This window comes from Felis catus, chromosome D2, assembly GCF_018350175.1.
Source record: "Felis catus isolate Fca126 chromosome D2, F.catus_Fca126_mat1.0, whole genome shotgun sequence".
NCBI classification, from domain to species: Eukaryota; Metazoa; Chordata; class Mammalia; order Carnivora; family Felidae; genus Felis; species Felis catus.
This window is the reverse complement of record NC_058378.1, coordinates 29,619,784-29,892,500: the sequence shown is the minus strand read 5'-3', so window position 1 is coordinate 29,892,500 and position 272,717 is coordinate 29,619,784. Positions and strand designations below refer to the sequence as shown.

At 38.7% G+C, this 272,717-nt stretch overlaps 4 protein-coding genes, 1 long non-coding RNA gene, 1 other non-coding gene and 1 pseudogene across 15 annotated transcripts in view; 3 read left to right on the top strand and 4 right to left on the bottom strand.

Moving 5' to 3' along the window:
* The window catches only part of CCAR1 (cell division cycle and apoptosis regulator 1), a 65,341-nt gene extending 30,315 nt beyond the window's left edge, over positions 1 to 35,026 (bottom strand). Inside the window, exons 1-13 of one of the 6 annotated variants that reach the window (XM_019813190.3) lie at positions 34,880 to 35,026; positions 33,567 to 33,688; positions 18,159 to 18,331; positions 17,316 to 17,360; positions 12,665 to 12,697; positions 10,024 to 10,217; positions 8,761 to 8,875; positions 8,454 to 8,646; positions 5,533 to 5,662; positions 5,135 to 5,296; positions 1,787 to 2,012; positions 1,093 to 1,206; positions 348 to 514 (exon numbers count right to left, since the gene is read on the bottom strand). In XM_019813190.3, the coding sequence (XP_019668749.1) occupies positions 348 to 514; positions 1,093 to 1,206; positions 1,787 to 2,012; positions 5,135 to 5,296; positions 5,533 to 5,662; positions 8,454 to 8,646; positions 8,761 to 8,875; positions 10,024 to 10,217; positions 12,665 to 12,697; positions 17,316 to 17,360; positions 18,159 to 18,331; positions 33,567 to 33,639 (1,625 nt within the window). In that variant the 5' untranslated portion in view covers positions 33,640 to 33,688; positions 34,880 to 35,026. Of the gene's footprint in view, positions 1 to 347; positions 515 to 1,092; positions 1,207 to 1,786; positions 2,013 to 5,134; positions 5,297 to 5,532; positions 5,663 to 8,453; positions 8,647 to 8,760; positions 8,876 to 10,023; positions 10,218 to 12,664; positions 12,698 to 17,315; positions 17,361 to 18,158; positions 18,332 to 33,566; positions 33,689 to 34,134; positions 34,156 to 34,375; positions 34,590 to 34,754 lie in introns of those variants that run through there. The other 5 variants (XM_045040064.1, XM_006937830.5, XM_019813192.3 and 2 more) reach the window with 5 other exon arrangements.
* LOC111557195 lies at positions 646 to 710 on the bottom strand. Its single transcript, XR_002737051.1, has one exon. It is a non-coding gene; the product is annotated as a small nucleolar RNA SNORD98 (small nucleolar RNA).
* A 21,989-nt stretch (positions 35,027 to 57,015) lies between the features above and the next one.
* Positions 57,016 to 194,132, bottom strand: TET1 (tet methylcytosine dioxygenase 1). 5 transcript variants are annotated; one of them, XM_023240497.2, is made up of 14 exons: positions 193,711 to 194,132; positions 186,818 to 186,958; positions 184,198 to 186,226; positions 153,312 to 153,365; positions 113,216 to 115,535; positions 109,106 to 109,196; positions 108,459 to 108,552; positions 86,075 to 86,286; positions 81,962 to 82,112; positions 81,539 to 81,625; positions 77,805 to 77,894; positions 75,240 to 75,377; positions 72,257 to 72,605; positions 57,016 to 66,814 (listed from the first exon to the last, which is right to left on the bottom strand). In XM_023240497.2, exons 3-14 carry the CDS (start codon positions 186,103 to 186,105, stop codon positions 65,799 to 65,801), a joined length of 6,510 nt encoding a protein of 2,169 aa, XP_023096265.2. In that variant the 5' UTR covers positions 186,106 to 186,226; positions 186,818 to 186,958; positions 193,711 to 194,132; the 3' UTR covers positions 57,016 to 65,798. The 5 variants fall into 5 exon arrangements, with proteins under 5 accessions (XP_023096265.2, XP_023096266.2, XP_044895996.1 ...); XM_023240498.2 differs by lacking the exon at positions 186,818 to 186,958; XM_045040061.1 differs by lacking the exon at positions 186,818 to 186,958 and having other exon boundaries at positions 57,016 to 66,748.
* On the bottom strand, positions 99,043 to 99,193 carry LOC111557212 (annotated as a pseudogene).
* On the top strand, positions 192,639 to 194,091 carry LOC123380773 (basic proline-rich protein-like). The gene is made up of 2 exons (XM_045039974.1): positions 192,639 to 192,688; positions 193,302 to 194,091. The coding sequence occupies exons 1-2, from the start codon at positions 192,639 to 192,641 to the stop codon at positions 194,089 to 194,091; spliced, it is 840 nt and encodes a 279-aa protein (XP_044895909.1).
* Positions 194,133 to 215,954: 21,822 nt separating the features above from the next.
* On the top strand, positions 215,955 to 266,363 carry SLC25A16 (solute carrier family 25 member 16; the record flags this gene model as incomplete). Its single annotated transcript, XM_023240293.2, has 9 exons — positions 215,955 to 216,258; positions 220,352 to 220,444; positions 230,178 to 230,311; positions 231,638 to 231,701; positions 252,102 to 252,223; positions 252,579 to 252,645; positions 257,486 to 257,648; positions 261,667 to 261,735; positions 264,443 to 266,363. Coding segments are annotated over 9 exons (1,173 nt in total), but the record flags the coding sequence as incomplete, so codon positions are not given.
* Positions 237,551 to 243,820, top strand: LOC109492472. The gene is made up of 2 exons (XR_002146356.3): positions 237,551 to 238,492; positions 243,495 to 243,820. It is a non-coding gene; the product is annotated as an uncharacterized LOC109492472 (long non-coding RNA).
* Positions 266,364 to 272,717: the final 6,354 nt, after the last annotated feature.

The following is a 272,717-nucleotide window of genomic DNA, read 5'->3' as shown; positions in this document are numbered from 1 at the left end:
CATTTTATAACAAAAGAATTATAATGAAATGAAGTTCTCTCTTGACGATCTTCTCCAGCTATGCATGAAATGAAAAATATTTTCAACATACATCCAACTTCCAAAGTAAAGCATAACAAAACATTTAAATAATTTTCAGTTTATTTTGATTAGTTCTTAATCCTTTTTCCCCCAAACATTTTGGCACCAAATAAACTTTTGCTACAAATGGGGATTTTCCTTTGAGATTACCTGCATGATCAAGGTTGCTAAAGTAAGGGTGAGGGGATGGGGAGAGGCTGATAGATAAGAACATCTATATAAACTATGAAAAAATATTTCTAATCAAAAAATGAATTAGTACTTACCATTGTGTGCATACACTTAGATCAATGCCTGTCAGAGCCTTACAACAACGAATAGCAGTCTTAATCAACACAGATGGGTCTTTTTCTGGGTCTGGTCCATCCAGCGAAGGAGACCAGTGGCCTCCAATGGCCATGGCTTCATCCTTGCCTTTCATGCCCACTAAAAACTAATTCAAAACAAACAGTCATTTACATATATTATGCAACTTGTCAAATTACAAATAAAATACTTGAAAAGGAAAGGTACAAACCTTTCCAATATCATTTTTACTACCTCTGGTATCTGTCAGTCAAGGAAGAGTTCAGTTCATCGTGTTCCACACTGCATTTCAGCAATGGAATAGGATTTATACATCATAACTCATCCTTCTAAAATATTTCTTCAGATAAAGAATTCTTTAAAGAAACAAGCTAGAATTCACACTTTAACAGCATCCAAAGATACACTAAATCCAATACCACTAAGATTTTACTACGCTTCAAATACAAAACATCAAAATGGTAGCTGAACTAGTGACATACAAATAACACATATCTATAATCTGCAATGAGAAAAACATCCATATCATTAAATTTTAAGTGCCATCATACAAAAATTAGTTAAACTAATCAGCAAGCTAAAAATGTAGTGTTTTAAAATTATGTATATACACGCACACACACACACACACACACACATACACATAAAATCAGAAATAAGCAAAGGAAGTATACACCTGAGGTTAAAATAAATGTTTCATTTTACCTTAACAAGTCTAGCAGGATGTTGAAATCCATCTCGAAGTTCTTGTGGGTCTTCGGCAAGAGCACATGACTTATGATACAAATCTTCCATACTAGGACTAGCCATCAGCATTACCTATTATAGTCAAATAATTCAATCCTGTCAAAAGTCTAAAGTAATGTAAAAAAATGAGAAGCACTACTAATTATCCTTACATATTTGATATCCACAATTTTTACAAAAATGGAAAGTAAAATGCTATGGCAGAAACGGCATTAGATATTGTATAATGATAGAGTTTTAACTTTTCAAGAAATGCTTTTTGATTAATGTGCTAAAAATAACCAAAAACCGTGAGACCATAAACAATATACAGAATGTTACCCTGAAGACTAACCTATAGGGTATACACCAACATTATGTTTTATCAGAGGATACCAGAAGATACAGAACATTCTAAAAAGCTCAATAAAATCAACTTCATCTTCAGATTTTTATAAGTTTCAAAATATTAAAACAATAACCATAAATTTTAAGAGGTAAGGCAAAGAGAGGTTAAATTAAATTATTTAAGTAACCAAAACAAAATTAGGCAGACAAGAAAAAAATAGCTATTCAGGTCTTAAACCTAACAACCACTTTATGAAGATTAATTCCACATTCTTAATATGAATAACTGCTCAGAAATTTTAGCTGTATATCACATAATACAAACCTTTGCACTGTATAAATGGTCAGCATCTGGCGGATCAAGAACGGCCATATTTTTTTCTAAGGACTCTACTTCTCTGTGCATTACATAGAAATTGCAGTAATTTCCCAGCTGAAATGGTCTTGACAAAGGGAAAGCATCCACCCATGTAAACTGAGCATCAAAAAAGTCACTAGGTATATATAAATTCTGATAACGGCGCCTTAGTTCCATCATGTCACAACTAGGACTGAAAAACAGACATAAGTAGTGAATAAATAGCCTTAATATCAAAAATTATACAAACATCCACTCCATTCTGAATCTAAATATACAACCCGACAGTTAAAAGGCAGCTGAAAATGGTCAGAGTCAATTATTAATGGGTTACAGAATTGCACAGAGGCATAGGAAAACCTCATTTTCAAATTTATTTACTTACAGTTTAAAGAAATAACTGGTATCTAAGTGTTACCTTTATTTCTGTTTTTTGTGTGTAGCTTAAAATTCATTAGAGACCCTTTGAAATAACTTCAACTCCACCTCCAGAGAAAATATGACCAAAAAGCAGTTCTGCCTTAGTTGAAACTGCATTTTTGAGAAAATTATAATTCACATAGAATGGATAAAAAGAAGGGACAAGAGAGGTACCAAATAATGAGTACTCTTCAATCTGGTTCATATAGTATAAAAATTAAAAAAACCTTCATTTTATAAAAAGATCCTAGATCAAGCATATTTACATTCATAATTAAGCACAATAATCCACATGAAAGCTAAATCCATTGTTTTTTTGGATTATCCACATTTCTCTGTATTAATGGCAATGATCCATACCTGAGTGTTTATTAGGAAAAGAGGATAAATTTCTTGCCTTTTAAATCTGGCATAATGATTTTTTTTTTTAACTTTATTTATTTTGAGAGGGTGGCACACTGATTTTTTTTAAAGGATGATTTCCTTTTTCCTAAGAAGCAGAACTTGTAAAGGAAAGGAACTCAAAGGTAAACCAGTCTGGTAAAAGAATAAAGAATTTCTATTAAAAGCATAAAAAGTGTGGAAAAGAATAATTTGTAAGCTGAAAAGCTCACTATATTATCTTTTTTATTAAAAAAAATTTTTTTTAATCTTTATTTTTTTTTTGAGAGACAGAGTACAAGCAAGGGAGGAAGGGTAGAGAGAGGGAGACAAGGAATCCAAAGCAGGCTCCAGGCTCTGAACTGTCAGCACAGAGCCTGACACAGGGCTCAAGCCCACAAACCGTGAGATCATGACCTGAGCTGAAGCTGGATGCATAACTGACTGAGCCACCCCAGCGCCCCTTACCTGGTCTTTTTTAAAGGCACCTAACAACAAAGCTAAAAAATATGACCTAATATATTTGTAGGAGTGTCTTTTTATTTGAAGCCTAAAAATAACAAATATATGATAAACTTGTCAGGTGTGGTTGCTGACATAATTATACTTTATTTGTATAAAATTCTGCTGTCAAAATAAGGAAAATGTGAAAAACAGTATTTGAGGTTTTTTTTTTTTAAGTGTTGCAAACATAAAGTATGTGTAATAGTTTCTTAGTTTCCCATCACTAGAATTTTTGAAGTTGTTTTTTATCCTGTAAGATTAAAATCTAAAATAAAAGATTAAATACAAACGAGCCATTTCTTGGCATACAGTCTCTTATAACTGCATTACTACAAAACAATCTTGATTTACACAACTATAGATGAGAAAAGGTGTGCAAATTTTAAAATCATTTTTATTTGTCATAGATTGATTTGATGTTCTGGGAATTTATTTCAAAGTGGTGAAATGACACTGTCAGTGTCTAACTCGGAAGGAGACAGCTGTTGATTTTATATCCTATCCATTAACTCTCCCCAAAAAGGAGCATAAGGGGCGCCTGGGTGGCGCAGTCGGTTAAGCGTCCGACTTCAGCCAGGTCACGATCTCGCGGTCCGTGAGTTCGAGCCCCGCGTCAGGCTCTGGGCTGATGGCTCGGAGCCTGGAGCCTGTTTCCGATTCTGTGTCTCCCTCTCTCTCTGCCCCTCCCCCGTTCATGCTCTGTCTCTCTCTGTCCCAAAAATAAATAAACGTTGAAAAAAAAAAGGAGCATTATAAACTGGAACAGAGGAGTTTAAAAGCAGAGCTCCTCTATTTAATATCTTTGAGACTGGATAAGTCGGTTACAGTGAATTTCTCAGATGTATGCAGTCTAGACATTTTAAAATATACAAGTAAATAGGAGTAGTTAGTAGTACAAATTAGAGTAGTTGCTCATTTGACCACAAGGCTAAATGAACATCAACTATACAACAATTAAGCAAAGTTACTAAGCAAGATTTTTTTTTTTGGCACTGAGTTGCGTAAGTAAATTACACTGTTTTTACTCAATCTAGAACTGACTATATAGAAATTTAAACTTTTGATAGACTAGAATTATGAATATTATTCTTTGATAAAATGCAGTTAATACTTTCTCAGGATACTAAAGTACAGTTATCTGTGCCTATGTTCAACAGCTATAAACACTGCTTTCAATGATTCATTTTTCTTACTTTACTGTCAATTTGTTTTCCCCATTTGTTAATTTATCCTATACACAACTGCCAGTCTCAGGGCCTTTGGATAATTCTTCCTTTCCCGTAGGCTAAATTAGTCATTTTGCCAATCTTTTTATGAATTGCAACTTTGTAGCTATCTATTACCTTGTTGGCCACCACATCCCACCATCCATTAAATGCAGAGGATCTACAACTGCCATAGACTGATCAAGTGCTTTAGATACAAGAACTCAATTTAACCTTAGTAATTCTGCTAGTTAACAGAATTTCCATTTTGCAGGTGAAACAGAAATTTTTTTTTTTTTAACGTTTATTTATTTTTGAGACAGAGAGAGAGCATGAATGGGGGAGGGTCAGACAGAGAGGGAGACACAGAATTCGAAACAGGCTCCAGGCTCTGAGCTGTCAGCACAGAGCCCGCCCAACGTGGGGCTCAAACCCACGGACCATGAGATCATGACCTGAGCCGAAGTCGGACGCTTAACCGACTGAGCCACCCAGGCGCCCCAAAACTCAGAAATTCTTGGTAACTCACCCACTCACCACCTCTGATTCCAAAGGCTGAAATATCTATTTATGGATACACACACATGTGTACGTTATATGTCTATGAGTGTATATGTAGGTCCATTTTGCTATTATGCCACATTGTCACAGCTAACTTGAAATAACTGGTACACTGCCGTATTACTTTATCAAACACGATGGAGTATGTAAGAAAAATATCTCTGTATATATAACACACTCTAGTAAATTATACAAAATCAGAAACTGGTAATTCAATGAATCAATTGAGGGGCAAAGAACTTACCAATCTAAAGAAAATTTTGAAAACTGAACTGTGTAACGTGGAACAACACGTCGAACTCTTCGAGGTGATCGTTCTCTCTCTCTTCGAGGAGATCTCTCCCGGGAACGTTTTCTCTGAGGAGATCTTTCTCTGGATCTACGTCTTTCTCTCTCCCTTTCACGACTTGAAACAGAATTTTCTAAAATTACTAATATTTCTGGCATTATTGAAGAGTTCTTCAATAAAATCAATACTACAAGCAACATTTCAATATACTTTAATAACTTTTAAAAACTATTATAAAACGTGTAAGACAAACTTAGCATTTAACCACTTTTAAATGTACACTTCAGTGGCATTAAGTGCATTCACACTGTGCAACCATCACCACCATCAAACTTATACTTTTAAAAACATACCTTCTATCATCTTTTCTGTTAGGCACTTGATCGCCTCTGTCATTCCTTCCTGAAAATCTGGATGGTGGATCTAATCTCCGTGCTGGTTGTGGCTGTGAAACTATACGGACAGGAGGCTGCAATAAACCAGCTTTAAAAGACACAGAAAAAATATTTTAACTTATATAAAAGCATCACCTAGTTATGTTTTACAAATAGAAAAAGTAAGCTAACATCTTAAGCTTTGTGGCCAAAAAATTGTAGAGATCATTTATTTGTATATACTTTTTACAACAGTTTAAAAATGCAAAAGCTCAGAGACCATATAAAACCAGCCCATGGACCAAATCCAAGGGCTGTAGTTTGAAATTCTTGATCCACAGACAGTAAACCAGAGTGCTATACAGTAAGATATTCACAGGGTGCTAAAGCAACAGCCAAAGATTACCCAGAGAAGAAGCTCCTTATAATGGAGAGATCTATGGCCACCACTTGGACCAAGTAATCAAATTTAGCATCAATTAATACAAGAATCTGACATGTGCCTCCTAGTATGATGCAATATGAATTACAAAACATCATGTATGATGTGTTCTTGCCAAAGCCTTCAGATTTAATTCTAGTTCATAGTTTATATGACGGATAGCAGAACAAGGTAAAAATATTGCAAGGAATCCCAGCAAATACAGAATACAACATTCCAAAAGAATCTATAAGTCAACAAGCCTACTCTCTTCAAAAAGTCAATGTCATAAAGGAAGAAAGGAAAAGTGGGAAACTATTCTAGAATAAAAAAACTAAAGTAACATAACCAAATACAATGGATAAAAGCTGACTGGCTTTTTGTTTTTCACTTTTGTTTAGGAAATAAAAATAACCTTGAAAAACATCTAGGAGGCAAATGGGGGGTTATGAATACATTGAGAATGTGTAAATATATTCTTAGATATATCTAAGATATAAATATATTCTTAGATATATCTAAGATATAAATATATTCTTAGATATAACAGATTGTAGTTATTAGAAAAATGGTCTCTTTGAGGAAGGGTATGCTTAAGTACATAGGGATGAAATGTCACTGTCTGCTAATTACTTTAAATGATTAAGCAAAAACTATTTGTATATACACATGTAAAACACAAAGTAAAATGTTAAAAATTTTTACAAGGTTGTAAGTATGTAAGTGATCACTATACTGTTCTTTTGACATTTTTGAATGCTTGAAAATTTTCATGGTAAAAACTGGAGGAAAAATTAGCTAACTTATGTTTCTTATAATAAGGAATCCTAGTTCCCAATGGACAATTCCCTACCCTTCTGCCAACACATCAACTCCTCTGAAATCCTCATCCTACCACACCACTTTTCACTCTTCTTTTAAGATTTTAAGTAATCTCTATACCCAACATGGGTCTCGAAATCACAACACTAAGATCAAGAGTTGCAAGCTCCTTCAACTGAGCCAGCCAGGTGCCCCTATTTTTCTTTCTTCTATTTTTTCTACCCTACTCATTGCTTCTCTAAGTCATCCACCAAATTCATGGGACTTAGCTGCCTTCATCCCTCCCACAGAGGCCATTCTCTCTTCTTGACACAATGACAAGGAAAAAGTGGTATTCAAGTCCCAGCTCACAAATAGAAAACAAAACCTCTTAGGAAAAACATGAAAAGGAAAAAAAAATATTAGAAATCACATGACTGGGGTGCCTGACTGGCTCAGATGGAAGTCCACATCAGGTGTAGAGATTACTTAAAAATAAATAAAATTTTAAAAAATAGGTAATGAAACTTTAAAAATTATTTTTAAAATTAAATAAAAATTAAAAAAAAAAAGAGAATTCACAGGACTACTAATCAAATATCTGGAAGAACCAAGAGCTTGGAAATGGTCTCACATTACCTAGTAAGTTTAAGTCACACAAACCCTCAGACCCCGCAATGCCACCTGAAGGTATATGCCCTGGACATACATATGAAGAGAAACCTAGGCACATTCCCCTGAGACACATATGTGAGGACATTTATAACAGAATTTTCCAAAACCAAAAACTAGAAACAATCCAAACGTTTACCAAAGAACAGATAAACTATACAATATTCATACATATAATATTTTCTAATGATAAAAATGAAGAATAACCCACATGGAAAAAAAGTATAAGAAACTGTCACAACATAATATTGAATAAAGTAAGTCTTACACAACAGATTACATAAATGGAATCACACACTATGTAAAATTCAAAAACAAAGCTAAACTGTATTATGCGGACATCCATAGTTTAGAGAGAAAAACTATTAAAAAAGAGTAAACTAACAATTTTAACTTTTTACCCAAGTAGTGATTGCGCAGGTATTCATCTAAGAACTCATTACATTATAATCTCTTTAATAATTCTAAGTGTGTCATAATTTATAATAAAAGAGAAATTGCCACAATTACACTTTAAGAAAATACCAATTAAGTAGGTTTCTGTTAAGCCAAGGCTATCTTTGTTAACACTGGTTCAGTAAAAAACTGTCCAGAGCTTCAAATAATTAATTTGCAAAGGAAAAATGTAAAACACGGCTCATTTCATGCACTAGAGTTCAACAAAGTACTACCACTAGACAATATATATATATATAATGTTATGTTTATATGACATTTTCTTCCATTACAGATAAAATACCAATGAAGGGACAAGGGATTAATAACTCTAATATTTATGTCAAGTTCACAAAGAGCAGGTCTTCCTATAAAAGCAACAAAATAAAAATACTTCCAAAGAGGTATAAAATACAAGCGGTCTACATAAGATACTTACACTTCCTTTCAAGTATTCTGGAAATCCCTGCCTTTTTTATAATTAAAAGCATATTCTCATTATTTTAACAACTAAAAAGCTGTAAAAGTTATTTATTAGTCTGAAACAGAAAAGATACACTGCATGTAATACCTTTCTGCTGTGGCTGCTGTAATAAAGGCTGTGGCTGAGTCTGCAATAATGGTGTAATAGAAGCTGCTGAAATCTGTGCCTGCAGCAGTGACTGGGGCTGAGGCTGAGCCTGAACACCAAATGTCGTCTGTGGTGCAATTGGCTGAAGTACAGCAGGAGGAGTCTTGAGTAAAGGTTGAGTTTGGGATTGATTCTTAACAAAAATAAAAAAATAAAATAAAAATTTTTTAAATGAAGAAAAAAGCTTCAATTATTAGAAGACTGAATCACCAAGTTTCTGTAATACTTAACTCAGTATTTTATATACCTGGTTTGGTAGCGTCTGAATTCTTTGTGCATTCCATTTAAAAGGCATATTGGGATTATATGTAGCTTCAACCAATACTCTGTCACCCACTTGGGGGGTTTTCCCTTTGACAGCACTGGAAAAAAAATTGTTAAATATAAATGCAATTAAAAGATTCCTCCAAAAATTATTTACATTTGTAGTATTTTAACTAAACTATCTGAAATGGAAGTCTAAAAAGCTCTTAAAAAGTCTACTTTTTGTCTGCTACTCTTACACTGATTTGAGTACTGATCATGTTTCACCCTCCCTGTAAAAACACAGGGTTTGAAATGGAAGAAATAATTTCCACCTCATTTTCTCCATTTTCTCCCAATATTGTGTCCTTCCTTCTACAGTACATTCTACCTTTTATAGCCCAAGAGTAAGATTTCCTTTGGGCTGTGGAGAGATAAGAGAAATGAGGTGGAAAATAGGAGACCCATTTTTTTTAGTGTCATACAGCAATTACATTTCCCAAAAAAGTACCTCTAAGGCAATTCATTAAGAATATATTTGAGATATCCACGGAAAATCTTATTTCATGCAACCACCATCACACTAAAAAATATTATTTTGAATAGGTTAGTCACTAATCAATCATTCAATTTGATTCACTAATTTTTCAGTTGAAAATGCTTTTTTAGTATATATTGTCATTAGATATGTCAAACAGAAGATTAATTTTAAAAGGTATAGGACTAATTAAATCTCTAATCCTATTTTAAGTCTGCCCATGAAGAGTTGGAAAATAAACTCACTCCTATAAAACATGTATAAAGAATTCACCATAACTACTTGTTCAGTAACCAGAAGATAGCTTCATTCATATTCTCCATCAAAAAAGGCCAGATATAAATATAATAAAAGCTGAATGACTAAAACAAAAACTTGGAACTAAACCACGATCCTCTGCCGTAATTAATTAAGCCTTATCAATATACTTCATGCTAAATACAAGAAGGCTGGGGCGCCTGGGTGGTTCAGCAGGCTAAGCATCCAACTCTCGATTTCGCTTCAGGCCATATCTCACAAAATATGAGTTCAAGTTCTGCAAGGGGCTCTGTCCTGATGGTACAAGAGCCTGCTTGGGATACTCTCTCGCTCACCACTCTCTGCTCCTCCCCCACTCACTTGTGTGCACAGGCACATACACACTCTCTCAAAATAAACTTATAAATAAATAAATACATACATACATACATACATACATACAAGAAGGCATTTGTCAAAACCTAAGTTTACCTAAGCTGAAAGAATACATCTTCATCCACAAATCCGAACGTATCATGTAGTTTTGTAACTACACCTGTAAAAACACGCTGTTTTTGAGGTTGGGTTTGTTGCTGACTGGACCTAGGTGTTGGATATGATACAGTTATCTGTGCTGCAGGCTGAGGAGTAGACAGGCTAAGGCTTGTAGGCAGTGCAACAGCTGGCTATAAAACAAAATCAACATCAAATTAAGCTAATGATTTGAAATACTCTAGAAATTAAAAATGACTACTCAAAACTAAAAATGCTAAAAATAACTTAGTTGAAGTTAGGAAATACACATGTACACCTTGAAGATAAGATAAATATTAAAAAAAAATCTACTTCAACATTAAATTCTCTCAAATGAATGTTTTCACAGATCATTCCAAGAAAAGAAGATACCATAGTGAAACAAGTTTTAAAAATACTGCATATTTTAGGGGTGCCTGGCTGGCTCAGCTGGTGGAGTGTGTGACTCTTGGTCTCCGGGTTATAGGTTCAAACACAATACTGGGTGTAGAGATCACTTAAAAAAAAAAAAACAACAAAACAAAACAAAACAACCACTTGCAACTATGTGGATGGAACCAGAGGGTATTATGCTAAGTGAAATTAGAGAAAGACAAATATCATATGACTTCACTCATATGAGGACTTTAAGACACAGAACAGATGAACACAAGGGAAGGGAAGCAAAAACAGGGAAGGGGACAAAACATAAAAGACTCTTAAATATGGAGAACAAACAGGGTTACTGGAGGGGTTGTGGGAGGGGGGATGGGCTAAATGGGTAAGGGGCATTAAGGAATCTACCCCTGAAATCATTGTTGCACTATACGCCAACTTGGATGTAAATTAAAAAACAAACAAAAACCTGTGTATTTTAGTCCCTTCTCACAAATTCAAAAACAATAATGTGATACTCAGGTAAAGTCCTATACAAGTGAAAGACAAATACATATCTCACTTATGTGTAAAATCTTTAAAAACACAAAAAATTAACAGAAACAGAGAACAGATTGGTGATTAACAGAGGTGTGGAGGGAAGGGAAATGGGTGAAAATGGTCAAAAAACACAAACTTCTAGTTATAAGATAAATATAAGGATGTAATGTACAGTATAGTGAATATAATATTGTATTGTATATTTAAAAGTTGCTGAGACAGCTCTTAAAAGTTCTCATCAGAAAAAAATATTTGTAACTGTGAGGTGATGCATATTAACTAAACTTCTTATGATAATCATTTCACAATATACATAAGTCAAATTACATTGCACACCTTCAACTAATACAGTATCATATGTCACTTATCCTTAAATAAAACTGGAACAAAAAGAAAAAAAGTTAACACTTTCATTGTTCTTTCGTGGCACAATCAAGCATGAATAACATATTACTGATTAAAACTTCTCTACATAAATAGGAATAAAATCATTAAAAAGAAACATTCATCTAATTCTTCAAGACAAACCATTGTATTTGTTTTATACCTGCCATGACGAGTCTCTTAATTTCTACCATTAAAAAAAAAAAAAAAAGCAAAGTCCTACATATAGTGAAGGAACTCAACATTTCTCAAATCGTGACCATAAAATTATTTTCCCATGAAAATAATTAATATCCTAAGACACTAATGATTTATGGGTACACAATGGGAAATGCTACTCTAAGAAAAGACAAATTTTTATAGCTTTTCTAATTAGTTTGGAAATTCTACTATTGGAGATTGAAAATACAAGATCAGTGTTAGTTGATTTTGATTCTATAATAACAGAAAGTGAGGTTGACTTCTCAACTCAAGTGCATTTTTTACAAAAATAACAGATTCAAGACTAAAAAAGTATGAAAGGTTATAGAGTAAACCTTCTTCTCCTGTTCCTTCGATACCCAATTCCTTAACCATGGGGAAATGGTCACCAGTTATTATTAGAGGTTCTGTTTTGTTTTTGCCAGTTGCATAGTATTTCACTCTCAGTGAACCATGGCCCTTGGGCCACATCCAGCCCACAGCTTCTGATTCATGTATAGCTTATAAACCAGGGATGGTTTCTTACACTTTTAAATAATTTCTAAAATGAAAAAAATATGCAACAGGGACTGTAAGTGGTCCACAAACCTAAAGGAGCATTAAAAGTTCAAAACATTTTAATGCTGCTGAAAAATTAAGCAGATAATGTAAACAATACCTTCACCTACTAAGGTCAAGCCAAAAAAGATACATAAAAACTTCCTAAAATTATTAGTTACAAAGGAAATGTAAATGCCAAAATCAGTTTTTTGGTTTTTTTGAACAGCAGGCAAAAGTTTATTAGAGTAAAAGATCAGAAAGGAAGAACAGTAGGACAGCTCTCTTTATAAAGGGGACATTCGAAAGTGAATGCCCCAGAATTAAGTTTAAATAAGACCTCATATTTATTCAAACTAGATCACAGCTGGATCTGTGACCAAAAACCATAAAAGAGAAAACAAAACCATATGCTTTCCAGCTGTATTTAACATATTGTTAAATTATTATGTGAATCCAACCAATATTCATCTTCAAACTCTGGAACACTAGAATACAAATAAAATTGTGGTCTATTCTTCATTCAGATATCCAAAAGAAATTAAAATAATGGCAAACTAACCTGTGTTAAAAGGGTCTGTTGAGGTTGCTGTAACTGAAAACAGAAAAAAGAAAAACAAAAAAGATCAATTGAAATTGTTTCACAGATGCTTTATATAAGGAAAAATTCCTATGAAGTCGGTACTTCATTTCTAATTAAGAAATACAGTAAAAAATACCAGAAGTCATTAGGTGTAAGGTTTCCTACAACTATTTCTTTTTTTTCCTACAACTATTTCTAAACGTAGATCTGATATATAACTAACTCATTCAGTGGAACAACCTGGCTGCCTCCATGAGCACAGCATGCAACTCTTCATCTCGGGGTTTTAAGTATGAGCCCACACTGGGTGTAGAGATTACTTAAACATAAAATCTTTAGGGGTGTCTGGGTGGCCACTGAGCTTCTGACTTTGGCTCTGGTCATGATCTCGCAGTAGTGGTTTAGAGCCCTACACTGGGCTCTGCACTGACGGCAAGATCTTCTGTCTCCCTCTCTCTGCCCCTCCCCTGCTCTCTCTCTCTCAAAAATAAACATTAAAACAAACAAACAAACAAACTCCTTAACAAAAGGGGTGTCTCGGTGGCTCAGTCAGTTGAGTGTCCAATTGTTGATCTCTGCAGAGGTCAAGATCTCATGGTTCATGAGATCAAGCCCTGCATCAGGCTCTGGGCTGGCCATGTGGAGCCTGCTTGGGATTCTCTCTCATTACACTTCCCCCACTCACTTGCTCTCCTCTCTCTCAAACATTTTTTTTAATCTTAAAAAAAAACGAAAACCAACTAATTCGTTCAATAAAGAAATTGATCTTTTATCTTATTTCATAAGAGTAACACCCACAAAAAAACCCCATGAGACCCTGGACAGGAAAATTTCTAGTTCTACCACGTTAATCACTGTGCTACAGAAATGATTAAATATCATCAGTATGCTACCTGTATCAAAAATATCATTGGCTATCTATTTGCATCTGGCTGACTCAGTTAGTAGTGCATGAGACTCTTGATCTCAGGGTCCTGAGCCTTAGCCACATGTTTGGGTGTAGAAATTACTCAAAAAACTTATCATTGACTATCTACATGATACATCTGATAAAGGATAAATTCCCCATATATATGACTCACACAGTAACTCACACCAAAAAACAATCTTATTAAAAAATCGGCAGAGGATCCAGACATTTTTTCCAAAGACATACAGATAGATGAAACAACACATGAAAAGATGTTCAACATCATGCATCATCAAGGAAATGCAAATCAAAGCTACAACGAGCTATCACTTCACACCTGTCAGAATGGCAAATTCAAAAACACATGAAATTAAGTGTTGGCAAGAATGTGGAGGAACTGTCATGTACTGCTGGTGGAATGTGAATTGATACAGCCACTGTGGAAAACAGCATGGAGGTTCCTCATAAAATCAAAAATAGAAATACCATATAATCCAATAATTCCACTATTGGATATTTACCCAAAGAAAACAAAAACACTAATGTGAGAAGATATATGCACCTCTAGGTTTACCACAGCATTATTTATAAGCCAATATATGGAAGCAACCCCCCCCACACACAGGAATATTACACAGCCACAAAAAAGGGTGAGCTTGTGCCATATCAGACAATACAGATGGACCTAGAGACTATTATGCTAAGTGAAATATGTCAGACTGAGAAAGACAAATACATGATTTCACTCGTAAGTGGATTAGAAAAAAATGAAGAAAAAAAGGAGAATCAGAGCTATAAACACAGAGAACTGATGGCTGCCGGAAAGGAGGAGGTTTGGGCAAAATGAGTGAAGGGAAGAGGGAGATTCAAAGTTCTAGTTACGGAATGATTAGGTCACAGGAATGAAAAGGCACAGCCTAAGGGGGAGCTTGGATGGCTAAGTCGGTTAAGAGTTCAACTCTTGATTTCAGCTTAGGTCACAATCTCACAGTTTGTGAGAGTGAGTCCCACGTGTGGCTCTGTGGTGACAGGGCAGAGCCTGCTTGGGATTCTCTCTCCCACACTTAAGAGCAAGCAAGCAAACATGCACATTCCCTCTCTCTAAAAATAAACATTCATAAAAATAAACATTAAGGGGCGCCTGGATGGCTCAGTTGGTAGGCGTCCGACTTTGGCTCAAGTCATGATCTCACGGTTCATGAGTTCAAGCCCCGCACTGGGCTCTACGCTGACAGCTCAGAGCCTGGAGCCTGCTTCGGATTGTGTCTCCCTCTCTCTCTGCTCCTCCCCTGCTCACACTCTGTCTCTCTCTCAAAAATAAATAAAAAAATAAATAAACATTAAAAAAAATTTTAAAAATCTGAATGAAGGTTCAAAAAACTGAAGAAGTTCCTAGTTTATAGTTCTCTTACATTACATTTTACAATAGTGCTGTACAAGCTTGCGAAGATAGAATATGGGTCGTCAGTCTTTACAGACTTCAGTTCCTCCATTTGGAATTCACAAAGAAGAGGGATCCTGAAGAAATCATATGTGGAACATACTTTGACACCTACTGTGTTATAAAATGTATCATCAGATGTGCCTTGAGAATAGTAAATGTAACATTAAAAAAAGTTGCTGGCTATAAAAAAAATTTTTTTTTAAAAAGGCATAGCATAAGGAACACAGTCAGTGTTGTTATAATAACAATGTAACAAGACACATGGTAGCCACATTTGCGGTGAACGTAGCATAATGTATAAATTTGTCACATCATTAAGTTGTATACCTGAAATTAATGTAACAAATGTGTGTTAACTATACTCAAAAAGAAAAGCTCAGCCTAGTAAAAGAAAATAAAATTAGGGGTGCCTGGGTAGCTCAGTCAGTTGAGAGTCCAACTTCGGCTCACGTCATGCTCTCACGGTTCTTGGATTCAGGCCCACATCGGGTTCTATGCTGACAGATCAGAGCCTGGAGACTGCTTTGGATTCTGTGTCTCCCTCTCCGTCTGCCACTCCCCCACTCACGCTTCATCCATCTCTCTCTCTCAAAAAAAAAAAAAAAAAAAAAAAAAATCACAGGCTATCTAATTCATATATATCCCCCTAAAATGAGAAGCCTTCTCAGATTTGCCACATGCATGGGGACCATAAGGGACCATACACTCTGACATCGTTTTTTTGGCAATAGTAAAGGATAACACTCATTACCAGAAAATACAAGGAATTGGTGTAAAAAGAAAAAAATTTAAATTATGGAATAGAAAGTTGACTTAAGCTAGGATAAAAGAATCTATGTGGGGTCCTATTCAAAGCACCCGGCTTACCTGGGATTACCATGTATTAGAGGTTAAATCTACCAAATTATTTTTTCTCTAAGTCAAGAATAAACAATGGCATTTTTTAAGGCAATAGCATTTGAGCCTTTCATTTTCATACGGTTCAACCTAACACATAATCTTTCATGATAAACTTCATAACAGTAATAAAATAAGTCTAAGGATATTTTTGAAAAGCAGGTAGCCAACTCTGACATCAATCTCTTGCCAAATTTTTACAAGTTTACATCAATATTAGGGGGATAGTATAACCTTCAGTGAAAGTGCAATGCTTCTGAAGCCCCAAAGGACTTAGCCAAGAATGAAATTGGGTCATGGATCCACTAGGGACAAGACCTTATGGATAAGAAGCCTCGTGTTTATCTAGTGTTTTTGGATCTAAGTTTTTGGTCCTTCTCTCATATCCCCTTTTCCCCTCCTGATTGCTATACTTTCCTGAAGCTATCAACAACACTGAGAAGAAAGAAGACTACCTCTACTCTTAAAAAGCCTTGAGTGGGTGCTTAGGCTAGAACCTATCTAGATTTCAGCAGGGCAAACTCTTTTCTCCTTGACATGCCTCTCCTTGGGTTCATTTTTTCTTAGCTTTCCCTATCATCACAGATATAAGACTCCACAGAACATAATTATAGAACAAGACTAGGGAAAAAGGGCTAAAAAAACTTGCTTTTTCCCTACGTCGGGAGTTTTCAAATTGTCAAAATGTGCTATGAGAATAGGAATGGGAAAATACAACGGGAGGCTTCTACCCACTTTCAACAGCTCTATTTTAATATTTTATATTTTATATATTGAGTTTCAATACACGATTTCATTAGGTGAAAATAGAGAGGATTCTGTTGCTTTAAAAAAAATAAAGGCTCACGGGGTGCCTGGCTGGCTCAGTTGGTAGAGTGTACGACTCTTGACCTCAGAATCGTGACTCAAGTCCCACTCTGGGTATAGAGCTTACATTAAAAAACCAAAATAATAAAATCAATAAAAATAAAAAATAAAGGCTCAAAGCCAGTGGTCTATCTAGGGCTTAGGTTTCAAATGAGAAAAAGGACCTTTTCATTTTCACATGTGGTCTAATACAGCACAGTAGGGCTAGATGCTCCAGACAGAAGTACTGGGCCACTGACTCAGTAACAGATTCTTTCCAGATTATCCTCTGCATGCTTTCTTAGCAACATGTGACAAAAATGGCTGCTAGTTGAAGATTTCAATTTCCACAGGACACCTCTCCTACCTTCCTCTCCCTGGGAGACATTCCTTTAACCTACCTCATTTCCCCACCCCAAAAGAATTCAAATCACACATTAATGTAGCTGAAAGGACATAAAATCTGTATAAATTGAATCTGGGACAAATGGCTTTTTAAAAATCAGTTTTTAATATGGAAAATATAAACTAACCTGCTGTTGCACACTATACAAGGCCTGCTGAGGTTGTGAATATTGCTGGAAAAAAATTTTTTTTCAAAGAAAAATATGGATGTTAGTTTTATTCATTCTCAAAAAGTGATATACATATATACAAATACATAAACAAAATTATACTAAATAGAAATTTTCTTGAACAGCTAAACTTGATGAAAAATAAGCAAAAGATATAAGGACTATCCGTTTTAAGAATTTTGACCATGCAAACGCACTGCTCCATATATCTTAGCATATATAGTAATTTTAATCACCTGAAAAATAAGCATAATAAAACCCCACAATTATTAAGTCTTTAAAAAATGAAAGTACCTACTGTGGCTACTCAGAATTAATAGTTTTCTATGTCACATATTAAAAGCCAACAAAGGGGGTGCCTGGGTGGCTCAGTTGGTTGAGCGGCCAACTTTGGCTCAGGTCATGATCTCACAGTCTGTGAGTTCAAGCCCCGCGTCAGGCTCTGTGCTAACAGCTCAGAGCCTGAAGCCTGCTTCGGATTCTGTGTCTCCCTGTCTCTCTGCCCCTCCCTTGCTCATGCTCTGTCTCTGTCTCAAAAATAAATAAAAACACTTAAAAAATAAATAAATAAAAGCCAACAAAGGAGTGCCTGGGTGGCTGAGCTGGTTGAGCATCCAACTCTTGGTTTTGGCTTAGATCGTGATTTTACAACAGCCCCAAGTTGGGCTCTGTACTGACAGCGTGGAGCCTTCTTGGGATTCTCTTTCTCTCTCCTCCTCTCTAACCACCCCCCCCCCCACTACTCACGCTCTCTCGCTGTCAAAATAAATAAATAAACTTAAAAATAATAAAGAGATTCACCTGTTGCAATGCAGCTGCTGCAGCTGCAGCTTGTTGCTGCAGCGCCGCAGTCTGAGTTAACTGATAGTTTGCTGGGGTTTGTGTCGTAAGGCCCGCTGCTGCTAATGCAGTTTGCTGTGTGTAAATGGTAGGAGATGCTCCAAGGAGTGATGGCTGTTGAACACCCAACGCGGCTAAAATGAGATTAAAAAGGAAAGAAAAGAAAAACATTATTTGGATCCTTCCTAGGAATCTTCCCTAAGTACTTAGTTATGAATAATGCTGTAATTGTTTAGTAATAACCTAAAGCAGAATTTGAGTAAAGCTTGTTAAACTGAACTGATTCAAGTACCGTCCCAGATCCCAGAGGCTTTGTACTTAATGTTGATGTCATGATTGAAAACATAATTCTATAAAATCAAACTGCACAATGAACACAACCAACCTTACCTAGACCAAAAGTCTAAAGTACTCTTAAGAGGTATTTCCAGGAAAAAATGCAGAAAATAAATTGTATTATTTTACTAATCTAGAATTTACTGTTTTATCTTCAAGAAGATGAAAATCATATTATAGGCAGTGCTGCTGCAAGTTATCCACCTATAACTTTCTACTGGACAAAATTTTCATGTATTTCTAATTTACATTAAAGATTTATAAAACTAGGGGCACCAGGCTGGCTCAGTTGGTAGATGGGATTCTTCTTCTCAGGGTTGTAACCTCGGAGTCCCATGTTGGGTGCACATTACTTAAAAATAGCATACCTGGGTGGCTCAGTCGATTAAGTGTCTGACTCTTCATTCTGGCTAGGGTCATGATCCAAGGGTCATGGGATTAGGCCACATGTCAGGCTCCATACTGAGCCCAGAGCCTGCTTGGGGTTCCTTCCCTCCCTCCCTCCCACACTCTCTCTCTCTCCCCCCACTCTGCCTTTCTCCCCAACTCCTGTGCTCTCTTTCAAAACAAAACAAAACAAAACAAAAAAGATTTAGAAAATACTAAATAACGAGGAAATAATAAACCAGGAAATACACCAAAGCAACACTTTAAAATTGTTGCACTACTTTATGGGACAATGCGACAAAATTAACCACAGCAACTTAAAATTACCACCTGATCAAACCAAATTGGGGAAAGAACTCAGAAGGACAGATTTAGGTATGTAATTGTTTAATGTATGCTTAGAGCTAAGATTTTACTTGAAGCTTTCATGCAATTCCACTGAATGCAAAAAAGCAATCAATTAAACACTGCAATCTAAAAAATAAAATAAAAATTGCATCTAGCACTATCCTTCCCAAAATTGGATCTCCTTGTACAATGACTAGTTCCCCAGGACATTAAAGTCTGAAAGCAAAGAAAAAAGGGTCCAAGGTTTAAAAAGCTAAAGAAACGGGGCACCTGACCGCCTAAGCTGGTAAAGCATGCGACTCTTGATCTCGGGGTCATGAATTCAAGGCCTACAATGGACACAGAGCTTACATTAAGAGAAAAAAAAAAAGTTGGGGCACCTGGGTGGCTCAGTGGCTCAGGTGATTGAGCAGCTCTTTTTTTTTTTTTTTAATGTTTTTATTTATTTTTGAGACAGAGAGAGACAGAGCATGAGCAGGGGAGGGGCAGAAAGAGAGGGAGACACAGAATCGGAAGCAGGCTCCAGGCTCTGAGCTGTCAGCACAGAGCCTGACGTGGGGCTTGAACTCACAGACCGCAAGATCATGACCTGAGCTGAAGTCGGACACTCAACCGACTGAGCCACCCAGGCACCCCGAGCAGCTCTTAAAATATGCTCAGGTCATGATTTCAAGGTCCTGGGATGGACCCCTGCATCAGGCTATGCACTGACAGCAAGGAGCCTGCTTGGGATTCTGTCTCCCTCTCTCTGCTCCAAACACACTCACATGCACCACCTGCCTTTCAAAATAAATAAATAAACTCTAGGGGCATCTGGGTTGCTCAGTGGGTTGAGCATCCAACCCTTGGTTTCAGCTCAGGGCAGGGTCTCACAGTTCAAGGGACTGAGCCCCATGTCAGTCTCTGCAATGACAGAGCAGAGCCTCCTTGGGATTTTCTCTCTCTCCCTCTCTCTGCCCTTCCTCGCTTGAGTGTGCCTGGGCACACACACTCTCTCTCAAAATAAATAAACTTTAAGTAAACTTTTAAAAAAGTATATGTGGGGCGCCTGGGTGGCGCAGTCGGTTAAGCGTCCGACTTCAGCCAGGTCATGATCTCGCCGTCCGTGAGTTCGAGCCCCGCGTCGGGCTCTGGGCTGATGGCCTGGAGCCTGTTTCCGATTCTGTGTCTCCCTCTCTCTCTGCCCCTCCCCCGTTCATGCTCTGTCTCTCTCTGTCCCAAAAATAAATAAACGTTGAAAAAAAAAATTTTTTTAAAAAGTATATGAAACTTTTTAAAAAAGTATAGGAAACAATGAATTAAGTACATAATTTTACTCAGAACCTTTAATGTGCCAACTAAGCATTAGGAACCTCAAAAGATTGCCATAAAAGTAGCATTTACTCACGGAACACACTCTTTTACAAAGCATCTTGCTTGTATCTGAAAATACATATCTGTAAAATATCTGGGAAAAATGCTGCCCTATAACTATTAAGTTAACACCCTTATACAAAGAATAGTATTTTGCTGTACAGGAAGAGAACAGAGAACATTAATGAACTAAACAAAGCACCTAATCTAGAATATCCCAGAAAATCTTCAGAAGTGTGAGGTCCATTATCAGTCATTTAAAAGTTCAAATTAATTTTACTTAAAACAAACCAGCGACAAAGCAAAGCAAAAACAAAAATCTCAGAAATTATATTTGTCATTCTTATAAATTACAAATGACTCCCTGCAAAACATACGGATCGTTAAAAATTTAAAAAGAGGGGGGAGGAGAACCTAAGGGGGGAAAAAAGTTCTAAATGTCCTAAATCCTTACCACATTAATCTTCTTTCGTTTTTAAGTCGTTTTGTCGTTTTGTTTTTAAGTAAGTGAGATATCACAGATGGGCAGAAAGGAGAAACCAGGCCTAACTACATGAATTTAAATAGAAGTTTAAATAAAAGGGCAACTAGGTGGCTCAGTCAGTTAACCATCAGGCTTCAGCTCAGGTCATGATCTCACAGTTTGTGAGTTCAAGCCCCTCTGTCAGTTCAGAGCCTGAAGCCTGCCTCAGATTTTGTGTCTCCTTCTCTCTCTCTGCTCCTCCCCTGCTTGTGCTCTTTCTCTCTCAAAAATAAGTAAATTGGAGCACCTGGGTGGCTCGGTGAGTTGAGCGTCTGTCTTCGGTTCAGGTCATCATCTCATGGTGCGTGGGTTTGAGTCCCACATTAAACGCTCTGCTGTCAGCTCAGAGCCTACTTCGGATCCTCTGTACCCCTTTCTCTCTGCCCCTCCCCGACTAGAGCACACTCTTACTCTCTCAAAAATAAACATTAAAAATAAATAAGTAAATAAACATTAAAAAAAGAAATTTAAATAAAAGTGGAGAATCTCTTAATGCTAGCCCAAGTTCAAAATGAAGTTAACTGCATTGAGAAAAAAAGGTACTGACTGAAATCTAGGACGTAAGTTCTAATCAGTGGATCCTGTTAACATTTTATTTTTTTTTGATCCTGTTAACCTTTTAAAATTGTATGCAAAATTGCAAACAAGAAAGTCCAAAGCTTTCCTCCATTTTAAAGAGAATTTCAGACCCAAAAAAGGTTAAGAACTGCTGTTCTAGGATAACAGAAGCCAGATACTCATTGAACACAAGATAAGGACCATAGTGAAAATTATTAGTGTTTTAAATTCTAAGATTGGCGTGTTACACATTTGACAAAAGTGGCACCAAGGATTCAATTATCATACTCATCTCCTTCACCTACCTGTGGTGTGACCTCAGATCTGCTCTGTTTCATTCTGTTAGTACCAATTTCCAGAACCCTGGATGTTGCCACAGCAGAATGGCGCAAAGCCAGGATCTCAGAAAGTCTGGTTTCTTTTCTTAAAGCTTTTCTAGGTGTTCTGAATCCTGGCAGCATACACAGCAGCCTACCATAAGTAGGTAGGATGACAGACACATCTCTTTTTCACTGTTACCAATCAGTGTGATAAATCAGAAACTACAAAAAAATTAAGGTGACTCCAGAATAATGTGGGGGTTAAAGGTGCTTGACCTCCTCAAACAGTGAAAAATCCACATAAAACTTTTGATTCCCCCCAAACTACTTCCAATAGCCTAGTGGTTTGGGATAAAATATTCCTAAATGAAAGAAATTCCAATTAGCTAATTTGTTGATGACATTATTTTTCTAGGACCTCAATACAGTGTTAGGTCTATGTAAGCCATTCACATATAGGGAACCAGTCGGTTAAACATACTGATGTCTTGAAAGTTGAAAAGAAAACAGAGATGCCTCGCTGGCTTAGTTGGTACAGTGAGCAACTGCAACTCTTAATCTCAGGGTCATGAGTTCAAGCCCCACATTGGGGGCTTACTTTAAAAAAGGTGGAGTGGTGCCTGGGTGGCTTTGTCAGTTAAGCATCCAACTCTTGATTTCAGCTCAGGCCACGATCTCATGGTTTCTTAGATGGAGCCCAACATCAGGTTCCATGCTGGTTGGGATTCTCTCTCTCTCTTTCTGCCCCTCCCCCGCCTGGTCTCTCAAAATAAAGAAACTTTTTAAAAAATGTGTTAAAAAAAAATTCCATACACATATATTAGCAGTTAGTGATTGGACCAACACTTAGTCATAAAAGTTTGTCCCTCCTATGTTTTCTAATTATAATTTCTCCCTGAATTTTGCATTGTAGGATTACTGTTTAAAGATTTTTGGAAGAAAACAAAGTAGCATAAAGTGATACACTAAAATGAGGAGAAAGAAAACTATGTGGCATAGAAAAAGTATAAAGCTCAGTTTTATTAAAAATTATTTCAGGGGCGCCTGGGTGGCTCAGTCGGTTAAGCGTCCGACTTCAGCTCAGGTCACGATCTCACGGTCCGTGAGTTCGAGCCCCGCGTCTGGCTCTGGGCTGATGGCTCGGAGCCTGGAGCCTGCTTCCAATTCTGTGTCTCCCTCTCTCTCTGCCCCTCCCCCGTTTGTACTCTCTCTGTGTCTCAAAAATAAATAAACGTTAAAAAAAAAAAAATTATTTCAGGGGGTGCCTGGTTAGCTAAGTCGGAAGAGCATACAACTCTTGATCTTGGGGTCGATTTCAACCCCCACATTGGGTGTACAGAGGTCACTTAAATAAATCAATAACCTTAAAAAAATTAATTCAGGATTGATGTAACCCACCAGAATTCAGGACACGTGTTAATGGTGTTTATAAACCACTAAAAACTTAGGTCCTGTATTGTATTTTTTCCTTTAAAACTTTTTAAGGGGTGGGGGAAGACTTCTTAAGAAATCTTACCTGGCTCAGTTAGTTAAGCATCTGACTCTAAATTTTGGCTCAGATCATGATCTCATTGTTTGTGGCACGGAGCCCCATGTCGGGCTCTGTGCTGGTAGCGTGAAGCCTGCTTGTGATTCTCTCACCTTCTCTCTGCCGCTCCCCCACTCACATGCGCTCTCTCTCTCTCTCTCAAAATAAACTTTAAAAAATAAAAAACTACTAACAGCCTACTGCTGACTGAAAGCCTTACCAGTAACATGAACGGTTAGGATATTTTGTATATGATTATATGCTGTATTCTTACAATAAAGCTAGAGAAAAAAAATCATAAGGAAAATACATTTACAATACTGTACTTATCAAAAAAAAACTGCATAAAAGTGGACTCACACAGTTCACACCCCTGTTGTTCAAGGGTCAATACCTGTTGGTAATGAAGGGTTCAACTGCTAGGAGAAATTTATGGGAAGGAAATTTATATTCTATTGGTTGTATCACACCACTAGCTAGTTAATTCAAATTTTGTGAAATTACTGTGCATCTGGTTGTGGCCTTTATGTATCTGTGATATAGCTCTTTTTTTTCCTAATGTTTATTTTTGAGGGACAGAGCATGAGTGGGGGAGGGGCAGAGAGCGAGGGAAACAGAATCTGAAGCAGGCTCCAGGCTGAGCTGCCACCACACAGCCCAAAATGGAGCTTGAACTCACAAACCGCGAGATCATGACCTGAGCCAACGTTGGACACTTATACTGACTCAGCCATCCTGGTGCCCCAATACAGTTCTTGTTAAAATCATTCGAGACTTTATTCTGAATAAAATATATTTCATTATTAATGCTCCCCTTTTTTGTGGTTATCTGAGAAACTATCCTTGAATATTTTTAATTTTTTAATGTTTTTATTTATTTTTGAGGAGAGAGAGCGCACTCACGAGCAGGAAAGGGGCAGAGAGAGGGGGAGACACACAACCCAAAACAGGCTCCAGGCTCTGAGATGTCAGCATGGAGCCCAGCACAGGGCTTGAACTCAAGAACTGCGAGATCATGACCTGAGCTGAAATCAGATGCTTAACAAACTGAGTACCCAGGAGCCCCATATCCTTGAATATTTGTAGACAGAATTTTTTCCAATCATCCACAATGGGACAGTCTGTTCATTTATCTATTATCTGATTCAATATGATTGCTGAAGGTCTTGTAACCCTTCTGAAACAGATAAGCTTTTCACAGTGTTATCAGTACTTTCATTGACAAACCTATGAAATGAGCCCTAAACCACATAAATAAGTAAATTTAAGGACTAAGCTTTCTTAAACCTTTAAGAACTGTAAATTTTATCATTTCCTAAAACATAAAATCAGTTTCATATGACTGAAAAACACTTGTGTTATGACATACTAATAGTTACTAGTTATCACTGTTGTATTTTAAAATCTTTATTGTGCTCTATCTTTACTAAGAGGAGTCATCCTGAGATAATAAAATTCAAAACCTCAGGCTGATATCAGATACTTCCTTTTTTCACCTTATGCAAAATTTAAAGCATTGGTCAAGCAATGATTCATCCTTTGAAATTTCCACCTACCAACTATGTTCAAAAAGCAATCTATTTAGAGAGAAAAACAGCATGAATATATGGGGGATTTTCTTCATAACTTGTGGATTTATAAAGTACTTACACACCCAGTTTTAAATCAAGTGAACAAATCTTTTAAATGTCATCTTTCGATACCCTTTTAAGATCAGATTTCACACAACTATAAAACCTCTGATGCTCCTATTTGCAGATAACTATTTTAAAATTGGATACCTCATTGATCAATGCATTCCTGTGGCTTTCAAGGTTCTACTCTAAGCCCATGATGTACCCACTGATTAGAAATATTCACTACCTTTTAAGAATAATAGGTTAGGGCATTAAGAATAAGAAATTAAGGGGAGGGGAGAATAAGAAATTAAAGAAGTCAAATGCATAAATTTCCCTTTATAAAATAAATGAATTTGTGGGTAACGTTAAAAAAAATAAGAAGGCACAACATAGTATTTTAAATACATTCTAAGTATTGTATGCTTCCATAACTGCATTGTTTGATACATTAGCCACCAGCCATACGTGGCCATTTTAATTTAAATTTGTGAAAATTCGGTGTGTCTGGGTGGCTCGGTTGTTTAAGCAACAGACTCTCAATTTGGGCTCAGGTCATGATTTCGCGGTTCATGAGATTGAGCCTCACATCACACTCTGCACTGTCAGCCCAGAGCCTGCTTGGGACTCACTCACTCTCTCTCTCTCTCTCTCTGCCTCTCATCAGCTTGTGTACACGCTCTATCAGTCAATTAGTGAAAATTAAATAGAATTAGAAATTCAGTTCCTCAGTCACAATAACATTATTTTTCTTAATGTTTATTTTTGGGAGTGTGAGCAGGCAGGGGGAGAGAGAGAGAGAGAGAGAGAGAGAGAGGGAGAGAGGGAGAGAGGGAGAGAGGGAGAGAGGGAGAGAGGGAGAGAGGGAGAGAGGGAGAGAGGGAGAGAGGGAGAGGGAGAGAGGGAGAGAGAGAGAGGGAGAGAGAGAGGGAGAGAGAGAGGGAGAGAGAGAGGGAGAGAGAGAGGGAGAGAGGGAGAGAGAGAGGAAGAGAGGGAGAGAGAGAGGGAGAGAGAGAGGGAGAGAGAGAGGGAGAGAGGGAGAGAGGGAGAGAGGGAGAGAGGGAGAGAGGGAGAGAGGGAGAGAGGGAGAGAGGGAGAGAGAGAGGGAGAGAGAGAGGGAGGGAGGGAGGGAGGGAGGGAGGGAGGGAGGGAGGGAGAGAATCCCAAGCAGGCTCCCCACTGTCAGCACAGAGCCTGATGCGGGGCTCACAAACTGTGAGATCATGACCCGAGTCGAAATCAAGAGCCTGATACTTAACCGACTGAGCAACCCAGGTGCTCCTCATAGTAACCACATTTAAAGTACTCAACAGCCCCATGTGGCCAGTGGCTACCAAATCAGGCAATGAAGATAAATATCCATCATAAAAGAAAGTTCTTCTCAGTGATCAGTGCTATTCCTTAAGAAAAAGGCAAAACCTTAACTAATTATCTGTTATACGGTTTTCTTATAATCTCTATAAAGATTAATACCCTTGAAGACAACTGCTTTTCCATTCTTTTGACGTGCCAAGGAATTGATAAGTTGTGATCCTGGCTATAATCTCCTCCAGCTATTATTCAAGTAATAATAATTGAGTAATTTATTATTCAAATAAATAATAATTCAAAGGGAAATCATCAACAATGATTTCCCTTTCAGGCAGTTGAAGACACTATTCATAATGTCCTATGATTTCTTCTATCCTTAATTGCCTCTGATATTTACCTGATTTTCAGCCCTGTTTCTTTCAAGGAGTCTTGTACGATCCAAAGTTAATATTCAAGCTTTCAAGATTACTTCCAGGGGCGCCTGGGTGGCTCAGCTGGTTAAGCATCTGACTCTTGATCTTAGCTCAGGTCATGATCTCATGGTTCGTGAGATCAAGCACCACCTGCCCCTGCCACCTCAAGCTCTCTCTCTCAAACAACAAAAACTTTTTTTCACTGTTACTTCCAATACATTTTCAGCTATAATAGACTAAAATTATTTCCCAGATCATAAAACACATAGTGGAAGAGAAGTCACAACTGCATAAACAGAAGTGGCATGCTCAAGTTAGGACAGAGATGGGGCACTCACTGGTTTATAATCTGATATGTTAATGCAGCTCTCACTGAGTAAGAGCACAGGTATGGCATATTCAGAGTGGGGGGGGGGGGGAGGAGTTGAGCCTTAATAGACTTTATGTGCATTTTTCTTTACTCTCAGGATAAGATTTTAGAGACTACCTGCTATTACACAGTACTAGTAGTGCTTAAAGAGGGTTAAGCCAGGGGTGCCTGGGTGGCTCAGTCAGTTAAGTGTTTGACTTTAGCTCAGGTCATGATCTCATGGTTTGAGGGTTCGAGCCCCACATCGGGCTCTATACTGACATCCCAGAGCCTGGAGCCTGCTTCAGATTCTGTGTTTCCCCTCTCTCACTGAACCCTCCCCTGCTTGCACTCTCTCTCAAAAACAATAAATAAATAAATTTTTTAAAGCAGGGTTAAGCCAACACCAGTAGCAATTCTTTCCTACCAAATGAGTTATAAACATCCAAGTCTGTTTAGGGATGACTAAGATAAGTGAAGTATACATACTATATCAACTATTACTCATTTGAAAAGGACCTTGAATGTTGGAATTTAATAATTTGAGCTGCTGATTCAAGAGATTAGGGTTTTAAAAGATGACTATTGGGCAAGAATAAAGAGGTAGAAAAAATGGGATCGTATTTAAAACTGTATTGATATTAGTTTCAGCCACCTGTGTAAAAGCACATTATCACTATATTTTTAACTCCTAAACCAGTTCATGTTCCTCTATGGACAAAATGTAGTCATTTTACAAAGAGGTGTAAGAAATAGGTGACAAACTGGTTAGAATACGCTAAATCATTCCCAATACTTCAAAATTATGATTATAAACACATACAAATGTAAGTATTTTCAGTCAAATCTAAAAACTACCCCTAGTCAATAATAAGGGCTAAAGATTCAATCAGTGGGGCACATGACTGGCTCAGTAGTGGAGCATGCAACTCTCAATCCTGAGGTGGTGAGTTCAAGCCCCACATTGGGTATAGAGAGTACTTAAAAAGTAAAAATAAATAAATAAAAATAAATAAATCTCTCATAAACATTCAATCAGTGGCTGGCCAGCAATCTCTATCAATGTCTCTTTATACACAGAAAACTGTTAAAACTTTGAAACATAAAAGTTCTGGAACCAAATTAAGAATGTCACTGAATACATACCATAGCACTTCAGTTAGAAAATGGAAAAAAAAAAAGGAAAATATTAAGAACAATTATTTCAGGGGGCCAGGATGGCTCCCTCAGTTCAGCATCCAACTCTTGGTTTCACTTCAGGTCATGATCTCAAGGTTTGTGAGTTCAAGCCCTGTACTGGGGCTCCAGGTTGACAGTGTGGAGCCTGCTTGGGCTCCCTCTCTCTCTCTCTCTCTGCCCCTCCCCCATTTGTGCGCTCATGCTCCTCTCTTAAATACTCTTCAAACAGACACACACACCCACGCGCGCGTGTGCACACACACAATTATTTCAGTGTGGAAGAAATGAGATTTGGACTGGAAAGACAGAACATCTTGAATACCATCCCAAGAAGTTTGAAATAAATTCTAAAAGTACTTGAAGATACTTTTGCAGATAAGTAAGACAAAAATGGAAGATATAATGAACCACAATTCTGATGTGCTAACATGGACTCTCTTGTGACGTTCTGTAAGACCTAAACAAATTTCTTCATCTTTCTGGGCCTCAAATTCCTTATCTGTTAGAGAAAGGAGTTGAGACAGAATCTAGCTCAGGTTTTATCCAGGTTTGAAAAATTCTGTGATTTAGACAGAAATTATGCTTTAGGAACATGACATCTGACAAACACATTGGAGCAGAGAGAGAAATAACAAGTAGCCTATCCAGTAAATAAAAGAAGAAAGCAAATAAAAAGAATTAGAACTAAATAAAGAATAATAAAGAACAATGCCACCAAGTGACAGATGGGAAAAAGAACTTTTTCACTGGAGGCGCCTGGGTGGCTCAGTCAGTTAAGCATCCAACTTTGGCCCAGGTCACGATCTTGTGGTTTGTGGGTTCGAGACCCATGCCGGAGACCCATGCCGGGCTCTGTGCTGACAGCTCAGAGCCTGAAGCCTGCTTCGGATTCTGTGTTTCCCCCTCTCTCTGCCCCTCCCATGCTCATGCTCTGTATTTCTCTCTCAATAATAAATAAACGTTAAAAAATATTTTTAAAAAGAACCTTTTGACTTAAAGATCTATGGTAAGCATCCTGGATTGGGTTTGAGAAAAGTATGGAAAGTCCTGAAAGTTAGGTGAGAGACTCTGGTATATGAACTGTAAGCAAGAGAAAGCTGCTTGGTGGCAGTTATTCAAACGTGAAGTGCCCAGGGCCTAAATGTAAAATAAGAGTATACCTGAGGCATTTTCAAAGGGGAAAAAAGTCATGATTTGGTATTTGATTGAATATGGGGGGTAAAGAAAAAGAAAATCAAAGATGACAGATGATGACACCTAGGAATTAGTAACATTTTAAGTGAATATGCAAGGTTTTTTTTTTAATGTTTATTTATTTTTGACAGAGAGAGAGAGACAGAGCATGAGTGGGGGGAGGAGCAGAGAGAGAGGGAGACACAGAATCTGAAGCAGGCTCCAGGCTCTGAGCTGTCAGCACAGAGCCCAATGTGGGGCTTGAACTCACAGACCGCAAGATCATGACCTGAGTTGAAGTCGGATATTTACCCGACCGAGCCACCCAGGCGCCCCTGAATATGCTCAGTATTAAAACTAATCAGGAGTGCCTGGGTGGCTCAGTTGGTTAAGCGTCCGACTTCAGCTCAGAGCATGATCTCACGGTTTCTGAGTTCGAGCCCCTAGTCAGGCTGTGTGCTGACAGCTCAAAGCCTGGAGCTCGCTTTTGGATTCTGTGTCTCCTTCCCTCTCTGCCCCTCCCCTGCTTGTGCTCTGTCTCTCAAAAATAAATAAATGTAAAAAAAAATTTAAAAAGAAACTGATCAAAAACAATTCAAATACTCATCTTCACTTTTACAACAGATTTCAACAATACAACACAATTATGCATGCTTTTACTTAAGTTTTACTTAAGTCATCTGCATGAATGCAATGAAATTTTCCTATCACTGTTAGCTGAGAATTTTCAAAGTTAGTAAAAATGCTAAAAATATCCTAGAAAATGGAATAGCATAGTCTTTAACTGAAGTTATATGTTAAGTTATATAACAGAAGAGTAGCAATTTTTTAAAGCTATTTATTTGGAGAGAGAGGGGGAGAGGATGCATGCCAAATGCAGGGGAGGCAGAGAGAGGGAGACAATCCCAAACAGGGCTGGAACCCAGGAACAGGGAGATCATGACCTGAGCTGAAATAAAGAGCTGAAAGATCAACCAACGGAGGCACCCAGGTGCCCCAAGTGTACTAATTTTCATATTGCTCTCAAAAGAAAATGAGTCAGGGGGCACCTGGGTGGCTCAGTCAGTTAAGTGCCCGACTTCAGCTCAGGTCATGATCTAGCAGTTTGTGGGTTCGAGCCCCACATCAGGCTCTGTGCTGACACCTCAGAGCCTGGAGCCTGCTTCGGATTCTGTGTCTCCCTCTCTCTCTGCCCCTCCACCATTTGTGCTCTGTCTCTCAAAAATAAATAAATGTGAAAAAAAGACAGAAAATGGGTCAGAAATATAAGCACAAAAATAAAATATTTAATTCAAGTTGAATTATTCAGTTAACCTTTTTCTGTTCCATGATCATCTAATTTATGACAGTGGCCTCTGATACTACTATGTGTATTTTGTTTTTTCAATAGAGTAAAAAGTGACACCTACACTATTGCCTTAAGTCCTTATATGTCCTTTGTTGAAATTTTTTTCTCAAATTGTATTTGAAGCTGCCAGGAGAAAACTTAAAGCACTGTAATTAGGTTAGAATGTTCTCCATTGAGGGGCACCGGGCTGGCTCATTAGCGGAGCATCTAATTCATTTTTTTTTTTAATGTTTATTTACTTTTGAAACAGAGACAGAGCGCAAGCAATGGAGGGGCAGAGAGAGGGGGAGACACAGAATCTGAAACAGGCTCCAGGCTCTGAGCTGTCAGCACAAAGCCCAACACGGGGCTCGAACCCACAAGCCGTGAGATCATGACCTGAGCCGGTCAGACGCTCAACCAACTGAGCCACCCAGGCACCCCTGGAGCATCTGATTCTTGATCTCAGGGTTGTGAGAGTTCAAACCCCATGTTAAGTGTGGAGATTACTTAAAAATAAAATCTTTTTTTTAAGTAGGCTTCATGCCCAGTGCAGGCCCAACGTGGGGCTGAGATCAAGAGTCAGAAGCTTAACCAACTTGAGTCATCCAGGCATCCCAAAAAATTCATCTTAAAAAAAAAAATAAATGTTCTCCATTGAGATGAGATGTAAGTAAGCCATTCCAATTGCCTGAGGATTGAAAATGTAACTTTTACAAAAATTTGAATGGTTCTAAAAATCAGATCCAATAAGATGAGATACTGATTAATCGCAAATAAGACTTTTAAGATGAAGGCAAGAAAACAGCAAGCTATAAGGAAGCAGCCTGATATACCGCACCTGGAAATTATACATTTCAATAAAAACAGTATCGCTAAAGCGTTCCATTTAGAGCCTACTCCAGGATTTTTACACGAAGGCTAAGAGTAGATACATGCTAACAAAACACTTGCCTACTTACTGAAATCATGATATGTCAATAAAATTTGATTTTGAAAATCTCTGATTAACAACAGGTCTAAGATAACCCATAATTTCCTACAGCACAAATACAAGCTCCATTTACACAAATCCCTTTTTGTTTGGACTCTATTGCTAAATATCGAAAAGGAGACCTAAATTTACGATTGACTTTTTGTTTGACATTTTTTATAAGCCTTTGCTGTCTCCTTGGCTCAGCCTGAAAACAAAAACAAAAAGAGTATAATCTATATTTAAGTAATTACAATACAAATGTTAAGAGCTATAGAAAGTAACTTTTACCATAACAGCTATTTTGTTGGAACAATACAGATACAAATTTAAAACAAATCATATGCAGAAAAAGCTGGGTAAAACATGTTTAGGTTACCAGCATACAAGTACCTAGTACTTGTTTCCGGACACACAGTAATTGCTAAGAATTCCTGTTTCATCAAAACGAACACCAAAGTCCCCATTATTTAACAAAATACCTGGATCTGAATTAAATACAATCTATAACTACTATTTCATACATAATATCTTCAGTTACCCGTAGAACTGATCATTTAACCTCCTAAACAAAGAGTAACTAAAATAAAAACTCTAAAGTATCTATTTCTTTAAGGAAAAAGGCCACCTAACAAGATAATCATGTCCATTGAATTTTAGAACACCCAAGTCAGAAGATTATAGTGTCTCTATAAGTGACCTCAAATTACTAAAATATTTCAAGTACATAAAACATGGCAAAGAACCATTATTAGAGAGGTCATAAATAAAAATATACTCAAATTAACAGAATAAGCTGCAACTTTTCTGAGTACTCAAAGAAACTAAAATTCATTCCATAGTATCCTTGGGAATTTATTTAAGATTCAAACAAGAAGTCACGAAATGGTGTCAAAAAAAAATAAATATTCCTACAAGCAAATTAGCTCAATGAAACATTTACAGTGACATTTTTTTTGTTGACCACATTTAGAAAATGTAAACATTCATTGGCTCCTTTTATATCTATTTATCTTTCTCCTTTGCTTGGTAAATTCTTCAGAGTTGGGTTTTGTACTTTAAATTCAAACAACTGATAAGCAGTCGTATATAATTTCTCATAAAATATAAAATTTTATTCCATTTATTTTTAAATATAACTTGTGAATATTGACACCTTAACATGCCAAATAAGATAACCTCTAATCAATCAAGTAGCTAACCTAATTAAACCGAAGTTAATAATTTAATGTTTAGGGGCGCCTGGGTGGCGCAGTCGGTTAGGCGTCCGACTTCAGCCAGGTCACGATCTCGCCGTCAGTGAGTTCGAGCCCCGCGTCAGGCTCTGGGCTGATGGCTCAGAGCCTGGAGCCTGTTTCCGATTCTGTGTCTCCCTCTCTTTCTGCCCCTCCCCCGTTCATGCTCTGTCTCTCTCTGTCCCAAAAATAAATAATAAAAAACGTTGAAAAAAAATTAAAAAAAAAAATAATTTAATGTTTGAAAAACTATATAAAACTGTCCAAACTGCAGTGTAAAACATGTTTTGCTAGTTGATCCATGAATTTTAAAAGCTTCACAAATAAAAGATACATCATTTGGAAACATTTTACAGTATTACATATAGCCTAATTCACATAGTTATAACATGTCCTCCCCCAACCCCCAAGTTTACAGTACTTGTGTTCAGTAGCCTGACCTGGCTGAGATACCGCAGTGGCTGTAAACTGAGTAGCCCATGGCGGATTCTTCTGTCCTCCAAACTGAGCCATGATGAAAGGAGGAAAAAGCCTTCGCTTGTTTGTCTTCTATAGCAGCGATCTATTAAGAAAGAACCCACATTTCAAACTTGAAAGTATAAACATCATGAAAGTATTTTAAAGAAATGTTTGTCAAGGACACCTTCGTAGATCATAGTATAAATAGCAAGGTGTATACCAACGTCCGATATGCAGCAAAAACATTTTACATCAAGTATCTCACCAAAAATACCCAAATTCAACATAGGACATTAGGGGTAGACTAGTAAGAAAGGCATTTCTTTCTGTGACTACAAACTCACATTTCAACGAAGACCATGTGCTATTATCAACCCAAGTCTTAACAAAAAGAACTACACAGCTGCGGGTTCAAACAAAATAAAGCCTGCGTGTTTCTTTTGGCAATGAGTTGGAGATTGAAAGTGGTAAAACCAATAACGGAAATTGGGACGAGACACTGAATAAAGGTATTTAAGACTATCATCTAAATAACGAACATCTCCTTACTTTCTCGGGATGGAAAGGGCCGAGGGGCTCCTTTTCCTTCCCCTCCCTCGAGGGGGAAAGACAGTTGAAATAACGGATCCCTCCCCCCAAAGAACCATCGCCAAGACCCCTCCCCCCCAAAATCAGGCCAGAAAAGGCGAAGATCTCAGCCCGCGCACCCCCTCCTTCCCCCCGCGACTCGGAGGGGCCAGAGCACTGCCATCCATCTTCCTCCAGCCCCAGCTCCTTGCGGGACGCTGACCAGAGAAGGCAGAATCCTACGTCTCACGAGACTGGGCGAAGCGCCAACACTGGGTATTGAAAGTCCTGGTCCCCTTAACCACCGTGCCGGGCAGAGAGCCTCTATCCCCCAAAACCCGCGCCGCCGCCAGCCGCCCGACGCCCTGGGCCGGAGACCGGGAGGCTAAAGCTCAACGGCTTCGCAGCGAGGGACGGCGCTCGGCAGTCCCTCTCGACCCGCCAGACCGAGGCGGAGGGGCGCCGGGGGCACCTGAAGACCCCCGGGGGAGAGAAGGCGGGGGGAAACGAAGCGGTGGGGGAGGGGCCTGCCGCGCGGGGCCTGCTTCGACCCGCACAAAAGGGACCGTGTCCCTCCCGCCCCAGTCCCACGAGAACCCCACCGTCGCTGGCCTACGGACGCCGTGATCCCCAAACGGTCGATCCCAGCCCTTCTGCGAATCCGAAAGGACGACAGGAGCCCCGGTTCCGCCGCCCGCTGCTCCAACCGCGAGGACCAAACCTTCACCTGAATCGGGTCCCGGCTAACACCGAGGCCATTTCAAACCCGTCAGCCTTGGGCGCATGCGCCAACTTCCCCCTCTTCCTCCACGCCTCTCCCCTCCTCCTCATCTCTCCGAGGACGGCGCTGACGGGTTTGCGTTCTGCGTGCGCGCTCCCCAGCTCGCCTTCAGTACGCTCACCGCTTTCGCTACGCAGCTAGAGCGAGAGCGCGCCTGAGAAGAGTTACCTGGGATTCCCATAACAATGAGGCAGCGGAGTCTCAGCGCCAGCTCTGAAGAAAAGAATTTTGTTAGGCTGGGCAGGAAAGAATCGGCGGTCACGTGATCCGATCGGCTTGCCGCCATTTTGTGCTCTTCGCCTTTTTTGTTTTTTTTTTTTTTTCTCATTCAAGTACTTGGAAGAATGACTATGTCCTGTGTCAGCTTCCTTATTTTTTTTTTAATTGAGATAAAATTCACTTACCACATAACTCACTCTTTTAAATATTTTGCACAATTCGGTGGCCTTTATTTTTTATTTATTTTTCTAGTGGCCTTTATATAGTCATAAGGTTCTGTAACCATCAAGTCAGCCCTTAAACTCATACCCATTAAGGAATCACTCCTTAATCCTTGCTCCCACCATCCTTTCACAACCGCTGATCTGCTTTGTCTCTGTGGATTTGCCTGTCCTAGATCCTTAATAGGAGTATAAAATACATGTCCTTTTCTTATTGACTTCTTCAACTTTATTGTTGTTTCTAATGTGAAATGTTGGGGTTTGGGAGCAAAAGGTCAAGAAAATTCTTGAGACATCTTTGATGCCAAAAGGGTGGTTTTATTAAAGCACGGGACAAGACCCGTGGGCAGAAAGGGCTGTATTGGGGTTGTGAGGAGTGGCTGTTTACATATGCTTTTAAGTTGGGAGGTTGTTAAGGATAGAAGTCTCTAAGGAATTTGGAAGCAAGGTTTCCAGGACTTTGAGGGGCTAGATGTTGTTAGGATAAGGTTATTTACTACTAGCTAGTGAAATAGTCATGAGACCCTTCAGATGTGTATCAGTGGGCCATATGCTTGGAGGATGATTGTTCACCTATATCTTGGGGGATAGAGATAAAGGAAGTTTCCAAGGGGATTTTTACAGGATCCTGGAGGTTGGCTAAAGTTAAACTGAGGTTGCCTTTTGCCTCTAGCAAAGTATTAACATTTAGGCAGCTAAGCTCCTTAAGGAAGGTCGCTCTGTAATGGGCTGTAAGTTACAAAGTTTAATTTTTTTTATATTTCTTTTGCCTTTGTTCTCCACAGCGATTTCCAAGGTTCCATGTAGCAAGTATCAGTTCCATGTAGCAAGTATCAGTACGTCATTACATTTCATGGCTAAAACTATTCTTTTAAATGGACATTGCCATATTTTGTTGTTTTTTTTCTTCCCTTCTTCCTTCTTTCAGATATTGCCACATTTTGTTTGTCAGTTGGTCATTTAGGTTGTCTTCATTCACTTTTAGCTATTATAATAATTCTGCTGTGAATACTCAAGTTTTTGTTTGAACTCTTGTTTTCAATTTATTTAGGTATATGTTTAGGAGAATTCTACATCACATGGCAATTCCATACTTAAATTTTGAGAAATTGCCAAACCGTTTTCACAGTGTCTACACTAATTTACATTACTACAACCTCCTCAACCCTTACTTTCTTTTTAAAAAGTTGTTACAGGGGCGCCTGGGTGGCTCACTCGGTTCAGCGTCCGACTTTGGCTCAGGTCATGATCTTGCCATCTGTGAGTTTGAGCCCCCCATTGGGCTCTGTGCTGACAGCCTGGAGCCTGCTTTGGATTCTGTGTCTCCCTCTCTCTCTGCCCCTCCCCTGCTCATGCTCTGTCTCTCTCTCTCTGTCAAAAATAAATAAACATTACAAAAACTTTTTTTTTTTTAATTTTTTTTTTCGACATTTATTTATTTTTGGGACAGAGAGAGACAGAGCATGAACGGGGGAGGGGCAGAGAGAGAGAAAGAGACACAGAATTGGAAACAGGCTCCAGGCTCCGAGCCATCAGCCCAGAGCCTGATGCGGGGCTCGAACTCATGGACGGCGAGATCGTGACCTGGCTGAAGTCGGACGCTTAACCAACTGCGCCACCCAGGCGCCCCTACAAAAACTTTTTTAATAAAAAGTTGTTACAGCTGTGATGCCTGGGTGGCTCAATTAAGCATCTGACTTCAGCTCAGGCCATGATCTCATGGCTCCTGAGTTCAAGTTCTGCATCAGGCTTTGTGCTGACGGTTCAGAGCCTGGAGCCTGCTTCAAATTCTGTGTCTCTGTCTGTGTCTGCCCCTTCCCTGCTCATGCTCTGTCTCTGTCTCTCTCTCAGAAGTAAATAAACGTTAAAAAAAATTTTTTTTTAAATATGTATGTATACTAAAAATAAATAAGTAAATAAATAAAAGTTGTTCATTATAGCTATCCCTGTGTATGAAATGGATTTAATGGGTATCCCTAATGACTAACAATGTTATCTTATTGGCCATTTGTTTTTTGGGTTTCTTTTTTTTTTTTTTTTCCCAACGTTTTTTATTTATTTTTGGGACAGAGAGAGACAGAGCATGAACGGGGGAGGGGCAGAGAGAGAGAGAGAGACACAGAATTGGAAACAGGCTCCAGGCTCCGAGCCATCAGCCCAGAGCCTGATGCGGGGCTCGAACTCATGGACGGCGAGATAGTGACCTGGCTGAAGTCGGACGCTTAACCAACTGCGCCACCCAGGCGCCCCTGTTTTTTGGGGTTTTTTGACAGAGTGAGTGGGTGAGCGGCAGAGAGAGAGACTGAGGATCCCAAGCAGGCTGCTCTGCACTGACAGGCTGATAGCAGGAAGCCTAATGTGGGACTCGAACTCATGAACCATGAGATCATGACCTGAGCTGAAGTTAGACACTCAGCTGACTGAGCCACCCAGGCACCCCTCTTATTGGCCATTTGTATATCTTGCTTTCAGAAATGTCTGTTCGTATCCTTTGGTTCCCCTTACACTCCCTTGGTAATTTTTTTTTTTTTTTGCAGTATAAAATATGCAACATAAAATTTATCATTTTAATCATTTTGAGAAGTGTACAATTCAGGGGCATTAAGTACATTTACAGTGTTATGCAACCATTACCTTTGCTCAATTTTAAATGTAGTTGTTAGTCTTTTTGACTGAGTGCTAAGAGTTCTAGTTCTGTGTACAACTTGAAGCCAAACTTATCTATTTTTTTCTTTTGTTACTTCTGTTGGGGAGGAAGATTTTTATGCTACTCTTCAAGATTATTCTGGCTGATCAAAGAATTAAATTGAGATGAGATAAATTAACAGAAGAAAAGTCAAATTTAATTACATGCATGTGGAACATCCACATAAATATGAGAGATTCCAAAAGACAGTCAAGCAAAATGAGGTGTATATGTCATCCTGGACTGAGGAGAAGGAGGTAGTGGTCTGAGGCTTGAAAGGGAAGGAAGGTAATTCATAGGAAGAATATAAAAAGTCAATTTTGATAAATGTTTGCTGGGCCATCCAGAAACAATGGGACATAGAGATCAAAAAGGCCTTGCCAGAAAAAAACAAAAAAAAACAAAAAACAAAAAAACGGCCTTCCCAGGTTCCTCCCTGTATAACATACCTAGTTCATATTGTACTGTAGTTACCTACAGGGTGTCCAGTTGGCTTAGTTGGTGATTCATGCAGTGCTTGAAATTGGGGTCATGAGTTTGAGCTCCACTTTGGGCATACAGATTCCTAAAAAAAAATTAAAAATTAAAATAACAATAATAATAAAAGGGGCCTGGCTGACTCAGTCGGTAGATTATGGGACTCTTGATTTTGGGGTTGTGAGTTTGAGCCACACATTGGGTGCAGAGATGGCTTAAAAATAAAATATTTAGGGGGTGCCTGAGTGGCTCAGCGGGTCGAGTGTCTGACTCTTGATTTCATCTCAGGTCATGATCTCATGGTTCATGGGCTCAAGCTCTGCTTCCCTCTCTGTGCTGACAATGTGGAGCCGGCTTGGGATTCTCTTTCTCTCTCTCTTCTCTCTCCTTCTCTCAAAATAAATGAATAAACTTAATAAATAAGATATTTAATTTTTTTTAACTTTATTTTTGAGAGACAGAAACAGAGTGTGAGCAGGGGAGGGGCAGAGAGCGAGGGAGACACAGAATCCAAAGCAGGCGCCAGGCCCTGAGCTATCAGCAAAGAGCCTGCCATGGGACTTGAACTCACAAACCTCAAGACTGTGACCTGAGCCGAAGTCAGACACTTAACCAACCCAGGTGCCCCAAAATAAAATATTTAAAAATAAAATAATAGGGGTGCTTGGGTGGCTCAATTGGTTAAGTGTCTGACTCTTGATTTCAGTTCAGGTCCTGATCTCAGGGTTTGTGGGATAGATCCCCATGTCAGGCTCTGTGCTGTTAGCATGGAGCTGGCTTGGGATTCACTCTATTCCTCTCTCTCTGCCCCTACCCCATGCTTGCTCCCACTCTCTCTCTCTCTCAAAATAAATAAATAAACCTTAAAAAAATAAAATAGGGATTGATTTCAGCTCAGGTCATGATCTCATGGTTCCTGAGTTCAAGCCCTGCCCACAGAATCTGCTTGGGATTCTATCTCTCCCTCTCTCCCTCTCTCTGCCCCTCCTCCACTTGCCCTCGTACAACCATGCTCTCTCTCTTGAAATAAATAAATAAAAACTTAAAAAAAAAATCAATTGGCTATACATGAATAGGTTTATTTCTGGAAATTAAATTCTATTTTATTGATCTATATGTCTGTCCTTATGTCAATACCGTACACTCTCTCCCTCTTTTTAAGTTTATTTATTTTGAGAGAGAGAGCACATGCAAGTAGGGGAGGGGTAGAGAGAGAAAGAGAGAGAGAATCCCAAACAAGCTCTACACGGTCAGTGAAGAGCCTGATTCAGGGCTTGAACTCACGAACCACGAGGTCAAGACCTGAGACAAAACTAAGAGTAAGACACTTAACTGAGCCACTCAGGTGCCCCAGTACCATACTCTTTTAATTACTGTGGCTTTGTAGAAAGTTTTGAGAATTGTGAGTCTTGTGACTTTGTTCTTTTTCAAGATTGGTTTGGCTTTTCTTTTAAAAAAAAAAAAATTTTTTTTAACGTTTATCTATTTTTGAGACAGAGAGAGACAGAGCATGAATGGGGGAGGGTCAGAGAGAGGGAGACACAGAATCTGAAACAGGCTCCAGGCTCGAGCTGTCAGCACAGAGCCCGACGCGGGGCTCGAACTCACGGACCGCGAGATCATGACCTGAGCCGAAGTCGGCTGCTTAACCGACTGAGCCACCCAGGCACCCCTGGTTTGGCTTTTCAAGGTCTCTTGCAATTCCATATGAATTTTAGGATCCGATTGACCAGTTCAGCAAAAATGGTGGCTGGAATTTCTATAATTTAATTAATTAATTAATTAATTAATTATTAAAAAAATTTTTTTTTTCATTTTTGAGAGAGAGAGAGAGAGAAGGAGAGGGGCAGAGAGAGAGGGAGGCACAAGATCTGAAGTGGCCTCTGTGCTAACAGCTGACAGCAAAGAGCCTATGCGGGGCTCAAACCCAGAAACCATGAGATTGTGACCTAAGCAGAAATTGGATGCTTAACCAACAGAGCAACCTGGGTGCCTCTGTCTATCAATCTATCTATTATTTATTTCTTTATTTAAGTAATCTCTACACCCAGTGTGGGACTTGAACTCACAACCCTGAGATCAAGGTTTGCATTCTCTTCCAACTGAACCAGCCAGGTGCCCCAGTGGTTGGAATTTTGATAGGAATTTCACTGAATTTATAGAGCAATTTGGGGAGTATTGCCATCTTAACAATATTAGGTATCCGTTCCACAAATATGGGATGTTTTTCCATTTATTTAGTTTCTTCTTTAATGTCTTTCATCATGTCTTAAAGGTTTCAAAGTTCAATTTTTGCTACTTTTGGTTAAATTTATTCTCCAATTATTTTATTCTTTTTGATGCCATTGTAAATGGAACAGTTTTCTCAATTTCATTTTTGGATTGTTTATTACAAGTGCACAGGCATACAATTGATTTTACTGGGACGCCCGGGTTGCTCAGTTGGTTTATCATCCACTTTCAGCTCAGGTCATGACCTCATGGTTCATGAGTTCCAGTCCCAAATTGGGCTCTCTGCTGTCAGTGCAGAGCCTGCTTTGGATCCTTGTCCCCCTGTCTCTCTGCCCCTCTTCATTTTCTCTTTCAAAAATAAATAATATATTAAAAATAAATAAATAAATATTTAAAAAATTTAAAAATTGATTTTGGCATGTTGATTTTGTATTATACAGCTTTGAAAAAAAATTTAATGTTTTATTTATTTTTGAGGGGTGCCTGGGTGGCTTGGTCAGTTAAGCGTCTGACTTTGGCTCAGGTCATGATCTCATGGTCCGTGAGTTTGAGCCCCGCGTTGGGCTCTGTGCTGACCGCTCAGAGCCTGGAGCCTGTTTCAGATTCTGTGTCTCCCTCTCTCTCTGCCCCTCCCCTGTTCTTGCATGCTCTGTCTCTCTCTGTCTCAAAAATAAATAAAAGTTAAAAAATATATATTTATTTTTGAGAGAGAGAAAGAGTGAGTGGGGGAGGAGCAGAGAAGATCTGAAACAGGCTCTGCTGACAGCAGAGAGTCCCTGGTGTGTGGGCTTGAACTCACCAATGGTGAGACATGACCTAAGCAGACGTCGGATGCTTAACCCACTGAGTCACCCAGGCACCCCTGTATTTTACAACTTTGTCAGTTTACTTGCTATAATAGTTGTGTTTATATATGTATTCATTAGGATCAAATATAAGATCATGTCATCTGTGAATTGAGATAGTTTAAATTGTTCCTTTCCAATTTGAATGCTTTTTATTCCTTTCTTTTTCCCCCCCTTGGCTTAATTGCCCTGGCTAGGACTTCCAGTACAATGTTGAATAGAAGTGGTGAGATCAGACATCTTTGTCTTGTTAATGATTGTAGGGGCAAAGCTTCAGTCTTTCTCTATTAAGTATGATTTTAGCTGTGGGTTTTTCACAGATGCCCTTTATTAGATTAAGAAGTTTCTATTCTATTCCTAGTTTATTGACAGTTTTCCTCATGAAAGGATTTGGATGTTGTTAAATGGTTTTCTTCCATCAATTGAAATGATCATGTGGATTTTTACTGCTTTGCATTAATACAGTGTGTTAGATTGACTGGTTTTTGTATGTGGATCCATCCTTGAATTCCTGAGGTAAATCCCTTTTGGTTATGGTATATAATCCTCTTCAGATGCTGCTGGGTTTGGTTTGCTAGTATTTTGTCTAGAATTTTTGCATATATATTGGTCTGTAGTGTTTGTATTAATTTTTTTTTTTTTTTTTTTTTTTTTTTTTTTTTTTTGGTAATCTCTATGCTCAATATGGGGCTGGAACTTATGACCCTGACTGAGCCAGCTAGGTCCCCCTCTTGTGATGTCTTTGACTGGCTTTGGTATGAGAGTAATATTTTGTTCATTTTTATGAACAAAAATGCTCCTTTTTCCTGTTTTTAGAAGTGTTTGAGAAGAAGTGGTGTTAATTATATTTTCAATATTTAATAGAATTCACCTTCACCAGTGAAGTTATCTTGTCCTGGACTTTTTTTTTTTCTTTCTCAGTGGATAGTGTTTTTATTACTGACTTAAAAATTTTTTGTTACAGGGATGCCTGGGTGGCTCAGTTGGTTGAGCGTCTGACTTTGGCTCAGGTCATGATCTCACAGTTTGTGAGTTCAAGCCTGCTTCGGATTCTGTGCCTCCCTCTCTCTGCCCCTCCCCACTCACACTCTGTCTCTGTCAAAAATGAATAAAAACGTTAAAAAATTATTTTTGTTACGATTTTATTTTTAAGTAATCTCTAGACCCAATGTGTGGCTCAAACTTACAACCCTGAGCTCAAGAGTCAAATGCTCTACTGACTGAGCCAGCAAGGCACCATTTCTTTTCTCCCCATTTTTACACAAAATCTATACCTTGCATTTTAAATAATATATATTGGAAATTGTTTCATATCAGAATAAGAGTGTATCCCCATTCTTTTTGCCAGCCAAGTAATATTTTTTGTACGAATTATCATAATATGGTTACTTGATCCCCAATTGATGAATATGTAGGTCATTTTTAAAAATTAAAAAAAAGTATTAATTTAGGGGCGCCTGGGTGGCTCAATTGGTTGAGCGTCTGACTTCGGCTCAGGTCATGATCTCACAGTTCCTGAGTTTGAGCCCAGCATCGGGCTCTGTGCTGACAGCTCAGGGCCTGGAGCCTGCTTCGGATTCTGTGTCTCCCTCTCTCTGCTCCTCCCCTGCTCACACTCTGTCTCTCTCAAAAATAAATAAGGATAAATAAATAAAATAAAATAAAATAAAATAAAATAAAATAAAGTAAAAAATATTTATTTATTTTTGAGAGAGAGAGACAGAGTGCAGGTGGGGGAGGGCAGAGAGAGAGGGAGACACAGAATCTGAAGCAGTTTCCAGGTTCTGAGCTGTCAGCACAGAGCCTGACGCGGGGCTTGAACACATGAATGGTGAGATTGTGATGTGAGCTGAAGTCAGATGCTTAACCCACTGAGTCACCCCAGGCACCCCTACGTAGGTCATTTTTTTTTAAGATCTCTTTTTCATGGAAAGAGGCCTTTTATTTATTTTATTTTTATCTTGTTAAGTATGCTCTACCCCTAATGTAGGGTTTGAACTCATGACTCCAAGATCAAGTCACATGTTCTGTCTACTGAGCCAGGCAGGTGCCTCCTATGTAGGTCTTTTTTTATCCTTTGCACTCATAAGCAGTGCTACAGTAAACAGTCTCATACTCATTTCACTCTTGTACAATTTTATCAGAATATGCTCTTAGAAGTAGGATTGCTTAGTCAGATCTTGTGAGTTTACACTTCTAACATTGTAATTAATTTGCAATTTGTAATTAATTTTTAATACATATTGCCAACTTGATTTCTCCATGAGTTATACCAATTTACACTCCTACCGGTAACATATGAGAGTATCTGTTTTCCCACACCCTTGCCAAATAGTATATTTTCAAACTTTTAAGGCTGAAAAAAGGTGAATGGCACTGTTTTTGTTATCTATTACAGTATAACAAACCATCACAAAATGTAGTGGCTTAAAATAACAACTTCTTAATGTCTGCTGGCTCTGTAGGATGACTGAGCTCAGCTAGATGGTTATTGCTTAAGGTCTCTAATTTGCTTGCAGTCAGATGGCAGCTGAGGCTGGAGTCATCTGATCCCAGCCTCTCCAAGGTGATTTCTTGACTTACATATCTGGCACTAGAGTGTTCCTTTACTCTCCGCCTGTCCAGCAAAGCAGCCTGGCCTCCTTTCATAACAGCTCTGGGTTCCAAAGTAAGGAAGGGGATAATGTCAGCTCCGGTTCAATAGAGTGGAAGGGATAAATGCTAGCTCTCAATGGGTAAGTGAAGTGCACAGAGCGGGAGGAAAGGAGATGACGGCCATCTCTGGTATCCTGATAGAGTTTTGGTCAGTAGTTCTCTCAGTTTGAGTGAGGCTGTTTTTTCACACATATAAGAGACATTTGTATTTCCTTTTCTAGTAAACAATTATTCAGTTCCTTTGTTGTTTTTCCTCTTTGGACACTGATCTTTTTCTTCTCAATTTTTGGGAGCTCATCTTAGTCCTTTATCATCTAATCTGCATTTTATGTAAATTTTTGTTTTTTTATGATTTTTTATGTAAATTTACGATTTTTTTTTACTTGGATTTTGGTGAGTTTTACTGAGCAAAAGTTTTTATCTTTAGGTAGTAAAATTTATGAAATGTTTCTTTCATGGCCCCTGAATTTCACACACACAAAGAAAGCCTTTCCCACTCTGATTATAAAAAATAAATTCTACAAGTGTTTCTTCTAGGGTTTTTATTTATTTTTAAAAAATGTTTATTTTTGTGAGAGAGAGAGAGAGAGCGCACGAGAAGGGGAGAAGGGGAGGGGCAGAGAGAGGGAGACAGAGGATCTGAAGCGGGCTCCACACTGAAGAAGGTTCCAGGATGACAGAGAGAGCCCAAAGTGGGGCTCAAACTCACAAACCGCAAGATCGTGACCTGAACCAAAGTCGGACACTTAACTGACTGAGCCACCCAGGGGCCCCTAGATTTTTTATCTTTTTTGTCTGTTTGTTTAAGTTTTCAATCCATTTAGAATTTATCCTGGGGAAAGGAGGTAGGGCTCTAACTTTATTTATTACAAATGGCTACCCAGTTATTCCAACTATTCATTGAATAATCCTTCATTTCCCTAGTAATTTGAAATGCCACCCATCTATTATTGATCACACCTGTACCATATTCTTTCATTGTAGCTTTATAAAATATTTTATATTTGTAATACTGTGTATTTGTAATCCTTTAATTACCTTTTCTTTCCCCCTGACCCCTGAAGTTTTTGTTTATTCTTGCCTGTTCCATATGAACTTTAAAGTAAGATAAGAGTCAGACACTTAACCGACTGAGCCACCCAAAAAGCGCCCCTGTTTATTTATATTTGAGAGAGAGTGAGTGAGGGGGGGAAGGTACATAAGGAGAGGGGGGACAGAGGATGTGAAGCAGGCTCCGCCCTGACAGCAGACAGCCCAATGCAGGACTCACTCGAATTCATGAACCAGAGGTCATGACCTGAGCCAAAGTTGGATGTTCAACCGAGCCAACCTGGCCTGCTTAAATTTTATTTTAGAGAGAAAGACTGTGAGCAGGGAGAGTGGCAGAGAGAGAGAGAGAGAGAGAATCCCAAGCAGGATCCATGCTGAGCGTGGGCTCAATCCCATCACCCTGGGATCATGACCTCGGCCGAAATCAAGAATCACACACTCACTGACGGAGCCACCCAGGTGCCCCAACATGTAAACATTTTTAAATGCACTCAAATATCCCACTATATACTTAATATACATTTTAAAAACATTTTTATGTTTTTGCTTATGGAAATATTTTGCCACAAGTGACTCTTATTTTATACTCAGCTAACATTTTTGTTTAGTATTTATGCATATACGGAATATCTTTTCTTCTGTTTTTTAATTGAAGTATAAGTAACATACAATGTGATATTATTTTCAGGTGTACACCATACAAATTCAACAATTCTATACATTACTGATTGCTCACCACAATAAGCATTTACACCATCTGTCAGCCTACAATGTTATTACAATATTATTGACTATATTCCCTATGCTGTAATTTTCTTTTATATATATATAATTTTATTAAGTTTATTTATTTTGAGAGAGAGACAGAGGGAGTGTGTGTGTGTGTGTGTGTGTGTGTGCAAGAACAAGGAAGAGTCAGAGAGAGACAGGGAGAGAGAGAGAAAAAGAGAGAGAGAATTCCAGGCAGGCTCCACACAGTCTGCACAGAGCCCCATGCAGCACTAGAACTCGGAACCCGGAAGGCTGTACTTCTTAATCCCCTTTATGTATTTCACCCATCAACCTCACCCACCTTTCCTATGGCAACCACCAGCTTATTCTCTATAGGAATTCTTAACAAGTGAGAAAAATCCAACCTGCAGGTTTTCAGTGAAATAGAATTTTTATGAAAAGCATACTGGAAATTTAATGAAGTTTTTAATTTGCTTAGAAGTAATTCAGCACGCTTGGATGACTCACCTGGTTGAGTAGCCAACTCTTGATTTTGGCTTGGGTCACGGGATAGAGCCGCAGTCAGGCTCTGAGCCGAACATGGACCCTCCTTTGGATTCTCTCTCTCTCTCTCTCTCTCTCTCTCTCTCTCTCTCTCTCTCTAAAATAATAATAATAAGGGGCACCTGGGTGGCTCACTTGGTTAAGCATCGGACTTCGGCTCAAGTCATAATCTCACAGTTTGTGAGATCAAGCCCCTTATCGGGCACTGTGCTGAGAGCTCAGAGCCTGGAACCTGCTTCAGATTCTGTGTCTCCTTCTCTTTGACTCTCCCCCGCTCATGCTCTGTCTCTGTCTCTCTCTCAAGAATAAATAAATCTAGGGGTGCCTGGGTGGCTCAGTCGGTTAAGTGTCTGACTTTGGCCCAGGTCATGATCTCACAGTTCATGAGTTCAAGCCCCACGTCAGGCTCTGTGCTGACAGCTTGGAGCCTGGAGCCTACTTCGGATTCTGTGTCTCCCTCTCTCTCTCTGCACCTCCCCAGGTCATGCTCGCACTCCGTCTCTGTCAAAAATAAATAAACTTAAAAAAAAATTTTAAAAAAAAGAATAAATAAGTCTAAAAAAATTTTTTAATAATAATAATAAAAGTAATTCAAGTTTTGGTTTTTGCAGTTTTCCTTCCACATTATATTGAGCTAATATTTTACTTTTATTTTTTAATAAAGTTTATGTATTTTGAGAGAGAGAAAGAGAGAGGGAGTACTAGCAGGAGCAGAACAGAGGGAGAGAGAGATTCTCAAGCAGGCTCCAAGCTGTCAGTGCAGAGCCCTACTTGGGGCTCAAACTCAGGAACCTTGAGATTTGACCAGGGCTGAAATTAAGAATCTGACACTTAGGGACACCTGGGTGGCTAAGTCAGTTGGGTTTCAGACTCTTGATTTTGGCTCAGGTCATGATCCCAGGGGTGTGGGATTGAGTCCTACACTGGGCTCCATGCTGAGCAAGAAGCCAGTTTGGGATTCCCTCTCTCTGCCCTGCTCTATCACTCTCCCTCTCTCTCTCTCTCTCTCTCTCTTAAAAAAAGGGGGGTGCCTGGGTGGTTCAGTTAAGCGTCCAACTTTGGCCTTGGTCATGAACTCACGGTTCATGATTCTGAGCCTTGTGTCAAGCTCTGTGCTGACAGCTCAAGCCTAGAGCCAGCCTCAGATTCTGTGTCTCTCTCTCTCTGTCCCTGTCCCACTTGCGCTCAGTGTCTCTCTCAAATATAAAAATAAACATTAAAAAAAATTGGGCGTGCCTTGGGTGGCTCAGTTGGTTAAATGTCCGACATTGGCTGAGGTCATGATCTCATGGTTTGTGGGTTCCAGCCCCATGTCAGGTTCTGTGCTGACAGTTCAGAGCCTGGAGCCTGCTTCCGATTCTGTGTCTCCCTCTCTCTCTGCTCTTCCCCCATGCTCTCTCTTTCTCTTAAAAACAAATAAACATTAAAAAAATTTTTTTTAATTAAAAGGAAAAAAGGGTCAGACACCCTGAGCTAATACTTTTTTTTTTTTAATTTTTTTAACGTTTATTCATTTTTGAGAGACGGAGAGAGACAGAGCACGAGTAGGGGACGGGCAGAGAGAAGGGGAGACACAGAATCTGAAACAGGCTCCAGGCTCTGAGCCATCGGCCCAAAGCCCAACGCTGGGCTAGAACCCACGAGCTGTGAGATCATGACCTGAGCTGAAGTCGGATGCTCAACCGACTGAGCCACCCAGGCGCCCCGAGCTAATACTTTTTTAAACTGGATTTTACATTTCAACAGATCTTTGGAGTGCTTATAAATTCTAGATGCTTAGATGTGACCCTTGATGTAAGAGAATGAAAGGATCTTATGTAAATACTAATTTTTTTTTAAATGACTGTGACTGGAAGAAAGAAGACAGAAATGGTGGTGTTAGCAGAGGGATGTGGTGCTAGGAGGGGGTTGTGGGGCTGAAGAGCAGTTTCTTATTTGCTTTATGATGCCAGAGACTAGGATGTATTTGAATACTGCTAGGGAGGATCAGATATTGAGATTGAAGTTAAAGGGAATGAACAAATAACTCTCTCTTGAGGAACTGAAGTCCCTGAAAAGGCTAGATGGGACAGAGTACACAGAGAGGGATTAAATCTTTGTGTGTTTTGTTGGTTTTGTTTGTTTGTTTTTGAATCTTTAAAAATTTATTTATTTTTTAATTTACATCCAAGTTAGTTACCATATAGTGCCACAATGATTTCAGAAGTAGATTCCTTCCACTAAGGAATCTACTTACCCATTTAGCCCATCCCCCTCCACAACCTCTCCAGTAACCCTAGTTTGTTCTCTATATTTAAGAGTTTTTCATGTTTTCTCCCCCTCTCTGTTTTTATATTCTTTTTGCTTTCCCTTTCTTTCCATACAACAGCGCTGCTATGAACATACGGGTGCATGTGCCCCTTTGAAACAGCACACCTGTATCCTTTGGATAAATACCTAGTAGTGCAATTGCTGGGTTGTAGGGTAGTTCTATTTTTAAGTTTTTGAGGAACCTCCATACTGTTTTCCAGAGTGGCTGCACCAGCTTGCATTCCCACGTTTATTTGATTTTTTTTTAAACATTTTTTTTTAATTTAACATTTATTCATTTTTGAGAGATAGAGAGGGACAGAGCATGAGCGGGGAATGGGCAGAGAGAGGGAGACACAGAATCGGAAGCAGGCTCCAGGCTCTGAGCTGTCAGCACAGCCAGATGCGGGGCTTGAACTCACGAACCACGAGATCATGACCTGAGCTGAAGTCGGACGCTCAACTGACTGAGGCCACCCAGGCGCCCCTGTTTGTTTTTTAAGAGAGAGCAAGGGAGAGACAGAGAGAGAAAGAATCCTTTTTTTTTTTATGTTTATTTTTGAGAGAGAGAGAGAGAGACAGAGCACGAGAAGGGAAGGGCCGAGAGAGAGGGAGATACAGAATCTGAAGCAGGCTCCAGGCTCTGAGTTGTCATCACAGAGCCCAACCCAGGGCTCAAACCCAGGAATCGTGAGATCATGACCTGTACCAAAGTTGGATACTTAACTGACAGAGCCACCTAGGCACCCCAAGAAAGAATCTTAAGCAGGCTCCATGCTCACCACAAAGCCTGACTTAGGGCTTGATCATAAGTAAAACTTTAAAAAATGTTTTAGGGGTGCCTGGGTGGCTCAGTCAGTGAAGCTTCAGACTCTTGGTTTTGGCTTAGGTTATGATCTCAGGCTTCGTGAGATTGAGCCCCAAGTCGGGCTTTGTGCTGGGTGTGGAGCCTGCTTGGGAGTGTCTCTCTCCCTCTCCCTCTGCCCTTCCTGTGCTCATGCTCTCTCACTCTCTGTCTCTCTCAAAAATAAATACAAATAAGAATGTTTTAAATAAAATAAAAAGTCTTGGCAGAAAAATGCTTTTGAATAATATCTACCTCCTGAAGTTCTGAACTCTTCATTCACAGTTATATAAAATAGCCTGGTAATAAATTTGGTGCCTGGCAAGGAGAAGGGATTTTCATTGATCTTTGGCCAAATATTTTTCCTTAAACTGCCAGAAAGGGCTGATTAGAAAGAGAAAATAAAGTGTTGGCAAGAAAATGATTGAAATCAAGCAATGCAATCAGGGAACGATTGCATAGGAAGAAGGATCAATGGAGTCTCCAGTGAGGTAGAAAGAGACTTGTGGAAACAGCGGGTAGGACAAACAGAACAGATAGGAGGTTGAGGTCATGATGTGAGATGTATGAGCTGATGCTTTTGGAAGTGATGATATGTTCCATTCCATGACTGGAGAAAGGAGGCTCTGGTGACGTGGGAGAGAAGGTGCCCAGATAAAATCAAGGAACTGAGATGTGAAGGTGTTGGGAGGAGTTATCTATTTGTTCAATGAAATTACCCAGAATGGTAGTAAAAATCAGGGCAGGGAGGAATAATGCATGCCAACAGCAAAGTCACCAATGAATGAGGAGGCGTGTTCAGGAAGGTAATAGAGAATGGGAGGCGTGGCAGAGCTAAATGATGTGAGATTTTTCAATTTTTTTTTTTAACGTTTATTTATTTTTGAGACAGAGAGAGACAGAGCATGAACGGGGGAGGGTCAGAGAGAGAGGGAGACACAGAATCCGAAGCAGGTTCCGGGCTCTGAGCTGTCAGCACAGAGCCCGACACGGGGCTCGAACTCACAGACTGCGAGATCATGACCTGAGCCGAAGTCGGAGGCTTAACCGACTGAGCCACCCAGGGGCCCCGAGATTTTTCAATTTTTAAAATTATTTATTTGTTTGTTTCTATTTTTATTAATTTCTTTTTTTTTTTTAAGTTTATTTATTGGAGTGCCTGGGTGACTCCGTTGGTTAAGCATCCAACTCTTGCTTTTGGCTCTGGTCGTGATCTCACGCTTCGTGAGCTCGAGACCTGCATGGGTTCTGTGATAACAGTGTGGAGCCTGCTTGATGTTCTCTCTCTCTCTCTCTCTCTCTCTTTCTCTGGCCCTCCCCACCCCCCCCATAAATAAATAATCTTTTAAAAAAAGAAAGTTTATTTATTTATTTTGAGAGAGAGAGTGTGTGTGGGCACACCTGCATGTCCAAGTAGGGGAGAACGACTGAGCCACCGAGGTGCCCCGATGTGAATATTTAAAGGGAGAGCACATTGGAACAAGAACATCTCTTACATTTACCCCCATTCAGAGGTTTGTGCAGTGTGAGATATAAGCTTCTCCAGTTATGAGGCTCTAGCCTCATGTTGCCCTCAGGGGAAAACCAGATTCCATTTTCTGCAAGGTAATAGAACATGTTTTTTTTTGTTTTTTTTTTTTTTTTTTTTTTTTTTTTTTTTTTTTTTGAGAGAGAGAAAGAGTAGAGGAGGGGTAGAGGGAGAGGGAGAGAACGGGAATCTTAAGCAAGCTCTATGCCTAGCTTGGAGCCTGGTGGGGAGCTTGATCTCACAACCTTGTGATCATGACCTGAACTGAAATCAAGAGTCGGGACACTTAACCGACTGAGCCACCCAGGAGCTTCTTGAACTTTGCATTTATTGATTGATTGATTGATTTCATTTTGGGGTGTCTAGGTGGCTCACTGGGTCAGACGTCGGACTCTTGATTTTGGCTCCGGTTGTGAACTCATTGTTTGTGGGATTGAGCCCCACACTGAAGTGTGGAGCCTGCTTGGGATTCTCTCTCTCACTCTGTCTGCTCCTCCCTTGCTTGTTTTCTCACTCTCAAAATAAATAAATAAACTTAAAAAAATAGATTTTATTTTTAAATAATCTCTACACCTAACACGGACCTAGAGCTCATAACCCCAAGATCAAGAGTTGCATACTGCGCCTACTGAGCCAGCCAGACACCTCAAGAATAGAGCATGCCTTATAAAAAGATGACTAGGGGTGCCTGGCTGGCTCAGTTGCTACAGCATGCAACTCTTGGTCTTGGGTTCCTAAGTTTGAGCCCCACATTGGGTGTAGAGTTTACTTAAAAAATGAATAAAAAGAAGTTGAGGCAAAGTCACAGGAAAAATTGCTAATCCCAGAGGGGGAATTCCAGAGGACTCCTTGGAGGGATGGAAAGGAAGGTGGGGGACTCCATGGTTAGATCAGAAGATGTATTACAGAGTTACAGAGCAGTGTGTGGACGACCACTTGTTGGGTGATAGCTGACCAGCAGAGCTTACACTTTGAGTGATGGCCAAAACAAAGCAGAATGTGATGCATGTGGCATTTAGTTCTGAGAGGCACTTCTAAGAGAGTCGGCCATCTGGCAGTACAGATTAAACTATGGTTGGAAGTGAAGACCAGTAGGTGGAGATGGGATCTCTGGTTTCCTGTGGTTAGCTGGTGTGGGTAGCTGCAGGGAGAGTAGCTGTGGAATATAGCCAGTCTTGCTTTTTCTGGCATTGGCTGGGGTATCTCAAGGAAAATGTACATATGGTTTATGTGTTCATGGTGTTATGTACCTTTTACCATATTCTTATCTATCATCTCTCTCTCTCTCTCTACCTATCTACTATCATCTACTTATTTGTTTTGACATTTTTTAAAGTATTTTTTTTAATTTAAGTAATTGCTACACCCAATATGGGGTTTGAACTAATGACCCCAAGACCAAGAGTCACATGCTTCTCCAACTGAGCCAGCCAGGTGCCCCTCACTTACCATAATTAAAAAAAAAAAAAAATGTATCATTCCACTGACAATGGACTAGCAAAAAGGTGCTGTACTTCCAGAAGACGATTGGGGAATATCTATCATAAATATTTAAAAATATACATTCGGGGTGCCTGGGTGGCTCAGTCGGTTGGGCGTCCGACTTAGGCTCAGGTCATGATCTCGTGGTTCATGGGTTTGAGCCCCGCGTCAGTCTCTGTGTTGACAGCTCAGAGCCTGGAGTCTGTTTTGTGGATTCTGTCTCCCTCTCTCTCTGACCCTGCCCAGCTCATACTCTGTCTCTGTCTCTCTCTCTCAAAAATAAATAAAACATTAAAAAAAATTTTTTAAATAAAAATATACATTCCAGGGTACATAGGTGGCTCAGTCAGGTAAGCATCCAACTCTTTTTTTGTTTGTTTTTAAATGTTTATGTATTTATTTTGAGATGGGGGGTGAATGGAGGAGGGGCAGAGGTGGGGGGCAGGGAGGGGAGAATCACAAGTAGGCTCTGCACCATTAGTCCAGAGCCAGACTCGGGGCTCAATCCCACAAACATGAGACCATGACATGATCTGAGCTAAAACCAAGAGTTAGATGCTTAACTGATTGAGCCAGCCAGGTGCCACCAGCACCCGGCCCTTTTTTTTTTAAGTTTATTTATTTTTGAGAGAGAAGGGGGGGGGGGAGCAAGGGAGGAGCAGAGAGAGGTACAGAATCCCAAGCAGGCTCTGCGCTGAGCCTGTCATCTCAGCTGAAACACACAAACCTGTGAGATCATGACCTGATCCAAAAACCAAGTCATACACTTAACCCACTGAGCCACCCAGGTGCCCCCTTCCAATTCTTGATCTCAGCTCAGGTCTTGATCTCAGGGTTGTGAGTTCAAGCCCCACATTAGGCTCCAAGCTGTTCATGAGGCTTACTTAAACAATAATAATAAAATGTAATTTAATTTAATTTAAAATATACATTCAAAAGACTGGGAAAACTTATATGTCTATCAATAAGAACTAGTTAAATAAGACATGATTTGTCCATACAGAGAAATATACCATATGGGTATTAAAAAATAAAAAAAGAAGGGCCACCTGGGTGGCTCAGAGGGCTGAGTGTCTGACTTTGGCTCAGATCATGATCACACATTTTGTGAGCTGGAGCCTTGCACTGGGCTCTCTACTCTCAGCCCCAAAGCCTGCTTTGGATCCTCTGTCAGCTTCTCGCTCTGCCCCTCTCTCATTCACACATTCATGCACACACACTCTCTCTCAAAAATAAATAAACACTTAAAAAAATTATTAAAACATAGGGGCGCCTAGGTGGCCGACTTCAGCTCTTGTGGTTTCGTGGTCTGTGAGTTCGAGCCCCACGTGGGGCTCTGTGCTGACAGCTCAGAGCCTGGAGCCTGCTTCCGATTCTGTGTCTCCCTCTCTCTCTGCCCCTCCTTTGCTTGCTCTCTCTCTCTCTTTCTCTCTCAAAAATAATAAACATTAAAAAATTTTTTTTCATAATGAAAAAATAAAAAACATAAGAAAACAGTTCTATATACATTTATCTGGGCTGCTAGATTTAAAAAAGAGAAGCAGATGTTTATTTTGTTTGCATATGTGCGCAGCCTCTGGGTAGACACAAGAAACAGGTAAGTATGGTGGCCTTTGGGAAGACGAAATGTGAGGCTAGGCTTGGCAGACTGAATGGATGCTTACTGAAAAGCCATTCTCCCCTATTTCTTCCTTTGCTGACAGAGCCCACATTTTGCTCAGATGTGACTTCAGGAGAAAAGGATTTCTTCAGCCCCAAGAGGTAAATATTGATTGGCATAAGCCAATTATGGTACTTCTTCTCCCTGCTAGTGGTTGTTTTAGGCATGTCTATGTGACAAAATATTGGCCAATGAAACAAAAGTAGTATATTAGGGGCTTCTGAGTTTTGTTACTGATTAGGAAGAGACTAGAGGGTAAACTCCTTTTTAGGATTTTTAGGTAAAGTTGGGAAATGTCCTGATTCTTTGAGTTGTCACAGCAATCTTGAGACCATGAAGGAAACCTAAGAGAATTGCAGATCAGGAACTCTGGTATCATTGAATTGCTGACTTTATTAGCCCGGAATCACTTATCTCTGGATCTCTTGTTAAGTCAGAAAACGCACTGTTTATTGTTTAAGCCACTTTTAGTGGTAGCCAGGAGCATCTTTAGTACAAACATTGGACAACAGAGGTAGTGATTAGAGAACAAAGGCAAAAGAAAAATAATTAAACTTCCTTAAATTCACAGCCCATTGACAGGTCCTTGAGACAGGCAGAATGACCTTCCTCAAGAAACTCAACTCCCCTGATGTTAATACTTTGCTAAAGGCGAAAGGGAACTTAGCTTGACATTAGCCCAACCTCCAGGATCTTGTCTTTTTTTTTTTCTTTTAATGCTCATGTATTTGGAGAGAGAGAGAGCTCCTGCACGTGTGTGTGAGTGGGAGAAAGGCAGAAAGAGAGGGAGAGAGAGAATCCCAAGCAGGCTCCACGCTGTCAGCACAGAGCCCAACTGGGGGCTCAGTCACAAGAACTGCGAGACCATGACCTGAGCTGAAATCATGGGTCCAACCAATGGAGCGACCCAGGCACCCCTGTAAGTCTGTAACATATAAAAACCCCTTTGGAAACTTCCTTTATTTCTACCCTCCAAGATACAGGTTAACAAGCATCCTCCAAGCATATGGCCCACTGATATACACCTGAAGGGTCTCATGACTAATGTTTTACTAGACAGTAGTAAATGACCTTTTCCTAACAATAGTGAACCACTCAGTGTCCTGAAAACCTTGATTCCAAATTCCTTAGAGTCTTAAGCTATCCCGAACCCCCTCCCAACTTGAATATAATCAGCCACTCCTCACAACCTCAGTGCAGTTCTTTCTGCCCATGGATCCTGTCCCTGTGCTTTAATAAAACCACCCTTTTTGCACCAGAGATGTCTCAAGAACTCTTTCTTGACTGTTTGCCCCTGGACCTCAACATTTCACATCAGTGGGAAGTTCATTACTTTTTTCCTCCTTTAATATCTTTTGTACTTCTTGAATTTTGTACCAATGGAATGTCTTAACTATGAAAAAAATGTCTTTCTTTTAAGTTTTTTTTTTTGTTTTTTGTTTTTTGTTTTTTGTTTGTTTTTTAATTTAAGTAATCTCTACACCCAGCGTGGGGCTGGAACTCATGGTCCTGAGATCAAGAGTTACATGCTCTTCTGACTGAGCCAGCCATGCACCCCAAAAATGTCTTTAATTAAGTGCATTCCCTTTAATACAGAGTTTTAATGTTTGTCACTATGAAAAATTGTATAAAAAATAGAACTACCCTACAACCCAGCAATTGCACTACCGGGTATTTATTCAAGGGATACAGGTATGCTGTTTTGAAGGGACACATGCACCCCAATGTTTATAGCAGCACTATCAACAATAGCCAAAGTATGGAAAGAGCCCAAATGTCCATCAATGGATGAATGGATAAAGAAGATTTGGTATGTATATACAATGGAGTGTTACTCGGCTTCACTCATATGAGGATTTTAAGACACAGAATAGATGAACACAAGGGAAGGGAAACAAAAATAATCTAAAAACAGGGAGTGGGATGAAATGTAAGAGATTCTTAAATATGGAGAACAATCCCTACTGGAGGGATTGTGTGTGTGTGTGGGGGGGGGCTAAATGAGTAAGGGGCGTTAAGGAATTTACCCCCGAAATCATTGTTGCACTATATGCTGACTAACTTGGATGTAAATTTTAAAAAATAAAATAAAATAAATTTTTAATGTTTATTTTTGAGAGAGAGAGAGAGAGAGAGAGAGAGACAGTGTGAGCAGGAGAGGGGTAGAGAGAGACAGAGACACAGAATCCAAAGCAGGCTCCAGGCTCTGAGCTGTCAGCACAGGGCCTGTGCGCAGGGCTCGAATTCATGGAGTGTGAGATTATGACCCGAGCTGAGGTCGGACGCTTAACCGACTGAGCCACCCAGGCGCCCCACTAGGGGTATGTATGATCTTAGCCACTTAAAGCTTCAGAATTGATCTGTAAAATGGGGTTAATAAGAGTCCTTACTTAATAGCATCACTGTGGGAGTTAAAGGATTTATATAAAATGCAAAGTTTTGGGCATATAATTATTCCATACATGTAGCCATCTTGATTTAGGTTGAGCAAAATTCATACATTTGAACATCTCTAAATATGAAATCTTATAGCCTTATATAGTTAAAAATGTGATTTTTATTTGATATTAAAATTTTAAAATATTATTTTGAAGAGGAAAGAAAAATTAGACTACCAGGTGCAAAATAGAAGTATAAAATTTATTTAAAACCACCCACAAAGTTCCGTGTAATCAGGAATGATACAATTTGCAATAGTTTTTTTAAAAACTCATGACAAAGATTTAAAATATAATTTCAATTACAGTATTCATTTAGCCTTATTCAGTTAGAACACTTAATAAAAAAGAAACTTTATGCTCTAAATAAATGAGACACACAAGGAAAATATAATAGACAATTTCCACAACTATCTTTACATGTATGTTTCAATACTAGTACATTTCAATGCATTTTGCTACATAAACATGAAATCATGTACAACTGCTGTGCACCAAAATTTAGCTTAATTAGGTTCTTTCAAGTAACATGCAATTCCAACTCACAAGTCTTCAAGTACTGCTAATAAGTGTTCCCTTGTATGCAGAGCTCTACATGTTGAACTGTAATCATCACAATTAAGATTATTTCTTTCCCTTCTGCATGGTGAAGTGCTTTTTCTTTAAACGGTTTCTCCCATATGTTAAGAACCAAAACCAGATTTTGTAGAATTTTAAAATCTTTTTCTTATTAACTTATTTCATTGTATGGGATATTTAATACAGTAGGACTGCAATAGGTAAAAATAAATCCCCCTAAGCAAAAAATCAAAGGTACAAAATAAATAGTAAATATACCCTCAGAGGAGGAAAAGTCACTTAGAGACAGGAATATTAACTTGTGAAATTGATACTTCTTTATTGAAAGGTCAGTACTACTCTATTTCCCCATGATGAAGTATCTGTGAATATTTCACTCCCACTCTTGAGAAGCACTCATTCTTCTCCTTTGAACCAAAGTATTGATATGCACGTGAATCTACTTGGTAGGTCATCATACAACACAAGAGAAAATGAAGAAACTAGAAAGTAATGCTTTTCCTTCTGCCAAGTAGCTTTACAAATTTCTCTTCAGGGAACACTTCATGATTTCTTAGTAACTCAAAGATGACCATCCACCCATAGGTAACAATGCAAAAGCTGCCCTCCCCACCCCACCCCCCCCTTTATTACTATAAAACCGTTTCTGGAAAAATATTTCTCTTAAAGCACCTATCACAATGTTATCTGTTATAGAAGTTTAAAAAAAATGACCATACATAGTAATAAAAAATATTTAATCTTTGTTTTGCTTTTTTTTTAAGAGCTGTTTTTGTAAGGTCCTATGTTGTCAGCCATTTTAGAATATCACAAACAGGCATTAATTAGTGAGGATAGGCAGTTACTGAATCAAATCACCAAAAGTGGAATTTATTTTGACTATTTAGGGAAGTTTGGGTTTTTCATTAGCAACCCATAATGTATTGATGGAATAGGCAAAATATCCTACCTCTTTATTTTTATAAAGAACTTACTAAAAACTTTACAAATACATCTCGTTATTTTTCTTAACTCTCTGGGCAAAGGTATGTTTAAACTTTGACTAGAGACTTTACATGGCTGGAAACAAAGAGGAAGGAAAAACAAAACAAAACAAATTTAAATAAGTGGGAGACAGTACGATCTCTTAGAGATGTCAACAACTTTACATTTTTACTATGAGTACCTGAAAACTAAAATAGTCAGTTTACTGAGCACATTCCCTTCTAGAAACCTGCACTTCAATATAACAAATACATTACACTTTGATTATGAACTGCTGATCTTAGTCTTTTTAAAAGTAGTATTTTTTAAGCAATTATTATTGAGGTTTCCCTTTGTTTTCGTAGCACAGGGACATTCCTTATTAAAAGGTTTATTTACAGGGGAAAAACTGAAACTTCATTAATCTAAGCCCTAATGCAAAAGTTCTGGGAATTTAGGGAGACCTTCCAAAGTATGCATTAAAAAATCACTGGCTAAATAAATAGTGGAAACAAAATACGTCAGAAACATGTTTTGCATATGTTAGATAGGGTTTACATTATTCTTAGATCTGGTCTGACAAAATTTCTACCCACTAATACTAAGTCATTGTTTATGATGCCGAAATGCATTTATTTGTTTTTGAGAGGGAGAGTGCACACAGGGAAGGGGCAGAGAGAATCCCAAGCAGGCTCCACACCACCAGCCTGGACCCCGATGTGGGGCTCGAACTCGTGAACTGTGAGATCACGCCCTAAGCCAAAGTCAGACACTTAACTGACTGAGGCACCCAGACGCCCTGATGCAGAAATGCACTTAGCAGTCTGCAGATATGAAATGGTTTAGTCTCAGATGGGTTGACTTGGTGTATGACTTGGAGCAAGCCATTTGCTACTCTTGCCAATCAGCAGGTTCACCACCAGTAAGACGGGAACATCTGGACATCTGTCCAACCCTCAGTGTTGGGGGGAAAAAATGAGCACATTGTAAAGCAGTTTGATAACCTAAAACTTTATAAAATACAGGGATTATAATTTTCTTACTACCATATTTGCATTCAAAATGGATCCTCATTTTGAGCTATTTTTCACATAAAACTTATAGGGTGGGGAGGAGAGCTATTAATGAATTTTTGGCTGGGCTGGTGGAGTGCACCAGCAGATTGTGAATAGGGGCACAAATCTCCCTCCTCTCTGCTCCTTAAACCCCCCCTATTACACTCAGAACTCCTGATAACTGATTTATCCCATCTTTAAGAATTCCTCAAGTTACTTTCAGTTCATTTTTAACCTTTCTCACCCAGATTTTAGAATATTTCCTATTATTGTCAAAACCCAATTTCCAAAGGGGTAAATTTACATTAGAAAGTAGATATCATCCACAAAACTGGGCCAGGAGATAAAACGTGCAAAAAAATATATATATCTACTCTAGAAATCAGACCTGTTATTAATTCAAAGTCACTGGTCAGACAACTTATAATTAGTATAATGTATTGTACAGAAATAGCAAAGCTATGCAGAAATAGTGCTAGAATATTTAACTTCTTATGCAATTTTTTTTGCAAAACACTCAAGCACTAATAAACAAGTTAAGAGACAAACATTGTTGGGATTGTTAAAGAGAACAATGGGCGCATGACCACTATCTAATCCTAAAAACTGAATTTGCCTCTACCCAAAAATGGCTAAATAAAATATTTTGATTCTTTTTGGTATTATTCCACAAAGGATTTGTGAAACATGATTTTAGAAGACAGGAAAAGACACCTTGACCAAGATCACTGCTATTCTTGAAATGAACCATGTGTATATGTGTAGGGGGCATGGGGAAAGGAGGCAGAACAGGGAGAGGAAGCAATAGAATTTTAATTTAGAGAAAATCAGAGGAAAGGATAAAAACTGTAAACAGAATGAAAGTACACTAGTAACAGCATAGCGTCAGTGAAATGAAAAACGAAAAATAACAAGCACAGTTTCTGGTCAAAGATGGCAAGTCTATACCTAGCCAAATGAAGAAGGAAATTACTTCTTAATACTGTCTCTCCAAAAGTGAACATGTTTCTGACAGCTGCAAGATTTTTTTCTGATGAACAAGACAAGAGAGAATGCCTTTCATAACAGCTGCTGGGGACAAAATTTCTATTTTAGGAAAACTAGGTTAAACTATTCAACAGGAGTTTCGCAAGTTGCGCACAAACATAAATCGGTTAAATCAGATGTAATGTGTTTAAAATCTGATAATAACATTCCTACCTTAGACTAAGTTTTGCTTCAGTTATAGGGGACATGTATGGCTGAACAAACAAGAAAAACTTGTGATCCCGGCGGGATCATGGTATCACAGTAGGAATGGGAAAAGTATGGCCAACAAAGCTGAGACAAGGGTTTGACTTCTAAAGCTAGAAATATTAAATATTGCATACTATCAAAAGAGAAACACATTGTGGGGCCCTTAAAGGAGAAGTGAAAATTAGGAGTGGCAAAATGAGGAATACCTTTGGATTACTTGAAGGAATAAAATACATGCCTTTCGAAGTAAACAGTGGTATTTGATCAGGTGCCCAGAAGACAAGGGGATTGAAACAAAGTCACCTAGATGTACTGGAATAAAGAGAATTGAAGTTTGTAGAGTTCAAGACAAAAAGAGTGATGTCTTGCATAAAAGCCAGTTTTATCATTTCCAAAATTAAAAGAAGAACTTAGACACTCTTTTATACATGAGAAAAGAAAACAAAGAAACAACAACAAAAACCCGCCAATAAATCTTAATACATTCTAAGAAAATACACGAATCCAGCTTCTGATAGACATGCTGATTCTTTCTGAATTGCATTCCAGAGCCATAAGTGGCGTCATTTTCTCAACCTGTTAGAAGAAAGCTCAAAATGGAGCACAATTTTGATTTAGATAAGTCCAGACTCTTCAGGAATCAGGGCACTCATTATCGTCACTTGGTTGAGTGTACCTTACTGTTGACATTGAAGTTACAAGTTCAATACACTTATGGGCAAGTTTAGGAACTGTGCACAATAAAACAGTATTCTAATACAGGTAGACAATCACTTCAAAATTAACTATGCTAGGATTTACTTGTGAGGCCAACTTGGCAGGAGGTGTGACTAGACTGTACAACCATGGCTAGGTAGTATATATATATACACTGGATATACTTTCTCCAATTCTTTTAATCATTCAATTTTTCGTAACTCCTTATATATGCCTAATAATTGTTCCAGGGGAAATAAAAGCCTGTACCGTGTAAGTACTTGATATATATATATTTTTTATTGAAATAGCAAATAAGACTATTGCCACATTTTGTTGGATTAGTTAACAGGACAACTTCATAGGTAAAAGTCAGCTAGATTTCCCACACAGGGGAATCTTGATCCAATTTCACTTGACTTATTTTCCTGAAGACCTCAGGAAAACAAACAAAAAAATAAATAAATAAAAAAAAAACAAAACAAAAAAAGTAATAGAAAAAATAAAAGGCCATTTTTATCTTTCACATGTACTGCAATAAGGTTATTTCCCAGTGATACAATACTCCCTGGGTGAGGAAATCAAGTTTGTTTCCTAAAATCCTCCTACGCACAACAAAGTGGCCTTCATTTGATGGTTTAAATTCTATTTATAAACATAAGTTATACACTGACATTAACATCTGCTCTTTAGGCCCCAGTGATTTAACTATAGGACTTCTAAGGTGTCTTCCAGGGCTATGAGAGGCCACTACCATATTACTTCACAATTCTTGTCATAAAATTGTACAGAAGATCAAAACTCACAGTTGTACTAAATCTAGACTAAAAAGAAATTTCCATGCAGCAAGAAGTTGTGAAATAGAAGGTAGCTATATATTATTAAAAGTCACATACAGCTACTGATTTACTCAGCACATTCAAAGGAAGTCCTGTGCTCGCTATAGGTGGAAGTTGTCATGCAATGTCAAAACTTTGTCCCAGATAAAAAAATCTGAATAGAATTTGTCTTAAAGAATAAACTTAAGTAGTTTGGGGTTATTTTCATACATGCTATTGTGGAATAAATGATGATCCATTCAAATCCACTGAAGCAATAACATTAGAAAGTAGGTTACTTCATATGAATTGTTATCTCATTTACACAAGGGTATGCATTCAATTAAGTATGTACTGGGGTTATGTCTTAAGTAAATTGCTTACGGATTTCATCTAGTTGAAATTCTATATTTAACAAATTAAATTATTTCACATGCAGATTGCATAACAAAGATGTTAGAAGGGTAAGCTGCAAACATTTTGCTAACATATTGCAAAAATTTACCTACAGCTATACATTTTCAGCTAGCCTCACTTTCCAATATGTTTCAATTAGGTCTATGACATGACGTACTTGGTACTTTGTAGATGGATTGGAAGATACAGGTGAGGCTGATAAGCAGAAGAAAACATTTTTTTCCAACCATGGCCTGAGAGCCATTAGAAATGGGAGTCTGAAGGGCAGAGTGATATATTGTAGGATTCTAACATAGGCAGTTCATTGCAGTTAGTAAGTTTGTAACATATTATGGACAGGTTGGGTTAACACGGGGATCACGTATCAATAAATTCAATTATCATACCATGAACAAAGGCAGAAGATTCAAAAACTCAATTTGAGTGCTGTAAGAGAGGTGAAGCAAAAGGTGATCGTGACAGTAAAACATAAGAGGTGTAGAAATAATGTTAGATGACCAGTTTTCTGAGTGAAAATGTCATTTCAAACAAATTTATTTCCTTGCTTCATAAAAGCAGTCTAAAAGCAGTGTTGCTAGCATACAATCACAATGCTGTAGAACATTGAATAAGCAGGAGTTAAAAAAAAAAATCACAGGGCAGACAAAGGGATGGTAAACTGCTAATTTAAACTTATGAAGTAACGTCCAACAAAGTAGGGATCACGTGTGGTTCGCACCATGGGGTTATCGGTTGAGGCAGGCTATTGATGGTGTGAATTATAATAAGGAATGGAAAACATTTTAGCTGAGAAGGGATATTTTCATATATGTTTTTGGGGCAACTGCAGCCAACTTCACAATTTTCAATATTCCCCTAAGTCAACACTGGAGCTTCAAGTTCAGTTGTTAAGAAACTTATTCAGTTAGTGACCTTGATGGGAATTTCTGCAGATATATTATAATGGATTCTTTTGAAGGAAACTTGCTGTTTCTTTGAAAACCATGGATAAAAACATCTTTTAGGATTTAAATTCTTCAAGTTTACTTTGTCATGGGAGGCGATTCAAAGAAAATCAAAAGCTAACATTTAAATTCTGCAGACATTTAGTAAGTGTTGAATGGTAAGAAGATGGATGGATGGATAAAGGGTGTTAAAACTTGATCCATTAAATCTGGTGATGAAATAATTTCTAGTGGGAGCTAAGGCCTAATATCTAAAATGAAATATCACAAGGGCGTATTCCTGATAGTCTAATACTAGTAAATATCTTATTGAAGCAGCAGAAACAATAAACAATCACTTATTTATATACTTATATGTATAAGAAACCTTAGGCTCACAAAAATATACATGTTTTAAAACGGAAATCTAAGGCACACAAAATACTAAAACAAGTCAATGAATCACCCTATTTTACATATTCAAGAAGCAGAAATCTACTTGTACAAGATGATGGTCTACCAATGGATATTTGTTATATACAATCCCTTCATATTCCTTTACTTGTATTAGTCAAAAGCTTGAAACTGATACTTTGCACCATATATTATTTTAATATAAGTTACAATGAGTTTTTCTTTAGAGAGCTTACTGGAACTGTTTGCTTTTGCACCAAAATTGTTGAGTGTTAGCAGTTGTGGGCTTCCTATGGCATTTCCAAGGGAGAAGCACCATTAATTAGGTTTTCCACACTCCCAAGGAATCTGACACTTTGAATGTTATAGCACCTCTGCATTTTAACAGAATCAAGTATTTCATTGAAATTTCTTGTTCTAAACATTTTGCTCGGGCAATCCTTTTTGTTTTGTTATAAAATGAGCCAATAAAATAATGGGAATATATAATGGGAGGGCTAACATAAATGGAATGCCTATTTTCCTGTTACCTAGAACACAGGCAATTATCAGAGAAGATGAGTTTTCATTTTCCTAGAACGAATGTGCTTAAATCAACTACTTTGGATTAGTATTAATGGGCAATACCATTCCTACTGTTTCGGATGTGTGGATATGTGATGATGATAGGGAATTTATTTTTAAAAGATTCCTACGGGAATTTTATTCTTATTCTGTACCAGAATGATTTTAAGAACAAATAAGGCAGTTGGGATGGGTAGGGTTTTTGCTACTTTATTTTTATATTTGAACACCTTGAAACTTTAGAAGCATTTGACTCTTCTGATTCCTACTATGTTTCATCTCCTTTTGGAAAAGCCTTTCATGATTATACTGAGAAAGCTGGAGGGAAAGTAAATTGGGGCCACTGTTGCTTGATAAATCAGAAGAGAGCACTCTTACTCAGCTCCAAATAAAACGTTAATCGATATCGGTGATACGCTTCCTAATTCCGATTTTAGAGAAAATGAACAATTTTTGCATGTTCTAACTATTTTATAAGTAGCTAATATTTGCATGAGGACACATTAAAAAAAAAAAGAACACAACAAACCATATACATGATTAGAATACATATTGCAGTTAACAAGATGGAACTCTACACAGCAATAAATGATTTCTCTTGTATGCAAATATGCATAAACAATAGACAATAGGATTCTTATACTATACTATTTCAAGTTACTTTTAAAAATAGAAAGTGCTTTTAAAATATATATTTACAATTTATGAACAGCCTCCAACCATTATTAACAATAATGAATTATTTTATACAGGAGAGATATTTTGAGAGAAAACATTTCATTGGTTTATTTCAAAGGAATATGCCGATTTTCTAGCAATGATTGGAAGATGTTGGAACAATGGCACCATGAAAAAATAATGCAGCTTATTTTTAACTGTTGATGTGGGTAAGCACCAGGAGCTGTGTAGAGTTAACACTGTGTCTTGATTTTACATCATAGCACATGAACCTGTTAAAATCCTCTAAAAATGACTCTTGTTTCATAGTAAACAGACTTAATTTAAAGCACCAAACTGAGTGATTCTATCAAGGTTAACACCTAACCAAAACATTTCTTTATGTATTGAAAACTATAAAACTTTTATTTTTGCTTAAAATGTGCACCTTCTACCAATTGTCAAAATATAGTCACAGTTAAGAAATACCCACCCCATTTTTGTTTTTTTTTTGTTTTTTTTACCTCAGCCTTCAAATGGGTGAGATGAAGATATAAGTAAACGACAACATGACTTTCTTTTAACAGCACCTTGAAAAAATACACAAAACTAGCAAAGGCATTAAGAAGGGGAGAAAAGCTTTCAGACCCAATGGTTATAGGGCCCTGCAACATGTGTGAGAGCATAGGGGGACACTGTGACAATATTGTCATGGGTTAATGTTAATGCTTTATGAGAAGGAATTTGGTTCAATTCATTAACTTCAGGGGACAGTTCAGGACCCTCATTAGCTGCCTGGTCTTTCTGCTCTGAGGCCTTAGTTTTCTTATTCTTAGCTTCTTTAGCCTCAAACTTCATTTTGTTTAGTTCAAAACCATGTTGGGGCTTATTCAGGTTTTTGTGCTGGTAGAAGACAAGGGAGAGGCGTGTGGGATGATTCCGGTTTGGGTGTTCGACAGGAGTCGTCGCGTGAAGCTCTCGCCGGGCACACTCGATCAAAACGGAGCCATGAGCAGGCGCGATAGCCACCCCACCAATGTTGGCATCCAAGAAGATGTGCTCACTGTCTGACCAGTACTCATCAATGTGGGGCAATTTCTCCTCAGCAGGTGACAGGGGGTCATCTGAGAGGGGATCATCTGAGAGAGGCTCATCTGCTTCCGAGTGTGGCTCATCTTCTTCCACCAGAGAGGACGCAAGGTCATGAGGAGAGGCGGTGAATGGGGGTTGCTGGTTTGGATGATTAGAAGATAGCTGTTCAGATGGACCAGTGGGAGGCTCAGAATAAACCAAGGAATCTGGCATGGGAGTAGACAAGGTGGGAAGAGGAACCACTTCACCAGGCTGTGCAATTCCAGCGCCTTCCCCCGCAGCTGCATTAGCACCACCGTGTCTCGCAGAAGGCATTGTGCAGTGAGGATTGCTACTTCTTTCTGAAAACCCGTACGAAACTGACGACACATCGTTCTTAAAAGGAGCTGTTGTGGCCGACACAGTCTTAGGGGACCAGGAGAGACTTGGAGGTATGTTAGCCTCTTTCCATGTGTGAGGAATGGATGGGGTCAATGAGTAGGTTTTAGTGTTGTCCGAACCTTTGAAGATAAAATGGGGTTCAGTTTCATTTTTTATTTCAAGGTGCAAGGCTTCGGTTTTATTCCCTAAACAGAGAAAAGGACACCAAATGCGAAGATAAGTACAAACTACTTTAGGTAGTTGTCTTTAAGGAGTATTTTAAAGAGAAATACATGACAAATCATTGATGATGGCAGTGTTGGTCAGTTTTGTTCTATTTAAGACAAACATACAAGCATGCTTTAAAAATCGCATGTAGTTTGGTATGCTTTTCCAACCAACAAATTTCCTTAAAGAATGCTTCCCTAGGTACACATTTAGCCAGAAGGATGCCCAGTGATTAAAATACTAAGAAATTAGAAACAACCTAATTGGCTATAAAGTAAATATTGAAATCATACCTTGGAATACAACACAGGTAATAACATGATGATTCAGAACAATATTTCTACCCAAAGAGATTATTGCATGATCTCATTTCCAAAAAAGTAAAAATAAGTAATAGTTTATAAATATTTCTGGGTCATGATAACATCATAACTGGCAAAGTTAATTACTAGGCAAAGGAAGTCACAGAAGAAGTTTTAGTTGAAGAGGCACCTAGGTGGCTCAGTCAGTTCAGTGTCTAACTCTTGCTTTTGGCTCAGGTACCATCTCACAATTTGTGAGTTCAAGCCCCCTGCTGCTTTCTGTGACAACAGCATGAGCCTGTTTGGGATTCACTGTCTCCCTCTTCCTCTCTCTCCCACTCTGTTCGTGATGCCATTCTCTCTCTAAATAAATAATACACTAAAAGAATAGTGCTTATGGGTTAAGATTACAAAAAGACACGGGGTTATAAGCCTAATATTGTGCAGAGCGCTACCAACAGGGTATGTATTATTATTATTATTTTTTAAAGTTTATTTATTTTGAGAAGGAGACAGAGAGCGCATGTGTGCACAAGACCATGACTTAGCTGAAATCAAGAATTGGCCACTTAACCAACTGAGCCACCCAAGCACCCCATCAAGGTATATAGTATTAAAAACATAGCAGTAGGGGCGCCTGGGTGGCTTGGTTGGTTAAGCGGCCGACTTCGGCTCAGGTCATGATCTCGCGGTCCGTGAGTTTGAGCCCCGCGTCGGGCTCTGTGCTGACAGCTCAGAGCCTGGAGCCTGTTTCAGATTCTGTGTCTCCCTCTCTCTGACCCTCCCCCATTCGTGCTCTGTCTCTCTCTGTCTCAAAAATAAATAAACGTTAAAAAAAAATTTAAAAAAAACCATAGCATGTAAAGATGCTACTGGGGAATGACACAAAGATAAAGTTGGTAGAAATGCTGTTTACAGACAGTATGGAATCAGGTATGTGAATCTTAAAATAAATCCAAAATAAGTGTCTGTAAAATGGAGCTATATTCAAACAAACTTATCCTAATTCTCCCCATCTTGCCTCTTCACTATCTCTCTATTAAATTTTTCTTAGCCTTGTATAAATGCCTGCTCTGTCATTTCTCTCATCTTACAAAAAATAAATAGGCAAACTCTTGTTGTAAATATGAAAAAAATCAAACAAGTTGAGGAATACCCCGTAATTCTATAGTTGAGTAAAGTTGAATACAAATTCATGGTGTATTTTGTTCCCTCGGGCTCCTTGGAGAGATGGCTGAATTTATATATGGGGCAGTGTTATATAAAACAAGCCTGGAACATCGTGTTGGAAGCTAAGGAAACTATCAAAGGCAATCGAGGTCATGACAAAAAAATTCAGAAGCCAGCATGATGGGTTTCTGCTGATCAAAGATGGAACAATTTGAGGATTTTTTGGTTTCAATTTGAAGATTTTTTTTTTAATTTTTTTTCAACGTTTTTATTTATTTTTGGGACAGAGAGAGAGCATGAACGGGGGAGGGGCAGAGAGAGAGGGAGACACAGAATCAGAAACAGGCTCCAGGCTCCGAGCCATCAGCCCAGAGCCTGACGCGGGGCTCGAACTCACGGACTGCGAGATCGTGACCTGCCTGAAGTCGGACGCTTAACCGACTGCGCCACCCAGGCGCCCCAATCAATTTGAAGATTTTTAAAGCATTTTTCATATTTAGTTAGGAATAAAAACCCTATTTAATATGCACTGAAATATGAACTATAAATAATAAAAATACTAGTAATAAAATAATAAAAATTAAAAATTTTGAGATCCAAAAGATACTAAATTAAAAAAAACTGAACACACTGGAAATTGCTTAGGAACTAACTTGTATTCCAAAAACCGGTGAATAAAGGCAAATAGCCAAGCATTTATTCTAATTTCCCTACATGAACCATATCTCAGCATTAACAAGTTATTGGTAAGGGCAATATTTCTTTGTAAAAGAAGATCAACCACCAAATGGAAGAATGGTGGACTTTGTTGCTGCTCATGTAATAAAGAATATAGAATATGAGGGCACCTGGGTGGCTCAGTCGCTTAAGTGCCCGACTTTGGCTCAGGTCATGATCACATGGTTTATGGGTTTGAACCCTGCGTCAGGCTCTGTGCTGACAGCTCAGAGCCTGGAGCCTGATTCGGATTCTGTGTTCCCTCTCTCTCTGCTCCTCTCCTGCTCGTGCTCTGTCTCTCTCTGTCTCTCAACAATAAACAAATACTAAAAAAAAAAATAAAAAAAAAAAAATATATATATATATATATATATAGAATATGATATTAAGTGTTTCTAAAATGATTGGATAAAAAGTTCATAGGGAATGTTATGATCAGTGATTCCCATTGACAACACCTGGACCATGGATCAGTCTTAACATCATAAAAAAGAGGTATCACCGGATACTATATATTTCCTGATGTGAAGAAACAAGAGTGTTCAAATTGGACAGTGGTCTTTAAATAGTGTTTTTAAAGTGGAAGCTAAATTTGTCTCCACAGGACAATGGTTTGGGCTATATGAAAAAAAGAGAAAAGAAAAATTGGAAAAGCAAGCTTAAATAAAAAAGGTTTAGGAGACATATCAAATAACTATAATGTGTGACCTTGTTTGGATAATAATTTAAACAAAACAAAATGAGGGGCGCCTGGGTGTCTCAGTCGGTTAAGCATCCAGCTTCGGCTCAGGTCACGATCTCACAGTCTGTGAGTTCGAGCCCCGCGTCAGGCTCTGTGCTGACAGCTCAGAGCCTGGGGCCTGCTTCGGATTCTGTGTCTCCCTCTCTCTCTGCCCCTCCCCTGCTCATGCTCTGCCTCTCTCTGTCTCAAAAATAAATAAAAACATTAAAAAAAATTTTTTTAAACGAAACAAAATGAAAAACAAAAGAAAAATCATTTAGGAGAAAAATGGAGCATTTTTTTGGTTTTGTTTTGAAGTAGGCACCATGCCATACCTATGTGGGGCTTGAACTCACAACCCTGAGATCAAGAGTCAGGTGGTTCTCCTACCGAGTCACAAAGGCACCCCAAACGGAGCAATTTGAACATTGATTGGTATGAAAACAATATTTGATTTGTTTGTTTTAGGTATTGCGGTTATAAAAATTACTTATTGTTTAATGACATACTGATGAAGTAATTGATAAGATAATATGATGTGAGTTCTGCAATTTATTATTGAGGGAAGTGAGATTCATTAAATAATTCACTCACTCTATACCTTTAAAACATTTTTCCATTTAAGAAAAAAACCTCTCCACCTTTAAAACTTCACTGCATTCAACTGATTCCCTTTATAACCAAGCACAAGAATCTCTCCATTTCTCTCCCATTTTGCCAGCAATCTACTTCAATAATGCTCAAGCAGGACCTCCCACCGCCTGTAAAACTCAGAGTGAAACTTCAGTTTTCATCTCACTTGACATGGTTGATCACTCCCTCCTTGAAACACTGCATATACTCTTAGAGTTCCATTAATACCTCACCAGACCTTCCAAGACTGCGTTCATCTCTGAAGCCTGTACAAATTGGGAATTCCCAGGACTTCTCCTTCTACCTCCTTTAGTTCTCTGTGATTTCATTTACTCTCAGGCTTTGAAATTCTATCTCTATGCAGCTGACTTCCTAAGTTATACCTCCAGCCAAAATCTTTTCTTTGAACTACACTCTTATTCAACTGTTTACCTAACGGTTATCTGACAGGTGTCTTAAACTTGACGGGTCCAGAAGTGAGCTTCTGATCTCCCTCTGTATGTTTCCAAATTTGTTCTTTCCCATTTCTCATGATTCTTGGTGATTTCCCCATCTTTCCAGTCACTCCAGACCAATAACACCAGGGTAAACAGTGAGACTTTTTTTTTGTCCACAATCCAGATTTTTCAGAAATCCTGTTGACTCTACCTTGAAAACAGATCCAGAACCAGGCATCTCTCATGTCCTCATTAGCCAGTCTGGTTCAAGCTCCATCACCTTTTTCTTGAGCTGTTAGGATGTAGCCTCTTCTTTACCATTACCCTACTCTTCTGTCTACTGGTTTCTAGTTCAACCCAGTAAGCAGAATGTTAAGTTTGAGTCACATCATACACCATCTCTATGTTTTTTTTTTAAGACTTTACTTTTAAGTAACCTCACACCCAACGTGGGCTTGAACTTACAACCCCAAGATCAATAGTAAAATGCTCCACCAAATGAGCGAGCCAGGTGCCCCAGCCCCTCTCTATTCTGAAATCTCCAGTAGCCTTCCTTTCACTCACTAAATGCTGATATCTTTACAGCAGTCAACAAAGCCCGAGATGAAACGCTCCAACACCCCTCTTCCCTCTCCAATCTATTTCTTACTCCTCTCCCCATTTCATGCTCTGCTTCAGCCACACTGGCCTCTTTGCTTGCATAAAGTACTCAAGGTAACCTCTTGTCCTCTGATCTTTACATTTGCCATGTCCTCTGCGTAGAATGCTATGTCTCCCAATAAAAACACTGAGGGTTCTTATTGGCCTAAGGACTTTACTCAAATGCTCCATTCTCAACAAATAGCTTTCTGACAACCATATCCAAATAGAATTCTCTCACAGAGCTCTCTCTCCTCTTTCACTGCTCACTTTCCAACACCCAGAACAGCACAAAGTGGTACTCAGTAATATTTGTTGACTGGATTACTTGTATTTGATGCTAAATGTGACCAAGGAAGACTTCAAGGAAGTGATGTCATTTCCCATGTTCCAAGAAGGAGTAGGGCTTCAAAGTAGATGGGACCAAACAAGAAAAACAGGTTTCTGTTTGTTTTCTTAAAGCATAAATAGAAAAAATACCAAGAAATACTGATGGGTCACTTTTTTGTTGACTTTTAGTTTTGGAAAGTATGTAGAAATTGTGTACATGTATGGATTCAGTGTCTTATTTTGAACTCTAAAGCAACATGTATTAGAAACAAGTGAGATTTAAGAATAATTACCTAATTGAATTAACATCTGATCTAAAGTTGTTTTTTGCTGTGTTTTGTTTTCATAATGCCTCATTCCTAAGAGAGCAGCAAGGATAAAGGACAGGGGAAGTGGGGTGCAAGGGAAAGTCCCAACACTTTGGCTAGTGGGAGTTGTGCACAGAGACTCAGCAGCATCCATAGGCCTCACCTAAAAGCGACAGCGATGAAGCCTTGCTATTGTTTGTGGTCGAGTTATTCTTCCGCTTGATTCGAGGAATGAATTTCTTCTCCACAGCTCTTATCTTATGTGCAAGAACTTCTGTCATCATTGCTGCCCTTTTCTTCCCAGAACGAGGAACAGGCTGAGTGAAACGTGTTCTTTTTTTACGGCGGGGCGTGAGCACCTCGATGGCCCCAGATTTGATCTTGGCTTCCATTCCTTCACTAGAGCCAAACTCATCTGTGTCTGAGAGTTTGTAGAGCGGTAGCACATGCAGCTGCTCATCTTGAGGAATAACCCCCAAGGAGCGATTATCCTCTCGTGTTAAAGTACAAACCTGACAGAAAGAAAACATGAAATAGGTCCTGCACATTCAGAGTTGTTTCTACCTTCTAATTGTTGCCACTGTGAGAGGGATCTATGTTCCCATTCTATGTTCCATTGGTTCCTGCTGGTATATTAATTTTGCACAACTAATATACATCAAGCCACTCAACATTCTTCAATTCTAGTAATTTATCAATTATCTGTAAGCAGACCAGCATACTTTTGAGTTGGTCTTATAAGTACATATTATGCACGTTTATGTATTTTATAGTATTTATAATGTTTATTTATTTTTGAGAGAGAGAAAGAGACAGAGAGAGAGAGCAGGGGAGGGGCAGAGAGACCGTATCGTAGGTAGGCTCTGCGCCATCAGCACAGAGCCTGAGGTGGGGCTTGAACCCATGGATCGTGAGCTCATGACCTGAGCGAAAACCAAGAGTCAGACACTAAACTGAGCCACTGAGGTGCTTGTTTAAAAATTTTTTAAATGTTTATTTCTTTATTTTTGAGAGTATAATATTTTTAAAAAGTAAACTCTGTTGGGGTGCCTGGGTGGCTCTGTTGGTTAAGCATCCGACTTTGGCTCAGGTCACAATCACATGGTTCATGGGTTCAAGCCCCACATGGGGCTTTGCCCTGACAGTGCAGAGCCTGCTTGGGATTCTCTCTTTCTCTCTTTCTCTGCCCCTTGCCCATTTGCACTCTCTCCCTCTCAAAGTGAATACATAAAACTGAAAACAAAACAAAACAAAACCACACAAGTAAACTCTATCCCCGATATGGGCTTGAACTCATGACAAAGAGATCAACAGTTGCATGCTCTACTGGCTGAGTCAGCCAGGCACTCCTGTAATATTTTAAATACTAGGTCTTTTTGTTATATTTCATCTTACTCCATTGTCCAAGTTAAGGAATGTTTACTGGACTGTCCACAGCTTTCATACTAAATATTAACTATTAAGATATTATTTTAGCCTATATATTACCATATTTCTTAACTATTTAAATAATGACACATTCATTGGGTAGAGGGGGATTACTTATGAAAAATTTCCGGATTGTAAGGTTGACAGAACTTGATGAATACAGATGGTAAAGAAAGATAAACTTAGTTTTATTTTCTCAGTATCTATAGTCACGTTTACCGGCAAGACTTGAAATACTAAAGTCTCTTGGGTGTAATTTGTGAATAATTTAAAGTAATCATATTAAAAATTAGACTCTTAAAAAAAAATTAGACTCTTGCATCAATAAATGTTTAAGCGGTTTATTTGTTCACAGGGACACTAAGAAGGGACCGAGGAGACAAGATACAAGGAGCATAATTAGAAAGACTGAGGCAGCAGACAGGGAGGCAAGTGAGTTGGTAGCTGAAGGTCAAGATTCCAGGGTTTCAGAAATGCAGAACTTTGGAGTCAGGGCAAGTTCTAGGTACAAGCCTCATTGCATGAGCAATGACAGCAGAGGAGAAGAGGCCACACTGAATGATACACAAGAGAAGCACAAGAAGAGGAACCAAAATCCAGTTTGACTGAACCTAATTCACCCTGATCATGGATATTGTGTCATGAAGCAATTCAAGTAAAGTGACTAGCCAAGCACTAGCCAAGCAGTGACAATGAACCACACTGTGGCCACGATTCACCTGGACAGATTTCTACTATTTCAACTTTGAAAATAACATTTGTCTCAAAGACTATAGTCAATGACAGTGGAGAGGAATGATAATGCAAAAAAAAAATTTTTTTTTGGCTCCTTAATTCTATCAGTCATAGACTTCACTGGCTAAACAAGGAGGGAAGGCTGCCTTTTGACGGATTAGATTGTGTCCTTCTAGTCACAGTGTAAGGGACTGTAGCTATGCCTTTCTTCTATGGGGCCAACCAGACTGGTGTCATGCAAAAACAGAGGAAATCACTCCATATTAATCTCTTGTTTTACTAGGTGAGGAGATAATGACTTGAACCAAATCCATTTCATTTAAAAAAAACAACTGTGTGATTTTTCTCAGGGTCTTTTACCTAATTTAAGTATTTCTTAATTGACTTCACGCTATGGGCGTACAATTCTTTTCATGGCTGTAAACATAAGTATGAGCACTGAAATGCAAATATTTCTGATAATTCTGGAATATTAATGGAACTTTATACATACATACTGGTATTAAGAACAAACATGAACAAGAAAATGATACATTCGGGATAATTCCATCACAAAAACCCTTTGGTACCCAGAAGGCAAAAAAAGAGAACTGATAAATTGCTTAACTTCCTACCTATCAGTTTGAGAGCATACAAGAGTCCTCCTACCTGCTAGCAAACACACCACAATTAAATATAAGATTCAAGACCTTCAAAAAATATTTAAGGCCAGTTCTGTAACTTTGTGGAAGGAGTTGGACAATAACGTAAATGCTATTGATGTATATACTATGTGAGACAGAACATAAAATATGATTTTTAAAATTTAATTCATCTCTGCACCCAACGTGGGGCTGGAACCCATGATATTGAGAACAAGAGTCATGTGCTCCTCTGACGGAGTCAGCCTGGGGCCCCTAAAATAAAATTTTTAACAGTAATCATATTCAGCCTAACCACACAGAGATGGAGCTTTTAGAATCAAAAGCCATCTATGTACATACCACAGTGCTTCCATTATTCATGTTGTGAATGTCCCTGTGGGGATGGGCACAGAAGTCTAGGCAAGCAGTGACCCCAGAGAAAGGACGACCCTCTTTGCTGCCAAGCCGACATTCTCGGGCAACATGTTCATATTCTACCTAAAAAAGAAATGTATGACACACAGTTGTGAGAGACAGGAAGAATCACCTTCAGTAAAGAATAAAAGTCACTTCCTGACCAGGCTCTTAAACTAATGACACATTGCAATTTCAGATATTTATGACCATAGTGCGTTAAAGTAGTGGATGTGTAGCTCAGAAACATTCAGGAGGAAGAGTCTGATAGTACACAAAGTAAAATGCAAATCCCTGGCTGTGACTGATGGTAGGATCATAAAAATACCTGCTGCTGGTGAATAAACAAGCAGAGCAAGCCTAATTTATTCCATTAGGAAGAGAGACGAACATAGTGCATTAATTATGTGGGAAGAGTCCTCAAGGTCTATACATATACATGTATTCATAAACCAGTATAAAAAATGAATTTATAACTATTTTATTTTATTGTTATTATTATTAATTTTTTAAAGTAGGCTTCAGGCAGGGCTCCAACCTAAGACCCTGAGATCAAGAGTCAGACGCTTAAGCGACTGAACCACCCATGTGTCCCTATAACTCTTTTTAAAATGAAAAGTTGAATTTAACAGAAAGGATGTTATTCATGACAATACAAATAAAGATTTAAGAAATATAGACCATAGGTCTCTGGTTATGTTTAAGATAAAAAGATATTGGGGTGCCTGGGTAAATACACACAATGAAATGCTATTGAGCCTTAAAATGGAATGAAATTCTATGGTGCCTGGGTGGCTCAGTCAGTTAAGCATCTAACTTTGGCTCAGGGCATGATCTCGCGGTTTGTGGGTTCAAGCCCCGCGTAGGGCTCTGTGCTGACAGCTTGGAGCCTGGAGCTTGCTTTGGATTCTGTGTCTCCCTCTCTCTCTCTCTGCCCCTCCCCAACTCTCTCTCTCTCGGTTCCTGAGTTTGAGCCCTGCATTGGGCTCTCTGCTGTCAGTGCAGAGCACACTTTGGATCCTCTCTCTGCACCTCCCCCAGTCTCGCAGACTCTGTCAAAAATAAACAAACTTTTAAAAGATATTTACACATATTTTCCACCTTGTGATGACTGCACACATGTGTGTATTGCAAAAGGATTGCCACAGGAAGGTTAGGTAACATCTCAATCCCTTAACACTATGAGGTTTATTTTGTGTGTGTAGTGATAATTGAAGATCTCTTAAAAACTTGTAAGTATATAATATAGTATTGTTAATTAAATTATGGCCTCAATGCTGTGCAATAGATGCCCAGATTGTATTTATCTTATAGCTAGCTGGAAGTTTGTACCCTCTGATCAACTCCCTGCTTCCCTCAACCCTCATTTCTTTTCTTTTATTTTTTTTAAATTTATTTGAGAGAGAGGGAGAGAGAGAGAAAAGGAGAGAGAGAGGGGGAGAGAGAGAGAGAGAATGATTGGGAGAGAGGCAGAGAGAGAAAGGGAGAGAGAGAATCCCAAGCAAGCTCCATGCCTGTAGCACAGAGCCCAACATGGGGCTCGAACCACAAACTGGGAGATCGTGACCTAAGCCAATATCAAGAGTCAGACATTCAACTAGCTTAGCCACCCAGGTGCTCCTCCTTTAATTTGTGGATGATGTCCTTTGAAGCACAAAATTTTAAAATTTTGAATTTCTTTCAGTTGTCCTTAATAGAACCTTCAGCAAAGTGTTTAATAGAAATGGTGAGAGTAGATATTCTTTTTTTTTTTTAAGTTTATTTCTTTATTTTGCAGAGGGTGGGGGGCAGAGACAAAATTCCAAGCAGGCTCCACACTGTCAGCCCACCTCAGGGCTCAATCACAAAAACCATGAGGTCATGACCTGAGCCGAAGTTAAGAATCAGAGGATCAACTGACTAAGCAACTCAGGCACCCTGAGAGTAGATATTCTTGTCTTGTTCCACATATAAAGCAAAAAATGTTTTAGTCTTTTATCATGATTATGATATTAGCTGTGGGTTGTTATAGATGTCCTGTATCAGGTTGAGCCAATTCACTTCTATTTCTATTTTGATGACTGTTTTAATCATGAAAGTGTCAGCTTTTGTCAAATGTCTTTATACAGAGAGATTATGTGGTTTTTGTCATTTGTTCTATTAATATATTCAGTTTACTGGACTGATGAATTTTCTTGTGTAGAATCAATCATGCATTTCTGCTTTTATAAATTATATTTCTAGAAATAACCAGAATTCTGTCACTCTGGAATTTTAATTTAATTCAACTGCCATAACAGGAAGTTTTTAAAGACAGATAAATATACATTTTTTTTAATTAAAAAAATAGAAAAAAGTTTTTCTTTACAGTAATCTCTACACCCAATGTGGGGCTTGAACTCACAACCCTGAGATCAAGAGCCACATGTTCTGCCATCTGAGCCAGCTAGGCACCCCCAGGCTAGATAATTTTTGAGTTGTTCTATAAAGATAACCATGTTCAAGAGTACTGCATCTGGTCCCCAAACATACCTGGTTTTGGTAAGCAACTGGAGCATACTGCTTATAAATTGGAGCTAATCGTGTAGCCAAACTCTGTAAATTATCTTCAAGGTTTTTTTCCTATAGGAAAAGACAGTCCATAAAAGTTGTTTCATAATGACATACAAGTTTTAGGTGTGTGAAAAAGAGTCATAAATCATTGCTGATGTGTGGTTGATGCACAATTCATACTTACCCTAATAAAAGAGATACCACAGAAAATAAAATGGGTTGTTTTTTTATAAAATTGAAAGCCTTAGTCATTGTTATGGTTTAACTATGTTGTAAGTGAGTTAGAAATGTAAATGGTGTTAGAGATAAGGTGTAAAACTGCTCACGTTGCTAAATATAAATACAAGAACCGTATTTTATATTTATTTAGCAGTACTGGGCACTTAAATCAAGTAGGACTGTAAGGAGCCTTGACACCATATCAAGAATCTGGATTGCTACTGATGGAAGAAACATGGAAGACTTTTCAAAGGAGGACAGTCTTTAACAAGAGTCTCCATTAAAAATGTCACTGATGACAGTATGAGGTATCCAACACAAAAGGAGAATTTGGAAACAATAGTTGAAAGAGCACTGTGATAATTTTTCAGAGAGGATTGTATTCTAAATCAAATCAAAGACTTGATAAATGATCAATCACATCCAAGGAAGACTATGGAAGGGAAACTGAGAGCAAGGATGAAAGGAAGAATTAAGGAGGCTCAAGGCTTCTGCTTCATTTCAGATTTGATGGATGCCAAGAACACAGAAAGACCTTCATGCGGATACGTATCAGATTATAAAAGCCAAAGCCACACACAGTATAGACATAGGAAGTTAATTCTTTTTCTTTTCTTTTTTTAAAGTAGGCTCCACAACCAGCATGGAGCCCAATGTGGGTTTTGAACTCACGACCCTGAGATGAAGACCTGAGCTGCAATCAAGAGTCAGACACGTACACGACTGAGCCAACCACCTGCCCCAGGAAGTTAATTCTTGGGTGCCTTTAACAAACCCCAATTTGAACAACTGAAAAGCACTAGTGGTAATAACCTTTTTTGTTTTCTACTGATTTAGGTTGATTCTTTCACTGAAAAAGAAATTTATCTATTTGGCATGTTCCTTTCATCTGTTTTCTTACGTATGTGAAACTTAATATAGCTTAATAAATATCGTCAGGAAAGTCAGGACCCTCCTTTAAAAAACTTCCTGACTATACTCACCCATTAATTATTTCATTTATTTGAAGAAAACTTCACAATTGTGATTTAAGTACCTATTGAAAATATTTTGATTATGTTTTGTAACACCTGAAATATTAAGTGGAGTAATTGTGTTTTACTACTGGTAGATAATGAATTCACAAAGAGTATCAGAAGTTAGACTGAGTATATGGTCATCAGGAAATATTTATTGTGTGGAAATGTTGAAATAAATTAGGCCCACAGAAATTAAATAAAGCTTATATAGGTGACCATTACAAATGTAAGTCTCATTATTCATAATGTAAGGATCTTGACACTCTGTTTCATTAGAACAAATGTGTTTGTCAGATATAGAGGTTTCTTCATATCAGGTCCTAACATGTCAGGGCTCAAGCCTATATTCCTCTTCTCTTTTCATCCTAAACCTGATCTCTAGGACTGTCATATCCACATCTGTGGTTATAATTACTATCTGGACAAGAAATCACACTTGAGCTTCAGATTGTTATTATTGACCTGACATCCCCACTTGGATTTACCATAGAAATCTCTCACCCAGTGGTTCCAAACTGAATTCATTCATAATCTGCCTTTTTGAAACCTTATGTCAAGAAATAGCACTACCATCTGATTATGAAAACCTTTCCAGACTACCACTATCCACTATGTCCTCTGTCACAACCAATTCCAAGTTACTATTATCCCTTCTCTGGACTATTCTTTTTCTCTTTTTTTTAAATGTTTATTTATTTCTGAGAGAGAGAGAGACAGAGTGTGAAAGGGAGAGGGGCAGAAAGAGAGGGAGACACAGAATCCGAAGCCAACTCCAGGCTCTGAGCTGTCAGCACAGAGCCTGATGTAGGGATTGAACTCACAAACCGCAAGACCATGACCTCAGCCCAAAGTTGGAAGCTTAACTGACTGAGCCACCCAGGCGCACTTGGACTATTTATTCTTAAAGCTAGCTCAACTTGCTAAACACACTCTTCAACAATTTTAATACATTATTCAAAGAGCAGCTAAAGAGATCCCTTTGAAAGACAAGGGTAATTGTACCACTATTCTCATTAAAACCCTTCAATGATCTTCCAAAATGTTTGACATATAAGGCCACTGCATTCACCTTACTCTCTCTTGCCTGCTGAGCTTCATACTGGCCTTCTGTCAGTTCCTGGAATGAGAAATGCTTCTTCCTGTATTATAAGCACTATATAGATATTACTCATTACTTATAAAGACCATAGAAAAAGATCATGATTCATATAATATTATTATGTTGTAGAATAAAAATGTAACACTCATGTCAATACTCTGATGTATTTATACACAGGCAGTTTCATCATAAGATATTTGTAAAGAAAAGTGATTAATTTTAAGGGAGAATGGACATCACATTATCAACTGTTCTTATGTTTGAACATAGCACCTTTCCATGATCAGGTATAGCCTTTAGTAAATTTTATCATTTTCTCCCTAGAGGTCTAATACACTTCTTCGATTTTTAAATGTAAGCTCTATACCCAATGGGGCTTCAACTCATGACCCTAAGATCTAGAGTTGCACACTCTTGAGACTGAGCCAGCCAGGTGCCCCTAACATACTTATTAGATTTCTTCTAAGGTATTTTATCTGCAAATGATAGTTCTCTCACTAAAATCATTTACATGTTTTATTGCAACAGACAGGAACTCTAAAAAATGCTAAATAATTCCACTTACCTCTTTAAAGGGATCATTATTAATTCTGAGGTTCTTGGAAAGATGATATATTCACCTTATTATGGCTATAATTGAGAATCATTCCTGCTGTTGTATTTTGTGTTTCCTATTTATCTTGTATTCTAATGACTTTTAAAAATCCTTTTGCTGATTTATGTATAGGTTGTCTTCCTTAGAAAGATTTTTTCCCCACACTACTTTAAAATGCAAAAATTCTATTTAAATTCATCTAAAAAAATTTTAAACATATGCTTTCTTAAATATATGTTTTTCTGACAAATTCTAGAGCAGTGTTTTCCAAGCTGTGGGTCATGACTCAGTAGAGGGCTATGAAGTCAATTTAGTAAGTCACATCTAACAAAGAACAATGAAATTTTATAAAAAGTATTGTAGTGAATACCAGTGATCCTTCGCTATAATTAAATTAGATATTAAGTTTTTAATATTTTAATATCTTCTCTAACATATAAGATGAAGTATTATTTACTGAAAGTTTTAATTATTTACTTGCATATATCTATTGTATAGCAGTTTATAATATAAAATGTTTTTTATTCTTGGTCACAGCTCAAAGTTTGAAAAACACTGATCTTAGAGTTAATTGGTATCTAAATCATCTCCACTCCAAACAAAGCATAAAACATCACCACATTTAGTTCCTGTAGGTGCCCCACCCCCTCCCAGTGCCTACCCACCCTTGAGCTGGTAAGAGTATGGAATTATACTTATCGGTTGTTATTTTAATTTAAAAAAATGTAAGTACTCAACTTATTTAAACTTAACAGTAAGGTTGACTAATTTCTTTGCTCACCATGGCCTCGTGTCCCGGACAGATTGGTTCCGGTTTCATATATCTTCTTTCTGGATTACGTCCTTTAGTAATTCTTTCATAGTAGTTCTGTGGGTAGTAAACTTTCTGAGTCTTTGAAATGTTGGCAAATGGTTTTATTTATTTTTCCTACTTTGGCTGGGTATAAAATTCTAGGTTCTTTGAACAATTATTGTCTCTGGGGTTTGGGGAGAAGGAGGAGGGAGCCAGGGACAGTGGTAATTTGGGCTCAGAGATGAAGACTTTACCTAATTTATTGAGAATTTTAAACTATTTACATATATATATTCTTACTGTTTTTTCCACTACTTCTAAAATATTTAATTGTTTTACTATTTAAAAAACATATTAAGGAATGTACTTATAAACTCATTGTGAAATTTAAAAGTAAAAAAGGGCACTTACGTGTAAGGGAGAGCTTGGATCAATTCTAAATCTTCTAGGGCTTGGGCTTCTACCAAATTTACATCCATTGAAATACATACTCCAGGAACAACCAAAAGAGAAGGAAGCTCCACAAGTCTCTGGATCAATTCCTTGACATGTACAGGTACGACTGTAAGATGATAATTGCAAGGGAATGAACTGATAAAGCGGGCCAATACCTCAGAAAGAACATTTCAGATTCCTATAATTTTAGAAGTATAGATGACTAATGAATTGATTTTAACACATCTATTTTATTACTGATTTTACCTTAAGTAGTGTTGACAACCCAAAGCTAAATGCCCTTGAATATAGGCCAACTTTTAACTAAAATGTTTGCTCACGATTGGAAATCCAAATAAATAGCAATAAACTATACAGAAATATACATATGGATATGTCCAAGGAGAGGAAATAAAGAATCTAGATTTTAATCCAGGATCTGTTCCCTATCAGATGTGAAAATTAGAGTATCTCATTAGCTCTTTGGACTTTAGCTCCTTCATCTATAAACTGACATTGATATAATTCTCTGAGGATTGACAGTGGATAAGATATTTTGCATGTGAGATCACTCTCAATTTTAATGAAGGTCTTTATGAGGGCGCCTGGGTGGCTCAGTTGGTTAAGCATTGGACTCTTGATTTCGGCTAAGGTTATTATCTTGCAGTTTGTGAGTTCAAGCCCCATGTCGGGCTCACTGCTGTCAGTCTGTCAGTGCAGTACCTGCTTCAGATCCTCTGTCCCCTCTTCTCTGCCCTTCCTCCACTCACATTCTCTCTCTCAAAAAATAAATAAAATATTAAAAAAAAAACCATTAAAAAGTCTTCATTAGGGTTATAAATGAAAAAATTGAACTGAAAGTAATTTGGTTGTTTTATCACATTGGGGGCATTTCTGAGGTCCTAACAGACCCAATAGTAAGGATGACAATGATTACAATATTCATACAAAGATATGAAACCAAGGAGGTAAAAAGCACTCTTTGGTTTCTAATTGCATAATCCTCAAAACTTGAATAGTATGTGCATAGTTCTTACGTAATGATTAAAAATACAAACAAAAACCCATATTTTAAAAAGTCAATAAAAAGAATATAGAAATGTAAAGTTTGAAACTATTATTAGTATTTTAAAATTGTAAACATCAGGAAAATGTCTAATACGTAAGGTAACACTGAATATGATAAGAAAGTATACAAAAAGTATCATTTAAGATACTGCGAAGGGGAGGAATCGTCTAAGTACCCCTAAATCTTCTTACCAAGATGGAAGATATATTGTAAAATGACAAAATGTTACAACAACTTGAAAAGGAAGAAAAAGGGTATGCAAATGGGATTAAATTTGAAATTACAGAAGGACATTAACGTTGCCAAATAGAAAAATAAATAACACATTTATGTCATTGAAATGACACATGGAAAGGAAAGAAAATTGTAGTTTCACTGAAAGTTGACAGTTATTTAAACAATTAAAAACATAGGAAATGTAGAAGTTCATGAGACCTACAAGAGCTTTTGCAAACAGTCAATATCACTGATAATAGGACAAATGAAATGAAAGTAGGTCCTTATCTTATGGACTAAATATGATAGTCCTGCCAATAATTTCTCAATTGAATTACATTAGCAAGCAGCAATCAAACTCAAACTGAGCAATTGTCTATAAAATTAGGACCAAAGCAAAAATGTGCTATCGGGACCTCCTCAAAATAAAAGGCTTCTGCACAGCAAAGGAAACAATCAGGAAAACTAAAAGGCAACCGACAGAATGGGAGAAGATATTTGCAAACAACATATCACATAAAGGGTTAGTATCCCAAATCTATGAAGAACTTATCAAAAATCAACCAAAAAAGAAATAATCCAGTGAAGAAATGGGCAAAAGACATTAATAGACACTTCTCCAAGAAGACATCCAGATGACCAAGTGACATGAAAAAATGCTCAACATCACTCATCACCAGGGGAAAATACAAATCAAAACCCCATGAGATATCACCTCACCCCAGTCAGAATGGCTAACATTAACAACTCAGGCAACAATAGATGTTGGCGAGGATGTGGAGAAAGAGGATCTCTTTTGCATTGCTGTGGGAATGCAAACTGGTGCAGCCGTTCTGGAAAACAGGATGGAGGTTCCTCAAAAACTTAAACATAGAACTACTCTACAATCCAGCAATTGCACTACTATAGGTATTTATCCAAAGGATATAGGTGTGCTGTTTTGAAGAGACACATGCACCCCAGTGTTTACAGCAGCACTATCAACAATAGCCAAGTATGGAAAGAGCCCAAATGTCCTTTGATGGATGAATGGATAAAGAAGATATGGTATATATACACAAAGGAGTATCACTTGGCAATCAAAAAGAATGAAATTTTGCCATTTGCAACTACATGGATGGAATTAGAGGGTATTATGCTAAGTGAAATTAGTCAGTCAGAGAAAGACAAATATTATATGATTTCACTCACATGAGGACTTTAAGATACAAAACAGATGAACATAAGGGAAGGGGAGCAAAATAATATAAAAACAGGGAAGGGGACAAAAACATAAGAGACTCTTAAATATGGAGAACAAATAGAGGTTTGCTGGAGGGGAGATGGGCTAAATGGGTGAGGGGCATTAAGGAATCTACTCCTGAAATCATTGTTGCACTATATGCTAAGTAACTTGGATGTAAATTAAAAAATAAATAAGTAAATAAGTAATAATAAAATTTAAAAAAAAATAGGACTTCAAAAATATCAATACAATGAAAGACAAGGCATGAGATTAAAAAAAAAAAAAGTTAATGTTTTATTTTTGAGAAAAAGAGCTCAAGTCAGAGAGGGAGAGAGTATCCCAAGCAGACCCTTCACAGTCAGCGCACAGTCCATCGCAGGGCTAGAATCTACAAACCAGCGAGATCATGAACTGAGCTGAAAGGAAGAGTCAGACACTTATCCAACTGAGCCACCCAGGTGCCCCAAGTCTTCCTGTTTTTGATTATTGTACAGGAGTTATTACAGAGGGGATGTCGTATATTTTTGTTTATATTTTGTATAATGACATTTCTTTTTTTTTTAAATGTTATTTATTTTTGAGACACAGAGAGACAGAGCATGAACGGGGGAGGGTCAGAGAGAGAGAGGGAGACATAGACTCCAAAACAGGCTCCAGGCTCTGAGCCGTCAGCACAGAGCCCGACGCGGGGCTCGAACTCACCACGAGATCATGACCTGAGCCGAAGTCAGACGCCCAACTGAGTGAGCCACCCAGGTGCCCCACGTAATGACATTTCTTTAAATACTCTCTAGTAACTGGAGTTGGCTTAAATGGAAAAAATGATAGAAATAGATCTCCTCCTCCCATGATTGACTAGCATAAATTTTCAAGTTTATTTATATATTTTGAGAGAGTGAGCACGTGCATGTGAGTGGGGGCAGGGCAGAGAGCGAGGGAGAGAGAGAGCCATAGAGAATCCCAAACTGGTTCTGCACTGTTAGTGCAGAGCCTGAAGTGGGGCCCGAACCCACGAACCATGAGTTCATGACTTGAGCCGAAGTCAGACTCTTAACAGACTGAGCCACCCAGGTGCCCCAACTGGCATAAATTTTAAATACGTCACAAATTCAGGTTTTTAAAATTTACAATTTCAACAAGAACTGAAAGAAACCATGGGTGAACTACTATATAACTTGCAAGAAAGAAAAATGTTCTTTAATGCCACTTAAAATGCAGACAGAAAAGAAAAATAGGTATGATTAATTATACAAGAAAGAGGATGGGGTGACTGGCGGGCTCAATCGGTGGAGCATGAGACTCTTGATTGTGAGCTTGAGCCCCACGTTGGGTGTAGAGATTACTAAAAATAAATAAATGAGTAAAGGAGAATATCCTAAAAGGGTCTCAATTCACTATGAAACCAAATTTCTATTAAAGAAAAAACAAAAACAAAAAAACCCCACTTCATTATTTTCAGTTTTAGAATACCTAAATTTATGTTCTCCCATGTAATACACGTCATTGGTAGTTAACTAACAATGTAATATTACATAATAGAGGTCTGAACAGGAAAGCAGTAATAACTAAATTTGATTACTTTTCATTGAGCGTGCATCTTCGGTCTGTGGGATGACCGTTGTAGGACTTCAGATTTTCAGTGAGCTCTGTATACAGTCTGTCGGCCATGGGGAGAGGGATGCCGTCCCACACCATGATGAGGACCACCATCACAGCTGTTGGACAATGGTGGCCTGTGCGCTGCCGAACCAAACAGAGAACTTTTTCTTCATCGCTGCCTCTTCTTAAAACCTGGAAAAGCAGAGTGCATTTGTTTATAGAAAACAAGAAACCTAAACTTGAGTGCAATGGATATTGGTTTTAAAGCTCTGTATTATTGCATTTCAGGTCTTTTTAAACATGACTATTTCTTAAAGGGTTGAAGCCTATTTAGTTTTTAGACTAGTTGCCTCCACACAACTCAGAGTAACCCAGGTTACTTGGCTAACAAACAACAGGCAGAACAGGATTCTGTGGTATGTGGTTATTACTTGTGAAAGGAGACGAAAGCAATCTGTGGTTTCTTTCGCTGTCGATACAGTATTGCAAAATAGACAACAGAGGATTCCCTGGAAAAGAGCCTAACTGTTTTGTTCTTACACAAATGCCACAACGGGACAAATCTAGCCAGATGCAAATAACCAGGGACCCTCAATATTAAAAATGGACTTCAGCACTTGGGTGAATGGTTTTATTAGACAGAATAATTAATATATAAAGCAATGCTCCTAAAATTCCTGTGACCTTTCCATGCTATCACAAGGATCTAGCATACCCATATTGTAAGATTAAGGTGGTTCAGTTGACACGGTAAATGCAAAATACAACAATTAACTTTGAATAATTATTGATTTTTCTTACACTGTATCGTACCCATGGGGTGCTATAAAGGTCTCAGAAGTATTTAAAATATAGCCCAGTGGTCCTAGTGCACACCAAAACATTACATAAAAATGTTGACAAGACATAAAACCAACCAATTCTGTTTAAAACTCCCTCCGTAAATCACAAATTTACACAGCAGAGACACTGACCACATTAATCAGCACATAATCAGTAAATGATAAAGGTGCCCACCCCTGTGACCAAAGTGGAGTAACGAACAGCAAAATTATTATCCCATTTCTGTTGCTATAATAATATTACATAAACTTGAGATGAAACTTCTTAAGATGTTAGTTACCCAATATCACTTTCTTCTGTCACTCCAGATGGTTAACAATCATTGCTACCAAGGCATCCCTTGAGTAGAGTTGGCTTTAGGACCTTCCCCCTAAACACAATTATTTATATTAAAATTTTTTTCTATACTTATATGTCCTTTTACAGCCAAATAAGAATACATTTGCTTTCAAATAATCTCAAATACAAAATGATATATAATGTATTAAACAAAATTATACCAGATAATTTTCAAGTTTTCAAGCAAAGAACAAAGTTACATTTATCTAGTCTTTGTATGGGAAATGCTAAAACGCTATTTATTCATGGTTATCTGTGCTTTTCTCAGATTCTCCAAATGTCATTCAGTGAACATCAGAAAATTAAGCATAACGAGTCTCTAAATTCAGATCTAGGTTCAATATGCTGCTTAAATATTGCCATGGTATGAAGATTTGTGATCACCAAAAATCCATATATTAAATCTTGAATCCCAGTTGTGGTGGTATTACAAGGTAGGGCCTTTGGGAGGTAATTAAGTCACATGGGGGAAGCTCTCACGAGTGAGATTAGTGTTCTTATAAATAGACACCACAGAACTCCCTAACACCTTCATACATATGACAACACAAAGAGACTCCCCCCACCCCCCCCCATCCCTCCCCTCGCTCCACCCATGCTGGCATCCTGATTTGAGACTTCCACACTCCAGAACTGGGAGAAATATATTTCTGTTGTATAGAAGCCACTCAGTCTGGTATTTTCTCATAACAGTCTAAATGGAGGAAGACAAGTATTATACCTGTGTAAGCCTATAAAAACTATAAAACACTAAAAAAAATTAAAGGTGACCTCAATAAATGCAGAACTACCATGTTCATGGAATAGACACTATTATAATGACACCAATTTTCCCCAAATGGATTTCCAGATGTGATGGGATCCCAAGCAAAATCTTATCAGAGTTTATTTTGCTTTGGGTGGAAGTCGACAATCTTGTGCCAAAATTCAAATGGAAATGCAGAAGATGAAAAAGGGCCAAGAAAATGAATGAAGGCAAAGTGATTTACCAGATTATGAATCTTGACCCTTACTGCACATAAGTAGCTTGAGTTATATTGTTGATATAAATATGAAAGTTAAAACAACACGTTTTTGAAAGAAAACATCTTCATGACCTTGAAGCAGATAAAACCAATTTAGAATAGATTACCACATTTAATAACTATAAAGAAAAATATTAAGAAGGTGGATTGTACAGGCGCTTGGCTGGCTCAGGTAGTAGAGCATGGAACTCTTGATCTCAGGGTTGTAAATTTGAGCCCCATGTTAGGCGTAGAGATTATGTAAAAATAAAATCTTAAAAAAAAAAAAAAGAACTTGGATTATATTATAATTAAGTACGTCTGTTCATGAAAAACATTAACTAGCAAGAGATTAAGAAGGCATACAGGCAAGCAATACAGTGGGAGAAATATTTATAATACACATAATTGATAAAGTATTTTTACCCAAAGTATATAAGGACATTTCTCCAAGTGAGTAATAAAAACACAATAGAAAACCAGCCAAAGATTTGAACAGGCTCGACACAAGAGAATATCAAACAGATGATGAGCATATGAAAATATGCTCCACATTACTCGTCATGTAGCAAAGTAAGAAAATTTTAAGGCACCACATATGTTGGTGTGATGATAAAATAGTGAAAACTGCTATAGAAAACAGTCTGGAAGTTCCTCAAAAAACTAAAAATAGAACTGCCATGTGATCCAACAATTCCACTCTGGAGCTTACATCCGAAAGAACTGAAAGCAAGGCCTAAAACAGTTATTTGCGTGTTCATAGCACCACTATTCATAATAGCCAAGTGGTGGAAGCAATTCAAATGTCCACTGACAGATGAATGGATAAACAAAACGTGGCGTATCTATATAATATCCAGACTCAAAAAAGAAGCGAATCCTATTACATCCTACATACAACATGGATGAACTTTAATGATACAATGTTAAGTGAAATAAGTCAGTCACAAAAAAGCAAATCTATAGGATTCCAGTTATAGGAGGTACCTAAAGCAGTCAAATTCATAAAACATAAAAGGGGAATGGTGGATACCAGTGGCTGTGATAATGGGATAATCGGGAGTTATTTAATGGGCATAAAGTTTCAGATTTGGAAGATGAAAATGTTCTGGAGATTTATGCCACAAACATCTGAATATGTATTAATGCTAAAGAATTATACGCTGTGGTTAAGTGGGTAAGATGGTAAATTTTATGTTTTTTTAAACATAGTATAAAAAAAGTGGAAAGAGGTCTTAAAAAAAAGGCACTAAACACCCATTAGAATGTCTACAGTGAAAAAGAAAATATCGAGTATTGATAAGAATGTGGAGCGACTGGAAGAGTTGTATGTTAGTCATGTGACTATAAAGAGATAACCACTTTGGAAAACTGTGTGTTCCTATCAACCAAAGCTGCACATATGCACACCCCACCCTCCCCACCCCTGCAATTTAGCAATTCCACTTCTAGATGTACAGCAAATAAAAATGTATTCTTATATTTCCCAAAGATTTCACCAATATTCATAATTATCCCAAATTGGAAACAACTCAAATGTCAATCACCAGAAGAATATAACTCCATAAATTTTCAACATTTATGGTAACAGAACACTACTGAGCAATGAGAATGAGAATGACTTACAGTTACAGAAAACATGAATTAACCTTACAACTCTAATGGTGCATAAAGGAAGATAAGACAAAAGAATAATTATTGTAAGACTGCATTAAGATGAAGTTGGAAACAGGCAAGAGAAACCCATACTGTTAGAAGACAGGACAGCGGCTACTTTTAATCGGGGATAAGAGGGGACAAGAGTGCTTTTGAGGTGCTAGTAATATCAGATGCCAATTACACAAAGGTGCTCACTTTAGAAAAATCCTGTGACCTTAGGATTTCTGTAGTCTTCTGCACATATGCTACAGTTAATTAAGAAGTCTACCTTAACCTAAATTAAAACAAGAAACTGGAAAGGCTGGAGCACCTGGGTGGCTCAGTCGGTTAAGCGGCCGACTTCGGCTCAGGTCATGACATCACTGTCTGTGGGATTGAGCCTGAGCCCAATGTCAGGCTCTGTGCTGACAGCTGGGAGCCAAGAACCTGCTTTGGATTCTGCGTCTTCCCCTCTCTCTGCCCCTCTGTGGCTCGCACTCTGTCTCTCCCTCTCTCTCTCAAAAAAGAAATAAAAATTTAAAAAAATTAACAGCAAAAACTTGTAAAGGCAGTCATTTACTACTTCAGGATACTTTAGCAAGTTTCTTAACCCATGTATAGCAACACAGAGCTAGGATCTAATTAATATTAGCCACTATTTCATGTCTCTTTGATTTATTACTGCACACTTGGCTCTTGATCATAGAATTTCAGCTCAAATATTTGTTGAATGAATGGTTAAAAACCACAAAAGCCCAATGTGGTTGCATTTTACAAAAATTTCAAAAAATACAAGTTACACTATTAAGATGAAAACTCTCATTTCAAAAGAAGATTTTAAGTGAGTATAAATATCCCCACTTTTAAAACTTTTCTTGAGAATTGTATCATTTAGAAAGTGGAAGGATTTATTAATTTATAAGCTGTTGAATCTGTGGTCACGTGGCAGTCACTTTAGATGGTAAATGGTACATACAAACTTCTGTGGGAAATGTTTGTGTAATTAAAAACACACCACAAACCGAATGAAAAGTGTTTTAAATAGTTTTCATAAATATGATTGACTTGTCATATATGTAAAAGAATCTAAATACCATGAAGTCCATCCTTTTAAAGCACAGAATTCATTGGTTACTGTAGACTCAGCGTTCACCCTCTCCCCAACCCCTTAGAAGTCATGCCACTTTTTTCTCCTTCCTCTGTCTGCTTCGGTCCCAAATCTATTTTCTACCTCTATGGACTTTGCTCATTTGGGACATATCATATAAATGGAATCCTCTAACACGTGGCCTTTTGTATCTGGCTTCTTTTCCTCAGCCTATGTTCATTCATGTTTGTAGTACTTATCGGTACTCTATTCCTTTTTACTGCCAAATAAGTATTCCATTGCATGGACATGCCATTTAGACTGTTTCCACTTTTGCAGTTATGATTGATGTTATGATTAACATTTATTTAACAAGTTTTTCTGTTGACATGTTTTCATGAGACCAAGCCCTGCAATGACAGTGTGGAGCCTGCTTAGGATTCTCTCTCCCCCTCACTCTGCCCCTCCACAGCTCACAGGGGGGTGCGTGCTCTCTGTCAAAATAAATATATTTATTTTTTAAATATTTATTTCCTTGTTGAGAGAGAGAGGGAGAGAGAGAGAGTGGGGAGGGGCACGGGAGAGGCAGAGAGAGAAACCCAAGCAGGCTACTCTTTGTCACCACAGAGACCAATGCAGGGCTTGATCTCATGAACTGTAAGATCATGACCTGAAAGGAAATCAAGAGTCATACAAGCCACCCAGTCACCACTAAATAAATAAACATAAAGAAAGAAAGAAAGGAATAATCAGACTATTTTCCAAAGTGCAAGATCTATTTTGTAATTACACTAGAAATGCACAAATGGATCCAGTTTCTATATCCTCGACAACTCTTGTTACGGCTTGGCCTTAAATTATAGGCATTCTAGGGTAAAGTGGCATCTCATTTTGACTTTGATTTGCATTTTTCTGCTGAGTCATGATGCTGAGCATATTTTCATGTGCTTATTGGTCACCTGTGTATCTTCTTTGAAAAAGGTCTGTTCAAATACATTGTTCATTTTAGTTTGGATTGTTCATTTATTATTGATATATAGGAGTTCTTTTCTTATAGTCTCTATACAAGCTCATTAGACATCAGCTTAGCAAACATTTTCTTCTATTCTTATTGTTTTTTTGACCTTTCTTTATAGAGTCGTGTGAAGCACAAAAGTTTTAAATTTTGATGAAGTCCAATTTATCTTGTCACTTGTGCTTTTGGTGTTTTATCTAAGAAAAAAATTGTGTAATCTAAGCTCAAAGATTTACAGCTATGTTTTTTGTTGTTATTGTTGATGTTAATTTTTTAAATGTTTATTTTTGAAAGAGAGAGTGCTAAGGAGAGGGGAGAGAGGGCAGGGGGAGACAGAGGATCTGAAGCAGGCTCCATGCTGACAGCAGAGAGCCTGATGTAAGGCTTGAACCCAGGAACCGTGAGATCATGACCTGAGCTGAGGTTGGATGCTTAACCAACTGAGCCACCCCGGTGCCCCTACAACTATGTTTTTATGTTTTGACTAATGATTACATAGCTTGAACTCTGACATTTGAATCTCTGATCCATTTTGGGTCTTTAAGTGACTAGGACATTTCATGACAAGTTACTTCATTGTAAAGTTTTTAAGTTAAAAGATGTGGTAAATAACTAAATATAAATAAGTGATCCTGGATTGAATTCAGACCCAAGAAAAAATATGTTGTCTTTTTCCATAAAGGATAGTTAGATATAAGACCTAAAGATTAGACAATAATATTAAATCAGTTTTGATAATTGTCCTGTGGCTATGTAAAACTTTCTTAATTATATTGTGGTTATATAAGGCAACATTCTGGTTTGTTTGTTTTTTTTAAAGACTTCATGGGGCTCAAACTCACAACCCTGAGATCAAGAGTCTCATGCTCTACCAACTGAGCCAGCCAGGCACCACGCACCATCCTGATTTTTATGAAAAACATAGCAATGTATTTAGGGGAAAAGGGCATCATGTTTACAAATTACTTTTAAAGTATTAAGAAAAAATAGAGAATAAAGAGAGAGAGGGAGAGAGAAAAATAAAGCAAAGCTAATTTGGTAGAAAACTACATTTGCAAACTGTAGAGTATACAGAAATTCTGCAGTATTCTTGCAGTTTTTGAATAAGTCTAAAATTATTTTAAAATCGTAAGTTTAAAAATAATCCTATGATGTTGGCCAAAGTTCCATATTGTATATTTTATTCTCAATACAAGCTTGGGATTCTTGTGCTCACTGTCCATAGGGATGGATGACAAGTTTCAAAACAGAGCCACTCAATCAGTGAGATCATAGGTCAAGACATAAGCTACAGGCAGATCTCTGGAAAGTGCCAAACCCAGGGATTCAAAAAAACAGGCCACTGTCAGAAACGATGTAAGAGCAAAGAATAAGTCTGCATAATCGGAGGAGTGAAGAATGGACATATATTTTGTAAAATAAAAGATCTCCCATTCTGAGGTTAACTCAGTCTGTGGGACAATGAATATTCAATGCATACTAAGGCCTAGTAACATCTGAAATAAACTAATGTAAATTAATAAGTATGTGAACTTAGATAAAGCAATTAGTCGCAAGTCCAAAATACTGTCAGGTTAGCAAGATGTCATTTTGTCTAATTATTATGCTGCAAATTGTAATCACCTGGGAAGCCGATTAAGTACCACTGCAAAGGAAATCAGACAAATGCAAAATTGAATATACAGTATCATTTTGATTAATGGGGAAAGTATTAGTCATGTACTTTTCTATCGGGATATTGTAGGGGAGGTAGACATTTGTAAGGGGTCTGTATGAGTTAAGTGTGCAAAGCAGGGCTAACTCTGTTTGGAGAGCGGGAAGGCTTTATGGAGGAGACTCCTTTTATTTTATTTAAAAAAAATTTTTTTTTCAACGTTTTTATTTATTTTTGGGACAGAGAGAGACAGAGCATGAACGGGGGAGGGGCAGAGAGAGAGGGAGACACAGAATCAGAAACAGGCTCCAGGCTCCGAGCCATCAGCCCAGAGCCTGACGCGGGGCTCGAACTCACGGACTGCGAGATCGTGACCTGGCTGAAGTTGGACGCTTAACCGACTGCGCCACCCAGGCGCCCCAAGGAGGAGACTCCTTTTAAAGAACGACAGAAGTCTGCCACCACAGAAAAGAGTACAAAGACCATTCTAAGAATTTTGGAAAATAAGTCCCATGAGGCAAGGATGTTATTTAAGGAAGAATTCTGCTAGTTGTCCAGATACCAGATGGCTTCTGTGTCTTATAAAACCTCCTTTATTAAATTATTATTCATAGTTGGCTCTATTTCTGGGATCTCTGACATAAAGATGATGTTCACTCTGTATATAAGATGCAGCTCAAGAGTCAATACCTTCCCAAAGCCCTTCCTGGACCCTCATCTCCAAATATTACTCTTGGTCTCCTCCCTACTCCTTCTATATGCTCTTCTTAAGCAGGCAAGTGGTAGCATTTCAATAGTAACAGCACACTGGTGACTGCTTAAGGCACGGCCATGAATGAACTCACCCAATAAGGAACACTTGACGGGCTGAATGAATTGCTGAGGAGTGATGGGGAAAGCTGTGTGATGGAAACTCTTGCCACACACCAGCTACTCCAAAGATGTAGGGTAACCAAAAGTTTGAGCTGCTGAAGAAAATCTATGAAGACTCAGAATTTCCTTTGGCAGTTTAGGTATTGGTTGACCATTGGGAGAGCACGCTCAGAGAAAGGGTGAAGAAAGAAGATAGAGCAATCTGATGATCATTAGGAAAATATTTCCTAGCAAATCTGTGATAGAATTCTCTCATCGCAGGTTATACATGATTCTGCCTCTACAGCCTCTTTACGAATAGCTCTGCAAAGTACATTCTTAACGATTTTCCAAGAACATGGTCCAGATGGGACAACCTATAGAAATTCCCCATGGATAGTTCTTAAGATTGGGATCAAGAGTGACAGCCTAGGATATTCTAAGGAACTCTCTGGTGGTGTGTGTGTGTGTGTGTGGCGGGGGGGGGGGGGGGGGGGGGGTGGCTCAGGACAACTCATTACTAAATATGAAAACTGCTGGGGAGACAAGACTGTCCTGAGAAACAAAATTACTAAGGAGGCAGGTATAGGTAAACAGTATTTTCACATGCTTAGGGGCATAGAAAGAAGAAACTCAAAGACCTAGAGAGGTTTCCCCTAGGGCAGGCAGATTTGGGTTCTAGTCATATTGTATTTATATAGGCAACAAAAAATTATTGAAGCAGCTCTCTAATCCCCACCACTTCCAAAAACCAGAGAACATTAGGTATTTATAAAAAAGGTTTAAAAAAAATGAGAGGAAATTGTCCTTCTAAATTTCAATTTTTTCTTTAAAGCTATAGCAAAGCACGTTTTATCAGCCAAGCAATGGTCTGCTCTAAATGGGTCAAGGAACAATTTCAACCAAAATGAACATATAGAAAATGGAATTTTAAATCACTGAAAAAAATTCAAATTAACTATGGGATCCATACATAAAATTATGAAAGTACAGGGAGACACTATGTTTCTAATAGCCCAGTAAAGACTCAGGCTTCCTCAGCCAGATGAAAAAAACTCTGAAGGTATAGAGTAAATGACATTGATTTGACCAGGTAAGAATTTCAAGCTTCTGTACAAAGATAACAGTCAAGCACTATGACTAAAAGAATATCTACTGGGGGGCCTGGGGGACTCAGTTGGTTAAGCGTCTGACTCTTGGTTTTGGCTCAGGTCATGATCTCACAGTTCTTGGGTTCGAGCCTGGCATTGGACTCTGTGCTGACAGCACTGAGCGGGCTTGGGATTCTCTCTCCTCCTTTCTCTGCCCCCTTGTTTGTGTGCTCTCTCCCTCTCTCGAAATAAATAAATACATAGATAAACGTTAACAAAAAAATAAAAGAAAACCTAGTATTTAAACAATAGCAGACTATATAATAGAAGTTTTATTCACATACCACAAAAAAAGATAACGTAAATAAAACATGGTTATGAAGAGTGAATTCATGGAAGAAATACAAATGGTTAATAAAACTTTTTTTTTTTTTTAATTTGGGGGAAAGAGAGCAGGTAAGAGGGGCAGAGGGAGAGAAAATCTCAAGCAGGCTCTGTGCTCAGTGAGGGGCATGACTTGGGGCTCAATTCAAAGAAACTGGGATCATGACCTGAGCTGAAAGCAACAGTTGGACACTAAACTGACTGAAACACCCAAGCACCCCAAATGGTTAATAAACATTTAAAAGAAACCAACGTAATTAGTTACAATGTAAGTTCACTCATAGTATCAAGTTTTGGTTACTAGGTTAACAATGATGAAATAGATTACACTATTAGATATATATATAATTCAATTTTTTTAATATAATTCAAATTTTAAGAAATTAACAATAACTAAAAGATTTATTGTTAACTCAAGTATTTAAAAAATTTTTTTAACATTTCTGTGGGTGCATGTGCAAGAGACAGCACGAGCGGGGGAGGGGCAGAGAGAGAGAGGAAGACACAGAATCCAAAGCAGGCTCCAGGCTCTGAGCTGTCATCACAGAGTCCTACACGGGGCTTGAACTCACCAGCCATGAGATCATGACCTGACCCGAAGTCAGACGCTTAACTCACTGAGCCACCCAGGTGCCCCTGGAGTATTTTAAGCAAATAATTTGTAAGAGTTTATTTATTTATTTATTTATTTATTTATTTATTTATTTATTTATTTATCTTAGCATCTTTAAATATTAAGCAAGTTCTCAGATGCTTTCTTTTTTTTTTTTTTTAATTTTTTTTTAACGTTTATTTATTTTTGAGACAGAGAGAGACAGAGCATGAACAGGGGAGGAGCAGAGAGAGAGGGAGACACAGAATCCGAAACAGGCTCCAGGCTCCGAGCGGTCAGCCCAGAGCCCGACGCGGGGCTCAAACTCACGGACTGTGAGATCATGACCTGAGCCGAAGTCGGACGCTTTACCGACCAAGCCACCCAGGCGCCCCTCAGATGCTTTCTTTATAATTTCTAATATTGGATCCAAACTATACATGAAGAATTCCATTTCAGCATGCAACTAAGAGTAAATGCCCTTGAGAAGATTCTGCTCCAAAACAATCGCATGCTTATTTTTTAAAACATGTTTATTTATTTTGAGAGAGACATGGACAACAAAAGGGAGAGAATTCCAAACAGGCTCTACGCTGTCAGGGCAGAGCTAAACCAGAGGCTCCATCCCACAAACCTCAAGATCATGACCTGAGTCAAAATCAAGCATCACTCAACGGACTGAGCCATTCAGGCACCCCAATCCCATGCTTATTTAATCAACCTTTCTTGAAATTTAGAAAGTTTTTGCCGTAATAATATTAACCCTGTCACTTCTCTGCCCAACATGCTTCAGTAGGTGTCGAACATTTTTAATTGAATGTTTTAACATCCAAACTTAGTTTGGGTATGCCCAGGGTTGTTAAACATCATTATCTCAGAAAGTAAATTTAAGATCAATTTTTAAATTTGAAAGTAATCAATTTTTACACAAAGGAAACAATCAACGAAAGTAAAAGACAACCTACTGAATGGGAGAAGATATTTGCAAATGACGTATCCAATATAGGGTTAGTATCCAAGATATACAAAGAAATGATACAACTCAACATCCCCAAACCAGAAGAAACGAACAGACATTTCTCCAAAGACATAGAGAGGCCAACAAACACATGAAAAGATGCTCAACATCACTCATGAGGGAAATACAAATCAAAACCAGAACCGGATATCACCTCACCCCTGTCAGAATGGCTAAAATCAAAAACACAAGAAATAATATGTATTGGCAAGGAGGTGGAGAAAAATAAACCCTCATGCACTGTTGGTGGGAACACAGTGCAGCCACTGTGGAAAACAGGATGCAGGGGCATCAAAAAATTAAAAATAGAATTACCATGTGATCCAGTAATACTACTATTGAGTATTTATCCCAAGAATACGAAAACACTAATTCAAAAAGATATGTGCAGCCCTATCCTAATTGCAGCATTATTTACAATAGCCAAAGTATGAAAGCACCCCACATGTCCATTGAATGGATAAAGCAGATGTGTAGAAGATGAGGAATATTATTCAACCATTAAAAAAAAGAATAAGGGATGCTTGGCTGGCTCAGTTGGAAGAGTATGTGACTCTTAACTTTGGGGTCATGGGTTTGGGCCCCACATTGGGTGTAGAGATTACTTAAATAAATAAAACTTAAAAAAAACCCCACAAAAACTGGGGCACCTGGGTGGATCATTCAGTTAAGCATCCAACTTAATCTCAGGTCATGATCTAGCATTCTGTGAGTTTGAGCCCCACGTTGGACTCTGTGCTGGCAGCTCAGAGCCTGGAGCCTGCTTTGGATTCTTTGTCTCCCTCTCTCTCTGCCCCTCCCCCACTCACACTCTGTCTCTCTCTCTCAAAAATAAACAAACATTAAAAAATTTAAAAAAAATACTAAATCTTGCCATTTGCAATAACAGGGATGGAGCTAGATAGAGAGTATAATGCTAAGTGAAATATGTCAGTCAGAGAAAGACAAATACCTTTATAATTTCACTCATACATGGAATTTAAGAAACAAAACAAAGAAAAAAAATGGAGACAACCCCCAAACTAGACGCTTATCTATAGAGAACTAATGTTAACCAGAGGGGAGGTAGACAGGGAATGAGTGAAACAGGTGAAGGGGATTAAGAGTATACTTAACTTGATGAGCAGTGACTAGTGTACAGAATGTTTGAACCACTGCATTGTATACCTCAAATTAATATAACATTGTATGTTAACTATACCTGGAATTAAAATAAAAGGGGAGGGGGCACCTGGGTAGCTCATTCAGTTGAGTGTCCAACTTCGGCTCAGGTCATGATCTCGTGTTTTGTGGGTTCGAGCCCCACATCGGGCTCACTGCTGTCAGCCTGTCAGCACAGAGCCTGCTTTGGATCCTGTGTTTCTCTCTCTCCCTCTGCCCCCCCTTCCACTTGGCTCTCCCAAAAATAAGTAAATATTAAAAAAAAAATTTTTTTAAAGCATGGTTCCTGTAAGTACTTCAATACCAGGTCAATGTGTGGAGTGGATGGTACAAGCTCCTATTCCATCTCCTTGCTCCAAACCCCATTTAATATAGGTACAGATACTATACTTGACCTTAGCCAAAAGGCCAAGTGACTTAAAACTTAATTTTAATTTTATATAGGGTTTTAAGTTTCAGTTTGGATACTTGACCTTGATTTAGTTTTGAATTTTAATAGTTGCATAAGTATAGGACTACATTACTTTTCTTAAGGAAAAAAAAAACAATAACAACAAATAGAACAGTCCTTGTAATACAATCTCAGTTGTAAAGATGTCAGGTGATTAGGGTTCTGCACCAGCTCCACTGAAGACCTGGGGCCCACAGAAGGACTAGTTTAGAATCACAGCTAGGAGTAATATCTGCATCATGTATGGAGTCTATTACCAAGGCGAGATCATTTTTGAGTTTATTAATAGTCACAGGGGAGAAAAAATTGAGCAATATTTTCAGCACAAAATAATGGTGACCAACCAAAAAAACCAATAAATACAAACAATCAAACAAAAACAACACAACCCTTTGGTAAAGACAATTTAAAAGTACCTATGTATGATAATAAAATAAGCTTCAACCTTTGGGGATAATGACTGGGTACATGCGAGAGACTTCTAGGGTGTTGGTAATAATTGGGTGTGTTCTTCTTGATCTAGCTGGTGGTTACATGGGAGTGTTCACTTTGTAAAGCTTAACTGCACTATATATGAAGACTTGTGTAATTTTGTTTGTGTATATTATACCTGAATAATAAGTTTCCTTAATAAACGAACTCTATAAAAGTAGTTCTAATGGTGGTCTTAATTCAAGAAAAATATGTTTTATAACAAAAAAAGGCAAGGACAGTGAAAAATGTCTGTTCAACATTAGCTGAGAGTTAGCATCAACTTCTTGGCTTCTGCCTAATTTTGAATAAGGAAGCATAAATATTCTTCTCACATTATCAAGGTATCACAGAAACCAAACAAGTAGCCCAGGACATTATACTCCCTTTATTACACACCATAGTAATATTTCAGAGAAGTGCCTGATTTGGGGACAGAAATATGCAGCAACATGATACAGCCCAAAGACATAGAGGACAGAACCTTGGAACAAAGGAATCAAACAGGGAAAGGAAAGTATTCAAAGGTTATATACATATATAAATCCAGACAACATGGTTTGAAAACTTGTGGATACTTGGTTTTCTTCTTACCCTAAAACTCTGCTCACCTCAGACCAGAGCAGGCAATAAAATATTCACTTGTATATATTTACTGCCACACCTGCTCTACTGACCACAAAACAATCCTATAGAGGAGAATCCATAAACTGATTCCTGCCGTGAACTGATCAGGCACTGGAGCCATCTGGGCAGCGTGCTGTTTGAATTCTTGTCCCTACTCCTCTCACCACCTCAGAGGCTTAAGAGCGTGTGCGTGCACACGCGCAAGCGCTCATGGAGTTAGTAGTATAGGGAGTTAACGGAGCCTACTGTATCCAAGAGACTCCATCCTTTCCACCAAAATCTACAGAGTAACAAGATAACTAGTCCTTGACAAGACTCACAGTGACATGACAGCAGAGAACAGAGTCAGAAACATCTGCGAAAGGCTAACAATTATGGGGAAGGGTTAATGACTACCTGGCAAAGAAAAGTGTTAAGAGCAAGGGCACAACAATGTCAGAAAGGCTCAAAAACCTGTCCTGCCCGGTTAGAATTTGCTGCTAGGATTTTTCTGTGTGACCATTAAAAAGAGGACCAATAAGTCTCTCCTTCAAGAAAAGGAGGCCAAGTGCAGCACAATAAAAACAGGATAGAGTTCAACCACTATGAACAAACGTACATGGAAAAATAGAGTGAAAAGATTTACATAAAAAATCACAATGTTTGATTTAGGTTAAAGTTGAAAATCAAATACACGATAAATGTACACTGTACAGGACGAAGAGTAAAAATGGAACAATGCAAACCACTAGTTAACTGTTTACTGAATTCCTTCATTTAAAATGATTGGTCTTCCTCTACCCCATCCCTTTACTTCATTCCTGCATAAAGCATCCCTGTAAGACTCAGTAACGCTAGTGCCATTCAAAATAATCTGCTCTAAAGTCCTAAAAAAGGATGTAGACTATGGAGACCTAATTCTCTCAATTTTTTATTTGACCCGTATCAAAGTTCAAATTTGAGATGGACAATTTTATCAGACTGTTAATTTTCATACTCCAAGTTCTGCATGCCTCAGAAAAGATCTAATAATGAACACCACGGCAATACTGTTCCAAGATACCAATTCAAATTCAAAATATTCAATATTCTATAAGACTTATTTAAGCTCTATGTTCATTCACTCAACAAAAATTTTTCAGTGTTGACTATGTGCTGGGCAGTGCTTTGGGCACTAGCAATGAACATATGAATATATTAAATTAGATAATTTGGAAAGGTTGCAAAAAATAAAGTTTGATTAATATTTTGATTTCTCTAGGACATACAAGCTTTTACGAGACCTAGCTTTTCTTTTTCACAGATATACAAAATCAATTCTAGGTTTTGTTATCAAGATTACACTTTTGACTTCTCATTAGTAGACACCAAATTTTCATTAAGTTGCTTAGCAACCGTGCTTTACTTCATTCCTTATCTCTGGATTGCTTTTGTATTTGTGAAAAGTGCCAGATATGTATCACGATGTATTGAAATGTTCTTTTATTCTGAGATAAGTATTGCAAAAGGGAAAATAAGAAAGTAATTTTACTATAGCTGCTTCATGGAAAATGCTAACTACTCTTTTTTGTCCCTAAGAACCCCTGAAGACTTAAATCAATAATAGCAACAGAATGATGCTACCAAAATCTTTGAATGGTAGATTTCATTTTTGTCTTCATTAAAAAAAAAAAAAAAAAAAAAAAAAGGTATACACTAAATTCTGTCAGTGTAATTATTATTGCTTAAGAGAAGGTTTGGAAGGTAGGAAGGAAGGATCATCTAGAATCCCACCACTTAACCCAACTACCTTGCTTTCTTTTGGATGACTCACTCTAGGGAGAGCCAGCTGCCATGTCCTAAGGATATTTTTACCCTTTGCTACTAAATAGGCAAGAAAGTAAAGAATTCAGAAATATGTAACAGGTATAGATTTAATGAACCCATGTCAATCGTCAATACCAAGTATTGGGACCCAGTCTCTGCTCTTTTTTCAGCAAATGTGCAAGGTACTATGTAAGGGCAAGATTCAAAATAATGAAGCCAAACAACATGTGAGTAATATGTGAGTAGGGGGAGGGCAGGAAAAGCAAGAAAATTATTACCACAAAAGTCAGGATGGGAAGTTCTTGGGCTTCCAGGAATCAAAGAATATTCTGACCTGGGTAGTTGCTTTATCAATGTTTTCTTTACAATTATAGGTAAACTGTACTTTATATTTTATGAACTTTTCTGTTGATATATTCCATAATGAACAACGTTAATACTTAACAGCATTATTTTGTTAATAAAGTTCACAAAGGACTTCTTTTCCTCCTTACAAAAATACAGGACTATGTTAGATTATATTAAATATTAACTATATTGGATAAGGCTGAGATAGATATATTTTACAATGCCAATATAGTGTCTTTAACATGATATTTTTAGTGAAGAAGAGATATAGAATATTGCTGTAGTCATCTCCAAGACATCTCCAATGACTGCCACCACCTAGTATTTACACACTTGCACAGAACCTTCCTACACTGAATAGGGTTCACTTGTGTAGCAACTTCCAAGGCTAACACCCTAAAAGACACTGTTGGGATGTCTGTGTGACTCAGTCAGTTAAGTATCCAACTCTTGATTTCAGCTCAGGTCAAGATCTCACTGTACAAGAGACTGAGACCCACAATCGAGCTCTGCACTGTCAGCTCAGAGCCTGCTTGGGATTCTCTCTCTCTTGCACCTCCCCTCTCTGTTCCTCCCTTGCTTGTGTTTCCCCCCGCCACCCCCCCCCAAAAGACATTCTAGCTGTTTCCTTGTTACCTTTTGATTGACTTACTATGGCCGTGGCAGGGCATGGGAAAACACCTAAGTCCTATGATAAGAAAGCAAGGCCTCTAGCAAACAACCTTCAATGAATCTCCTGCAAATGACCTGGGAAGTAAACCTTCCAGCTCCACTCTGTACTCTCCAAATTTGCATATGACTTCAACCTCATGAGAGACCCTCTTCCAGAAGCACTCTGCTAAGCTACTCTCAAATTCTTTTTAAAAAAATTTTTTTTAAGTAGGCTCCATGCTGAACATGGGGCTTGAACTCATGACCCTGAGACTGAGTCAAATGCTCTGCTGACTGAGCCAGCCGGCACCCCTACCCTCAGATTCTTGATCCACAAGAGCTCTATGAGATAATAAAAGTTCCTTGTTCAAAGCTACTAAATTTTGGAGTACTTGGTAAGCAGCAGCAGATAATACAGATTTGCCAATTAATTCCTTAGAATGCTCTTTATAAAACATAAACCAGGTAGATAACATATCCCTAATTAAAATACCTCAAAGACTTCATGTTGTTCATGGACTAAGACCCAAATTGCCCACTATGGTCTATAAAACCATTCATGCCCTGGCTTCTGCCTAACCTTTTTACCCTCACACGGTTCCATTCTCTACTTCTTCAGTGACTAGACTCCTCTGAGGTTATTAACGAATATACTCTTTTCTATCACCTTTTTTTTTTTTTTTTTTTTTTTTTTTTTGCTGTTTTCTCTGCTTAGGAATGTTCTTCCCTGCATTCTTGGGAGTATTCTTTGCATACTTGGCTCCTTTTTGTCTCTCAGTTCTCAGCTTAAATGTTCCCTCCCCAGAGAGGCCTTCCCTGATGACCCGTTCATGAGAAAGCCCTGGAAAGTTCCCACTAAAGAGAGAAACAAGATAAGGAGGCCATATTTAAAGCAATATAAAACTGGAGTTAGTCTGTTTGAGTAATTGTATGAAGTGAAAGAAATGGTATAAAATTTTTTTTTAAATTTTTTTTCAACGTTTTTTTATTTATTTTTGGGACAGAGAGAGACAGAGCATGAACGGGGGAGGGGCAGAGAGAGAGGGAGACACAGAATCGGAAACAGGCTCCAGACTCTAAGCCATCAGCCCAGAGCCCGACGCGGGGCTCGAACTCACGGACCACGAGATCGTGACCTGGCTGAAGTCGGACGCTTAACCGACTGCGCCACCCAGGCGCCCCAGAAATGGTATAAAATTTGAAAAGAATATAAATTTGTCACTACAGACTACATGATTGCACATCTGAGATCACAAGCAAAATAAACTGAAAAATAAGAAACAAGAGAAAAAGAAAAAAGAAGAAATATATAAACTCTGGGAAGTAAACTTTAAGACACATCTGAAGGAGGGGCACCTGGCTGGCTCTGTCAGTGGAGTATGTGATTCTTGATCTCGGGGCTTTGGGGACTCTCTACGTGTTGGGTGTAGAGTTTACTTAAAATTCAATCTTTGAAAAAAAATTAAAGCACCTCTGAAGGCCAAAAGAATACCCTAGCCAGTGGAAAGGTCTCCTGTGTAGGACAGAAAGACTAAGTATATTCTCCAAATTCTCTGTGCAGTATGGTTACAATAACACCAATAGGACTTTAGTTTTGCAACTAGACAAACTGATTATTAACTTAGGGGAAAAATAAACAAGACAGGAATAGTCAAGAGATTTCTGAAAATTAGAAGGAATTACCTCTACCAGATATTAAAATATATTATGAAGTATATATATTTGTGTATATATACAAATATATAGTATATAATATACACATTTTTATTTGTACTATATACAAATAGTATATAATATACAAATATATAGTATATACAAATATATAGCATAAATATATTGTAAGAGTAATTTGATGCTTATTTGGGAGACCCAAAGCAATGAGATAACAACAGAAAATCTAGTAGTATAAACAAATACAAATCAGTGGAGAAAATATGGACAATTAAATAAGTGGTATTGGATGTCTGCACAGTCATCTGAAAAAATATAAGCTGTTATTAACATCCTACATGCAAAAAATGGATAAAATAATGCAGAAAAATCAAATCATTAAAATACGACAGAAAGATTTATCAGCTTATAAGCTAGAAGTGGTAAAGATTTTTCTAATTAAGACACAATACACTAAAGTCAAAGAACAGATGAAAGGTATTTACCTTAAAATTTTTTTCATCTCCAAAATTTTGTTCAAAATTTAAAATTTGATTTAAAAATTCTGAACGTTAAAAATAACGACAAGCAGTGGAAATACATCTGCAACCTTTATGACAAATGCCAATTTTTCAAAGGGGCTCCCATAAAATCAATAGAAGACCAATAATCCAATAGAAAAATTGGCAATCTGTATATTGTTTCCTACTTTAAAATGTTTTGCATCGCCTGTATTTTTCAAGAGTGATTAAAAAACAAAAATAAACATCACTTTGGCTACTGTTTAGATATATCTTCACCAAAACTGTTACACATAGAGATTGACTCATATGGGTGTTACATGGGGACTGAAGAAAGGATGTACTTTCACAGCTGAATTGACACAGTCTGAAAATCAGTGCTTGGCTAGGACAAGAGGTTGATCCATGAATGAGGAAACAGTCGTTCAAAACTAGTTGGGGAGCATTTTAAGGAGATTTTATTTAGTTCTTGAGAGGTGCGGTGGCCCAGCAAACATGTAGTTAGCAAGCTTAGTCTGAAACTGTGTGATGGCTGGAAGAATCCTGGCCAGTTTGTTCCCATCTACAAAATGACCGGTAGATCTTAATTCATGTTTGCATCCCTAATATCTAGCCCAGGGGCTGGCAATAGAAAGTATACAAGAAGCACAGTTTCTTCACTTATTTTTCTCCTTCTGAAACTGTTTCTTTTCTCTTCTAAAACTCACCCACATTGTAACAAATTGAAGGCAAGTTATCTTGGAACTTGATTCTATTTCACATAACAGAAAACCCCCAAACAACACGTTTTTAATGTGTTAAAAAAAATTCTCTCTCATGTTAAAGAAATTCAGATTTAAGGGGCACCTGGGTGGCTCAGTTGGTTAAGGGGCCGACTCTTGATTTCAGCTCAGGCATGGTCTCATAATTCATGAATTCAAGACCCGCATCCGGCCCAGCGCTCATAGAGCAAAGCCCCCTTTGGATCCTCTGTCTCCCTCTCTCTCTCTCTCTCCTTCTCTCAAAAATAAACATTTAAAAAAAATTCAGATTTAAGAAAGACTGAAGTTAGTTTGGCAGCGCTCCTGGTATCATCAGGAACTCATGCTCCTATCTTTCTTCACACTAGAAAGTCAATCTGTGCTTCAAAAGTGGCTGTTGGAGCTCCAGTCATTAAATAAAGTCATGTTCTATAAATGTTGAGTGAAAGGAGAAAGACACAAAAGAGCACACACTATATGAGTCTGGGTATATGGAGTTCATCAAAAAGACCTTTAAAGAGATAAAGGTCAAAATAGTAGTTACCTTTATGTGGTGTTATTGTCTGGGAGGGCCCTTCTGGCGTGCTAAAATGATTATATCATCATCTGGATAGCGTTAGACACAAGAATAACCTTGATATGTATGTACACCTAAGCATTTGGGCACTTTACTGTAAGATAACTAAACAAGGTAAATTCTAGATCTTTGAGTTTATCTGTATTTTGACAAGACTAGGAACTCCACATAGATTGAAGAAACAGTATTTTGGAGGCCCCTGGGTAGCTCAATTGAGTAAGTGTCTAAAGGAAGCTCAGGTCATTATCTCACAGTTCATGAGTTTGAGCCCTTCGTCGGGTTCTATGCTCTAAGCACAGAGCCTATTCAGATCCTCTGTCATCCTGCCTCTCTGCCCTTCCCCCACTCTCTCTCTCAAAAATAAACACTAAAAAAAAAAAAGAAAAAAAAAGAAAGAAACAAAGTATTCTCGAGTGTGCAGCTCTTGTGCTTTTAATTGCTTCCAAAGGTTTAAAAGTAACCAAGACAAATAGTCTACTACTAGAGCAGCTATGGGTGTGGCAATTGTCTTGCTTTAGGAATACCTGGGTTTAATCCTACTTTTATTTCGTATTTAATGTCTTTAATTTCTCCAAAAGGGGTATGAAGTTACTGACTTTGACCTTATTCAAAATCATAACAGAGTCCTTTTGTGAGGATTCAAGTTTTTAACATAGTACCTGATGTGTAATAAAAGGTAGTTGTTATTGTTATTATTTTATTACCATTATTACCAACATCAATTTTTTTTTTAACAACATCGTCATCATTATTAACAAATGATGGCACAGGGATCTAAAATGATTCTATGATTGGGGCGCCTGGGTGGCTCACTTGGTTGGGCGTCTGACTTCAGTTCAGGTCATGATCTCATAGTTTGTGGGTTGGAGCCCCGTGTCGGGCTCTGTGCTGACAGCTCAGAGCCTGGAACCTGCTTTGGATTCTATGTCTCCCTCTCTCTCTCTCTCTCTCTGTCCCTCCCCCAGACATGCTCTGTCTCTCTGTCTCAAAAATAAATAAACATAAAAAAAAATTTTTAATGATTCTATGGTCAAAAATTCCAAATAAACTGGTTAATATCCTTGTGGATGTGAATGTCCTACTGAATATATATATTTGGCTAGGAACTTGTTTTACAGTTGAGAACTTCCCAAAGAAGTTGAATTCAGTTCTTCTTATAGTTCTGCATGTTTAGAAAACCAAAGTAGTCATGGGTACAATTTTGGGAGTATGTTGTAAAAAAATTTAGTTTTGCGGGGCGCCTGGGTGGCGCAGTCGGTTAAGCGTCCGACTTCAGCCAGGTCACGATCTCGCGGTCCGTGAGTTCGAGCCCCGCGTCGGGCTCTGGGCTGATGGCTCAGAGCCTGGAGCCTGTTTCCGATTCTGTGTCTCCCTCTCTCTCTGCCCCTCCCCCGTTCATGCTCTGTCTCTCTCTGTCCCAAAAATAAATAAACGTTGAAAAAAAAAATTAAAAAATTCAGTTTTGCTTTCAAAATTATATGATCCTCATTAAGGTGGTCCTATGGATAATGGCTTGGAAATAATTTCAATACAGAAACAGATAACAGATATAAAGCAGTATGTATAATTTAGTACCATTTACTTATGTTACCTAACTATAAGTTCATTAAAAGATCTCTAAAAGTACATAAGACACTGACAAAAGTGGTGACCTTGGGGAGCTGAAGATCACTAAGTAATAACTGGGAACTTTTGTTCATTTAACATAAAAAGTCCAGGCTAAGATAAAAAGCTTCCTGATTATTTCCCAGGGAATAATAAGGGTGGATACTTTTCTAGTCCACATATTCATGGAAAATAAATTGATTGGTTTTATATGTGGAATAAATCTAGTTTTGAAAAATGTGTAAGCACAAAATACTTACCCACTTAGCAATTGGACACCCATGAGAGCTTTTTCCTTCTTTTCCCGTGTACACTACAATTTCTATCCTTATTGCGTTTCCTTTTTGACCATACCTGAGTACAAAACACAGTGAAGGGAAAATAATTGCAATTAATTGCGATATACACTTTTGACATCTTAATGTACATAAGATACAGCTTTAAAGAAGTACAGAAATCAAACACTCCTCATACTTTACATTTGTTAAAAATGTATTTTTGTGTGGCCGATATTTTTATTGTTATCCCATTCTGCTTACTTATCCTTAAAGATCACTCTTTTAAAAAATGGACTGGCTCCAAGATAAGCATAAGGAACGTGAATGCAGTGTTGATGGAGGTAATCTGAACTATCACTACGATTATACAGTAATATAAAAATAAGTATTTCTGAATTTAACAAAGACAGCCTTGCTCTGTGAGTGTCTTGTTGAGGGCCCCAAGGCTCATGTGATGAGTGACTCAGCAGGGACACCAGGACACTATTCTTTGCCTGGGCCCTAAGAAACATCCAACTTCCACTCCTGCAGGTATATATATACTTCTCATTTGTTCCAGAGATAATTTCTCTGCATTGAGTCAGGTCCACAGTAATGAAGGATTTTAACAGGGAAGGATATTTCCTCACCTATTCTCCATGATTTCCCTGATAGCAGCAACACTTGGTCCTGCCCCAAGGTGTGTATAATATGGGCCTTTGTCTTTTTGTATAACTCGATCTGTGGAAGGAATAAGATTATTAGACCCAAAGCTTTACAGAATTGCATAGGGGCAAGGAGGATATAGTTTTCTTATTTGTTTTCGAATTCAGAACAATGAATCTTGACAAGCTTTTGGAAAGATTTAATAATTAATGTCTAGGACAATAAGCCCTAGAATTTCACTTGTTTCTTTCTTTCAGCTCCTAACTATTTCATTCTTCCTCTAAGAATCAAAGGAGAAAAATATTTTAAGATGTGGGTCATATTTATTTTCCTACCTCCTGCTTTAAAAGGAATCTATTAATAATTGAGGTACACAATTAAAAGTTATGAGAGCAATACATCTTAAAACCCTGGCCTTACAATCCTATTAAAATCGAGCCCTGCAACTGTACTGCTAAGAATTTATTATACTATACACTTGCCTAATTATATATTTATAATGCAAATGTACGCAGGAATGTTCCTTGTCACAATTATTTGTAATATCAAAAGAGAAAAGCACATTTAGCATGTCATTAAATGATAGGTTGAATAAATTGTGGGATGTTTATATAGTGGAAAAATAAAAAAAAACTATCAAAACAATAATATTTAAGCAATGAAAACCCTGAGATTTCATATTTTTAAAAGCAAGTTGCAAAAATATAGTATATAGAGTATTTTTAAGTATATTTTAAAAGATCCAAATTTTCTAAAACTGTAACCAAAATTGAAATCAGTAATAATGTTAATTCATATAGAAAAACTCTGAGGATTTATCGTTAGAATATTATACTGTAAGAAGACATTTGCATCATATTTCTGTCCTACCTGAAATTTTATGGGTGTGAATTATATATTTCATAAAAACAGTATGTTTAACTTGGCCTCTCAGAATCATGTCTAGCTGGAATCGCTCAGGAATGCATTTCTGGCTGTGGTGCATCTATACTGACTGAAAGGTCATTATGATTGGACATCGGATACAACATAAGATTACTTTTGTGGCTTCCTAAGATACATTGAACAGATTTTAAGTTATTACTGATGATCTAAAGCAGTGGTTCTTAACCAGGGGCGATTTTTCTTGAGTAGAAAATTTGTCCAACCTTCTTGGTTGTGACAACTGGGCAGGTGTGTGTGTGTGTGTGTGTGTATTACAGGCCATGGATGCCACTAAACAGGCTAGGTTGCAGAGGACAGTTTCCCTACAATAAAGAATTATCCTTTCTTCAAAAACTTAAACATAGAACTACTCTACAACCCAGCCATTGCACTACTAGGTATTTATCCAAGGGACACAGGTATGCTGTTTCGAAGGGACACATGCACCCCAATGTTTATAGCAGCACTATCAACAATAGCCAAAGTATGGAAAGAGCCCAAATGTCCATTGATAGGTGAATGGATAAAGAAGATGTGGTATATATATATATGATGGAGTATTACTCGGCAATCAAAAAGAATGAAATCTTGCCATTTGCAACTATGTGGATGGAAGTAGAGGTTATTATGCTAAGAAAAATGAGTCAGGCAGAGAAAGACAAATATATGACTTCACTCATATGAGGACTTTAAGATGCAAAACAGATGAACATAAGGTAAGGGAAGCAAAAAGAATATATAAAAACAGGGAGGGGGACAAAACATAAGAGACTCTTAAATATGGAGAACAAACAGAGGGTTGCTGGAGGGGTTGTGGGTGGGGGATGGGTTAAATGGGTAAGGGGCATTAAGGAATCTACTCCTGAAGTCATTGTTGCACTATATGCTAACTAACTTGGATGTAAATTTAAAAATTAAAAAAAAAAAAAGAATTATCCTATCTAAAATGCCAATAGTGCTCAATTTGAGGAGGCGTGATTAAGAGGTTAATTACTCTTACTTTGCTAGAACACAATACCTGCATGGAAATCTTTTACTCTTAGATACGATCATCCCACTTGGGATGATTTCTGAGTGAGTCTGCTTTTTGTTTTTTCATCACTTCCCATTTCTACACAATGAGCACAATAATCTTGCATGTAATGATTATAGGAAAACATGTAAGTGACGATGCATAAAACAATTACGTGTGTACTGCCGATGTTCAATAAACTTTAAATGCTTAGTTGTGTCTCAACTCCTACCCTGTGACTAGTTACTATCTCTACGGAAAGAGTTTTGAAACTAGACAATCATCCTACTGAAATGATGCACACAGTAAAATTATACTAGCTCAGTAAAATTAGACTAAAATATAAATTTTAATGGCATTTTAAATTACAGATTTTTTTTTCCATTTCTAATGATATTAAAAAAATTACCGTCCCTTTTTTTACTTCAGATTTTTGAAACAAGAGGAAGGTAGGCTCTCAAGTTGTGATTGTCTTTGAAATCCAGTTTAGTCATTCACTAGCTGTGAACTTCCCTGTGACTTAGTTTCCTCATTTGTAAACTGGAGTTAATAAGCCTTCCCTTTGTAGGGATGTTGTGAATATAACAAGTCAGGGCCATTGTACTGTATCAGACTTGGCAGTAAAAGATCTGGAATGGGAATCATCATTATTACACTCTTCTGTACTTGGTCCAAGAACCTCTCATTCATTCTCCTGTTTCGACCCCACTCAGCATTGTCACCCCTTTTCAGATTATGAGATCCTTCCAAGAAGAGCTCATCCCTGGTACCTGGCACATGGCAGGCTGTCTAAGTGGTGTTGAATGATGAGCGGAGAAATAGAAGGATTGACTTCAGAATGTCAAATGTACTTTAGAAAATCAAGAGCAAATAGTCATGGCTATATACTTCACTAATTTTTCTACTGTGGTTTTGAAAAAAAATCAGAATGATATAGTTTATCCTTCCAAACAATCCTTTACCCCTTCTGGAATGTACTAACCAACCACCTACTTCTGACAAAAAAAACTTCCCTTGTTCAAGGCAAATCTTAAATCTTCGTGATTTGGGGCTATATTTTAAGACTTTTTTTTTTTTTTTAAAGACCTTTAATAATCAAACCTATTTGAGTTCAGAACAGGTTATTTCACAAATTTTGTCCTCATAAGCTGTACAAAAGCTGAAATAATGAGGGCATCAAGTAGTGTAACAAACTTGAATGACCCAATCTATTTAATCTCTCTATTACAGCTACATTAGAGTAAATTAATTCTTCTTTTACAAAAGCTCTTACATGAAATCTGGCCATAAACAATGACTAATCAGTACAGGGTTCAAATTAAGCTTTCGTATGTTTTAAATACTGAGCAAATTTCTCATAAGGCCTGCCTAAGAATCTTTAGTCCTGCAAGATTTTCTCAGGGCTGATAAAAATTCTAATTATTAGTTCCTGAATGATCTCTTTCAATGACTCCTAAGACACAAAATATGTATTAGTTAGAAATCACTTCCCAGCTCAGCTATTTACACATGCCTATTTGTTTTTTAAACAGGAAAACAATATTATACAACAACTTAATATTTTAGAATTTCAAAAGGTTTTCAAATTCTTCAGCAGCTAAGATTATGGATTTGTTTCATATATAAGGACATCCTTTGTATTGCAGAGCAGAAGAGCACTAAGCATTGAAAAAGAAATAAACCAGGTCCAGTTCTTTAATGGGGTGGCAATCACACATACTTTGTATAGTTATTTGTTAAGTTGCACATATATTTTATGTTCTCTGTGTGTAGGTTTTATATTTCACAATAAAAAATATTTTTGAAACAAAATGCTTACAGGTTGAAATTCTTTTCCATATAGTAAGAATAAACTATAATAAAGTATTAAAGGAATTCATTCCTATCATATTCACAATAAAATTTGGCCAAGAGAAATCAGCAAATTTTCCACTCAAGAAAGTTTCCAAATTATGCGTTAAACTTCCCAATTATTTGAGCATAATCAGTAAAGGTCCCACAGAAAAATCGGCATAGATTTAGTCCATTTCAGCTAGAACATGAATGGGGCAAAAATGCCACATATGAAAGACAACCCAAAATTTGATTTGGTCATGAGGAGGTAATTAACGGAAGTAAACAAAGAAGAAACACATAACACACTCGGCCCCACACTTACCAAGACAGTTGCAGGTTGGCAAATCAGAATCTTTCGTTGTGGACACCAGGTTTTTTGTAGGATTGGTAAAGAAGTTCATGGCATAATCATTAAAACTTTTCTGTGCACTGTCTACTGGGGAAAATTCTGATGCTCCAACACTGGATGAACAGACATCCTCTTCACTTTTGGTAGAAACCACTGTAATTCCACCTGAACACACTACATTTACATTCCTGAGAATTTGTGCTGGGTCTGGTAGGGGGGTCTCATGAGAGATACCAGGCAATGTCGGCAGTCTCTGATGCATGACTTGGTCTTTAACATCCTGCTGGAATTGTGTTTGGTCTTCGCCAGCCATTACATTAGCACACTGGTTAGTTGGAGAGGAGGCCTGGAGTAAAGGATGAGCTTTCTGATTGACATTCACGGATGGCTGTACCTGAGAATTATAAACTTTTTCTGTAAACGCCTGCCCATTGGATTCTGTTTTTAACTGGAATAATGGGAGAGAATCCAAAGGTTCAACCTTCATGGTTTTTTCCTGTGCTAATTCGGGATAATATCGTTCAAATTTTATCTGAGTGAGCGGAGGAAATAATTTTTTGTGTTCTAATGCTGAAGTCGTTTGAGTCAGTGGTTTCCATACTTTGGTTAGGGGAGGAATTTTTCCTAACAGAATGGGAAAATCATGTGGACCAAATTGACCAAATCTTTGAAATTTAGATGCTATCCAAATGTCATGTAACTTACTGTACTCATATGACAGCTGTTCCCTCTTTTTCTGGTCATTATCTTGACCAGTTAGGACTACAGGCTTCTTTTTCCGCCGATCTCTTGATGGGGTAGATTTTGTCTTTTTCTGTGTCGTGTTCTTGTGCTTTGTTAATGATGAGCTATGATTGTTTTGTACACTGGAAGGTGGTTTCTGTTGTACTGTGATTTTCTCCTGACTGCATTTTTGCTGCACATTATATGCAACAAGATTTGTTGATGTACTTTCAGCCTTTTTGTCCTCTTGTTTTATATAATTGAACTTAATTATTGATGCAAGTTGTGTTAACTGTGTTGCAACATCTTCCTCTATTTTACTATGAACTGTATCTTGACACGATGGATCATCTTTTGAGTCTATCTGTTTAATGCTGGCCAGTGACTGGTTACAATACCCCAATTTATCACTTGTTGGTGGCAACTGATGCAAATTCTTAGAACCCTCAAGGGTAATTCTAGCTTGAGCAACATTTTTATTGGTGTCAATTTTAGACGAATTTGGATTTGGTATGAAAAGAGATCCTGAATTTGTGACTTTTGAATATTCCTGTGACTTTGTAGATGCTTGGTTAGCAGCTGAGTTGTTGTGTGACTTGGAAATATTTTGGCCATTAAATACCACCGTGCTGCATGGACTTTGCTTTTCCAAAGATGGATAGTGATGAAGGCTTTCTGGCTCCCCTTGTAAGGTTGGGTCTTGAAGGTCTTTTTTTACCGAATAAAGGATAGCTTTACAGCTATTAAGCAAACTCGCTGTTCTGTGCTCTGTTTCTTCATCCTTCTCAGACTTTGATGGTGAAGAATTTTCTGATGGAGCTTCTGATAGTTGGGTCAGAGCTTCTATGGCCACCACTTGCTCCAATGTTAATCTCCTATCTTTCATCAGGGATAGAAGACTTGGTTGAACTGGAGATCCATCTTTTGATTCTTTCCTTGGTATATTTTCTAGAGATTTGGGTTGATCACTTTCATTGTGTGTACTAGTATGACTATTTAGGTTGAAATTTGCTGGATCTGGGATAGACTTGCAGTTAAAGCTGGGCTTCTGGAAGACTGAAACATTACTTCTCCCCTTGAGATGATCACAGCTCGCATTAGTGGCAATGGAGCTCATGGCATTATGGTTGGCAGTGTCTTTCAGGAATTTATAGGAGTTGTTTTCAAATGCCTTGCCAAATTCTTCAATACTGAATTTTTTAAAACACACGTTGGTCTCGGTTGGTAAATAGTGTACATTTTTAATGCCATTTCTTACAGTTTGTGCAAACAATTTCTGAGGTTCTGGTAACTCGGTGAGTAGGACTTTCTTCTTGTCATCTTCAGAGTTTTTCAATTTTTCAGCTTCAGTCACAATTGCCTTAAATTCTCCTTTGACATGATCGGTTAAATGTGATTTCTTATTTTGCGTCCACTTCTCCACTTCAATACCTGTCATACTTTCTTCATTTTTAGTTACATTTTCAAGGGGAGGTGGGTTTAATTCCAATCTCTGTTGGTCCCCATGGCATTTACTGTATTCCATGGATTCTGACTTGGGGCCATTTACTGGTTTGTTGTCAAAATTTGCCTACAAAATGAACACAGAGATATCTCATATTATCTATGCAAACATACGAGTTAAGAGCCATGGGAAATTTACAGTTTAATAGAAACTAAATGTAAAGCCCTGAAAAAATATTTTTGCTTTTTTCATGTGTTCAATAAAATAGCAATAATGGGTGTGTAGGAAAAAAGAAAAAGACCGAAGTACAAACTATCATAACCCACGTGTATTAATATTTTGGTATACTTAATTGTTTTTCCAAATTAATTTTTAAATATTTTTATGTTGGTACCATTCAATGGGCAATATCTATTGTTTGAAATACAAAATACACGCAGAAAAATGTGCAAGTCATAAGTACATAACTAACTGAATTTTCACAAGACGAACACCTATGTGCCCAGATTCCAGGCCAAGAGACTCCCATCTGGTCATCATTTCACTGCCTGAGGGTAACCATTGCTTTGACATCTATCATAGATTTCTTTTGCTTACTTCCAAACTTTAAATAACTGACTTCCTTTCACTCAAAATCGTATTTGTGATTCATCCACGTTGTTAAGTGTACTTGAAGTCCATTAATTCTTATTGTTGGACAGTCAAACAATGACTACAATGTATTGATTCTACTATACATGGACATTTGAATTATTTTTGGTTTTCGGTTATTGTAATTATATTGCCGTAACATATTACTCTTACAAAATTAGTTGTTTTACCACTTAAAATCCTACAATTCAGTGGTTTTTTTAAGCATATTTACAATGTTATGCAACAATCGTGTCTAATTCCAGAACATTTTCATCAACACTAAGAGAAACTTTTTCCCACTAAGCAATCACTGTTTACCCTAAGTTCCATAATTTATTTTTAAAAAATATTTTATCTTCTTAAAATTTTTAATTTTTCAATCTAATTTAATTTTCTTTTCAGAGAGAGAAGAGGGTTCAAGTGAGCGAGCGGCAGAAAGGGAGGGAGGGAGAGAGAGAGAGAAGCAGGGCTTACCCAAAGCGGGGTTTGTGCTCATGCTCTCTCAAAATAAATGAATAAACGTTTAAATTTGTTAAGTTTATTTATTTATTTATTTATTTATTTATTTATTTATTTAGAGAGACAGCGAGAGCAGGGGAAGAACAGAGGGACAGAGAATCCCAAGCAGGCTCTGCACCACCAGCAGAGCCCGACATGGGGCTTGAACTCATGAACCCGTGACATCAGGACCTGAGCTAAAATCAATAACCAAATGCTTAACTGACTGAGCCACCCAGGCACCCCAATCTCAATTTTTTAAAACCATGAAACAGCTCAGCCAAAATTATAGCACAGGCACCCCAATCTCAATTTTTTAAAACCATGAAACAGCTCAGCCAAAATTATAGCACAGGCACCCCAATCTCAATTTTTTAAAACCATGAAACAGCTCAGCCAAAATTATAGCACAGGCACCCCAATCTCAATTTTTTAAAACCATGAAACAGCTCAGCCAAAATTATAGCACAGGAATTCAGACACTAAGGGCATTTCCTCCTGCTGTCAGGGGCAAATGCAAAGACAAGCTCCACCTCCTAATCTTTAATATGGCTCTGCACATTCTACTCAATGCCTCAGGGAGAAAAAAATGTTAAGTATCAAAACTTAGGAGACTTCCTCTTTAATGAAGATGATATACCCGACTCCACAGACGAACAAGAAGTATTGGCTGAAAAATGGAATCAATGTTCAGGATAGTTATAGTTACATTCAAAATATAAAATATTGAAGCATTATCCAATTGTGTAATTAAACACTAAACAATCTTAGTAGAGATAAATTCTATCTAATTTCTTTAAAAAAAATTTTTTTTAACGTTTTATTTATTTTTGAGACAGGGAGAGACAGCATGAACAGGGGAGGGTCAGAGAGAGGGAGACACAGAATCTGAAACAGGTTCCAGGCTCTAAGTTGTCAGCACAGAGCCCAACGCAGGGCTCGAACTCACGGACCGTGAGATCATGACCTGAGCCGAAGTCGGCCGCTTAACCGACTGAGCCACCCAGGCGCCCTTCTAATTTCTTGGTCAGGGTACACAAGTTACACAGGTTATGTTCAGTTTGTCAAAATATATGATACACACATATATACACATACATTTTCTGTATCCTTATTACATTTCAATAAGATTAATTAAAAATTAATCTGAGATAGTGGACTTTTTTTTTAAGACAGCAATGGTCTTTAATTAAGGAGCGACTGGGTGGCTCAGTCGGTTAAGCGTCTGCTTCAACTCAAGTGAGTCTCATGATTCATGGGTTCGAGCCTGAGTTGGGCTCTGAACTGACAGCCTGGAGCCTGCTTTGGATTCTATGTTTCCCTCTCTCTGCCTCTCCTTCACTCATTCTTTCTCTCTCACTCTTTCAAAAATGAACAATGAAAAAAATTAAAAAAAAAAAAAAGAATCTTAAAAAAAAATTCCATTGTTAATAGGCAAAAATGTCCAGGATATACTGGACAGTTGAAAAAACCCAACCAGGGGCGCCTGGGTTGCTCAGTCAGTTGGGCTTCCAACTTCGGCTCAGGTCATGATCTCGAGGTCCGTGAGTTTGAGCCCCACATCGGGCTCTGGGCTGACGGCTCAGAGCCTGGAGCCTGTTTCAGATTCTGTGTCTCCCTCTCTCTCTGGCCCTCCCCTGCTCATGCTTTGTCTCTATCTGTCTCAAAAATAAATAAATGTTAAAAAAAAAATTAAAAAAAAAAAAGAAAAAAACCCAACCAAACAAAAAAGAGGATATAGAACCTGTACATATAATGCTTTTATTTTTTAAAATAAAAAAAAGTGGGTGGGGCACCTGGGTGGCTCAGTTGAGTGTCAGACTTCAGCTCAGGTCATGATCTCATGGTTCATGGGTTAGAGCCCCGTATCAGGCTCTGTGCTGACAGTTTAGAGCCTGGAGCCTGTTTCGGATTCTGTATCTACCTCTCTCTCTGCCCCTCCCCTGCTTGCATTCTGTCTCTTTCTTTCTCTCTCTCTACCCCTTCCCCACTCACACTGCCTTTCTCTCTCAAAAATAAACATTAAAAAAAAAGTCCTAATTAAATAGAGTTTTGATTTTTTAAATTTATTTCCTTTAGGGGCACCTGAGTTGCTCAGTCACTTAAGCATCTGACTGGCTCAGGTCATGATCTGACAGTTCCTGGGATCAAAACCAACATCGGGCTGTCTGCTGTCAGCTCAGGGCCAGCTTTGGATCCTCTGTCGCCCTCTGTGTGCCCCTCCCCTACTCATGTGCAAGCGCAGGTGATCTCTCTCTCTCAAAAATAAATAAACATTAAAATATATTTCCCTTAAATTTAAACCAAAATTGGGGCACTTGGGTGCCCCAGTTGGTTAAGTGGTTGAACTTCAGCTCAGGTCATGATCTCATGTTTCGTGGGTTTGAGACCTGCATCAGGCTCTATGCTCTCAGCTTGGAGCCTGGAGCCTGCTTCGGATTTTGTGTCTCCCTCTCTCTCTGCCCCTCCCCCACTCCCACTGTGTGTGTGCCTCTCTCTCTAAAAAATAAACATTAAAAAATAAATAAATGTAAACCAAAATTGATCAAGCTTCCTATGAAAAGATTTCTAGCATACAGTAAGTGAAAAAAGCTCAAAGTTTATGTAGTATCAAACTACAAATTAAAGCATAAAGAAAGGGTGTGGAGTATATATGTATTTTATATATACATAAATATATAGTAAGTTTATATATTAAAATATTTCAGGAATACCTGGCTGGCTCAGTGATTAGAGTGTGTGACTCAGTCTCAGGGTTCTGAGTTCGAGCCGCACGTTCCATGGAGAGATTGATGAAAAAAAATAAAATATAAAAAAAATATTTCAGGAAGGCTATGCACAATTGTCTACTTGTGTCGTATAGAAACTGTACTGAGTAGAATACTGGTAAATGTTTGACAATCAGATTGGGAAATGAGAGGGAGGAAACACTTTTGCAGTGTGGGCCAATTTTCATGGTGTGCACACCTCCACCATGATGGACTGTAAATTATCAGCATGACACCCGAGAGGGTGTTAGGAAGAAAGGCGCACAATCCCAGAGCTGGAAGGAACTGATTTCATCATACCACTGAGTGCGCCAACAGAGACTGCTGGGGCAACAGGCTCCAGTAACTACATTATGAATTTTTCTTTTAAGTTTACTTATTTTTATTTTGAGAGAGAGCGAGCAGGAGAGGGGCAGAGAGAGGGAGGGGGAGAGGGAGAGGGAGAGGGAGAGGGAGAGGGAGAGGGAGAGGGAGAGAGAGAGAGAGAAAATCCCAAGGAGGCTCCAGTGCGGAGCCCGTTGCATGGCTCTAATCCAGGAACTATGAGATAGTGACTTGAGCAGCAACAAGAGTCGCACGCTTAGCTGACTGAGTCACCCAGGCGCACCTGAATTTTTCTTTTTTAATGAAGACTTCCTTGACATTTAATCTACTTAGGCACAGTGAATTCCCAAATATCCATTTTGTGCCTCAAAACATTTGTTAACATCTACCTTCTCTAATGAGAAGCCAACTCTCCAAAGGGAGTGAATACTGAAATGATGGCTGTTTTATTCCCTAACTTTCTATATGCACTCTGGGGACCCAAACTCATGCCACCTGCCCACTTGTGTTTGGTCTCTTCCTCCTCTACCACCCAAGGCTACCATTTAAGGGACAGTGAGTAATTCAAAGTCTCACAGCTTTTTCCTTTGCGCGCTATACTAGTCACAAGAATAGAAGTTGCTCTGGGCCCCTCTCACCCATCCCAAACCAACAGGAATGTTGAACACCTTAGATCAGATCTGAGCCCAAGAGTTGCTGAGCCCCCTCTGTTCTCTTATTTCTCCACATTCCTATCATAGTGATACTCTTACACCCATTCTTGAATGAGCTCAAATGGCATTGAGCAAAGTGGTATTTGATTCTGAAATGACTATGCCCTTTGGACAGAATCTGACTGTAGCCTCTCCCAACACTCACATTCCATACATGCTGTATTCCATACATGCTGTATCAAGAAACAGGTGCTCAGATGACATGAAAACATCTTTCAAAGCATGTACAGAGACATGGTCCACAAGACTCTGACCTTTACTATAGGTAGATCAGTGCTTCAACGTGCCTTTTGTTTTTGTTTTGTTTTGTTTTATCGCCCGCCCTCCCCCCCATCCCAGGAGTCTTTTAAAGCTTTTTTTTCCCTAATAAACTTAGGGAAATGAAATTTAAATTTCACAAATATAGTGTGTATGTTTATGGAATGTAGCCCCATTGTAATTCCTACGATTTTTTCCACCTTTTCCCCCCAACCAAGATAACCTTTATCCCCTTTGAGGAAAAAATAAAAATTAAAAAAAATAACACGCAGAAGAAAAGGAGCATCCCACAAAGTGCTTATACCTAATCAGAAGCAACACCCTCAGGACTTATGTTCTCAACCTAAAAATTAAGTGTTTGGAGAAAAAATTCAGGAGGCCCACTGGTGGTTCCATTAATGTTGACTTTCAGATGATGCAATCATGCTGGATACTGTATTTTACCTCCTACATTCCCACAGAAGCATGGAGGTCAGCCCCTGCTCTGCACAACTGCTTGTGAACAAACCCAAATTTAAATCAAAAGGAAAGATTAACCAGTCATTCACCAAAGCAAAAATAAACACTTAACACACATACACAAAAAAATCCTCCTTCAAAGTAGACCTGCAAAATAGTTACCTTATTTTGCTACGACAGTAAAAATTGTCTAGCTCTTTCCTTTTTTAGGCATAAAAAAAGGACACCTAGCCACCAAGTGTTGTAGCCCTAATATTCGAGCATTGCCTCTATCCTGTTTCTCCAGTTTGCCTACAGCCACCCTGTGAGATGTCCAAAGTTCAGAGAAAGGCAGGAGAGGGTGGGGTCTAAGGGACTGAGTTTGCACGTGTCCCCACTGGTCCCCACTGGTCCCCATTGGTCCTACCTTAGTGCCAGAATGAATTATGGTTCTTCCACACCTGGGCCAAATAGAAGCCATTGCAGAGACTTGGAAAGTTCCTTTTCCAATTCAATCCACCAGATACAGACGTCTTTTCTATTCTAAAGTTTTTACTCCAATCCCCAACAAAAACCCCACCCTTATTTGGCCACAGGGTCTCAGAATCCAAAGTAAATCCTTTACGTGGGGGTGGGGCAGAGGAGGGGAATCATGTCATTAGAGGGAGGGACAACTACTATTTAATACAGAAACATGTAAATTGTAGATTGGCTCCAAATGTATGCAAAACTGAGGTAAGAACTCAACCTCTCTGGTCCCAGGTGCCCTTGTTCCTGACCTCCTCCTCTGAAGCTTTGAGCCAGTACAATTTACTCCAAGTCAAAAAGACTAAAACCATTCAGACCCGAAATCTTCCTGAAGCTATCATCCTATCAAATTCCCTGGACATTCAAATATCTTAAATGGCTACCCCAAGATTAGACATGAGTCCTCAATCGCCAAATTCTATCATTCCTTAACCTACTCTTTTTAGACCTCCAAGGAGAGTCTCAACTGAAATTCTAAAATCTAGGTCTCCTTGGAGCTCCACACTTATGTGCCTCTGTCCCCAGGCTGTAGGTGTGTCCCTCTGAGCCTACAACTTGGAGGATTCCAAAGAGAAACCCGTTGTCCTTTTGTTCTTCAGACTTTTTATGAACAATCTTACCCATGCTTAAAGTTAAAAACCAACTCTTATCCAGTGTATTTTATTCTTTATTCTTTATATTTTGTGTACCTTCTTTCAAGTACTTGTCAGAATATGGGCTTTATTGGAATCAGACAGACTTTGGCTACTTTCCCTGGTTCCATCCTTATAAAACATGTGGCCTAGAGTAAGCCTTGCTCTATGGAGCCTCTTTGAGCCTCAGTTTCCTTTTTTTTTTCTTAAAAGAATTTTTACATGATTATTTTTTAATTTTTTAAGTAGGCTTCACACCCAGCATGGAACCCATTGTGGGGCTTGAATTCACAATTGCGAGATCAAGACCTGAGCTGAGATGGAGTAGGATGCTTAACCAACTGAGCCACCCAGGTGCTCAAGCCTCAGTTTCCTTAAGAAAAATCAGGATGGGTAACAGCATTCACTGAACAAGTTTATTTTGAGGATTAAATGAAACTATGTATTTACATATATTGTTAGACCTTATTACGTGCGGAAACGAACTATTTAGGGGAAGGATGTCTATTAGGTAGTTCTTTCTTTGCTACATATATGTCCTTCAATATATAGCAAAACCTACTAATTCCAGTGTCAAGTCCACAATTAAGAAAAAAGAATATTTATTAGTGGCTATTATGCATTGAGCATTGACTGCTGGCTAGTCATCAAAATTAACACTCTATTGGAACTATCTCATTTATGAGTTTCTCCTACTAAGTGTATTAATATCTCCATTTTTCTCATAGAAGTTTAAAAAGCTTAAGTAACAATCCAAACTCAAATGAATACTCTCAGAGCCAGAATCAATCAAGGTGCCTGTCTCTCACAAGACCTTAGTGTTTAAACTCAAGGCACTGTTCTTTAAGTAATAATTAACATTTATGATGAATTCGATTAGTTACTAATATTTAGTAATGTTTACTGAACTAAGATTATGATAGATGCTTAACACTTAAAAGAACAACACAGTTCCTGTGATACTTTCTTTTCCCAGATTGTGGGAATTCTTGTTTTTCTGGACCCACTAGCCTACTTTCATTCACCTGTTTTGAGTTGTAACAGCATATACAGCATTGCTATTCAAAATATTATCACCTTTTGTGCAAATTCTATATATGCACTCTATATCAAGTGATGAAGTAGACTTGGGTGAAATTAGAATCCAATTTACAATCCAACTCTTGAGGATATGGTCAGAGGCCATTGTCTCTTTTCTCTCCAAATGTTCCTTGGACTATATCCCTTCTTACTTCTGAATAACCCTGATTTGCTTTACCTTTTCCTAACTTTTTGCTCAAAATGATCAGTTTCATCTAATTACAAGGTTCGGTGAAAATGTACCGGTATTAAGTAATACCCCAGTATGTAGTGCCACATTAATTTTTAAAAAACAATTAAAAGAACACACAAAAAAATGGCAGCTTAATTCAATCAGACAGGAGTCAATCACAATGCAGTTTATATGCACTCATACTGTCAATGCTCGGCATACAAAGTAGGTTCCAAATACCTTGTTTTTCTCTTTTCTTTTCAGGGCATTTAAATGCTCCTCAAGATTTCAGGAGACTTGTCCCATGACAAATCCTGTTTTTCACTAGGGTTTATCCCCTATCAAGTCATTTTGCTTGGAATGCTCCTCCCTGGAATGATCAAAGATAAATCCAAGGACTTTGCCTCACCTAACTCCATCCAGGAGGCCATCAGATAACTAGTTTAATTCAAGATCCCACAAAGTAACAACAAAGGTTTCTTCAACTTTCAGTTCTTTCCAATATGGCTCACGTGGCCTTGGATCTTCCATGTGACATTGGGCCCTCCCTCAATGTTTCCCCTTGAAGAAAAGAAAAAGTGTCTACTTCTGTCTAGGCTTTCTAAGAATATAAGCTCCAAGAATACTGAGTATTTATTCAGCACTTAGCTGGTGATGATATGCACAGAGGTATTTACACATTCCTAACAGAAAAATCAGAGACCATTCTGGAGCCAAAGTATCAAGATCTGTATATCTTTCCCTTCTAGCTCCTTCCCCACAGGCCATAACAAACTCAAGTCTTTTCTAACTTAAAAAAAACAAAACAAAACAAAAAAACACCAAAAAACCTAGAGAAGCATTGAGCTCTCACCCTATCTCACTGCACCATTTTTACAAAAAAAAAAAATGGCCTTCAAATAACTATCTGCGATTCTGGACTAGAGCGCACTCTTCAGCCTACAATATAATTAGGCTTCTGCAGCCACCACCTCACTAAAACTGCCCAAGACTCACCAGTGCAGTCCCAATTCCCAAATTCATTTCAGTGTCAGAATATCTTTTGATACTGTTGCTCAATTCTTTAAGATTCTCCCTTCAATTCTCCACACGTCATTTCAGTCTCCTTTGCTGGCTTTTCTGCCTACTTATAAGTTTTCATTTTTTTAATGTTTAGTTTTTAGAGAGACCAAGCTTGCGTGAGTGGGGCAGGGGCGGAGGGCGGGGGGGGGGACAGAGGATTTGAAGTGATCTCTGCAAACCGTGAGATCATAACCTGAGCCGAAGTCAGACACTCAACTGACTGAGCCAACCAGGTGCCTCTTTTCTGCCCATTTATAAGTGATGTTGTTCCCTTTTGCCTTCTCTCACGTCTCCCCATTTATCTACATATAGGCCTTCAGTTTACACCTGCTTGCTGATGACTCTTACGGCAAAACAAGATCTTTCCTCTAAACTACAAACTCAGATGCCAACTGGGCATCCTCACCAGGCAACTGAAACCCAACCACATCTAAAAGTTAATGATTATCTCTACTCTCACCCTGCTTTAACTCCAAAACCCACCTAGTATAATAACCCATGAGTCTTGTCAGAAGCCTCCTGCATTCAAAACCCAAATTCAGACAATGAATTCAGCAGTCTTGTTAAAACCTCTTCCTTTCATCCTGTGTTCTTCATGCCTACTGCTTTTGGCTCAGTGCATTCATTCTACAAATGTTTACAAGAGTACCTGCAACATGCTGTAGGCATGGTTAATGGGAGAGTTAACCCAAGAGGTACCAGATCTCATGGATATTACACTCAAATGAAGGTTAGGTAACAAACATTTTCAGAATCTAGTCTTTCACCACTACCCTTAGTGGATTAACCTCAGCAATGTGATTAGTTTCCAGTATGTAGCAGGTTGATACTTTTATATACTGTAGTTCTAAGGAAGCACTTTCCAATGAAAATACAATATGGGCTCCGAAATCATCTTAAAATTTTTAGGAGGTGTCTTTCTTTCTTTCTTTCTTTCTTTCTTTCTTGTTTATTTATTTATTGAGAGAAGAAAGAAAGGGAGGGAGAGGTTCCCAAGTAGGCAAAATTTTTAGGAGGGATGTTTCTTTCTTTTTTTCTTTCTTTCTTTCTTTCTTTAGTTTATTTATTTATTGAGTGAAGAAAGAAAGGGAGGAAGTGGATCCTAAGCAGGCTCCAAACTGCCATCGTGGAGCCCAACCCAGGATTTGATCCCATGAACCGTGAGATTATGACCTGAGAGGAAATCAGTAGATAGATGCTTAACTGACTGAGTCACCCAGGCGCCCAAGGAGGTATATTTCTTAAAAGTAAAAGGAACAGGTGAAACAAATTTTAATATATTTTGATTTAAGTCATCATATAAAAACTATTATTACAACATGTATGAATATAAAAATTAGTGGAGATATTTTAGTGTTTGTATATTAAGTCTAAGAAATTCAGTGCATGTTACACATGATGCAAATTAATTCATTGCCAAATTTTCAATGGTTAAAGTAAAATGTAACCCCAAAACAAACTTGTATGGTAATAAAAATATTTCACTTTAATTTACTTTTAGCTTTTAAATCAATTAAACTTAATTCAAATTATGAAGTCAGTTTCTTAGTTGTACCACCCATATTTCAAGTATTAGATATGCAGTTATTTAAGGAAATCGGTTTACATGCAAATCTCATGGCTTTAGGCCACATTCCACAAGCACCTGGCTAAACAACAACATCACCCTGGGGTTTTTAGAAAACGAGATTCTAAACTAGCCCCTGCACAGTTCCTTTATTCTGAAGGTGGAAACTCTAGAAAGATTCAAACAGAGCATGGTAAGGGAACCTGGGAACCACTAACCACCAGAGCAAAATTCACATTTTTCAGTACAAGAAAGGCCTCCAAGATCCTAGCCTTGGCCAAATTTTACACAATGTATCTTGCACTGACAGTATCCTCAGACCAACCCCACCCCCAAGTTTGCTTCCCCTTGGCTATTTTAGGCAGCCCAGTCTTTTCTCAAGTAGCAGTTTTTATAGTAGAATGCCCCTTAATCATTCAACCCTCCCCCATCCATTTTGCCCCCAAAAAGACCCCACCTAGAATTAGAAGAAAGGTATCTGTAGAAATCAACTATTTTTGACAATCCCCCATCTGGTAAAAAACCAAGCATTTCGTAACCATCCCCCTCCCCACCTGACCCCACTCAGATAAACCGAACACTCCTTCCTTTACTATCTCTGCATGGCCATTTATCAGTATCAATTGATTGTACCTACTTATTTGTTTGCAATGCTGTCTCTTCATCCTGGACTTCAGTCCCCAGAGTACACATCTTGGTGATTTGTCTTCTAGGCTCAAAAATGTGTTTTATTTTGGGGCACCTGGGTGGCTTAGTCTACTGAGCATTTGACTTGGGCTCAGGTCATCATCTTACGGTTCGGGGTTCAAGCCCCACATTGGGCTCAATGCTGTCAGCCTCTCAGCAAGGAGCCCACTTTGGATCTTCTGTCTCCCTCTCTCTGCCCTTCCCCCACTTGCACTCTCCCAAAAAGAAATACATATCAAAAACAAATAAATAATTTCTTTACTGTGTTTTATTTAGGGGACAAATGGGAAGATCTAAGTATACACTTGGTATTAGATAGTATTAGGGTATTGTAATAATGTATGATTGTATGGTATGACTTAACTTTAAAGATGATTACCCACAACCTTCCGATGGTTTGTACACATACAAAAACTCAGTTATTGGTGGTGTTCACTGCCATATTCTCTCAACTTGTTTTCTGTGTAAATTTTTTATTTAAAAAGCTGGATGATTATCTGAATAAAATATGAATGAGAGGTACGTGGGTGGCTCAGTTGGTTGACTGTCCAATTCCAGGTCTGGTCAGGATCTCATGGTTCTCGAGTTTGTGGCCCACATTGGGCTCTGTGTTGCCAGTGCGAAGCCTGCTCCAGATCTTCTGTGTCCCTCTCTCTCTGCCCCTCCCCTGCTCACTCTGTCTCAAAACTAAATAAACTTATAAAACATAAATACATAATGAATAAGTACACGAATGAGCTTAGAAGAAAAACACAGGATGCTTTAATCTGGGGAGACTTTCCAATTTAGCTTGTATTCATTTGTAAATATTATTTTAGAATAAAGGAATAGTTCTTCTTTTCTAAATGTCAATTTTTCAAATGCTTGTTTTCAGAAAGTGCTGCTTCTGAAACCAGACACCTTAAGTAGCAGGATTGGTTAGGAAGTTATTTTATATAAACTTGTTCTAGTCTTTTCTTGTCTCCCGCAAAACAGTCCCCAGGACATAGCATCACTAGACTAACTCCTTTCTCATCCACCACCAGTCTGTATATAACACCTTTCCCCACAACCAGAGCTCCAGTTTTCTTCTAATTCCCCCCCCTTTTTTTAAATTTTTTTTAACGTTTATTTATTTTTGAGACAGAGAGAGACAAAGCATGAACGGGGGCGGGTCAGAGAGAGGGAGACACAGAATCTGAAACAGGCTCCAGGCTCTGAGCTGTCAGCACAGAGCCTGACGTGGGGCTCGAACTCACGGACCGCGAGATCATGACCTGAGCCGAAGTCGGCCACTCAACTGACTGAGCCACCCAGGCGCCCCTAATTCCCCTTTTAATGCATGACTCAATCTTGGCAAGAAGAGAAACCCAGGTAAGCACTTACAGGCAAAGTCATGAAGCTAGGAGCTACTACAAACCAATACAAGTTACCATCATGGGTTTACTCCTTTTTTCCTTCTTTTATTTCCATAAAATAAGTACAATGATGGACATTTTTGCCCTATCTTTCTCTTTTTATTAGAAGTAATAATTTGGGGCGCCTGGATGGCTCAGTCGGTTGAGCGTCCGACTTCGGCTCAGGTCATGATCTCGTGTTCTGTGAGTTCGAACCATGCGTCAGGCTCTGTGCTGACAGCTCAGAGCCTGGAGCCTGCTTCTGATCCTGTGTCTCCCTCTCTCTGCCCCTCCTCCGCTCATGCTCGCTCTCTCTCTCTCTCTCTGTCAAAAATAAATAAACATTAAAAAAAGCTTTAAAAAAAGAAGTAATAATTTAAGTGGCACCTGAATGCCTCAGTCAGTTAAGCATCCAACTCAATTTCTTCTCAGGTCATGATCCCATGGTTCATGACTTCAAACAACGCGTGGGGTTCTGTACTGACCGCATGGAGCCTGCTTGGGATTCTATCTCTCCCACTCTCTCTGCCTCTCTCTCTCAAAATAAATAAATAAACTTAAAAAAATAAAAAGAGAGGCGCCTGGGTGGCTCCATCGGTTAAGCGTCCGACTTCAGCTCAGGTCATGATCTCACGGTTCGTGGGTTCGAGCCCTGTATCGGGCTCTGTGCTGACAGCTCAGAACCTGGAGCCTGCTTCAGATTCTGTGTCTCCCTCTCTCTCTACCTCTCCCCCGCTCGCACTCTGTCTGTCTCTCTCAAAAATAAATAAAATGTTAAAAAAAATTTTTTTAAATAGAAAGAAATAAGTGATAATTTTAAAATATTTTGGGGCACCTAGGTGACTCCATCGGTTAAGCATCCGATTTCAGCTCAGATCACGATCTCACGGTTTGTGGGCTTGAGCCCCGTGTCGGGCTCTGTGCTGACAGCTCAGAGCCTGGAGCCTGCTTCGGATTCTGTGTCTCCCTCTCTCTCTCTCTGCCCCTCCCCTGCTTGTGATCTGTCTCTCTCTCTCTCTCTCAAGAATAAACATTAAAAAAAATTTTTTTAATAAAAATATTTCTAGATTTACATGTTTCTTTAATAAGAAAAATAATTAAGAAACATTTATAAGAATGTTTATGGAAGACCTGTTTGAGCTGCATCATAACAGCAAATACTTCAAAAACAATACAGGACTAGGTGAAAAAAGCATGGTATGGTATGTCTGTATAATGGAACTCTAGGTAGCCAATGAAATATCATGTACCGAAATGGCAAAGGGTCCAAAACATTTCACGAGAAGAGCAGTTGAAGAGGAACATGTAATACAGTTTTCTATGTGTGTATGTGGGGATGTCTGGGGAGAAATCTCTAAGTGTAGATTTAAAACAACCAAGGGGCATCTGGGTGGCTCAGTCAGTTAAGCGTCCGACTTCAGCTCAGGCCACGATCTCACGGTTTGTGGCTTTGAGCCCCACATTGGGCTCTGTGTTGACAGCTCAGAGCCTGGAGCCTGCTTAGGGTTCTGTGTCTCCCTCTCTCTCTGACCCTCCCCCACTCACACTCTGTCTCTGTCTCGGTCTCTCTCTTTCTCTCTCAAAAATAAACATTAAAAAAAATTAAAAACAACTGTAGAGGGGGCACCAAGCTGGCTAAGTGGGGAGAACACTCAACTCTTGATTTTAGGGATGTGAATTCAAGCACCACATTAGGTGTATAGATTAATCATAATAAAATCTTAAAAAAAATAAAAAATAAATTAATAGGGGGCACCTGGGTGGCTCAGTTGGTTATGAATCAACTCATGATTTCGACTCAGGACGTGATCTCTCTGTTCATAGGTTCCTGGGTTTCAGCCTGGAGCCTGCTTGGGATTCCCTATTTCTGCCCCTCCCCTTTCTTTCTCTCTCTCTCTCTCTCTCTCTCTCTCTCTCTCTCTTTTAAACACATAAGTATTTTAAAAAATAAATAATACAATAAAACATCTGAAGAGATACACAAAAAACTAGTCCTGAGGTTACTGATGTGAAATAAAAGAGATGGAAAGAAGGAGAAAGAAAATGGGAATTATAACATTTAGCACTTTGCTATTTAAAATTTTTTTCAACTAGTATCTGTTCCTTTTATATTTTTTAAATTATAAATGCATACAAAACTGAAAAACCAGAAAAGTACATCTGCCAAATTCCAGTATTAATTAATTTTCTATAAACAGAGGTTTCATTCCATTAATAATAAATAAATGTTAAGGATCTAAATAGGTATTTTTCCAAAGACTAAAATGCATATGGCCAACAGGTACTTGAAAAGGTGCTAATCATGATTAATTATCACAGAAATGTAAATCAAAAGCAAAATGTGATATTACCTTAATGAGGTAGCAGCATTATTCACAATTGTCAAGGTAAGGAATTGGGTTAACCGAAGTGTCTCCAGACAAATGAATGGGGACAGATAAATGGGTAAAGAAAACATGTGTATATGTGTGTGTGCGTGTGTGCATGCACACATATTGGAATAGATTATTCAGCCTTTGTTTGCTTTCTTTTTAAAAATTTATTTTGAGAGAGAGAGAGAGAGAGAGAGAGAATCCAAGCAGCCTCCACACTGTCAGTTGTAGAGCCTAACACAGGGATCAGTCCCAAGAACCATGAGATCATGACCAGAGCTGCGATCAAGAGTCCCACAATCAACCGACTGAGCTACCCAGGTGTCCCTTATTCAGTCTTTAAAATGGAGGAGGAGGGGCGCCTGGGTGGCGCAGTCGGTTGAGCGTCCGACTTCAGCCAGGTCACGATCTCGCAGTACGTGAGTTCGAGCCCTGCGTCAGGCTCTGGGCTGATGGCTTGGAGCCTGGAGCCTGTTTCCGATTCTGTGTCTCCCTCTCTCTCTGCCCCTCCCCCGTTCATGCTCTGTCTCTCTCTGTCCCAAAAATAAATAAACGTTGAAAAAAAAATTAAAATAAAATAAAATAAAATAAAAGTTTATTGCATACGCGGGGCGCCTGGGTGGCGCAGTCGGTTAAGCGTCCGACTTCAGCCAGGTCACGATCTCGCGGTCCGTGAGTTCGAGCCCCGCGTCAGACTCTGGGCTGATGGCTCGGAGCCTGGAGCCTGTTTCCGATTCTGTGTCTCCCTCTCTCTGCCCCTCCCCCGTTCATGCTCTGTCTCTCTCTGTCCCAAAAATAAAAAAAAATAAATAAAATAAAATAAAATGGAGGAGGAAATCCTAACATTTGAAACAATATGGATGACCCTCAGAGGCATTATGGTAAGCGAAATATGTCAAAGAAAGACAAATATTGCATGGAAACACTTACACATGAAATCTAAAATTTTAAAAAGACAAACTCAAAGAAACAGTAAAAAAAAAAAAAAAAAAATGATTGCCAGAGACTGCGGGGGTGGGGGGGGTGGCAGCCGGGAGTGGAGCAAATAGGGAGAGGTTGGTAAAAAGGGTACAAGTTTTCAGTTATAAGATGAATAAAGGCTGTGGATCCAATGTATAACATGGTGACTATAGTTAATAACACTACTATATAATTAAATTTGCTAAAGGAGTAGAATTCAAATGTTCTCACTGAAAAGAAAAATTAAAGTTAAATCTGTGAAGTGACATATGTGTTACTTTGATGGGGGAATTCTTCCATGGTGCTATACATAAATCAAATCACCACATTACACACTTTAAATATCCAAATTTACCAGTTATACCTCAATAAAGCCGGAAAACCCTTAGTAATAATTTTAAATGTAAAACAATATAATCAATTTAAAAATGTCAGACTGACAAACAATAATAATTCATAATATCTAGACACGAGAAACTCGTGACTCTTGGTTCAATTTCAAATTTATAGATGGCAGGGAGCCTGGCAGCTCCGTTAAGCATCTGACTCTTGATCTAGTTTCCTGAGATGGGAGCCCTGCCACTGGCTCTCTGCTGACAGGGTGGAGCCTGCTTGGGATTCCCTCTCCCTTTTTCTCTGCCCCTCCCCTGCTTGCACAAATGGGTGCAATAAATAAAGAAAGGAATGGCAGTAGTTACCAAAAATTTAAATGTATGCATCAAAGCATATTCTACTTTTGTTTATATTTCTCTGAAATATTTTTGCCCCTCCTATGAGTTTGAACTCTCTTTCCTTTAGAAGTGTCCCTTGTGCGTAGTATATCACTTAATTTAGACTTCGTTTTATTTACCTAATCTGAAGCATGTCTTTTAGATGGTGGTTATATTTTATAGACACACTGTAATAATAAGTGTTTGGTGCTGGTAGGTTTTTTGCTAAATGGGTTATTTTTCTTTTTATTCTCTTTTCCTCTATTAATTTAAAAGACATAGACTCTCTTTTACATTTACTACTGATTCCTGTCATGTCTTTAAATATTATTAACTCCATATTTCTCAATTTATTAAAATGATAATGGATATCTACTTAAACTGATCCAAAAAGGAGCACACAGTAAATTAATATGAAAAGAACCAAGGTGCAAAGAAGCAACATGGCACAGTCTAATTTTTATAAAACAATAAATGTTAGGGGCGCCTGGGTGGCGCAGTCGGTTAAGCGTCCGACTTCAGCCAGGTCACGATCTCGCGGTCTGTGAGTTCGAGCCCCGCGTCGGGCTCTGGGCTGATGGCTCAGAGCCTGGAGCCTGTTTCCAGTTCTGTGTCTCCCTCTCTCTCTCTGTCCCTCCCCCGTTCATGCTCTGTCTCTCTCTGTCCCAAAAATAAATAAAAAACGTTGAAAAAAAATTTAAAACAATAAATGTTAGTATGGTCATAGGAAATTTATCATATAAGACAATTGTTAACACTAGATGGGAGAAGTAAATTTTCCACAAGAAATAAATTTACAATTAAAGAAAACGAGAGGCTCCTGGGTGACTCAGGAGAAACAAACTCATGCTCCATTTCTCTCCCCCAAAAATAAATAAACATTAAAAAATAAAATACAATAAAGAAAAAGACACTTTCTACCATGGGGGAGGGAGGCTCGAAGTCACGATCAAGAGTTGCATGCTCCTCTAACTGAGCCAGCCAGGTGCCCCATGAGAAAGATACTTTCTTTTTTTAATTTTTAAAAAATGTTTATTTATTTTTGAGAGAGATAGAGACTGACAGAAAAGAGCGAGTGAGGGGCTGAGGGAGAGGGAGACACAGAAGCCAAAGCAGGCTCCAGGCTCCAAGCTGTCACAACAGAACCCGACACGGGGCTTGAAACCACAAACCATGCGATCACGACTTGAGCCGAAGTCAGAGGCTGAACTGCCTGAGCCAACCAGGTGCCCCAAAGATACTTTTAATAAGTGTCTAGAATGTAACCTGCTTGGATTCACATCATTTGGAATAAAACACCAGCACATATCATCGTTTCATGTATTTCATAGTGCAAACAAACTGCCACAGAGGGCACCTGTGGGGCTCAGTGGTTTAAGCATCTGACTTCAGCTCAGGTGATGATCTCACAGTTCGAGTTCAAGTCCCGAACCAGGTGAGCGGGAGCCCCGTTTCTCTCTTTCTCTCCCTCCCCTACCTCTCTGCCTCTCAGTCACTTGCGCGCCTCCCCCCCACCAAAAAAAGCCACTGATAAAAATGAAACCATTACAAAAAACTTCACTGAAGTTATGTCATTGCTACCTATGCAGCGGCCACTGTATTTTCCCTCATCATCTTATGTATTTCTTTGACAGTTATAAACAGACAAATTCAAATCTGGGACTATATTGCTTTTTAAATCTTCATAAACACCTTAAACATCCTGGAATATAAATCCAATGAAGAAAAAGGGAAACAAGAATCAGAAAGGGGCACGATTTGGAATTCCACAGTTCCCAAAAGACTGGTGTGATACAATAAAACAGAAAATCACACACTTTAAAACCATAGCACTGAGGACAGTTGTAGAGACTGACATAGCTGAGCATAAGGCTTTTAATGAAAATAAACAAAGAGAACACCAGAAAAAAAAATGTCTCCTAGTCTGTGAACATTGACTTTCTGTTGCCACTGAATTTTTCTCACCTTTTATGAATTTCAAAGCTACAACCTGACCCTAAAATACCTCTATTCTGTTCCTCACTGGAAGGTTGCCAGAACTTTTGTGGCCTGTTCTTAAGCCATTCAGATGCTTGCTAACAAATGATATGACAGCCATAGAAACTAACAGAACTGTTGAGAACATGAGGCTCCAGGCATGAAGGAGCCTTAGCAGATGTTGTTATACATTTGGACATTAATAATGAAGCAATTCCTACAAGGCCTCTTGGTATTATACTTGCAAAACTGATTCAAACAAATCAGCTCGGGAAAGAGCAATCAGTGGAGCTAAAAGCTGGATTAAATATGGTAAACAAAGGAGCCTTGCCAGGGGTGAGCAGAACTTGGCTAGGAGAGACACAAATAACATCCCAAGACCTACTAACTCTAACAACGAATTGAAAAACACAGAAAAGAGTCACGTTGGGGCCAGTGATAAATTTACAGCCAATGCTACAAACCAATGCAAGGGAGAAAATTTTATTAACATTCTAAATGAACACAAAAGTATGGCAATCATTTCACAATAGATATGCATACCAAATAAGCATGTTGTACACCTTAGACTTACATGGTGTTATAGTAGAGTATGTCCCAGTAAAGCTGGGGAAAAAATAAATTTGAAAAAATTCAAATAAAGTTCAATATTTTTTTTTTGTATAATATTTCAGAAACTGTGGAAATAAAGACAGGTAGAGAATTCATTTCAAAAGATGGAAAATGTCTGGGGAAGTATAAACCAAGGCTGAAATTCTAAGGAGGAAGTGTGGAAAAGATCAGGCAGAAAATGAAAAGCAAAGCAGTAGGTTCTAGAAAACAACACAACTACACCAGCAAATGCAATAATCCCCTTCACACAACCCAAGAAAAAGTCACCTTGAGCTATAAACTTACTCATTATTATGTTTAGTTCTAAGAGATAAGAAGCCAGCTACACGAAAGTGATGGAAACTATCAGGCCTGGCGTTTTTACATCACATACACTGCAGTTCCATACCCCTTACCCTTTGCCTGGGGTGCCCGCTGGGTTTTACCAATTATGCGACAGATACACCAGAGGCTAAACATGCGCTGATATAAAACCCTTACCACACAAGCTTAGTAGTTAAGTAAGTTATGAAGTGACCATCTGTGTTTTCTGCTTAAGCAGATGAGAGGATCTCAAGGTTAGAAGAGACCTTCAAGGGCATGGAATCCACCTCCTTATGCTAGGCACAATACCTCTATTAAGTGATTCATCAGTATTTGCTTAAGTACCAAAAGTAACAAGAACTACCTCTCAACAGAACAGTGTGCGGTTTCTTCCTACTCCATACTTATCAATCTTATTTTTATGCTTGGAACCTGACAGAGCAAGTCTTCCTTAACCCTTTAATTACCGATTTGTGATGGAGTACAGCCCACAGAAGAAAATAAGTAGCTCTGAGTCCATACTGAGATAAATAATCGAATAAATAAGTGGGAGAAGAGGGACAGTGCTTTCTTACAGTACAATTTCCATTAACAGATGGAGAGGAATGGTAGAAACAGAAAATGACCATTTGGTAAGCACCACGTTAATAATTCTTGGGAGCAAGAATCATGTATGAGTACTAAATAAAATCAGTGGGTAAAATTATGAAGGAAAGCAGGATATTTTCAGAGTGTCCAAGTACCTCCACACAGGATACTTTTAAAAAAAAAAATTTTTTTTTAATTTATTTTTGGGACAGAGAGAGACAGAGCATGAACGGGGGAGGGGCAGAGAGAGAGGGAGACACAGAATCGGAAACAGGCTCCAGGCTCTGAGCCATCAGCCCAGAGCCTGACGCGGGGCTCAAACTCACGGACCGCGAGATCGTGACCTGGCTGAAGTCTGACGCTTAACCGACTGCGCCACCCAGGCGCCCCACACACAGGATACTTTTAAGTAAGGTCCACTCCCACTATGGAGCCCAAAGCAGGGGTAGAACTCATGACATTGAGATCAAGACTTGGACCCTTAACTGAATGAGACCTGCAGTGCCACCCCTCCCCCCCGCCAACACACACACAAAAGATAATTTTAAAATATTTTTAAGTTTGTTTATTTATTTACTTATTTATTTTTAAAAGTTTATTTGTTTATTTGTTTGTTTGTTTGTTTAGAGAACCAGTGGGGGAAGGGCAGATAGAGATGGGGACAGAGGATCCAAAGCACACTCTTGAGATGACTGAAGACAGCCTGATGTAGGGCTTGAACTCCCGCCCCTATTTATTTATGTTTTGAGAGAGAGTGAACAGGGGAAAGACACAGAGAGAGGGAGAGAGGTTCTCAAGCAGGCTCTGCGCTCTCAACACAGAGCCTGATACGGACATCATGACCATCATGACCTGAGCTGAAATCCGATGCTTAACCACCCAGGGTCTCCAAGATACTTTTTAATTACAAAGGGAAACAGTAATTTCATAGAGAGGAATCCTGGCAGACACCTAAGCCAAGAAATCAAAGTTAACTCAGACATGAGACCTGATATCATACACTGAGAAAGGCCCGTTGCTTCTGTTGATTCTTGCCAAAAATGCATATCCTAAATTTAATCATGAAAGAGCATTAAACAACCCAACTTGAGGGACGTTCTACAAAATAACTTACGAAGTGGGCACCTGGGTGGCTAAGTCAGTTGAGCGATTTGGTTTCAGCTCAGCTCATGATCTCACAGTTCGTGACTGCATCAGGCTCCATACTGAAGGTGAGGAGTCTGTGTGGGGTTATCTCACTCTCTTTCTCTCCTCTCTCTCTCTGTTCCTCCCCCTGCTGAATCTGTCTCTCTCTCTCAAAATAAATAACTAAACTTAAAAAAATAAATAACTGACCAGGATTCTTTAAAAGTGCCAATGCCACGAAAGACTTTAAAACACTGAGAACTATAGCAGTCTGAAGACTAAAGACATGTGCCAACTAAAAGTGATGAGGTTGGTTTTTTTTTTTTTTAATGTTTATTACTTATTTTTGAGAGAGACAGAGCACAAGTGGGGGAGAGGCAGAGAAGGGGACACAGAATCCCAAGCAGGCTCCAGGCTTGGTGCTGTCAGCACAGAGCACAACGCAGGCCTTGAACCCACGAATGGCAAGATCATGACCTGAGCCAAAGTCGGACACTTAACCAACTGAGCCACCCAGGCGCCTCGAGAGAGAAAGAATCTTAAGCACGTTCCATGCCAGTGCAGAGCCCAAGGCAGTGCTCAATCCCACAACCCTGGGATCATGACCTCAGTGGAAATCAAGCATCGGATGCTCAACTGATTGAGCCACCCAGGCGCCACTGATGATGAGAGATCTTAATTGAACCCTGCGCCCCCAACAAAAGGACAGTAGTAGGGAGACTGGCAAAATTTGAATTAGGTCTTTAGAACAGTAAGTAGTATTGTGTCAATGTTAATGTCCTAGTTTTGATCCATGAGATGTGAGACATTAACATTTGGGGATGTTGCTCAACATCACTCATCATCAGGGAATTTCAAATCATATCACCTCACATCTGTCAGAATGGCAAAAATCAACAACACAAGAAACAATAGGTGTTGGTGAGGATGTGGAGAAAAAGGAAACCTCGTGCACTGTTGGTGGGAATGTAAACTGGTGCACCCAATGTGGAAAACATAAGTTAAAAAGAGAACTACTCTATTCCAGCAATTGTATTATTGGATATTTACCAAAAAAATACAAAAACACTAAACAAAAGATATACATTTACCCCTATATTTATAGCACCATTATTTTCAATAGCCAAATTACGGAAGCTGCATAAGTGTCCATCGATTTATGAATGGATAAAGAAGGTATTACACACACACGAATACATACAATGGAATAGTATTCAGCCATATAGAAGAATGAAATCTCATCATTTGCAACAACATGGATGGAGCTAGTGTGTATAATACTATGTGAAATAAGTCAGTCAGAGAAAGACAAATACCACATGATTTCCACACACTTGGAATTTAAGAAATAAAACAAATGAGCACAGGTGAAAAGAGAGAGAAACCAAGAAACAGACTCTTAAAAAGAACAAACTGATGGTTATCAGTGGAGAGGTGGGGGGGGGGGGTGAATTAAATAAGTGATGGGGATTAAAGAGTACACATAACATGATGAGCACTGGGTGATGTACAGAACTGCTGAATCACAATACTGTACAACTGACTGTAATGTAACATCATATGTTAACTATACTGGAATTAAAATAAAAATTTTAAAGATCATTTGGGGATGTTGGGTAAGTTCTTTGTGCTATTTTTACAGTATTCTTTATTTTTAATGTTTACTTATTTATTTTTAAGGGAGAGGGAGAGGCAGAGAGAGGGAGACTGAGAATCCCAAGCAGGCTCCGTGCTGTGAGCACAGAGCTCGACTTGGGGCTTGAACTCATGAACCGTGCGTGATAGCATGACCTGAGCTGAAATCAAGAGTCAGACACCTTGAGCCACCTAGGTGCCACTATTTTTGCAATAGTGTTATAAATTAGAAATGATATTCAAATAAAAACTCAAAAATACTTACTTGTCATAACCAAGAGCCAGCCCATTCTCCTCTACCCAAGACTTCTCCACCCTCAAGGCCTCTATTGGAATCTTACACAGAAGGAGTACTTTTTGCAATATTCAGTGTACTAGTTGCTTCTCTTTAATCACAATGGGAGGGCTTACATTTTTTATTTTAATCAAAATTTCTTTGATTTTATTACATTCTTATTACAGGAAGAAAAAAAACTGGCACATTAAGGAAAACCAGAAGAAAGACTCCAAATCATTTACTCAGGCAAAACTAAATTGCAGTCTGCCAGATCCTTTTTTATGTATATAAATATATTATATTTGATGCACTGTATTTTTAAAACAAAAACGAGATCTATACCATATGTCATTTTGTAACCTATTTTTTTCACTTAAAAAACATAGTTATATCTCTCTTAAAGACTAAAGCATACTTTTAAGACTCTAGCCAAACTGCTCTCCAGGAAGATAGTATCAATTTATTTTCAAAGTGCCATGTGTCCCATTTTAACTCCAACTTCCCATATTTCCTAATCTTGTTGTTTTACCTTTCCAAATTCATATAAAACAAAAATGAAAACAGAATCTTGATTCAGATGTTCAAATTCTTGTAGAGGTTGACCATTTGAAAACTATTTCTTGAACATATTTATAGTTCTTCTTTTGTGATGTTGACTCTTTAGTAAGTTCTTTCATTTATTTTAAACTTCCAGACAATTCTTTCATTTTCTTTTTTTTTTTTAACATTTATTTATTTTTGAGAGACAGAGAGAGATAGAGCATGAGCGGGGGAGCATCAGAGAGAGGGGGGACACAGAATCCGAAGCAGGCTCCGGGCTCTGAGCTGTCAGCACAGAGCCTGATGTGGGGCTCGAACTCACAGACCATGAGATCATGGCTTGAGCCGAAGTTGGACCCTTAACCAACTGAGCCACCCAGGCGCCCCTACAATTCTTTCATTTTCCATGACATCATAAACATCATTGATATTATTTAGGTGCTCTTATTTCCAAGTACTGTCATGATTATGGGATACCATCTATCTTAACTAGAAATTTGAACTCTGTTTAGACCAACTGTGAGCAAAATTTTGTACACTATCACCAAATATCCTGAACTTCAATTCCTCTTCTGTATGTTCTTCATTTCTTTTTATGAAAAAATTTTTTTAACGTTTATTCATTTTTGAGAGACAGAGACAGAACATGAGTGGGGGAGGAGCAGAGAGAGAGGGAGACACAGAATCTGAAGCAGGCTTCAGGCTCTGAGCTGTCAGCACAGAGACCGACATGGGCCTCAAACCCACAAACCATGAGATCATGACCTGAAACAAAGTTGGACACTTAACCGACTGAGTCACCCAGGCACCCTATTTTTTTATTTTTAGACAGAGAGTGAGTGGGGAAGGGGCAGAGAGGGTCACAGAAAGAATCTTAAGTAGGCTCTGGGCTCAGCATAGAGCCAGACGCATGGCTTGAGCTCCCAAACCAGGAGACCATGACCTGAACCAAAATCAAGAGTCAGATGCTAAAATGTCTGTGCAACTCAGGTGTCCCTTGACTCTACTCTTCATACTGTTATTACATATTCAATATTATAAGACAGATGCATGGATTATATACCTTTAAATATCTGTGCTTAGTTAAGTATGTATATTTTAATACTAACTATAATGATGGAAAACTAGAAGTCAATTCATTCTCCTGGATGATAAGGTTTTCTTCCAAAATTATTAACGTAACTTAATAATGTTATTTTAAAGTAATATAGAGTATATTTTTCAAAAATAAATAAAGATAATTATCACAGAGCCATATGATGGGTTAACAAGAATAGCCATCATTAGTAGGATTAAATAAAAAAATTCCTAAACCAAATGTTGGCTAAGATGTGGAGAAACTGGAATTCTCATAATTACAGTAGAAGTATAAAATGATACATTCACTTTAGAAAATTGCCGTATTTTTTAAAGTTTATTTTATTTATTTTGAGAGCAGAGAGAATGTGTACACACACAGGGTAGGGAAGAGACAGAGAGAGAGTGAGAGGAGATTCCCATGCAGGCATGGGACACAGAGCCCAACACAGGGCTTGACTGCATGAACCATGAGGATCATGACCTGAGCCAAAATCAAGAGTTGGATGCTTAACTGACTGAGCCACCCAGGTGCCCGTGGCAGATTCTTAAAATACTAAACATATACTTCCCATGACTCAGCAATTCAACTCCTATTAAAGAACTGAAAACACATGTCCACCAATAAAACCCTTGAATTATATCTTAATAAAGCTGTTAAAAAAAAAAAAAACAACTAAGGATGTTCAAATCTACCTACCTACCCAGTCCTGAGTGAAAGAAGCCAATTTATTCTATATAATTCCATATGCAAAAAAAAAACCTAATGTATGATAACAGAAAACAGATCAGTAGTGGCTTGGTGGGGCTGGGGCGGGTGGTGTAATATTGACTAGGAAGAGGCACAAGGGAGTTTGCACAAGCAAATAGAAATGATTGGTATCTTTCTATGCACTCATCAAAACTGCTTGAAAAGGGGGCGCGTGGGTGGTTCAGTCCATTAAGCGGCTGACTTTGGATCAGGTCATGATCTCATGGCTCGTGAGTTTGAGGTCCATGTCGGGCTCTGTGCTGACAGCTCAGAGCCTGGAACCCATTTCAGATTCTGTGTCTCCCCCTCTCACTGCCTCTCTCTCTCTCTCTCTCTCTCTCTCTCTCTCTCAAAAATAAACATTAAAATTAAAAAAAAAAGCTGCCTGAAAAATATATGTAAGACCTAAGTATTTCAACGCACATAAAGTGTATTTCAAAAATACCAATATAAAAATGAACAAGCTGATACATCTGTATATACATGACATATATGTGACTATGGATACACTTGTATGTCTACAGACTACATGTGGAAAATAACTCACAAAACTGTTAAGCGTATGTACCTCTCAGATGTGAGGGTAAGGGAAGGACAATGAGTATATAGGACAACTTTGGGCTTTCCAGATATCTGTTTTAATTTCTTTCAAGTTTGTTCTTCTTTTGTAGTTTAAAACTATTTTAAAATGAGTTCACTAGATTTTCTTTTAAATCATACTGATCTTTGCATTTTCTTATTTAACATAATTTTGACTATACTTTGATGTTTCCACCAGATCATTAGCTGTACACAGGATTGAAGTGTAATTTTGCTATTATTATAACCTATTAATTCACTCAGAGGTAATTTTCTGAGTTTTGTTTCTTATATATATCCTGAAGGATGTTTAATGTAATTTGTTTCTTATCTGGTTCATAAATAAATAAATATTCTTTTTCTTTTCTTCAAAGCTCCTTGGTCCTAGATTGAGGGAGTAGGTTATCACTGATTGGTTATCTTCTATTTTACTTTGTCTCCATTTGAGCTAGACGCCTTTCTTTTGTATTAAGTTCTTGGTAAGATAGGGTTGTGGGGAAGATAAGTGGCAGAAAGGGCAAGATAAAGAAGGAATGAAGTCTAAGTCACATTCCCTTCGAATTCTATGCCTACTTAGCCTCATCATCCAGATATCTGCTTTTTCTCAACATCCCAGATACTATGCCCACATTTTACCACTACGTGGCCTGAGTCCAACTACATTCTCAACCAAAATAAACCATTTGCCTACACAGTGCAATAGGACATTAACTGGAGACAGAGGCATTTTTCGTGCTTAACTAAAAGTTTTATTCATTTAATCTTTAAAACTTAAAATCTTTTAAGTTCAACTGTTTTATGCCCCCCCCCCCAAAGTCAAAGTGCCTTAAAAGTAACAAAATATAAAATAGAATGTTTAGGTTAAAAATGGAGTGCATAATATTTCATCCAGACAGAAAGCATTAATGGATGCTAAAAATCAATGAAAAGTAGCACTAAAGTATCTCCACAAAAGATAACTACAAAAGCTAAGAGTATAGTATTACCTGGCAGATATCACCTTAACCAAGTGACCAATGTTAGGATCATAGTAATGGAACAAATTGGCATCACGTGCCTCAAGATATGATCCACAGAGAAGAACACAAACTCGCTTCTGTGGCTTTCTCGTTAAAAGTGCAGAACCTGAATCTAATCATGAGCAAACATTGAATAAATCCAAATTAAGTGACATCTACAAGAATAACTGACCCATATTCCTCGGAAACATCGGATTTGCAAGACTAAAGAAAAAACAACCGAATGCAATGCATGATCTGAGATTATCTTTTGATACACACTACATTAAAGACAATTGGTGAAATTTGATCAGTAGATTAGATAAGGAGAGTATCATATCCATGTTAGTTTACTGATTTTGATCTTTGTACTATCATTATATAAGAAGGGTCCTTGTTTGTAAGAAGTACACATTTTAGTATGTCTGAAATGTACTCTCAAAGAATTCAGGGGGAAATCCATGTATGTGGAGAGAGAGATAAAGCAAACAAGATAAAACATTAACATTTGGGAAAACTTGGTGAGGGGTGTATGGGAATACTTTGAACTACCCATAGCTTTTCTGTTGCTTGAAATTAAAAAAAAAATTTTTTTTTTAATGTTTTATTTATTTTTGAAAGAGAGACAGGGAGTGAGTGGGGGAAGGGCAGGGTGAGAGGAAGACAGAGTCTGACTCGGGGCTCAAGCCCACAAACTGAGAGATCATTACTTGAGCCGAAGTCAGCTGCTTAACCAACTGAGGCACCCAGGTGCCCTCTAAAATTTTTAAAATTTTAATAAAGTCCACAAGAAAGAAGTGGGAAGGCCAGAGCCTTTCTCATTTCAAAGTGGAGCACATGACACTGCCTGACCTATGAATTTGATTGAGTTTCTGACTGAAAAGTCAAATTGGAAAACATTGCTTACATTGTCTTTCTGTGACCGTGGGCAGCATGCAACTTCTTCTTCACGGACAATTTTTACTAGAAATTATATTGAGCAGACATTAGCCTGTCAGGCCCTATACAACTGTATTATGTATCATAATGCATAGGACCTTAGGAAATGTGCACCAAGTAATTCAGCTTTCTGATGGTCCTAACTTATTTTAGTGAAGTGATCAAATATCAGAGGCTTTAAATAAACCCTGGACAGCTGGATTAAATTTCTGATGAAATGTTCTAACCTGCAGTGCAGTTATTTCACACCATCCATTAAGTGAGGGGATAAACTAGACTTCATGGGTAGGGTGATAAAATTAACATTTTGAAATAGTTTTTATTTATCTTAATCAAATAAACTTCAGATTTTTATAAGATTCATCAAAACCCTTACTTCAAGTCAATAATACTTTTGTAAGTGCTTCCCCATGGCTCTATAAATACTTTTACTTCTTTTTTTTCATTTCTTTATTTCAGTGCACCAATATTCAAGGTATCCATTCCTTGCGTCCAGTGTAGATGGAGAAGATCAAGTTAATCTCTGAATTTACACTTATTTTTTTTTTTCAATGTGCTAACCTCTTATCAGAAATTTAAGATCCAATCCAGGAATCACTGGACGCTCTCCAACAGCTACATCTGGATTGGACAATCTACCGAAAACCTGAAATTTACTGCCTGTTACCCAGATTTCTTGACAGTCAAACCAAAACATTTTATAAGAATGTAAGAAAAGACAAGTAGTGTTAAAAGTCATCAGTCAAGAAAGAATACACATACACACAATGGTAGGAAGACCAGAGAGACATAATCAAATGCAAGACGTGATCGAGGACTCATTGTTAAATCAGGAGGAATACAGCTAGAAAGGATTGTTGGGGGGGGGGGGGGAGGGAGGATAATTGAAAAGATTTTTAGATGGACAGTATCTTAGATTAGACTGAATCAATATTAAATTTATTTAGTGTGATCATTGTATTGTGGTTACATTGAAGAATATTCTTTTCTTAGGACAGGTATGCTGAAGTATTTACAGGTAAAATGTCACATGCTCCAGCAAAAAAAAAAAAAAAAGTGTGTGTGTGTGTGTGTATATATATATATATATATATATATATATTAAGTATATAAAATAATACAGATGTTCAATGTATTTTTCTTTCAACTTTTTTGTAGGCTTAGCTTTTCAAATAAAAATTAGACAAAAATTAATCAATTAAACTAAATGTATTAGATATGTATTCTGATTTCCATAGCAATTCATTAACACAGACTATTCAGACCTGGACGGATGATTTGAGACAACACAGTTTCTCTTATACACTGAGATGTCACTATAGTAACATCTAACAGTTCCAACTTAACTGACTAAACTCAGGCCATGATATGTATTAATTTGACCATTCATGAAACTAACATTTATTGAATTATAGGCACAAGGTATTACACTAAGATATTCTGGAGACCACAAAGTTAACTGCTGCTCTAAACCTAAAAGTTATGATTGTTCTCATAACAAAAACAATAACGATGGTGAAAGCTATCATTTATTGAAGATCAAATACATATGGGATAAATTAAGAAAATTAAAAATTATGCAAGCTGCCAAATAATCCTGTAGATTAGTTACTGCTCTCCTTCTACAAATAACGAAAATGTGTCTCAGAGAGTTCACTTAAAATTTCTTAGGTCATGCTTCAGATTCTACATCTCCCTTTCTCTCTCTAGCTCATCCCAGCTTTTGCTCTGTCTCTCAAAAATAAATAAAAACACTAAGAAAAAATTTTTTCTTAGGTCATATAGTAAATAGAAGAGGAAGCAGCAGAGCTTAACTCAGGGCTATGTGACATTAAAGGTCATGTACCTTCCTTTGGGTGCCGTTAATTCAGGAGATACACAGTTCAAATATGAACTGTAACTGTACGTTCAAAAATGAAAAGTAATCAAAAGCACTAAATATTTATGATGTCAACATTTAAATACTCAGAACATTTCGATATGTTTTTTCCTATTTTGTCTAAAGTACTTTTAAGCTTATTTCAAAAATTGAAAATTAGATAACTTTGTCTTTTTCTAAAGTAGAATGAATACATAGGATATTAAGTGAAAACATTGCTTTCTAAGAAAAAATACTTTCAGATATTTAAGATAATTTTTTTGATAATTTAGTGAGAACTTTATTATGTGACTCTTATCTGTAAGAAAACAGGCTTAAAAGATACATAACCTGGAAACATCACTAAAACTTATATTCTGCTTCAGATGTCTTCATATCCATCTATCTTTGTCTCTGTACCCGAGTTGTTTTTTTTTTTTAAGTTTGTTTATTTATTTTGAAAGAGACAGAGACAGCACAAGTGGGGAAGGGGCAGAGAGCGAGAGGGAGAGAGAAAGAATCCCAAGCAGGCTCTCTGCTGCCAGTACAGAGCCCGATGCAGGGCTGGAACCCACTAAGCAGGGAGATCATGACCTGAGCCAAAACCAAGTCTCAGATGCTCAACAAACTGAGCCACCCAGGTGCCCCTGTACCTGAGTTCTATAATTCAAACTAATCATCAAGTGTGAGATTACTTTTCATACTGATGATATTCTAGCTTTATTAATAGAATACTTGATTCTATAATATATTTATAAATAAAGGGGGAAAGAGAAATTTAGTGCTTTCAAGGTTTAAAGTCTTATTTCTGGGGCACCTGGGTGGCTCAGTGGATTAAGCATCGGACTTCAGCCCAGTTTATGATCTTGTGGTTTGTGGGTTCCATCCCCACATCCGGCTGTCTGCTGTCAGCATGAGCACTCTGCAGATCCTCTGTTCCCCCCCTCTCTCTGCCCCCTCCCACTTGCACTCTCTCTCAAAAATAAATAAACATTTAAAAATAAATAAATAAATAAACAAATAAATAAAGTCTTATTTCTGATATTCCTCATGATAAAAAGCAGAAATTACATTTTTACAAGGAAAGAAAAGGCTTTCTGGGATATAAGTTTATATATTTCTTTTTATAATTTTTTAAATATTTATTTATTTTTGAGGGGGAGGGTAGGGGCAGAGAGAGAGGGAGACAGATGATCCAAAGCAGGATCTATGCCCAACACCAACAAATCTGATGCAGGGCGCGAACTCACAAACCATGAGATCATGACCTGAGCTGAAGTTGGACCTTAACCAACTGAGTCACCCAAGTACCCAGGTGCCCAGGTTTAATGAATGAATGAAGTGAATATGCTGCTAAGAAAATACACATTTTCTGAAAGACTCAATAATTTTAGTAACATACATTACACCTTCAGATATAATAATATACTGATAAATTACTATATGCCATGCTGTCTTAACCACTTTACATGTATTAAAAAAATTTTTTTAACGTTTATTTATTTTTGAGAGACAGAGTGACAGAGAATGAGCAGGGGAGGGGCAGAGAGAGAGGGAGACACAGAATCCAAAGCAGGCTCCAGGCTCTGAGCTGTCAGCTCGGAGCCCAACATGGGGCTCAAACCCAGGAACCATGAGATCATGACCTGAGCCAAAGTCAGACATTTAACTGACTGAGTCACCCAGGCGCCCCACCACTTTACATGCATTAAATAATTAATTTAATTCTACAACAATCCTATGATCTTATGTGGGTATGTTTAGGTGTGTACTATATTTAAAATTAAATACACACAATACATAATACTTAAACAATTTAGTTATTTAAAATAACCTGGTCCCTATAATAAGTTTATTGTTTAACATCTGGTTCCTTAGAACCATGAAAAGAACATGTGTTTTAATCAAATTCATATGACATCAGTAATTTTTAAAAATAGATGATAAAACTATAGCATCTCTTCTCTTAAAATCTGTCACATGCAGAAAGTCCTGCTTTTAGTTCAAAAAGGATTCAGAGTCAGCCTTTAAAACAATAAATCAGGGGTGCCTGGGTGGCTCAGTCAGGTAAGTGTTCAACTCTTGACTTTGGCTCAGGTCATGATCTCGCGGTTCCTGAGTAGGAGCCCCACATTGAGCTCTGTGTTGGCAGTGGGGAGCCGACTTGGGATTTTGTCCACCCCCCCCCCCCGTCCCCCCAACTTGTTCTCTATCTCCCTTTCAAAATAAATAAAAATAAAGCTTAAAAAAATTAAAAACTAAAAAAATAACCACAATAAATCATCAGAACAAGTCAAAAAAAGATTCTATAATCTTTATTCTCTTGCTTAGGCCACTGTGGCAGGTAAATCTTATCATCAAATCTTTAAATAAACATTTTTAGAACATATTTGGGGCATTAAATTAATTACACTTGAAAATTAATTACAATACTAGTAACGTTTCAACAAAAATTTAATATTTTTTATTTAGCTCTTTTTATCTGACTCTTCAGAATACATTCTAGTCCAGCACTATCACAACACAAACACAGTATCAAATGAGCATAAACATTCAAGAAACAAGGTATATATTCTTTTCTTAGCTAGGAAGAATTCAACAGATTTTTTTTTTTTTTCCTGGTAGCTTGAATGAAATTTTCCTCAAGCCCATTCACCCCACTTGGCTTTTATTCACTGATTCTTTGGGATCATTCCTAGAAATTACAGAATGAACATGGGCCTTGAGTCACTGGAAATGTACGTGCTCCAATAATAAATGAATGATTTGACTGTGTGTGAGCTTGGCTTAGTGAGAACCCAGCCCTGAAATCAGTCTGATCATCTCTGGGCAAAACGCTATATTACAATTTCTGGGTATGCAAACCAGAAGCCCCATGTGTGCCTTTGATCATGTGAATAAACACTGATGGATGAGCACACATCTTTGACAATTTTTGCCAGTTTATGACATAATGAGGAAAATAAGGACCATGTGTTGAATCATTAAACTAAATAATTAAATTTATATGACTGTCCTGTATTCTGAGATTATCTTCTTATAATTTATACGGATTTTTTAAAGCTAGTATTGCTTTGCGGATACTGTCATCACCCACTCTGAATTTTTTCCGCACTGCTCTATTATATTCAGAAGACCGGGATTCATTGCACGAGACTATGAAAGACTATCAAAATGGCATGCTTTTTTTCCTGAACAATGGTCAAGCTCCGCATGTGATCTATCACTTAAGTTTGCAACATGTTACTATAAATCATAGAGTGTTACATTATAACCAGAGTTAAGAAAAGTTTACTAATGATTTTTTTTTTTATGAACTGAAACAAAGTTGTAGATAAGTGTGCAAAGAAAATGTTTTAGTAACATTGTTATCTTCCTTGTCTCCTAGCTTAATGGGTTTTAAAAATAAACAAGGTAACTCAATGATATCAAATTTGGTACTTTTTTCAGCACTAGTATAGGTAACAATTTACAAATGAAGTAAATTTCCCTAGCTTGGCATTTTGTTTGTTTCATTCAAAGCATGTACAATTTGTAATTTTTTCATTTGTCTTTAATTTTGTTTTGTTTTGTTTTTTTGCCTGCCTTCCCTAAGTAATAGTTAACCTCTATGAGGGCAGAAATAATTTTGGTCTTGTACACCATTGTAGTCCCAGCATTTAGTAAATGCTAAGAAAATATTTATTGGATATAAATGATGTTGTTCAGGAAACTGAACTTACTGAGCATTTACTATGTGCCAGACAATGACGGTACTAGATATTTTGAATGTCACTATGTCTTGCAAATCAAGACCATGTATGAATATGATTTATTATTTATTCTCCTTTTAAAACATAATTCCTAAAAACCTAAGAGTAGCTATATGTGAGTGTCTTCTTCTCCCCTAGTGAGATACATGTCTTATGTCCCCCCCACCACCACTTGTTCTTTTCCTTTATCAGCATCATCAAGGAAGGAAGGAAACAGTGAAGAGTAGGGCCTGCCAGTGTAGAAGCTAGCAGGAAGATCACTTAGCTTTCATTTTTTCTTTTCTAAATAATCTGTAGACAGTTTCCTGGTTTAATATCCACTGACATTTCTTTAAATTTGCTCACTCAGTTCTTCCAAATACTACTTTGATGATATTTTGTAACCAAATAGCTAGAAAATATCCCTTATTGGCCTAGAAAGAGTGTGTCTAATTACAGAAGGTATAAATGTGGCCCATGCTCAGGGATGCCCATACTTTTTATTCTGAATGATTTTAGATTTACAGGTAAGTTGCAAACACTGTATGGGGTTGCTTATATACACTTCACCCAGCTTTGCCTAATGTTACTCTCTTACATAATAATGGCTCTAGTACTATTTTGGACCCTACTATACTGTCCCTGTGGTCACTAGTGATGCTGAATATGTTCTGTTTGCCCCTCTAGGTCCATACTCCATCTTATACACCCTCTTACATGCCACAGGAGGTTCACTGGGACATATTTTATCCATATGCTCCCTTCCCTTTTGGCTTCTGATTGGATCCGCCAATGAAAGCAGCAAGAAACTGGGGGGCAGGGTATTTATTTCCAACCCCCCTACCTCCCGACCCAAAGAACTTTATTTCTGCAGAAACATCCCTTTACCAAATCCACAACAAAGCCCTGCGACATCTCTTCCACTCCAGTCATGCTTTATGCCTGGATACTTGCTCCCACACGCTGGTCTCTCCAGGCCTATGGGTGGTGAGAACTCTCTGCTGTCACTAACCCTGGGATGCTTTGACATCCCTAGTTTTTTCCTTAATCTTACTTACAGTTCTTAAACAATTCCCTTTTTAAATTCCCCTTCACTACCCCCAAATAACTGTGCGATCTGATTTTTTTCCCAGGGACAATGATTGGTAACCTAACCAAAGTGATATTACTTTAAAATTGATTTTCTCTTAAGAAAATTTAAGGGAATATACCCTTTTACTCTGACACACCAAGTTGAGATTATTCATGTAAATGTTTCTACCAAACAGAGCTCCAAGTCATGCCATTCACAAGTGCAATTTTATGAATCAATCACTGAAATCACTTCATACGTTTAGCTTGCTCAAGAGTCAAGGAGACAATTACAGCACAGCCAATAAGCTGCCATGTATATATCACAGCAACTCTAGTGATAATCAATAGGGTTTCAGTTGGAACCTGTCCTCCAGAACCAGTGGGGGCAAGCATCTGTGCCAACCCCCACCCCCCCAACACCACCACCCCCATCATCTGATACCCATTCTGGCCATGAGTGCTTTGGACAGAAACTGTCATTTCAGTTAGAGGAAATTATCTCTCTCGGCAGGGATTGGAGGTCACATCTACAGTTTTAAATTATGAACTACAATAGAATAAATATGTTATCGACATAGACAGTAGATTGCTTAAAACTTAGAGGTATGAGACATACCAGGCAATTTCAGCCCCACAACTGGATTCAATATTTAGTTGGCAAGTTCAGAGTAGGATGGACAAGCTTCAAGTCTGCACCCAATTTCCTTAATCAGACTCTTCACCTATCCAACTGCTTCTCCACAGATAATGAAAGTGAAGATCAGCGGGGATGCCTGCAGCATCTACCCTGACAAAGAGCAGGGGACCCAGGAGATCTGAAGATCTAAGAGGCCAGAGTCAAAGCAAGCAGACTGGATCTCTGGCACAAGGCCAAATGCAAAGAGCCAATTACAAAAGGAGACCAAGTTGTAACCTGTAGACTCCCGTCACCACTCTCCCAGGTAGCAGCCTGCTGGAACCCTAAGTCCTCACCTATAAAACCTTAAACTGAAGGTTGTGGTCTTCCCCCTCCCTCCCTCCCCAAGTATGGATTCAGTTTTCCTAACATCTCCTTCAGGGTTGTACCATATTCTACTTATTTTACCCATATCAAACGAAAACCTGACAGCATTTTAGCATTTCTACTGTGGAGCGAAGAAACAAAGCTTTCTTTGGAGAACAAAATACATTACAGCCAACAGAAAACTGAAGAAAACATTTTAAAATGCCAACATCAGGGGGAAATTATTATTTTTTCCTTTAAGGGCATTTCCCTACTCTTGTACAACAATTGATAGATAGAGGAAAGTGAGCAACAATTCAGTTCTGCTCTCCGTGGCCCATGAAATTCAGCCACCCACAGGCATTTATTTTAAAATAAGTCAGAGTCCATTGCCATGATTCAAAAAAGCAACACACAGTATATTTACTTCTGAAATTTATTTCAGGTGACAAGACACCCACAGACTAACAAAATAAACATAGAATTAAATAGTATTCCCAAAGCCCAACTCTACTTCTTAGCAAAGGCAGATGATGCTTTAGCTACCAAGCTTAGTCTGTATTAGTGTGTCCATGTAATTGACCTCTTTCTCCTATACCCTCATTCCACCCCCTGCAAATTTGAGAGCCATTTTAACAACAGCACCAAAACAATTTCTCACTTGAAGATTTGAAGACAAAACACCTAAGATGGACACACCCAACCCAGAAAGTGTAAGAAGAGATGAAGAAACATAATCAGGGCTTTTGATGATATTAATTCTATAGTTAGAGGAAGGGAAGGAAGTGAGAGGGGGTGAGCGAATCAACATGCAGAAGAAAAACAGGAGGGGTTAATTTACCCTGAAAATAACCAGTATTCTATTTGTCCAGGCCCAATGAGAATTTGTGCCAAGCAATTTCATTCATTTCACGGTGCCTAGAACACTGATGACTGTGTGGTAAATATTAAACAAATACTTGTTGGTTGATGAAAATGTACAAGGCAATGCCATATACACACAGGAAACAGAAACTCAAGGTGGTCAGACAAATTTGAAAGCAATGCAAGGTTTGGTTCTCCATGGTAATAACATTTTCAGGGCACACAACTGGGGAAGCAAATGAGATAAAAATTTGCCACATCCATAGCTCAACATGTTGTTCCTCTTTGAGTGCTAAAACTTTATTTGCAAAAGAAAAGCTAAGATTAGGTTTAAAATATTTTTAATTATATATACATAATATAATTTTAAAGACCAGTTAAGTTTTATTGCTTAATATGTCTTTATGATTTAAAAAGGTTACTTGCTCAGGTTGGTTACATTTTAAATAGCAATATACCACTTGAAACCTTTAACACATAAGCACCCATTTACTGAACTAAAGCTAGCCTTGAACTTTTAGTAAGCCATATGCTTTTAAATTAACCCTTCTAAATACTGTACAAAGCTCATAACACAGACTGTTAGCTTATAGCTGAATTAGGTTACTACTAAATACTCATTAGGCAAACTATTGAAAATAATGAAACCATGCATATTCCTACAGCTCTATGAAGCCCGAAATTAAAAATGATACAGTGAGAATTTGGGATTAAGCAATTTGGCTGATCTCAATGGCTTACACATTTTAAGTTGAACTAAAACCTCTAAGGACCTTTTCCTTTGGAAAGAAAAACCACACATTTTAAAATAGTATCTAATGGAAGGTCTATTAAAATCACAATGGATCATAGCTGTCAACTTCAAATAGTGTCTCTCTCCTTAAGAGCTTAAGTTTACACACTGGTGCAACACCACAAATGCAGATGCTACAAAGGGATCTACAGAGGAAAAACAAATTTTATTCACAACACTTTGCATATAAACTTTTCCTTCTGGAGACTTGTGTGGGGTTGAAAATAAAGGATGCTAATATGCACATTATGCAGCACATCAAGAAAAGAGAAAACACTTTAGTTGAGTGAAAATTCATTTATCTACTGAAAATCCGGGAGAATTCACATCCACTGTACTGCAAATTTACTCCTAAGTGACAGAAAAATACTATATGAAATGGAAAAAAAAATTAAATATGATTTAATCAATAGCTGATTACCTTTAAAACTTTGGGCTTCTTTTCCCTCTGGGGCCTCTTGTTTTCTTTTATAACCTAAAAAAAATCAAATTGCAAAATGAGCCTCCGTTTAAGAAAAAAAATTAGCTCCCACCCCCCCAAATTTTTTGGCTATTTCTCTAGAAAACTACTTATACCATTTAAAATCATCAACATGTTTGCTAGGCAGAACCTAAAGAGCTTATGTAAAATGTAGACTTTAAAAGTCACTGAAAAAAAGCCTTGCATAAAGATGAAGTAGGGAAATACCCTTTTTTCCCCTTAAAGTCTGTCTTAATTAGCCTCTGCATTCTTCACAGCGAAGCCCACGAGGTAGCCATCTTGCTTGCTTCTGCAGAGGAAGCCTCTACAGTGGAACAGTTCTGCAAACTGCTTTTTGGTATTATTATCATGGTGTTTAAAGGCAGCCCTGGCCTGCCAGCACTGTAGACGTGCTGGGCATGCCTTTTGCAAAAACAGCCCCACAAAGAGTGCAGCCAATGGCAATGCAGAGCTTAGCAACTCCAAAGTGATCTTCTCTGCTAGCCTTCCTAGACAAAGGATCTCCTGTGCGGCTCCGCTCTCACCACAGGACACAGGCAGCCACAAGCTGCGACATGGAGTGCGCTGCAGAGGATCTGGTCGCGCCGAAATCACAGGAGGCTTCAGCAAAAACAATGCACACAAATCCCCCAGGTCTCCGCCATCGGATCGATGGCGGAGGCTCCCTGATTAGTAACCTCTTGGCGGCTCCGAGGGCAGGTCTGCGCGGGGGGAGGGGTGCGCGGCTCTGCCTCCAACGTACAGGAGATATAACTGAGCCGAGGGGGGCATTTGGGCTTGCTGAAACTCTGGAAGGTATTGTGCATTTTTACTTTATAAGGCAAGGCTAAATATTGGCGATATTTAAGGCAGGGAGGTTATGTGAGGACAGTGTAGGCTCAGCTGTTGGGCTGCGTGTCTCATTCCCCGGGAACCACACCTCTTTGCAGCAGGCGCTTTGCCCAGAAACACAGCAATTTGATTTCTGTCAATAAATGTCCAATGACAAAGGCGGATTAGAAAATACTAATGAAGCCACTTAAAAGGAAAAGGACAGGATGAGGACAAGGAGAAGGGGAGGAGTTTACAAAATATACTTGCCACTCTGAGTGGCTGGAGAAAAAAAAAGACTTCTCTCTTGCTCTGCACATTTCTGGTGACCTTCATTTCCCAGAGAAAATTCCTACTGTCCCAAGGTGGGCTCAAACCTTTGGGATAGAAGGGGCACCTTTGGCTCCTCTGTCTCCCAAGATCATCAGCTGTCACCGAGCATCTCCCGGTGGAGCTGCCAAGTGGGTCCCCACGTGGAGCCTGTCTGCGCAGCAGGCTGATGGTCAGTCGGGGCCACCCACTTCCCAGGAATTGGGAGCGAAGCCAGAGGTGGCACAGGCAGCCACCCACACTCACGCACCTGGACTGCCACTGTGCCCAGTGGGTGGTAGGCACTGGGAGAGCTGGGCACCAGAGCCAGAACTTGCCAGACCCTGAGAGTGGCAGAGCCAGAGGAGTTCAGCTCCCTCCCCTTAAGCCCCCTGGCCAGGCAACAGTGGCAGGAGAAAAAGAACCAAGACAGCTGCTGTGAGCTGGCAGGTCTCAAGGTCACTGCCAAAATGTAGTGAAGAGGCCAGTCACAGTCCCATCACAGCCACCTTGACAGCTGCACAGATCTTGGGAAGACAGCCTCAGCTCCATCCTCCCAGGGCCAAAGTTTCAGCAACACATTTAGGGGATTGGCAGGAGGGCCTCCCTTGCTGCTCAGCCAAAGATGGGTTTTCCACTTGCAGTTGGATTCAGAACAGATTCCCACAACCAGAAATCAGGAACAGAGCGAGGGCCGGAAGGCCTGTATTTCATCACCCTGGATTCCTAGCCTTTCGGTTTGCCACAAAAGCACGCTTTTCTTGTTAGGATGGTAAGTCCAACATGCACTCTTTTCCGACTTTAAACTACCTCTCTCTCACCTACCCACCCTCAAATTTTTAACAAATGTAAAAAGCAAGCCTCCTGGTAGCCAAACCAGTGGGTTCTGACCTATCTACATCTTTCAGGGCAACTTCAAGCACACTGTGCCCACACCAAGAAGCTCTCTGTGGTGAATGAAGCATCCACGAAGCAGGTAGGAAAACAGGACGTAATACAACATTTTGAAAACGGCCCTACATTTCTTTTTCTTTGAAGTTTGTGTGTGTGTGCATGATAAAATATACATAACATAAAATGTGCCATTTTAACCATTGATAAGTGTACAAATTTAGTAGCATTACATTCATTCACAATGTTGTCAAACTATTCCCCCCTCCATTCCCAGCTCTGTTTGATTATCCCAAACAGAAACTCTATATCCATTCCACAGTAAGTCCTCATTCACCTTCTCTCAGCCTTTACTACCTTTTATTTTGCCTTCTGTCTCTATAACTTTGCCTATTCTAGTATATCACATAACTGGTGTCACACAATAGTTGGCCTTCACTTCATGTAATGTTTTCAAGGTTCATCCATGTTCTGAGATTGTCACAATTTCATTCCTTTTTTTTTTTTTTAATATAAGATATTTTTTTAAGTTTGGGGCGCCTGGGTGGCTCAGTTGGTTAAGCATCCCACTTTGGCTCACGTCAGGATCTCAGGGTTTGTGAGCTGGAGCCCCGCATCAGGCTCTGTGCTGACAGCTCAGAGTCTGGAGTCTGCTTCAGATTCAGTGTCTCTCTCTGACCCTCCCCTCCTCACACTCTGTCTCTCTCTCAAAAATAAATAAACACTTTAAAAAAAGATTTTTTTTAACATTTATTTATTTTTGAAAGAGAGAGAATGAGCAGAGGAAGGACAGAGGATCTGAACTGGGTTCTGTGCTGATGGCAGATGTGGGGCTCCAACCCATGAACTGTGAGATCATGACCTGAGCTTAAGTGACTGAGCCAACCAGGCGCCCCAGAATTTCATTCCTTTTTAAGGCTCAATAGTATTTCACTGTGTGTATATACACCAAATTTGTTTATCTGTTCTTCTGTTGATGTACATTTGGGTTGTTCCCACTTTTTGTCTATTGTGAAAAATACAGCTATGAACATGGGTACAAGTATCTATTTGAGTCCCTGCCTTTAATTCTTTTAATGTATACCTAGGAGTAGAATTGCTGGATCATGTGATAATTTTGGATCATATGATAATTTTAATTATTCAAGGAATCACCCAACTTTCTATGGTGTCTATACCATTTTACATTCCTGTCAGTGCATGCAAGGGTAGCTCTACATTTCTTTTTTTTTTTTTTTTTTCAACGTTTATTTATTTTTGGGACAGAGAGAGACAGAGCATGAACGGGGGAGGGGCAGAGAGAGAGGGAGACACAGAATCGGAAACAGGCTCCGGGCTCCGAGCCATCAGCCCAGAGCCTGACACGGGGCTCGAACTCACAGACCGCGAGATCGTGACCTGGCTGAAGTCGGACGCTTAACCGACTGCGCCACCCAGGCGCCCCATACATTTCTTAAAGTTCCTTGCATTTCAATTACAAATAATGCCTCTCCCCCTTGAATACTTGAATATAATTTTTAAAAAGTATCAACATTTTCCCAGCTTGATTGCTCAATATTTAGTGAAGTTGGCCATGATATATAATAAATCATATGTTGAAAATCAACCTATTACCTATGTGATCCATGTTCATCTCGATAAAACAAAATCGGGCTCCAAGTGTTAGGTGTACCGAAAATCCACATCAGTGAGAAGTCAGTCCCCTTTTTAAAGCCCCACTGACAGAATTTTCACTGCATGGGATACTCATGAAGTCATACAACACTGCACTTGGCAACCTAAGCAAACATTGGAAGTCTGTGTGCAGTGTTCTGCAAAATGAATTAATAAATAAAGCCAAAGCTCATCTCAGCTAAAAATGAGGGTTAATTAAAGTGACCAGAGCTAACATTGACTCAAAATAGCCAACTGATACTATACCATGAAGATCTGCACTTGTTTGAACACAGAATAGATTGGTAACCTGCATTGGTTGTGACCATCTGCTCTAAATCCTATACTTGGTGATTTGTCAGTCTCTCAACTCAAGGCTTAGGTGATGGCAAGCTTTGATGGAGAAAATAATCAGACATTGCTAGCTGAGAAATTGGAGGTCAGGAAAGCCATTCCCACTCTCTTATCACTCGGGGCAAAGTACACACCACTAGATTGTGTTGGAAAATGGCAGATCAGAAACTAAGAAACCCTGTGTTGGAGTCTTACTTACTCAGAACTTACTTTTGTCACTTAAGTCTATTTGCTTTTCTCACAAGAAATCATGGTTATTAAGTTGCATGAGTTGTACTTAATTTTGTAGTAACTTCTAGGTTCTTTCAAATATTACAAAATGGAATCTCTTTTCTCTTAATCCCATGATTCTAGGGGCGACTCAGTTAAGTGTCAGACACTTGATTTCAGCTCAAGTCGTGGCTCTGCATCAGGCTCCACGCTGACAGTGTGGAGCCTGTTTGGAATTCTCCCTCTCTCCCTCTCTGTCTCTGCACCCCTCTCCCCTGCTAAGGCTCACATGTGCACTCTCTCTCCAAATAAACAAATAAACTTAAAAATTTTTTTTGAAATCGAATGATTGTAGAACTAAAAGAGAACATCAGAGAAAAAAATTGAGTCTAACTACATTATTTCATAGATATACTAAGGCTCAAAGAGATAAAATTACTTAATTCACACTACACAGGAAGTTAGAACTTGACTTGAGCTGAAGTTTAACTGTCTACCCTGCTTTGTCTATAACTCCTCTTCGTTTTCAATACCCAACAATAGACATTGGTAAATATCCCCCAAATAACCTTTATGGTTGAAACATCTTCAAAACTACACACTCTGGGAGCAGGGGGCCTGGGGGACTCTCTTGGTTGAGTGACTGACTCTTGCCTTCCACTCAGGTCATGATCCCAGGGTCATGGAATGGAGCCCCACATCAGGCACTCGGAGTGTGGAACCTGCTGGGGATTCTCTCTCTCCCTCTACCCTTCTCCCCTGCTTGCACTTTCTCTCTCCCCCTCTCTCTCAAAATAAATAAATAAATTTAATTTAATTTAAAAAAAAATTTTAAATTTTTTTAATGTTTATTTTTGAGAGAGAGAGAGAGAAAGAGAGAGCACAAGCCAAGAGAGGGGTAGAGAGAGAGAGGGAGAGACAAAGCAGGCTCCAGGCTCTGAGCTGTCAGCACAGTGCCTCATGTGGGGCTCAAACTCACGGACTGTGAGATCATGACCTGAGCCAAAGTCAGATGTTTAACCAACTGAGCCACCCAGGCACCCCTAAAAAAATTTTTATTTTTATTTTTATTTATTTATTTTTTAATTTTTTTTAACGTTTATTTATTTTTGAGACAGAGAGAGACAGAGCATGAACAGGGGAGGGGCAGAGAGAGAGGGAGACACAGAATCTGAAACAGGCTCCAAGCTCTGAGCTGTCAGCACACAGCCTGACGCGGGGCTCGAACTCATGGACGTGAGATCATGACCTGAGCCAAAGTCGGATGCTTAACCGACCAAGCCACCCAGGCGCCCCTAAAAAAATTTTTTAATGCAAAATCCTACATACTTCGTAGTGGCTCATATTCCTAGAAGACTGGTATTTAAATGAATATTACATTAAATGTGCTTTTAAAAAAATAAATCTTGTGCCCTCAGAGATAAATTTATGAATAATTTTAAAATTCTACTTCTCTTTCTAAGCATAAGCCATTCTGCATCCACAAGAAACTAGATATACAAACACCACCTAGGAGGAATTTTCTTCTAGGTTAATCTCAGGAGTGATCATGCTTTCTCAAATTGGACACCTCTGTAGCACAAAATCCTTCCAGTATTACCCCACTCCCCTCTCCCATAAAATCCTTCTGTATTTCTTTTCTTACACATTGTTGGGGGAGAGGGGGTCATAGCTTTTGTAGTGATACCTGGGTAAAGATATTTTAAGTACCGTACTTTATAAATTTCCAATCATTAAGAATAAGAAAAGGATGGCTCATATTGTTCACAATTCTTACAGAGATCTTAAAGTTAGCTTGGTTTTATTTCTTGTGAAACACAGAAACCTTAGGTTAATGGGAGATCTTCCTGGGTGATTGGGTAAACAATAATAGTCTGGGTATAGGTGGCTGATCTCCTCACACAGCCTTCCCTGGCTTCTTTCCGTCCCCCACTTCCTTCCCTGAGGCTTATCTGCAGTGACCCTTTTTTCCTTCTAAGGGGCCAGGTCTACATAGGGTCTATCCCATTCCCTCTAGCAGTCCTGCTTAGTGCTGGTAAAAGTAACTGCTTTTTGGGGCCCTTGGGTGGCTCAGTCAGTTAAGTGTCTGACTCTTGATTTCAGCTCAGGTCATGATCTCACGGTTAGTGTGTTGGAGTCCCGCATTGGGCTCTCTGCTGACGGTGCGGAGTCTGCTTGGGATTCTGTCTCTCTCTCTGCCCCTCCCCTGCTTGCTCCCTCTATCACTCTCTCTCAAAATAAATAAAGATTTTTAAATTTTTTAAATAAAAAATAAATAACTGATCTTCAAAAATAAGAATTCAGGAACAAGTGAATGATGGTCTTCAATAATTGCCAAGGGAGAACTGTTGTCAGTGAGGGGAAGCAGAGATAATGCCAGAGATTAATGGGGCTGAAATATCACCTCTCCCTAGCTTCTCAACAATTCTTAGTACTAACTTCAAATTGACAAGCTTACTCCATTACAGTCTAAAGCCATAATTTGGACACAGAAATCCAAAGAGTATCTATAGGTGCTTGTCAAAAACAAATCACAAAGGATGCTGATATTTAGAAAATGTCCCTTTTTGTGAATGATATATTGAAATTTGCTTCTTATTGTTCCTAGTCTGTCCTGTGTATTTTATATCAATAATATCTTTAAAAAAGAAAAAAAAAAAGGAAGCTCTCTATCTTTGGGCTCCTTCTCCACGTGCTAGAGAGTTGACACTAGATAGCACTGGACCCTCAGTTTTTATTTATTTTTTTATTATTTTTTTTAAATTTTTTTAATGTTTATTTATTTTTGAGACAGAGAGAGACAGAGCATGAACAGGGGAGGGGCAGAGAGAGAGGGAGACACAGAATCTGAAATGGGCTCCAGGCTCTGAGCTGTCAGCACAGAGCCCGACGTGGGGCTCGAACTCACAGACCGTGAGATCATGACCTGAGCCGAAGTCGGACGCTTAACCGACTGAGCCACCCAGGCGCCCTGAACCCTCAGTTTTTAGATAATCCTATTGTCTCATCAAGTCTAATAGCAAAATCATAATTCAGTTTCTCTGAGAAGCTCTAATCATTTTACATACACACAACTTCTTTCCTGAGGTTTAGATCTAATTATCTCCTAAGTTTAACAAAATCTAACTTAAAATTGTTGAACAACCTTAAAAAACTCCACATCCAAAAACATTTTCTTTGAAACTTGTTAATTCATTTTTTATAATGAACCTTTCCATTTAAATCTTTAAACAACTTAATAATAATAACAAAAAATAAATAATCAAAACCCATACGATGACTTCATAAATGTTGGGGACTTCCAATATGCAGAAATGGTGCTGGGCCTGGCCCTCAGAACCTAACATCTCAAGGGGCGCTTGAGTGGGTCAGTTAACCATCCAACTTCAGCTCAGGTCATGATCTCACCTCTCATGAGTTCGAGGCTCATGTCAGGTTCTGTGCTGACAGCTCACAGCCTGGAGCCTGCTTCTAAATCTTTGTCTCCCTCTCTCTCTGCCCCTCTCCCACACATGCTCTCTTTCTCTCAAAAATAAATAATTGTTAAAAAGAATTTAAAAAGAACCTAACATCTCAGGAGAGACACAGACAATCATGATGCAGTATAGAATGGGGATGAGCCCAGAAAAGCTATGAAAGAGAAGTCTTCCCAGAGGAAGTGACATTTCCACTGAAACCTAAGGAGGATAAGCAGGAGTTGGTGACATTTAGAGGGAGAGAAGAAATGTATGTGCCCCCGATGAAGGTTCACAGCATGTGCAAGGACACTGGCAGCACTATGGCTATGGAAAGTCACACTGGAGCGTGGCTGTGAAGGAGCTAAGGGGACAATGACTATAAGAGGCACATGGATAGATGTAATCAGCTTTTAATTCTCTACTTTTCCAGTTTGAAATGTTACTTTTTTTGGTACCGTTTTCCATAATTAGTCCTTTCGAAAGCCAACAATGATGCTCCTATTAAATTCATCATCACAAATAACAGCTACTTTTTCAAAGGAAGAACTAAGGAGGGGTGATTGGTTTGTCTTAGATCTGAAAACCCTTACTTTTCAACTAGAAATCACCCTTGTATAACTAAGTCTCCTAATCAGAGAAAAGTATATTTTGAAAATGAACGTATGCAAAATTTTTTGTTGAGACAAGATCAGTTATTCAAGAAAGGTTAACTCCTTTAGTCCTTGAACTCATTTCCCAGAGTTTCACACAATCTATGGAGAAATGTATTTGTCTGCCTAGAAATAAGTTATGTTCTTTCAGCAGGGCAACTACTAGACAGATGTTTTTGATGTTTGGAGAAAGGGTGCCCTTTGTTCATCCCGGTAATGGAACAGAGAATAGCAACTATATTGGAGCCACTTCATACCTTTGGTGTTTCTGATTTAATGAATAATTCTTTTTCATGGAACTTAGCTCAGGTTGAGAGAAGACAGGAATTACCACTTTTTTCAGGGAGAACCAAAAAATAAATAAAACCAAAAAACTTGACACTGAGCCTGTAATATTTTTGTAATAGTAGAATGCCTAAAATTAATTTTTCCCAAAGTCTGGTTTTCCTGACAGCCAAATACTTACTCAACGGACACATTAGTTCTTATGTAACATAATAAATAGGGCACCTGGGTGGCTCAGTTGGTTAGACATCTGATTTCGGCTCAGGTCATAATCTCGCAGTACCTGAGTTCGAATTGCAAGTCAGGTGAGCTCAAGCCCCACTTTGGGTCAACAAGAACCCTGCTTCAGGAGAACCCCACTTCTCTCTCTAAATATCTCTCTCTCTGGGGCGCCTGGGTGGCGCAGTCGGTTAAGCGTCCGACTTCAGCCAGGTCACGATCTCGCGGTCTGTGAGTTCGAGCCCCGCGTCGGGCTCTGGGCTGATTCAGAGCCTGGAGCCTGTTTCCGATTCTGTGTCTCCCTCTCTCTCTGCCCCTCCCCCGTTCATGCTCTGTCTCTCTCTGTCCCAAAAATAAATAAACGTTGAAAAAAAAATTTTTTTTTAACATCTCTCTCTCTCATAAATAAATAAATAAATAAATAATAAGACAAATAAAATAAAATGTCCTCAAGGTTCTTCCTATTTCTTACTAGGTCCTCAGTTCTTCTAACTTGGCACCACTTCTGTGTTTGAAGGTGATCCTTTTGAACTTTTGCAATATAAAGCCCTTTAGAAATACTTTGTGAAGTCCGGAGAAGATATACTTGCCGTAACAAAAGAACAAAAAAGTTATTTTCATCACAGTTCACCTTAGAAATCAACAGGTATAGAGCTCAAGCTTGTAGCTGTGCTAAATGTGCAGATTTAAATAAAAAAAAACTTGCATATCTTTATTAGGAATGTTTTAGCATAAATGATTATAATAGTGTTTCCATAGATACTTTTTTCTTTTTTTAAAAAGATTTATTTTTAAATAATCTCTATGCCCAATATGGGGCTCAAATTCACAACCCAGAGATCAAGTTGCATGCTTTACCAACTAAGCCAGCCAGGGGCTCCCATAGATACTCACTCTTAGTGACTACTTTAAAAAATGCAATTTCCCCCCAAATGTGTTTGATTTACCTGACTTCCGAATACTTATTCAATTGCCTCTTGTTTAAAGAAAAATAAATGGTTCTTAATGTTTTACTATTATTTATAAATTGTGAATGCCCATCATTAACTCTTTAAACTGCATCATTTGAGAATGAGTCAAACTGCATTCACTGATGCTGTAATTAAAATTTTAACTTTATGAACATAAAGCCATATTTTATAGGGCTACTTTTTGCTTCATCATAATAAATGAAGTGTTAGTGGGTTTGGGGGGATTAAGGATTGCTATACCCACCAATTCTCTTAATCACTAACTATGCATGTAATAAAAGAAAATTACTGTAGATGTCTTGAAAAGAAAGTTTTGGGGCACCTGGCTGGCTCAGTCAGTGGAATGTATGACACTTAATCTCAGGATTGTGAGTTTGAGCCCCATGTTGGCTATAGAGATTACTTAAAAATAAAATCTTAAAAAAAGAAAGAGAGAGAGAGAGAGAGAGGGAAGTTTTATTTCCTCCTGGCCTATACATCTTAAATATATTTTTAATTTTTTTTTAATGTTTGTTTTTGAGAGACAGACAGAATGTGAGCAGGGGAGGGACAGAGAGAGATATCAAATATCAAAATATTTGAGGGTGTCCATCAACTGATGAATGGATAAAGAAATTGTGGTTTATATACACAATGGAGTACTACGTGGCAATGAGAAAAAATGAAATATGGCCTTTTGTAGCAACGTGGATGGAACTGGAGAGTGTGATGCTAAGTGAAATAAGCCATACAGAGAAAGACAGATACCATATGGTTTCACTCTTATGTGGACCCTGAGAAATTAACAGGAACCCATGGGGGAGGGGAAGGAAAAAAAAAAAACAGGTTAGAGTGGGAGAGAGCCAAAGCATAAGAGACTCTTAAAAACTGAGAACAAACTGAGGGTTGATGGGGGGTGGGAGGGAGGAGAAGGTGGGTGATGGGTATTGAGGAGGGCACCTTTTGGGATGAGCACTGGGTGTTGTATGGAAACCAATTTGTCAATAAATTTCATATTAAAAAAAAATATATATAAAGTGAAAAAAAAACAAACAAAATATTTGAGGGGCTCAAACTCACCGACTGCAAGATCATAACCTGAGCCACCCAGGAGCCCCAACCTTAAAATATGATATTATACAATATCAAAATATTATCTTAAATAAGATCAGTATGTCCCTGGTGGGTCCAAGTCCCAACTATACTATTAAATATGGGACCTTGGGGTACCTGGGTGACTCAGTTGATTGAGCATCTGACTCTTCATTTAGGTTCAGGTCATGATCCCAAGGACATGGGATGGAGCCCCAAGTTGGGAGCCTGCTTAAGAGTCTCACTCTCGGGGCGCCTGGGTGGCGCAGTCGGTTAAGCGTCTGACTTCAGCCAGGTCACGATCTCGCGGTCTGTGAGTTCGAGCCCCGCGTCAGGCTCTGGGCTGATGGCTCAGAGCCTGGAGCCTGTTTCCGATTCTGTGTCTCCCTCTCTCTCTGCCCCTCCCCCATTCACGCTCTGTCTCTCTCTATCCCAAAAATAAATAAACGTTGAAAAAAAAAAAAAAGAGTCTCACTCTCTCTCTCTCTGCCCCCTCCCCCACTCGTGCTCTATCTTTTCCAAAAAAGAAAAAAAAAATCTTTAAATATGGGACCTTAAGCAAGTCAACCTCCCATAGACTCAGTGAAGGACAATGCTGACATTAGGTTTAAATGTTGAAATGACTATGAAAAGCATGTGATATGGTGCTTGGCTTTCAGGCAGTTCCATTACAGCAGCCAAGAACCATGACTGTCATTAGTTAAGAAAACTGTATATGAAAAACAATGTAATAAAAAAAAAAAAGTAAAGAAACAAGTGTTGGCAAGGATGTGGAAAAAAAGGAGCCCTCGGGCAGTGTTGGTGGGAATGCAAACTGGTGTAGCCAAGGTATGGAAGTTCCTCAAAAAATTAAAACTAGAACTGCTATATGATCCCGTAATTCCACTACTGGCTATTTACCCAAAGAATATGAAAACACTAATGTGAAAGGATACATGCATCCCAATTTTTATTGCAGCATTGTTTGTAATACCCAAATTATGGAAGCAACCCAAGTGCCCATTGGGAGATGAACAGATAAAAGAAGATGTGCTATATATACACAGTGGAATATTATTCAGCCATAAAAATTAACGGAATCTTGCCATTTGCAACAACATTGATGGATCTAGAGAGTGTAATGCTAAATGAAATAAGTCAGTCAGACTTATTTGACCATACGATTTCACTCATATGTGGGATTTAAGAAATGAAACAAATGAACAAAGTAAAAAAAAAGACAAAACAAAAAAAGACTCTTAACTCTTAGGAACAAACAGATGATGAGAGAGGAGGTGGGTAGGGGGATGGGTGAAATAAGTAAAGGGGATTAAGAGTACACTTAATATGATGAGCCCTGGGGCGCCTGGGTGGCTTGGTCGGTTAAGCCTCCAACTTCATCTCGGGTCATGATCTCACAGTTTGTGGATTCGAGCCCCGTGTTGGGCTCTGTGCTGATAGCTCAGAGCCTGAGCCTGCCTCAGATTCTGTGCTCCCTCTCTCTCTCTCTCTGCCCCTCCCCTGCTCATGCTCTGTCTCTCTTCCTCAAAGATAAATAAACATTAAAAAATATATATATGTACATATATGTATATATGTATATATATATACATATATACATATATGTATATATGTGTATATATATATATATATATATACATATATATATATGATGAGCCCTGAGTAATGTATAGAATTGTTGAATCACCATATTGTACACTTGAAACTAATTTATAACACTGTATGTTACCTATATTGGCATTCAAAAAACAGTAATGAGCAATTAACGTTAATTTAATATAAAAACTGAAGATATTTAAGAACACACTGTTTGGGGACATCAGAACCTCTCCCAGATAAATCTAGTATCAATAAGATTTCTGCTAGACTTGGGGCATTCTAATTCCACCATTCCATCATAACATAATCTTACATTTATTAATTTAAAAAGAATATAAAGGGGCTCCTAGGTGGCTCAGTCAGCTAAGCTTCTGACTTTGGCTCAGGTCAGGATCTCACAGTTTGTTGGTTCGAGCCCCGCATCGGGCTCTATGCTGACAGCTCAGAGCCTGGAGCCTGTTTCAGATTCTGTGTCTCCCTCTCTCTCTGCCCCTCCCCTGTTCATGCTCTGTCTCTCTCTGTCTCAAAAATAAATAAACGTTAAAAAAAAATAAAAAAAATAAAAAGAATATAAAACTTTCACTGTCATTGATAATAGAATTGATAGTTTGGAAAAACCGTCCCGCTAAAGACAATTAGACAAGCTGCACAAAACATAAAAACATCTGATAGAAGGCATAGGAGAGTGCAGAATTACCATACCAAGATTCAGAGGGGAATGAGTCCAGGAAGGGTAAAAATATTTTAAGTAAAAATATAAAATTTGAGAGAAAGAGGTAAAAAGCTGGCTAAAGAGAAATGTAACCTTGGAAGTAAAATATAGAATCAGTGGAATTGGCAAACTCAAAGAGTTTCAATATTTGATTCATGTCAAAAAAGAATTATAGTTTTGGGGGCGCCTGGGTGGCTCAGTTGGTTGAGCGTCCGACTCTTGGTTTCGTCTCAGGTCATGCTCTCACAGTGATTTCAAGTCCCATGCTGACAGCACAGAGCCTGCTTGGGATTCTCTCTCCCCTACTCACACTCTGTCTCTCAAAACAAATAAACTTAAAAACAAAGAAAGTATTATAGTTTTGCAAAATGAACCTATAAGACTCTTAAACAACATCTATTTCAAAGTTTCACAAGTCTGAAAGATAGCATCAATGCCCTTAGCATGACTATTCACAACCAGTCTGCCTCTAGGTTCCCCTCCTCCACATCCTCTGGCTTCATCACCTCCTGCTTGTTGCCTTCACTTGAGAACATGGTGGTTAAAATGAGCACATACCATCCAAGCCAAGGGTTCTTTCAAATCCCAGATCAACTGTGTGGTCTTAGACAAGTTACTTGGCCTGTCTAAGCATCAGTGTCTTTATTTTTTTTAAAAATTTAAAGCTTACTTATTTATTTTGAGAGAGAGAGAGAGAGAGAGAGAGAGAGAGAGAGAGAGAGAGAGATTGTGTGGTGGAGGGGGAGAGAGATGGAGAGAGAGAGAATCCCAAGCAGGCTCTGTCCGTCAGAGCAGAGCCCAAAGTGGGGCTGGAACCCACGAACTGGGAGATCATGACCTGAGCCAAAATCAAGAGTCAGACTCCTAACCAACTGAGCCACCCAGGCACCCCTTCAGTGTCTTACCTTATACACTGGGGGAAGAATGTATACTTGATAGAATTGTTGTAAGGATTAAATGAGACAATGAGTATGTCAGTAGTTGATACAGTATTGGGCACTAAGTAAGTACTCAAAACATGATAGCTGTTATTAACCCCTTCAGATAAATGCTTACTGCATACCAGTTCCACATCTATGTTCACTATCATTCAACCCAACCGACATTTGTTTGGTGGCTACCCAATGCCAAACACAGCATAGGGAGGGACATGAAGGGCAGGAAAAAAAAAATCCTGGCCTCTTCAATCAACTCAGTGATGTTTCAAAAAAAAAAAAAAGATTAACGCTCAGGTCATGATTTGGTGGTCCCTGAGTTCCAGCCCCATCGCAGGCTCTGTGCTGACAGCTCAGAGCCTGGAGTCTGCCTTGGATTCTGTGTCTCTTTCTCTCTGCACCTCCTATGCTCTTTCTGTCTCTCTCAAAAATAAATAAACATTAAGGAAAAAAAAAAAAAAGATGGGTCTTTGGGAAATGCTTCAGTCATAAGAGTGGAACCTTAAAGAAGGGACTAGTGCCTTATAAAAGAAGCTCCAGAGAGATCTCCTAGCTTACTCTACCATATAAGAACACAGTGAAAATGCACCAGCTATGAACTATGAAGAGAGCCTTCACCAGAATTTTATCATGCTGTCACCTTGATCTTGGATTTCCCAACCTCCAGAACTTTAAGCAATAAATTTGTGTTATTCATAAATGACCCAGTCTGTAGTATTTTGTTATAGCAATCCAAAAGGTCTAAGGACTAAGACAGAATTGCAAAGTATTCATGGAAGATATACAAATGGTCAATAAACCCATGAAAAGATGCTTGACATCATTAATCATTGGAGAAATGCAAATCAAAACCGTCATGAGATAATCACTTCACTAAGATAGCAATAATCAAAAATTCACAGGTGGCTGAGTTGGTTAAAGCACCCAACTTCATCTTGGGTCATGATCTCACAGTTCGTGAGTTCAAGCCCCATATCAGTCTCTCTACTCTCAGGGTGGAGCCTGCTTTGGATCCTCTTTCTCTTTCTCTCTCTCTCTCTCTCTGCCCCTCCCCCACTCGTGCTCTCTCTCTTTCGTCTCTCAAAAATAAATAATAAATAAGTAAACATAAAAAATTGGAATAATCAAAAAGATAATAACAAGTGTTGGTGAAGATGTGGAAAAATTAGAATCCTCATACATTGCTGCTTGGAATCCAAAATGGTCTATTTTGGAAACCAGTTCGGTAATTCCTTAAACAGTTACCATTTGACTCAGCAATTCCACTTCTAGGAATATGCACAAAGTAACTGAAAACACATGTCTACAGAAAAACCTGTACACAAATGTTCAGAGCAGTATTACTTATAATAGGCAAAAAGTGGAAACAACCTAAAAGCCCAACAACTGATGAATGTGCATACAGAATGTGGTTTATTCATACAGTGAAATATTATTTAGCTATAAAAGGGAACAAAGTACTGGTATATGGTACAACATGGATAAACTGTGAAAGCATTATGCTAAGCGAAAGCAGCCAGACACAAAAGACCAAATACTGTATGATTCCATTTACATGAAGTGTCCAGAACAGGCAAATCCAGTGACAAAAAGCAGATTAGTGGTTGCCAGGAGCTGGGGGAGGGGAGAATGGATGACTGCTGAGTGGCACAGGGTTTCTTTTAGAATAATGAAAATGTTCTAGAATTAGATTGTGGTGATGGCTGCACAACCTTGCAAATACATTATAGAACACTAGCTTGTGCACTTTTAAAAGAGTAAATTTTATTATGTGAACTCTATCTCAATTTTTTTAAAAAGAAGAGATTAATTCTTTAATTCTCCTTTATCACAGTGAAAAAAGTGCCTCTACTACTTGCTAGCCATAGGGAATTAAACACAATTTTTAAAGTGGGTTTCTATTTACCAGTCTGCAAAATCAGAGTCCAAACACTTAAACTTCACCGATCACTGTCAGGATCAATTATGGTAACATTAAGACTTTTAGCAGTGTCTGGCCCATAGTAGACCCTCAATAAACGTTAATTTCTATCTTCTTCCTTTCCTTTGCCAGTTTCCTGTTTCAAGTCAAAGAAGTTTCAATTTTGTTAAAATCTTATGTACCCAATTAGCAATGAAGATAGAGTTCCCTAGTTGTTAGTTCTTTAAAAAAGATAAAAGTTAAACACTATTGTTTTGTTTTCCTGGTTTTTACATTTTTGTTTGTTTTAACATCTCATAATGCACTTGAAAATATAATTAGGTGGGGGCGCCTGGGTGCTCAGTTGGTTGAGCTATTGGCTTCAGCTCAGGTCATGATCTCACGGCTTGTAGTTTTGAGCCCTGCATCTGGCTCTGTGCTGACAGCTCAGAGCCTGGAGCCTACTTCAGATTCTGTCTCCCTCTCTCTCTGCCCCTCCCCCACTCACATTCGCTCTCTCTCTCTCTCTCTCTCTCTCTCTCTCTCGTTCGCTCACTCTCTCTCAAAAAAAAAAGTAAAAGAAAAAAAGAAAGAAAGAAAATGGAACTAGGTGAATAAAGGCATTTGAATTTCTATATTACCTAGGACCAATCTCCCTTCAGTTTTGTATTAACTCCTAAACAATTTACTTACACACACACACACACACACACACACACACACACACACGGCTTTCTAAATCTAAACAGTATCAACTCTGCCCAAATTTCATTCCTTGCATAAACTGTGGACTTCCATTGCCTTATCTTCCCACTTCCTCCTGTCTTGATCCTATGCTTGCTCTTTAAGGTAAAATTCACCACAAAATGATATTGCATATGAACTCTATATGAAAAGGGCACCTGGGTGGCTCAGTTGGTTGAACGTCCAACTTCTGCTCAGGTCATGATCTCACGGGTCATGGTTCAAGCACCACAAAGCACCACATGGGGCTCGATGCTGTCAGCTCAGAGCCTGCTTTGGATCCTTTATCCCCCTCTCTCTGCCCCTCCCCTGCTTGCATTCTCCCATAAATAAATAAATAAATAATCTGATATGAAAATAAACTGTAGTGTAAGTGTCTAGAATACAGCAAACACCAAAACCCTCTCATTATACAAAGAAAAAAACTGTACCGTCATCATCTCACTGGAAACCACAACTATAATTCTATATCATGTGGGAACAGTGAAACCAATTCATTCATAAGGCACCTTAATCCTCCAAAGAAAATGCTTTTGCAGATACTGCAAAACCGTGGGTACTGGCTACTTCTGAGTACTTCAGTTGCTTTGCTCTAAATAACATGAATCAAGTGGCAAGAGGGAAATGGCTGAAAGTAATGAAACGAATACACAAATCTCTTCAAGGATGTAATAACCACCACGTTTAGGCACCTAGTGTTTAGCAGGCAGACTGCCAGGCCTTTTAAATTTTTTTTTTTTCAACGTTTATTTATTTTTGGGACAGAGAGAGACAGAGCATGAACGGGAGAGGGGCAGAGAGAGAGAGGGAGACAGGGAATCGGAAACAGGCTCCAGGCTCTGAGCCATCAGCCCAGAGCCCGATGCGGGGCTCGAACTCCCGGACCGCGAGATCGTGACCTGGCTGAAGTCGGACGCTTAACCGACCGCGCCACCCAGGCGCCCCTCTGCCAGGCCTTTTATAGGCATCACTTCTGCTCCTCAAGTCACAGGTCTGTCACAATGTTACGAATAGATCCATTCTCATACTGGTGACCATGTGGGGAATAATCAAAACTCAGTATAACTGGTTTTTCCTTTATCTGCAGGAATAGTTGTCAATTTCATTCCTTCAAATTTGTAAAAGAGCGGTATGATTCTATTACCTGTTTTACTTTTGGGAAGCGAGAGACATAATTGCACAGTTCTACGAAATCTAATAAAAGTCACGGACCATCTCTCCAGAAAAATGCATATAAAAATAATATACTGTAAACTAATATAACACTGTATGCTAACTATACTGAAATATATATATATGGCATAAAAATTTAAGTTTTACTTAATTTATTTTTTTAATTTACATCCAAGTTAGTTAGCAATATATGCTCAACAATTTCAGTAGATTCCTTAATGCCTCTTACCTGTTTAGACCGTCCCCCCCACCACAACCTCTCCAGTAACCCTGTTTGTTCTCCATATTTAAGAGTCTCTTATATTTTTGTCCCCCTCCCTGTTTTTATATTGTTTTTACTTCCCTTCCCTTATGTTCATCTGTTTTGTATCCTAAAGTCCTCATCTGAGTGAAATCCTATGATATTTGTCTCTCTGACTAATTTCACTTAGCATAATACCCTCTAGTTCCATCCACGTAGTTGTGAATGGCAAGATTTCATTCTTTTTCATTACAGCATATAATTTTGAGGGAATGGGATCACAGAACACTGAAGCCCATCCTGATTAAAAAGCCTCTAATGCAGAAATTCTATTTTTATGATTACTGAAATATTGTATGAGTGTTGGGATCATTTAAACTGGGATCAGAGGTGCCTGGGTGCCTCAGTCGGTTAAGCTTCCAACTCCAACTCAGGTTCATGATGTCAAAGTTTGTGGGTTTGAGTCCTGAGTCAGGCTCTATGCTGATAGCTCAGAGCCGAGAGCCTGCTTCAGGTTCTGTGTCTCCCTCTCTCTCTGCCCCTCCCCAGCTAGCACTCTCTCCCTCAAAAATAAATAAACATTAAAAATTTAAAAAATAAACTGGGATCAAATTGGTCTTAGAAATTCTTGTCTAGCAACCAAAATACATGTGCAAATTTTAGTAGGACTAAAGAACTAATATAATGATAGCAATTTAAAATTTTTGGTGTTTCTGTAAATGCTAAAAATTTATCAAGTACCTAATCTGATCTGGCTAGTATCCAGTCATTAGTTAGAAATGCTGAGGGGCGCCTGGGTGGCTCAGTCGGTTAAGCGTCCGACTTCAGCCAGGTCACGATCTCGCGGTCCGTGAGTTCGAGCCCCACATCGGCTCTGTGCTGATGGCTCAGAGCCTGGAGCCTGTTTCCGATTCTGTGTCTCCCTCTCTCTCTGCCCCTCCCCCGTTCATGCTCTGTCTCTCTCTGTCCCAAAAATAAATAAACGTTGGAAAAAAAAATTTAGAAATGCTGAAATGCTACCTCAATCACCATCTTTGAGAAAGCAAATAAGATGTGTTAACCAAAAAACAATGTAACAGAAACTTCAGTCTCTCATTTTGGGAGAAGGAAATAAACCCGACTTTCCAAAAAATACCTTTACTGTAAATACAAACCTCAGGTTTCTAAAAATGGTAAAGATTTGGAAACCATTAGGCATTAACATTAGAAAAATACTAAGTATTTTGGTTACGCTAATACTTTTAGCTTGAAATAAAGGACTAATGATTCCAGTATCAAGGAAAAATCTGAAATAGAAAACAAGATTTATCCTGAAAAAAGTTCACTACCATACAAAAAACTGTAAGAAATTGAAGCATCCAGCAATGGAAAATAATTTAGTAGGGTTAAGTTTATTTTTCACAGTTTTTAAGTCTTTACAAAATTTTAATTACAAGGGAAAACGTGAAAAAAGGAGAAGAAACACATTTACCTGATTTGACTTCAACTATGTGTTTTTAATGCAGAAAAAATACTCAATTTTTTATATATATGCCATAAACCAATATATGTATGGGGGTTACCTATAGTAGAATTATAGTTCTTTTTTTCTTGCTCCTAAACTTCCTTTTTTTTAATTAAAAAGTTTTTTGGTTTTTTTTAGTTAACAGGGTTTCTTTGGTAATATTTATTTATGTATTTATTTTTAATTTTTTTAATGTTTTATTTTTATTTTTGAGAGAGAGAGAGAGACAGAGACAGAGAGACAGAGTGTGAGCAGGGGAGGGGCAGAGAGAGGGAGACACAGAATCCGAAGCAGGCTCCAGGCTCTGAGCTGTTAGCACAGAGCCCAACGCAGGGCTCAAAGCCACAAAACTTGAGATCATGACCTGATCTTATGTCGGAAGCTTAACCAACTGAGCCACCCAGGTGCCCCAATATTTATTTTTGAGAGAAAGAGACAGCATACAAGCAGGGGAGAGGCAGAGAGAGATGGGGACAGAGGATCTAAAGTGGTCTCTGCACTGAGAGCAAAAAGCCTGATGCGGGGTCGAACTCATGAACTTAGAGATCATGACCTGAGCCAAAGTTGGAGGCTTAACCAACTGAACCACCCAGGCGCCATCCCCCCACTTTTTTTTTAACATGTTTATTTTTTTTTTAATTTTTTTTTCAACGTTTATTTATTTTTGGGACAGAGAGAGACAGAGCATGAATGGGCGAGGGGCAGAGAGAGAGGGAGACACAGAATCGGAAACAGGCTCCAGGCTCCGAGCCATCAGCCCAGAGCCCGACGCTGAACTCACGGACCGCGAGATCGTGACCTGGCTGAAGTCGGACGCTTAACCGACTGCGCCACCCAGGCGCCCCTAACATGTTTATTTATTTTGAAAGAGAGAGAGTGGGGAGGGGGAAGCAGAGAGTTTGAGAGAGAATCCCAAGCAGATTCCCTGCTGTCAGCACAGAGCCAACACTTGGGGCTCGAACTCAGGAACCATGAGAGCATGCTTGCCCTGTGCCAAAATCAAAAGTCAGACACTCAACCGATTGAGACAGCCAGGCGCCCCCAATGTATCTTTTTCAAAAGCACACTGCAGGGGTGATTAGATGGCTCAGTTGGTTAAGCATCTAACTTGAGCTCAGGTCATGATCTCACGGTTCATGAGTTGGAGCCCCCCATCCGGCTCTGTGTTGAGAGCTCAGATACTGGAGCCTGCTTCAGATTCTCTCTCTCTCTCTCTCTCTCTCTCTCTCTCTCTTTCTCCCCCCTCCTCCGCTTATGCTCGGTCTCTATCAAAAACAAATAAATTTTAAAAAATAAAATGTTTAAAAAGCACATTGCAAATCATCATTATACCCTATATGTACCTATCTATATGTGGCAAGCAACTCTTGATCTTGGGGTTGTAAGTTCCAGCCCCACGTTGGGTGTAGAGATTAGTTAATAAAAAAATATTTTTAAAAATAAAATAAATTAAAAAAATAAAAAGATACATTGCTATGTCAGAGATACATTGAAGTCTTAACATTTTTATTTTTTTAATTTTAGAGAGAGGGTGTGCATGAGCAGAGGAGAGGAGCAGAGGGGTAGATGGAGAGGGAGAGAGGGAGGGAAGGAGAGAGAGGGAGAGAGGTGGGGGGTGGGGAGAGAGAGAGAGACAGAGAGAATCCCCAAAAGGTTCCATGCTCAGCATGGAGTCTCACATGGGGCTGGATCCCATGACCCTGTAATCATGACCCTAGCTGAAATCAAGAGATCGACATGCAACCGAGTGAGCCACCCACGTGTCTCCCATTTTTTTCAAAGTCTTACATTTTTTATAAGATTTCATTCTTTCATTTATTAACTGAATCATTTGTTCACCAAACATTTATTGAGCAATTATTATGTGCCAGTACCTGCTAAATCCTAGGCTTGGGCTTTGAAGTAATTTAAACATCTCACTTCTAATCACTTTTCTCTCTGAAGGGGAACACTGACTTTTTTTAAGTTTATTTGAGAGAGAGAGAGAGAGAGAGAGAGAGAGAGAGGAGTCTGAGTGGGGGAGGGGCAGAGAGAGAGAGAGAGAGAGAGAATTCCAAGCAGGCTCCACACTGACAGTGTAGAGCCAGATATGGAGCTTTAACTCAGGAACTATGGGATTGTGACCTGAGCTGAAACCAAGAGCCAGACACTTAACTAACTGAGCTACCCAGGCACCTCTATGACTTTCTTTTAAGAACTGTGACTCAATAATTTTTTTTAGTTTATTTATTATTTTTTAAATAATCTCCACACCCAACATGGGGCTCAAACTCACAACCGGAGATCAAGAGTCACATGCTCTTCTGACTGAGCCAGCCAGGTGCCCCTGTGACTGAGTATTAATGGAACATAATTAAAGTGGAAGAAAAGCAAGATTTCTCTTTTGTTTCCTTCATAGTCAACTGAAGAGCTGATGATAATTAGCCAAGCTTTCTGGATACTCACGACTTGAGTACTGAATCTCATTATCAGATTAATAATCTGAATTACTTTGATTAGTTTGATTCACTTGCTAGTTGTATTATTTTAATATGATAATAATGCAAAAAGAGAAGAGCTCGCCTCTCTCCTGGTAACACAAGTACCACATGTATCAAAGTGCAACAATGACTGGCTACTTTATAAAGAGAATGACTGTTGCAGCTTTGAAATCATGAACTCTTGAAATACTATTTTGGAACATGAAAACCAAGAGTCTGACCAACAAAAAGAACTACGGAGTTAAGTTCTGTAGTAAAGTGAACATGTACCATACTATGGTGCTCACTATCATATAATAGTATAATGTGGGTAATGCCGACACTAGATGAAGGTGTTCTCCAGTTCCACACACTTTCCTTCTTGGTTAAGATGATATACACAAAATGGCAAGTAAGATTTGACAAGATTCTGGAAACTAACACCTGAGGTCAGAATCAATCAAGGTCACCATGGTTTTGTTGACATAGTTGGGGTTTACACATGCAAGGATCCTAGACACCAAAGGGTTTTTTCCCTACAGTCAGCTCTGTCCTGGATATGCTACCAAAGCCTCAGTAGTGATCCAAAGAGATTCCTTAAAGGCATATTTAAGGACATACAACATCTGCCCTCAATTGAAGGAGTTAGTAGCAAAAATTTGTTCCATATGCCGTATACAACATAAACCAAAATGAGTTCCGACTGTTTATAAATACTAAAAAAGCAGTAGCCAGGAGAGGCTTGTCCCACCTCACTCCCACTAGAATGAATAAAATAAAATAAAACAAATATGTCAGCCAATTCTGAAATGATAGCTCTGGAACTAGACTGTTACCACACTATTCACAAAATAGTGGACAGTCAGTGGCTCAATTTGTATCATACAATACTACTGGACTTTTAGCTTTCCAAGTATAACTTATGGGGGTATTGTTATTCATCCAGAGAGAATATGCATTAGCTAAGAAGATAGCATGGTAACAGCACATTTTATAGTGTTTTCTAGTATACTGCTATTTAATCTGACCAAACATATAATAACCCTTCAATACTTTGGGAAAAAAATCATTAACTAGAGTAAATACAAGAGATTATTTCAATTTGGCAGCCAAATAAATCAACAACTGCTTGTTGATTTAATTAATGTTAATTAAATGTGTGATGTACTATACCCCGACCATTAGGATACAGATATATAATTCAATACCCTGCGCTCAGAAACATATCAACAAACAGCTGTGTTTTGTTTACTTTTGTTTTTGTACACACGAAAAATTATTTGCAAAAGTGTAGTCTGGCCAAACACCTACTCTCTGCCTCTAAAAAGTACCCCCTTTCCTTTTTTTTTTCCCTTACTTGTAACATTATCAAACAAACAGGGTAATGCATAGGTCATAAAATGCTAAATTACAAATACACAGAGGTATCAACAGCCAAGAGTAAAATCCTAGATGCCTATGAATTATAAAGTTAGTGGTTTTAATTATTTGCATTTTGGACTGTTCAGACAGTAACCTGAACTAAATTTGGCAGAAAAATAACATTTTATATTTCAACCAAAAGATATCTCTGCGGAGACTATCTAACCACCTTGTTGACAAATAAAAACAATTCTTTGTGGGAGACAAAAATGTGATCTATGACCAAAAAAAGCAATAGTAGCTAGCTTTTTGGGAAATGGCACATGCTAAGTATATTTTAGACAAAAAAAATTTTTTAACAATTCTGTTTTTGAAATATACATTTGTTTAGGGCACTTGGGTGCCTCAGTTGGTTAAACGTAGACTCTTGATTTCAGCTCAGGTAATGATCTCATGGGTTCATGAGATAGATCCCAACATCAGGTCCTACACTGCTAGTGTGGAGACTGCTTGAGATTCTCTCTCTCCCTCTCCCTTCATCACAATAAATAAACATTAAAAAAAATTATCGGGGTGCCTGGGTGGCTCAGTCGATTAAGCATCTGATTTCAGCTCAGGTCATGATCTCCAAGTTCAAGAGTTCAAACCCTGTATCAGGCTCTGTGCTGACAGCTCGGAGCCTGGAGCCTGCTTAGGATTCTCTGTCTCCCTCTCTCTCTGCCCCTCCTACCAGTGCTCAGGCACACACTCTCTCCCTCTCTCTCTCTCTCTCTCTCTCTCTCAAAAATAAACAAACATTTAAAAAAATTTTTTAAAGAATAACTTAAAAAAATAATTATCCATCTTGACTGCTTATACCATACGCAGAAGTCAATTCCCGATATACTTTACATCTAAATGTGATAGTTTAAAAAAGTGACTTTTTAAAATTTATTTATTTATTTTTGAGGAGGGGAGGGGCAGAAAGGGAGAGAGAATCCCAAGCAGGCTCCGCGCTGTTAGCACTGAGACTGAGGTGGGGCTCGAATGAACAAACTACGAGTTCATTTCCTGAGCCAAAATCAATAGACAGATGCTTAACTGACTGAGCCACCCAGGAGCCCCAAATAGACAAAATTTTCTTAAACAGGACATAAAGGAAAGAAAGCATTGTTAAGTTGAACATTGAAGTTAAAATTTTCCATTCATTAAAAAGCATGATGGGGGGGCGCCTGGGTGGCTCAGTCGGTTGAGCGTCCGAATTCAGCTCAGGTCACCATCTCACGGTTGGTGAGTTCGAGCCCTGCGTCAGGCTCTGGGCTGATGGCTCAGAGCCTGGAGCCTGCTTCCGATTCTGTGTCTCCCTCTCTCTCTGCCCCTGCCCCATTCATGCTCTGTCTCTCTCTGTCTCAAAAACAAATAAACATTAAAAAAAAAATTAAAAAAAAAAAAAAAAAGCATGGTAGGGGTGCCTGGGTGGCTCAGTGGGTTGAGTGTCTGATAGGATCTCAGTTTGTTTATGAATTCGAGTCCTACATCGGGCTGACTGCTGTCAGTCTGTCAGTGCAGAGCCTGCTTCAGAGCCTCTGTTCTCCTCTCTCTGCACCTCCCCTGATTGCACTCTCCTAAAAATAAAAATATTTCAAAAATTAAAAAAAAAATTTTTATCAATAAAACATAATGGGGGTGCCTGGGTGGCACAGTAGGTTAAATCCTCCAACTCTTGATCTCTGCTCTGGTCATGATCTCATCATTCATGAATTTGAGCCCCCCAAGGGGCTCTGCACTCATGGTGCAGAGCCTGCTTGGGAGTCTGTCTCTCCTTCTCTCTGCCCCTCCCCCACTTTTGTGCACACTCTCTCTTTCAAATTAAATGAATAAACTTAAAAAATTTTTTTTTCAACATAATAAACTCTTAAATAAACTTTAAAAAGGCATAATAAACTCTTATAAACCAATAATGAAAAGGCAGAAAAACCAATTTAAAGATGGACAAAGACTATCTAAATGGCTAAGAAGCAACTAAAAAGTAGCTCAATTTCATTAGTTATCAAGAAAATACTATGTAGTGATACCACTACACATCCAACAAAGTGATTAAAGAAGACAGAAAATAGCAAATGTTGACAAGGATGTGGAGCAAGTAGAACTCTCATACATGACTGATGAAGAGTCTTAATTGAACAACCACAGCTGTTGAGTAATAACGAAAGCTAAACATCTGCATAGTCTATGACCCAGCAATTCCATTCCTAGGAATATACAATAGAACACACACATATATTCACCAAAAGGCATTCATGATAATGTGCACAGTAGCAGTACTGTTTATTAAGAGTAGAATGGATGAGGGGCGCCTGGGTGGCTCAGTCGGTTGAGCATCCGACTTCGGCTCAGGTCGTGATCTCACGGTCCGTGAGTTCAAGCCCCATGTCGGGCTCTGCGCTGACAGCATGGAGCCTGGAGCCTGCTTCGAGTCTGTGTCTCCCTCTCTCTGACCCTCCCCTGTTCATGCTCTGTCTCTCTCTGTCTCAAAAATAAATAAAAACATTTTAAAAAAAATTTAAAAAAACAGACACTTGCTAATATTATAAAAAAAAAAGAGTAGAATGGATGAATGTATTGTGATATAAACATACAATGGAACACCATACTGCAATAAAAATGAATAACTATAAGCAACATTACTGAATATTAAGCAAAGAAACCAGAAACAAGAGTTTACAATTGTTGTTTGTTCCCTCAGAATGAACCTCCCTCGGAGAAGTGTTCCCTGTGTTCTCCTCTGCCTCTCCAGGACTTTTGGATGGGCAGATCTATCTACTGCCAGAGTAAGGACAACATAATACATTCTTCAGGATCAGCTTTGTCAGTGATAAAAGTGACCTTTTGGAGGAGGGGAAGAGCAAGAGAGAGCAAAAAATATGAATATCAAGTATAGGGGGAAATGTGAAATAGAATATCAACAGGGGTGTCTGGGTGGCTCAGTCGGTTGAGTGTTGGACTCTGATTTCGGCTCGCATCATGATCTCACCGTTCAGGGCATCCAGCCCTCTGTCAGACTCTGCAATGACAGCACCGAGCCTACTTGGGATTCTCTCTCTCCCTCTCTCTACCCCTTCCCTGTGTGCACCCTCTCTCTATGAAAATAAATTAACATTTTTTTAAAATGTGGTTTTAAAGAATATAAAAAAAATGGGGGAACCTGGCTGGCTCCATCAGTAGAGCATGAGACTCTTGATCTCAGGGTTCTAAGCTTGAGCCCCAAGGTAAGTATAGAGATTACTTAAAAATAAAAATCTTGAAAAAAAGGAGGAAAATCTCTTAGAGTTGAAAGCTAAGCTCGCTAATAGATTTAGAAGAAATGATGGAAACAGAATCACTATTTGGCAGCCATCAGGCAAAACTCACTAATAAATGTAAAACTAGGGGGTGAAAGTTTGAGGGATAGCAGGATATTTACAAAGTCTCAGTCTCCCTATAAGATATTCATTAAGTATACAAAGTGAAAACTACTGACTTTACAATGGAGAATTCTGGAAGATATTACCTTAAGCAAGAGATCAAAATTAAGATCATAGGAGTGCCTGGGTGGCTCAGTAGGTTAAGCATCCAACTTCAGCTCAGGTCTTGATCTCAGGGTTCATGAGTCTAAGCCCTGCATCAGGGTCTCTGCTGTCAGTGCAGAGCCTGCTTTGAATCCTCTCTCTCTCTCTCTCTCTCTCTCTCTCTGCCCTTCCCCTGCTCATGCTCTACCTCAGTCTGTCTCTCAAAATAAATAAATCTTAAAAAAAAATAAGATCATAATAGTAGGACAAACTGACATCATGTCCCACCTGATAAGAAGACATTCCTACAAAAATGTATAACCCAAACCTCATCATGAGGAAACATTAAACAGACTCAAATTACAAAATAAGTGATCTGCACTTTGTAAAAGCATCATAAAGGATGAATCCTGAGGAACTGTCCTATGACACTCCCCGAAAAAATAGAGTATGTATTGTATGATTCTATTTATATCAAATTCTAGAAAATAAAAAATCTATAGTGACAAAAGATACTATTTGCCTAAACAGAAAGGGTGCAGGGAGGGGGTAGGGACTACAAAGGGGCACAAAGGAATTTTTGGAGGTGATGGCTTTTGTGCTAATAGTTGCACAGTGTATACATTATGTCATAGCTATCAAATTATATACTTTATATCCTCTCTTTTAAAAAAAATTTTTTTAATGTTTATTCATTTTTGAGAGACAGAGAGAGACAGAGTATGAGCAGGGAAGGGGCAGAGAGAGAGGGAGACACAGAATCGGAAACAAACTCCAGGCTCTGAGCTGTCAGCACAGAGCCCGACGTGGGGCTCAAACTCACGAACTGCGAAATCATGACCTGAGCTGAAGTTGGACGTTTAACCGACTGAGCCACCCAGGCACCCCCCCCCCCCTTTTTTAAGTTTATTTATTTTTGAGAGAGAGAGAGAGTGCGTGGGTGAAGGAGGGGAAGAGAAAGGGGGAGACAGAGAACCTCTGTGCTATCAGCAGAGACCAGTGCAAGCCTGACTCAGGGCTAGAACCCACAAACCATGAGATCATGACCTGAGCCGAAATCAAGAGTCAGATGCTTAATCAACTGAGTCACCCAGGTTCCCCTGCTTTATATTGTCTTATCATTTAAGACAATAAATGTCTAGCACGTATCACCATGCCAAGTCTACGCAGGCACTAGAAAAACAACCTGGGGAACACACACAAATAGTTGTGGCACAGTGAGGGGTGAGTGAATGGGTGGAGTCTTGTCAGATAGGGAAAGGAAGAATGTGTACCATAAACATGGACACTGAAGTTGGAACACACATGGTGAGCTTGGGGAAATACAAGTAGCTGGATACTACTGAAACTTCAAGATTAATATGAGAAGCAGTGACGTGACAACAAACAAGACAGAGGTCAGCTGTGTCAAGATCTTGAAGATCTTGTATTTCATGCTAAGAAACTAGGCTTCACCTATACTTGGCAGGCACCAAAAGCTTTGCTCTATTTTTGTTTTGTTTTGAGTGAGATATATCACACATACAGAAGAGCACTAAATGTATTTAGGTAAGAGAATCATCAGGGATTTAGAAAGAAAACTCAGACTGTACTTAAGGAGAGGTTGTTCAACATCCTGACTTCTCTGCTAGCCAGTACACTTACAACTATATCCCCAGTGCACAACCCAGAGTTGAAGTGCAGTAAATACTTGCTGTGAGAGAGAGAACACTGAAATTATCCCAATAAGGGATAAAGGCATCGTCTATAGACGTGGCTAAGAAAATGGAGAGGAAGGAGTGCTCAGATCTCATAAACAAGAAATCTAGAGGAGGGAGAGGAAGGGATCAATGATGACTGAATTTTCCATTTGGGGTGACAATGCAGACGGTAAGCCATTAAACCAAATATGTAATGACAAAAGAGGAGCAGGTCTAGGAAAAAAGAAAACAAATTCACTTACACCTATCAGAGACAGAGTGAGTACCTTCGGCAATGATGCCATTTGGCAATCTTACAAATCAGGAACTTATGAGGGAGGTCTCTCTGCTGTAAGATACTGCTGCTGCTAGGTATTGTCCATGTACGTTTGTAAACCATCAGGTTGCTGGCCACTCCCACAAGTGTGAAGCGACTTGAGTAAAAATTACTCATTGCAGTAAGGTTTGGAATAACAGAGTATTTTATTTATTTAAAAAATTTTTGTAACGTTTATTCAGTTTTGAGAGACAGAGTGTGAGCGGGAGAGGGGCAGAGAGAGGGAGACACAGAATCTAAAGCAGGCTCCAGGCTCTGAGCAGTCAGCACAGAGCCCGACCTGAGCTGAACTAGGACGCTTAACTGACTGAGCCACCCAGGTGCCCTTGGAATAACAGAGTATTTTAGAAACACCTTAGGGGTGCCTGGGTGGCTCAGTCGGTTAAGCATCCAACTCTTGATTTTGGCTCAGGTCATGATTTCATGGTTCATGGATTCACAAGCCCCACATCGGGCTTTGCATAGACTGTGGAGTCTGCTTGGGATTCTCTCTCTCCCTCTCTCTCTCTGCCTCTCCCCTGCTCACTCTCGCTCTCTATCTCAAAATAAATAAATAAACATTAAAAATTTTAAGGAAAGCAAAAATAATATACAAACAAGGAAGGGGACAAAACATAAGAGACTCTTAAATATAGAGAACAAACAGAGAGTTGTTGAAGGGGGAGTGGGCTAAATGGGTAAGGGACATTAAGGAAGATACTTGTTGGGATGAGCACTGGGTGTTATACATGGGGGACGAATCACTGGAATCTACTCCTGAAATCATTGTTGCGCTATATGCTAAGTTGGATGTAAATTAAAATATTAATTAATTAATTTAAAAAAAAATTTTAATTTAAAGAAACACCTTAAATGCCCATCAATATATGATTAGTTAAATGTCTGATCTCTTGTTTGCAATGGGTCAAATAGAAAGTCAGCATTTTGGATAGATAAGAATGAAATAGAAAAGACTAACTTAAATTTAAGTTCACAATACTTTAAAATTAATCTCTTCTACTATACCTTTATTCACAGCAGACACAAAATAAGCATAACTTCAAGTGAGTGATCTAAAAATCATAAAACACCAAGTTGGCATGTGTTGTAAAGGTCTGAAAAGCAAGTTTAAGTATTAACCAAGTTCCATAAAAACCTTTAAATAAAGTATAAGTCAACCAATACTTTTAGTGCCTTAGGTTCATCAACTGTAATAATGAGAACTAAGGTTTATGTACCACTTTAGAGTTTACAAATTCTTTTTAACTTCTGATGACCATTTAATCCTAACCACATGAGATATGTAGAGCAAGTGGAAATCACCTACCAAAAGGTGCGATGAAAGCTTTATTGTTGTTTCACCTTCAAGGCAAATTTTCAAAATTAACGATACCGACCATTTTATTCTTTCAAAAGAAAAGAAGTTTAACTCCTCTGGTTCCTCAAGCTGCAAGGGAGTTAATGAATGTTCCACTGTTAATTTAAATTTAAGTTAAACCTGTAACTTCCAAAAAGACACACAACTAGCCAAAATAAGGCAAAGTGGAAATCTTTGCAAAACCATGTTTCATGTCACTGCTCTGTCTCATCAAATCCTTTAATGTAAAATTTTATGTTCTAGTTTTGTGAGACAAATTCTAAAAATAAGCTAATGTATCACTGCACAAGACATATTTCAGGTAGATCCATACATTCTTATAGATAATATAGCATTTTATCAAAGTAAAGTGTTCTGCACAAATCACTCTATGAAAGTCTTACAGGCATCTCCCAGCCCCTGGGATGTTTACTTACCTCCGAAGGCACAATGACGGATGGTTTCTTTTTCAGTTCCTCACATTTCCTCTTCTTACAGATCTGATGGCTATTCTTTCTGTTCTTACAGTAAGTACATTCACCACAATTGGTCTTCTGCTGGCAGGGCCCACACACCCCACACCGCTTTCGTTTCTTCTTTTCCAAAGTAGGTAGCAAAGTTGTATAGGAGGAAGGGGAGGCCCTGGCAATTGAACCTGGCCTAGATACCACTGTGGTATTGATGTCAACCATGCTGGTCACGCTGATCTGGGAGCTCCCTCCTTCCAATTTGCTGGGACCAGCCTGGGAGAGTTGGGTAATGCCCTGTGAAGCATGGAAGAGTCCTCTCTCAGGGGCTAAGGTGAACGCCTGAGTGTTAGCTGGCAGAAAGCTTATATGAACCTGCTTCTGATTTTCTATATTGCTAATAGTCATCACAGGAGGTACCGAACTTAGCTCAGAGTTTAATGATGGCTGAGGAGTGTGACCTGAGCCCAAAGGCAAAATCTGCATTGCTCCCTGGACCTCAAGCCCATATGAAACAGTGCTCTGGGGCTCAGGCCATTCTGGGAGAACACTATAGGTAGCAATTGGGTTTAGCGGAGCAGGAACAAAGATAGGTGGGTCTGAGGCAGTACCGCCACCCATCCCAAGGATTTGTTGGTCTAGGATAGCACCAAAGACCTCTCCTTGGACTGGAATAGCACCAGGAATCTCTGGTGGGGCTGGGGTCTCATCCAGAGCCTCTCTGTGTACTGGGTTAGCACCAGGAACTTCCCATTGATGTGGGACAGCACTAAAAGCCTGTCCTAGGACAGGGGTGGTAGCAGGAATTGCCTGTTGATCTGGGGTAGCTTTGAGTACCTCTTGATTATCTGGTTTAGCACCAAGCGTTTCTTGTTCAGAGCTTGCCAAGAGGAGTTTTATTAATGAGGTAGGATATATTGACCCACCAATGGACAAACAGTTTCTAAGGTCCAATTCAGGTATAACCTTATTAAAGCTGGAGGTGGGGTAGCAATCATGTTCACTTTTGATAGGATCCAGGTAAGAATCAGATAGCTTAAGAGATTCTACTCGTGAACCCAAATCTTCTAACTGAATGCTGGAGTTTCCTTCGTAAGTAACCTTGAGGGCTGCTCTTTGGAGCAAAGGAGCACACAGAGTGTCCTGAGCAAACATTCTAGGGGAATCACTTGTATCAGTCAATGTCTCTTTAGAGAATAGTCCTTCACCACCATGTGTCCCTTCCAATGACCCAGAAGGGATCTCTACTGCAGGACCACTGTGAGTGGAGATATTTATTTTGGTATCCTCCACCTTTTGGGACCAAGACTGGGTTGTCTCTTGGCTCTCACCTTCAATTAAAGATGCATTTTGTACACCAATTAGATTCTCTGTATCAGGAGCAATTAGGGGAACTTGGGTTGGAATTGAATCATTTTCTGAGTGTTTCACTCCTTTGTCAGTAACTACATTACAATCACATTCATGTTGCTTTTCTAAATGCTTAGCAGGTGGAATTTTCTTAGGTTTGGCTATGATCACTGGAGGTTGGGAGAGTCGTCTGCTAAGAGAGGTACTTCGGAGAGCCATTGTAAACCCATTGCAAGTTAAGGATTCTGGGTTCTGAAAAAGAACCTCAGTCCTATCCAAATTCATTCGTGCCGCTCCAGCTCTTGTCAAAAGGCTTCTGACTGGCATAGGTGTTTTGGGTTCTATTTTTTTCTTAACATCTCTTTCTTGAATTAATTGCTTTACTCCTTTTCCAGGGCTCACAGTCTTGACTGATGCCACATTTTTATTGGCTAGCTTAGATGTCTTCTTCAGTTGGCTGCTTTTCTTTCTGTTTAGATCTTCCCTCCTGATTAGTCTGGAAGGCCTTGCATGGCGGGATCGAGACATAGCTACAGAGTAGGAATAAATGAAAGGGCACAAGGAACAGAGTCATTGGTCCTTTGGAAAGTCTCGCCTTTGAGGAGAATCTGAATGTACCATGGTTGAGTTCAGCCCACAAAATTTTGGTCTGAAATAACAAAAAAAAACATTGGAAGTGAGTCTTTTTCCTATGTATTCTCCCATTCGAAATAAAATACTAACAATTATTAATCAAAATTGGGAATGAGAATGTTTACTGCAAAAGAAAAATATAATAAACACAAAAGATACTAACATATCCTTTAAACCCCAGATTCACAAATAAAGCTCCTTTAATTACTGTGACAACCGATTTAGCTGATGAAGTTCTACGAACAGGGTAAGCATGTGGGTTATTCTACATTAGAAACCACAATTGCTGTAGGTACACGTAGTTTAAAGATCAAATCCCAATCTTTACAAATTTTGGATACTTAAAAAATTATCTGTTAATCTTTCCTCAGCATATCACCACACAAGATGAGGTATCATCTGGTAAAACCAGAGGAAGAAGTTTATATCATTCAAGAAACTCTACTCGGAGATCTAGTAATATTAATACCACATTCCAATTAATAATCTACAAATTTTAAGCTTTACACATGCACACAAAAATGGCATAAAATCTTAGAAGTTAGTATTGACAGATTAGGTTACAGATAAGACTCACGGGTCCAACAAATATCTGTTGAGTACCTACTATGTATAAGGAAGGCATTGTGGTGGGCACTGCCCACACCCAGAAATGAGGTCCCTCTTTTCTCTTTCACCCGACTTAATCCAAAGACTGCTGGTTCTAAATCCCTTCTACCAAGGATCCCAAAAGTCTCATGATGAATGCCTAGGCAAGGAAATTGGAAATAAAGAGAAAATGAGATAATTAGAACAGTAAAGCATACTAGGCAAGCAACTATTATTTGAAAGGTAAGCAAGAAAAAGGAGAAAATGAAAGGGGACTAAGAGCTACCACTGTCTTTTGGTCTCCTTTGATCGCTTACCCTAACCCAAAATAAGACCAAACTATGAGCAAGAATGAAGCTCACCATACAAGATGTATCAGTCTATTCCCTAAAGATCACAGAATCAAGAGTGGGACAGCTAGGTTGGTGAGGATTCTTTAACAGTTAACACGTTGTTGGATTTGTAAGAAAATATGTTGTAGGAGAATAGTTACCAAAAACTTGGTCTGCAACCAAGTGATCAACAGTCTGTGGCAAAATCAGGGGCAAAAAGGGCAGTATAAAGTTGAATTTATTCATTTTAGACAACTCTTCCTTACTCTGAAATGCCTCCCTGTTTTCTCTCATTAAAATGTCCTTTCTTTTAGAAAAGTAAAAGTCCTTTATTTTTTTGAAAAGGTAGGGATAGATTTATTTTATAATGTTATTACTTGGCCAAGTAAAAACTTGACAGCCCTCCATCATTCTCAAGTTGTGCATTTGTTTTTGTTGCACTGATCTGATCCAGGTAATCCTGGGACACACTGGTGGGTTTAGTGGCTAGAGAGATGTGCCCCATCAGAAAGCTGCGAGTTTGAATTTGTGATCACCTGCTAGTTCCTTCCACATCCTATTTAACTGAATCAAGGTTTCTACATCTGAACTGAGGTCGTTTTGAGGTATCATTGGGCTCCTATAGGAAAAGCTTATGTGAGGTTGAGGAGGGAGTGGGGAAGGTAGGGGAAGGACTTTGGAAATAGGCAGACTTGGGTTCAGTTTCCAGCTCAGAAACATTACTAGCCATGTGATTCTGATAAATTCTTCAGTCTCTCTATACCTCAGTTTCCTCATGTGTAATAGAATAGGAAGCATAATAGTACTGACCTCACTGGGTTACCATGAGAATAAAATGAGATGAGTTGTATAAACACTTAGCATAGTGCTGGCGTATACTTAGGTGTTTAATAATAAATGGGAACTTAAAAAAATAAAGGCTGCTTATAACTCCAAAAAACAAAAAAAGAGAGATAAGCTAAATGGTTATCATTATGGAATCAGTTTAACCTAGTCTGCCATACACTGCAAAACAAGATTTAGTATTTCTGTTTCTGTTATCACCTAACACATAGTGAGCTACACACTGCAATAAAAGACCCCAGAGCACTCATTGAGTTAAAGTCAAAGCATTGTGCCTTTAGGATATTTTTCTCGGGGTGCCTGGGTGGCTCAGTTGGTTAAGCGTCCGACTTTGGCTCAGGTCATGATCTCATGGTTTGTGGGTTTGAGCCCTATGTCGGGCTCTGTGCTGACAGCTCAGAGCCTGGAGCCTGCTTCAGATTCTGTGTCTCCCTCTCTCTCTGACCCTCCCCCATTCATGCTCTGTCTCTCTCCATTTCAAAAATAAATAAACATTAAAAAAAGAATTAAGATATTTTTCTCTCTGTGCCCCTCCTGCGCTCTCTATCTCTCAAAATAAATAAGTAAACTTTAAAAAGAAATAATAGCGTTTTTGTTTCTTATTTTTTTTAAGATTTTATTTTTAAGAAATCTCTACACCCAGTGTGGGGCTCAAACTCACAACCTTGAGATCAAGAGTCAGAAGCTCCACCAACTGAGCCAGCCAGGCACCTCAAGACAGATTTTTTATTTTTTACTTAATTTTTCCCCCAAGACAGACTTTTTAATTATTTTAATGTTTATTTATTTATTTTTGAGAGACAGACATTGAGTGAGCATGAGCGGGAGAGAGAGAGAGAGAGAGAGAGAAAGACAGAGAGTCCAATGCAGTCTCAAAGCTATCAGTGCAGAGTCCATGAGGGGCTTGGGGCTTGAACTCACAAACTGAGAGATCATGACCTCAGCTAAGCATGGCCAACTGAGCCACTCAGGCAAGTGCCCCGTCCCCACCTCAAGACAGACTTTTTAAATGGGCAGCAATAACATTAACTACAAGAAAAATAAGTTTGATAAATGTGTGCTAAATACAAACACTAGACTGGAGAATACTGGAGTTCTTGGTATCTAAACTTACTGCTTTCCCCCTTTAAAAAAAAAAAAAAAGGTTTTTGGCTTGCACTAATTTTTTGGCTGTGAAAAACTGTTAGATATTTTCTCCAAAGACCATTGCTTTTTGTACCAGTATTTTTAGAAAACAAAAGACATTCCAATTCTAATCTCCAGAAAGTCAGCAGTCTTTATAAGGATGTTTTTTCAGATAGCAAAAAGCAATCCTTTCCATTCTTTAGAAATTCAACAATATCAGTATAAGCTTGCTTTATCTCTTGTATCAAGATTGCATTTCTAAAAAATTATTAGGAGCATATAATCTAGGTATTGCAATAGGCCACGAAAATTAAAATTCACGTTATGTAGGCAAGTAATCTGGATATACCAGAAGGTGTCATGGGATCTGCCTTTGAAAGTAGTTTATAAATTGATCTCAGCCTCATATATTCTTTTATATTTTTAAATTAAAGTGCTTTAGAAATTCAGCCTTGTAATTAAGATAATGTTTACCATTCAAACCTTATCTCCTGAAAAAGAGCCTGCCAAGGAAATGGAAAAGGTATGAGCAACATGGATTGGGAAGATGTGGTCTCTTTAAATGGTAACAGCCTTTTTATGAGATCGTGAAAGAGGCCAATGACCCCTGAAAAACCCAACTGCAGGGGAGAAACCACTGGGTACCACCCAGCCAAAGAAATAGACAATCAGAAACAAAATAAGGGCTCCCACAAGATCCTAATTTTATCACCCAAGGCTCCAATGATGAAATGTGACCTTCTTTTGTGATAAACTAAGTTATCCCCAGGGCTGAACTCTGGGAGGAGAGGCAACAAGCTTTTTTTGAAATTTGTGGGGGGAAAAAACAATGCAGTCCATTCTATTAAATAGGTTCCTATTTAAATATGAAGTTATCCCCACAGATTTCCTGAAAATTATTTTCCTTTTTAACCTGTACACATCATTAAATGCTCCATTTCCCCCTTTTTTGTTACTTTTATTTATTATAGAGTACTTAAGTCCTACAAAAAGGTATATTTAACCAAAAAGTAATTCCACTTACATTTTTCATTTCTGATGAAAATTGACGTTTCAATATTTCTCAAAATCAATTTTATTCTACCCTAGAATATATTGAAGAGTTCTGAGTGCTACAGAGATAGATATAGGATAACACGATCAGAGCAGAAAATAAGAGAATAGTGTCTCTGTTATTAAATACAGATCATAGGTCCTAATTATTTGCAATTGATACTATTCTGTGGGTTCTTATTTTCCTGGAAGAGAAAACAAAATGAAACAAGCAAACAAAACTCCCAACAATTGTGAGATATAAAACATTAGTTAACAAATCTTTTCACCACAGGGCACCACAAATAAAAATTCTTTTTACTAAAATATCCTTCTGATGTAGAGGACTAGAGCAGTAGGAGATTCAAGAGGCCAACACATAATTTGAAACATGAAAAGACATGATGCCAACCTAAAGTAGAGAGTATAAGGTTAAAGACAGAGGGAAGAAGTGGCAGGAGCAGGCAATAAATATTTGACTGTCTAAGGATTGACTAATTATTCACAAATAATTTAAACTTAACCTAACCAAACTGGTGAGCAAATAGGATCAGGTATTTTCCTCAATATTATTTGAGCTTACTAAGTACTCAATCTTTCCCGACAGAGGGCCTTTTTTATAATTACTGAAGTAATTCCCTGGTCTAGAAAATAAAAAGTGACTTCATGAACTATGTCAGTTGTCTGTAAAGGACAATATTGACAACAGCACCATGTCAGAAAATTCTCTCCCACCTCCATCCCTCCTCCTTCTCCTGGATCTCCCAAAGTCCCTTGGGCAGGAAGTGGCTGAACTGATGTAACCATCCAGCCCGCATGTCAATTTAAAATTATATTGCAACCCTTCCCACTACCAGCAGTGGCCAAAAAAGTGGTGAGTATTTGCATTCACATGGCTGGAGGCAAAAGAAGCTCTGATTTCAGAGTCACTCCATTCAGCTCCTTAGAATTTAAAGGCTACTGCACTTGACTGAGAAATACAAGACTTACAACATTTCTTTTAAGAGGCACCACCTGACTTAGTTTCCTCCAGCAACTAAGTTCTACATCTAAAGGAAGAGGAGGTGGGCGGGCGGCTTGCAGTTCCTAGATAGTCTTCTACCACAGGAAGTGTGAGAGCCCTCTGCACAAGGAAAGGCTGTTCAAGGAAACTCACTAGAATGCCAGCAGATTTAGTCAAAGGCTCCTTCCATATGTAAAACACCCCTGCTGCCCTGCAGAGAGCAAGAAAAAAAAGGCCTAAGAGAGCCACAGAAAAGGGAAGGGAGAAGTTAAAATGGAGATGGAAGGATTCTTCCAAAAACAAGAAAAGTATAAAACACACTGGGAATAGTAAAAAGCCTAAGAAGGAAGAAAATGTCTAAAGGGGAAGGGGGAGTGGGCGAAAAACTAAGGGGAAGACTTTTGTAGTAATAAAGCTAGAATGTAAAAAAGATAACTGGGATCAAAACGCTGAAGACTAAAGGTAAAAAGACCTAGGGGGGAGAAGAGAGAAATTTAATTGTGCAGGGAAAGAAAAATAGATGCAAAGAGAGAGTGGGGGAGGGGATGGACAAACCAGATAAAGAAGATTGGAGAGGGAAGAGAAACAAAGAGCAGAAACAGTGGTGATCCAAACCTCAGACCCACCAATTCTGGAAAACCAGAGCTGAGTGCCATAGTTAATTCTCATTATAATGGTAAGTGATGGTCGCAGAGTTGTAAATCTGAGCTACTAATCTGTGCAAAGAGAAAGGGGCAGTGTGTGCTAATAACTCCAGAATATCTTGATTCTGAAGTTTAACCGAAATCATAACCTGGCTTTAAACACTGTCAGAGGCTGACAACCAACCTATTTAAGATCCCTTACTTGGGGAGCGAAGTGTAACCCAAAACTGGTAAAATCAGGAAACACGCCCAAAATCACAGTGCCGAAGTCTTTCAGTTCTTGGAAATAATACGGACTAATCTCCAAGCATCTCCTTATCTATGCACCTATCTGGTGCACCACCCTTGTTTAATTGTAGTCATACATTCCTGATATGCTCTAAATAATTCTTGCCCTCACTGGTTAACAAGCCCCAAATACATGCGTATGGATGCATATATATTTGGCATCTTGGGCCTTAAGAAACCATCGTCTTTATTTTACTTCATATCGTCGGAGGGGGAGGAGAAGGGAAGGTGAGCACATTTCGTTCAGGGCAGACCTGAGGCTGCTACCCTACAGCGCCGCCCTTCAACTCATCCCGGTGCGGTGCGCAGCGCACCCGGCGGACACTAGACCGTGCACCTTATCTTTAACTCGCTTAAGTCTCGAGCACTTAACCTTTATCTCTTCATAAGCTATTACCATTACGTATTGTGCAGCTCATTTGGTGCCCGAGAGTGGAACCGGGGAGAAGTGGCGCAGGGGTGACCTATGCAAAATGGTTAATTTGGGAAAATGACGAGTTGGGGGCGGGGGAAAGACTCCTAATCCAAGCAATTTTTGTTCTTGGTGATATATTCATTTTTATTGGGTCAGAAATGCGCAATTTGGGTTCCCCATTCACGCGGAAGGCTGCTGGGGCGGGTCGGTAACCTCCTGACCACTTTTAGTGGAACTATACGGACTGCAAGTAGCCCTTCCAGAAGCTCTATCAGTTGAGGGTGTGGGTAAGAAGCAGGGCCGGGAAGGGAGGAAGAGAGGAGAGGGGGAGAGGGAGAGAGATCCAGCCCCCTCCCTCCACGACACGTGAAGTGCCTGCGGCCCTGGCCGGGACTCGGCCCCTCCCGGACGGCACCGCTGGTCGGAGGCACCCAGCTCTGCGCACCTCCCACCCCGGGGGCCAGTTCCCCGGACCCCGCGGGTGGGACTGACCAGACCGCAACGCCAGCGCGCTCCGCAACCCGGTGGCGCCCAAAAGAGGTTTTCAAAAGCCATTTTGACAGAACACTAATTCTACTCGCTATTCCCTACTTCCCGGATCGCTGTAACTCCAGGTCACCTCGGGTCAGACTCTAAAGTTTCATCTATGAAGTCCCTTCCCCGAAATGCTCAGGGAGGGAAGTGCCAACAGTTTCCCAAAGAAATCTGTCCCCTACACAAGCATGGGGGAGGGAGAAACCCTGTTTGGGGGTGCGCTTGATTGTGCGCCAGGACGGGCTCCTCACCCGCAACTTGCCCTAACTCTGCCTTCTCACCTTAAGGAGCCAGACCTGCGACTCTCCTACGAGGCGCATCAGTCTCCGGCACTTTCAGGGATCCCCGCGGGCACACTGGCCCTCCCCCAAGCCCGGTTTGCGGCGGCGCCCGGGGTCCGAGCCCGCGGCGCCCCCGCCCCGCTCCCCTCGTCCAGCGCCGCAGCTGGGCCTCCGGGGCCGGCGGCCGCGTCCTCCGGCCGGGAGCATTGTTTACCACCCGCAACAAAAGCGCCCCAAGCGGCTCGGGGCAGGGGGTCGCCGCGGGGAGTGGGCCCACCCTAGCGGACCCGGACGACCCGCGGACGCCGAGCTCCGGCCCTCACCCAGCCCTAGCCGAGTACCGCCCCTCGCACCCCCTTCCGGCCTCGGTATGAGGGTCCCTGCAACCCTGCCCTCTGCCCCAGCCCCAACTCACCACTGGCCGGCGCCGGCTCCGAGGGCAGCGCGCGTGCCCCAGGCTCCAAGCCCGCACCAGCCCTCGGGTAAACTTTCCAACTCGCGCTGGTCCCCACAACTTGAGAGCCCAGAGTCTCGGCGGGCACGAGGAGCGCGAGCGGGCCCCGGGCGGACACCTACCGGCTGCCTGGCAGGGTCAGGGCCCGAGACCCTGGGGTGGGCGGCAGCTTCCCAAAGGTCCACAGAGGAGAAGCAGGTAGAGTTGCATGACTGGGGCGGGGCAGGGGGTTGTCCCAGGGGGCAGACCCGGGAGCCGAGGGGCCGGCGGCTGCGCGCACAAAGCAGTGCGGGAGCGGATTGCGCTGCCACTCCCCGCCAGGTCAGCCCCCCGGAGCAGTAGTGTCTCCCCAGGACAGACCTCTGGGAGTGAAGCAGGGGCTCTGCCTTTGCTGGACCCTGCACCGCTGAGCGAGAGTCAAAACGCGAGCTGGATTTCCCCAAACTGGAGCTGGACTCCCCTCTCGACCCTTACCCCTCCCCTTAGCCCTCCTCTCTCATAACACCTTAGTGTGGTGTGTGTGTGTGTGTGTGTGTGTGTGTGTGTGTGTGTGTGTGTGTGATGTCAAAGGAGAGTATTGGATAGGGAGAGAGGTGTTAAGGTTTTCTTGTCATTATCTTTTTTCGGAGGAGTTCTTGGGCTGAGAGAAAAATTTTAGGGTTTCTAAATTGAATGTTTATAGATAGATCAAGGGAGTGCCAGATCAGAGATGACACAACTGAGCAATATCTGGGTTGCAGGCAATGGTAAACTGCCCTCAACACTAAAGAGAGGCCAGAGGACGATTGTGTTTCCTTGACTCAACACTTGATGTCTGCAGATGTCATAACATTTTTTGTTAGCTATCTGGCTCTGTATGTTGAGGGTGGTCATATTCACTTTATGGATGAAAAATTGAAGGCATCGGAAGAAGTAAGTTTTTAGCATTAGAAGGAATAACCAAGTGGCATTATGCCAAAATTAAGACTCAATGGGGCATTGGAATTTCTCCCTAAATGTTTGATGGCTGTTGCTTCTTCCAGCAGTCAGTCATTACACAGACAAGGGAATCCAGATCTTTCATGGGCTCACCGTGGTAAGGAAAATGCTGTTGATGGAACTATCTTTCCTCCCAGGTCAAACTTCAACCGAAGAGAAAGATTCATTCTGTCATTGCCTTCAACACCATTCTACCCCCATTCTGCACAAAATTTGTATTCTTGTTATACTTGCTTTAATAAGCATAGCCAGATTGTTCTTTTGAGATAGATTCCTAAACTTTCAACCTTTCTCACTGATTGATTCATTCAAATTTATTCTTCAGCCAGGATATAGGCATACAGAGATGAATAAAAATTGCCTCTTGCCCAGGAAGAACACACATTCTGGGTTGGCAAGCAGAGCAAATGAACACTACAGTGTTTTCAGTGCTACAGTCAGATAAATACGTTAGTTGGAGGAAATTTAAAATGTGGCTTTTTTTTTTAATTTTTTTTTCAACGTTTATTTATTTTTGGGACAGAGAGAGACAGAGCATGAACGGGGGAGGGGCAGAGAGAGAGGGAGACACAGAATCGGAAACAGGCTCCAGGCTCTGAGCCATCAGCCCTGAGCCCGACGCAGGGCTCGAACTCACGGACCGCGAGATCGTGACCTGGCTGAAGTCGGACGCTTAACCGACTGCGCCACCCAGGCGCCCCTAAAATGTGGCTTTTAAAATAAATCTTATCTTAGGGGCACCCGGTTGGCGCAGTCGGTTAAGCGGCCGACTTCGGCTCAGGTCATGATCTCGCGGTCCGTGAGTTCGAGCCCTGAATTGGGCTCTGTGCTGACAGCTCAGAGCCTGGAGCCTGTTTCGGATTCTGTGTCTCCCTCTCTCTGACCCTCCCCCGTTCACGCTTTGTCTCTCTCTGTCTCAAAAATAAATAAACGTTAAAAATTTTTTTTTTAAAAATAAAATAAATGTTATCTTCAAAAACGGACTCTTTTCAATGTTTAAAAAAACCTAATTATTAATACCTTGTCAAAAACAATCTCCTAGGACTTAGATGAAAAGAATGTTGGGAGAGTTTGACTCATAACTTAATCTCTGTAAAGAACCAAAAAGAACATTTGAAAAAGAAGAACAAAGGGGAAAAGATTATCATGAAATAGCAATATCCTGGCATTTGTCAGTTAACTGAAATGACTATCTTTAAAAAGTATTGAGGTGCCCCTGGGTGGCTCAGTCCTATAAGCAGCCAACCTTGTCTCAGGTCATGATCTGGCCATTCATGAGTTCAAGCTCTGCTTAGGGCTCTGTGGTGACAGTCAGAGCCTGGAGCCTGCTTTGTATTCTGTGTCTCCCCCACTCTCTGCCTCTACCCTGCTCGCACTCTGTCTCTATCTCTTAAAAATTTTTCAAAATAATAAAAATAAAAACTATTGAATTGGGGACCTGGGTGCCTCAGTCTGTTAAACGTCTGACTCTTGATTTTGGCTCATCTCACAGACATGATCTCATGGTTCTGATCTCAGAGTCATGATCTCAAGGTTTGTGAGTTCAAGCTCTGCATAGGGCTCTACACTGACAGTGTGGCGCCTGCTTGGGATTTTCTCTCTCTCCCTCTCCTTCTGCCCTTCCCCCATGAGCTTGCTCGCTCGCTCTCTCTCTCTCTCTCTCTCTCTCTCTCTCTCAAAATAAATAAACATTAAAAAAATTTTAAGTATTGAAATGGGAAAATCACACAAAGATGTAGAAAAATATCCATGGTAACACTCATTCTCTTCATTCCGTAAATGTTAGTTGAACCTATACTATGTGCCAGGCACAGTTCTAAATCTAGGGAAGCAGCAGTGAGCAAAATGAAACCTCTGTCCTTGTGAAGCTTGCATTCCATCATGGAGTGGGGTTGGGACCGAAAATGAAGAAGTCAAATAAGCAAAATATATATAGTGCATCAGATGGTCATAGTCAGAGGGAGTGGGAGAAAAACAGGCAAGGGGACAGGAAGTGATGAGGAAAGCTGCAATTTAAAAAAAAATTTTTAACGTTTATTTATTTTTGAGACAGAGAGAGAGAGATCACGAGTAGGGGAGGGACAGAGAGAGAGGGAGACACAGAATCTGAAACAGGCTCCAGGCTCTGAGCTGTCAGCACAGAGCCCGACGCAGGGCTCAATCTCACGGATCGCGAGATCATGACCTGAGCCAAAGTCGGCCGCTTAACCGACTGAGCCACCCAGGCGCCCCAAAGCTGCAATTTTAAATACAGCAGTAAGCTCATAGAGTAGGTCCGAAAAAGATAAGGGAGGGAGCTGGGGGGGGGGGGGATTTTATGTGTAGGAAAGAACAAGTGTAAAGGTCCTGAAGGTGGGATTGTTTTTGTGGAAATACAATAGTTTTCACTGTGTTTCACAACAGGAAGGCATTGGAAACTCTATGTGCCTGTCAGAAAAAAAGTATAGATCACTCCCATTGGCCAAGTCTGGGATAATTTTGAATTTGAAAAAGAGATTTCCTCTGGAAAAACAAATTTGGGAGACATCAGCATGTAGATGATATTTACAGCCACTCTGATATCTGAGTCTTAACATCTCACTGAACAACATCAGCCAATCTGATCCTATCCAAAAGGTGTCTGGGGGCGCCTGGGTGGCTCAGTCAGTTAAGCGTCTGACTCTTGGTTTAGGCTCAGGCCATGATCTCATGGTTTCATGAGTTCAAGCTCTGACTCAGGCTCTGTGCGGACAGCGCAGATCCTGCTTGGAATTCTCTCTCCCTCCCTCTTTCTCTGCCTCTCCCTTGCTCACGTTGTCTCTGTCTCTCTCAAAAATTAAATAAACTTAAATATATATATATATTTAAAAAAAGAAAGAAAAGGGGTCTGATTTGATATTTTCATAGAAACTGAAAGGTTGAACAATACATGAGGAACTAGACAGTAATATGAAATGTCTACTCAAGGAGAAGAAAAGGAAGTGAAATTCTTTCCAGAACTCATTATCCAGGAATAAATGTTTAAGCAGTTTCCCACTTTCCTTACAGCTACCTCACCTTATTCTTCCTTAATAACAAAGCAAGAATTCTTGTCTTATTCCAATCATCTCTCTAGAAAAGAGATTTATTTACACATATGTGGGTCCTGGAACTGTGTTGATTTAACTTCCTAAAGATATAACTAATTTCGTCTTAGCTGCCCTGCTTACTAATTTACCTTAGGCAGTGCCCTAGGGAAAAAAAAAAACAGATATATTCTCCTCAAACACACATGCATATACACAGATACACATGCATCCCACACACAGTTTCTACCCTAAAGAAAATAATCTTGGGGCGCCTGGGTGGCTCAGTTGGTTAAGCGTCCGACTTCAACTCAGGTCACGATCTCGCAGAACGTTGAGTTCGAGCCCCGCATCGGGCTCTGGGCTGATGGCTCAGAGCCTGGAACCTACTTCCGATTCTGTGTCTCCCTCTCTCTCTGCCCCTCCCCCGTTCATGCTCTGTCTCTCTCTGTCTCAAAAATAAATAAACGTTAAAAAAAATTAAAAAAATAATCTTGATTCTCAAAAGTTTTTTAATTTGGCAATACTGGAAAAAGACAATCTCTTCAACAAACGGTGTTGGGAAAACTGGACAACCACATGTAAAAGAGTGAAACTGGACCACTTTCTTATACCATACATGAAAATTGGGGTGCCTGGGTGGCTCAGTTGTTTAAACGTCTAACTTCAGCTCAGGTCATGATCTCCTGGTTTGTGAGTTTGAGCCCCGCATTGGGCTCTGTGCTGACAGCTCAGAGCCTGGAGCCTGCTTCAGATTCTGTGCTTCCCCCTCTCTCTGCCCCTCCCCTGCTCACGCTCTGTGTCTCTCTGTCTCTCAATAATAAATAAGCTTTAAAAATTTATTTAAAAAAATTTTAAAAAATAAAAAAGAAAAGAAACTCAAAATGAATTAAGGATTTAAATGTGAGTCTTGAAACCATAACAACCCTAGAAGAGACCAAAGGTAGTAATTTCTCTGACATTGGCTATAGCAACATTTTTTAAGATATGACTCCTGAGGCAAGAAAAGAAAAGGAATAATAAACTATTGGGACTACATCAAAATAAAAAGCTTCTGTACAGCAAAAAAACAAAAAACAAAAAACAAAACAATCAACAGAATTAAAAGACAAGCGGAAGAAGATATTTGCAAATGACATATCCAATAAAGGGGTATGTATCCAATATATGTAAAGAACTGATACAACTCAACACCAAAAAAACAAATAATCCACCTAATAAATGGGCAAAGTTCATGAATAGACATTTCACCAAAAAAGATACACAGCCAACAGACTCAAAAAGATGTTGGTTCATTTGGTAGAGCACACAACTTTTTTTTTTGTTTTGTTTTAATGTTTTTGAAAACATCTTTTTTTACATTTAAAATTTATTTTATTTTATTTATTTTTGGGAGAGGGTAGAGGCAGAGAGACGAGAGAGAGAATCCTAAGCTGTCTCTACGCTGTCAGTGCAGAGCCTAATGTGGAGCTTAATCTCACTAACCGAACCATGAGATCATGACCTGAGCTGAAATCAAGAGTGGGACACTTAACTCACTGAGCCACCCAGGTGCCCAGAGCATATGACTCCTGATCTCAGGGTCTTGAGTCAACCCCATGTTAAATGTGGAGCCTACTTAAAAAAAAAAAAAAGAAAAAGATGTTCAACAGCACATCATCTGGGAAATGCAAATCAAAAGCACAATGAGATATCATCTCACATCTGTCAGAATGGCTAAAATCAAAACACACGAGAAACAACAAGTGTTGGCAAGAATGTAGAGAAAAAGGAAGCCTCTTGTGCTGTTGGTGGGAATGTAAACTGGTGCAGCTACTGTGGACAACAGTATGGAGGTTCTTCAAAAAATTAAAAAAAGAATTATCATATGATCCAGTAATTCCACCACTGGATATTTATCCAAAGAATATGAAACATGAATTTGAAAAGATACATGCATCCCTATGGTTATTACAGCATTCTTACAATAGGCAAATTATGGAAACAGTCTAAGTGTCCACTGATAGATGAATGGATAAAGAAGAGGTCTCTCTCTCTCTCTCTCTCTCTCTCTCTCTCTCTCACACACACACACATACACTCATATACACAGGGAATATTACTCAGCCATAAAAAAGAACAAAATCTTGCCACTTGCAGCAACATAGATGGATCTAGAGAGTATAATACCAAGAGAAAGAAGTGAGAGAAATAGAAATACCATATGACTTCACTCTTATGTGGAATTTAAGAAACAAAACAAATGAGCAAAGGGGAAAAAGAGGGACAGAGAGAGAAACCAAGAAACAGACTCTGAACTATAGAGAACAAACTGATGATTACCAGAGGGGAAGTGGGTGGTGGATGGGTAAAAGAGGTGAAGGGGATTAAGTGTACACTTATAGCACTGAATAATGTATAAAATTGTTGAATCACTTTATGTACATCTGAAACTAATATAACACTGTATATTAACGATACTGGAATTAAAATAAAACAAAAAATAATAAAATAAAAATTTGGCAACACTGTCCTAGTATTGGTGAGGAATCCTGGCAGTATAAATGGCTAAGAAGACAAAGTATTTTCTATATGGAGCTCAGGGATGGATGGATGGATGGATGGATGGATAGATAGATAGATAGATAGATAGATGATGTAATGTAGGTAGGGGAGAGCTAATTGTCCCTTGGTGATCTAGCACAGCACATTTGCATGATCCTGGGAGATAGGAGGGGAGGCTGGGCAAGATAAATCTGCAGTAGTAGCTTAGCACTGAAAAAGAACTATGCTGTCAATTCTCCCAGGATTTCGAGAGCAAGAAAAACTTAGACCAAAAAAGACCCAAGCGAATTACTCGAGAATTTGCACTGAGCAAGTTTGCAGGAATTGGCATTTACTGGTCAATTTAATGGCAGACACAGAATTAAAATCTTTTTCTTACTCAAGTTTTTAAATTGAATTCAACAATTGTCAAGAATACACATGGTATGGGGCGCCTGGGTGGCTCATTCGGTTAAGCATCCCACTCTTGATTTCGGCTCAAGTCATGATCTCACTATTTGTGGGTTTGAACTCCATGTAGGGCTCCATGCTGACAATGTGGAGCCTGCCCGGGATTCTCTCTCTCCTTCTCCCTTTGTCTCTGTGCCTCCCCTGCTCACGTTGTCTCTCAAGAATAAATAATTTTTTTTTAAATTTAAAAAAAGAATGCACAGGGTACATAGAACATAGTAGGTGCAAACCAAAAGACACCTCCATGGGGGAGGCAGAAGAAAGGAAATCAAAGTAGTAGAAAGAAGGAGAAGAAAATTGGGATTGCCAGAATTGTTTTGGAAGGAACTAGAATTACCATGTCTTCACAGTGATTGTAAAGCATGAAGATATATTCTAGTTATAATGAAGAAACAAGATCTTTTGTATTATAGACAACTTCCAAAAGGACCAAAACCCCAATGGAGAACTGTCTGCATGTGGTCAGGTGAGCCTGTTTTGGTGCAAGCTCCTTCCCTACTTCTTATGACAAGATTGTAGCTATTTGCTACATTTATGTCTTGTCCGGCAACTTCCGGCAACTTCATTGGTAACCTTTTCAACCCACTAATTTAATTCTTCTTTTGACCTCTCCCAAACTCAACCTGGAAGCACCCTCACTTGATCTTTACATCCCCCTCATCCCTTTTCTCTACTGCTTGGAAGCAGCAGAATTCTCTCAGACTCAGCCAGCTTCAAAATCTTAGGCCCTAAATCTGCCTGAAGTCTTTATTGCTCCTCAACAATCCGTGTTTGTGGAGATTTTTAGCCTCTTTCTGCCATGGGACCTGTTCTTTTTTTTTTTTTTAATTTTTTTTTTCAACGTTTATTTTTTTGGGACAGAGAGAGACAGAGCATGAACGGGGGAGGGGCAGAGAGAGAGAGGGAGACACAGAATCGGAAACAGGCTCCAGGCTCTGAGCCATCAGCCCAGAGCCCGACGCGGGGCTCGAACTCACGGACTGCGAGATCGTGACCTGGCTGAAGTCGGACGCTTAACCGACTGCGCCACCCAGGCGCCCCAATGGGACCTGTTCTAAGCCTTCATTTTTTCCTCACTTCCAAAGCTGCCCATAGCTCAGGCTGTCAAGTAAGGTCTTCAAGCAATAGATTTCTTACCTTTCCCACCCTTCCTCCGCAGTACTATTTCCTTCCTTAGCTGAAGTTTCTTGCCTTGTTATATGACTGTTCCTTAACTTCTCCCCCTTGAGCCCATAGTGTCCATGCTACTTTATTTAAGCCTTTTTTTTTTTTTTTTTTTTTACTGTTTTTGAAGAGCCCTTCTCTTAGTATCTCCAGTTCGTCTTCAATGCTCCATCTTCTCTGCTGTCTAGAGGTATTTTTTTTTCCCTAGGTAGGCTTCACACCCAGCACAGAGCCCAATATGGGGTCTGAACTCACGACTCTGAGATTAAGGCCTGAGCTGAGATTGAGAGTTGGAGGACTAACCAACTGAGCCACCCAGGCGCCCCAGAGTCTTTATGCGTATCATGCCTAGGTCACCCCTTTGCCTGATCTTGTTCTCCCATTTAACTTAAGTTCCATTTCTCTCCTTGACAAATGGTATTTCTTGCTTTTTCTTGTTCCTATAACACCTATTTATTCCTGAGTCCACTGACCCACTCCTGAGGTTATATTCACAACACAGTTTCGTTCTCCTTCCTGTCCACGCTTAATTTTGAAATGCCTCCATCCTGGAATTATGTAACACATGCAGTCCATCCTTGTTATTCTCTTACACATCCAGCCAAAATACTTCACCATCTTCTGTCTCTTCTTCAGAGTTCTCTTGGCACTCACTGCAAGCACTTTAGGACCCGCAGAACACTTCCAAAGCTGGATCTCTAGCACAGAATGCTTTGCTCTGTGAACTCCAGCCCATTATCTCTCACCTCTGAAGCCATATGCAATGTTCCTGATCTACTTTCCTTTCATTTTCACCTGAAACATGCTGGGACCTGCTCTACTCTGATGTTTCTCTGAGTCACACGAGATGACCTCTAATTATTAGGCACTTGAAAAGCAATTGACTGAATTATTTCTGGACATTTTCTTCCTCCTCACTGAAGATTCGTTCAAAGCCGACTTAATTACCCTGTGAGTCTCTCCTAACAAACCTATTTTGTCTGGCTTTGTGAATAGAAGGGATGGAATGGTTGGAACAGATACAGGTCTGCCTGGAATGTCATCCCTTCTGTTCTGTCTCTCCTTCCTCTATATTGCTCTTATTCTTGTCAGCCTGGCAAACTTATCCTATCCCTCAAAACCCACCTCGCAGAGCTACTTGAAGCCTCACGTAATGACCCAGGCAGAATTAGGAGTATTGCCGCTCCCCTGACACTGCTTCTGTAGCATTTCCACATCAAGCACTTCTCACACACTCTAACCAGTTACCAAGTTGTACACCCTTCAAAGGGCTTATCTTTCATTTTATATTCCCAGTGCTTAGCTCAGGACTTGGCACATAGCAAATAACAAATAGCTCAAGAAATTTTTGTTAAATGCCTCCCTGGGGTCCTATCTAAACTCTAAGGCTGCAATCGCGCAATTCTATGTTGGCACAACTGAGACTAACTTCTTGATAAACTTCACAGTGTCACCATACCTTGAACATGACAGTAAAAGACCTATACTAGGCCCACACAAAGCAGGATCTCTGTGGGTCCCTTTCCCATATCCTCCCCTTATATATAAGAAGCACTTCAAAAATATTTGTCTTTGCCTTGAAGATCTGCAAGGTCCTTACCATCTCTAGAATTCTATTATTTAAAATCCAGGAGGGGCACCTGGGTGGCTCAGTCAGTTAAACGTCTGACTCTTTTTATTTTATTTTATTTTATTTTTTAATATATTTTTGAGGGGCGCCTGGGTGGCGCAGTCGGTTAAGCGTCCGACTTCAGCCAGGTCACGATCTCGCGGTCCGGGAGTTCAAGCCCCGCGTCAGGCTCTGGGCTGATGGCTCGGAGCCTGGAGCCTGTTTCCGATTCTGCGTCTCCCTCTCTCTCTGCCCCTCCCCCGTTCATGCTCTGTCTCTCTCTGTCCCAAAAATAAATAAACGTTGAAAAAAAAAATTTTTTTTTAAAAATATATTTTTGAGAGAGAGAGACAGACAGAACACAAACGGGGGAGGCACAGAGAGAAAGGAAGACACAGAATTCAAAGCAGGCTCCAGGCTCTGAGCTGTCAGCACAGAGCCCAATGAAGGGTTTGAACTCATGAGAGCCATGAGATCATAACCTGAGCAGAAGTCAGAGGCTTAACCAACTGAACTACCCAGGCGCCCCAAGCGACCAACTCTTGATTTTGGCTCACATCATGATCTCACAGTTTGAGTTCAAGCCTCATGTCAGTCTCTGTATGACTGTGTGGAGCCTGCTTTGGATTCTCTCTCTCTCTCTCTCTCTCTCTCTCTCTTCTCTGCTCCTCCCCTACACGTGTGCATGCTCTCTCTCTCTCTCTCAAAATAAATAAACTAAAAATAAAATTAAAATTAAACAATTTTTAAAAATCCAGGGGTGCCTGGGTGGCTCAGTCAGTTAAGTGTCCGACTGACTCTTAATTTTGACTCAGGTCGTGATCTCACAGTTTGTGGGATCAATCCCTGACTCGAGAATCCCACCTGTGATTCTCTCTCCCTCTCTCTCTGCCCCTTCCCTTCTTGCACTCTCTCTTTCTCAAAGTAAATAAATAAACATTAAAACAAAATAAAACAAAATAAAATCCACTGACAACTCAGTTCCTTTAGAAAACTGTTCTTGAACAACTCCACCAAATGTAGATAGCCTCTGAATTATCATCCCTCTTCAGCATTCATGAAGAATAGTGTTGAACTTTATTAAGTATGTAAATATGTAACTGTTCATTAGTATTACATATGTCAATATTTTATTTCCCCAATTGCCTGAAGGCTTCAGGGCGACACTCATACTTTCTTTTGTATCTTATCTTTCCATAGGGCTTCATACTATAATACCCTCAATAAATATTGCTGACAGACCAAATATTGACTGACAGAAGCAATTGGATAATATCTCCAAAGTGTTTTTATCTTCTGGGATGAAAACAGTAAGTAAATCCATCAGTGTTATTACTGCTCAAGTGTGTGAATAGTAATTGCTACTGTTGATCGAGGACCATCTTTACAACATTACACTCTGTTCTCTAAATAAATATGGCTTAACTTGCAACTTAAGTGCCCCAAACTTCCAAGTTTATCTTTCTAATGTTAAGTCCATTTTTGAGGTCCAGATTATTTCAACCTAGACCCTTTGTAGACCTTTTAAACTCAACATTTCCAAAGCTATATTTATTACTCTTTTTTCTTGCATTCTAATCACTGTAAGATTATTTTGTCTTTATTTTTATTTATTTTTAATTTTAAAAAGTTTTATTTATTTTTTTTGAGAGAGAGAGAGCACAAGTGGGGAAGAGGCAGACAGAGAAAGAGAGAGAGAGAGAGAGAGAGAGAGAGAGAGAGAGAGAGAGAGAGAGAATTCCAAGCAGGCTCCACACTGTCAGAGCAGAATCGTGAGATGATGACCTGAGCTGAAATCAAGGGTCGGTTGCTCAACCGACTGAGCCACCCAAGTGCCCATATTTATTTTTAATTTTATTCCAGCATAATTAACATACAGTGCTTTATTAGTTTCAGGTGTACAATATAATGCTTCAGTAATTCCATGCTACTCAGTGCTCATCATCCAATACTGTATTATTCTTTTGTTAAAAAATTTTTAATGCTTATTTGTTTTTGAGAGAGAGAGACAGAGACAGAGAGAGAGAGGCAGCGTGAGTGGGGGAGGGGCAGAGAGAGAGGGAGACACAGAATCTGAAGCAGGCTCCAGGCTCTGAGCTACAGCACAGAGCCCGACGTGGGGCTCTAACTCCTGAACCACAAGATCATGACTTGAGCTGAAGTCAGACACTTAACCGACTGAGCCACCCAGGTGCCCCTTATACTGTATTATTCTTAAAACACTCTTTTCCATTGGCTTCTATAACTCTTGTTTTACCCTCTACATCTTTAGCTACTTCCTAGTCTCCTTTGCCAGTCTTTGATTCTCTATCTAGACATTAAGTGTTCTAGTTACCCAAGGCTGAATTCTAGGTTCTCACTTTCTCCTTAACCTTGATTTACTAATGTTACATCTTTAGCCCAGGCTGCTTCTTATATATTCAACTCTTTAGTATCTCTTCTTGGGTGTCTCTAAGGCCTCTGCATACTCAATATGGCCCAACCAAGTAACTCATCCTTTCCTCTGTCCTTCCACTTTGCTCTAAACCAACAGTAAACTGATTCTCTTCTAGTGATGCCTGCCTCGGTGGTGAATCCATAAAATTATGTTAACAGGAAACTAGGAATTATCCTTGACATCTTCCTCTCCCCATTGCCTTATTGAATCTCTTGCCAAGTCTCATCCATTTTATCACTTCAGAGTCCATTTATCCATTTCCCTCCATTTCTGTGGCCTTTACTCTAGACTAAGTGCCACATCTTGCAATAGTCTACTCATATCTGCTTTTGTCTCTGTTACATTATCCAAGCTATGGGCAAGGATCTTTTTTGTAATGTACACCTGACCATGTCAACCACGGCTTAACACTTTGGCTTTGTGTTGCTTTTAGGATAATGACAAGACCTCCACAGTGACTACAAGGCTTCTAGTGGCTATAAGATTATATATATATATATATATATATATATATATATATATATATATATATATATGTTTTATTATTTATTTTTGAGAGAGAGAGCCTGAGTGGTGGAGGTACACAGAGAGAGGGGGACAGAGGATCTGATGTGGGCTCTGTGCTAACAGCAGAGAGCCCAGTGAGGGACTCGAACTCATGAACTATGAGATCATGACCTGAGCCAAAGTTGGACACTCAACCAACTCAGCCACCCAGGCACCCCTAGATTTGACCTATTTCTCTATTTCATCTTATATCACACACTTCCTAGTTCTTCCTACTCTAGTCACAGTGGTTTTCTTCTATAGTTGCAAACCAATAATTTTGTTCTTATGAACCAGTTAATTTCATTTGCAGACAAGTTTCATTGTAGGCTGGACAAACACTTTGACACTTGTCCAGTCTAGCAGCTCCCTCTATTGTCTCATACATTTGTCAGCATAGGTGACCTGCCTGATCCCTGGAAGGCATTTGAATTCTTGACCCTTAAAGGACATAGTGTAGTAATGTATTTGAGGTTGTGATCAGACCTTTGAAAACACCAGCTCTCCTACCAGAGGCTCTGTTTCCTTTTTGTGGAATGCTTTTTCTTACGCCTTTCCTCAGTTAAGCCCTGGTCATCCTCCACTTCTGAGTTTAAGCATCACTTCCTCCCTCAAAGAAGCCTTCTCTAAACTTATTTAGGTCAATGGGGCACCTGTGTGGCTCAGTGGCTTGAGTGTCTGACTTTGGCTCAGGTCATGATCTTGCAGTTTATGAGTTGGAGCCACACATCAGGCTCGTTGCTGTCAGCCTGTGGGGGCAAAGCCCTCTTCAGTTTCTCTGTCCCTTTCTCTCTCTGCCCCTCCCCTTCTTGCATTCTCTCAAAGATAAATATTAAAAAAAAATAATAAATTGTTTTAGGTCAAATTACTTTTTTATGGTTTTATATCACCATGTACTAAACCTCCTCTCAAACGTACTAATCTCAGTTTGAATTTTACATGAATTGCTGTGATTATTTGATTAAGATCTGTCTTTCCCACTGGAGTATAAGCTCCCTGAAGGACATGGGCCAAGCTTTTTTCCTTGTTTTTAAGGTTTTATTTTTTTTATTAAAATGTTTTTAATGTTTATTTATTTTTGAGAGAGAGAGAGAGAGAGAGAGAGAGAGCGAGCGCATGAACAGGGGAAGGGCAGAGGGAGAGAGTTGGGGGGAGACACAGAATGCAAAGCAGGCTCCAGGCTCTGAGCTGTCAGCAGAGAGTCTAATGCAGAGCTCAAACTCACGAGCTGTGAGATCATGACCAGAGCCAAAGTTGGACGTCTAACCGACTGAGTGCCCCAGGTGCCCCATTAAGGTTTTATTCTGAAGTAATTTCCACATCCAACATAGGGCTCGAACTTATAACCCTGAGATCAAGATGGACCATGTTTTTATCAACTATTGCATCTCTGATGCCTACCATCTGTACAAGAAATACCTATTGAATGAATGAAAGAATAAATTAGGTCAGTTCTGTAAACAACTTCTAGTTCATTGCTATATCTAATTGTAACTACATTGACATAATACAATTCCTCTTCTGCAATATTCTTTCTCCTACAACTGCCTGGAAAACTCTTACTCATTTTTCAAGGCTCAGCTCAAGTCTCTTTTCCTAATCTCCTCACTCCTCCCATAGAATTGGTCTCTCCCCTCTTTCTGCCTTATAGTACTCCATGCATACTCTTAATATAAAATAGGTAACTGACAAATTGTGCTCACTTTTTGTAGCTGCTTGCTCTCTTACAAAAGACTGTAGAAATGTTGTCTTATTAATTTGTATATCTTGGTCATCTAACATAATGCCTGGAACACAGTAGGTAGACAGTGGATGTGTGTTGACTGAATGAATATAGATCTATTCTGTAGCTCTAGGGGTGTACATACTAAGGAAGTGAGAGGAATATAGCACCTAATATGTGCTGAGCACTGCAGTAGCTCTTATACCTCAATGATCTCATGTGATATTTGCATCACATGGAGGGGATCACTCACATTTTACAGATTAGAAACTGATACTCAGATATTTAGTGAGTCCTTAAGATCATTATCTAAGTAGAGAACATTCAATGCTTTGGTTCTTTCTTATTCTACTGTGTTGTTAGAAATTAATGTGCAGCAACTATACTTAAATTTAAAAAATTAATGTGAAGATTTGATGGGCTTCAGAAAAAGACTTGACTCAAAAAATGTCAGTTTTGGGGCACCTGGGTGGCTCAGTTGGTTAAGCATCCAGCTTCAGCTTAGGTCATGATCTCACAGTTCATGAGTTTGAGCCCTGCGTCGGGCTCTGTGCTGACATCTCAGAGCCTGGAGCCTTCTTTGGATTCTGTGTCTCCCTCTCTCTCTGCCCCTCCCCACTCGTAGTCTGCCTCTCTCTCTCTCTCTCTCAAAAATAAATTAAACATTTAAAAAATTAAAAAAAAAGAAAAATGTTGGTTTTCATTTTTTCAAATACCAGATTATTAAAACCAAAATAAAAGAGAAATCTGAAGCAATTTCCTAAAATTTCTGCTCTCCTTATTAGCTTTGACTTTATGTTCACAAACTTTTCTCAACTTCACATTAGCCATGGAAATCTGATGTCACAACTTCAGAATATCTAATATTATTTCTACAGTTGAGCAGCACCTGGCCGGCTCGGTTGGTAGAGCATGTGACTCTTGATCTCAGGGTCATAAGTTCAAGCCTCACATTGGGCATGGAGCCTACTTAATTACAAAGAAAAAAAGTTGAAAATATTAAGAATTATGTTCATCTCATGCAATTTCTTAATATCTAATTACCATAGATCAAAAATATAACCAAAGTATGCTTTAGAAAATATCCAAACCATAAAAAAAGTGTATAATGAAAAGTAAAAGGTACATGTCTCCTAAGTTTCATCAGTCCCATCCCCCAGAGGTAATCACTGCTAGACAGTGTCTTGTGTATCATTTCAGAAATAGTTATGGCATTTCTTCTGATATACTAAAATACGCTATATGCATATAAAAGAAAACAAAGATGTCCAATTTCATGTGATGTTGCATAACATCTAAAACATTTTAGGAATGCCTGGGTGGCTCAGTTGGTTAAGCCTCCAACTCTTGATTTGGGCTCGGGTCATGACCTCATGCTTCGTGAGATATCATGCTTTGTGAACGCCTACATTGGACTCCACCTTAACAGCAAGGGGCCTGTTTAGGATTCTCTCTCTCCCTCTCTCTTTCTGCCCCTCTCCTGCTTACGTGTGTGCACGTGCATGTGCTGTCTCTCTCGAAATAAATAAATAAACATTTTTAAATATTTAAAATTTTGTTTGTGGATAAATTCAACACTGAAGGAGCAAAGGTCTCCAGGCACCTGGATGACTCAGTCAGTTGAGCGACCTACTCTTCATACTGGTTGAGGTCATAACCCCAGGGTCATGGAATCAAGCCCAGCGTTAGGCTCCTCTTGGATTCTGTTTCAGATTCTCTGTCCCTCTCCCTCTTACCCTTGTGTATGCATACTCTCTCTCCCTCTCTCCCTCTCTCAAAAATAAGTAAATAAATAAAGGAGCAAAGGTCTTGTGTTAGACATAGGATAAAATATATATGCCCCAAAGTTATTGAAATTAGTTAGGCATCTGTGATACATTCCTGACAGATACAAGTAAATGAAAGTCTGCGGTCTAAAAGACTCTTTAACAGAAGACTTGCAGATAGCTAAGGTCCATGCCAATGTTTATTAAAATGGCACTGCAGGGCATCTGGGTGGTTCAGTCCGTTAAGCATCCCACTCTTGATTTCAGCTCCTGTCATGATTTCACAGTTCCAGCCCTGCAATGGGCTCTGTGCTGACAGAGCCCTTGTGGAGCCTGCTTCAGATTCTCTCTCCCTTTCTCTCTGCCCCTCCCCCACTCAAAAATAAATAAATAAACATTTACAAATTGGCACTCCAATTTCTCCCTATTTCACATAACACGGTGGTGCATGTGGGGATGGGAAAGTTTTCAAAGAAGGCTTTTCAGGTAGTTATTGTTATATATGGTCTACATGGTATTCATATATTGTCATATTAAAAAAAAAAAACAAAAGCTTTGTCAAAACTTTGTCCTTTGCAGGAGATGCCTGGCTGGCTCAGTCAGTAGAGCATGCTACTCTTGATCTAGGGGTCATGAGTTCAAGCCCCTCTTAGAGGGTAGAACTTAAAAACAAAACAAATTTTGTTTTGGTATTTTGTATGTTCTCACTCAAATGCTGCATTACATATACAGTGTTTATTTGAAAATTATTTTGGCTTGGGTGCCTGGGTGGCTCAGTTGGTTGAGTGTCCGACTTTGGCTCAGGTCATGATCTCATGTCTTGTGCTGAGACAAGCACATCGGGCTCTGTGCTGACACCTCAGAGCCTGGAGCCTACTTTGGATTCTGTGTCTCCCTCTCTCTCTGCTCCTCTCCTGCTCGCACTTTTCTTTCTCTGTCTCTCAAAAATAAATAAACATTAAAAAAAAATATTTTGGCTTTTTTTTTGCTGTTGTTTTTGTATTTCATCTTTTTTTTTAGACTGAATTAATTAACTAATTAATTTAGAGGGCACAAGTGAACAAGGAGCAGAGACAAAGGGAGAGAGAGAAGCAGAGCTCACCCAGTGGGGCTCATGTTCACCTGAAGCAGGGCTGGAACTCACAAACCGTGAGATCATGACCTGAGCCAAAGTCAGATGCTTAACCGACTGAGCCACCCAGGCGCCCAGTTGTTGTTGTTGGTTTTTTTTTTTTGTCTTTGTGTTTTGTTTTTTGTTTTTGTGCTAACATTTCTAACCTTTCTGTGTCTTAAGCCAATTCCTCTTTCTGTCTTCCTTATTTTGTTAGTGATACCATCAAGTCTGTTAATCACTCTAGCAAAAAGGTTTGCAGCAGCTTTGGCTCTTCCTCCATCAATTTCCTTTTAGGTCGCTATGTTTTTATGCTCCTATCAGCCCTCTTTTTTAATTAATTAATTTTTTGAGAGAGAGAGAGAGAGCGAGCGAGCGAGCACAAGTGGGGGAGAGACAGAGAGAAACTCCCAAGCAGGCTCCTGGATGTCAGTTCAGAGCCTGATATGGGGCTCGAGCCCACTGATCTCATGAATTGGGAGATTGTGATGAAATCAAGAGTCAGACACTTAACCAAGTGAATCACCCAGGCCCTCTTGCCTGGATTGTTGCAAAAGCTTCCCAACTGGCTTCTTTATTAAGGATCTGTTAGTATCTCCCTTCCCAAACATTCTATTCATCTCTTCCAGATTAACTTTTCTAAAATCGAGCTGTCATCAGCTTCTTATTATCCATTGAACTAAGTCTAAACTCTTTAGCCAAAGATTAAACCAGTTCATGATATAGCCTTGACCTACTTCTCTAACATTATTGGTCAGTAGTCTGCCACACAAGTGTTGGGCCATCATGGAGAGGGAATCAAGGATCGACAAACTGGACTATTCCTTGTTTCTTGAACAAGTTCAGTTTTCTTATTCTGTGTGTGTGTATGTGTGTATATGTTTGCCTTAGTCCATGCTTAGCCATGTCAAAGGACAGTTTCATTATCTCCTTCCCTGATGACCACTAACAAATATGATCTTTCTCCTGCATCCCCACTTTTATTTGTATTATATGTATTTTACTATTAGGTTCACATTCATTCCATGAAATAATACATTCTCTGAGGAAGTGGATTGATTTTTCTCTACTTTTTTAGCCTCTGGCTACTAGTTGCTAGATATTCTAAAAGTGAAAGACAGAGAGAAAAGATTGGTCTTTGGCATGCCTGGCTGTCTCAGTTAGTAGAGCACACAACTCTTGATCTTGGAGTAATGAGTTCGAGCTCCATGTTGGATGTGAAGATTACTTAAAAATAAAATCTTTAAAAAAATGATAAAAGAGGGGTGCCTGGGTGACTCAGTCAGTTAAGTGTCTGACTGTTGACATTGGCTCAGGTCATGATCTCATGGTCCTGAAATTGAACCCTGTGTTGGGCTCCACACTGAGCACGGAGCCTGCTTGGGATTCTCTTTCTCCCTCTCTCTCTGCCCCTCCCTGATTGGCACATGCTCGCTCTCTCTCTCTCTCTCAAAATAAATAAATAAACTTTAAAAAAAAAAAGAAAAAAAGAAAAGCTTGGTCTTTAAGTAGATCCACCATCATGTATCACCTATTCAGTGTCAAAGGACATACCCAATTAATGAAACAGATAAGTCCTAACATCATTTGAGCTTACATTCTAGTGGAGGGAAACTGATATAGAAACATTTTATATATAACATAAATCTTGTATATAATATATATGGGAAGCTGATAAATGCTGTGGAAAATATCTATTAAATTAAAAAAAATTAATGTTTATTTATTTTTGAAAGAGAGAGAGAGAGAGAGAGAGAGAGAGAGAGAGAATGTGAGTGGGGGAGAGGCAGAGAGAAAGGGAGTCACAGAATCCTAAGACGGCCCCAGGCTCTAAGCTATTAGCACAGAACCTGACGTGCGGCTCAAACCCATGAACTTTGAGATCATGACCTGAGACCAATTTGGATGCTTAACTGATTGAGCCACCCAGGTGCCCTTTATTAATCTTTTTTAATGTTTATTTATTTTTGAGAGAAAGAGTGAGTAGGGGAGGGGCAGATAGAGAGGGGGAGACACAAAATCTGAAGCAGGTTCCAGGCTCCAAGCTCTTAGCACAAAGCCTGATGCGGGGCTCGAACTAATGGACTGTAAGATCATGATCTGAGCCAAAGTTGGACACTCAACCAACTGAGCCACCCAGGCACCCCTGTGGAAAATATTTAAATTAGAGTCACATACCCTACTGACTGAACCAGCCAGGTGCCCCAGAAAATTTTATTTCACTTTTTAATCTATTTCCAAAGATTATTATTATTATTTTAAAGTTTACTTATTTTGAGAGAGATAGAGCGGGAGCAGGGCAGGTATAGAGAGGGAGGGAGAGGGAGAACCCCAAGTAGGCTCTGTTAAAGGGGACTTGACCTCACAAATCATGAGATCATGACTTGAGCCAAAATTAAGGGTCAGACACTTAACAGACTGAGCCACCCAAGCACCCCTAGCATGAGACTTTTGATCTCGGGGATCGTGAGTTTAAGCCCCATGATGGGTGTACAGTTTACCTAAAAATTATAATATAATATAATATAATATAATATAATATAATATAATAATAAAAATATAATAAAACTGTGAGGTTGGGTAAGATCTAGAGTGAGTGTGATTATTGAAGAGACCCGCTGACTGAGCCCTGGGACACTATAACATCTGTAGGTTAGGTAGTTTAGTAGTAACCAGTTGCATAGACGGAGAAGAAATAATTGGATGTTAGGGTGTCTAGCTGACTCACTCTGAAGAGCATGTGACTCTTGGTCTCGGGGTTGTGAGTTTGAGCCCCACATTTGGTGTAGAGATAAATAAATAAATAAATAAATAAATAAATAAATAAAGGATGTTGAAATCGCTAGACTTGTCAGTTATCATTTATATCAACTTTCCATCCTTCATCTGGATTGAGTTTTGGAGTTGGGAGCCATTAAATGATAAGCTGAACCTGTAAGGTACATCTCATTGAAAATGGAAACGGGGGGCGCCTGGGTGGCGCAGTCGGTTAAGCGTCCGACTTCAGCCAGGTCACGATCTCGCGGTCCGTGAGTTCAAGCCCCGCGTCGGGCTCTGGGCTGATGGCTCTGAGCCTGGAGCCTGTTTCAGATTCTGTGTCTCCCTCTCTCTCTGCCTCTCCCCCGTTCATGCTCTGTCTCTCTCCCAAAAATAAATAAAAACGTGGAAAAAAAATTAAAAAAAAAAAAGAAAATGGAAACGGAAGAGAAGAGATGTACCAGTATAGCCTACAGGCCTGGGGGAGAAATCCACATTAGCACTAGGAATTGGGGCAGTTTTGCTAGTTAAGTAATTTCTCCTTTGTTGTTACATTAAAAAAAAATGTAAGGAGCTTTCTCTTTGTATTTTTTTATTGTGTAAAATACACTTCATTTAAAATTTACAATTTTAACCATTTAAAAAAATTTTTTTAATGTTTATTTATTTTTGACAGAGAGAGAGAGAGAGAGAGAGAGACAGAGCCTGAGCGGGGGAGGGGGGGGCAGAGAGAGAGAGGGAGACAGAATCCAAAGCAGGCTCCACGCGCTGAGCTGTCAGCACAGAGCCTGACGCGAGGCTCAAACCCACGAACCATGAGATCACGACCTGAGCCGAAGTCGGTTGTTCAACCAACTGAGCCACCCAGGCGCCCCTTAACCATTTTTAATTGTACAATTCAGTAGCATTAATTACATTTACAGTGCAACCATTCCATTTGGGGAGCTTTAGTTTCTACACATTAGACATGTAACATATAAATAATGATATTATTATATAGGTCTGTATTTTCTGGCAGAAACTGAAAATTGGGAACCTGGAGGAAAATAAATTATAAATCTCGACTCATTACTAGTGACTACATGTGTCTAGAAAGACCTTGCAGAAGCATATCCATAGAAAGAGAAAGAGGAGACCGGTGCCAATAATAAGAAAGGTTGGAATAACTATTGAAGAAAATTCTAATATCGTTTCTGAAAGAGACAAAACAAGTTCAGAACAACTTTGGTCATAAAGAATAGGAATGAATTTTGCCCAGCCTGGAAGTGATGAGGGGCTTACAGTAAGAGAATACTGCCCCTCACCTGGGTGGCTCAGCAGGTTAAGCGCCCGACTTCAGCCCAGGTCCTGATCTCAAGCCCCCCCGCGTCGGGCTCTGTGCTGCTCCGAGCCTGCTTCGGATTCTGTATCTCCCTCTCTCTCTGCCCCTCCCCTACTCGTGTTCTTTCTCTCCCTGTTAAAATAGACATTAAAAAATCTGTAAAAAAAGAGAGACAGAGAGAAATAGTGCCCCTAAGGAGTAGTTAAGTAGAAGTCTTGGAGTACAGTGCGGGTGCGGAGAAGCAACTGGAAAGTTCCTAAGATTTTATGGCAGAGACTGGGCTGGTGGGGAGCAGAGTTCGGTTAAGCAGAGGCATAGATTCAGAAACGCTGGACAAGCATAGTAATTGTGTAATTTGTAGGGCCCCAAAGAAAGAGCAATCTGCTTTAGCAATATTTCTTTGACAGAGGTGATGGGGTGGAGTGGAAGCTTAATAGGTGGTTAGGAGTAGAAACCGAGGTTCAGTGGGAAGCTCTGAGAAGGCAGAACTGATTTGGCGGGAGATGGTGCAATTTCAGAGGTTCCTGGAAAGAGCAGTGAGGAACCAAAGGTTGTTTCTGGAAAGGATTCATCTGAGCTAGGGCAATTACAAGTCAATGGACGGGGAGAGCTTTCTGAGGTGGGTTTTGGTGGGACCTTCTCCCTGGCCACGCTTTCCTTCTTCCATCAGAACAGAAGAGGCCTGGTAAGCGAGGCCGGGAGGAGGGTCTTGGGTGAGGCTGTACGGGGGAGGTGGCGAGCGTGGGTGACTCCCACTCGTGGCGCGGGCCCAGGCCCCGCCCCTGGTGTACGCCATCAGCCCGCGCCGCGCCGCTTGGTGTTATTCCGTCCCGCCCGCGCGGCGGTCGGTGCTCTGTCACCGCCCGCTCTGGTCATGTCTCCAGCCAGTGGCTTGTAGATTGGCGACCCGACTTCCCGTCGCGGCCCTGGTCCTGATGGCGGCGGCGGCGGCGGCCCTGGCAGCGGCCGATCCCCCTCCCGCGATGCCGCAAGCGGCGGGAGCCGGAGGGCCCACCGCCCGCCGGGACTTCTACTGGCTGCGCTCCTTTCTGGCCGGAGGTGGGTGTCAGCCGAGAGGAGCCGGCGCGCTCGGGTTGGCAGGGCGGGATCCTGGGCAGATCCGGTGTTTGCGGCCGCGATGACATTCTTGGACTCTGGCTGCTTCAGTGCCCGGTCTGTTGTTTGCACTGACCTGTTGTAACTCTTTCTGATAACCACTTGACTAGTGACAACAGGATCCTGGGGAAGAAGGGCCTCGAGCGGTCTGGGAGCGGCTGGGGATGTGGACGGGCCGAACCAAGCACCCATTCTTCGGGGTGGGAAAGTAGGGGAAAGAGCGGAGTGCCAGGGTTTCAGTGAGACATGTTGGGCACCCTTTTCTTTTGCAAAGACCATAAATGACCCATTGCAGAGTTGGATTTTGCTGTTTGCTTTAAAGAAAACAAATACTGGAGGTCAGCTTTTTAAAGATGATGAGGGAAATTGTGTAAAACTGTCTACAACCAAAACTGCTCCCAGTGATTCTAGTAAACTGCTCTATAGTTACATGATAGGTATCTGGTGCAGCCCTCCTATCTCTGTTACTGTGAGGCCAGAAAGTTCATAATTGTCTCTCAGAAATTTCCTCTGCCTTACCATAAAGAAGTCTTTCAGTCACTGCCTTCTCTTATTTGATTGTCCCGGTTGTCAACACTTAATTACTTGTTAAGGCTGGGAGTTTAAAAAATTCCACGTTATGAGGGCTTGTGGAAAGAATATCTGTAGGCAGCAGTAGTATTAATAATTTAATTATTTTGTTCTTCTGATAAAAACGACATTCGTTCATTTACACCAGGAATATGAGTGCCTGCTACATGGTCAGTGTATACCATGGAACAAAACAAAGCTCCTGGAGTTTACGTTGATTGGGGATTTGAGGGGAGAAAGTAAGTTACATAGTATGTGAGAAGGTGATGAATGCAATGGGGAGAAGTAAAAGGAGAATGGGGCAAGGGAACGCAAAGCTGAGTGGGTGCAGTGTTAAATAGGACGGTCATAAGTCTCTTGGAGAGAATGACACTTGAGCGGACTTGAAGTGAGAGAGTTGAGCAAGTTGGTGTCTGAAGAGGAGCATTTCAGGCCAGAAGGAAAGCCATGTAGCTGGAGCCAAGTGGTGTTGATGGGGGAAGGAGGTTAGAGGTAATGGGGAGGCAGAATGAAGAGCTTTGCAAGCAATTGTAAACATTCTGACTTTTAGGGGCCCCTGGGTGGCTCAGTCGGTTGGGCATCCGACTTCAGCTCGGGTCATGATCTCACCGTCGGTGGGTCCAAGCCCCACGTTGGGCTCTGTGCTCACAGCTTGGGGCCTGGAGCCTGCTTTGGTTTCTGTGTCTCCCTCTCTCTGCCTCTCCCCTCTCGTGCTTTGTCTCTCTGTCTCTCAAAAATGAGTAAACATTAAAAAAAAAAAAAGTTCCGACTTTTACTTGGAGTGAAGTAGGAACTGCCAAACTGTTTTCTAAAGTGTATTGGTATTATCAGAGTTTGTGTCCTCTGTGTTTGTGTATGTGTGTGTGTGTGCTTTCCCTTTAAATAGGTGTTTAATGGTATCTAATTGTAGCTTTAATTTGCATTTGCCTGATAACGTATGATGCTGAATATCTTTTCATATTCTTTGTCTCTTATTTGGTAAAGCGCTGCTTCAAATTTTTGGTAAGTGTGAATAACTTTGAAGATTGTATAGGAATTCTTGGTTCAAGTGATAAGAAAAAAATACCATTGGGCAAGTTATTTAGCCTCCCTGTGCCTCAGTTTCCACATCTTTTATTTTATTATTTTTTAAAGTACTTTATAATCTTTTTTTTTTTAATACTTATTTATTTTTGAGAGAGAGACAGAATGCGAGTGGGTTAGGAGCAGAGAGAGAGGGAGACACAGAATCCAAAGCAGGCTCCAGGCTCTGACTGTCAGCACAGAGCCCGAAGCGGGGCTCGAATTCACGGGCCATGAGATCATGACCTGAGCCGAAGTCGGACACTCAACTGACTGAGCCACCCAGGTGCCCCTGTTGCCACATCTTTTAAGTGGGAAAAGGATAGTACCTACCTCAGAAGATTGTAAAATGATTAAATGAGATAGTACCCATAAAAGCTTTGGCATAATGCCCTCAGTTAAATCTCTTAGCCTAGTACCTGGTATAAAGTAAACATTCAGTACTTGTTAACTGTTATTGTTGATTAGCAGCAGTGTTGGACAAATAACTTCATTTGCTCAAAAGGAAGATAAAAGCTTCATGACCTAACTCAATGGATTGTTGTGATGATCAACTGAGCTATAAAGTAATGTGACGAAATGAGTTAAGATACTATCAAAGAAAACTACTTATTGCACGCATTCCAAATTTTATAATAATGACTGAAAAGATAATATAACAAAATATTCTGAAACCAAATATACCCAAATGCAAAATATTTTTCATTTATCCTCAATTTGAGGCAGCCATGACTATTATTTTCATTAGTTAAGATAAGAGAAGCTTGTAATATATAAAGCTTATATGTGAATTTGAATTCGATAGGCATTTTAGTTTTAGATATCTCAGAGTATGGATTTTAATATTAGTTACATGCTAGGCTATTAAATAAATGAGTGATTTTGTCTTACATTTTAAAAAGTTTGTAAAGTAAGAGTCTATGTTCATTCATTAAACAAACATCTTTTGGATGCCTATTATGTGCCAGGCCCTGTACTGGTCTTTGGGGATATAGTTGTAAAGGAGACCCACAAAATCCCAGTCCTTTTGTACCATCTGGATCAAATATGCAATGGTGAAGAGCTTAAAGTAGTCACAAAAAGATACCAAAGAGTTTTAATCCATCATTTTATAATGATAACAGCCTATTTTATCAAGTGTTCACAACATGTAAGGTACTTTACAAAATTGTCTATTTGGGCTACTATACCAAAAATACCATAATTTAGATAGTTGGCTTATAAACAACATATTTCCTTCCTTCCTTCCTTCCTTCCTTCCTTCCTTCCTTCCTTCCTTCCTTCCTTCCTTCCTTCCTTCCTTCCTTCCTTCCTTCCTTCCTTCCTTCCTGTCAACCTGGAAGCTTCAGACATTTATTTCTCATAGTTCTGGAAGCCAGGAAAGCCAAATCATGGTATCAGCAGATTTGGTGTCTGTTAAGGACCTGCTTCCTCATAGAGGGCACCTTCTCACTGTGTTTTCACCTGGTGGAAAGGGCCAGGGATTTCTCTGGGCTTTTATTTTTTTTATTTTTTAAAAATTTTGTTTAATGTTTTTTATTTATTTTTGAGACAGAGAGAGACAGAGCATGAACGGGGGAGGGTCAGAGAGAGGGAGACACAGAATCCGAAACAGGCCCCGGGCTCTGAGCCGTCAGCACAGAGCCCGACGCGGGGCTCAAACTCACAGACTGTGAGATCATGACCTGAGCCAAAGTCGGTCGCTCAACCGAGTGAGCCACCCAGGCGCCCCTCTCTGGGCTTTTATAAGGGTATTAATCTCATTCACAAGGGCTCTACCCTCCGGACCTGATCAATTCCTAAAACCCCCACCTCTAAATACTATCACATTAGGAATTAGTTTTCAACATATGAACAATCTATAGTAAAGAGTCTTTATATATTATCATCTTATAAGCATGCAAGGAGGTAGGGCTGCCCTGGATTCTGACCTACACTAAAGCCCATGTATACACATTAGTGTCATCCATATGTCTCCACAGGGGCGTGTGTTAGGGACCAAATACATAATTGCTAGATATATAAATGAATAACTGAATTTTATGGGTAAAAGTTGGTTGTTTCAACGAAAGAGTCATCTAGAAGTAGAGGTTACTTGAAATAGAGCCTCACAGTTGGGTAAATACCTTCAAGTGTCTGTCTCCTTAACTACAGTTAGCAAGATTCCTAGTGTTCATCAGGTATTAGAGGGAAGATTTACACTCTCCGAATTTATTTTTAAGTCTGACATGCTCAATTATTAAGTTACAGGGAATGGGGGCCAATCATCTGCATATCCCTGCAACTGGGCAGTTCTACCCGTGGAGACCAAATTAGAAATCAGGAGGTGTGCTGGCTGAATAAATAACGATTTCCATGTGGAAAGAAATAGTGTGCAATTTCATCCTGTTTAAAAATTTTTCAGGTATTGCTGGATGCTGTGCCAAAACAACAGTTGCTCCTTTGGATCGAGTAAAGGTTTTGTTACAAGCTCACAATCACCATTACAAACATTTAGGTGAGTTAATGGATGCTAAAGATAAAAAAATGAATGAAAACATTATCCATCTATTGGGTTGGTTTCCATTTGTGAATTAGTGGAAAGAGGACGCAAAAGGGAATTCAAGTTTGGGAGCAAATTTTGCATGAGATTTATCTCTTACCTACTTTAAACTTTTCACTTGCAATTAGTGGTTATATATATTATCAATTTAAGGGTACTGATATTCTGTAAAGCAAAATCTTAGAATCCTTGAAGTAAGTACTATTTGTTTATTGGGATTAACAAGTCACATCTTTTCCAGACACATGTAACTGCTCGATCTGATTTTTATTTTATTTATTTATTTATTTATTTATTTATTTATTTATTTATTTATTTATTTTTTCAACGTTTATTTATTTTTGGGACAGAGAGAGACAGAGCATGAACGGGGGAGGAGCAGAGAGAGAGAGAGGGAGACACAGAATCGGAAACAGGCTCCAGGCTCCGAGCCATCAGCCCAGAGCCCGACGCGGGGCTGGAACTCACTGACCGCGAGATCGTGACCTGGCTGAAGTCGGACGCTTAACCGACTGCGCCACCCAGGCGCCCCATGATTTTTATTTTTATTATTATTTTTTTCAACATGATTTTTTTTTTCATTTTAGAGAGAGAGCGAGAGTGAGTGGGGGAGAGAGGCAGAGAGAGAGAGGGAGAGAGAATCTTAAGCAGGCTCCATGCTTAGTGCAGAGTACAATGTGGGCTTGATCCCACAGCCCTGTGATCATAACCTGAGCCAAAACCAAGAGTTAGAGGCTGAGCCACCCGGGTGACCCTCAACCTGATTTTTAAAAAAATATCCAATTATTGATGGAGGTAAAGTTTATTCCTTTATTTATTATTTTTTATTTTAAAGTAATCTACACCCAATGTGGGACTTGAACTCATAACCTCAAGATTAAGAGTTGCAGGCTGTACTGACTGAGTCAGAGGGGCAACCATATTCCTTTAAACACCCAGTTAAACAAGCTCCTAGAGGGGCGCCTGGGTGGCTCAGTCGGTTAAGCGGCCAACTTCAGCTCAGGTCACCATCTCACGGTCTGTGAGTTCGAGCCCCGCGTTGGGCTCTGGGCTGATGGCTCAGAGCCTGGAGCCTGTTTCCGTTTCTGTGTCTCCCTCTCTCTCTGCCCCTCCCCCGTTCATGCTCTGTCTCTCTCTGTCTCAAAAATAAATAAACGTTAAAAAAACAAAAAACAAAAAACCAAGCTCCTAGAAATCTTAGTGCAAATAAAATTCAATGCAGTTAGTATGGATAAACTTCAGTTGTTAAAGAATATCAAGCTCTTGTTTGTTCCTTACAAATATAAAAATCAGCCATTTAATTAACATGGATACTCTAATAATATATCATTGGTGGGAGTAGGAATTTTTTTATAGCCTTTCTGGAAGGTGTTTTGGTAATATGCATCAAAAATCTTGAAAAGATACATATTCTTTCACTGTGCAATTCTAGTTCTAGGAAGTTATTGTCAGAAACTAATCAGAAATATACTCAGGGGCACCTGGGTGGCTCAGTTGGTTGGGCGTCCTGCTTCAGCTTGGGTCATGATCTCATGGTTTGTGGGTTTGAGCCCCACGTCGGGCTCTGTGCTGACAGCTCAGAGCCTCAAATCTGCTTTGGATTCTGTGTCTCCCCTGTCTCTCTGCCCCTCCTCCACTTGCACTCTGTCTCTCTCTCAAAAATAAATGTTAAAAAAAAAAGAAAAATATGCTCAAAGATGTGGGACACCTGGGTGACTCAGTGGGTTCAGTGCTAGAGTCTTGATTTCGGCTCAGGTCACGATCCCAAGTTGGTGGGATTGAGCCATGTGTCAGGCTCTGCGCTGAGCATGGAGCCTGCTTAAGATTCTCTCTCTCCCTGTGCTTTTCTCCTGCTTGTGCGCGCTCATGCTCTCTCTCAAATAAAATAAAAAAAAATTTTTTTAAGAAGGAAATATGAGGCACCTGGGTGGCTCAGTCAGTTAAGTGTCCGACTTCGGCTCAGGTCATGACCTCAGGGTTCATGAGTTTGAGTCCTGCATTATGTTCTCTGCTGTCAGCACAGAGCCCTCTTTGGATCCTCTGCCCTCCTCTCTTTCTGCCCCTACCCTGCTCATGCTCTCACCCTCTCTCTTGAAAATAAATAAACATTAAAAAAAAAAAGAAATGTGCTCAAAGACATATATACAAGGATGAAAACATTATTTATGTTAGTAAAACAAAAAACAAACCCCAAAATGTTCAATAATAGGGAATTGGTTAAGTTTAATAAGTGTTATTTAAATAAATAAATTCATATTGTAGACTATTTTCCAATCACACAAAAACTGTAAAAAGAATATTAATTGGGGGTACCTGGCTGGCTCTTCTTTTTTTTTTTTTTTTTTTTTTTTTTTTAAGTAAACTCTATGTCCAACGTGGTACTGGAGCTCACAACCCAAGATCAAGAGTGGCATGTGCTACAGGCTGAGCCAGCCAGGTGCCATAAGCATGTGACTCTTGATTTCAAGGTTGTGAGTTCCAGCCTCACATTGGGCTTAGAGCTTAACTTTATTTTTTATTTTTATTTTTTATATGAAGTTGTTATTTTATTTTATTTTATTTTATTTATTTATTTTTTTAATTTAAGTAATCTCTACACCATATAGGTCTTGAACTCAGCCCAAGATCAAGAATGCATGCTCTTCTGATTGAGCCAGCCAGGCATCCCTAGAGCTTCCTTAAAAAAAAAAAAAAACTATATGTATATGTATATCTATATCTATATATCTATATCTACATACCTATATATTGTCTGGGAACAATGTTCATAATGTATTAGATAAATGAAAACATATTACAGGGGCTCCTGGGTGGCTCAGTGGTTAAACATCTAACTTCAGCTTAGGTCATGATCTCAGTTTGTGGGTTCAAGCCCACGTTAGGCTCTGTGCTGACAACTCAGAGCCTGGACCCTGCTTTGGATTCAGTCTCCCTTTCTCTCTCTGCTCCTCCCCCACTTGTGCTTTGTCTCTCTGTCTTTCAAAAATAAATAAACATTTTAAAAATTAAAAAAAAAAGAACATTACAAAATGGTTTAATCATATTGCATTTTATATAAATATATTCTTAGACAAAAGGCTAGAAATAAAAACATAAACTGGTTAATTTTCTTATTTATTAATTTATTTAATAAATACTTTGGTGAAATTGTAAGGAAATTTTTTCCCCTAAGCTAATATTAATACATGTTGAACATATATTACTTTTTCAAGTAGAGAGGAAAAGACTTAAAAGAAAAAGAATTAATGTGGACAGAGACCAAGAAAGAAATTAGGTCGAGGCAACTAACTCATACCACTTCATTGCTTTATGGGTTCATGCTTTGGTAGATAGGAATGATGTGTGCTCTGTATGACTTATGCAGCATTAGTGTACAAGGAACGTGTTCTCAGGTGTTCTACCGAGTAAATGAGTCTGTTGTTTTTTCCATAACATATAGAGTTATCAAATTACAGTTGTAAACCTAAACTAATGTAACATTGTGTCAACTGTCTTCAATTAAAAAAAAAAAAGAATCGGGATGCCTGGGTGGCCCCAGTTGGTTAGCATCCAACTCTTGATTTTGGTTCATGTCATGATCTCAGGATTCATGGGTTCAAGCTCTGCGTCAGGCTGTGCACTAACAGTGCGAGATTCTGTCTCTTTCTCTCAAATAAATAAATAAATAAATAAATAAATAAACAAACATAAAAAAGAATAAATTGTTTTTCCAATTGTGTTTTTAAAATGTGATTTTTCTTAAAAGGGGTAATGGATATTTATGTTGTATATAAACTATAGCTCATTTTCTTTTTTCTTTTTTTAAGTTTACTTATTTTGAGAGAGAGGGAGAGAAACTGAGCATGTGAGCAGCAGGGAAGGGGCAGAGAGAGAGGGAGTGAGGGAGAATCCCAAGCAGGCTCCGTACTGCCAGTGCCAAGCTTGACATGGGGCTCGACCCCACAAACTCTGAGGTCATGACCTGAGTTGAAATCAAGAATCCGAAATCAATGGCTCAGTTAGTTAAGCGTCTGACTTCAGCTCAGGTCATCATCTCAGGGTTGGTGAGTTTTAGCCCCTCATTGGGCTCTGTGCTGACAACTCAGAGCCTGGAGTCTGCTTTAGATTCTGTGTCTCCCTCTCTCCCTGACCCTCCCCTGCTCGTGCTCTGTCTCTCAAAAACAAATATTTGAAAATAAATAAGTAAATAAATAAATAAAGGTAGATGAGTCATAATAGGATTCTTTAAAAATTTTTACTTTTAATTTTACTGCTTTTATTTATTTTTTTGCAAAAGGAATTTCTATTTATTTTATTTATTTTTATTGACTTCTCCTCTCTTTTTTTTTCTTTTTTTAATATATGAAATTTATTGTCAAATTGGTTTCCATACAACACCCAGTGCTCATCCCAAAAGATGCCCCTTCAATACCCATCACCTTCCTTTCATTTTATTTTAATTTATTTATCTTTATTTTTTAATATAATTTATTGTCAAATTGGCTAACATACAGTGTGTACACAGTGTGCTCTTGGTTTTGGGGGTAGAGTCCCGTGATTCATTGCCTGCATACAACACCCAGTGCTCATCCCAACAGTACTCTCCTCGGTGCCCATCACCATTTTCCCCTCTTCCTCACCCTCCATCAACTCTCAGTTTGTTCTCTGTATTTAAGAGTCTCTTATGGTTTGCCTCCCTCCCTCTCTATTTGTAACTATTTTTTTCCCTTCCCTTACCCCATGATCTTCTATTGAGTTTCTCAAGCTCCACATATGAGTGAAAATATATATCTGTCTTCTCTGACTGACTTATTTCACTTAGGATAATACCCTCCAGTTCCATCCATGTTGCTGCAAATGGCATGATTTTATTCTTTCTCCTTGCCAAGTAGTATTCCACTGTATATATAAACCACATCTTCTTTATCCATTCATTAGTTGATGGACATTTAGGCCCCTTCCATAATTTGGCTGTTGGTGAAAGTGCTGCTATAAACATTGGGGTACATGTGCCCTATGAAATAGCACTCCTGTATCCTTTGGATAAATTCTGAGTAGTACTATTTCTGGGTCGTAGGGTAGTTCTATTTTTAATTTTTTGAGGAACCTCGACACTGTTTTCCAGAGCGGCTGCACTAGTTTGCATTCCCACCAACAGTGCAAGCGGGTTCCCGTTTCTCCATAACCACGCCAGCATCTGTTGTTTCCTGAGTTGTTTAATTTTAGTCACTCTGACCAGTGTGAGGTGGTATCTCAGTGTGGTTTCGATTTGTATTTCCCTGATGATGAGTCACGTTGAGCATCTTTTCATGTGTCTGTTGGCCATCTGTATGTCTCCTTTGGAAAAGTGTCTATTCATGTCTTCTGCCCTTTTGTTCACTGGACTATCTGGTTTTTGGGTGTTGAGTTTGGTAAATTCTTTATAGATTTTGGATACTAACCCTTTATCTGATATGTCATTTGCAAATATCTTTTCCTATTCCATCGGTTGCCTTTTAGTTTTGTTGTTTCCTTTGCAGCTTTTTGTCTTGATGAGGTCCCAGTTCATTTTTGCTTTTAATTCCCTTGACTTTGGAGATGTGTCGAAGAAGAAATTGCTGCGACTGAGGTCAAAGAGGTTGTTGCCTGTTTTCTCCTCTCGGGTTTCGATGGTTTCCTGTCTCACATTTAGGTCGTTCATCCATTTTGAGTTTATTTTTGTGTATGGTGTAAGAAGTGGTCTAATTTCATCCTTCTGCATGTTGCTGTCCAGTTCTCCCAGCATCATTTTTTTTTTTTAATGTTTATTTATTTTTGAGAGAGACTGAGACAGAGCTTGAGCAGGGGAGGAGCAGAGAGAGAGAGAGAGGGAGACACAGAATCTAAAGCAGGCTCCAGGCTCTGAGCTGTCAGCACAGAGCCTGACGTGGGGCTTGAACCCACGGACCGTGAGATCATGACCTGAGCCAAAGTCGGATGCTCAACCTCCTGAGCCACCCAGGTGGCCCTCCCAGCATCATTTGTTAAAGAGACTGTCTTTTTTCCATTGGATATTCTTTCCTGCTTTGTCAAAGATTAGTTGGCCATACTTTGGTGGGTCCAATTTTGGAGTCTCTATTCTGTTCCACTGGGTCTGTGTGTCTGTTTTTATGCCAATACCATGTTGTCTTGATGATTACAGCTTTGTAGTAGAGGCTAAAGTCTGGGATTGTGATGCCTCCCGCTTTGGTCTTCTTCTTCAGTATTACTTTGGCTATTCGGTGTCTTCGGTGTCTTCTGTGGTTCTTTACAAATTTTAGAATTGTAGTTCTAAAAGAAAGCTGGTGCAATTTTGATTGGGATTGCATTGAATGTGTAGATAGCTTTGGGTAGTATTGACATTTTAACAATATTTATTCTTCCAATCCATGAGCCTGGAATGTTTTTCCATTTCTTTGTATCTTCTTCAATTTCGTTCATAAGCTTTCTATAGTTTTCAGCATTGGTTTTACATCTTTGGTTAGGTTTAGGTATTTTATGGTTCTGGGTGCAGTTGTAAATGGGATCGATTTCTTGAATTCTCCTTCTTTTGCTTCATTATTGGTGTATGGAAGTGCAACTGGTTTCTGTACATTGATTTTGTATCCTGTGACTTGCTGAATTCATGTATCAGTTCTAGCAGCTTTTTGGTGGCGTCTTTCACGTTTTCCATGTAGAGTATCATGTCATCTGTGAAGAGTGAAAGTTTGACTTCTTTGCCAATTTTGATGTCTTTTATTTCATTTTGTCTGATTGCTGACACTAGGACTTCCAACACTATGTTAAACAACAGTGGTGAGAGTGGACATCCCTGTCGTGTTCCTGATCTCAGTTTTTTCCCATTGAGGATGATATTAGCTGTGGGCTTTTCATAAGTGGCTTTTATAATGTTTAAGTATGTTCTTTCTATCCTGACTTTCTTGAGGGTTTTTATTAAGAAAGCATACTGCCAAATGCTTTTTCTGTATCTATTGACAGGATTATATGGTTCTCACCTTTCTTTTATTAATGTGATGTATCACATTGGTTGATTTGCAAATATTGAACCAGCCCTGCAGCCCAGGAGTGAATCCCACTTGATCATGGTGAATAATTCTTTTTATATGCTGTTGAATTTGATTTGCTAGTATCTTGTTGAGAATGTTTGCATCCATGTTCATCGGGGATATTGGCCTGTAATTCTCCTTTTTTGTGGGATCTTTGTCTGGTTTGGGAATGAAGGTAATGCTGACTTCATAGAATGAGTCCGGAAGCTTTCCTTCTATTTCTATTTTTTGAGACAGCTTGAGAAGGATAACTATTAACTCTGTTTTAAACGTCTGGTAGGATTCCCCTGGGAAGTCATCTGGCCCAAGACTCTTATTTGTTGGGAGATTTTTGATAACTGATTCAATTCTTCACTAGTTATGGGTCTATTCAAATTTTCTGTTTCTTCCTGTTTGAGTTTTGGTAATGTGTGGGTGTCTAGGAATTTGTCCATTTCTTCCAGGTTGTTCAGTTTGTTGGCATATAATTTTTCATAGTATTCTCTGATAATTGTTATTTATTTATTTATTTATTTATTTATTTACAAAAAATAAAAATAGGTAGATGAGTCATAATAGGATTCTTTAAAAATTTTTACTTTTAATTTCATTGCTTTTAAAATTTTTATTTTTAGTTTTTTGAATGTGTGATGTTTTCACAAGTTTATAATTCAACATGTATAAAAACATCTTGTTTCCTCCCTTATTTCTTCCTTGGAATTAACATTTTTACCAGTTACTTCCATTTCCTTTCAGAACTAATGTATATATACACAAGCATATGCTATATTTTACCAAATGTTAGTTCCTTCTAATCCTAGCTTGATAAAATAGGTAAAGATGCAGGGAAGGATTTAAATAACACAAGCTTGATATAAAAGATACACAGAGAACTTTGTACCCCCCTACAAGGAATAGTCTTTCCAAACATGCTTGTAAATTTGTAAGAATTGGTCCAGTGTTATACCATAAAGTAAAAATATGCCAAAGTAAAAATAGTACAGACTATAGGTTAAAGGAGAAAAACAACACTATAATCATCTCAGTGTATATTTAAAAGCCATTTGAAAACATACAACATTCATTCTCGCTCTTCCTTTCTCTGTTATTTTGTTTTAGGTAAGAGTTTTGTAAAAAGCATATGTTAGATATGGACTTCTAACAGAATTTGAGGATCTTTGGCTTTTAACAGTGGAATTTCTGTATTTCTGTTATTTTTTGTTTTGGTTTTTTTTTTTTTTTTTTGTGATCACTGATTTTTTTCACTCACCATCATAATGTTTTGTTTATTGTGTTTTCTTGTATTCCATCCTCCCAAGCAACCTCCCCCACTTTGTTTTCTGGATTTCGTTTTTTGAAATTGCTATATCTATTTCACTTCTACTAGTAGTTTCTGTTAAAATCTGTTTTAACAAACTATTTGTGGTAATTAAAGAGTTTTGAAGACTAATGTAGAAAACATATGTGGACCCACACAGAGATTCAGAAATAAACATTACTGGTACATTTGAAACCTCTACTTCTCCCTCATCAACAGCCTTCCTGTCTCTACAAGGTAGCTATTGTTCTAAATTTGATTATCCTTAAACTGTTACGAACACATTTGAAACAAATTAAACAGGGCTTAACCTTTGCCCCTTCTTTTGGCAAGAGGGCGTCTTTAAGAACAATTTTTTTGGGTGTGGGGAAGTATATTTAGTTTAATATTTCATGTGTTTGGGAAGAATTTTACATACATATTATATATTATACATATATATAGGTATATATAATATATATAATATAGAATTCTTTTTAATAAACTATTAGTTCATTTAGATATCTACTTATTAAAAAATGCTTTTAGGACATCTTTTTTTAATGTTAATAAGTACCTACAACTTTAATTTGCAGGAAGAGATCAAAGCGTTATTTGCATTCTAAAAATTCAAAATGATTTATTTTTATATTTGATCAAGTTTTTGTTTGAAAAATTTGGAAAAGAACCTGAATTTAAATAGTTTAATAATACAAGGAGTGATGTGTTTATGAGTAGTCTGTGCAGCAAATAGGACTAGTATTGACATTAATAGAGTAAATTATATATATATATTTATATATATATATATATATATATGTATATATATATATATATATATATATATAAATGTACAGGATCAGAACTCAGGCCTTTGTTTATCACTCTTCCTAATTAAAGTGTTCTAACAATGAAAATTCCCCCCAAACTTAAATAGTTATAATAGGTAGTTTTGAAATTTTTTTCTTTTATTTAGCAGTTTCCTTATATAAACAAACCACACATATATCTAGGTCAGTCTGGGAAACCTTCCTTCATCCTTTCAGAGTCAACCACCTGCAGTGTAATATCTGGTCGTTGAATATATTTCTGTTAGATTTTCTAAATTGCTGTAAAATAATATAATTTGTGATAATTATAATCTACTTTACTACAATTTATAGCTGTTTTTGGTATAATATGTTTTTATGAGGTATGTTTATGTAATTTGGACTTACATATTTTAAGTAGGTTTAACTATTAAACATAAATTACAACTCATTTAATTCCTCATGCAAAATTGTATCATGAATGATGATATAGTAATCTTTTCTGTGATTGTCATGAAAATTTGAATTTAGTTTTCTCTGTTTTAATAGTATTTTTCTTCTAAACATTTTTCTAAAAATAGGAGTATTTTCTGCATTGCGTGCTGTTCCCCAAAAGGAAGGATACCTTGGATTGTATAAAGGGAATGGTGCAATGATGATTCGAATCTTTCCCTATGGTGCAATCCAGTTTATGGCATTTGAGCATTATAAAACGGTATTTGAACTTTTATCTTGTTTTCCTTTTGTGTTTGAATATCATACTTAGTTGACAGGCATTTGCTTTGGCCTTTAAAGTTACTTTGGATGAATGGGTAAAGTAATGTTTTTTGAAGGAAGAAGACTTGTGATAGTTTAAATTTTTTTTTAATGTTTGCTTATTTTTGAGAGAGAGAGAGAGCATAAGTGGGGGAGGAGCAAGAGAGAGAGGGAGACACAGAATCAGAAGTAGGCTCCAGGCTCTGAGCTGTCAGCACAGAGCCCCATGTGGGGCTCGAACCCATGAGCAGTGAGATCATGACCTGAGCCAAAGTCAGACGCTTGACTGACTAAGCCACCCAGGCTCCCCTAAATTTTTAAATGTAACTTGGTTTTGGAGTTATCTAGTCCAGCATTGTTAGTCATTAAAAAAAATTTTTTTTTAATGTTTTATTTATTTTTGAGAGAGAGAGACAGAGCATGAGCAAGGGAGAGGCAGAGAGAGAGCGAGCCACAGAATCCGAAGCAGGCTCCAGGCTCTGAGCTGTCAGCACAGAGCCCAACGCAGGGCTCAAACTCACGAACCGTGAGATCATGACCTGAGCCGAAGTCAGACGCTCAACTGACTGAGCCACCCAGGCGCCCCAGTTGTTAGTCATTTTTCAGCAAATTGTTTATGTATACATTTACGAAGAAGAGCCAAAATATACTTCAAATAGGTAATAATAAATACAGAAAATATTAATAGCTTTTTAATGTGCTTTTTGTTTCTCAGTTTTAGGAAAGGAACATTGTAGCTTTGGATTTCTTACAAATAAAATAGTGAAATCATATTGTGAAAGTCTGTTTTTGAGTAATGCAATCAATTAACAACTTTTCCCATCCTACTCATTGATTGACGTTCTCTTTTCTGTGGGAGTGAAAGTGACACAGAATGGTTAAGTATGCTAAATTTCATAGGGTGTCTTAAAAGGAAAAGTAAGCAGTGGAGATGAGAACAACATTCCAAGCTAATCAGTCAGAATTGGTGTCATCAATATGTCAAGACTTCATTGTAGTGGCATTTTATTTGTACTACTGCCACTCACACTTTAAGTATATGTGGTCAGGAATGTGCAATATAGTATATTTGACAATTCTAAGTTAGATTGTAAAAGAGCAGAATTGGCATAAAAGCTACATAGGAAATACCTGACCTTATGATGTGTTACAATTGTGGTCACTTCATTTACTAATTTTCTTTTTACTAGTTGTGTAACTCTTTTTTGAAATTTCTTCATTATTAAACAGTGAAATGAGACGTATTTTTAAAATATTCCATTTAATTTGGTATTTTGGTTTCTAGGTAATTACTACAAAACTGGGAGTTTCTGGTCATGTGCACAGATTAATGGCTGGATCCATGGCAGGTAAGAGGAGTGGGTATATTTCATTTCTGACAAATTAATTTTCTACTAAAATACTTAATTTGGTTTAGATAATATTATGACATTGATTAAGTAACATAAATTTTTCATCTTTGTACACTCAGTTATATAAGAAATCATTAATATCCCAACTCAAAAAAAAAGTATTTTACAGTAGGAAAAGGTAAGGAATGGTCTAAATGTGCAATTATGAATAACATACATTCCCTTTAACAATTCTACTTCTGGAAATTGTTTTTTTCTTTCAAATATTTTTTTTAAATGTTGGAAAAACCAAGAGGCCACTGCACCTTTATAAAGAAACAAACATTTGAGGGGCGCCTGGGTGGCTCAGTCAGTTGAGCCACTGACTTTGGCTCAGGTCATGATCTCACGGTTTGTGAGTTCAAGCCCCGCGTCGGGCTCTGTGCTGCCAGCTCAGAGCCTGGAGCCTGCTTCTGATTCTGTCTCTCCCTCTCTCTCTCTGCCCCTCCCCTGTTTGCACTCTGTCTCTGTCTCTCGAAAATATTGGGGTGCCTGGGTGGCTCAGTCGGTTGGGCGTCCGACTTCGGCTCAGGTCATGATCTTGTGGTTCACGAGTTCAAGCCCCTGTGTCGCATTCTGTGCTGACAGCTCGGAGCCTGGAGACTGCTTTGGATTCTGTGTCTCACTCTCTGCCCCTTCCCCGCTCATGCTCTGTCTCTCTCTGTTTCTCAAAGATGAATAAACGTTAAAAAAAATTTTTTTAATGAATAAATGTTAAAAAAACATTAAAAATATTATAATGTCTATAATAATACAAACTCTTATACAGTGCAAATATTTCCACTCCCTAAAAACAATCACTAATCACTATTAGCTGTTTCTTACGTATGCTTTTTTTTTTTAAGTTTATTTATTTATTTTGAGAGAGAGAGAGAGAGCACAAATGGTAGAGCCAGAGAGAGAGAATCCCAAACAGGCTGCACACTGTTAGCACAGAGCCTGAACCCACAAACCAAGAGATCATGACCTGAGCTGAAATTGAGAGTCATACACTTAACTGACTGAGCCACCCAGGTGCCCATATGCTTTTTCCAGTACTATTCTATAAGATTGGAACCTTTCTTTTACCGTTATCTCAAGACTGTTTTCTATATCAATACATAGATCTTTCTTATTTTTTTTAAACGACCAGTGTTATATTCTAATGTATGAATGTACCATGCTTTTTCTTTTTTAAGTTTTTGTTTATTTATTTTGAGAGAGAGGGAGAGAACAAGTGGGGGAAGGACAAAGAAAGGGAGAGAGAGAGAGAGAGAGAGAGAGAGAGAGAGAGAGAGAGAGAGAATCCCAAGTAGGCTCCGCACTGCCATGTGGGTCCCAAACCCACGAACTGAGAGATCACTACCTGAGCTGAAATCAAGAGTTGGATGCTTAACCACCTGAGCCATCCAGGTGCCCCTGAATATATCATGCTTTATTTAATCCAGGCCCCTATTGATTGGTCTTTGGAATATTTTCAGTTTTTGTTTCACAAATAACCATTATACTTGTATTATTATATCTGTAGAATAAATTTTGAGAAGGAAAATTACTTTATCAAAGGATATGTGTGTTTAAATTATGATAAGCATTGTCAAACCGATCTTCATAATGCTTTTAATGGCTTTTCCTCCTACTATACCATACCAACAGTGGGTCTTATTAGATTTTTAATATTTGGCAATTATTATTATTTTTAATGTTTATTCTTGTCAGAGAGAGAGTGGGGGGGGGGGGGGAGGGGCAGAGAGAGAGGGAGACACAGAATCCGAAGCAGGCTCTAGACTCTGAGCTGTCAGCAAAGAGCCCAATGCGGGGCTCAAACCCACGAACCACGAGATATGACCTGAGCTGAAGTTGGACACTTAACCAACTGAGCCACGCAGGCGCCCCAATATTTGGCAATTAATTATGAGTAAGGTTGATCAGCTTTCCAATGTTTATTGACCATTCGTATTTCTTTTACTTGCAACCTGAGTTGTATCTATTTTTCAAATATTCATTTTTGCTTAAAACAACTAGGAAAAATTATGTTTATAAGTTTGGGAATTAGGACATTATTTTTTTTTTCTGTCAAGTATTGCTAATAGTTTCTTTCTCGGTTTTAGATTTGTCTTTTAACCTTATTTGTGATTTTTTTAAGAAAAATCATCCACTTCTGAAACCAATATTGCACTGTATGTTAACCAACTAAATTTTAAATAGAAATTATTATTATTATTATTATTATTATTATTATTATTTTGAGAGAGAGAGAATGTGTGCATCAGCAAGGGAGGGGTGGGCTGGGGGGTAGAGAGGATCTGAAGCAGGCTCTGTGCTAACAGCAGAAAAAGCTCAATGTAGGGCTTGAACCCACAAACTGCAAGATCATTACCGGAGCTGAAGTCAGACACTTAACCAACTCAGCCACCCAGGGGCCCCTAAATAGAAATTATTAAAAAGAGGGAGAGAGAGAGAGAGAGAGAGAGAGAGAAATAAAGTACAGTGTAAAAACAACAACAAAAAAGAATAATCCTCCACAATTCTCTCTCTCTTACACATACACACAAATATACATACCCCACACACCCATAAGTTTTACATGCCAGTTGGTTACTCTTTTCCTCTTTGGCTTCAGAATTTTTTGTGGTGTTTAGAAATGCCTTCTCTGTTCTAAGATAAAAACATTTGATCATGTTTTCTACTAAAATGTTTTTTATATTGATGATTTTTATGTTGATTTTTTTCATATTTTATTTATTTATTTTAAGGCACTGATAACTTTTAAGTTATTTATTTTGAGAGAGACAGCACATAGTTGAATGCGTGTGTGTGTGAACAGGGGAGGGGCAGAGACAGAGCAAGAGAGGGAATCCCAAGTAGGCTCCATGCTCAGTGCAGAGCCTGACTTGGGGCTCTATCCCATGACCATGTGATCATGACCAGAGCCGAAATCAAGAGTCTGATGCTTAACTGACTGAGCCACCCAGTCATCCCTAGTGTTTGTTTTTATGTAAAAAATGAAGTAAGAATTAAATAAAAATTTTTTCCAAATGACTAGCTACTTATGCCAACATTATTTACTTTATAACATGCTTTTTTCTGATTTTAAGCCCCATCTGTATCATATACTAAATTCAGTGATTTTATTTAAGAGAGGAAGTAAAGATGTATACAGTGACATATTTAACAACAGAGATGTTCACTGCAGTTTTATCATATCAAGTTATTTTTTTATTTTTTATTATTTATTTATTTATTTTTTTCAATATATGAAATTTATTGTCAAAATGAGCACCCAGTGCTCATCCCAAAAGGTGCCCTCCTCAATACCCATCACCCACTCTCCCCTCCCTCCCACCCTATTTTTTTATTTTTTAATTAAAACACATTTTTTAAATTATTTTTTTAACATTTTATTTATTTTTGAGACAGGGAGAGACAGAGCATGAACAGGGGAGGGTCAGAGAGAGGGAGACACAAAATCTGAAACAGGCTCCAGGCTCTGAGCTGTTAGCACAGAGCCCGACCCTGGGCTCGAACTCACGGACCGCGAGATCATGACCTGAGCTGAAGTCGGCCGCCTAACCGACTGAGCCATCCAGGCGCCCCTAAAACACATTTTTAATGTTTATTTATTTTTGAGAGAGAGAGAGAGAGAGAGAGAGAGAGAGAGCGCGAGCAAGTGGGGGAGGGGCAGAGAAGGAAGGAGACCCATAATCTGAAGCAGGCTGCAGGCTCTGGGCTGTCCGCACAGAGCCCGATGCAGGGCCTGAACCTATGACCATGAGATCATGATCTGAGCTGAAGTCCAACGTTTAACCGACTGAGCCACCCAGGCACCCCTCAACAGTTATTTAAATATGTAGCTATAAAAGAGTGGTAAAAAAAATTCCACATATCAGAATATCTAAAGCCTTTGAGATCTGCATATGTGGTATGATGTGGAGAGGAATGGGGACAGATGTGTTGAGCATGTAGGCCTCAAAAGACAACAAAAATCTGGATAGATGTTGGAGACACTATGACTATAGATAATCATCTATCTTCCTGGTTGGGACGACAGGCTTGCTCTTGGATGACAGGTCTCAGGGACTTTCCAGGTAGAATATCACACTCTGAAACCAAGGACACTCAGCCTTACCTTTCCACCTAAATATATAGTCTTTTTTTTATGGTTCTGCCTTATCCAGTGTTTATTTAGCTCTTTTTAAAAAAATATTTATTTATTTTTGAGAGAGAGAGGGAGAGACAGATTCCGAAACAGGAGGCTCTGAGCTGTCAGCACAGAGCCTGATACAAGGCTCCAACCCACAAACCATGAGATCATGACCCGAGCTAAAGTGGGACGCTTAACTGACTTGAACCACCCAGGCACCCCTGTTTAGCTCTTCTTGACTCCTGGTTGGCTGATCCAATTTCAATAAGTAGTAAAAATGATCAGGAGTAATATTCAAAATATTTAGCAACACAACTATAGAGGTACTAATAAATAGCACAGGTTGTGAAAGCCTCCAATTAACTTGTTAGTGACTGTAGCATGAGATAGCATGTGGTAGTAGTGGTGGTGGGAGTTCTGGTGGGTTAAGAGGAGTACCAGAGCCATGGTAGGGATCTTAGGGAGTTGGAGCAACAGCTGTTTGCCAACTGGTATCGAAATATTTCAGTATGTTACACTGGTATGACAGTGCTGGTTAGCTAACATTAGCTAACAAGTATTGATTATTTGCTGTGTACCATATATAGACCTGAGCACTTAACATGTAATCCTCAGGCACTTAATATGTAGTCTACAGAAAAATACTTTGTGGAAAATGCCATGATTACCTTCATTTTTATAGAAAAGAAATTTTAGTAAAGATTCCAGATTATAAAATGTATGATTTTGTACATTACTGTTTAAATTTTCTTTTAGGCAGTTCTTTCTGCCCATGGGTCCCATCCCTGTGCTGTAATAAAAACACCTAAAATAAAAATAAGTAATGAATGAATGAATGAATGAATGAATTTTCTGTCTTTTAAATTAAAAAAAAATTTTAATGCTTATTTATTTTTTAGAGCGGGAGAGAGAGAGAGAGAGAGAGAGCACAAGCAGGGGAAGGGCAGAGAGAGAGGGAGACAGAGGATCCAAAGCAGGCTCTGTGCTGATGCAGAGACATCAGTTCACAAACTGTGAGATCATGACCTGAGCCCAAGTTGGACACTTAACTGACTGAGCCACCCAGGCACCCCACTGTCTTTTAATATTTAATTTTTTCATTTTAATGTTTAGTTATATTTGAGAGAGAGGCAGATTGTGAATGGAGGAGGGGCAGGGAGAGAGCTGTCAGTCCAGAGCCTGACATGGGGCTCAAATTCAGGAACTGTGGGATCATGACCTTAGCCAAAGTCAGATGCTTAACCAACTGAGCCACCCAGGCGCCCTGTATCTTTTAAATTTAACCTTACAGGGCCGCCTGGTTAAGCCTCCAACTTCGGCTTAGGTCATGATCTCGTGGTCCGTGAGTTCGAGCCTCGTGTCAGGCTCTGTGCTGACAGCTCAGAGCCTGGAGCCTGCTTCAGATTCTGTGTGTCCCTCTCTCTCTATCCCTTGCCTGCTCACCCTCTTTCTCTGTCTCTGTCTCTGTCTGTCTCTGTCTCTCTCACAAAAACAAACATTAAGCAGCACCTGGGTGGCTCAGTCGGTTGGGCGTCCGGTTGGGCGTCCGACTTCGGCTCAGGTCATGGTCCAGTGGTTTGTGAGTTAGAGCCCCGCGTCAGGGTCTGTGCTGACAGCTCAGAGCCTGGAGCCTGCTTCAGATTCTGAGCTTCCCCCTCTCTCTGCCCCTCCCCTGCTCACGCTCTGTGTCTCTCTGTCTCTCAATGATAAATAACGTTAAAAAATTTAAAATAAATAAATAAATAAATAATCATTAAAATAAATAAATAAATTTAACTTTACAAATGACTGATCAAAATCCTTTCTTTGAAGGTTATAAGAAAGATTAAGTTGGATTGTGAACATGTGTTAAATCATGGAGACTTTATTTCCTTTTCACAGCACTTGGTATTATTGAATAGCATTATTCATTCAAATGCTATTTCTAGTTTCATTTTTCTGAAATGAAAGACATGTTAACATCTAGTTTTCAGTACATATTAGAAAATAATAATAACCAATAGGAACTTTAATTTAAAATTTTTTTTAAGTTTATTTACTTCAAGAGAGACAGAGACAGCTGGAGCAGGGGAGTGGCAAAGAGAGAGGGAGAGAGAGAGAGAATCCCAAGTAGACTCTACACTGTCAGTGCAGGGCCCTACTCTGGGCTCCAAGTCATGAAACCACGACATCATGACCTGAGCAGAAACCTAAGAGTCGGACGCTTAACCAACTGAGCCACCCAGGTGCCCCATAAATTTTAAGTTTTAAAGAAAAAAGTTTTTAAAAATTCTAGCAATTACAGATAAGACTAGTGCCTCCATTATTATTTCTATTTTTGTTACCATGTTTAAGTATTATAATTTACATTTTGCTTCTATGATTATAAATCATTAAAATGAGTGTTCTAGTTAATTTTATTTATATTAGGTATCTTTGCTCCTGTACCTTAGGTGGCCTTTGAAAGTATGTTTGGAAATTTCTATATCTGCCAAAATAAAAACTGGTGTGTTTTTCACAGTCATTTCAACAGAGCTTATTTTAAAGTTTTTCTGAATTTCAAACTTTTCCCTCATCCTATAACTACAATCCAGTACATGTGGAACCTCAGTCAGCCAGAAAAAGGAAAAACTAGTGACTGAGAATCAAGGTTTGTATATTTACAGAGGTCTTCCTCTTCTTTCCTTCTGTTTCAATTGTTTGAAATCAGTCTTGTTCTGACAGTTCTTATGGAATGAACAGTGACAGGAAAAAGAGAGAAGAGTTAGAAACTAGAAGTGATAAGCTGAATTTTGCTTGCTTATCTCAAGCTTTGCTTGCTCTGGTCTACTCCACTTTGGTGTTTTGGCTCAAGGCTGGGAGGTCAAATGTACTGAACACTTCCTGGATCCTGGCTGGCCTCCATTATATTACATTGACCATGGGCAGATCATTTAAGCCTTCTGTAATTCACTCTTCATTTGTTAAAGTGGAGTTTGTGTTTGCCCCACTCCCTCTCTTTCTGAGTTGTTCTGAAAGTCAAAGAACTGCTATGAAAATATTCTGAAAGATCTGAGGTCCTCCTTAAATATGAGGGAATATTATTAAACCTTCCATGCCAGCTCAAGAGACTTATTACATGCTCTTGAGCCAGCCACCTAAATTCCTTATTCCTCTTTCTGTCTCATTTGTAACACAGGGAAAATTTTAGTTTAAATAAAGGTGATATTGGGGGCATTCACTTTCCAATGCCCCCCTCTGTAAAGAGAACTGTCATACTATTCTTACTTTCTGATATTATACTCTAATAAACTTTTGCCTGCTGCTCAAAAAATAAATGAATAAACAAACAAATAAAGGTGATATTAAAAATATTTAACAATCAGTATAGCATGTATAGCAACCAAGCAGGTTAGGCTGGATGTTAGCAGTGAGAATGGCTTTACGGTGCTATTATTAGATTATTATCAGAACAGGTTGATTGTTAGAACAAACTGCTCTTTTGAGACTCTCAAAGAGGCGTAGAGGCACATTTCCCAGAGAATTTAATATTTAAAAGAGAATGCTATTCTCCCTTGAGCCCTGATCCAGAATCTAGATGCAATAGCTTCCTATATTTTTGGAGAAATTACTCTTCTGAGCTGGTAGTGGAACTCTTGATTTCAGAACTTACTTTCTTTAGTTAATAGATTTGAGGCCTGATTTGAATGTGGGATGCGCATGATGTTCAGATCTCTGCTCTCTAGCCCTTTGGCTCTTTGACTTAATGTGATGCAGTTATTGAAACATCTGATTTCCACATGAAACTACTATACTAAAGGCATCCAGTCACACACAGTTATTCTTTTGAGTAATAATGATTTCAAGTGTGGCTCCCGAATGTCATATTTGAATTAGAGGTTGCACATAACTGTAGACAGGTTATTAGTTCTTTACAGTTGATATTTTTTTAATCATCAGGCTTGACATAGTGATGTGGTTCCAAAAGACAGGATATAGTAGAATTGAACTTTCTTGGATATCTACTCTAGACCAATTTCCTTAGCTTTCCAGCTTATCTTTTGTATCTATGATGCATGGAGCCCTTCCTTTGTCTAAAGTGTTTATTTTAAATGCATTCATTTTTTTCATTGAACTTTAATCTCTTTGGATGTGTACATGAAGTCTGGGTGCTGCTCCTCCATGTAGCCTCAGATGGGAAGGAAGGTAATGAGCGAGGAGGGAAGCCATCTCTGAAAACTGAAATCTACTTACATATTCATTGAGAAGTTAGAGAGGAAGGAGTTTAATTGATGACGGCTTGGATATGCTCCTTTGCTTCAACCCTGTATTATCCAATTTCTAATACCTATTCTGTTCTTTGTAACTGGGGTACAAGAGCACCTGGTTCTAGGGGTCCCAAGCAGACCAGGTTTGGCCACTCACTACTGACAAAATCCAAAGGCAGAGACTGAGTGGTAGTGAAATAAAACGAAATTTGTTTCAGTGAGGCCAACACCTGGAAGACAGTAGACTAATGTCTCAAAGACTGTCTCTAAAGTGCTGAAAATACTTCTAGGTTTATATAAGGAAAATGTGGGACAAAGGTCGGTGGACAGTAAAAGTCAGGTCAACCATTGTCTTGGTGTCATTCACACAGGGTCCTGTTGGCATCTAGCAGTCATCATTGTTTGAGGGGTAGTTTCAGTTCCCATCAAGGATGCTTGCTGGTCTTTTGCCTGAGTTAAGAAATAAGTTGGAAAGACAAACTTAAGCAATTAGAAAGTATAGATGAGGTCAAAATGGAGGCAGTTGAAGTCCTCCTTCATCTTCCTTCTACTGCCTCCTCCTTGTACAGTGTTACTTCCTCTGGTAAGAAGTTCTTTATGCTTCTTGCTGGAGCAGAATAAAAAATTCATATTTTCCGTATTTTCAGAATATGATCTCCAAAGTTTTAATGACCAAGGATCTGTCTTTGGTATCGTGGTTACAAATCGAATTTGCAATCAGAGGATTTTTGTTTTTTATACAGTGATTATGAGGTAGTGTTGAGCTCTTTGAAGCTTTGCAAATCAGCAAAATCTAATTGCTGACTAAAGTATGTCCTTGGTTTACCACAATTCCTGGATTCTAGACTATAGAGATAATAATAAGATTAGCATTTAGGGAAGAAACAGTCTTATCAGTTTGGATTCATCATTAAGTCCTCAGTTTCTTGATTAAGGGAGAAAAAGAGAAGTTTGCACATAAACAAAGATTGCAAACATGTCTCAACTTGATTAAGTCTCATTGCTTCCTGGTAGGTGAAGATACACTGCTCTCTGTATTAGATTGTGGTTGTAAAGTGGCGGAATAGGAAAACTATCACACTACTATTTGAAGTAGGTATTTTCTGATTTCCCTTATTTGCCCTTGGAGGACTTTTTTGACCTCTCTGTAAAGCAGGGCTAGTTAGAATAGTAAGGAAGAGATATGTGAGTATAGAAAAAAGGCCAGAACGGGAGACACTAGGTTTATGAATTGAAAATCCCAGTCACCATTTGGATATATATGTCAGTCTGATTGCTAGCAGTCAAGTTAAGTTCCCACTCAGTTGCATATTCTTCTTCAGTAATCTTCTGATGTTCTTTTTTCTTTTTCTTATTTTTTTTACTGTTCTTTTTTGATTTTTTTTTTCTGTTTATTTGAAGTCTTGAAGTGCAGGAAGAGATTGAGAATGGAGGAATTTGGGTCAAAAGAGGAGACAAATGATTTGGTTCACAAAAGAAAAGGTCAAAAAACAAATGGCTTGAAAAAGAACATATTGGGAGAGTAATAATAGCTAACACTTAGATATAATATTTACTATATGTTGAGAATTATTTTAAGCATTTACATATATTAACTCACTTAAACTTCATAAAACCCTGATTTGGGTAATGACTTATTATGATGTCCATTTTATAGATTCTGAAGCTGACACCCAGGTTAAGTAAGTTGCTCAAGATCACACAGCCAGTTAGTGGTAGAACCTGATTTGAATGCAAGCAGGCTCACTCTTGGGTCCATACTCATAAGTTCTTTTGACCATTTGATCAATTTTGATCACAACAGTCAAAATTAGTCAGAAATAAATAATATAAAAATAAATTAGCTGAAATGAGAAAAGTTCAAGCCAAGAAAATCTAGTGCTGGATTACTTGACAGGTAGACTATATACATGCCTAAGTCTCTGGCAAAGCAGGGACATTTGGTATTTTTTTTTTAATTTTTTTCAACGTTTTTTTATTTATTTTTGGGACAGAGAGAGACAGAGCATGAACGGGGGAGGGGCAGAGAGAGAGAGGGAGACACAGAATCGGAAACAGGCTCCAGGCTCCAGCCCAGAGCCCGACGCGGGGCTCGAACCCACGGACCGCGAGATCGTGACCTGGCTGAAGTCGGACGCTTAACCGACTGCGCCACCCAGGCGCCCCTATTTGGTATTTTTAAAAAGCACTGATGTAGTCATCATGAGGAAAATCAGAACTTAGATGTCCTCAAACTTATTTCACAGTGTAATATTATTTTTAGTTTCAACAATGCAAGACATAGTAATCTTTTCTGCAGTTAGGGTTTGTAGAAATCTACATCTAGCCCTGTGAGAGGGCTTTATACTTTTATATTTAGAGTGAAGGGTAAAATATGATTATCAGAGGAATATTTCTTACTCCTCTTTATTCCAAAAATAAGTAAACATTTAAAGTCATAAATGAGTTTTCAAGATTTACAGAGTACAAAATTATTAAGAATCCTCCGCTTATATTTCAGGGTTTAAAATTATATTGAAATCATTAAGTTGCTTTTAAGAATATTAAAAACCAGCAACAAACCTTGGGGATTTTTGTATCCTTATGTTAAGTAACAAAATTCAACTGAAAAAATTTGAGGATCATGTTGGCTTTATTCAACAGTTCTTGCATTGGGTAGCATCCCATCTAGTAAGTAGAGAGGAGCTCTGAGGAGGTGTACAAAATGGAAGGCTTCCCCAGGCAGAAGGGGAAAGGGATAAAGAAATAGTGGGCACATTCCTGGAGAAGGTTGAAACTGCAGTTAGGTTAAGTATTAAGACCTGGTTTGGTGACATGGACTTAGCACAAGTGGCTCCATTTTGGCCCTTCTTTTTTGCTTCTAAATCTGCTATTTCCTTAAAAAATGTTTTTCTTAATGTTTATTTATCTTTAAGAGAGAGTGCAAACAGAGGAAGGGGAGAGAGACAGGGAGACACAGAATTCAAAGCAGGCTCCAGGCCCTGAGCTGTCAGCGCAGAGCCTAATGCAGGGCTTGAACCCACAGATTGGGAGATCATGACCTGAGCCAAAGTCAGCCACCTAGGTGCCCTATAAATCTGTTATTTCTTTTTAACATTTGTTAACAGATTTGTTTTTCTTTAGGAAGATTTGATTGATTGTTCAAATTTAAAAGAAATATACCATATAAAAGTATGCTAAAATAAACTGGCTAAAAAAAATTGTGAAACTAGATAATGAGTTTAGCCTTCCAATAATCATTGGCATCATTTTTTGCCAATGATTATGTACAATTAGGTTATGCCAGTTCCTGTGTGACTCATAGTCTTGCAACTTTTAGGCTGATGCCCTGTTTACCTTTTACAGATTTCTGAATATACTCATTTTTTTACCAAATCATCATTTTGCCACTTTGTTAATTCACAGTTATTTTATGTTAAGCCACCCAAAGCCAGTAAGAAGACAACTAAAAGATTTGGAACATTGTGAGAAGGAAAGAAGAAATAAATGGAGTCAGAGAGCAAATTGGAGAGGCAAGACCAAAGTGATACCGATTAGGGAAGAGGAAAAAAAATTGTAAAAATTAATAGAAGTGGTAAAAATAAAATGGATACTGATGAATCTGATGTTTAGCCAGGTTGTGTTATGTCAGCACAATCAAGCCTTAAAATGGTCAGCCCTTTGATTCTCTTCTTTGTTAAAACTTCTTAATATGAAATATACCAATAAAGATGGAACTAGTTTATAGAGAATCTCTCCTAATTTTATTTTCTAAAAATTTCCCTTGCAAAATCTTTATCACAAGCTGTAAAAAAAATTAAGCCAACTTGCAAAAACATATAGTTTTACAAATATCTGGATAATAAGGTATTTGTTGTGACTTTAATGTTACTGCCAAACCTTGTCTCAGGAACATCACCTTTGTACTATATTAATTTAGATGCAGCTTAAAAGACACCATTTAGGAAAGTCACTGCCTTGCCCGGCCTAGGTGGCTGACTTGAATAGCGATAGGTAACATATAAATATGTTACATAGTTTGAAAATGAATGGCTTGAAACAAATAGCACAGATAAAGAAAGAGCTCACAAATCAAACTGTTACAGTGGGGAATTGACAGTTCTAATCACTGGACTGGTGGAATTTCTGAATGAAAAGTTAAGTATAGAAATTACTAAGCAAATGTTTAACAAGAAAACAAAATTACAAGAAGCAACATATGTCATGATGTGAGTCAGAAAACTTTGTTTCAAATCCTACTCTGTGATACAGAAACTATATGAATTTTGTCAAGTTACTTAACTACTTTGAACCTCAATTTTTTCATTTGCAAAGCAGTAATAATAATATCCATCTTCTACCTGGTAGGATTAGAGGTGGTATTTATAGAGAGCCTGGTATGGTGTGCTTGGCACATAGTGGCTAGTTTTTATTGCTATGGGCAAACTAAAGAACGGAAGGTTTAAAATATCACTTATAGCTAAACTACAGATATGGTAATCATAAATCAGCCTTTCTTGGGGCACCTGGGTAACTAGGTCTGTTAAGTGTCTCTAGATTTCTGTTCAGGTCACAATCTCAGGGTTTATGGGTTTGAACCTTGTGTCCGAGCTGTCAGTGTGGAGCCTGCTTGGGATCCTCTCTCTCCCACTTTCCCTTTTGCTCTGCCTCTCCCCTGCTTGTGCACACTCTAACTCTCTCTCAAAATAAATAAATAAGCATCCTTTCTTAATAAAAACCCTCGAGAAAGTCGGGATAGAAGGAACATACTTAATGGGAAGAGCCCAAATGTCCATTAATGGATGAATGGATAAAGAAGATGTGGTATTACTCGGCAATCAAAAAGAATGAAATCTTGCCATTTGCAACTACGTGGATGGAACTGGAGGGTATTATGCTAAGTGAAATTAGTCAGAGAAAGACAAAAATCATATGACTTCACTTATATGAGGACTTTAAGAGACAAAACAGATGAACATAAGGGAAGGAAAACAAAAAAATATATATAAAAACAGGGAGGGGGACAAAACAAAAGAGACTCATTAGTATGGAAAACAAACTAAGGGTTGCTGGAGGGGTTATGGGAAGGGGGATGGGATAAGTGGGTAAGGGGCATCAAGGAATCTACTGAAATCATTGCTTCACTGTATACTAACTAATTTGGATGTAAATTTTAAAACAAAAAATAAAGTTTAAAAATAAATTTAAAAAAAGAAGGAACATACTTAAACATCATAAAAGCCATTTATGAAAAGCCCACAGCTAATATCATCCTCAATGGGGAAAAACTGAGAGCATTCCCCCTGAGATCAGGAACACAACAGGGATGTCCACTCTTACCGCTGTTGTTTAACATAGTGTTGGAAGTGCTAGCATCAGCAATCAGACAACAAAAGGAAATCAAAGGCATCAAAATTGGCAAAGATGAAGTTAAGCTTTCACTTTTTGCAGATGACATGATATTATACATGGAAAACCTGATAGATTCCACCAAAACTCTGCTAGAACTGATACATGAATTCAGCAAAGTCACAGGATACAAAATTAATGTACAGAAATCAGTTGCATTCTTATACACTAATAATGAAGCAACAGAAAGACAAATAAAGAAACTGATCCCATTCACAATTGCACCAAGAATCATAAAATACCTGGGAATAAACCTAACCAAAGATGTAAAAGATCTGTATGCTGAAAACTATAGAACGCTTATGAAGGAAATTGAAGAAGATACAAAGAAATGGAAAAACATTCCGTGCTCATGGATTGGAAGAATAAATATTGTTAATGTCAATACTACCCAAAGCAATCTACACATTCAATGCAATCCCAATCAAAATTGCACCAGCATTCTTCTCGACGCTAAAACAAGCAATCCTAAAATTTGTATGGAACCACAAAAGACCCTGAATAGCCAAAGTAATTTTGAAGAAGACCAAAGTGGGAGGCATCACAATCCCAGACTTTAGCCTCTACTACAAAGCTGTAATCACCAAGACAGCATGGTATTGGCACAAAAACAGACACACAGACCAATGGAATAGAATAGAGACTCCAGAATTGGACCCACAAAAGTATGGCCAACTCATCTTTGACAAAGCAGGAAAGAATATCCAATGGAAAAAAGATAGTCTCTTTAACAAATGGTGCTGGGAGAACTGGACAGCAACATGCAGAAGGTTGAAACTAGACCACTTTCTTTCACCATTCACAAAAATAAACTCAAAATGGATAAAGGACCTGAATATGAGACTGGAAACCATCAAAACCCTAGAGGAGAAAGCAGGAAAAAACCTCTTTGACCTCAGCCGCAGCAATTTCTTACTTGACACATCTCCAAAGGCAAGGGAAATAAAAGAAAAAATGAACTATTGGGACCTCATGAAGATAAAAAGCTTCTGCACAGCAAAGGAAACAATCAACAAAACTAAAAGGCAACCAACGGAATGGGAAAAGACATTTGCAAATGACCTATCAGACAAAGGGCTAGTATCCAAAATCTATAAAGAACTCACCAAACTCCACACCCGAAACACAAATAATCCAGTGAAAAAATGGGCAGAAGACATGAATAGACGCTTCTCTAAAGAAGACATCCAGATGGCCAACAGGCACATGAAACGATGCTCAACGTCACTCCTCATCAGGGAAATACAAATCAAAACCACACTGAGATATCACCTCATGCCAGTCAGAGTGGCTAAAATGAACAAATCAGGAGACTATAGGTGCTGGAGAGGATGTGGAGAAATGAGAACCCTCCTGCACTGTTGGTGGGAATGCAAACTGGTGCAGCTGCTCTGGAAAATAGTGTGGAGGTTCCTCAAAAAATTAAAAATAGATGCACCCTATGACCCAGCAATAGCACTGCTAGGAATGGGGGCACTTGTACTCCAATGTTTATAGCAGCACTTTCAACAATAGCCAAATTATGGAAAGAGCCTAAATGTCCATCAACTGATGAGTAGATAAAGAAATTGTGGTTTATATACACGATGTAATACTACTTGGCAACGAGAAAGAATGAAATATGGCTTTATGTAGCAACGTGGATGGAACTGGAGAGTGTTATGCTAAGTGAAATAAGTCATACAGAGAAAGACATATGTTTTCACTCTTATGTGGATCCTGAGAAACTTAACAGAAGACCATGGGGGAGGGGAAGGGGGAAAAAAGTTACAGAGAGGGAAGGAGGCAAACCATAAGAGACTCTTGAAAACTGAGAATAAACTGAGGGTTGATGGGGGGGGTGAGAGGGAGGGGAAAGTGGGTGATGGGCATTGAGGAGGACACCTGTTGGGAGGAGCATTGGATGTTGTATGGAAACCAATTTGACAATAAATTTCATATTAAAAAAAATAATAAATAAATAAACTTTTAAAAAATAGATCAGCCTGGGGCACCTGGGTGGCTTAGTCAGTTAAGCGTCCGACTTTGGCTCAGGTCATGATCTCACAGTTTGTGGGTTCAGACCCCACCTTGGGCTCTGTGCTGACGGATCAGAGCTTGGAGCCTGCTTCAGATTCTGTGTCTCCCTCTCTCTCTGCCCCTTCCCCACTCATGCTCTCTCACTCTCAAAATAAATCACCATTAAAAAAATTTTTAAAAAAATAGATCAACCTTTCTTGTATGAGTCTAACCTGTTCAGACCATCATTAGGCTAATCTTGATCCAAAATACTGCTTGTGTTTAAATTGAATTCTAGAGGCACCTGGGTGGCTCCGTTGGTTGAGTGTCTTTCTCTTGATTTTGGCTCGGGTCATGATCCCAGAGTTGTGGGATCAAGCCTCTTGTTGGATTCTGAGCTGAGCATGAAGCCTACTTAAGATTCTCTCTCTCTGCCCCTCTCCCCGCTCGCGTACTCTCTCTCTCTCTCAAATTATAAATTAAATTCCATTACTTCACATATTATTCAAATTGACTTTCCCTTCATTGTCTAAAGGAATTTAATTTTTGTCATTCTCAAGAGAGAACTAAGGGTTGCGTGTGTTTGCATTGAAATATTACCTGTATATTAGCTGTGTAGGTTTTTAGCTCAGGTAATGTTTTAATCATCTAGGTAGAAATGCTATGAAAGTTACCTAGATAATAACATAAGAACACTCTTTTCCAACTCCTGTATAAGGATGGCAAACTGATGTAGATTTTTTTTTAGAGAGCAGTGGAAGCTTTGAAAGTTAGTATAGATTTAGGTGTGTGCTGATAAAAAATGGATGCAAAATTACAGTAGCATTTGCTAAGTAAATGGGTAAGATATGTAGGTCTATTAAATAATATTAAACAGATACTAAAAAATAATTTAAAACTAAAAAGTTACATTAGGTGGGACGCCTGGGTGGCTCAGTCAGTTGGGCAACCGACTGCAGTTCAGCTCATGATCTTGTGGTCTGTGGGTTTGAGCCCTGTGTCTGGCTCTGTGCTAACAGCTCAGAGCCTGGAGCCTGCTTCAGATTCTGTGTCTCCCTCTCTCTCTCTTCTCCTCCCCCCTTATGTTCTATCAAAAACAAATAAACATTAAAAAAATTTTTAAGTTAAATTAGGGCAAGAAAATGGAAATTAAATAAAATCACTTTTACATTGTTGGCTAATCTGAGTCAAAGTTGTGGCATAAAAGTTTTATTTTTATTTGTTAAGACTAATAAAAAGATGAACTTACCTTATTTAAAAGGTAGTATTAAAAGCCTGGGCGTGCCTGGCTGGCTCAGTTGGTGGAATGTATGACCCTTGATCTCAGAATTGTTAAGCTTGAGCCCCAAGTTGGGTGTAGAGATTACTTAAAAATAAAATCTTAAAAAAAAAAAAAAAAGCCTATGTAGGAAAAGGAAGTCATGACAATACCTTGCACTCTCCCTTCCCAACCTGGGCCCAGAACGGCTCTGCAAAGAGGGATGGTGAAAATAAGGCTGTCCTGCTGACTACAAGGTAGTGACCAGAGAACACACCTCACCATCCACAAGTACATCCATGGAGTAGTCTTCAGGAAGCATGTGCCTCATGTACTCATAGAGATCCAGAAATTTTCCCTGAAGGAAATGGGAACTCCAGATGTACACATTGACATTAGGCCCAACAAAACTGTCTGTGCCAAAAGAATAAGGAATGTCCCTCACACTGTATTCAAGTGAGGTTGTTCAGAAGCTGTAATGAGGATGAAGATTCATCAAAGAAGCTATAGGTGTTGGTTACCTATGTAACAAGCAGGTAACCACTTTCAAAAATCTGTCACCACTTTTAAAAAATCTATCCAAACAAAAATGTGGATGAGAACTGACAATTGAATGTCAAATAAAGTTATAAAACCTCAAGGAAAAAAAAAAAGAGATAAAAAGTCAAATGAGAAAGAAGGCAAAATAACACAGAATGCTTTTTGTCCATGAAATGTTGGGGAAATTATCCAATAATGGAATATTCTGACTGTCTAATAATTATCTAATACTCTGAAAAGTCAGGAAAATAGGACTTTTATTCCAATGACTGACATTATAAATTGAAACAATCTTTCTGGAAGACAATTTTTCTATTAAAAGCCTTACTCTTTTACACCTGAAACCAATTTTACCATATGTTAACTAGTAGAATTTGGAAAAAAAAAAAAAGCCTTACTCTTTGACCTAATAATTCTAATTTAGGAATTTATCCATAATGGAAAGGATAAGGATGCACAAAAATATTTAGTTATAAAATCATTTACCAAAGCCTTGTTCACTATTACAATATCATATAACAAATAATGGAGCATATATCAAATTAGGTTAGACAACCTAAATGTCTAAGAGGATTGTTTTAATAAATTTTGATACATCCAGGTGATGTTTTTCTCACATGGGAAGATGTTCATAATATAACATACAGTAGAAAAATTGGCTACAAAATAGAATTACATATTAAAATTATTTTTTAAATTTACTTTTTTTATTTTTTAGTAATCTCTACACCCAAAGTGGGGCTTAAACTCATGACCTGAAGATCAAGAGTCAAATGCTCTCCTGAATGAGCCAGCCAGCTATCCCAGAATTATACTATTATCATAATATATATGTGGGCGTGTGTTTACATGTGTAAATGCACATGTATAAGGGTTTGGGATATTATATATGTAGGTGGTTATTACTGGTGGATGAATATGTATATGTTTAATTTTTATTATCTATTTTTTAAAATTTTTCTACACTGAACATACATTTCTTTGGTATTTTACAAAAATAGAAGATTCTTATAAAATCAAAAAAACTATTGAGAGTACATCAAAATAAAAAGCTATTGGGGGCACCTAGCTGTCACAGTCCATAGAGCCTGTGACTCTTGATCTTGGGATTGTGAGTTTGAGCTCCATGTTGGGTGTGGAGAGCACTTAAAAATAAAATTAAAAACAATAAACAATAAAATAAAAAGCTTCTGCACAGTAAAGGAAACTATCAACAAAACTAAGACAACCTACTGAATGGGAGAAGATATTTGCAAATGATATATCCAATAAAGGGTTATTATCCAAAATACATAAAGAACCGATACAACTCAACACAAAAAACACACCAAATAATCTAATTAAAAAATGGACAGAAGACATGAACAGACATTTCTTGGAAGAAGACATACAGATGGCCAATGGACACATGAAAAGATGCTCAACATCATTCATCATCAGGGAAATGCTAATCAAAACCACAATGAGATATCACCTCACATTTGTCAGAATGGCTAAAATAAAAAACTCAAGAGCAGCACCTGGGTGGCTCAGTCACTGGTTAAGAGTTCAACTCTTGGGGCGCCTGGGTGGCTCAGTCGGTTAAGCATCTGACTGCGGCTCAGGTCATGATCATGGTTCGTGAGTTCGAGCCCTGCATCAGGCTCTCTGCTCTCAGTGCAGAGTCTGGAGCCTGCTTCGGATTCTATGTCTCCTTCTCTCTCTGCCCCTTCCCCACTCATGCTTTGTCTTTCTTCCTCTCTCAAAAATAAACAAACATTAAAAAAAAAGTTCAACTCTTGACTTCGGCAGGTAATGATCTCATGGTTCGTGGGTTCTTGAATTCGAGCCCCACATCAGGCTGTATGCTGACAGTGCAGAGCCTGCTTGGGATTCTATCTCCCTTTCTCTCTGCCCCTCCCTGACACGTGCACACGTTCTCTCTCTATTGCTCTCTCTCAAAAACAAACAAACAAACAAACAAACAAAAACAATATTGGCAGGGATGTGGAGAAAAAGGAACCCTTATGCACTGTTGATGGGAATGAAAACTGGTGCAGCCACTGTTGCAGGCCTCATGGAGGTTCCTGAAAAAATTAAAAATAGAATTATTATATGATCCAGTAATTCCACTATTGCATATTTACCCTAACAATACAAAGACATTAATTTGAAAGGACGATGCACCCCTACGTTTATTACAGCATTATTTACAATAGCCAACTTAGGGGAGCAGCCCAAGTGTCCATCAATAGATGAATGGATAAAGAAGACGATAATACACACACACACACACACACACACACACACACACACACACACACACACACACAGAGTAAAACCTTGGTTTGTAAGCATAATTCCTTCTGGAAACATGCTTATAATCCAAAGTACTTGTATCTCTCTCTCTTTCAAAATAAATAAAAAATAAACTTAAAAAAATTCCTTTGATAGGTAAACATCTCTTCATTTTAGGATTAGAGATAATACATAAAAAGTCAAATATCTTGCCTAGTGCTAGGAGATAGTTTTTCCTTTCTGGTATCTTTCCTGGAAATAGACAAGAAATAGAATTAAAAAAAAATACTCATCATACACCTACACTGCACTGTTTTGGTGTTAATAATATAACTTCATAGTGGGAAGAATTTCGAAAGAGTTTACAAACTGACCCTTTGCTTGCAAGGTTGTTTTTCAACTGATAATATTATGATTTAATTCTATAAGTAATATCACTTTCGATTGCATTGGGTTTTCATCATAAGTATATTTTGAGAGCACTACTAATGATCGGAAAGAGATATATATTTTCTATTACATTTTTAAGTTTCTCCTTTTTTTTTTTTCAGGTATGACAGCAGTTATCTGTACTTACCCACTTGACATGGTTAGAGTACGCCTAGCATTCCAGGTGAAAGGGGAACACACTTATACAGGAATTATTCATGCATTCAAAACAATTTATGCAAAGGTATTTCACATTTACTTTTCTTGTTTATATTGTGTCTTTTTTTTTTTTTAATAATGTGAGTTTTATGCCCAACATGGGGCTTGAACTCATGACTCTAAGACCAAGAGTCACAAGGTCTACTGACTGAGCCAGTCAGGTGCCCTTATAATGTGTCCTTATATATTTAGAAAAATATTTTGAAAGTTATATAAGCTATTTTATTTATAGTTATTGATGTTAATAATGATTGTGACACATTTGTGTTTCAGGTTGGGTCCCAGAATAATTTTTTCATTGTAATGTATGCTTTTGCTTTTTGATGTTTATCATAATAAACACAATGTAATCTCACTTCTACTTTTTCTTCATTCAAAAGGAAGGTGGTTTCCTTGGATTTTACAGAGGCCTGATGCCCACTATATTAGGAATGGCTCCGTATGCAGGTATTTTCAAATTTGGCAGAATCTTGATCTTTCATTTTTTTCTAAGAATGATTTTTAAATTGTAGCATTTTGTATTTAAGCCCCAATTCCTTCAGGAATTATTTCTTTCCTCCCTAAGGATAAGCATTTGACTCAGCACCATAGTCCCTCCTTTCCCCAGTGATCTACAGTGCTACTGCTTTTTTTTTTTTTACAGTGCTACTTCTAAAAATAAGAATAAAGTGCAGTTTTATGCACTCTTTATATTTGGTAGGACAAGTCCATTTACCTTATGCTTTTTTTTTTCCAGGAATGTAGGAACTATAGATATTCTGTTTCCTGCACATTTTAAAATCCATTTTGAAGTTGCACAAAAACACTTGTTGGGATTTTGAATGAAATTTTATACAGTTCCGGGACATTTTTGTTAGATATATTTATAGATACCATGTAAGCTGTGTTGCGTCTTTTAGAAAATTACATTTTTAGGGGCACCTGGGTGGCTCGGTCGGTTAAGCGTCCGACTTCGGCTCAGGTCATGATCTCACGGTCCGTGAGTTCGAGCCCCGCGTCGGGCTCTGTGCTGACGGCTCAGAGCCTGGAGCCTGTTTCAGATTCTGTGTCTCCCTCTCTCTCTGCCCCTCCCCTGTTCATGCTCTGTCTCTCTCTGTCTCAAAAATAAATAAACGTTAAAAAAAAATTAAAAAAAAAAAGAAAATTACATTTTTAGTTTATTACTTGATTTATTTTATGATTTTATAGCTAGCCATTATCCTACTTGTTGGTATCATAGCCAGCCACTGTGTTACTTGCAGATGTTTTGGGTTTCCTATGTGGGCAATCATATCCTGTCCACATGGTGTCTTTTTCTTATTTACATTCTAATCCTTATTTCCTTATTTATTTATGTTTATCTTCACTTACTGTACTATGCTAAGGACCTACAGTGCAGCAGTGAATAGAAGTGATGATAGTAGGCATTTTGGCTCATTAATTATTTTAGAGGGACTGTTTGTAATACTTCTTCATTTAGTTTAATGTTCATTTGTGATGTTAAGGAAGTTTTGCTAAGAATTTTTATCTGATTTGGTGTTGAATTTTATCAGACACCCTCGCCTGCATTTATGGAGGTAATCATATAGCTTTCTCCTTTAATATGTTATTATGATAAATGATATTAATAGATGTTCTAAGATCAAGTCAAATTGGCTATGACATAATGACCTTTTTATATCCTGTTGGATTAAGTTTGCTAATTGTCTTTAGAAGTTATACATCTAGGGGCACCTGGGTGGCTCAGTTGGTTAAGCATCTGACTTGGCTCAGATCATGATCTCCCCGTTCATGAGTTCCAGCTTTGGCCTAAGTGCTGACAGCTCGGAACCTGGAGCCTGCTTCGAATTCTGTGTCTCCCTTTCTCTGCCCCTCCCCTGCTGGCACGTTGTTTCTCTCTCTCTCAAAAATAAACAACAAAAAAAGAGAGGAGTGTGGTTTGGGTATCAAGGTTATATAAGTCTCATAAATGAGTTGTAGAGTATTTCCTCATCTTCCATCTCTATAAGATGATTAGAATTATCTGTTTCTTGAAAGTTTTCTTTGTGGGTGATTTTTTTAATACTGGTTTAACTTCTTAAATGGTTGTAGGACCATTCAGATTTTTTATCTTTTGTGAACCATTTTTGGTAATTCATGCCTTTCTTTACCATTTTGAATTTGACCTTTTTGGATTAATTTTCAATTTTTTAGCAAAAGATTTCCCTTATTTCTTCATATCATTTTGACATCTACTCTATTGCCATGCTCCTTTTTTCACTTTTTTTTTTTTTTGATCAGTTATTTGATTTTGCAAAGAATCAATTTTGGCTTGTGTTTTTCTCTAGTCTACCTTTATTTTACCTTTCATTGATTCTTGTTCATTTCTTAATTATCTCCTTTTTCGTCATGTTTATTCTTCAGTTGGATGCTTACCTGTTTCATTTTCAACCTTTGGGTTTTTTTATTCCTAATGTGGGCTTCCTACCCACCCCTCCGCCCCGCCATCATGCTTCAGCTGCATCCCATGAGTTTATTATTTTATTAATTGTTTTTTCTTAAAATTTGGAAATTTTGAAATGTATACAAAAGTAGACAATAGTATAATGAGCCACACCATGCACCTATGACCTATCTTCAAAAGTTATCAACTCAGGACCAATCTTGTTTCATCTGTACCCTTAAATACTCCCTCCACTCTCATTCCAAATTGTTTTGTTTTTTTTTTTTTAATTTTTTTTTTAACGTTTATTTATTTTTGAGACAGAGAGAGACAGAGCATGAACGGGGGAGGGGCAGAGAGAGAGAGGGAGACACAGAATCTGAACCAGGCTCCAGGCTCTGAGCCATCAGCCCAGAGCCCGACGGGAGCTCGAACTCACGGACCGCGAGATCGTGACCAGAGTTGAAGTTGGACGGTTGACCGACTGAGCCACCCAGGCGCCCCTCATTCCAAATTGTTTTAAAGTAACTCCACAGTATCTCAGTATTCAGCTCTCTATGCTTTTTAATTTTTTTATTTTATTTTTTAAATGTCTTATTTATTTTTGAGAGAGAGACAGAGCACGAGTGGGGAAGGGGCAGAGAGAGAGAGGGAGAAACAATCTGAAGCAGGCTCCAGCTGTCAGCACAGAGCCGGATGTGGTGCTCGAATTCACTAACTGTGAGATCATGACCTGAGCCAAAGTGGGACACCTAACCAATTGAGCCACCCAGGTGCCTCTCTATGCTTTTTTAAAAAGCATAACCACACTCTATTATGAACTTTAAACATATTTTTTAAGTTTATTTATTTACTTTGAGAGAGAGAGCGTGAGTGGAGGGGCAGAGAGAGAGAGAGGGAGAGAGAGAATCCCAAGCAGGCTCTGCTTGTCAGCACAGAGCCCCGATGTGGGGCTCAAGCTCATGGACTGTGAGATCATGACCTGAACCAAAACCAAGAGTTGGACACTTAACCAACTGAGTCACCCAGGTGCCCATAACAAAAGTTTCTTAATATCATCTAGTATATTATCATTGTGCAAATCCCTGCCCCCTCCCCTTAACTCATAATTAGCTTTTGGACAGATCCAAGTTAATATTTGCCTAGTATATCTTTTTTCATCCTTTTATTTTTTACTTTCTCATATCTTTATGTTTTAGGTATTTCTTTTGAAATCATTATATAACTGGATATTGTTAAAAATCTGGTCTGTAAAATCTTTAGTTGCCAGTTAGTTCACCTGATAGTTATTGTGATTATTGATACATTTGTACTTGTTTCTGTACCTTGCTATTTGATTTCCACTAGAGGCTTTTCTTTTTTATGTTTTAAAATATTTCTTCCTTGTTCACTTATTTTGCCTAACTTTTACCTGCTCTATTATAAATGTATAAATTTATTTGCCTCCTCCTATGTTGGTGGTCTTTAATTATGAACCCATTACTTGATCTGAATCTCTGAGTTTCAGACCCAGTGATTCCATCTTCTGTAGACCCAATAGCAAGATGCATCTCAATAGCTTTGCTGCTATTGGCATCAATATGAAAAGTCACTTCACTTCTTTCATTGGCCCACAACTCCCAAATGAGCTCCAGCTTCTGTTTTTAGAAGGTGGTGGTGCTGGGGTTCTTGGAGACGTTCTCATTCTTTTTGCAAGACCTGTAGCAATGACAAAGTCATTCAGAATACCTAGATTGCCATTATGCTGGAAGAAGAACTCTTTAATTTTTTGGTCTTATTTTCCTCTCTTTCTAAGTTTTTTGTTTTTAAAATATATTTTAACCTAGTTATAGTATATATATAATTTTGTTTCTTAATTTTTCCCCATTTCCCAAACATTTTTCACATATATCTGTACTCTTCACAAACATCATTTTATTAGTTGTGTCATATTTTCACTGAATACTAGTCCACATTATTTAGGTATTTCTAATTTTTTTAACTTACATTTAATTTGCTACGAATTTCACCATTGTGAACTTTTTCAGATTTTAGATTCAGTCTTTAGTGTATGAATATATAAAAGTGTATGAATATTCTAAAATTGCATACTGTCATTTCAAAATACTATAAAGTTATGAGAATTTTGTATAAGGAATAAATGCATATATTGAGGTATTCTCCTAGACTAAATTTTTGTTAGTGCTTATTTCTTATTAAGCATCAAGTATATTTTAAATATATTTTAAAATTTAGTAGATATCAAGATATCTTGAATAATGCTTAGTTGATAGGATTGCTTGAATTCTATTCTTGATTTTGTTAATGTAAGACTTTAATGGGTCTATTATGCAATCATAAATGTTCAGCAAGCACTAAGTGCATATTATTGATAATTTAATATTTACTAGATTTCATGTGTTTTGTGATTCAATATGAACATTTATCTCATGGTTACCACTCTTCCTTGGAGACAAAATTAGGCACTGAGTTAAAATAACAATTTTTGTCACTTCTGAATGTTTTGTTTGTATCTTATCACCATCATTGTTATTGTGGATTTAAGTTGTAGTATTTACTTGTAATTATTAATCATGAATTTAACTTTTAGTGATGTGAAACCTTGGAAAACTACTTAATCCTATTAATATATAAGTTGGCATTTATACCCAACTACTGCCTTTATTCAGTAAATTGAAGTATAAGTGTATGAAAACCATAGCGATAATTGTTATAGGTATCTTGTTATCTTTAGGTTACTTATAAACATTAATTAAGCCTTTTTCTTTCAGAAATCAGGAAATGTATAGTTTGTTCTTTGAGTTAATTGGTTATTATAAAGAATGGTATCTTTTCATGGTTCATGTAATCTTAAGCATCATGGTGAATTTATGTTTTGTTTTTCAGGTGTTTCATTTTTTACTTTTGGTACCTTAAAGAGTGTTGGGCTTTCCCATGCCCCTACCCTTCTTGGCAGACCTTCATCAGACAATCCTAATGTCTTAGTTTTGAAAACCCACATAAACTTACTTTGTGGTGGTGTTGCTGGAGCAATAGCACAAACAATATCGTAAGTTTCTTCATTAACTTAATCCAATCAAATTGCAGTTTTTCAATCTTGATTTTCAGCATTATTCATTTCATTTTTTATTATATATATATATATATTTACCACTTTGCAGATCTTTTTCTTTTTTAACTTTATTTTTTATTTTTTGTTTTGTTTTTGTTTTTTTTTTAATTTTTTTAACGTTCATCTATTTTTGAGAGAGAGAGACAGAGCATGAACGGGGGAGGGGCAGAGAGAGAGGGAGACACAGAATCAGAAGCAGGCTCCAGGCTCTGAACCATCAGCCCAGGGCCCGACGCGGGGCTCGAACCCATGTACCGCGAGATCGTGACCTGAGCCGAAGTCGGACGCTTAACCGACTGAGCCACCCAGGCGCCCCTATTTTTTATTTTTTAAAATTTACATCCAAATTAGTTAGCATATAGTGAAGCAATGATTTCAGGAGTAGATTTTTTAATGCCCCTTACCCATTTAGCCCATCCCTGCTCCCTCTCATGTATATATATATATATATTGTTTATTTTTGTGAGAGAGAGAGAGAAGAGAGAGAGAGAGAGAGAGGGAGAGAGAGAGAGAGAGAGGGAACGAGTGGGGGAGGGGCAAAGAGAGAAAATGACAGAAGATCCAAAGTGGGCTCTGGGCTGTCAGCAGAGAGCCTGATGCAGTTCGAACTCATGAACCCTGAGATCATGACCTGAGCCGAAGTCGGATACCCAACTGACTGAGCGACCCAGTCACTTCTCTTGCATTAAATCTTGAAGACCTCCTTTGTGTCAGACAATGTACTAGGTTTTGGGACATTTGCTGAATATAGATAGATAAAGGGATTGCTGTATTGTAATTGAAAAAGTAGCTTCAAAGGATTTCCCTAGTCCAAGAGAGATTGTGTAGATGAGATAAAAAGAGGCTGGAACACTAAGAAGCAGGAATTTTTCAGGAAGAAGAAGAAAAGCTTTCTGTGACTGAGGAGTATCCTGAAAAACAGGATGTAGTATTGTCACAAAGACGAAAAAGAGTATCCAATGGAAAAGAAAAATCAAAGTAATACAAGTACTGAAAAGTAAGGTGTTCATTGGATTTTACAGTCAAGGATTACTTGTGTGAAAGCAGATTCCGTATACTTGTGTGTGGAAGCAGATCATACTAGGTTGAAGGTAAAGAAAAAAAGGTGGTGGTTTACTTTTGGCAGTCTGGCTGTGGAACCTTGCGCATTTGTAGAAACATGATCGCCTCTAGTTATTTTGATTCTCTTCTTGCTCCTGCCTTTTTCTTTACTACTACTCACTTCCAATCTAGATCCTTAAAATCTTTTCTTTCTCATTTCTTTTCTTAAACTGTATTCTATACCCATTGACTCTTACCAGATCCAAAGGCTCCCTCTTAGTTCTTTTGCTTCCTTCCAATTGTTCTAGTTCCTTCGTTTTTGTAAATTTTTTTTAATGTTTATTTTTGAGAGAGAAACAGAGTGCGAGTGGGGGAGGGGCAGAGAGCTAGGGAGACACAGAATCTGAAGCCGACTGCAGGTTCTGAGCTGTCAGCACAGAGCCGGACGCAGGGCTTGAACTCACAGACCGCGAGATCATGACCTGAGCCCAAGTCGGACACTCAACCGACTGAGCCACCCAAGGCGCCCCTAGTTCCTTCAGTTTTGTAACAGTACCTCTCCTTGGCCATCTGCCTTCCCAACCCACCCCACCCCCACCTTTTCAAGTATCTTACTGATTCATATCTTCCTCTTTCTTCCTATCCATGCTGATATTTTAAGGCGCAGCCTGGCTTTAGTCCTATGCTCTTCCCATAAATGTGTAGAATAGCTCATCTATCTTTATGGTTTCAGTGGTCACCTCTGCCCAGATAACAAATTTTATTTAATTCTCCATTACTTCCTCTCCATTACTTCTGTATAGCAAGCTCTTAGATATTTCTGCTTGGACTTCTGCCATCAGTGCAAACTCCATAGTTCAGATATTAATTCCTTTTTTCCTCTTGGTGACAATCCTCAGCTCCCAGCTTTCTTATTTGTTATTGATAACCATTATTCTTCTAGCCCTAATAATACCTTGAAACCATTTTTCACATTGTACGTATCCAAATACTCACTATGTCTTACTGTTTGTTACTGTAGAACATTGCCTAGAATGCTATTTTCTTTCTTTCCCATTGTTCTTTCCCGTATTCTAATCCTTGTACCTTGTCTTCTTACATTCTCTCCCTTCTACTAACCAATTCCTTCTACTCACATACGTCTTTTCCGGCTTGGAAACTGAATCCTTCAGACTGAGGTTTTTGTTCCCTTGATTCCCATAAAATTTCTTCTTCTCACTACCCCATTAAAAAATAATTCCTGGAGATGCTATTGAAATGCTACAGAACTTCAATTATTGGTAATGCTATTTCTTAAGCTGTTTGGTTAAAAAAACATGTTTTTTAATTATTAAAAAATTTTTTTTTACTGAGAGGCAGAGAGAGACAGAGCACAAATGGGGGAGGGGCAGAGAGAGAAGGAGACAGAATCCTAAGCAGGCTCCAGGCTCCGAGTTGTCAGCACAGAGCCTGACACAGGGCTCGAACTCACAAACCATGAGATCCTGACCTGAGCCGAAGTTGGACACTCAACTGACTGAGCCCCCCCAGGAGCCCCACTTGTTTTTGTAATTGTAACATTTCATTATGAATATAAATATAGGCAGCTCTTCCTGCCCACGGGTCCTGTCCCCATGCTTTGATAAAATCACCTTTTTGCACACATACACAAAAAATATATATATATGTGTGTGTATATATATATATATATATATATATAATTATACAAATATATCATTATTTTTGTCATATATCACTTAAGTATATATTAGGTACCATGGAGATCTTTGAATAGGAAAGTAAAAAGCAGCTTTGTGACACTTGAGAATGTAAGATTCAATTTTCTTAATGTTGGGATAACAATACCTATTTCATGCAATTATGAAGATGGAATGAGATAAATTACATAAATTGTTTAAGTACATTGACAAGTAGTCAATATTAGCAAAATAAAAGTAATTTAAAAAAATCACCTGGGGTCCCACTCTTAAGAGAGATTCCTTTTGTATATTTCATTTCAGGCATTTTAATTTAATTTAATTTAATTTAATTTTATTTTATTTTATTTTATTTTAGTTAAGTGTACCTAATTTGAGAGAGAAACAGAGCATGAGCAGGGGAGGGGCAGAGAGAGAGAATCCCAAGCAGGCCCCACACTGTCAGCACAGAGCCCAATGTGGGGCTCAGGCTCACGAACTGTGAGATCATGACCTGAGCTGAAACCAAGAATTGGACTCTCAACCAACTGAGACACCCAGGTGCCCCTCGGGCAAATTTTTTTTTAACAGAATTTTCTCTGTTCTCTAAATGCAGTATCTGTATTGTTAATTTTTGCCTTTAAGGAAAATTTTTTGTTGGTCTACTGTATACAAGGGGGCTTGCTGAATATTTTTAGAGTAGTGGTTCTTAACTATAGGTGATTTTGCCTCCAGTGGACATTTATTAATATCTGGAGACAATTTTGGCTGTCACAGCTGGGGTTATGCTATTGGCATGGAGTGGGTAGAGGCCAGGGATGTGCTTAAACATCCTACATTGAATAGGATAGATCCTCACAATTAAGAATTATCTAACCTAAAACGTCAATAGTGCCAAAGTTGAGAAACCCTGTCCTAGGGTTCCAACAATGAAAAATACCCAGTTTGTTTCTTCAGAAAGTGGCACTGAATTTGGCCTTGAGGAATGAACTCTATATTGTGGTGATGAGAGAGAATCATCTAACCCAATAGAACCACATAAGCAAAGGCAAGACCTCTTTATTGCTGTTTGATTGTATTCATGTGCTCATGTCCTGACTCCTAAATTAGACAAAACAATAAAGGTATAAGAACACATTATTTCCTAGGGAAATAACATGTAGGACTTTGTATTCAATAATTGTTGAGTAGAATGCTAGAAATCATTTTTATATCCTTCTGCCTTTTTCTTCTTTTAGCTACCCGTTTGATGTAACTCGTCGGCGAATGCAATTAGGAACTGTTCTTCCAGAATTTGAAAAGTGCCTGTAAGTTTTCCATTTGTCATTGTTCATTTTCTTTAGGAAATGTAATGTTTAAAGTAGGTATAGAGATAGGACTGTGGTCTTACCAGTAGTTCAGATCTTCCATAGTATCCTTTGGTAAATTTACAAACTTTCAATCTAGTCCCAATATATATATATATGTATGTATATATGTATATATATGTATATGTATATATATGTATATATATGTACATATATATGTACATGTATATATATGTACACATATATGTATATATGTATATATATGTATACATATATGTACATATGTATATATATGTATATATGTATATATGTATATGTATATATGTATATGTATATGTATATATGTATATGTATATATATATGTATATGTATATATATGTATATGTATATATATATATATGTATTTAATGTTCATTCTTTTTTAATTTTTTTTAACATTTATTTATTTTTGAGACAGAGAGAGACAGAGCATGAACGGGGGAGGGGCAGAGAGAGAGGGAGACACAGAATCGGAAGCAGGCTCCAGGCTCCGAGCCATCAGCCCAGAGCCGGACGCGGGGCTTGAACTCACGGACCGTGAGATCGTGACCTGAGCCGAAGTCGGATGCTTAACCAACTGAGCCACCCAGGCGCCCCAATGTTTATTTATTTTTGAAAGACAGAGAGACAGAGCACAAGCAGGGGTGGGGCAGAGAGAGAGGGGGACACAGAATCCGAAGCAGGCTCCAGGCTCCAAGCTGTCAGCACAGAGCCTGACACGGGGCTTGAACTCACGAACCGTGAAATAATGACCTGAGCTGAAGTCCAACGCTTACCTGACTGAACTACCCAGGCACCCCAAGGCCCAATCCCTATTAAAAATTTCACTTTAGGGGCACCTGGCTGGCTCAGTTGGAAGAGTGTGCAACTCTTGATCTTGAGGTTCCGAATTTGAGCCTCATGTTGGGTGTAAAGATTATTTAAAAGTTTGTTAAAAATTCACATTAGGGGCACCTGGGTGGCTCAGTTGGTCAAGTGTCAGACTCTTGATTTTGGCTCAGGTCATGATTTCATGGTTTGGGAGACTGAGCTCTGAGTCAGACTCTGCGCTGACAGCTCTGAGCCCACTTGGGATTCTCTCTCTCCCTCTGTCTCTGTCCCACCCTCACTCACTTGCACATGTGCTCGTGCGCATTCTTTCTCATTCTCTCTCAAAAAAAAAAATTTTTTTTTAAATCACTTTAGAGCAGCTTGGTTAAATAGAAATATAATGTGAGCCACTTATATAATTTAAAATTTTCTGGTAGCCACATTAAAAAAAAAGTATAAAAAAACAGATGACTGTTTTAAAATATTTTAATTTAGGGGCACCTGGCTGGCTCATTGTGAGGAGTATGCAACTCTTGATTTTGGGGTTGTGAGTCTGAGCCCCATGTTGGGTGTAGAGATTACTTAAATAAATAAACTTAAAAAAAAAGTTAAATATTTTAATTTAACCTAATATGTCAAAAATATTATCACTTCAACATCTCAAGACTTTGCATCCTTTTTTTAATACTAAGTGTTTGAGGGGCACCTGGGTGGCTCAGTCAGTTAAGCCCAGACTTTGGCTCAAGTCATGACCTCACGGTTTCTGGGTTCGAGTCCCACGTCCGGCTCCGTGCTGACAGCTAGAGCCTGGAGGCTGCTTCAGATTCTGTGTCTCCTTCTTTCTCGCTGCACCTTCTTGGCTTGCTCTCTCTCTCTCTCTCTCTCTCTCAAAAACAAATAAACATTTAAAAACATTAAAAAAATAAAGAAACTAAGTGTTTGAAATCCAGGGTGTATTTAATACTGACAGCACATTTCAATTTGGACTTGCCACATTTTAAGTGCTCACTAACCATGTATGGCTAGTGGCTACCATCATTACCCAGCACAGCTCTAGAGTTTTCTATAATCTGTAGAGATTTAGAATCATTCTGTTTTCTGGGTGGTGTGTTGTTCCCCAGATTGCCTATCAAAAGAGAAAGGCAAAAGCCAAAATGTTGGTTTGAAAGGAAGGAACACTGAAACTAGAAAGTCTTTATTGCCTATATCTGATAGTCCTTTAACCATTAGTTCTATAACCATCTGCTAGTTGTAGTATAAAACTTGAGTTGAAATGGAAGCTTGATGGGCAACTGAGCATACATCCCTCAAAAAGAATATATAAATATTTCAAATATTTTTATGATATAGTGTTGCCAGTAAATTTTACATAGTCCAAACAAAGTAAATTGTATTAATGAGCCGGCAATTCTGTGTATAATGCTTGTACTTGTTTGGAATGAATTGCTGTTTTATGGTGCATTTTCACCTTGTTTTAACACTTGCTTTCCAAAAGCTATTCAAGATGACATTTTGGCTTTTTTATTTTTAAATGTTTATTTATTTTTGAAGGAAAGGGAAAGAGGGTGTGTGGGAGGGGCTGAGAGGGAGACAGAAGATCTGGTGAGTAGAGGAGGGGCAGAGAGAGAAGGAGAGAGAGAGAATCCCAAGCAGCTCCTCACTGTCAGCACAGAGAGCTATGTGGGGATCTTAGTCATGAACCTGTGAGATCATAACTTGAGCTAAAGTCAGATGTTCAACTCACTGAGCCACCCAGGTGCCCTTGACATTTTGACTTCTTTTAAAAATGCTATTATGGATCCTGAAAATATCTCATCACTGGGCATAAAGGTGTCATCATTTAACTATTGTCTTTCAGTACCATGTGGGAGACTATGAAGTACGTCTATGGACACCATGGAATTCGAAGAGGATTATATCGTGGCTTATCTCTTAATTACATTCGCTGCATTCCCTCTCAAGCAGTGGCTTTTACAACATACGAACTTATGAAGCAGTTTTTTCACCTCAACTGAAGAAAATCGTGATTTCTTTTCCTGAGTAAACTCTCACAGGGAGACATAAATGTTCTTTTAATTTTGAGGGGAACATTACTTGAAGGGGGCTATTTCCCTAGTCACAGGAACCACTGGTATTTTAGTACTTGATTTTTTTATTCATAACAAATCAAAAGTGCTTACCGTGCTTTTTGATGCCAAAAGTTATAACTGAGAACATTGAAAAAAATTCCTAAGCTGATGCTGGCTAATCAGTTAGGTTATTTGAAACTGTTTTAAAATGTTTTTTGGGAGTAGCACTAACTTAAAATGGGATTCAAGAGGTTGCCATTAGGCTTTATCATGCTTTAAGTCCAAGCTTTAAGTATAATCATGATTTTCAAAGACTCTAACATTGGTTATTATTATTGTAATAAACAGGCTTGGTTATATTGCAGCAGAATGATGAGAACTGAATTTTTATGTTTATAAAATGTAGCTTAGGGGGCACCTGGCTGGCTCAGCCAGAAGAGCTGAGATTAAGACTCTTAATCTCGGAGTCATAAATTCCAACCCCATGTTAGGTGTAGAGATTACTGGGGCGGCGGGGGGGTGGGAGGGAAGTAGTTTAGAAGCCAGCATTGAACATTATTCTTAGTATCTCTCTTCTCATAATTCTGCTCCACTGCATAAAAGGACTGACACTTTTTCTCTTTGTTTTTAAATAAAATAAATGCTGTATTTAAAAATTAGCCTTGTAGAAGCTCAACAATAAATGAAGAATTTTCAGGTGTTGCTCAAATGTTATTACTAGGTACTATGACTGACTTAAATTTGTTTTTAAAAGTCAATATATTTCCCAAAGGCAGTAATAATAAATACTGAATATCTTTGCTCTCAAAACAGATTAGCATTATAGATTTGTTTTTGTTAGATGATTTGGTATATACTAGAAAACTTATTTAAGTGAACTGTGAAATATCTATTAATATAGATGTGAATGTCAAAGAATGTTTCTAAGGTATTTTGTCATGATACATCAACTAGTTCTTCCATGTAAAATAATTTTAGTGCAATATAAACTTAAGTAGAAACATAAAACTGATTTGATTTGCTATCCTTTATATTAAAATGGTTTAAAATATAAGAATTCCATTTATTGTGTTTAGAGTACTTTCTATCTTTTACTGTAAGCATGACAGAAGTGGAAAGGGAACAAATACAGTTCTGTCCTCAGACACAGCAATTTGTAGAATTGATGTGATTTTTTTTGATCAATGCAAACTATTTTAACTGCTCTAACTTTATAATTTTTTTTATTGAGGTAAAATTGACATATAACAATATATTAGTTTCAGGTGCACAATGTAATGATTCAATATTTGTATTTACTGCAAAACAATCACCACAATAGTCTAGTTACCATCTAATTGATGTGATTTTTAGGACATTAGAAAACTAAGTCGAAAAGTGTTACTTCTGCTTCAATTTTAATTTTGTTTGCATAAAAGATTTCTTGTCATACTTTGGTAAAAATTAGATGAACTGGTTTCATTTTCAAAGTCTTTATTTTAAAATAAATATGTGTCTTTGTATGATTTGTAAGTGTACCCCACAGGTAGAAATATGTGTGTTCTTGAAAGTATTTTGTATATTTTCATTTCTGGGCTATACTGTAGCTAAATATTGTTATCAAGTCACAAGATAATTTAAATGTATGAAATAAATATCTCAGTTATGTTATCAATAAAAGAGGACTGCAAATATTTTTTTAAATAAAAATTTGCATTCTATGTTACAGAATTTTATTCATATTTGGACCATTATTTCTCTTTTTTAACTATTCACATTATTAAAGCACAAATGATAAACATCAATAGTCAGAATGCAAGAATATTTAAAATAATGACTATAGTTATATTTGATTTATTTCAGATTGATGACCCAAAGTGTATCTTGCCAGGTTATCTTCCACTGAAGATTGACTATTTCTGTTTTGATTTCCATTGTTACTCTTTTACTGCCTTTTTTGAGAATACCCCTTTGATCTATAGAATGGGACAGTGGTCTGGTCTAGGCAGTAAGTGAGGTACCACTCCTAGTTTTCAAGGGTATGGAGTTAGAATGGTTAATGGGTAGGGGCGCCCGAGTGGCTCAGTCAGTTAAGTGTCCGACTTTGGCTCAGGTCATGATCTCGAGGTTCATGAATTCAAGCCCCACATTGGTCTCTTTCCTGTCAGTGCAGAGCCTGGTACCTGCTTCGGATCCTCTGGCTCCCTCTCTCTCTCTGCCCCTCTCCGGCTCACGCTCTCTCTCTCTCAAAAATAAACAAACATTAAATAAATAAAACTTTAAAAAAAAGAAAGTTTAATGGGTATATATACTAATATCTTACACTATTCTCCCCTTGGGTATTCAACATCCATTGTGTGTCAGGCATTGTATCAGCATAATGGGGGGCTTACCTTGGGAGATCTGTTAGCTGTACTTATAGTCTGATTTGAATGTTCAGTAGCATCTAACACCAGGTATCTTTCTAATACAGTATGTACCACACTTTATGGTAATTACCTTTTTACCTGTGTCCCCTGAACTGGTTCTCTCCAAAGCAGAGCCATGCCTTCATTTCCTATAAGGAGCACAGGATGTGGCACCATAATAGGTGCTCAGTGATGTATACTGATGGGAAAAAGGAAGGCTCAGTCCCCGTTTTTGGAGACCTTATGTTCAGTAGGCAGAAATAAGGCACAATTAGACCATGGGAAGAACAATTAAGAAATTCATTTGTGGGGCGCCTGGGTGGCGCAGTCGGTTAAGCGTCCGACTTCAGCCAGGTCACGATCTCGCGGTCCGTGAGTTCGAGCCCCGCGTCGGGCTCTGGGCTGATGGCTCAGAGCTTGGAGCCTGTTTCCAATTCTGTGTCTCCCTCTCTCTCTGCCCCTCCCCCGTTCATGCTCTGTCTCTCTCTGTCCCAAAAATAAATAAAAACGTTGAAAAAAAAATTTTTTTAAATAAAAAAAAAAGAAATTCATTTGTTTTGTTTCATAGAAATGTCTTGTTACTGGGGCGCCTGGGTTGCTCCTCCAATTAAGTATCGAGCTCTTGGTTTTGGCTCAGGTCATGATCTCACAGTTTCATGAGTGTGAGGCCCACATTGGGCTCTGTGCTGGGATTCTCGCTTTTCCCCCTGCTCATGCTGTCTCTGTCTTGAAAGAAAGAAAGAAAGAAAGAAAGAAAGAAAGAAAGAAAAAAAGAAAAAAAGAAAGAAAAAAGAAAGAAAAAAAGAAAGAAAAAAAGAAAGAAAAGAGAAAGGAAGGAAATGTCTTGTTGCTAATTTGAGCAAAGATGAATGGCAAATAATAAAACCTATATTATGTGAATAATGCATTGCCTTGAGGAGTTGGGCCAATGATACCTGACATACTTGGATAACAACTGAACACTTTACACAATTCCTCACATCAATTCTTTGAAAAACAGACACCGTTAGGCCCTAGAAATTGATGACAAATAAGTCATGCATATTTCCTGAGGACCTACTATATTCCAGGTTTTGTTTTATGCACTTTCAATGCTTTAACTCTATCTCTACAACAACTATAAGATAGGTACTATTTGATATCTCCTTTTTACACATGGAATAACGGAGGCCCAGGGAGATCAAATAACTTGCCCAAATTCACACAGTTAGTGGTGGATCTAGGATTCAAATTCAGCCAGTGAATCTACAGCCTACTCTGCTAGCCATGATGCTATACTTCAACACAGTAGTATCCTATTTAAAAACATTTTTTATGTTTATTTTTGAGAGAGAGAGAGCACAAGCGGGGGAGAGGTAGAGAGAGAAGGAGACACAGAATCTGAAGCAGGCTCCAGGCTCTGAGCTGACATGTCAGCACAGAGCCTGATGTGGGGCTCAAACCCATGAACTGGGAGATCACGACCTGAGTGGAAGTTGGATGCTTAACCGACTGAGCCACCCAGGCGCCCCAGTAATATCCTATTTAGATGACACTCTAACATCAAAAAAATTTGGAACATGTCAATAAACATAAACTAATCAATAAAATTATGATAGTTTATGGAAAATGCTTATTAAGGAAATAGGCCACACTATAGAGAATAATTGTTGGGTGTAAGGATCAGAGAACTACTTTAGAATCATCAGGGAAAAGTTTCTTTAATATGCTATACTTTTTTTTTTTTTAATTTATTTATTTTTGAGACAGAGAGAGACAGAGCATGAACGGGGGGAGGGCCAGAGAGAGAGGGAGACACAGAATCTGAAGCAGGCTCCAGGCTCTGAGCTGTCAGCACAGAGCCTGATGCGGGGCTCGAACTCACGGACCCGTGAGATCGTGACCTGAGCGAAGTCGGACGCTCAACCGACTGAGCCACCCAGGCGCCCCATTTAATATGCTATACTTTAAGCTGACACATGGAGGATAAAAAGGAAATAACTATGCAGAATTGTGGGGGCAGAATGGCCTCAGGTGAAGAGAATAGCCTCAAACAGGAAACAGCTTGGCTTGCATACGAATTGTCAAAAGTCCACTGTGAATGAAACTTTGTGAGTGAATGAGTAGCAACAAATGGCATTGGAGAAATAGACAAAGGCCAGACCACTGAGGGCTCTAAAGGATATGGTAATAATTTTGTTTTTTATCCTAAATACAATGGGAAATGCTTGAAGGTTTTCAGCAGGGGAATAACACTGTCTGATTTTTTTTTTTTTTTTTTGCAAAGATCACTCTACTTTGTCCACAAAGTTTGCAGTTAAAACAAAAATCAGAAGGGGAACCTGGGTGGCTCAGTCAGTTGAGTGTCCAACTTCGGCCCAGGTCATGATCTCATGGTTTGTGCATTTGAGTCCCACTTCGGGCTCCGTGCTGATAGCTCAGAGCCTGGAGCCTGCTTCAGATTCTGTGCCTCTCTCTCTCTCTCTCTCTCTCTCTCTCTCTCTCTCTGCCCCTCCCCCACTCACACTCTGTCTCTCTCTCTCCTTCAAAAATAAATAAACATTAAAAAAAATTTAAAAAATAAACATTAAAAATTTTTAAAAAGAATTAAAAAGAGGACATCACTAGGGATCCTACGAATACTTTTTTTAAATTTTTTTTAACGTTTATTTATTTTTGAGACAGAAAGAGACAGCATGAACGGGGGAGGGGCAGAGAGAGAGGGAGACACAGAATCGGAAGCAGGCTCCAGGCTCTGGGCTGATGGCTCAGAAGGTGAGGTGGGGCTTGAACTCACGAACTGTGAGATCGTGACCTGAGCTGAAGTCGGACACTCAACCGACTGAGCCACCCAGGCGCCCGTGGATCCTATGAATATTAAGAAGATAACAAGGCATTCCTAAATAACTCTTTGCCAAGGAATGTAACAATTTAGATGAAATGGACAGATGCCTTGAAAATCACACCATAAAACTACCATAGATGAAAAAAATCTTCACAGCCAATTTAAAAAATTGAATTCATCAAAAATTCTTCCAGAAGGAAACTCCAGACTCCAGGTCCCTGACTGGCTCAGTCAGTGGAGTGTGCAACTGTTGATCTTGGGTTTGTGGGTTCAAGCCCTATTCTGGGTGTAAATAACTTTAAAAAATAAAATAAAATCTTTAAAAAAGGGAAAAAAAAACAAAAGGAACTCCAGACTCAGATGTGAATTCTAATGAACATCTGAGAAAGAATCTATAAACTTTCAGAAATTAAAAGACAAAGAACACTTCCCAACTCATGTTATGATGCCAGCATAACTTTGATATCCAAACCTGACAAAGTTGTTACAAGAAAATTATAGACCAGTATCTTTCTTTTCTTTTTTTTTTTTAATTTTTTTTTTCAACGTTTATTTATTTTTGGGACAGAGAGAGAGCATGAACGGGGGAGGGGCAGAGAGAGAGGGAGACACAGAATTGGAAACAGGCTCCAGGCTCTGAGCCATCAGCCCAGAGCCCGACGCGGGGCTCGAACTCACGGACCGCGAGATCGTGACCTGGCTGAAGTCGGACGCTTAACCGACTGCGCCACCCAGGCGCCCCATAGACCAGTATCTTTCAAAAGCAAAGATTGGAAAATCCTTAACAACATATAATCAAATTGGGGCACCTGGTTGACTCAGCCAGTAGAGTATGTGACTCTTGATCTCAGGGTCATGAGTTGGGTGTAGAGATTACTTTAAAAAAAGAAAATAGGGGCTCCTGGGTGGCTCAGTCGTTTAAGTGTCAGACTTCCTCTCAGGTCATGATCTCGTGGTTTGTGAGTTCCAGCCCCATGTTGGACTCTGTGCTGACAGCTCGGAGCCTAGAACCTGCTTTGGATTCCTTGTTTCCCTCTCTCTGTCCCTCTCCAGTCACTCTCTGTCTCTTGCTCTCAAAAATACACATTAAAAAAATTAAAAATAAAATAAATAAAAAATAAAGTGGTCAACACATTAGCAAATCAAACCCAGAGATACATCCGAGTTTATCCTAGGATTGCCAAATTGTTTAATAAAGTCAGTAATTTTCAATAATAACAGAATAAAGGAGAAAATGCACATGATCCTTCAATAGATGCAGAAAAAGTACTTAGCAAAATTCACCATTGATTCATTATAAAAACTAATCACTTTAGGGGTGCCTGTGTGACTCAGTTAGTTGATCACTTGCCTCTTGATTTTGGCTCAGGTCTTTGTCCCACGGTTGTGGGATCATGCCCCACTTCTGTCCCCATGCTGAGTGTGGAGCCTGCTTGGGATTCTCTCTCTCACTCTCCTACTGCACCCCCCCCCCCCCCGCACCATCCACTCGAACACTCTCTCTCTCTCTCTCAAAATAAAAATAAAAACAAAAACAAAAAACAATCACATTAGAACAGAAGAGACCGGGGCACTTGGCTGTCTCAGTCAGAAGACAGAGTGACTCTTGATCTCAGGGTTGTAAATTCCAGCACCACGGTGGGTTTAGAGATTATTTAAAAATAAAATCTCTGCCCCTCCCCTGCTTACATGCATGCATTCCCTCTCTCTCAAAATAAATAAATAAACTTAGAACAAAACAGTGTGTTGCAGTTTTCTAGGTTAGAGACAACGATAGGGTAGTGACAGTGGAGATGGAAACGAATGAAGAGATTTAAGATAGTTTTAGAAGTTGAATCTATGTGTCTGCCTATGGATTGGATGTGAGTAGTAACAGAAAAGAATCAGGATGACTTCTGAGTTTCTAGCCTTGTCTTCTGGGTCGATAGTGCTATTACTGAGAAGAATGATAGGTCTGTCAAGAAAATAAAAATTCCATTTTGGCCATGTTATAATTAAAGACCCCGCCCCCCCCCCCCCCATATTGCTAAGTGTAGATATCAAGCAGTAGTTGTGTTTTTGAATTCAGAGGAAAAGCCTTGCCTATACACATGAATGTGAGAATTGGCAGGATAGAGATGGTATTTAAAGCCACGAGAATAAAAACATAATAATAAAATTAAGCCATGACAATGTCTGAAAAAACCTAGGGAACTGGTCGATAGAAAAATATGTCCAGAAACTGAACTCTGAGGACTTCCAACATTTAGAGATTGGGCAGAAAATGAAGAAACAATACAGGAGATTGAAGAGGGCCTGTGAGGTTGGGGGAAAACCAGATGAGTGTGGTGTCACAGGTAGAAAATCTGTATGTATTGGGCCGCCTGGGTGGCTCTATCCGTTAACCCTCTGACTTTGGCTCAGGTTATGATCTCATGGTTCATGTGTTTGAGCCCTGAATGGGGCTCTGTACTGACAGCTCAGAGCCTGGAGCCTGCTTTGGACTTTGTGTCTCCCTCTCTCTCTCTGCCCCTACCCCACACGTGCTTGCTCTCTCTCTTTCTCTCTGTGTCAAAAATAGACATGAAAGAAAGAAAGAAAGAAAGAAAGAAAGAAAGAAAGAAAGAAAGAAAGAAAGAAAGAAAGAGAAAGAAAGAAAGAAAGAAAGGAAGAAAATCTGTATCTATTACAGGCAAGGCTTTTTTTTCCCCCCAAGAAATTTCTCATAATTTTGTATGAATAAACACGAATATAAAAGACAACTTTTAATAACGATTATTTTGATTTTTTAAAATTAAGAGTAGGGTAGGGGCAGAGAGAGAAGGAGAGAAAGAGAGAATCCCAAGCGGGCTCCATGCTGTCAGCTGGGAGCCC

Bases quoted from the DNA above. Each gene is read 5' to 3' on its own strand.
- TET1 (XM_023240497.2), bottom strand. From the start codon at position 186,105: ATGTCTCGATCCCGCCATGCAAGGCCTTCCAGACTAATCAGGAGGGAA. The intron at 108,553-109,105 runs GTGAGGAAATAT...TTTTGTACTCAG, and splicing joins AGGGAAATCATGGAGAATAG to GTATGGTCAAAAAGGAAACG. The intron at 75,378-77,804 runs GTATGTTTGGGG...TTTCTTTTTTAG, and splicing joins CAGTTGCTTACCAAAACCAG to GTAGAATATGAACATGTTGC.
- LOC123380773 (XM_045039974.1), top strand. From the start codon at position 192,639: ATGCGCAATTTGGGTTCCCCATTCACGCGGAAGGCTGCTGGGGCGGGT. The intron at 192,689-193,301 runs GTAACCTCCTGA...TCTCACCTTAAG, and splicing joins AAGGCTGCTGGGGCGGGTCG to GAGCCAGACCTGCGACTCTC.